Raw genomic sequence first — 248,081 nt, 5'->3', positions numbered from 1 at the left:
CTGCCAGTAAAGCAATGAATGCAAAAATGTGACTAGTTGCCATTAGTAACTCACAGGTGTAAATTGAGCCTCAATGTGATTTATTGATCTTTGCCACTCCCTTGTTTTGCTTTCCACTGGCTGAATGAATACCTTGCTTTACATGGCTTAGTTTATTGTCACCTGGTTACCTGTGAATGACAGATCACAGTAGGTAGGACGACTGCCAGTTAAATACAAATTTCTTCCCAATCGCTATAACAACCCCCTCCCCCCCAGTAAATGGATAGGATGGTTAATCCTCCCAGCTTCATCCCAGGTTCTTCTTTTTTTGTTACTGTTGCTTAAAGACAAACTGGTAGGGGCTAAAAATCAGAGTAACGGTTAGCACAGTGATCCCCAACCAGTGGCTCATGAGCAACATGTTGCTCCCCAACCCCTTGGATGTTGCTCCCCGTGGCCTCAAAGCAGGTTCTTATTTTTGAATTTCTGGTAAGAAGGCAAGTTTTGGTTGCATAAAAACCAAGTATAATGCCAAACAGAGCCTTCCGTAGGCTGCCAGTCCACACAGGGCCTATTAAGTGCCCAATTATAGCTCTTATTGGCACCCCAGGAACTTTTCATGCTTGTGTTGCTCCACAACACTTTTTCCATTTAATTGTGGCTCATGGGTATAAAAGGTTGGGGATCCCTGAGCAGGTCTGCATTAATAGCCATTAGGGCCAGGGCTAAAATGTATAAACTTAGCTCAGTCACTGAGAAAAATTTCAATATGTTGCTCCAGTCTTTCACTGCCCATGCCTGGGACCTCAACATCTTAAAGATCTGAAAATCTGGAGCTTTAGTTCAATCCACTGACACACCCACCATGCCTTCACTTATCCAATTTCTGTTTTAGAGACAGGAAGATAGGGGACAGTTAGTGGGGCGTAGCTATTGCTTAATATTTCAAACAGTTCATTGCATTTTTCTGATCTGTGGACTTTCAGACACAAGTAATTCAGTCAGTTGCCTGTGAGGTGAAAAACTACTGTCATATTTATGTGGAATCATTTATGTAGCATGTGAATGTCTTTCACTGATGCAAGACTATTAACCCATTTTTTACCAAATTTTGCACAGTATTTGACCATCCAAAGGGCCAGGTTGTGTGCTGTGCCTTGAAACTACTGCTTTCCCTGGGTGCTTATAGAATTGGCCTTGTGGGCAGACCAGGTGGACAGTCCACTCTGTACACCTGGCCTGGACTGGCAATCTGTGGGTTCTGGCAAATGCCAGAGGAGCTGCTGTAAGATGCCATAAACAGTCACTATTTAATGGACCGGTGGGGGGCTGTTTGGGCCTCTCTGCACTAGAAATGACAGGGCTTATTTTGAATCCCAGCCCTGACTTGCTGTACTCAGCTGGTTTCAGCCGTTCTAATGTGTTTACAACACACACAGCTGTGTGTTGGAGAAAATGCTGGGAAAAGTAAAGTATCATGTCAAACTGGCTGCCTCTGGCTGTTCATTTTCTATAGTACTTTCTGCATTTATTTATATTTATAGACTGTTGGGCAGAATTTAAGCAAGTATAAACAAAAACAAAGGAGGTGTACCTGCTTAATGTGTTTTCCTCCAGATCCTCCAACAAGCATCTTCCATACTAATTGTCATCTTACATGTGAGCGATAGTGTCTTGGTTTCAGCTGCTTAACTGTGTCATTTTCAGGCCCAGAGATCCACGTCATAAATTTCAACACCTACTGATATATTGTATTTTATTTATTGATTTATTTCCTCTTAATTGAATACCTCTGTGAAACTTTGTGGAAAAACACAGCGTTCTCAAACATCAAGCTTTGTTTATACTACACCCAAAGTGAGGAAAGCCTTTTCAGCATAAATCCAAAATAATAGCACTCAAAGATCAAATACAATGTTTTAGGAAGTACACTGCGTGCATTTCCACTGACAGGATGGCGGCACCCTGATCTGCCCTGATCTGATCTGGTTAGAACCTATTACGTGTGGAACAACTTACTGCTGCAAAATCTTGGCACCATCTTGTGGAGAACATATGCAAAGGTAATAAAATCTTTTCTATAGCTACTCTGTACAGGTATGGGACTTAATATCTTGAATGCTTGGGACCTGGGGTTTTCTAGTTAAAAGGTTTTTCTGCTATTTAAGTTGGAGCACCATTCCTTACGGCAACCAAAAAATATTAATAGGGTTTTTTTTTGCCACCAGGAAGTAAAAATTTGCTGTTTTATTACAGATAAAATTCAGTAAAAAACAGAAAAGTTTCTTAAATTACCATATTTGTGAGATTTTGGATAATGGGTTTCTGGATATAAGAGATTCCATACCTGAAAATGACATTAAACCATACAGTACAAAATTACATTTCCATTTCCTGTACTTTGGTCTTTCAATAATAAAAACAATATATAACATTCTACAAATGATTGCTAAGTGCAGAGATGATATGAAACAGACAGCTAACACATGCATAAGTACAGCACATGGGCTTTTCCTTGTGGATCCTATACTATTTAATTACAGAAAAGCAAGATATTCTGTAATTCTTAACGTGTGCCCTTCCCGTATGTCTGAAATTGGACAGAGATTGGCATGCAGCAACCAGAGATTTCAGAGCAACAGCAACATACTGAGTGGTGTATTAAACTCTATTGCACTTCCTAAAACATTGTATTTGATCTGTGAATGCTATAATATATATATTTTGTTTAGCACAGTATTTGATTAAAAAAGCAAATGTATAATTGTAAAACTGTGTTAGGCACTAGAATTGGAAATTGAAAATGCTGGGTTTGCTAAATCGATAGTAGAGACTAGAAAAAGTTGGTTTGATTCTTTGGCACATTATTTATTCCTTGCTTTGTATACGCACAATATGATTTTGCACTTTTTATCAGTATGTATGTATGTGAAATGTAATATGTTTCTATTTTTTTGGGTGGGCCTCTAATTTGCAGTTTTGTACCATGTGTATATTTTTGTATGCAGATGTGATGACAATAAAGCTGGACTTGGCTTTACTAAAAAAAAATGGAAAGTTGTCACCACTATTAGTGCTGCTCCATATAGAGATCCATTTTGTGGGTGCTCTGGGAAAAAGTGATTTATGGACCATTTTTAGTAAACTGAGATGGCATGGGCAGTGAAAGACTGGAGCAGCATATTGAAATTTTTCTCAGTGACTGAGCTAAGTTTATACATTTTAGCCCTGGCCCTCATGGCTATTAATGCAGACCTGATGGCTTACCTTTGAGTAAATTTAAATGGTATCAGTACTGAGATTAACTGGCCCCCTGCATGGTTCTCACCTCAGATTCAGGCTGTAACCCCCCTGTATTGTTTAAAAATGTAATCCCCTGTGTTGTTCACACCTTTTAATTCCTGCATTGTTCACACCTCAGGCTCAGGCTGTAATCACCAACATTGTTCACCTGTTCACATCTCAAACATTGTATGTACTGCCTGCCCTATGCTGCCTGTGTGTATGGCACACAGAGGCAGCATTGGACAGGCAGAGTATGGCACACAGGCAGCATAGGGCAGGAAGGGTATGGCACACACAGACAGGGTAGGGCAGCCAGAGCATGGCACACACAGACAGCTAAGGGCAGGCAGAGTATGGCACACACAGGCAGCATAGGGCAGGTAGAGTATGGCACACACAGGCAGCATAGGGCAGGCAGAGTATGGCACATACAGGCAGGGTATAGCAGGCAGAGTATGGCACACACAGGCAGGGTATAGCAGGCAGAGTATGGCACACAGGCAGCATGGGGCAGGTAGAGTATGGCACACACAGGCAGGGTAGGGCAGGCAGAGTATGGCACACACAGGCAGGGTAGGGCAGGCAGAGTATGGCACACACAGGCAGCATAGGGCAGGTAGAGTATGGAACACACAGGCAGCATAGGGCAAGCAGAGTGCTGCCTATGTGTGCCATACTCTGCCTGCCCTATGCTGCCTGTGGGAGATGAACCTGGCAGGGGTTTGTTCTGGGAGTTTGTTAGCAGTTGGAAATAGCCATTAAATGGTCCCTAAGGTGTGTAATTATGTGCTGGGGGTTGCTGTGCTATCCACAGGGGAGGTGGAGGAGGCATATGTCTTAATATGACATAATATAATTTTTTCACATATCAATGATGGTTGATATCCCCGCAGTGAGGACCAAGCATTTGGGTTTTTGCTGCACTACCACCATTATGATAAAATGGGTGTGGTTTGAAGTGGGTGTAGTTAAAAGGGGGAGTGGTCAAAAATGGCTTTCATTAGCGGCCCTCCACCATGTATGCTAGAGAACTTCTGGCCCTCGGCACCGCAGAAGTTGGACAGCACTGTGTTAGTAGAATAAGTTAATGTAAATTTATTGAAAGTGCTGTGCTAAGCACTTTTGCAATTTACATTCATTATTTTTTTCAATATTCAGAGATATTTAAGGAAAACTGCAATGGGAAAAATATGTTTTTTTTAATCAGTTAATAGAATCCTGCATTGAAATCCATTTTTCAAATTTTTTTTATATTTAATTTTGAAATTTCACAAGGTGCTAGCCATATTCTTCAATTCCCCAGGGTGCCACAGCCATGTGACTTTTGCTCTGAAAAACGTTAGTCACACTTTACTGCTGAGCTGCAAGTTGTAGTGATATCAACCCCTCCCTTCCTCACCCCCCACCTCCCCAGCAGCCAATCAGCAGAACAATGGGAAGGAAGCAAGATAGCAGCCCCCTGTAGATATCAGAATAGCACTCAAAAGTAAGAAATCCAAGTCCGGCTTGGGACTCCTCCAGTTACATCGGTCTGAGCTTTCTTTTCTTTCTTCTTTCTGAAAGCTCAGTATCAGGCACAATGCACTGAGATGGCACCTACACACCAATATTACAACTAAAAAAAATACATTTGTTGGTTCAAAAATAAAATTTTAATTACTTTTAATAACTCCACAGAGATGAGACTCACATATAGCAAGTGTGAGCAAGAACTCCAAATACAAATATCCCCCACAAATATGGCAAGAACCATATCATGTCTGCCTCCCTTCAACCTCCACCATTATCCTCAGTCTAGGAAACAAATGTAAATTAAGAGAAAAATTGAGCCTAATAAGGAATTATTGGTAAATTGTATATCAAAATTGTACTTGACCTTGCACTGCTGTTTAAATAAAATTTACATAAAAAAAATTAAATGGTAGAATTAATTATTTGCTATGTAAACAGTGTAATTTAGAAATAAAAAGTACACCATAAAAATCATGACAGAATCTCGTTAAGGGGAATGTGTACTGTTAAAATGAATACATTTTGTAACAAAAGCACTACCTGCTGGTCAATTTTTGAAGAGGAAATTGTCAGGTGAAAGAAAAAAGGCTGGTCTGATGTTCTTCTGCTTAGGACAGAGGTTCTCAACCTGTGGGTCAGGACCCCTTTGGGGGTCACCTAGGACCATTGGAAAACACATATTTCCGATGGTCTTATGAATAATTTTATGGTTGGGGGTCACCACAACATAAGAAACTGTATTAAAGGGTTACGGCATTAGGAAGAAACTTAAGAGATCTCAGATAACTTTTCTCATCTTTCCTAACAAGAAGAACATCAGACCAGCACTTTTTCTTTCACCTAATAATTTCCTCAACTACAGCTCAGGTGGTGCTGTTGTAACACAATTCTTTCTTTTTAACAGCACACATTAATAGGGTAGAAATTATTTTTGCAGAACCCTAACTGCATATTCTGATTTTTTTATTTTATATGCTAGACATAGCATATAAAAGTGGGCCTGTTATAAATCTGATGAGATGCCACTTGTACTTGCTCAGAATTTTAACCTGGTCAGGTACAAGTGGGCTAGTGCCCAACCTGCAAATGCACTCCACATGCCCAAAGATGGTTTTGTTTGAGGAGAAGTTTTCAGATTTGTTATTGTTAAAAAACTGACAATTTATCAGGCCAAACTGAGACTACATGTATGCATGTAATATACAATTATCAGGCAACTGCAGGGATGTTACATACAGAATTGAAGTTGGTTTCTTATTCAGTCGGTGAATTAGTAACTGGTGTGTAAATGACCTTGGGCCATGTATTTAAAAGTTCACATTGATTGCAGAGTTGCCCTACATAAACTACAATTTGTTTCAACTAGGCAAATATATTGGTTGAAAACAGTGGCCCAAGATCATCTAACCCCTTTAACGCCTGTTACTTATTCAAATAGGCAGAATTGCAAAGATTCCCATTTTGATGGCAATTTTTCCTGCCCAGCACTTTTTCAGGCCAGACAGCGCTGCCTTAGGGGTCCTAGCCACCTGAGGCAGCAGTGCTGCCCCCCTCGCATTTAACTTTTTTGCATCAGAGGAGGGAAAGGGGGCCGCATTGCTATTGCACTCTCTGAGCTAGAAGAGCCAAAATTCTGATTTAAAACTCAGAATTTTGGCAATTTAAGTGTTCAGGAGTGGCCCAGCTTGCTCTCCCTATATCTTAAGAACCTAATTTGGGAAAGCAGCGCTAGGGTAGCAGCGCACAAGTGAATCCTTCCAAAGTGAATCATTCACAAGTGAACTGGAAAAGGAGTTTAACAAGGAGTTAGGAATTGACACCCTCTCTCTTCTGCTTTTTCAACAGGTAATTTCCATCTTCACTGTGGCCCTGAAAACTGCATTTTGCTAGCTTATTGGGAAATTGCTGCACTATTTCCATCTTCACTGTGGTCCTGAATACTGCATTTTGCTAGCTTATTGGGTAATTTTGCTAGTTCTATTTCTATTCTCAATTCCCAATATTGCATGCCCCCTATTCCTGTGCTCCAGCAATTTGTTGACTTTATGACCCCCATCGTAAACTCCTCTAAACAAACTTTTTAGTTCAGGGTATCTTTGGGCTGATCTTCACTCGTGCACTTCTCTCATCCTGGGACTCAGCTGATTGATTTAATTTGTTATTTAACTAGCTGCAATCAGCTCTGATTCCCCAGTCCTGTGTTCAGGAGTGGCCCAGCTTGCTCTCCCTATATCTAAAGAACCTCATTTGGGAAAGCAGCGCTAGGGTAGCAGCACACAAGTGAATCCTTCCAAAGTGAATCTTTTACAAGTGAACTGGAAAAGGAGTTTGACAAGGAATTCAACAAGAGGAGCAACAGGAGAAGCAACTAGGGAAGCAACAGCAGAAGACCGGCCAGCCTCAGTCCATTTGAATCGGAACCCAGTTTACTGGATATACCTGCATAATGTCATTGCTCTTATTAGTTTTATCTTTCATGTTTGTGCTTCCAAAGGTAACTTCTTCCTTTAGCCCTCCAGCTGACTGTCCCTACTCCATTACAATATCTTCCTCTCTGCTCCATTCTACACACTGCTGCTCTTATAATCTTTATACATTTTTGAAAATTCTAGCACCTCCAACCAATACCTTGCAAAAGCATAACAATTTTAAATCATTCTCACACCTTCTCTCCCTCTCCTTACTGCTACTACTTGCCGCAGGCGATATCTCTCCTAATCCTGGTCCCTGCCGTATACCCATTTCCTATCGCCCACGCAATGGCTTCTCTTCTGGTAAAACCCTCACAAACCGCCAACCTGTCTAACATTATTCAAATTCCCACTCTCTCCTCTTCTTATCTCCCATTCTCTTGCGCTCTTCTTAACACCCGCTCTGTAACTAACAGCCACTTTTATTCATGATCTGTTTTGCTCCAAGTCTTTTCACCTTTTTGCCATAACAGAGACCTGGCTCTCTCAGAATGATAATGCTATTGAGGCAGCTCTCTCTTATGGCGACCTTTCCCTCTCTCATACTCCCCGCATTACTGGCCGTGGGGGAGGGGTAGGGGTTCTGCATTCCCCTCATTTCCGGTTTAAACTAATCCTTATACCCCCTACTTTCAGGTTTCCTTCTTTTGAGGTGCATGCGGTTCAGCTGTTCCACCCTCTTTCTGTGCGGGTGTCAGTTGTTTACAGACCTCCTTCTTCAAAATCCTTAGCTACGTTTCTCTCTGACTTTGAATCCTTGCTCTCTTTTTTTCTATGCTCTGACACCCCTGCAATCATTTTAGGCAATTTCAATTGCCACATAGATCATCCCTCTCAGCCCTGGCCCTCTCCATTTCTCCATCTAACCTCCTCCTTTGATCTCCGGCAGTGGACTAATACAGCTACCCATAAGGATGGTCATTTCCTAGATCTGGTCTTGTCCAAAAATCTAGATCTATCTACATTTAACAGTGAGCCTTTTCCTCTTTCAGATCATCATCTTATCTCTTTTTCTATCTCGCACGTGTCTCCTTCTCCTTCTACTAATGCTCAGACTAAAACCCTGATTCGCAACACTCAACTACTCAACTATAACTGCTCTCTCTAACTCTCTTAGTTCTAGCCTCTCCTCCTTCTGTGCTTCCTCTGATCCTGAATTACTGGTAAATAGCTACAACTCCATTTTATCATCTGCAATTAACACCCATGCCCCCCTGCAGCCCCAACGCAGTCGTAACTGCAATCCCCATCCCTGGCTTAACCCTCAGACACGATTTCTGCGCTCCTGTGCACGATCTGCTGAGCACATTTGGAGGAAATCACGCGTGAAAGCTGACTTCCTCCACTATAAATTTCTTATGGTATGCCTCAATACTGCCCTATCCCAGGCTATTTTGGACCCGTCCTGCCTTTCTAACTACCGTCCCGTCTCTCTCCTGCCCCTAGCCTCTAAACTCCTGGAACGTCTTGTCTTTTCTCATGTCACTAACTTCCTCTGCACCCATAATCTGCTGGACCCTATGCAGTCTGGTTTTCGGCCTGCGCACTCCACTGAGACGGCCTTATGTAGAGTGGCAAATGATCTCCAGACTGCCAAGGCCAAAGGACGCTACTCAGTTCTCATTCTCCTAGGCCTTTCCTCTGGTTTTGATACTGTCGACCATTCTGTCCTTATGCAAATTCTCTATTCTCTGGGTATCCGGGATCAGGCTGCATCCTGGTTCTCTTCCTATCTCTGTAACCGCTCCTTCTCTGTTGCTCTTGCTAACAAATCCTCTACCCCGGTTCCGCTTAGTGTGGGGGTGCCTCAGGGCTCTGTGCTTGGTTTGCTGTTCTCCCTGTACACTCTCTTTAGGAGACCTTATTTCTTCTTTTGGTCTTAAATATCACTTATATGCAGATGACATCCAGATATATTTAGACACCCCTCTTGGCTATCTCCTCCTGGATGAACCAACGCCACCACAAACTTAACCTAGCTAAAACAGAGCTTATGGTCTTCCCACCCAAACCTGGCCCTCCTCCTCCTTTCACCGTTACTATTGATGGCATGAACATCAACCCTGTAAATTCTGCACGCTGCCTTGGGGTTATCTTTGTCCAGTCCCTCTCCTTCTCTAACCATATTAATAACACTGCCAAAACATGCCGTTTTTTCCTCCGCAATATTGCCAAGATATGCCCCTTTCTTTAACAAGTAACAGCTAAAACACTAATCCATGCCCTTATCCTTTCCCGCTTAGATTACTGCAATCTCCTACTAACCGGCCTCCCAGACTCCCACCTCTCTCCCCTGCAATCAATTTTAAACTCTGCTGCCACGATCCTCCTGCTCTCTCCGAAGAGGGAACCCGTTCAGCATCACTTAAGCTCACTAGCATGGCTACCTGTAAAGCAAAGGATAGCTTACAAAATCCTTCTGCTAACATTCAAATACATTCATTCATACATACATACATACCTGGTTACTTGGTAGGCACTGATACCTGAGGCAAGTGTCTCAACTCGTCTCATGGCAGCAGCACCCCTGGGGCCAGGCCAGAACGGGGCTCATACAATGTGACACACTCATGCCTGCAAATGGCACAAGGTAATTTAAAAAGGGCCGGATTTGAGAATGGGGCAACCGAGGCTGCCCCCTGCTCACCTCCCCCCCCCCCCACATGCGCGCTGCTTCAGTTGCAAATGGAGTAGTGGAGAGAGGATGCGCTATCCCCATTGCTCTGTATGAGCAAAATTACAATGTGGTTGGGCAGCATGCCGCCCCTAAATTTCTGCCACCCTAGGCCCGGGCCTTTATGGCCTTGGCATAAAACGGGGCCTACATTTAACCCTTTAAATACTTATTTATTGGCCCCTTTGGGGCCAGTTTTAATGCCCAAAATCACTTCGGGCCAGTTAGGAACAAGCTTAATGTAGGGCAACACTGACAACCAATGCATGGCCAAGCTCATTTATTTCTTTAAAACACCAGTTACTTATTCATTGACTGAATAAGAAACCAGCACAACAAGAAACCAAATTCAACGCCGTACGTTACATGCTGGCATTTGCCTAATAATTGTATGCAATGTCACATCTTCCAAAATAATAACGTAGTTCTTGCCCATATTAATGCATGAATGGATTAAGCACAATTATAGAGAACACTGTTGATGTTTGGTTACTGCACTAGAGCAAACCTTCCCATTGTAAGCAAATACAGCTCTGCTGCGCACAAAAATCTTCAACCCCACTGTGTACAAAGACTTCCTTCCATATCTACGGTTACGATTACTATATAGAAGGCTAACAAGAACCCGCCCTCCTAATACTATTGGCTGTACGCAATCACAAGTGAGCGAATGCGCAGCTCAATACGCAGTTAGTTTACCATTTCTATATTGTTATTGGTTGAATTCTGGCAGGCGTTCTATTAAGAATCGTCTGTGATTGGCTTCCAGTGTGTACCACCTTCTTACTAGCGGCTTGAGTTGGAAGACAATGCTCTCATTTGCTGGCGGCTCCCTGCCCTCTTTTTGATTGGCCATTACGTTCTTCTCGTTTATACCGGGGTTTTGGGTTAGCTGCCGCCGCCGCCTGCAACATGAGCTCCTTAACGTTAAGCTCATCTCCGACCGTGACTGTGCGAATCAGCAGCAGCCTTAATTCTTTCACGGCCGAGAAGAGATTGGATCGGGGCCTCACCTTGGCAGAGCTTAAGGTTTGGAGTAAATAACATGGAGGTTATGGGCTCTAACGTTAACAAATATTTTTGAGAAAAGAGTAAAAGCTAATTTTGTAGAGGAGTCTTTACATAGCTAGAGAAGTGGCGTGTTAAGTCATGTGACTTAGGAGGAGATAGTCACTAGTCTACACGAGGCGCATGAGTAGCCAGTGGGTGTGGTGCACAAGAACTGTCAAAAGCCGATTGTGTGTAGAAGATCATATAAACGTGGTTAGTTGGTTACAAATGAAAGGCTGACTGCTACAGTTTTCCTGTGTAGGTGTCTGTGCTTTCAGATGACCCCCACCCCTGCCCTGAGTGTGAGGCAACCAGAGACCGTTCAAAACTATGATGATGATATAAGAAAAAGGTCCATAGCAACCATCAGCAGTTAGAAAGCAAACCTCTGGCTGCAATGGGTTAAAAGGCTTGGGATAACTTTCCCCATTTTATTGCATAACCCCCACTTGTCAGCTCCGTTTTTCCAGAAAATAATTGCTGAGAAACCTTAAAAAATCTTTCGCTTTGACTTGTAGATTGTAAGCTCTTTTGGGCAGGGCTCTCTTCACCTCTTGTATCGGTTATTGATTGCTTTATATGTTACTCTGTATGTCCAATGTATGAAACCCACTTATTGTACAGCGCTGCGGAATATGTTGGCGCTTTATAAATAAATGTTAATAATAATAATAACAATTTATGTTATAATTAGATGAACCATCATTTAATGGGGTAATATGTTCCTTTTGGATTCTTACATGATTGGAACTAAAGGAATAATGGGCTTGTGGGTAATAGTTATTTAATACTGTAATGTCTAAATTAGACTTTGGGAATACTGTAGGCACGTACGTGCTTTAAGTTAATGTTTAGTAGTGACGAGTTGGGGATAACTAGTAACCAATATGCAAAATAAAAGTGTATGCCTACCCTAAACAGTGATAAGAAACTTAGTTTCCGTATGAACATTCCCCCTAGTATTTTGTTTGTACACAGATTATCATTTTGCACAAAACCTGTGTGCTCAAAATATAAGTCCAAGCCAGTAATTTACAATGGGGCACAATGTATTGTGTGTGTTTTTAGTTAACATCTTAACAAAGATGTTGGAATGTGAAGTGTATTTTGGCCACATGTTACGCTACCATTGCTTTTGCATTGCAAGCATTACTCTTGTTGTCTTCGGCCAGCTTCAAAAAATGCACTGTCCTGCATTGATTGGCATATTTATCATACTAAAACCTGCTGTTGCAGAGTTGTACTGATTCTGCTCTAATAGCACAGTATGCAGGTAAATAAAAAAAAAAAATCTGATCATAAAAGCAGTAGTTTTATGACTGTGAAAGCTCAAGGAATGCTTAAGAATGGCTTGTGACCATGAAGTACTCAAGTTAGGTCATTCTAAAATGAAATGTGCGCTGGCAAACTAACAGGTTTTTACATGAATCAATATTTTATGGAAATTAGGAGTGCCTGCTTCATCTGTGAAGGCACCTATTAGTCAGATGTCGACAATGTAACTATGTCAATTTTATTGACTTGGACTAAAGTCACTGAAAGCCTCATGGGCCCCAAAAGCTTGTGAAGCTTGCAGAAAACATATATCCTCTTTTTTGCTGTGTATGAAGTAGACTAAGAGGGATTACTTCATAAAAATTGTGATTGCCATATACAAATTTTCTGTTAGCCTAAATACTTAATACTGTTCTCATTTTATAGTGTAAGTTGGAGCTAGTTGTTGGGTCCCCAGCATCATGCATGGACTTGCAGCTCTACAGTACAGAGAATGCCTTCCTTCTGAATCTCGATCAAGATGATGCACTTTTGGGATCCTATCCAGTAGATGATGGCTGCAGGATACATGTAAGAATCCAATATCCTACCAGCTCTTAAAGGGGACATATACCATAAATGTTTACAATGCATTTAACCATGTAAAATAATGTAAAATAGAAGTAAGTGCTTTTATTTTAATACCTTTGGGTTCAAATATGTCCATAACTGCTTAAAAACTGTGCTCTAACCCCCCCTTCCTTTTGCAAGCTTCCAGTTTAGACTCTTCAGTATGTGTCTGGGGCCCCGGCCCTGATTGACTTCAGTAACAAAGCAGCAGCTACTTAAAGTGCTGTGAATAGGCATAGGGTGGGTGGGGCTTTGCAGTGTCACTCCCATCTTTCATTTCGCTCTGGCTTCTGACTTGAGAGGTTGTCTATGCAGCTCTCATATAATGACAGTTTTAGGAGGTAAAATGCTTTCAAAACATCTTTTTTTCTGCATCATTTCACATTTTGAGGGAGGCTGAATATTATAATGGAATATGAACTTTATATGAAATGTCTCCTTTAAGCAATGCTACAGTCTTCCAAAATTCCTAAGTGCTTTAATCTCACCCAGACTTCACCTTTTTCAGTCCTATAAAAGGACCAGTGACACCAAAAAGGAAAATGTATCAAAATAATTAAAATATAATGTACTGTTGCCCTGCACTTATAAAAGTTGTGTGTTTGCTTCAGAAATACTGCTGTAATTTATATAAACAGCTACTGTGCAGCCAGGGGGGTAGAATCTGCACAACAAAGTGAGGCTGTGTGTTCCTCCCACCTCTATATCTGAACCAAACCAGATGGTGTGCAGAGGCCCAAAATGTAATAAACAAATGTTAGGGAAAACAGGAAAAGAAAAACCCTTATAAGCGGCATAAATAATTGCACCTTCTCATCTATGCAAAGTCAAAGGGAGCATTCTGTGCAAAAACCAAAATAATAAAACATAGCCTTTGACTAAGCTTGGGATACTGTCAGCTTCAATTTAGTTCTAGAGACTGGCAGGCTTCAGGAATTTGTTCAGAAAAATCAAGATTTTGGCACACATTCTTGAATGTGGAAACAGAATAGGTGACGAAATTCAGGCATGCGTTGAGGGGCTGTGAGCATCTGCATAACTTAAGATGGCCATACACATTCAGATTTTAGTCATCTTCCGACGAAAGTTTGTATCGGCCGTACTTTAGAATACAGTCATCTGAAACTAACATTCAGACTGAAATTGTAGGATAAAGTACAGGAATGGGACCTGTTATCCAGAATGCTCAGGATCTAGGGTCTTTCTGTAATTTGGATCTCCATACTTTAAGTCTACTTAAAAATTATTTAAATATAATTTAACCAAATAGAAATAATTCTTATTGAATGCAAAGCAGTCCTATCTTAGCTGGGATCAAGTACAAGGTGTGATATCTTATTACAGAGAAAAAGGAAATCAATTTTAAAAAAAATAATTATTTGATTAAAATGGAGTCTATGGGAGATGGCCATCGTATTATTCTGAACTTTCTGGATAATAGGTTTCCAGAAAACTGATCCCATACCTGTACTAAGAATAAATTGGAGAATGTTCTGAACATAAAATAATTGGCAGACAACATTCGTACAAAAGTGACATTGCAGAAATGCATTGTAGGTCACCCAAGGATATCGAAACATAATAAATGCAAAGATTTTATCATTATGAGAGAGAAATTTTCTAATCTGTCCTATCAACTAAACGACTGATCGCCGTGGTACAAAAATAATTGGGATGATGATAATGATAATTCAGAGCCCACACACCGTCAGAATATCTTACGAAATGTCATTTTGTACCATTATATTGTGGCATGTATGGCCAGCTTTATTATTGGAATGCAAAGAGCATTTTAGCCCTATTTAATTTGGATAGTTACCTACAAAGAAATGTTAGGGCACAGAGAAAAAGAAGAAACCTCATAAACAGCCTAAATAACTTCCATCTATATTATTTAGGCTGCTTATATTTCTGTCTACCCTAACATGTCTTTGTTTAGCCATGGGGGTAGCTATTCTAACTGAAATAGGGCTAAATGGTACAGGTTACATAGAAGATAAATAATATCTGTAAAACATCATTGTATTTTGTTACCTGTACCTTTTCTACTTTTTTTCCAGCTTGAATGGCTGCCCCCATGGCTACACAGTCTTTATAAAGCAAACACACAACTTTAAGCAGTGCAGGACAAAAGTACCTTATATTTTAATTATTTTAACACTCTCCATTTTTGATGTTACTGTTTCTTTAAGCCTGAAGTGTTAATTTTGAACTCTGCAAACACAATATGGGTTTTCCTGAAACATTTTCAGTTCCCCCCCCCCCCCTTTTTTTGCTGAGTTTTTTTTATTTTTATATACTTTTAACTATGAGTGAATTATGACAAGGTTAAGTATATATTTGTGACCTTTTTTTAAAAAAAATTCTGACCCTATATTACAGCACATTTAAATCAGCTTAATGAGATGTTCTCTCATTTTGGAGAAAAAAATAAATCAAATCTTGTTATTGGCTTAATTATCTGCAGGTAATAGATAAGAGCGGAGCAAGGATTGGAGAATATGAAGACCTCTCCATGGTGGAAAAATACGAAATCTCAGAGGATACTTATGAAAAAAGATCAGGTGCAATTCCTTAGTTTCTTTATAATCCTAGGGTAGTGCAGAAAAATTGGCACTGCACAAAAGATAATCTGCAATAGGTGCTTACTAGTGACGCCCTCCCCCCACTTCTTGTAATTTTTTCTTTTTAATCTAAATAAAATGGGCTTAACTCTATTTGTACAACAACACTGTAAGACTAAGGGCTGTGGCAGACGGGAAGATTAGTTGCCCGCGACAAATCTCCCTTGCCTTGGGAGGAAACTTCTGCGATTTCCGGAAATCGCGGCGCCGCATATGCCGTCCCACTGGCGATTTACATTCAAGCCGGTGGGATGACATATCGGAGAGATTAGTCATGGCCGACTTATCTCCCCATCTGCCACGACCCTAAGGCAGAGAAATGGCACCCTGTGGGCTCATATCTAATATAATTCCTGTTATCAGCAAGGTATTCCCAGTGAATAATGTTATGAGGTGTCAAGGTAGTTAAGCGCTTACAAAGCGCTCACAGAAAGTTTCATGCTATTAAATACTTTGCCATGTATCAAGGTGGAGTTGTTGCACACAATGTTGATACCTTTGTCTGGTAATAGACTTGCTATCAATATCAGCACTTCAGCTACTGATGAATAACTTACATGCAGTATTTCTCAGTGTTACTAGCCAAGGAAGCCCTTCAGGGCAGTGAGATGTATTCTGTTTGATTTGCTTGGTTTACTTGCCCACTTCTTAAATGATCAAATCTTTGTATTTGATATTTATACATAATTTATCAGTCCATGCTCCTGTGGTGCTTATGCTCTAAGGATCCCACTATGTCCGTATTATGGTAAATTTCATTTCATTTCATGCAAACTGTTCCCTGGTCTGTAGGACACTGGTGCTTCAGCTCTAACCACTCACCACTATTCTGCCTATGCTAGAAGAACCATTTTCTGGCCACACACTTATAATGCAGTCAGTGTTAACTACAGTTGCGTCAGCAGGCCTTGGTCTTTGGATTTATAAAAGTAACGTATTGTACCTCATTGCTCCTTTTATATTCATGCTTGAGAAATGAATTGAAATTGCCACTTAAATATATATAATTTCAGTTAATGACTCAATATTTGTATGCCTATCCAGTATCTGAAAATTAAACACATCCTTCTTTCCTCCTTGCAAAACTGGTTTCTGCAGACTCTGTACGCTCCTTCCTAAAGAAGAATAAGTTAGGAAAGTTCAATGAGGAAGATGCACAACAAAAGCAAGCAGAACAGAATCGTAAGCTGGAGGAAGAGAGGTTAGTTGCAGAATCCATAACACATGGGGCAAGATGTGAAGTTCGGGTGGCTGGCCAGCCAACAAAGCGTGGGACAGTCATGTATGTTGGTGAGTGCCAGTTGATTATTTTTATTAATTTCTGAACAACTTAATGTGAAAACATAATTCATGTATTTATTAATTGTCAAATCAAGGGCATTCAAGAGCTAAGGAAAGGCAGTGTCAACTCTAAGGGGAAGATTTAGCAAAATGTGAGATTAGAGTATACCCCAGAAAACCTCACGCAGGAATCTATTCATTCCTACGGGATTTTTAGAAGCATATTTATCTATTTGTGAACTCTAATTTTCAGCCACTGATAAATATATTTTTAAATATCCCATAGGAATGAATAAAAAGTGGGTGAGTTTTTCTGTGGTAAACTCTAATATCGCATTTTGATAAATCCGCCCCTTTAAAAGGGTGAAGACACAGGGAGTTTACTAGAAGCAGCTACTTTTCACGGCTACAAAAAAAGACAATGCTGATCCTTTAGGAGCAGATTCATCAAGTATGAGTTTGAATCCCGAGATGGGTAAAATTCGAATTAGATACGATAATTTCTGAAGATCTAAAATGTCACGAAAAAACTTAATAGTCACGATATTATCGTATTGGTGATGCGAAAGTCACAAAATTTTCGTAGCTGAACAGTCGTAAACGGCGATCACGATAACGAAGCTTTAATGAATCCGAAACTTTCGTACTTGGCGTGACAAGTAAAAAAAATATGCACAGTACGAAAATTTGGAAGAAATAGGATTTTTTTTTTTTTTTTGGTATTTGGATTCAATAGTATTTTAATGAATGTCTCTTTGTGTATTTTAGCAGAGGCAGTTCTCAGTTTTGTCTATGACAGCGTATTTTCTGGCGTTTTTTAGCCATGACAATAGCTGGACATGAGCCAGCACTCACGTAAAATGAAGGAATAATGCCTGGGCGCAGAATCAGAAAATAGTATATATACTGATAAAGTGAGACCACACTGTCAGGACATATAAAAAAAAATTATGTTTATTGAAAATAGACTGACGTTTCGGCTAGCAGTATAGCCTTTCTCAAAGTGTAATAGAATAATTAATATATAATATATACCACTTAGATTGTAAGCTCTACGGGGCAGGGACCTCATTCCTACTGTACTGTATACTGTCCTACATACCACATGGCATTTATTCCCTGTGCATTTATATATATTTATTGTATTTATTATAACACTTGTCCTCCCTGTGTGTAATTTTGTATTTTGTAAGATTGTACAGCACTGCATACCCTTCCCCAAAGATGACTAACCCCAAAAAGTTTTTTAAGTATATTAATAGTAAAAAGATGCAGGTTGAGGGTGTGGCCCCATTGAGTTATAATAACAATATGGTTACAACGGATACGGAAAAGGCAGATGTGCTTAACCAGTTCTTTTCTTCTGTGTATACAGTAGAGGAGCCAGTGGGCCAAGTCCCACCCAATAGCTTCACTGTTGCCTCAGCTCCAACTACACAGTGGTTGGCACAGGATATGGTGCTTAAAGGGTTACACACGATAAATGTAAACAAGGCACCGGGGCCAGATGGAATACACCCTCGGGTACTGAGAGAGCTAGGGTCAGAATTGCAGTGGCCCTTGTTTCTGATATTCTCAGACTCGCTCTCATCAGGTATGGTACCTAGGGATTGGAAGAAGGCAAATGTCACTCCCATATTTAAAAAGGGAGTAAGATCTCAGCCTGGCAATTATAGGCCTGTAAGTTTGACATCCGTGGTGGGCAAGTTATTTGAAGGCTTGTTAAGGGATCACATACAAAATTATGTAGTGGAGAATGCCATTATGAGCAGTAATCAGCATGGCTTTATGAAGGACAGGTCATGTCAGACCAATTTAATTGCTTTTTATGATGAGGTAAGTAAGAAGCTGGACAGTGGGGATGCAGTAGATATAATCTATTTGGATTTTGCCAAAGCATTTGATACCGTTCCCCACAAACGACTGCTTTCTAAGCTAAGGTCTATTGGTCTTAGTGAAGTCGTTTGCACATGGATAGAAAACTGGCTACAGGATCGGGTACAGAGGGTGGTTGTTAATGGCACATTCTCTACTTGGAATAAGGTTCTCAGTGGGGTCCCTCAGGGTTCTGTACTGGGTCCACTTTTGTTTAATTTGTTCATAAATGACTTAGGGGAGGGTATTTTGAGTAATGTATCAGTGTTTGCAGATGACACAAAACTCTGCAGACAATTCTATCCAGGATGTGACATCCCTGCAGCAGGATCTTGACCAACTGGCAATCTGGGCAGCTAAGTGGCAGATGAGATTTAATGTGGATAAATGTAAGGTCATGCACCTGGGATGTAAAAATATGCAAGCCCCGTATACCCTTAATGGGACTGCACTAGGCAAATCCATAATGGAGAAGGACCTTGGAGTCCTTGTAGATAATAAACTTGGCTGTAGCAAGCAATGCCAGGCAGCAGCTGCAAGGGCAAACAAGGTTTTGAGCTGTATTAAAAGGGGTATAGATTCACGGGAGGAGGGGGTTATTCTTCCCCTTTACAGAGCACTGGTAAGAATATGCTGTTCAGTTTTGGTCTCCAGTGCTCAAACGGGACATTATTGAGTTAGAAAGGGTCCAGAGAAGGGCAACTAAGCTGGTAAAGGGTATGGAAAGCCTCAGTTATGAAGAAAGACTGGCCAAGTTAGGTCTGTTTACACTGGAGAAGAGGCGCTTAAGAGGTGACATGATAACTATGTATAAATATATAAGGGGATCATATAATAACCTCTCTAATGTTTTATTTACCAGTAGGTCCTTCCAACGGACACGAGGGCACCCACTCCGTTTAGAAGAAGGGAGGTTCCATTTAAATATTCGGAAAGGATTTTTTACAGTGAGAGCTGTGAAGTTGTGGAATTCCCTCCCCGAATCAGTCGTACTGGCTGATACATTATATAGCTTTAAGAAGGGGCTGGATGGATTCTTAGCAAGTGAGGGAATACACGGTTATGGGAGATAGCTCTTAGTACAAGTGAGAGAATACAGGGTTATGGGAGATAGCTCTTAGTACAAGTTGATTCAGGGACTGGTCCGATTGCCATCTTGGAGTCAGGAAGGAATTTTTTCCCCTCTGAGGCAAATTAGAGAGGTTTCAGATGGGGTTTTTTGCCTTCCTCTGGATCAACTTGTAGTTAGGCAGGTTAGGTATAGGCATTATGGTTGAACTTGATGGACGTATGTCTTTTTTCAACCCAACTTACTATGTTACTATGACACTCCCATATATTTAAAAAACCTTTAATGAGACATGGCTAGATGTTTCAGGCACCTTTCTTTAAGAAGTTGACACATTTGTGTATATTTTGCATCTTGCAGATGTCTATCTGGCAAAGATAAGGGGCAAATGTATTATGCTGTGTAAAAAAACTGCACCAAAATTCGGCACACATCACCAGGCTATATTGTGTAAAAAACAGCGTAACACTGATGTAGTTTTTTGCACGTTATTTTTCTTCCGCCGGAACATACGTAAAATAACTATGTAAAATCTGGCATTCGGACAGCAAAATTCTTCATGTATTTTGCATGGCTTTTTACACCATTTTTTCTGCAAATTTCATTTTACACAACATAATAAATAGTCCCTTAAATGTGAATGTAAACAGGAAGCTGGTCACTTGCAAAACCTAATGATAATCCATCTGTGTCTATGTTCAATATAAAATGAAGGGTTAAGAATTTATTTAAATTGTATGTAATGCTTTATATTTTAGGTTTAGCGGACTTTAAACCTGGATATTGGGTTGGAGTGAAATACGACGAACCTCTCGGAAAAAATGATGGCAGGTGAGTGGTGACATGAACATGTAAGGTTTGGAGGTACTGTTGTTGAACTAACGGGAAATATTAAGAATAATTCAGAAAGTTTTAGGTTACAGATCAGGTTATGGATTCCTGCAATTACAATAAATAGCAAGAACAACCTTCCATAGGGCATAGATGAAGCACTGTCCTGTTAATTTATTTGGTTCAAACATGGTCATCTATTATGATATAGAGTTGTGACTGTCATTCGTGGGCTCATTTATAATCTCTGGGCAAATTTTCCCATGAATACTAACCCATAGCAACCAGTCAGTGATTGGCTTTTTTTCAGCCAACTGCAGGTTGAACAATGAAAGTAAACATTTGATTGGTTGCCATGTGTTATTGCCCAGATGCAAATTTGCCCAGTGTTTATAAATGAGCCTCTCTGTTTCTCAAACATCCCATATTGTGGCATACACATATGTAAACCAAAGCTTACATGTTTTGCATCACCTGTTTTAAGGGGGGATACAATTGTGTATCATGGGGTGCAAGACCAGAATATCTCTTGTGCAATAGGGGTACAAATACATATAGGCTGTAGGTTTAGTTATGCAGCAAGTTTTCTTTTATTATTGCAGAATATTTTAAAGCAGTGCTGCCCAACTTTTTAAATCCAAAAAATAGGAAAAAAGCTTCAGCAGGTTTTCTGCAAAACATTTATTGTGGGTAGTGGTAACAAAACATGTTTCAGGTCAGTACCCTTTATCAAGTGTCTACTTGGTTGTACAACTATTTTATACAAAGTTCACTGACAATTTTTATTTTTTCCAACTTTTTACATGTAGTGGGCCAGTTATACCTCAGAGCTGCAAATAAGGGAACAAGCCCTTTAAAAAGTTTATTGCGGTGATGCAAAGTTTCGGGCAAAGTGACCCCTTTATCAACGTTGCATCACCGCAATAAACTTTTTAAAGGGCTTGTTCCCTTATTTGCAGTTCTGAGTGCCATTTGCTTTTTGTTTCTACAATTGGTTTTGGGTGGGTGCCGATCCCCCCAGCAGTGAGCACCAGGCATTCAAGTTTTTTTGGAGCGCCAGGATGTGCGAAAGAGGTCTCTGTTGTGCCAGTTATACCTCATACAGGGTGCTGGAGGGCTGGATTCAGTTAAAATGATAATGTCATACACATGTGAGCCTCTGAGCAGTCTGGGGGTCATAAAAATACTTTAGAGGGCCACATCTGGCCCACGGGCCTCCAGTTGGACAGCCCTGTTTTAAAGCAACAGTATGAGCAAGTAGTTGTGCCTTTATCAAGTTAAAACACTACCCCAGTATAACTCTTAAACTAAGATCAAATATAAGCTTGTTACACTGCATCATTTACTGTAGGGCTAGTACATATTTCCACTCTCTGCAGACTTGGTACATTGACGCTTTAATTTTGACCATCTTATGCTTTAAGGTTAACATTGCCACTTCATTATGTTCCTAGTGTTGAAGGAAAACGATACTTCACGTGTACACCGAAGTATGGTGCCTTTGTAAAGCCACAGTATGTGATGGTGGGAGACTACCCAGAGGAAGACTATGGCTTGGATGATGAGATGTGACCTTGCCAACCAGTTTTTTTTCAACAGTTCATTTCTACTGTGCCTCCTTGAATTTCCTTTTCTCCTTTATCCTGTTTTACTCCTTAATGTATTGATGTTGTGAAGAAAAATGTATGGTTTGAATTTTAATTGCCTGATTATGAAACACTTTTGTCTCTTTGTTCTTCAGCTGACACACTGCGTTTTTGTTTTTTACATTTTTTCCGCAGTTTCTGCATATACACATTGTAGGAACCTTGAATTCCTGTTAGTGGTGTTTTCAATCTTAATCCAGTTTAGAAGCAGTGGTGCATGTGTCTTGTTTGTATTCACAAGCTATGCAAAATAATCAATTACCTTTCTGGTCAAGAGAATTAAAATACATATATTGGTTTAATAATGTAAAATGCAATTACTTTGCATAACCTGTGAATGTGAAATACATTTAGAATTTGAATTATTGCCAACAAAACACATGATTAACTTTGACTAAAATGGCACAGGCACTATTAAATATATGTATTGTTTTATTTCACCAATATAAGAGTAAATACAGAGCAGCAAAAAAAATCCAAATTTTTGAGCGAGAGACGGTAAAGTATTGGCTCAGCCAGATACCAACACTCCCTCTAAACTTTCAGCTTGAGTGTACATTATGACATTGACACACTAATGGGTGTATTCCTTCATGTAAATAAGTTTTTCACCTTCAAAGGTGAACAAGTATTGGATGGACTGTGTCTCCTCAATGTTCATTTTACTAGCTTTGTTTTGAAATGCCAAAATGATGTTATCATTGGATACTTAGCTAATCTTAATGAATCATTTCTGCATTTGTAATTGTAAAATACAAAGTTACTAAGATGAGTATGCTAATATTCCTGCATCTGTATTTTATGTGAACGTTTTTCTAGAATTTTTTATTTTTAACTTTAATGGAGAACTAAACCCTAAAAATGAATATGATTATAAATGCCACACTTTATATACTGAATTTATTGCATCAGCCTAAAGGTTTAGCATCTCTGTAGTAGTAATGATCCGATACTTCAGAGTTGTCACAGAGAGTCACCATACTGGAATCTGTTAGAAGTGTCAGTGACACTCGCATGATCAGCGGGCTCTGAGCAGTTGTTGAGAAGCTAAGTTTAGGGGTTGTAGCAAATTATAAAGCATAGAGGGTGATACAGCAGGGCTGATTATTAAGTTTTAATGCTAGTTGCACTGGTTTATGTACTAATAATCTGTATTTACTAAAAAGTCGCCTATTCTGACATTTATATTCTATATATACAGATTATTATGCATTGCTCCCTAAGCTCAGTAACTGACAGCAGCACAGAGCATGTGCAGAAAAAAAGATGGGGAGCTACTGGGGGCATCTTTGGAGGCACATATCTTCCCTGCTAAAGGGCTGTAGTTGCCTTGGTCTTGTACAGAAGCTCAAAACATAATGTAGAACATTTGTAGCCTACTTCCTTAGTTAAGTTTTAGTTCTCCTTTAAAGGCAAAAGACACCTCTTCTTATCGACATGAGCTCATTCAGTTGGGCTTATGTAGAAAAGGTGCATAAATACATCTGAACTGCCAAAAATAATATTTTTAATATACAGACACATCTGATCCATAGACTGAGAAGAAATCATGCTAGACTCCCTCTGACTTGTAGATGCCACATTATGTTCTGTTTGAAAGTAATGGATTCTGTGCAAAGCCAGAGAAACTTCAAGTCCCGGAATCCATCACTTCACAAAGGTGCAGGAGTTGTTAAATGACTTTACTAGGCTAAGGGGGATTGGCAAATGTTTGCTCTTACTTTAAGGAATCTTTTATGTCTGTGTTAAAAGAAAAATTATATATTTATAGCTGGAACTTCGGTGTTAATGCAACTTTTTTACATAAGCCCAACTGAATGAGCTCATGTAAAGCAGGGCAGTAGTAGCATTTATAACTTTTGGTGCATGTATTGCCGGTTCAGTAATGGATATCCATTTACCATGGATATTGGTAAATTTGTTAAGCGTGTTTAAAAATGTAATCTGCCAATGCACCAAATATGCCAGTGTCTGGTGGGGAGAACACTGTGGTGCAAACAATTGCCATTTGCTGGGATGCCATTGCAGCTTAACAAAAGTTTATGTTTGCTTGTGTTTTAAACATATATACATATGTACATGACTGTACAACTCAAGGTTAAAATTAAGGGGGATTTTTCTTACCTGCATTTTCAAATTAGGTTTTGGATTGGGTTTAGGATTCAGCCAAGCTCTAAAATAATGATATGATTCCTAAACAACTTTATCTGGAGGATGAGGTGTAACAGCAGATGGAATATCTGGATTTGACAGGATCACAGGATGCTGACCCTGACAGTGAGCGGTATGGTTGAAGTCAGCCAAAATACCAGACTAAAGCAGACATTTATGGCCAGCTTTATTCAGCATTACATTGTATACTATGTATTCTGAAAACTGTTTTGAATTTATAGTCATTTGTGATTTGGCAGGTCTAGGCTTTGCTCTGAAGACTATGTAGCTATGACACTTCTGTGCCAAATATATATTTTTGGAGTCCTAAAATGGTTAACACTAATACTAAAGACACATGCATCGCCTTTGTTATATATATGCCAGCAGAGAAAACTACCCATGTGCTACTAGCCTAACAAGTGTGAGGGAGAAGCAATTACCTTTTACTCTAATTTCTTGCAACTTATTCTGGCAGTTTATGAAAACGTAGTTCTCTTAAGCATGCCTAAAGCATTTTATACTTCACAGGTCATCTTATAACTTTCATTTTACTCATTAATGTACAATAGATGTTAATTTTTCACTTCACAGTCTAATATCTTAGACTCATAATATCCATTGCTTTTGTAACTAAGTCTTTGCTCAGAAAATGGTTGCAACATCTAAAAGGAAAATTGTAGATTATTCTCCTTAATGCAGTGGAAATGCAACAGGGCATGAATATCATCCAAAATTATAGGCAGGATACTTTTCAGGAACCCTCAGACCTGTGTGCCATTTTTACAGCAGTTACAAAATGGCATAGTGTTCAAAAGTCTCCCTATTTTGCTAATACATAATGCTCCATAAGCTTTTGGTGGGTTCATACAAATGACATTTGTCATAGAGTAAAGGGACAGCTCAGCAGAGAAGTCCACAGCTTCATTTAGATCTGTAGGATTGTATAGTATTGCTGTGCATAACTAGCTGTTTGCCATATGTTAAATACACCCCTTGGTGAGAAACACAGTTAATGAGAATGTTTTGCTGCTCTTCTCTGATACTTAGCTGAGCTTAGATACATTAGTATGGTCAGCTTGATTGTATAATAAGCTCAGTCCAGCTGTCCTATGTTTCACTGTGTGAAGAGCTGAATAAATATAATGTATATAAAGTTGTGTATAATTTGCATTTTGAGATATTCTTGGAGCAATGTTACAGCTACGGAATCCACTATTTTCAGATTTGGTCGAACCCTGAATCCTTCGTAAATAATCGGCCAAATACTGAACTGAATCCTAATTTGCATATGCTAATTATGGCAAGGAAGGTGTAAAGAGGTGACATTTTTTCAGCTTCCTATTTTATGTGAAAAAAAGTCATGTGGTTTTAAGGATTGGGTTTAGCCAGGAGCGTGGATTTGGCCAAAATCGGAATCCTGCTGAAAACGGGCGAATCAGTGCACTCCTAGTTGCAGCATGCTAGTAATTCACATAATCTCAATCTAGCTGCACACTATTGACCCTGTTCCTCTCTTATTACTTAAAAATATACATTGATTTCTATCTGGATCAGGGGCAGTCTACTTGTGGCACTCTAACTATTGCAGAACATCACCTCCTACTGGCTGTTGGCGGGTATACGCAAAAGTATCTGAACCTGATTGTGTGATTCTGTTCTCGGCTTAAGATTCAATATGTAAAAGACTAAGAAAACATATGTCATGTGACAAGGCCATTAATAATCATGGAAAACCACACTTTGAATATCTCTTTGTATGAATGATCAGTAAAAAGAAACACTTTAAAGTTATTTAGTTTGTACAGATTTGTAAATTTAATTAATTTACAAAGATAATGCAAAGTGCAACAACAATCCTGCAAGGTGCATGGAGCAGTAACTATCCTGGATACAAATGCTTAGTACTAATGCTCAAGGGCTACAGTTCCGCACCTTTGGCAGTAATAAATGTGCACCTTTTGTTCATAGCAATATTTGCTATTAACTTTTCATATAACAACATTCACAACAGGTTTTATTAAATGATTTTCTGTGTTTCTTATGGCTATCTTTTTCACATTGAGTCATAATGTCCCTGCATTAACCCTGCATCTTTATTTCATGTCTGATGAAGGGGCCCACCTCCAAAATGTCAATAATTTGAAATAAAGATGCAGGGTTATTCCTGCTACTTGAAGACCTGTTGTGCCGGCTGTTTTCTCAAATTTCCTAGATTACTAAGGGGTGCCGTACCCTCTGACTGTACACCGGGTTTCCCATCCTTGGAGAGGCCAGGAGTGCTAGTGATTTCTTCTACGATCGATGATTTCAACCCTAGCAACCAGATAGCTGCTCAGATTCTAACAATTTAAACCAGAGAGTTGCTGAACAAAAAAAAACAAACAAAATCATTCAAACTGTCAAACACTTTCATAGAATATCAATCTATGTATTATACTAAAAGTTAATTTCAAAGTTAACTCAAAGGTGAACTAACCCATGTTGCCATGGAATTTCATTCTTTGCATGGATAAAGCATAGCGGTAACCTAACCTGTGTACTTAAGCCTTCAACAGTTAAGCAATGTTTGGTATGCTAAATCAGGGAATTAACCCACCAATTTAAGGAATCTAAATTGCAGAAAAAAGGATTTACGGGCTAATAAAAAGGAATAGGGTATGTTAAACATTAACAAGTTCTGAGAACAGATAAGCATTAACAATAATTTTACCCTTCCTCATTGAGTTTACTCAGATTTTCTGAGCATGGGTCCTGGGCTAGGCTGACTCTCTTTTCTGTACTCCTTGTTTGGGCCAATGAACAGGTTAAGCAGGCTTCTTTAAAACCTATGAGTTTCCAGATTGCCTGGATGCTCCCACCCCCTTGAACAATAGAAAGTTGATGGTTTTAGAAAATGCTAGAACTCCAAATTTAGACCATTTTATTGGGGCCCCCTAGATTACGTGTTGCTGACTGACTCACTGGGCAAAGGGCCTTAAGGCCTGGGTAGGCAAATGAATATAGGTCAATATAGTACATAATTGAACCCAGGATGTATCAGCCACATGCAGAATACCTAGCACAGTGTAACAAACCATCAGGATATTTATTCATTATGTATGAACTCTAAGGAAGTATCTTGTTTTTAAAGCATTGGCAGCACATTGTATCCAGTCTTTTAATCCAGACCATTGCACATTGTTATAGCATTAGTAATTAAGTGCCAGCATTCTTAGTGTATTGACCAAATCAACCACAAATTTCAACTGCCACAACTAGTGTCTTGTCTAATAATACAGCACAAAATCAGTGAGTGTAGTGGGCTTTTTTCCTTGCTTCACTTTTTGTGGTGCTGTAAAATCGTCTTTGTTACAATTATGTATTTATATATACACCATAATTACAACATGCACAGGTGGCCCTGTAAGATTTTTGGTTGCAAAGGGGAGCTTGAACCCAAAGGTTCTAAAACCCACTGGTTGGTGAAGGGGGATCCTATTACTACAGTAACTGGAGGGAGAAGTTGAACAAACCATGTGTAAAAGACTTAGAGCAGCTGCAAATGAAAAGAAATAAAACTACCTTTGGACACATTAGTCAGGCACTTTTATTATGATATCAAGAAAATCTGTACATACAGGTCATATTTTTTTGTTAGAATGTTTAAATAGTGGACAAAAGAAACAAAACAAAGCAAGAGAGGCAAAGTAAATGTTGACAAAAGAAAATCATTAACCCTAAATAAATCTACAGTGTGACATGAAAGTGTATTACAGGTCATATAGTGTAATAGGAGATTTTTAGCATAATGAGAACAGTAGTGATACTGTCGAAATAAATGCTAACGTGTGGCTGTGTTTGTAAAAAAAACAAAATGTCTGAAAAACTAGAATCCTCAATAAAATAGGAGATTCAAAAGATGAGAACTTGGATTATATGAAAGCAGGAAAGAATATTGGAGGGAATCTGGTAATTGTAAGTTAGTATTTAGAAGGTCATATGGCAGGATGATCTTTGATCTGTGTCGCAAAGCAAAGGAAATTATTCTTGAAGTGATTTTTATTTGTGGGGCTCAAAGTACTTTGCAGCAATCAGAGGCAAATAAATGCGCACTAAGGGGCACAGTCATCAAAGTACAAATTGGTCTGAATGGGAAAAATTTGTATTGTTTCTAACTTTTAGAACTGTGCGTATTTTCTATGATTTCTTTGTTTATTTCCGCAACATTTTCGTGCTTTGCGTCAATTTGTGTGACAAAATCGTATTTGTTGCAACGAGTATGAAAGTTTCATTATTCATTTAAGCTTCGGTATCGTGACTTTCCTTTGGCCAGGTTGGAGCTGGCCAAAGGAAACAATACCACGATACGATTTTTTGCGCAATTAACGCTCATCAGAAATTTTCGTATTAAATGCAAATTTTTTGCAATTGTACTTTTAATGATCCGAAATTCAGACTTTGATAAATCTGGCCCTAAGTATGCCTGGGACACCAAGTTACTTGCCACTCGGTATAACTACAGGTATAAGACCAATTATCCAGAATGCTTGGGACCAAGGGTATTCTGGATAAGGGGTCTTTCCGTATTTTGGATCTCCATACCTTAGGGTGAAGACACACAGAGCTACTAGTAGCAGCTACTTAACGCCAGAAAATACCCTGCCATAGACAATACTGAGAATAGCCTCTGCTAAAACACATGTAGAGACAATTATCAGTAGATGATCAGCATTGTCTATTTTAGTAGCCACAAGAAGTATCTGCTGCTAGTAGCTCAGTATGTCTTCACCCTTAGTCTACTAAAAAATCAGTAAAATATTAATAAACCCAGTAGGATTGTTTTGCATCCAATAAGGATTAATTATATCTTAGTTGGGTTTAAATACAAGGTACTGTTTTATTATTACAGAGAAAAAGGAAATGGATTTAAAAAATCTTAATTATTTGATTAAAACGGAGTGTATGGGAGACAGGCTTTCTGTAATTTGGAGCTTTCTGGATAATGGGTTTCCGGATAACATATCCCATATCTGTACAAGGATTTAAACCAGGGTCTCTCTAGCATGGGACCCCAAAGGCTGATTACTTACCCTCTAGACAAGTGTTCCCCAACCAGTGTCTCGCAAGCAACATCTTGCTCACTAACCCCTTGGATGTTGCTCCCAGTGGGTGCTTATTTTTTAATTCCTGGCTTGGAGAAGTTTTGATTCTAAAAACAAAAACACCAGGCATGCTGCCAAATGGAGCCTCATGTAGGCTGCTATTGTATATAGGTGCTACCAAATAACCTATCACAGCCCTTATTTGGCACCCCATAAACTTTTTTTATGCTTATGTTGCTCCCCAACTCTTTTTACATTTGAATGTGGTTCATGGATGAAAAAGGTTGGAGACCTCTGATTTAGGCCAACTCTTCCTCCTGAGAATTCATATGTAACATATCAGCTGATCTTGCTCGCCCTTTTCAGATTTTGCCAACAGGAATAAAGTAATTTCTCAGACTGACAACTTAGTGGCCAAGTTCTATATTTTTTGCAAAACTTTAATAAAAAAGACTTAATTTAAGTCCTTTGAACTGGAGTCACTAATTCATGCTCTTTCCCAAATACATGTATTGCAAGAGGTCAAACTTCAAACCCACTGGGAAAATGTTCTGTATGTTCTTAAATGCATAAGGTGAATAGGCAGAGATGCTAGGACAATTAGAAATGTACACAGTGTATGTATGTATGTATGTATGTATAACTTTATTTATAAAGCGCCACAAGGGTACGCAGCGCTGTACAATCTTACAATATACAAAATGACACACAGGGAGGACAAGTGTTAAAATAAATACAATAAATAAGTATAAATACACAGGGAATACGTGCCATGTTGTATGAGACACAGTAGGAAGGAGGTCCCTGCCCCGTAGAGCTTACAATCTAAGTGGTTGGGTGACATACAGGCACAAACTGGAAGGTAAGAGTGCACCAGGTATGGGCATTTGCCATTAAGCACAGGACTGGGCAAAATAATGTTTTAGTGCTCCAGAAGGTAACAGCTGAGCTTTTTCTTAAAGAGAGTGGGTGAGTTTTCCCTACGGAGGGATTCAGGGATAGAGTTCCAGAGGTAAGGAGCAGCAAGATAGAAAGGTTTAAGCCAAGAGAGTGCAGTGGATGTGGATGGTGTAAAAAGACGGAGGCTCTGAGCGAAGCGGAGGAAACGACCAGGAACATGTAGGGAGACCAGTGAAGAAATGTAGTGAGGAGCAGAGGAGTAAAGTCTTTGAATGTCAGTAGAAGGATTTTGTAAGCTATCCTTTGCTTGACAGGCAGCCATGCCAGAGCTCAAGTGAAGCTGAGCAGGTTCCCTCTTAGGAGAGAGCAGGAGGATCCTGGCAGCAGAGTTTAAGACTGATTGCAGGGGAGAGAGGTGGGAGTCTGGGAGGCCGGTTAGTAGGAGATTACAGTAATCTAAGCGGGAAAGGATAAGGGCATGGATTAGTGTTTTAGCTGTTACTTGTGAAAGAAAGAGGCATATCTTGGCAGGTTTTGGCAGTGTAATTAATATGGTTAGAGAAGGAGAGGGACTGGTCAAAGATAACCCCAAGGCAGCGTGCAGAATTAACAGGGTTAATGGACATGCCATCAATAGTAACGGTGAAAGGAGGAGAAGGGCTAGGTTTGGGCGGGAAAACCATGAGCTCTGTTTTAGCTAGGTTAAATTTGAGGTGGCGTTGGTTCATCCAGGAGGAGATAGCCAGGAGGCAGTGGCAATCTGGGTTTGAACATCAGAGGTTGGTGCAGGCTATTAAAAACATATTGTTTTTTTAATGAAAATGCGGCCGATGCCTCACTTTGACAATTATTATTCAATGTATATATATATATATGTGTGTGTATATCTATAAGACTATAAGTTTACATCAAATATATATGTTCCTGAACAATGAGTGTGTGTGTTTCCATTCCTGCTCAGTCAAGAGGAGTATCTGTGGTGAGTTATTCAGTGAGTTTTTCAGCATCCTCACACTTCTGCCCCAAGCCCCCATCCTATTTTAGTCCCTGCTCATGCAGCATGGAGTTGCATGAAAATCACATTTACAATAAGTTTGCTTGTATGCAAACACTGTGTCATTTTATACATATATATGTACATATATTACATACATACAGTATTCTTGTCAAACAGGAGCATGTTGGTCCATTAGCCTCTTTAATAAACAACAATTAAAAACATGATTTATGGTATATATTTTGGGTTCATCAGAGCTCAATCATTTACATGAATAGAAATGTTTGGAGAAAGTTTGGGGAAAGCCACTGACTTTTTCCAGTATGGTGTATGCAAACAGTTTCCTTCAGTTTCATGCTGGAAAATATGGTCTTGCAATTGCGTGTTCCTTATATTGTACACACATATTTGCTCATGTGAAAGTTCTCTTTGTGTGATCTTGTGTACTTTTATTTAATCTAAATGCCATGTGTCATTATCATACACCTGCCCACATGCTTATACACAGTCTTGCCTCTTTATCTTCAATTCTATTCCCCTAATCCCACATGTTGTTCAAAAGACTAAAGTCCATCTTGAGTTCCGACTTCTTATCATTGTGCCATTAACTTACTAGCAGAGCAGTGAGGAGCAAGTTCCTGTTTCAGACACATCTAAAAAAGTGGGATTGACAGAAAACTGGGTGAGTATGCATAAAATTGTTCTTCATATGTTTATGTAAAGTATATGGGGAACTAAGTTTGGCTGGTTAAGTCAAGGAGATTTGTTCTTTGATATGTATTTCTATCCAGTGCTACTCTATGATGCAATTCAGCGTTTGAGATGCCAGTCTGTGGACCTTCAGCTGCTGTTATACTAAAGCTCCACACCAGCTAAAAGACCCTCCTTTATGTGATTGTATCCCTTTGGTTGGGGGCCAAGCCTTCCTACATTGCTACAGCTCCCTTCATCTTACTCCAGCCCTGACTTGCTGCAAATGCCACGTCACTGACTAAATGACCGTATGCTGCATCAAGCAGTTCATGGAAAGACATGGTGCCCAATTCATTAAAGTATGGTATCTGGTTTAAATTGTTATGGTCATTCCAAATGGGTAAACACTTCCACTATAAAACTCATGCTACTAAGATTTTTTTTATGAAGCAATTCAAACAGCACGCTGAACAGTTTGTGGGTAAAATAACTGTAGCATGTACATTGTATTGCCCATTAAAAGGCTGCATATTTTACCTATACCTTAAAAGGTAGGTAGCTTGTCCTATTCATAGCAACAGTTCAACTGATCATCATTTGTTATTTTTAGGGATTTTTTTATAGTTTTGGAATTATTTGCCTTTCGCTTCTGCTTACTGTCACCTTGCAATTTAAAATATTATTGGGTTGTCCCTAGAAACAAAGAACCTGCTGCTTTGTAAGGCTACAGTTTTATTGTTACTTTTTATTTTTTATGTTTCTATAGAAGCTTGCGCCTACCATTTGGTTGCTAAGGTAACTGGGGCACTAGAAGCAAGACTGATAAAGTTCATTAACTAACTAACTAAATAAATTTATGCTAATTAGGATTCGGTTTGGCCAGGGCCGTGGTTTCGGCAGAATACTGAACCGAATCCTGGATTCAGTGCATCCCTAAAATAAATAAATAATAAAGGCCAGCCTCAGAATACTATTGTTTACATTCTGCTAAAGATAATGTAAAGTGATCTCTCCATTTAGTCAAACAGACTAAGCCAGTGCTGTCCAACTTCTACGGTGCCGAGGGCCGGAATTTCTCTAGCATACATGGTGGAGGGCCGCTAATGGAAGCCAGTTTTGACAACTCCCCTTTTTGAAACCACACCCACTTCAAACCACACCTATTTTATCACAATGGTGGTAGCACAGCAAAATCCCAAATGCTTGGTCCTTACTGTGGGGATATCAACCATCATTCATATGTGAAAGAATTATGTCATATTAAGATATACCCTTAAATTCCATATGCCTCCTCCTCCCCTGTGGATAGCAGAGAAACCCCCAGTACATAATTACACACCTTTGGGACCATTTAATGGCTATTTTCAACTGCTAACAAACTCCCACAACAAACCCCTGCCAGGTTCACCTCCCACAAGCAGCATAGGGCAAGCAGAGTATGGCACACACAGGCAGCACTCTGCCTGTCCTATGCTTTCTGTGTGTGCCATACTCTGCCTGTCCTACCCTGCCTCTGTGTGCCATACTCTGCCTTCCCTATGCTGCCTCTGTGTGTCATACTCTGCCTGCCCTACCCTGCCTGTGTGTGCCATACTCTGCCTGCCCTACCCTGACTGTGTGTGCCATACTCTGCCTGCCCTACCCTTCCTGTGTGTGCCATACCCTCCCTGACCTATGCTGCCTGTGTGTGCCATACTCTACCTGCCCTATGCTGGCTGTATGTGCCATACTCTGCCTACAGTACCTATGTCTGAGGTGTGAAGAAGTGAACACAGTCTGAGGTGTGAACACTGCAGGGGGTGAACAATGCAGGTATTAAAAGGTGTGAAAAACACAGGGGATTACATTTTTAAACAATACAGAAGGATTACAGCCTGAATCTGAGGTGAGAACCATGCAGGGGGCCAGTTAATCTCAGTACTGATACCATTTAATGCTTACTCAAAGGTAAGCCATCAAAGCAGCCAGACAGGTGGGGGGCCACACAGAGGGGGGTCGCGGGCCGCCAGTTGGACAGCACTGGACTAAGCCATCACTGTTCATCATACATATTTATCAAAGCAGTTAGCATTCTAGTTAATAAATTGGTTCAGGTATGGAACCCGTTATCCAGAATGCTCGGGACCAAGGGTATTCCGGATAAGGGGTCTTTCCGCAATTTGGATCTCCATACCTTAAGTCTACTAAAGAATCAATAAAACATTAATTAAACCCAATAGGATTGTTTTGCATCCAATAAGGATTATTTATATCTTAGTTGGGATCAATTACAAGGTACTGTTTTATTATTACAGAGAAAAAGGAAATCACTTTTAAAATTCTGAATTATTTGATTAAAATGGAGTCTATGGGAGACAGGCATTCCGTAATAAGGGATCCCATACCTGTACAAGTATAGAATCCTATATCTGAAAACCTGTTATCCGGAAAGATCCAAATTATGGGAAGGCCATCTCCTATAGATACCATTTTAATCAAATAATTTAAATTTTTTTAATTAATTTCCGTTTTCTCTGTAATAATAAAAGAGTAATTTGTACTTGATCCCAAATAAGATATAATGAATCCTTATTGGAGGCAAAACAATCCACTTGGGTTTAATTAATGTTAAAATTCTTTTTAAGTAGACTTAAGGTTTGGTGATCTAAATTACAGAAAGATCCCTAATCTGGAAAACCCTAGGTCCCAAGCATTCTGGATAACAGATCCCTTACCTGTATTGTAAAATCATAAGGCAATATCTAGGTTTGAAAATACCATCGGATGAGGAGCATATGGGTGCGTTGATGTGGTCCTCAGTCAAAGGGGCCTCTGTAGGCCCCAGGGCCAACAATCAGATTACTTGATTTGGCCCTGCGTGTGGGTGACCAAATCGGCATTTGGCAACATCACTAATGGAGTGGGTCTGACAGTTTAATGCCACCTTAAGATCGTGGCAGCACACTCTCCAGATACAGTCAAGGATAAGAGCTTCCAATATACTGTATGCCCTTGCATCAACTGATTTTACTTTTATCTTGCAAGATGGACTTTGTTTCTCATTAAAATACACTGACTCTCTAATGTAGATGCATAAAAGCCGTCCAACTGTATCTGACCACATTTTAAATTACATCAGAAAAAAATCCAATTTTATAGCATCCCACAAACTGTTGTGCAGTTGCGTGAGACAGATAGGTCTATCTGGCTGATTCTTAGCAACTTTTCAACTAGTCAACAGTTTTTATTTTCTATAGTGTTTTAATAATCTGGGTTGCTCCTCTGCCTCTTTGCAGTTTTTGAAAGGGGTCACTAACTCAGGCATGAAGAACACTACTGCTTTGTGAAGCTAAAATTTTACTTATTGTTATATTTTATTTACTTTCTGTTCAGACCTCTCCTATTCTTCTTCTGGTCTCTCATTCAAACCACTGCCTGGTTGCTAGGGTGAACTGGATTCTAGCAACCAGATAGCTGCCAAAATTCTGGAATGGATGGACCAAGTTAGCAGCTTTTTTTGAGCGCCTGAATGGCCACCTTTACGGACAACTCACGAGGCAACTTCAGAAAACCAAAGCAATACAAATGCAAGGAATTTGGAGGAGATGAGTCAGCCACAATAGATGAGATTTGTCAAAGGCAACTAATACATTATAATAATACAGACCAAGGGGCTGATTTACTAAGCCACGAATCCGACCTGAATTGGAAAAGTTCCGACTTGAAAACGAATATTTTGCGACTTTTTCGTATGTTTTGCGATTTTTTCTGATTCTGTCCGAATTTTTCGGATCCAATACGATTTTTGCGTAAAAACGCGAGTTTTTCGTATCCATTACGAAAGTTGCGTAAAAAGTTGCGCATTTTGCGTAGCGTTAAAACTTACGCGAAAAGTTGCGCATTTTTCGTAGCGTTAAAACTTAACGCTACGAAAAATGCGCAACTTTTCGCGTAAGTTTTAACGCTACGCAAATTGCGCAACTTTTTACGCAACTTTCGTAATGGATAGGAAAACTCGCGTTTTTACGCAAAAATCGTATTGGATCCGAAAAATTCGTAAAGAATCCGAAAAAATCGCAAAACATACGATCATTACGAAAAAAACGCAATCGGACTCCATTCGACCCGTTCGTGGGTAAGTAAATCAGCCCCCAAGATTTGACATAATTCATAAAAGACCCATAAATACGCTTCTAAAAATCCAATACCGATGAATAGAATGTAGGGGAATCTTCCTGTGGTGAACTCTAACACTTTGATAAATCTGTAATTCTATTAGAATGTAACTGATTTTAGAATTATTTAGTCCATAATAGCATTTTGAGACCTTATCCAGTCATTTTCTGCACAACTGCAATGTTGTATTTTATTTTTTGAGATTACTTGCCTGTCCGACCATAATCTTGCATTGGGGCCTATGGGATCATAGTTATGCCAATTGAAATGTGTCACTATATACACATATAACCTTAATAAAGGGGGGTTGAAAGTTTTCTTCTCAAACGCTCTACTGTTTATAAAGTAGAGCATTGTTATACAGCAATACTCTTTTACCTTGCTGGAAGTATCTGAAGGTGTTGTTGCAGAGCTGCTACTTTACCTAATATGACAGTAGAAAAGATAGAAGAAAATAGCACCAGTGGATCTTAAACATGAACTGAAGATATACTGAACAGAGAAGTTACTTCATTGGTACACTTAGTAATGAGGAAATAGATCCAGCATGGCTACACTAGACAGGAAAAGGTAGAAGTACAATCTCACCAAAAGGATGGACAACACAGTGTTCAAGATCTCTTTCAGTGGATCATTGCAGTGATAACTATAGCTTGAGTCCCTTTGCAGTCATGGTTTTATACACTAAGGAGAAAGAGAAATAGTATTGAGGAATACTAGGGGACAGTAGGGTGTCACGGTCGGCACCCAATACCAGAACAAGTGCCAAGCACCCTGGTCTCGGCTCGTGCTTCACCAGTAGCGGGACCGCCTTTGGCTTTGGGAGGAGCCCTCAGCTACTCGGATGCCACCTGGACTTATACGAGAGGTGCAGAGCAGGAGTTCTGGCTAGCAATGGGGCACGACTGTAAAGAGTCTTAAGGCCAATGGTCACGGTACAGATAGGAGTGGGCAAATACGTGGTCAGACAGACTGGGTCGAGGCGGGCAGATAACTAGGATCGTCAGGCTGGCAAAGGGTCAAACCGGGTAATCAATCAGAAGGATGAGGCGGAAACAGTAGTCAAAGACAGGCACGGATCAGGATACAGATAATCAGAATCGTCAAAGCCAGGCAGGATCAAAAACAGGAACAAACAAAAGCTTTCAGCACAATACAGGCACCAGGAATAAACCTATCACGGGCAATGAGTAGCAAAAGAAAGGCCCTTTAAATAATTCAAATTTGGCGACATTGCGCGCTGACGTCATGCGCCATGTAATAAATAAATGTAATAAATTTACCGGTGCGGCGGGGACCCCCGCCGCGCTGCCATCGGCGGGGACGCCCGCCGCGCCGCTCGTCTTGCCGGCCTGCTGCTAGTGCGCGCGCCGTGCGTCTTCTTCCTATTTAAAGGCGCCTTTAAATAGGAAGAAGACGCACGGCGCGCGCACTAGCAGCAGGCCGGCAAGACGAGCGGCGTGGCGGGCGTCCCCGCCGATGGCAGCGCGGCGGGCGTCCCCGCCGCACCGGTAAATTTATTACATAGGGAAGGTTAATCCTTACAGCATTGTACAGAATTTCACTGCACATGGGATAGGAGGGAAATATATCAAAGAGAACTAGAGCCCTGAGAGACAGGTAGGATGTAACAGTGTAAGATACTGTAAATAGTTGATTAACCAAAATAGATTTCTCCCCTCAGGTAACACAGAGCTAGTGAACTGACTGCTCATCTACAGGCAACATGGTGCGCCCAGGTAATTCCTTGACTCTTCTGGAATCCCATTGTCCTATTCTTTTTTTCTTATTGCCTCTTTTTCCAAACAGAACAGTGGTATTACAACCATATTACTATCTCTAGTCAGTTCCTATACCTCCCCAACAGCTTTTTCCATTGAATCATTCCAAATGTGAATCATTTTTCTTTACCTGTCAGAACGTTTATTAGTTGGTCCTTTTGTGTGTGTGTGTTTGTCTATATCCACGACATACTTGGCTTCCACTAACATCATTTAATTCAAATATTAATGAAGGCCAATGTAACAGCAAACTAAACCTCCTGTTTTTCTGCCTAATGGAGCTTGAAGCAGATGCAATATACTCATAAAAAGGTAATTTGTAGTGTCATGGAGCTTAAGGAACTTCAATAAGCAAAGCTGTAGCACTAATGTCCCCTCTCAGTTTTAAATACATTAGTTGCTTAACATACACTGATAAGAGTAAGGGTTTGGTAAATACCCTGTTGTCACTGTTAGTATGCCAAGAACAGTGCTCTGCAAATGCTGCCTTCTAATTACAGACTTACCTTGCATAAACGGCTATCATTCCATTAACTAATGTGAACACTGATCCACCCAGTGTGGTATGATAGAGAATAATGTTTATTCACATGTTCTAACTACCTTATCACTTGCCAGGCAAATGCCTTGGTAATGCAGGAAAGATATAGCATTTAGTACCAGACAGTGCTGCCATCAGTGGGGACAGTTGTCCCGGGCACAGTGAGTTTTGGGTTTTAAGAAGGCCCCACCGTCCTGCTCTTACTTGATTTGCTGGGCCACCCTACTGTTAGTGAGCTGCAGGGAAGGGAGGGCAGGAGTTCTGGTGCTTGCATCTTCTTTTCTCTAACAGCTTTCAGTACTACTCATTTGTCAATGAAGGTTAAGTCATGGTAAAGCCACATGGGGATTGGATGGGCTGGAGGAGAAGTTAAAACTTCACCCATCCAATCCCTCTGCAGCTGTCCCGGGATTTAAACTTGAGGGACAAACCAGCAGTATGGAAAGCTGTGTAGGGGAAAAAACATGCAGGGGGGCCAGCAATCCAAGTAAGTGCAGCACTGCAAGGCTCACCTTAACTATACAAGGATCTCTATGAATCAGGGTGGAGTTGGGGGAAGACAAAAGAGGCACCTGCCTAGGGCTCAAGGATGGATGGGTGCTAGGCAGGTACCTCTTCTGTCTACCCCTCTCCTTGTTCTCTTGCCCCGTCGCTTGGCATTCCTCTGCACCTAAGATGCCCAGTTGGCTTGGCCTGCCCCTGCTATGAAAAATGTCAGTCAGAGAAAACAACTGACAACGAGAAGACTTCTATGTGAATAAATGCTTTATTTCTTCATAAGTCCTGAGAGAACAGCTTCTATCCGATACATTGTTTATTGGAATACGCTGAAGACTGCACCCAGGCCAATCTTTCATTAACGTGAGTGGATATATAAATATTCATTTTGTGATATCACCCACTGCATCAGACAGATACCAAGTGATCATACAGATTATATACTGATTGCTGATATTCACACCATTTAACACTAGAAGTATCAACTTTGCCTTATGGTGTATTTCTCCACTGGTAAAATTAAACTTATTATATAATGAAATTCCTTTCTCCAATATGTATGTTTAGAAGCACAAATGAGCCTTTTGTCTCAGGCTTAGTACTATATACTGCCTGTACCTGAATGGCATGCAAGGGATTGCATTTTACAAAAACAGACCACATTCAGTTCAGAAATCAGTTCAGAAATCAGTTTCTGGTATATCATAAAACAATTAATTGTCTCGAACCACTCCATGGTTAATTGGGTTTAAATCACTCCAAATGGTGTTCATTATTAGCCTATGGCATATATAAAAACACAGTCCAACTGATTCTTTTAAACATAGATTTGTTTACTGTATGATAATTCCTCTCTGCCTATAAATTTGTACCTCTAACAAATGTTATCCTTTTATTCTGTGACAGATCTCCTGACTAAGGATGACGTATATTGCTTTTCTCTAGCCAAAGCTCTCTATTATGTCACTACCCCTGTAACAGTTGGATTTTATGCTCCATGGGGAAGAAGGACAGATATCCTGCTGAGTAAGGTTGAATGTGAGTTATTTATGCTTATCTCCAATGGTGTTTCTCTAGGCAAAGAATATCAACTTACACTTGCTTATACCAACAGTACCAACTGACTCAAAGTCCATATATATTAGTAACTGTATCTATAGTACATGGTCAGAAGTATTAGGGTTCTTCTCCTAACATTACTATATCAACTTATATAACTACATGTTTTCACCACCCATTTACTTATTTACATTTACATGCATAATATGACAAAAATTCAAGAAACATACTATATGGCCAAAATTAGTTGGACACTTGCCTGTCCAGTGTCTCATTCAGAAAACAGGGGTATTATTGACAAGTTAATTCAAATTTTGATGCTGTTAACATTCTGTATCAGGCTCAGGAGGATAATGCAGCTGAATGAGAATAACACGTGCCTTACATTGACACATTGGGGGGAATACACAAAAGTGGAGGTAGCCCTTTTTTGGAGTAAAAGTGGTGGAAAAACTGGTGGAAAACACTTTCTCCAGATTCACAAACAGAAATCCGCCTAAATTCCGACTCAACCGCCACTTTTCTGTTTTTGGTGAAAGAAAGTTTACAGACACTTTTGTGAATTTGTCATTTAAACGACATTTATACGACGTTTTAACTACATTTTTTCCCGACATTTTCAAAATGGAGTAAAGCTCAGTGTAACTCTGTCAAATCAATTCTAAGATCTGCTGTTTTGTTTGGTTTCCCTCAGTCTCCATTTCACACCTAAGGTAGGGGGCCCATTGGGGGATCATTAACATATTAATGGGGATTAGCATCTTATTGTTAGGGAACAAGTTTCTGTCTAACCCTAGAACAATAGGTGCAAAAAGCCTCATTAACATTTTATAAACAAGTAAAACACGGATTAAAAAAAGTTTAATGTATATCTTATACTGTACATCTCTCAGCCTGGGCAGAGGCTGGAAGATACCATTGCAGCCTAGAGACAGTTACATGTCTCAGCCTGGGCAGAGGCTGGAAGATACCATTGCAGCCTAGAGACAGTTACATGTCTCAGCCTGGGCAGAGGCTGGAAGATACCATTGCAGCCTAGAGACAGTTACATGTCTCAGCCTGGGCAGAGGCTGGAAGATACCATTGCAGCCTAGAGACAGTTACATGTCTCAGCCTGGACAAAGGCTGGAAGATACCATTGCAGCCTAGAGACAGTTACATGTCTCAGCCTGGGCAAAGGCTGGAAGATACCATTGCAGCCTAGAGACAGTTACATGTCTCAGCCTGGGCAAAGGCTGGAAGATACCATTGCAGCCTAGAGACAGTTACATGTCTCAGCCTGGACAAAGGCTGGAAGATACCATTCCAGCCTAGAGACAGTTACATGTCTCAGCCTGGACAAAGGCTGGAAGATACCATTCCAGCCTAGAGACAGTTACATGTCTCAGCCTGGGCAGAGGCTGAAAGATACCATTGCAGCCTAGAGACAGTTACATGTCTCAGCCTGGACAGAGGCTGGAAGATACCATTGCAGCCTAGAGACAGTTACATGTCTCAGCCTGGACAGAGGCTGGAAGATACCATTCCAGCCTAGAGACAGTTACATGTCTCAGCCTGGACAGAGGCTGGAAGATACCATTCCAGCCTAGAGACAGTTACATGTCTCAGCCTGGGCAGAGGCTGGAAGATACCATTCCAGCCTAGAGACAGTTACATGTCTCAGCCTGGGCAAAGGCTGGAAGATACCATTGCAGCCTAGAGACAGTTACATGTCTCAGCCTGGGCAGAGGCTGGAAGATACCATTGCAGCCTAGAGACAGTTACATGTCTCAGCCTGGACAGAGGCTGGAAGATACCATTGCAGCCTAGAGACAGTTACATCTCTCAGCCTGGGCAAAGGCTGGAAGATACCATTGCAGCCTAGAGACAGTTACATCTCTCAGCCTGGACAGAGGCTGGAAGATCCCATCTCAGCCTAGAGACAGTTACATGTCTCAGCCTGGACAGAGGCTGGAAGATACCATTGCAGCCTAGAGACAGTTACATCTCTCAGCCTGGGCAAAGGCTGGAAGATACCATTGCAGCCTAGAGACAGTTACATGTCTCAGCCTGGGCAGAGGCTGGAAGATACCATTGCAGCCTAGAGACAGTTACATGTCTCATCCTGGGCAGAGCCTGGAAGATACCATTCCAGCCAAGAGACAGTTACATGTCTCAGCCTGGGCAGAGGCTGGAAGATACCATTGCAGCCTAGAGACAGTTACATGTCTCAGCCTGGGCAGAGGCTGGATGATACCATTGCAGCCTAGAGACAGTTACATGTCTCAGCCTGGACAGAGGCTGGAAGATCCCATCTCAGCCTAGAGACAGTTACATGTCTCATCCTGGACAAAGGCTGGAAGATACCATTCCAGCCTAGAGACAGTTACATGTCTCAGCCTGGGCAGAGGCTGGAAGATACCATTGCAGCCTAGAGACAGTTACATGTCTCAGCCTGGACAGAGGCTGGAAGATACCATTGCAGCCTAGAGACAGTTACATCTCTCAGCCTGGGCAAAGGCTGGAAGATACCATTGCAGCCTAGAGACAGTTACATGTCTCAGCCTGGGCAAAGGCTGGAAGATACCATTGCAGCCTAGAGACAGTTACATGTCTCAGCCTGGGAAAAGGCTGGAAGATACCATTGCAGCCTAGAGACAGTTACATGTCTCAGCCTGGACAAAGGCTGGAAGATACCATTGCAGCCTAGAGACAGTTACATGTCTCAGCCTGGACAAAGGCTGGAAGATACCATTGCAGCCTAGAGACAGTTACATGTCTCAGCCTGGACAAAGGCTGGAAGATACCATTGCAGCCTAGAGACAGTTACATGTCTCAGCCTGGGCAGAGGCTGGAAGATACCATTGCAGCCTAGAGACAGTTACATGTCTCAGCCTGGGCAGAGGCTGGAAGATACCATTGCAGCCTAGAGACAGTTACATGTCTCAGCCTGGGCAGAGGCTGGAAGATACCATTGCAGCCTAGAGACAGTTACATGTCTCAGCCTGGACAGAGGCTGGAAGATACCATTGCAGCCTAGAGACAGTTACATGTCTCAGCCTGGACAGAGGCTGGAAGATACCATTGCAGCCTAGAGACAGTTACATGTCTCAGCCTGGGCAAAGGCTGGAAGATACCATTGCAGCCTAGAGACAGTTACATGTCTCAGCCTGGGCAAAGGCTGGAAGATACCATTGCAGCCTAGAGACAGTTACATGTCTCAGCCTGGGCAAAGGCTGGAAGATACCATTGCAGCCTAGAGACAGTTACATGTCTCAGCCTGGGCAAAGGCTGGAAGATACCATTGCAGCCTAGAGACAGTTACATGTCTCAGCCTGGGCAAAGGCTGGAAGATACCATTGCAGCCTAGAGACAGTTACATGTCTCAGCCTGGGCAAAGGCTGGAAGATACCATTGCAGCCTAGAGACAGTTACATGTCTCAGCCTGGGCAAAGGCTGGAAGATACCATTGCAGCCTAGAGACAGTTACATGTCTCAGCCTGGGCAAAGGCTGGAAGATACCATTGCAGCCTAGAGACAGTTACATGTCTCAGCCTGGGAGATACCATTGCAGCCTAGAGACAGTTACATGTCTCAGCCTGGGCAAAGGCTGGAAGATACCATTGCAAATTTTTAGTTTTAGCAGCAGTGCCCCCTCTTTAATCACTTCACTGACATTTGCCCCAAATTATCTATGCCCCCATAGCATGTCCAGAACTACAGAGCTGCTTCACAGCATTGGCCCCCACCTGTTCCCAGTAGCCATCTTGGTGGCACATACACACTTGGCACCCAAACTGGGATATTGGGGTACAGGGTTGGACTGGCCCATCAGGGCACTGGATCAAAACCCAGTGGGCCCTAGTCCTGTTGAACCTCTATTCCCCGGGCATGTTGGTGTGGGGGCCAGATTGCTGCTGCCCAGTAATGAGTTGGGGCTAGAGAAGACTAAATACCTTTAGACCCTTAAATCTTGTTACAGAAGTGGAATTACACAGAAATATAGAAAACATTATAAAGCACAGATTGTCCTGAAAAAATTATGTATAGTTTCCCTGGGCAAACTAAAATTACCCCTCAGGAAATGCCCCAAACTGAAATGACAAATGGCATATGAAATGCAAAATCCTGCTGGTAAAATCCTTATCCCAAGGCTCCTGGAGCTGTGGGACTGAGTTTGATGGCACCGACAGATTTACTAACAGCTAAAGGCAGATTCATAAAAAAAATTTTGGGAAAATGACAAAATCTGAAAACTGTCTGTTTAAAAGACAAATTCACAAAAGTGGAGATAGATGTTTGTGAATTAGGAGGAAAATCCGACAAATCTATCTCCACTTTTATTTTGTCAGAATATCACCACTTTTGTGAATTCCCCCCATTGAGTCAGTGAAGAGGAGATCAACAGAATAAACAGGCCAAGGATCAGACCAGGAAGCAAGTTTTGGCACAGCAGGTGGTATGTCAGGTGGTATATCAGGTCAGGCAGCAAACAATTAGAAAACTGTGGAACAGGCCAGGTTATAATGCTAGGTACTGCAAAACTTCTTCAACAGCCAAGCAATGGCAAAATGACTGAACATCATTAAAGAATATGGGCGCCAAAACAGAAGCACTAGTGCATAAGAACAAATGCAGTTCATGTTAAGGCATTGGTGCATATCAACACCGGAGCAGCAATAAACTCTTATGAGAAAGGTTTTCAGTAGATATGGATTTGCTTCCATTCTAGCACAGATGTTACTTCCAGAGACTGTTTGTAACTAAGCAGCAAGTTTCCAATGAGAGCATGCAATTTTAGAAAGATTTTCTAGAACATTTGTCAAAAAATGTGTCCAAATACTTTTGCCCATACAGTGTGCTATAATGAACCAAATAACACATTATTTCCTGCCCTCTTCCCATTGAGGCAACAGCATAAAAATAAAAAGTGGTCTTTTTAATCACAGGAAATTCTTCAGCTCCTGCCTTGTTTTCCATAATGAAGTTTCTACTGTGAATTAGGGCACCTACCACTGCCTTCTAGACTTGCCTCTATCCCCCTACTCTGAATGCTGTGTGGTTTAATGTATTTTATCCACTTAATAAAGATGGAGGTGCAGAACAAAGCAGATAGATTACAGCCAAATATGAGCTAATCTAATGCATTTGCACTTCTACTGTGTCTATGGAAGACTTGCTGTAGAGAATATCCCATGTACACACAGTTCCCTGAATCCCAGGTAAAACATAAAATGTTGCCACAGCAAAATGTTGTATTTTCCCACAAAAATGTTTGTGTGCACCACATTTTGTTGTGTGCACGCATGAGGGAACATTACATAGTTACATAGGGTTGAAAAAAGACCAGAGTCCATCAAGTTCAACCCATCCAAGTAAACCCAGCACACACAACCCACACCCACCAATCCATACACCCACATACACAAACCACACATACAACCACCAACACTAACTGTAGATATTAGTATCACAATAGCCTTGGATATTCTGGTTGTTCAAGAACTCATCCAGGCCCCTCTTAAAGGCATTAACAGAATCTGCCATTACCACATCTCTAGGAAGGACATTCCACAACCTCACTGCCCTCACCGTGAAAAACCACCTACGCTGCTTCAAATGGAAGCTCCGTTCCTCTAATCTAAAGGGGTGACCTCTAGCCACAGAATGACACTGCCTGGAATTAGACAACTTGTTATCAACAAAAACCCCTAGATCCTTCTCCATTAAGGAAACCCCAACACACTACCATTCAGTAGATAGTTCGCGTTTATATTATTTCTACCAAAATGCATAACTTTGCACTTGTCAACATTGAACCTTTGTGCATGATATCCATTGTAGCTGTCTGTAGGACACCAAGGCTGTCATGCAGTCTCATGCTTATAAATGAACCTATGTTTTTAACCAAACGGAGTGATAATGAATGCTTGTGAGAGCATCCAGCCATTGAAAAACATGCTTTTCTGTTGCAATACATGCTGATTCATGAACAGCAGAGTTTGTGTGGTTCCTGCTTCCTGAATTTGTAACCTTTTATGTTTCCTGCAGCATACCTAAGGGCAGAAACATTTAGAAAAGAGCAAGAGGAATTGAAGAGAACGGGACAAAGGACCAGGAAATGTTCTGGAAAGGATCTTTTAACACTTCTCTTCCTCATGATATTTCACCACCCTGTCATTACAGAATGGCACAAAGAAAGGCAAAATATACAGTATGTTTTCATTAGATTTAGTGCTTGGGAATATGCAGGTAGTGATCAACTTTGGGCTGGTCTAGTCACTACCCTCTGTGATGGCATTGAACATTTCTTTGGGCTGGCTCCCATAAGTGTATACAGAGTGGTATGCAAGAAAACCAAGATTATAGATGCTCCTCTTAAACAGGAATGGGTCAATAAGAGATTTTTATGTATTCCCTTATGGCTTGCAACCATTATGGTAATTTTGTTGGGAATTGGCGTCGGTGCTTTGATACTGATCTTTGGTTTTCCAGTTGGGGACGTTTCTGGAGATGTGCTGACAGCTGTTGAAAGTGTTGGAGCAACAGTGGTCGGCATTTCTGCTGCTGGAGTTCTACGAGCAGCTGTTTTGGTGATCAAGAATACAATTATCACTCAAAAAGGCAAAGTAGAACAGAAAATGAATCGAACAGACATGAGCTCTCAACTGGGCTTCATGAGTGATGTTAAGAGAGAAGTTAAGATTATCACTCGTTACATTCAACTGATAGAGATCTTCCAACGACGGAAAATCCGAATTGTCCTAGAAATCACTAACTTAGACAAATGCCTGCCGGATAAGATTGTAGGAGTGTTGAATGCAATGAATATCCTTCTGTCTGACCCCAACGCACCATTTATTTCAGTTCTTTCTGTGGACCCAAGCATAATTATAGACTGTGTGGAAAACTCAGAACTTCTAAAAGGCATAGGTAATAATGGATATCGGTTCTTAAATCGCATAATTACATTACCTTTTTCTGTCCCCAGAATGGACTGTGACACCAAACTGTTACTTATGACACAAATTATTCAGGGCAAGGAAGCATTGACTGGAGACATGGAAGAAGAAGGAGACATCATACAAGCCACTTCACAAACACCTAGTGACATAGATCAGCTGCTTCGGCGCCGCTCTTTAAATGGTAGCAGTGACATTCCTTTGATGGTCACCAGCCATGAGGAGTCAGGGCAATCAACAACGCTATTGCCAGAGAAACTTCCAAAGACCAAAGATTTGATAGCAAAAGCATTTCAATACCTTTTTCATGACACTTTAAAGGACTACATTACAGATAATGTCATTCATATTAGGAGAATGGTGAACACTATTATCATCACCATTAGACTAATGATTAGGAGTGTGCCTAGAAGCAAAATAAATCCAAAAAAAGTAACAGAGTGGGTGCTTCTTGCCACCCAGTGGCCCTGCCGCCTTAGTTGGATCCTACAGTGCATTGAAGATGAACAACAGAAAATGAGCTTGGAACAAAATGGAGCACAAAACAAATCACAGAAATACTCTGGGTTTTTTTTATGGGATGTCTATGAGAAATCCTTGGAGGAGCTAGATGCAATTAAAATCAACATTACACATCTTCTAGACCTAGATGGTGATCCTGAACTCTTCCACAAACTGATAAAAGACAACTTTACAGTGAGTGAAGCAAACTTCTTTTTGCCTTTTACTATTAACTTAGATTACTCCATGAAGAGACAGATGGAGCTTCTGAGAGGCAGTAATAATCTTTGGGAGGCCAAAAAGTCCCGCAGACTGACTACATTGTCTTTGCTAAACATGAGTGTAGAAGATGTGTGCATAGAGGTAAGTATAACTCACCCATTTTGTAAGTGTGTTTAATTGTTTCTAACCTATTCTGAAACCTTTTTTAACAGGAAGTATTTAATAATGTACTTCTCTACGCAACATAATAGCCCGCTAACAGAGAGAAATTAAAGTATAAAAGCATTGATGAGCAAATTTGTCCTGTTTTGCTTCACCAAAAATTTGCAAAACTGCTAAACAAAATTTACCAAAAAGGAAAGTCAATGATCATCGATAAACTCCACCTTTTTTTTATGTGCGCAACTTTTTTCCTCACTCCAAATACGTTTCATTCAAAGGGCACTTTTTCTCAGTGAATTTTTGCCGCAATTTTGCAAAAAAAAAACCTGCAGATTAGTGCTGGGCGGTATGACCAAAAATTTATATCACGGTATTTTTTTTATTATATCGGTATCACGGTATTTGACAGTATTTTTTTTTCCCCATGCATGATTAGGTGACCACCCCAAACACCCCCCCCCAACCCCAAACACCCCCCCATCCCCTTCACATAAATATAACTTACTGGCCAGGCAGCCACAGGCACCCCCGACAGCTCACAGAGCCTCCTGGCAATTTTTCTTACTATTTCCGGGTTGCGCGCGTGACGTCAGCGCGCATGTAACGTCAGCGCGCACAACCCGGAAATAGTAAGAAAAATTGCCAGGAGGCGCCCACACCGGTATGCCGGTAAGTTAAAATTTTTTATCATTTTTTAAAAAAAAAACGGTGTTCGGTATATACCGGTATACCGCCCAGCACTACTGCAGATGTCAAAATTCAGAATTTTGCTGCAAATTTATGCCTGGAATAAAATGTACTTCTTTTATATAATTTTACAGCATATTACATTACATCCAGGTCCAATGTTGTTTAGAGTCCAACAGGAGACAGGGCCCACCATCAGCTAACGTGCAATAACTTTTAAGAGAATAAAGCTGGCCATACACACACCGATAATATCGTATGAAACCTCGGGCCCGATTCACTAAAGTCCGAAATAAGGAGTGCTATTTATAGCATGCGTTAAAAATCTTATCACTTCTTATTTTTCGCTCGATTCACTAAAAGGACACTTGTCATAATTAAGAAGTGATGTTCTTGCGACGACATATTTTCAAGCAACGTGCTGCGTAATATGTTGTGCGCTGCGTAATATATTGCTTGAAAATATGTCGTCGCAAGATAAATAACGCCAAGAACATCACTTCTTAATTATGACAAGTGTCCTTTTAGTGAATCGAGCGAAAAATAAGAAGTGATAAGATTTTTAACGCATGCTATAAATAGCACTCCTTATTTCAGATTTTAGTGAATCGGGCCCCTCGTTTTGTACGATATTTGGTGCGTGTATGGCAAGTCGGCGAGTCGACCAATATCGCAGGAAGCTGCTGATATCGGTCGACTCGCCGATCGGGCCAGTTAAAAGATTTTGATTGGGCTCCATAGAAGGCACCTGACCAAAATCTGCCGTCAGCGCTGAATCGGCAGAAGGAGGTAGAAATCCTATTGTTTCTACCTCCTTATCTGCCGTTTCAGCCCTGAACGGTTTGTGGCTGATTGTACGATCGCAAATTGCCACGTGTGTGGCCACCTTAAGAGAAGCATGCCATAGAAAACAAAAGACCCCTCATTTTATTAAGGTAGAAGATATAATTAAGGTATATGATCACGTTTATCACGATTATGATGCACTCAAACTTCTGAAAGTAAAATGTGTGCATATCATAATGCCAGGTTAAATTAGAATGTCACCTGTGCTGAAGCTGAAAATACAGTTAAAAGGGCATTGCTTATATCCGTATTTCCTCTTACACAGAGGAAGTCCCGCTGCTTTCTGCTGTCTTTCTATAAGACATGGCACATGGGACAGTTTCCTGACAAAGTGGAATCAGCTCACATGTGGATATCAGAATGCTTTAAAGGGGTTGTTCACCTTTAAGTAAACTTTTAGTATGTTGTAGAGAGTGCTATTCTGAAACAATTTGCAGTTAGTCTTTATTTTGTATTATTTTTTTGAATTATTTAGCTTTTTATTCAGCAGCTCTCCAGTTTGGAATTTTAGCAACAGTGGAACCAAGCAGCGGATCACATGAGAAACTGGAATATGAAAAGGACTCTGAATAGAAAGATAAGCTATAAAAAGTAGCAATAACAATTAAATTGTAGCCTCGAAGAACAATTGTTTTTTGGCTGTCAGGGTCAGCGACCCCCTTTTGACAGCTGGAAGGAGTCAGAAGAGGAAAGCAAATCATTTAAAAACCCATTAAAAATAAAGACCAATTGAAAAGTTGCCATGAACTGACCATTCTACAACATACTAAAAGTTAACATGAATGTGAACCACCCCTTTAAATACCTTTTTATGCAGACAATGTGAATAGCCCCATTCAAGGCAGTCTTGTAAAGGTGAAGACACATGGAGCTAATTAGTAGCAGCTACTTTGTCATGGCTACTAAACTCCAGAAAATACCCTGCCATAGACAATACTGAGAATTGGCTCTACTAAAACACACGTACAGACAATTATCAGTAAATAATCATCATTGTTTATTTTAGTAGCTGTGACAAGTAGCTGCTACTAGTATCTCCGTGTCTCTTTACCCTAATCACATGAAAATGGGTAAAGCTATTTTTATCGCCACACACCTGGCGTCAAAATGTCTTGTGTGCCACTGCCCTAATTAATTAGCCTCTTGCGCTGGTTTAAATTGCATAGTTGTAACATTTCTAAGACTAACACAACACAGGGCTGATATGAAGGTTGAGAACCAGCTTGATCTGTGGGCATCTGCTCAGTTGTGTGTCTGCACCCAGAGCCACTTCATTGGGCCAGGAAAGATTTTGGTTCTAAAATGCGAAAGTATGCATTACAGTTCCCAAATACACTCCCTGTGTCTGCACCTGGCCAGACATAATGCCTCTTAAACTGCAGTTTAAGTGCAGGGGTGGTTGTGTATACAGGGGCGCAGCTGCCATGAGGCGAGTTGAGAAAAATACCAGGGGTGGCAAAAAGCCTCTCCTGATAACTTTAAGAGCCAAATTTCCAGTTTTTAAACTGGAAATTCAGCTCTGCTAGTGCAGAGAGCACAATTGCACTCTCTACACTAACGGCACCTCGAGGGACAGAAACACCCTGTCTGGCACTAGCCCAGGCATCCTCAAACAGCCCCCCAAGGTAATTTACCTGGCCCCCACTTTGATCTTATGAGAGGACGCAGCGTGGAGCAGGAGGACGCAGCGGGAGCGGGAGGACACGGGGGGGGTGGACTTTAGTCTGGCCCTCCAACAGTCTGAAGGACCATGAACTGGCCCCCTGCTTAAAATGTTTGAGGACCCCTGCACTAGCCTAACACTTACCTACTGATGCCCCTTGTGTAACAATACATAAAACAAAACAACTTTTTATTTTCTAGATGAACAAGCTTGGTTTCAAAAATAAGATTCTTCAAAAGTATCAAGACAAAATACGAACACACAATCTGAATGGCAGAGCCCTTGTTTACAGTGATAACAATGAGATAAAAGAAGCTTTGTGTATGGGCTTAGGAGACTGGACCCTTTTCAGTGTTTACTTTTTAGGTGTAATGCCACCACCAGCTGGCCCTACTTTTTCTGCTGCAGCAAGTACTATCCAAAACCCTCTCAGTTGTTCAGGATCCAGGGAAAACATGCTAAAGGCAAGCAGACCGACCCTTTTCTATCCAACAGATGAGCTGGACAAGGTGGATTTGAGCTGATTAACTGCCTTCAGCTCTCCTCTGTTATTTCCACTGACAGGTATAGGATCTGCATGTTAACAGATTTTGTCATAAAAATGCACACTTTCTTTACCAACATCCACTCTGTGGACTCTTTATAATATAAAGCAACCACCAAAATTGTGCCACCAACACCACCATTCACCTGTACAATACAGACTTAGCAGGATATTCGTAAGGGTTTTTGTGGAAAAGGTGGCCCATTTTGGTCACCTTAGGTCTATACAGGAGATTAATATTGGGAAACATCATCTGGCTACGGTTAAGATTTAGAATTTTCTCTTGGCAAAAATATTTTGTATTGTGGTATATAAATAAAAATTGAAGCTGGAAAATACTTGGGTGGAGATTTAGTTTTCAAGTGCTTGTGGCACTATAAACTAGTCATGGACAAATGTAAACCCTCCAGATGTTGCTGAACTTCAGTAACCTATGTTCCACCAAAGGCTCTACAGTTGGAACAAAGGACAATGTATAATTAATTATAATGTCGTGTACAGTTTATTAAAGAATATTTTTGAATTGGTATGATGCGCATGTGCATCCTTTTAGCTCACATACGGAGCACTGGGGACAGGACGCTCTGAAGTTTTATGCACTTCCTGTCCCCAGTTCTTCATGTGTGAAAACCTGTGTGCAGCTGGGCAACACACAATGGGCCTGATTAAATCTGAATGGTTTGTGATTTTTTATAATCTTACCATATTTATGAAACTTTGTATCCTCATTAATAAAGTACATTTAAATGGAATTATATTCAGAAATACCCAAAAGTAAGGGCAAACAGTCAAATTGCTAAGCTACACAGACAATGCAGGACACAGCAAATTGGCTGCAAACGGAACAGATGCATCACCACCTTGTGGCAGCAATTACATTGGAAATGTGGTGGAAAAACACTGCATTGTGGCTAAAAAGTATGGTGGCTTACATCTGATATTGTATTTTGCACATTACCCTTGCAGTTGTAAAGACACCTAGACATTAGTCTGCTTTATAACATGGTGTTCAGAAAATAACCGAGATTACAGAGAATTATCAGCGTAATTTATTTATATAGCACCAATAAGGTAAGTATCAATTAGTAATAATACAACTAACAGGGAAATTGCAATAAATGAACAAACAAAGGTTACAGAATGTAACAGGAGGATTAGAGAAGTCAGCTTGTGGACCTCACGTGCTGATGTTTCCACAGGCTAAAAGATCTACTGTAGTGGCTCTTCACTTCACTGATGATAAAGCTATGGTATTTGGCATTGAGAAAGCTAGAATGTTGGCATGACATTAAATGAATTAAGCTGCCTTGGAGACAATCATTAAATATAGGGGTAGAAAGTATTGGTAGTATAGGTAGATATTAGGGGCATGAAATAGGCCATTGAGGTAGAAACAAAACTAAAAAATTGTTTAGAATTAAAAATTATTCAACTGCATGTCGACACTAAGACAGGCAAGGCAGCACAAGTATAAACTGCAGAAGAACAATGTAATATTGTGTAATCCAAATTAGTGCTGGGCGGTATGACCAAAAATTTATATCATGGTATGTCTATGAAGATTCTCATTCATCCAGGTCATGATATACAGTATCTAGTAGAATTAAGTCTAAAACAACTGGACTTTTCTGAGTTTTTCTTGAAAACGTTTCACCACTCATCCGAGTGGCTTCTTCAGTTCAAATGACTGGTAGGGAATTCCCCGGTATTTAAACTCTTGATGGTAGTAGAGTCACAGACAATCAATCACAATGGTTCCATTGAACTTGTTCAGTTAGGTGTTAGCTGAAACTGACAGGTGTAAGAAGGTATGATCCAATCACAATGGTACCAAGATTCTCATTGATGAAGGTGTTAATCCTTCAAAGTACATGACTGGAAGTGTGAACTGTTGTGAAACTGCCGGGGTAAGGATGTCAACGCGCCATTGTATGTTGGTGACAAGCGGTGTCTCAGGCCCCCTCCTCTGTTCAGGGATGGTTTTTCCAGGTTGGCATAAATGGCCTCTTTCACACCTCTGTAAGAGAATGGCCCAACATAGGCGGGCAAACTCCTCAGGACAAGACTCAGCGGTCTATCTACACCTCAAAGAAAAAGGTCACTCTTTTGAGGACAGTAACGTGCATATTTTGGACCGAGAGGACAGATGGTTTGAAAGAGGTGTGAAAGAGGCCATTTATGCCAACCTGGAAAAACCATCCCTGAACAGAGGAGGGGGCCTGAGACACCGCTTGTCACCAACATACAATGGCGCGTTGACATCCTTACCCCGGCAGTTTCACAACAGTTCACACTTCCAGTCATGTACTTTGAAGGATTAACACCTTCATCAATGAGAATCTTGGTACCATTGTGATTGGATCATACCTTCTTACACCTGTCAGTTTCAGCTAACACCTAACTGAACAAGTTCAATGGAACCATTGTGATTGGATGTCTGTGACTCTACTACCATCAAGAGTTTAAATACCGGGGAATTCCCTACCAGTCATTTGAACTGAAGAAGCCACTCGGATGAGTGGTGAAACGTTTTCAAGAAAAACTCAGAAAAGTCCAGTTGTTTTAGACTTAATTCTACTAGATACTGTATATCATGGTATTTTTCAAAATTATATCGGTATCACGGTATTTGACGGTATTTTTTTTTCCCCATGCATGATTAGGTGACCACCCCAAACACCCGCCACCCGCACCCCCCCCCGCCACCCCAAACACCCCCCATCCGCACGCAGCCCCCCCACCCGCACGCAACCCCCCACCCCCCCCACCCCAAACACCCCCCCATCCGCACGCACCCCCCCACCCCAAACACCCCCCCATCCGCACGCACCCCCCCACCCCAAACACCCCCCATCCGCACACCTCACCCCCACCCCAAACACCCCCCCATCCGCACACCTCACCCCCACCCCAAACACCCCCCATCCGCACACACCCCCCCACCCCCTTCACATAAATATAACCCCCCACCCCCCCCCAAACACAACCCCATCCCCTTCACATAAGTATAACCCACCCACCCCAAACACCCCCCCATCCCCTTCACATAAATATAACCCCCCACCCCACCCCCCCCAAACACAACCCCATCCCCTTCACATAAAATATAATTACTGGCCAGGCACCCCCCCGACAGCTCACATTGGTATCCGACTCTGAATGCGTCCTAGCGATGGCGCTTTTGTAGAGTGTGCGCGCTGATGTCACGTGCGCGCTGACGTCACGTGCGCGCTGACGTCACGTGCGCGCTGACGTCACGTGCGCACCCGGAAGTATTCAGCACACCGGTATGTAGAAAATTCATATCGGTTTCAAAAAAAAAAAACGGTGATCGGTTTTTACCGGTATACCGCCCAGCACTAATCCAAATGCAGGAATATGTGATATTAATGAATGGAAGGTACATTTAAAAAAGGATTTAGCTTAATGACATTTGAAAGGGCAGATGAAAAAGAGGTTAGGATTTTTCAATAACACAAAAGACCCAACCCAGTCTCTCATCAAAAATGAGACATATTAAATGCAAGGGAGTATTTTTAACTCAGGGTTTAAATAGAGGGAAGATGCAGAGCAAAGGACAGAGAGCTGCATTTGAAAACCACAGACACAAAAACCCAGAATCCTGCATATGCATTTCCAACTATAGGCAAAGCAAGAGAGCAACAGTCCTGAGACCCTCTTTATATCTTTTTTAAAAGGGCCCCTCATAAACCATATCTATTGTATAATTTTATTGTACAGAATGTTTTACCACCCCTTGCCCTGGTCCAATAAATGGATGTAAGCATAGGGAGAGAAGGGGAGCATTAGGTTTGCTGCCTTACGTTGCAGCAAGCCCCAAAGTGCCCCTGAAAACTAACAGAGTTCCAGTATTTGGAAATAAATGTATCAGTTGGTTAAGAGACTGAACACTTTTCCTAGTGAAACATCCAGTGTTTTCAAATTAAGGAAAGGGTGGCTAAAGGTTACTACCCGTATGTACAAAATTTTCTGTTGCTACATTCCAACTGGTCTCAGAATTGTAATGCTCATGTAATTACCAAGTGCCATTTTACAGACACCATAGTACTGTAAAGGTAAAAACTTGTGAATGTAGGATAAAAAAACAGCAGTTTTTTTAACTGCAACCCATTATTCAGTTTTGGGACTGAAATCCCTTTATCACATGTTGCGTGTTACCCAATAAAGGGTTGCAGTTAAAAACTGCTTTTTGACTCTGCTTTCACAACAGTTTACCTTTAAAAAGATTACTATGCAGCACAGTGTGCATCAACACCATACAGCATTATACACACCATATATATTTACTATTTTTTATTTTATACTATTTCAAGTTTGCAAATATTTTCTGATGTCACTATGGACTTACAATAACATTGTAATAGTGGAAATTGCTCAAATAACACAACATCCCACTGCATACACATACATTCACCATATCCTGTTTGGAGGCATTGAAGGCACAAAGTTTTAATACACTGCACAGAATTCCTTTAACCACATGGTATGACACTTTCAGCACCAGATGTCCTATGCATTAGGAACACTAATGTGAATATCAGGAAGAAGGTTGCAGCTTGTGATGATATCAATCTTTTCTGAAACCCCTTTCAAATCGTCAAGAGCAAGCCTTATATTATGGGAGGCATTAATGATGCCATTTTGAGAGTTGCTCAGCTGACTAGTTAATGTTCGTATTTCGCCCGTTGCAGTCTGATAGACATGCCTGATGGTGTTGTTGACATCATGGTACAAGCGTGCATTGCTTTCTAAAAGTTTCTGCTGCAGCAAAGTACTATAACGTCCTTGCTGCTGTATATTCACTATTGGTTTTTCTTCTGTGCCAAAAGGCACGTTTTCTCCCTCATTACGGATAACCACTAATGGAGGGAGAATATCCTCCAAATCCTTGGTACATTTGTCACTTTTCACATTTACATCGTCTTCTTCATCTGTTTCTGAAGCTTCACCTTGGATTTTTAAACCATGAGTGCTAAAAAAGGCTCCAGATGTAACGGAGGTCACATACATCTCCTCCTCATCATCTGTCTCCGAAGCTTCTCCTTTAACCACAGTGTGATATACTCGGGAAGCCATAGCTTTCGTACAGAGGAAAACAAAAGGATATATTACACATTAATCCAAGCATTACAAAAATGATGTATCATCATTTAAAGGGGTTGTTCACCTTTGAGTTAACTTTTAGTATGACGTAGAGAGTAATATTCTGAGACAATCTGCAATTGGTCTTAATTTTTTATTATTTGTAGTCTATTAGTTATCTTTGTGTTTAGCAGCCCTGCAGTTTGGCAGCAGCTAATGGGTTGCTAGGATCCAAATTACCTTAGCGATCAGGCTGCGGGTTAAGTGAGGATGGTAAATGAACATGAGAGGCCTGAATAGAAAAACAAATAAAAAGTAAAAATGAAAATAAAATTGTAGCCTCACAGAGCAAAAGGTTTTTGGCTGCCAGGTTCAGTGACCCCTATTTAAAAGCCGCAAAGAGTTAGAAGAAAATAAATGATGAAGACCAATTGAAAAGTTGCTTAGAATAGACAATTCTATATCATACTAAAAGTTAACTTAAAGGTGAACCACCCCTTAAAAGGGATACTGTCATGATTTTTACAGTATCATTTTTATTACTAAATTACACTGTTCATGCTGCAAATAATCCATTTTACCCTTTAAAAAAAATGTTTTTGCACCAATAAATATATACTTTTTTTTAGTTGTAATATTGGTGTGCAAGTAGCCATCTTAGTGCACTGTGCCTAATTTTGTGGTACAGGTATAGGATCCCTTATCCGGAAACCCGTTATCCAGAAAGCTCCGAATAGACTCCCATAGTCTCCCATAGACTCAATTTTAATCAAATAATTTAGAATTTTAAAACTGATTTTCTTTTTCCCTGTAATAATAAAACAGTACCTTGTAATTGATCCCAAATAAGATGTAAATAATCCTTATTGGATGCAAAACAATCCAATTTGGTTTAATTAATGTTTTATTGATAGTAGTTTAATAGTTTTTTTTAGGTATGGAGATCCAAATTATGGAAAGATCCCTTATCCAGAATTCCCTTGGTCCTGAGCATTCTGGATAATGGGTCCAATACCTGTACTGTGGAATAACAATATTAAAATTAACACCAATATCTGACTTGAGGAACCAATAACCACCCAGGTTAGAGGATAGATAAAGGTATCAAACATTGACATTTAAAAATAAAATGACATAGGTATTTAATAAATGAATAAATATTCTGATCATCGCCATTAACATAATTTCTTTTTGTATAGCATATTTATAAACATGGTTCTTACAAACAACATTATAAAGTAAAAATAGAATCAGAGAGTTATGGTACATTTGAACTATAACTCTCACAGCACACCCTGGTCCTTCCACTAATATGTCACCTGGTGCTCAGTATTTGGTTGAGGGATCTGTGCCCTCCAAAGTAACTCACAACTTGCAAAAATTCTAATGCAGAGCTTGTGTTTGGGCGACCGAGGGGGGAAAAGGGTCTGGGGAGAACACTGCATTAGCTTGTCAAAAATCACCCTTATGTCTCAAATGTGCCGTATGTCTCAAATATAACCATACTGGCACAACAGGGCTGTTTCAGCAGGATAATCCTGCGAGTTTATTTAGTGCAAACCAAGTGAATATTTTCAGGGCAAACCCCTTTATGATTTCTGATGAAGGGGTGTGTCCCGAAAATGTTCACATGGTTTACACTAAATAAACTTGCAGGCTTATCCTGCTGAAAGAGCCCTGTTGTGCCAGTATGGTTATATTTGAGACATACGGCACATTTGAGACATAAGGGTGATTTTTGACAAGCTAATGCAGTGTTCTCCCCAGACCCTTTTCCCCCCTCGGTCGCCCAAACACAAGCTCTGCATTAGAATTTTTCTTTCTGAAGATGGCTAGGATTTGCGCTTTGTTTACAGGGGCATCCAGTTTAGACTGAATGAGGGTAAAGGGAAATAAGAATTTCAAAATAGTTTGATCAATGTTGGAGAGCAGATGATACATGGATGGATAAGAATGGATGAGAGAGAAAAAGTAGGCAAACTAAAATGGTTAAATCAGCCTTATTTTGTTCCCAACAGTAGCAACCCACTTTAACGTTCCCTGGAACTTTCCCAATCAATGCTGCCCAACTTTGTTTAACTCTGTGGTGCACTTTCAATTCCTCTACTTTAAATTACTAGATTTTAAATGGCTAAATCTGCCAGCTTTCAGCACAGTAATATGTAGCAGTGTAAGACCCGGACATGACAGTACATTTATACAGCACTGTATTTTATACAGTTAATTGAACTTAGATCACAAAGTGTTAGCCCCTCTGCATATGGCACTGCAGTCACCCACATACCGCACTCTTTTCCCCCTGGGGCCCTTCCTTTGTGATCCTCCAAAAATAATTTCCCCAAAATAACAGTACGGATCCTTGTTTCCCCTGCAGCCCTCACCTCCACCATTCCCTACCCACAGGCGCCCTCACCTCCACCATTCCCTACCCACAGGAGCCCTCACCTCCACCATTCCCTACCCACAGGAGCCCTCACCTCCACCATCCCTACCCACAGGAGCCCTCACCTCCACCATTCCCTACCCACAGGAGCCCTCACCTCCACCATTCCCTACCCACAGGAGCCCTCACCTCCACCATTCCCTACCCACAGGAGCCCTCACCTCCACCATTCCCTACCCACAGGAGCCCTCACCTCCACCATTCCCTACCCACAGGAGCCCTCACCTCCACCATTCCCTACCCACAGGAGCCCTCACCTCCACCATTCCCTACCCACAGGAGCCCTCACCTCCACCATTCCCTACCCACAGGAGCCCTCACCTCCACCATTCCCTACCCACAGGAGCCCTCACCTCCACCATTCCCTACCCACAGGAGCCCTCACCTTCACCATTCCCTACCCACAGGAGCCCTCACCTCTACCAAATCCTTCCTTGTGTAGTGCTGCACCTGCCAGGCATTTATACTCTCCGCCACCTTAATTTCACGTTCAGGTATCAGGTTCCTTATGTGTAGGCCAAGGCAGCTACTTCCCTGGAGGCGTCATGTGGTTCCCTGGAACTGGCAAGCCCTTCGCAGGACAAGCGCCAGAAACTCCTCTACACGACGTCATTTGTTCACGCCCACATGTCGGCACACGGCGGTGACGTCACGAGCCCTTCTGAGTCAATGTGTGCAGCCGCCTCGGCCCATCCAGGGAAGGGAACAGGAGAGATGAATGTAGAATTGTGGTGGCGCAGGGTATAGATGCCAGGAAGGTGCAGCACTACACAAGGAAGGGATTGTTAGAGGTGAGGGCTCATGTGAGTGGGAAATGGTGGGGGTGACCCGTGCTCTATATATCTGCAGAGATTTGTACACCCCCCCTTGTGACGTAGTAATCCCCGCCCTCTTCACGGTCACGTGGTTGTGACGTCCGGACTTCCTCAAAGCCAACCTATGGCGCTACTGCGGCCTATGAAGAAAAGAGAGCAGGAGAGTTGAATGAAGGATTGAGGTGGAACAGGGTGTAAATATCAGAAAGCTGCAGCATTACACAAGCAAGGGTTTGCTAAAGGCGAGGGCTCATGTAAGTGGGAATGGCGGAGATGAGGGCTGCAGTGGGATTTGTAGTGTAAATTAATGGGACTATGTTTAGTATTTGGCACTAAACCTCCTATGAGTGAGATGGGAACTGCAAATAAGTGTGAGCTGTGATTGTGCAGTGTTCCTCTTACTGCCCAGCGTGGTCTGCTTGGGGCCGCACCATTACTGCTATGAACCCTGCAGGGAGAAAGCACGGTGCGGGTGGAGGGCTGAGTGATGGACTGCATTTCTGAGGGCGCACAGTAGTGTCACCAATTGGGGGGAAAGAACTGTCCTATGTACAGGATTACTGGGCAATGCAGGCTTCCATCTGCTCATTTAAACGTTCGTTTTAGCTAGAAACGTGCAACTCCGTTTTAGACTGCACTGAGTGCTGTTTATATATTTTAGGGGCAGGGGAGACCTAGTTTATATGGAATATATACATATACTGTTCCTTGTGGCTGTTAATGTGTGCCAAAGCTGGGATCTGGTTATGACTCATTTCAGTAGATGAGGTTGACAGCAAACTAAATTGATCTTTTATTATTAGTATATGTAGCAGTACTAACCCCTAAATATCTCTTCCCAAAATTCTTTAGTGTCCCCTTTTTATTTGTTCGTATGGTTTGCTTCTGTTCATAGACTTACACACTGTATTGTGCTTCTGGTGCCTTGGCATGCCTGCAGGCTAAATGATAAGCACCAATAGTTAGTTCTGAAGTTCAAAAGAAAAATATATCAGCCTGGTAGGGATGGGCTCTTTTAGTGACAAAAAACACTGTGCTGTATCAGTCGTCTTTATTTCATATTGATATTGTTTGTAAAAAGCAATTTGTTTCTACCTGGGCCAGTAAAATACTGGCCAGATGCAGAACCATGTGTCCTGGTACATGATACTTGTGTATTAATTTCCATTCTGTTTTGTGTCAAATAAGACTGGAGCCCAATGAGTGCTATTTGAGATCCAGGCCCTATATTGACCATCAGGTGATGGCTCTATTTGGCCAAAAGGAAATGCAAGTTGTCAACCATGGCTAAAGAGTGGGAAAAAAAGAAATTTAAAAACTGCAAAATATTGTTTACTGTATACAAATTGTCTAGCCATAAGCAAATGGCATGTATTTAGGCTACAGCCACACATGGCTGATTGCAGGATGAGTATTTGCAGATCCCCTGACCTATGCATGTTCCTGTGTCTGCATCAAAATCCAGGCCGACAAAGTGCCTTTAGGTGCAAACACAGGAGCCTGCATAGGTCAAGGGATCGCCTGATTCTTGGCCTGTGTTTATCTTCCGCCCGAGAATCAGCCCCGTTTGGCATTAACCTTAATTTCACACACAATGCAAATACATAAATGCTAAAAAATGGGAGTTTCACTTTGTTAGAAAAATAAAATATAGCCCCACTGATATTAGGATACATGACCTAGTAAAAAAACAAACCAAAAAAAAAAAACATTCCTATGGTATCTGTGGTAACTTCTGATATCTTGATATCCTTCTCAGAAGGGGATATAAATCCATAAATGTATTGAATACACAGTGGAGCCACTATGGAGATGTTTAATTGGAGAAAGTTGGTGCAGTTGACAAGAAATTGCACCCAATCTTGGTTACTGTAGTGCATTGCATATGCTACCTATCCAGTGTTTCCTTCCCTGTTCTGATCCTTGTCCTTTAGAAGTCTAAAATATTTTTAGACAATTTATGACTTTGTATGGTGTGTGTGAGCTTATGCAAATTCATTTGAGAGCAAGGTACTGGTAGTTTGGGGGCGAAACCGCTCAAGTGATGCACAGAATCTCCTGTGTGCCATTTCCCTATAGTGGCCTTTAAATACAGTTGTTTTTTTTTCCCACATTTGTAACAGTTATTGGAGAATTTTAAGTCAAGCCCTATATTAACCTCTTATTTGATATAGTTTTCAGCTACTATTAACTGGTTTCCAGTTATTCCAGTAGCAGGGGTTTTAGTAAGATGTGCATTTAAGAAAGAAGTGGATCCACTTCTGTACACTACTGTGTGTGCCTGCCTTAAAGACTATGGCAAATGCCCAAGTGTGGGCACCGAGAGTGGAGCGGAGCAGATCGGAGGTCGGCCTGGAAAACATGAAAATAGCAATCACATTTTAAATAGCAATCACTGGTGCAAAGGCCTACACTTCGCTTTTACGAAGTCATGAAGTTGCCTGCAGGAGGAAACTTTGAATGATTTTGAACCAAAGCAATGCCTAGGCCTCCACTGGTGATTTGCCTTTGTTGCCGGTGGAAAGGCATTTCAAAGCTATTAGTCACCAGCAGTAGCAGAGATCTATCTCAGGCAACTAAATCACTCTGTGGGACATTACCCTAAAAGTGACTATTTAGGGCCGTGACATACGGGGAGATTAGTCACCGGTGGGATGGCATATGTGCCGCCGAAATTGCGAAGTTTCCTCTCAAGGCAACTTTGGCGATTTCGCAAATCGCCGTGCCACATGCCATCCCACCGGCGATTTACATTCTAGCCAGTGGGATGGCATTTCGGGGAGATTAGTCGCCCACGCAAGGAAGATTTGTTGCTCGGCGACTAATGTCCCTGTCTGTCACGGCCCTTAAGGGCTGATAAACTCTGGTGTCTTGGCCCGTTCAGACTCCATTCAGCAATTTATTGACCCTTGCCTTCAGAACAGCTTGACCGATATTTAATGTGGTCTTATTCTTTTTTTTTAAATTCTTATTTTTCTTTTCAGGGGCTCTCCAACTGATCTTCCATTCTGACTTTTAAAGTGCTACCTTCTTGTGAAAGTTATTAATCCACAGCAGCCATATAGCAGTTGAAAAAATATTTTAAAACCTTTTAAAAACTAATGCAGACTAATTGGAAATATCTTTAGAAAACTTCTGTCAACTGCTGAAGCACTGTTATGCTGCTATTTTTTCAGTGCTTGGTCTAACCTACGCTCCTGAGTTGAGAGCTTCTTTTATTTGGTTTAGTGATCATACTGGCATGCTTTTATTGGCTGCCGTTTCTCTGTAACATTGCTTTATTCTGGTTGACTTGGTTTACATAGCTATTGATTTGGATGACTGCAATGGTTTACACTAGCTGTGATTTGTCAGTTAAGCTGTGTTTGTGTATAAAACTGTGGATACATTTTTTTTTTTTTTCTAAATGATTGCTGTCACAGAGAAGTATTGGAGTACCTATGTTTATCAAGCATTTGGTTAATAATCAGTGGTGTCTCTTCTTTGTAGTTAAATACTGTTGTCTATAAAGTAAATGTACTGTTGTAAGAGACAAGCTCTTCATAATGTAGATCAGTGTTCCCCAACCAGTAGCTCGCGAGCAACATGTTGCTCCCCAACCCCTTAGATGTTGCTCCCCAACCCCTTAGATGTTGCTCCCAGTGGCCTCAAACCAGGTGCTCATTTTTTAATTTCTGGTAAAGGAGGCAAGTTTTGGAGACATAAAAAACAAGTATAATGCCAAACAGAGCCTTCTATAGCCTGCCAGTCTACATAGGGGCTATCAAATAGCCAATGAAACTCTCATTGGCACCTCCAGGAACCTTTTTCTTGCTTGTGTTGCTCCCCAACACTTTTTTTCCACTTGAATGTGGCTCAGGGGTATAAAAGGTTGGGGATCCCTGATGTAGATGATCGAGGTGATTCACCTAAAGCAGTGTGACTATGCATTTGAGGTCACAGTACATAAGTTACAAACCACTGACATAGTTGTTGCATTTTTTTTTTTTTTTTTAAAGTGGACCTGTCACCCAGACATAAGCTGTATAATAAAAGCCCTTTTCAAATTAAACAAGAAACCCAAAATCATTTTTTTATTACCACATCCATACCCATTATAAAAGTATTTAAAATTCCCAGCTGTCAATCATATATTGCCTGCCCCGCCTCTATGCCTTAGGCATAGAGGTGGGGCAGAGAGTTACTTTCACTTTCAATTCAGAACTTCTTATATGTTGCTGCTCCTCACATTCCCCTCCCTCTGCACCATGTAATTGTGTAACCGGTGCATGGACATGGGTATCGGGTCCCCCCATACTGGCACAGAAACAACATTTTGGCAGGATGCAATGCCTGCTTTGATAACAGTGTCCACAAAATGGTACCGGCCTGCTTGCTGCAATTGTGAATTCCAAGGCTGAAGAATATAAGATTAAAATAATTTATATAGTGTAAAGTTTATTTTGCTTGACAAACACAATAGAAAACAATTTGGAATTATTTCTTAAGGTGACAGGTCCCCTTTAAATTCTTGTGCCAAATTGCAGCTTGTGTGTACTGTATCGGTCCTGCAGCACAACATAAAAACTAGGTTAATACATTTACCTCTTCTTGCCAGTCATTTGTCGGATGAAGACTGGTTCAAGGATGTGGCATGAAGCTCGTAAGCACGAGCGAAAGCTTCGGGGGATGATGGTGGATTACAAGAAACGGGCAGAACGCCGGCGGGAGTATTATGAGAAAATTGTAAGTACTTGTTTATGGCATGGAGACTAAACTCCTTTACTCCCAGTGTTATACTCTACTTTTCACATAAAACCCATGTTCTTTAGCAACAGTTTACATTTATAAATGGTTTGTTTTTTTTTACAGACTAAGTAAAGCTTTACAGCCCCAGAATGACATACCTTTCTCCCAGCATCCAGATATATTTCATGTCTCTGTTACAACCAGCTGAACAGCATCTCTTTTACTGACTTCCTTGTCATAGTGTGAAGCTCTGCCCCTTTTGCTTTCTGAATCCTCCTTCTCTCTCTGACTATGATGACCTCAGGGAGGTGCCTAATGCAAATGCCTGATTGATTTTAATTGGAGCAGAGGCAATGAGCATGACCAGTAGGGACCTATTTGAAGTCTTCATAGTCTGAAAGAGAAGTACTCAGAAAGCAAAAGGGACAGAGCTTCACACTAGACAAGGAAGTCAGTGAAAAGGCTGCAGTTTAGCTGCTTGTAACAGAGAAACAACAAATCTGCATGCTGGGAGAAAGGTATGTCATTCTGGGACCTGTTTAGAGTAATTTTAGGGTATTTTAAAATAAAATGCTTACTTATCCTTTTATGCTTATTTTTTCTTTTTTCTTTTTTTTTTTTTTTTGCACGTTTCATTTTCAACTTTAACCAGTTTTGGGGTACTAAAGAGGCGGGGAAGAGGGTGGGAGTGTATAGGTACATATTGGATATAGTATACAAATGTATACTTTCTGGATGAATTATGAAGGTGACAAGGAGCTTGTTGGCAGTCTACTGTGAAATAATGGCTGTTTAGACAAGGACCAAAACTGCAGGTTGTGGTAGTAACACCCCCACAGAAGCTTAGGGCTTTTAAGAAGATTGAAAATAAATATTATTTAAGCTCTTAATATTTCCATTACGCAAACCTATGGGATAAATAAAACACAGCTAAATTATTCTTTTGAAGTAGTTTAGCAAAGCATATCAGTTAGAATTCAATTATAAAGCAAATGTAAAGTGCACTAGTTAGATGCTCTGCAGTGTTTTTTTCCCTTAATTCCAGTGTACCTGCAACCACCTGCTATGTAAGTGGTTGACTGTATGGTTTCCTAGTGTCTGTGCAGTTTACTAGGATTGGGTATTGGCTCTCACTGCAAGTTGGGTAAGAAACTTTGTGACTAGCATCAAAGCATGCTCAGTTTTACAGCTGTTGCAGCAATTTGCTCTTATGACTTAGCCTTATTCTTAGCTGCTTGTTGCTTAATTCAACTCTTGTATCTCAGAAAAAGGACCCAGCCCAGTTCCTTCAGGTACATGGAAGATCTTGTAAAATCCATCTTGATTCTGCTGTTGCTCTTGCAGCTGAGAGTCCTGTTAATATGTAAGTATCAGATTCTGCCATGTTCAACTTGTATGTATAATGGTTGGTTTATTATAGTTTTCTAACCAGACCACGGTGGGCTTAAATTCAGGATTTGGGTAAATTGCAGCAGTTATTTCAGTATTCAGGTATAACCAAATCCTTAGTGTTTAGCAGTCAGAACCTTTAAGGTAGTATGTTTCAAGCACAGGATATATGAAAGCAGCAATGTTTTGTTCACTGGTGATGATCTGAGTTCTTTTTTTTACTCTAGGTTTTGAGATTGGTTTGTTATTCAGTCAGGTCTTCAGCAAAAAAATCTGTATTTTGCAGAATCAAAAAACTATGGACTCAATGTGTCTTTCCTAGTTTATATTACAATATTGAATGTTTGTGCCCAAGAACATAGGGAGAGATTTAGTTTAAGGAATTCTATTCTAATTGTCTGTAAATATGCTTTTTACTACATGACACAATTCAGTGGTAACTATTATAAAAATGGGGGAGGGTAAATTTACTCTTAATATAAAACATGAAAATCTAATTTGTTTTTATTGTAAGTAGTATGCTTCCCCCTTCCAGCTCTAAGGAATAACTTCCCTGTTTAAACATAGAATGCAGCACACTGATCACTCATTAAAAAAGGGCTCCCATTCCCGTGCCTTCCTAATTTGAAAGACTGTTTTTAACAAAGTGATGATGAACTGGATGGGGGATTCTGCTTTTCTGGTTTATTAAATGAGTGTAATGAATCAAATTTGAAATGTGCCTAACATTTTTATTTTGCTAGGATGCCATGGCAAGGGGATCCCAATAACATGATTGACCGCTTTGATGTGCGAGCTCACCTTGATTATATTCCGGAGTATAAACCCCCTCTGCTGACAACAATGTAAGGCAAAGCATGGCACATATATATAAAAAAAAGTGGGAAAAAATCGCATTATATCCAAAAATTTCGCATCACGATCATACAAAAATATTGTGGTACGATCTGAAAGTTCTGAAATTTTCGTATCCGAATGATTGTAAGCGGTGTGAAAAACTTTCTGACTTTGATCCTTCAGTGCATGAATTTGGAAGCCTCCCATAGGACTCAATGGAACTCTGCAGCTCCAACCTGGCCAAAGGAAAGTCACGATACCGAAGATGGAATAATTCCAAAACTTGTTTGTTTTGTCGCATAAATTCTCGCAAAGTATGAAAAAGTAGCACAAATTAAAAAATTTCGTATAAAATATGCACAGTTCTAAAACTTAGAAGAAATACGAATTGTTAGTATTCGGACTCAAACGTACATTGATGAATGGGCCCCTTAGTGTATCTTTCACCTTTATTGACCCACATTAATTAAAACACAAAAATATGTCAGATATATATTTTATAATATTTTTAGAATAGATTTTATAATATTGTTGAGGTTATTGATTTGGTTTATGCTTAAATAAATAAACCTTAAATACTTATCACTTTTAGCAAAGACAGGGATACTGGGGGATGCCAGTTTCTTCACAGCGATTACATTAAGTAACCTTGGACCCTGGCCAGTTCTCTTCTTCACTGTAAAAGCACACTGGCCCAGGGTATATTCACATAAGCACCATCTTTAGTGACTTCTGGCAGTGCTTCCTATGGGATTTTAATTAGTGTATTTATCAATTGGTGAACTTGAACTTTTACCTATTTATTTATATATAATTTTTAAAAATCCCATAGGAATCAATAGAACGTGGGTGAGTTTTTATTACGTTTATTATTTAGCTCTAAACTCACATTTTGATGACCCTACTATTTTAAAAATGTGCATGGTCCTGGAGAGCTGCTGGATTTCACTGAAGATGCAGCATGATGCTGGAAGAAATGCACTCCAGGTTGAAGTGTTTTTAAGTGAAAAGATGCACTGGCCCAACATCAGAGGGAGGATTGAAAATTTTCGTAGTTGTTTGCAGGACCAAACAGATGGCTTTCCTAGCTTCAACTAGACTTTACTTGAAATGGTCATTTTCGTTGATGGATAAGCTTGGTCCTACAGTAACAAAAAGATCTTTTAAAAATCTTAACGTGCATGGCCAGCTTAAGTCCAACTCTGTGTGGCAGATTTATTAAGACACGAATTCGAATCCCGAATGGGAAAAATTCAGATCGGATGCGATAATTTCTGAAGATCGCAAATATCACGAATATGCTTACGAAAAAATTGTATTAGTCACGATAATATCGCATTGGCGATCCGAAAGTCATAATTTTCATATCCAAACGATCGTAAAATGCAGGAAAACCTTTCTGACTTTGATCCTTCTGTGCATGATTTTGGAAGCCTCCCATAGGAATCAATGGCACTCTACAGCTCCAACCTGGCCCAAGGAAAGTCACGATACCGAAGCTTGAATGAATTTCGAAACTTTTGTAATTGTTGCGACAATATGATTTTGCCGCGTTTTTTTTTTTACGCACAGTATGAAAAGATCTCGTTAACATGCAAAAAAATCGGCAAAAATACACAAGGAACGAAAAAGTCGCAGAAAAAACGATTAATAAATCTCCCCCTGTGTGTCTCTGCTCCAATCTTCATTTAGCCGCGTCACAGTCTTATGTGCACATGATTTTGCATCGTGTGGACACACCACCAACATTAACTATGCATCCAGTCAGAAATGGCTGATGACTTCAGGGGCCAGTTCAGTAAGCAGAAAGTAAGGTACAAAAAATGAATGGTTAGATGATAGTAACATATCTGAAAATGGATTCTAGGGATTTACTGTTATATTTCTTTAGTCTGTACAGTTCTCTGATTTGTCGAAAATTCTGTAGAATTACTAAAAATCGTTCTTCTGTTTTACACCTAAACAGCTCATCTGAGCAAGAGTCTGATGACCGTAAATGTAATTATGAGCGGTATCGGGGACTTGTTCAAAACGACTTTGCTGGAAGTGAGTATCTCTACTATATTTACATTAATTAAATTAATGAGCAAGCCCCCAAGTGCTATTTTCCATTAATTTTGGGGAATGTAATGCTATTTTGACCATTTAATGCAAGTTTCTGATTTAAGTCTAGTTGGAGTGAGACACAAAGGAACAACTGAGTGCTGGAAGAGATTTCACCAGCCAGATTGGGACTCTCTCACCCAGTCAGCTGAACCATCTGATGAAACGAAAGTTTATCAGATGTTCCCACCATGTTATCTCTGAAAAATACAATTGGTTCATCACATATGAAAGTGGGGTCTTTAAGCTGACTTGATCAGTTTGTAAGCTTTGCTTTGCAATTGTTCAGCTTTTAAATTCTGGCATTGTTGCTACAACTGTTAAAGGAACAGTAACACTAAAAAATGAAAGAGCTTTAAAGTAATAAAAATATAATGCACTGTTGCCCTGCACTGGTAAAACTGGGGTGTTTGCTACAGTAACACTACTATAATTTATATAATAAGCTGCTGTGTAGCCATGGGGGAAGCCATTCAAGCTGGAAAAAAGGAGAAAAGGCACAGGTTACATGGCAGATAACAGATAAGTTCTGTAGAATACAATAGTGTTTTGTCTGTTATCTGCTATGAGCCTGTGCCTTTTCTCCTTTGAATGGCTGCCTCCATGGCTAAATAGCAGCTTATTTATATAAATTATAGTAGACTTTTTGAAGTAAACACACAACTTTAACTAGTGCAGGGCAGCAGCACATTATATTTTAGTTACTTTTATACACTTTCATTTTTTGGTGTTACTGTTCCTTTAAGACCTTTTTGGCTTTTTGAGGCCCATTTGAGCTTACTCGTGATTGCCGTTTTAATTAACTGTGAGCAATTACTTTGTTTGCCTGCCCCGCATTTTAATTTTTATACGTACGGGACAACAGTGGATTTATTATAAAAGCCCTTAGATGCTGCATTTTGTACGGTTTATATTTATATTTTAAAGGTTTTTTTTTTTTTTTCTTTCTGGCCTAAATATTTTTTTTGCAATTGTTCTTTTACTTAAAGCATATACGCCATATTTGTTTTTAAAGCTGGAGACTTGTAAAAATCCATTGTGCTAGGAAATGCCCAGCATAGGTCATATTTAAAAAGGTGGGTGTGTTGTCCCATCTGAATTGGAACTTTCACATTTTCTGTAGCTGGGACGTTTTCTCTAGTTGGCTGTTCTGTAGCTGTGGAGAATATTTTAGCTAAGGCAAACTGGATGCCCAATTACTCTAAATGTAGAGTATTTTATATCCTGTGTATACTTAGTCTGACTTTTCTGCATTATAGAAATCAAGGATTCACATCACTTGAATCATTAGTAAAATCTTATCATATCTTCTCTTTAGTTTCTGAAGAACAGTGTCTGTACCAGATATATATTGATGAGCTGTATGGGGGCTTACAACGGCCGGGAGAAGATGAGAAGAAGAAGTAAGTATTCCTCCTATACGAAGCATTGCAGCTGTCATATCGGTCATCATTGGTGGAAGTATGTTGTTGATGCCGATGTCCTGATTGTTCCAGTCTGGTTGTCTTGCCTCTTACTGCTGTTTAGTTGATTTCATGTTCTATTTGGGGTCACAGCTCAGCTTTTGAAGAAACTGGCTCTGATGCAGTGGAATCATGTTTAAAATAATTATCATTATTTTATTCAACCAACTTGCCACCAAGCCAGGAATTCAAAAATAACAACCTGCTTTGGGGGCACTGAGAGCAACATCCAAGGGGGTGATGAGCAACATGTTGCTCACGTGCCACTGGTTGGGGATCACTGTTGTAGTGCAATACTTTATCAATATACCTATAGCTTTCTTTGGCAGTGCTTTTGGGGCATTAAATGACACCTCCTGCTTCCTTGTTTTTTCTTTTTTTTTCATTCCTTTGTTTTTCAACTATAAGGGGCACATTAATCAAAGTCTGAATTTCGGACATTAAAAAGCATGATACAAAAAATTTCGATTAAATACAATATTTTCTGTTGTACGAACATATCTTGGTACGATCCAAAATTTTCATATCCGAATGATCGTAAAAGGTGTGAAAAACTTTCTGACTTTTCTTGAAACTTCTGTGCGTGTTTTTAGAAGCCTCCCATAGGACTCAATGGCACTCTGCAGCTCCAACCTGGCCCAAGGAAAGTCACGATACCAAAGCTTGAATTAATTTCGAAACTTTCGTACTCGTTGCGACAAATACGATTTTGTTGCACAAATTGTTGCAAAGTACAAAAAAAGTAGCGCAGATTAAAGAAAAAATCGCAGAAAATTTGCACAATATTCATTTTTAGTATTCAGACTCAATTGTACATTGATGAATGTCTAAGTGTCTTTATTATTTTGTTTTCTTTTGACTTGACCCTGTTTTTAATTATGTGTACTATTTCCTTAAAGGCTTTCTGAGAAGAAAGCTTCCATAGGGTATACCTATGAAGACAGCACTGTTGAAGACCTTGGGGACTCTCCAGAGAAAGGGGAAGGTGAAGACTCTGATGATGAGAGCAAATCTGATGAAGATGAGGTTATCCCAGACATTGGTAGGTTGCTACCTTCCATTCAGGCATACAGTACTTCTACTGTATAAAAGTTATATTTGATGTATGCATTACTCAAATGTTATGTTGCTGAACATCCTGTGTATTTGTGTGCTGAATGTGCCATGTTGGTTAACTTTTTTGTTTTGTTTTGTGGTTTTTTTTGCCATTGACAGATGTGGAGGTTGATGTGGATGAAATCACAGATGAACAAATTGCTGATCTAAATAAACAGGCTACCTCTTATGGGATGGCTGAAGGAGACTTTGTAAGGTTAGTTGCATAAAAATGGTCCTTGGGCTGATAATAATAATGACAGATATAGTATATTCTGTAATGTCTATAAACTCTGTATCTGTACATATTCTTGTATACCTGCATACAAGGCTTTCTTGGTTTAGGGATGTGTTGCATATCAGCAGAGTAAAATTACTCTAAACAGCCTCCAGAATTGCCTACCTCACTTCCTGTTCAGTTCTCATGTGCTCATGCACAGACTGGCTCCTGCTGCCTCCAGGCATGCGCAGAAGTCTCTCCACTTCGACTACAGTAGTGGAAGTGTTGAGAGAACTGAACAGGAAGTGGGGGCGGGGCTTCACTCTGCACAAGGAAGCAAAGAAAAGGATCAACTTCTAACTGAGGAACCAGGTAAGACAGAATGCTGGGACAAAGGTAAGTAATTCTGGAGGCTGTTTAGAGTAATTTTACTGATAGAAAAAAAAAAAGAAGGTTTACTTATTCTTTAAAGCACTGGACAATTGAAGATTACCATTTTTGTTTTCAAGTAATAATTAAAAGAAAACTAAAAAAAATGCTTCAAATTTTAACCTTAACTCTGCCCTTTAGTATATATGCTCCTGTGTGTTAGAAATCCTTGCATGTGTTAATATACGTGTTTTCCAGTAAAACTGTTTTTGAGCTCCAATCCAATCATTCTTTAATTATATTTCTATAAATAAAAAATAATGTATATTGCCCCCCCCCCCAACATTAGTTCAATAGGGCATGGGAACGATCAAAACAACTCTGCAGTCAGCTGAGGGACTGTATAATTTGCTGCTTCTTGTCTTATAGTCACAGGCTCTAGGTGGGGGAAGGGAGGTGTTTGTTTTACAGAGTGCCTCTCAGTGGACTGCTAATTTGTTTTGATTGCACTCATGAGAACAAAAAGTAAAATGTGGTTTTACTTTGTTTCAAATTTTGCCCTGTTTAGTATGTACTATAAAAATATATACATTTCCTGATTTAAACAGTAATCAAAAGTATGTTGAGCACAAGCCCTTGATGACTTGATTCATTGCAGTTGCATCCAGAGCATAAGTAAATGGCCTCTAATATCTGCTAGTTTACTGACTGCAGATATTCTACCTGAAAATTAAAAAAATGAAAAATTTAAGACCTGTGCCTAATGGCACAATGCATGGGGGTACAGGGTGCAAAGTATGAAAAATAAAGCAGTTTTCACCTGTAAATGTCCCGTATTGTTCATATTTTCATTGCAGGATTAAGGCTATGACACACACAGAGCTACTTTTTGTGGTCACAGAAAGGCCATAGACACTACTGAGAAATGTCTCTGCTAAAACACACACAGAGATGGTTATCAGTATTATCTATTTTGTAGCCGCAACAATTAGCTCTGTGTGTCATTGGCCTAAAAGAGCATTTCTTGGGCCATAGTAATCTAAACAGATAATTGTGCCTGCCTGCTGTGTGGGAGCTGGTGGATAGGCTTTTTTTGGTGTCTTATGCTGTTATTTCTATTTCTTGTAGAATGCTTCGAAAAGATAAAGAGGAATCCGAGGCAATCAAACATGCCAAGGCTTTGGAAGAGGAAAAAGCTATGTATTCTGTAAGCCAATGGTCATAGAGGACAATGAAAGGGGTTTCCAGGTGTTTTCTCAAACTTGCCTAGTCTGCCATTGGCCTAAGTATCATAATAATTTTGTTGCTTCTTTTTGGTTTTCTAGGGCAGACGGTCTCGCCGTCAGAGGAGGGAATTCAGAGAGAAACGCCTTAAAGGAAGGAAAATTAGTCCACCCAGGTAACTTCCTGTTGTGCCAGTGTGAAACTTATCAGGCTGCTTTTGGGCAATAGTATGAGATCTTTTCTAAATACATTGGTGTGTGTAAATCAAACTGAAAATGTCTTTTCAGGGTAATGCTTTAAACATTATTTATTTTAGACACTTTGTTTCCCTCCTTTTTCAAACATACAGCTATGCTCGAAGAGACAGTCCCACTTACGATCCTTATAGGCGGTAAGTAGACCACATATGTCAACATACTTGCGTATATAAAGTGTATAAAGTGTTTGTGTGTGCCACACAGATTCATTTCCTATTTGCCTGAAAGCTACTTTCAGTGATCAATTTAAAAATGATTTGTTAAATTAGTGGTGCCTGCAAAGGGAGCTGAAGTTGTCTGACTTTACTGTGTCACCAAAATGTGCTTTCAATTTTAAGCATTATTTTACTTCCTACTTTGCCTCATCACCTTACTGATACAACAAAGCCACTCTAGGGCTAATGGGGGAGATAACAAAATTTCAGAATCAGAACAAAACAAGTTACTTTTGGTTAAGCTTTGCAGTTCTGTGGAGAAAAGAAAGGGAAGCAAATGCCCATATATTTTAGCATGTTTTAAACAAATGTCTTCATTTACTTAGAGGCTTTAAATTATTTTATCGTTATCCTCCTACTTTAGGTCTCAGTCAGACTCTTCTTCTGTCTCTCGTTCGCGAACCCCAAGCCCTGGACGTGAAGAAGCTATTACGTTCATTACCAGCTTTGGAGGCAGTGAAGATGAGTCTGCATCTGGTCCTGCAGCTCAGTCTTCTTCAGCCACATCCAGCAAACGACCCTCGCACACACATGCCTCTGGGACTTCTTCAGGTCGTAAAGATGCCTCCCGGTCGGTAACTTTCGATTCTCCCCTGCCGTATGTGTCATGGGTCGACCTTAACTGGGGAGGGCGGGAGGCCCAGCATCTTCTGCATTAGAAGGGCCGGAGCACCCCAACCGGTAATTGGAAGGGGGCAATAGTTTATGTATATAATGGCTCAATTTTTGTTAATCTGATGTCTGTGTAGTCAGGTCTATGGCAGCAGACTTAATTGATGATACTTGTATATATCGTTTTGTGGATGGGAATGTTCCTTACGCCATTAATTATGTTTCTATTTTTAAAGCACTGGACGGGGATGGATGAATATTTTTCTTACATTAAAAAAATATTGTGTATATAGCTAATAGGGCTAATGTTAGGACGTGTTACCCCCATATGTAAGGCACAACATTTCCCCAGGTTCAGTAACAAATACGTTGGCTTTTAAGCCGGTGACCAGCAAATGCTACCTGCTGATCGCTTTATTGATGATTAGGCCAGTAGCAAGTTTTGCACCTTTTGTTGCATAACCCCAGTCTACTGTAGCAAATTACATTCATTATACTTCACTATAGGGGTGCAAATATAAAAAAAAAACACATTTTATAGTAAGCCTAAGTACAGTACACACAAACCATCTCTAATTCTGGTAAAAAAAGGCTAGCACTGACTGCAATGCTGCAAAATCTATTGATTCTTAAAAATTTAACAGGAAGCATGTCTATGCTTGTCCACTTCCTCAGGTGCTCAGACATACAAATCTTTGTCTATAAAAAAAAAAGGTAAATAGTATATGATGACACAAAACAGTTTAAAGTCAAAGTACAAGCTGCAAGAATAAAACACAATGCTGTGTGTATTAAACAGTGCAAATTATACGCATAAACTTCATAGCATAAGACCATAAGCTAAATTTCTGTAAAAAAAAAAAAAAAAAGATTATCCTGAATCTAAAATCTAGTATTTTATCAATCAATATTTCTATTTAATATCTGAAAATTAGCCCAATGTGTAGAATTGGGCCAAAAAGGAAAACCATTTTTAGGCAGACTGGCAGCCATAAAATTCAACAGAGGGCCTTATATGACTGACCGACCCCTGTCCCCAGAAATATTGATTGATTGATATTTGTAGTAGGAATGCACCGAACCCACCCTGATGGATTCTGCCGAATCCTAATTAGCATATGCCTGCAACGCTCGGCTAAAATTCCCCCCTCCCCTAAATTTTAACCTTTTTCGAATGCTAATTAGCATATGCTAATTTTTGCTAATTAGGATTCGGTTCGGCCTGGACCATGGATTTGACCGAAACCGAATCCATCAAAAAAAGGCTGGATTCGGCCCGGATCCTGAACCAAATCTGGGATTCGGTACATCCCTAATTTGTAGGCAATGGAGAATGGCAGTATTTCTGCTATTGTTGCCGTTCCTCATACCCATCCTGAGCTGAGCTTTGCTATGTTGTTTTTTTCTATATTTGTGTTTCTTTTACTCTTTGGTATATCATTTTATTCTCTTTAATTTTTTTTTTTCTTCTTTTTTTATACTTAGGAGAAGAACAACTTCCTCGTCATCGTCTTCATCATCTTCAGCTTCCTCATCAAGGTCAAGAACATACTCCAGGTCTCGATCCAGCTCCAGATCTAGGAGAGTAAGCACCCGACGTAGGTCTGGATCACACTCTCGTACCCGTAGGTACTCTCGCAGCCCTGTGCGGCGTCACGTAGGAGCAGGAGGTACAAGAGACAGCCGGAGATATTCTAGATCCTTATCTTCAGAACGAGATAGATATTATGGAGGAAGGCGCAGATCAAGGTGAATGAAAAAAGTTAGGATATTTAAATTGGTTCCACTGCCTGTACTGTAACCTCTGGTACTGGCTAATTGAAAGTGAAAGTATAACTGAAATTGGTTGCAGTTGTAGATCATAAATGTGTACCTGTATAATATACTCACCCTGTATTTGATCTGTTTTCCTTCTTTGTGGAAATATGTGCTAGGTTTTTGGATCCTACGGTTAAAATAACAAATAATTAAACACATAAACATGTAATCTATTGCGTGGTACTGTGAGGAGTAATCAGATATATATTCTTTTTTCAGAAGTCGATCTCGATCACCTGACCGTCATGCTCGTGGGGGGAAAAGTGGTGGCCGACTACGGACAAGCAGTCAAAGCAGTTTATCCAGGAGCCCATCCCCAGGGAGGGAAAGGGGTGCAAGACGTGCTGTATCCCCAGTTCTTGGAGAGCGGTTGAAAAGGTGAGTGGCTATCCCCAGAAGCACACCATGATACCAGTGGACAAAAAGTTATGTAGGGTATTCAAAGAGGGAAAGAGTACTAAAGCCCAATTGAAGAAGTACGCTAGAATTGTGCAACCACAGCCCTTTAACAGTAAACATCTGTGCCTCTAAGAGATGCCCCAGTAGCTCCCCATATTCTTTTCTGCTGATTCACTGCACATGCTCTGTGCTGCTTTCAGTTACTGAGCTTAGGGACTGATGCATTATACTGTATATAAAATATAGATATCACTATATAAGGCTGATTAGTATTTAATAAAGGTAATATTACTACATTGCATTTCAGTGCAATTAGCATGAAAATTTTATAATCAGCCCTTGTAGCATCAGCTTATATGACAGGCCAACCTCATTTTCTGCTCAACTGCAACCCCTAAGCTTAGCTTCTCTGGTGACCCCCCCTGTGACAAGTTTGAAGTCCTGGATCCTTGCTGCTTCTGAGTTGCTAAACCTTTAGGCTGTTGCAATAAATTTAGTATATAAAATATAGTATTTTAGCCATATTCATTTTTAGGTTTTAGTTCTCCTCGTGCTTTATCCAAAGAAGAAAGTTAATAAATTGGCAAGTAATTGTTAGACAAACTCTGTGCATTCTGTTAAGTAATGATTTACTCACAGTCACAAATGATCTGCACTAGTTGCCTGTTTAGTGAGGTCATCACTTTTTGCTTTACTTAATACGATCCTGTTGTGTTACAATGGGCTTCTCATTATGCCAATAATACCTTACATGGCACAGAATGTCACTCAAGCAGGTCCCCTTAGCTAGCAAAACACCTGCAAACCATACTCTCTTCCATGTTTAAAGTAGTATTTTGGTTATTTCGAAAAAAAAAAATTTGGGTGGGGGGTGGGGTTTCAGAAGTCAGAGCCAGGTGTGTATTAAAAAAAAAAAAGACAATACTGCTTTTTTTTATACAAATAACATTTATAAAAAACCACTGCACATTCATTGCCTGGTTGGAAATGTACAAAAAGTCATGATGACCAAAAATTTCAAATTAACCTATACAGTATGTACATTACCTAATACATATTCCTAACAAAGATATTAAAGACAAGGTTGTGTATGTGGGTGAAAAAAATGTCTCCAATGAAATGTCAACATGAGTTACTTTTTTTTTTTTTTTTTTCTCTCACAATAGCTTGGGGGACACAGGGACAATGGGGTATAGCTCCACCTGCAGGAGGCAGGACACTAGGAAGGTATAGGAAGCTATAGGAAGCTATACCCCACAGCGCAGCCAACAGTAGCTCAGTTTTTTCTCCTAGTGTTAGGGGGTAGGACCAGGCTTAGTTTGCCTGCATCTAGATTCAAAGGTCCAGGACTAGCCTGGACATTTGGGGGGCCGATCCTGATCCTCATTTAGGGGTCCTCTACTGATCCCCCCCTCCACCGCTGGATTTCCCTTGGGGCCACTAAGACGCTTCGGCGTGGGCCATCTAGCAGCATTCCTGCCCTCACTGAGGGACAGACGGCTAGCCAAAGGAAGCGCGCAGCCCTGTTCCTGGGCTGCATCGGAAGTAAGTGCCTTCCCTCCTCACTTGCTAAGAGGCAGCGGCGCGAGCGGGACTCTCCCCCTGAACTGGCCGACCGGGCTCCACTAGCCCGAAGCGCCGGGGCCCCCAATTCCGCACTTCAAAAAGGGCTCGCACTAGCCTTGCGCCCCTATTGGTTAATACCTCCGCCTCTCTGGTTTCGCGCCCTCCGTCATTGCCGCCCGCCCTCCTGCGCTGTTCCTCTTCGCGCCTTCCGGTTCTGAAGCGCTTCCTGCCTGAACTTCGGTGCATGTTAGGGGAGAGCACACGTGTAGCGGCTCCACACTTCGGGTATCGCTCTACCTGTAGGTAGGCTTGCTCCATCAACTCTCTCTCTCTATCCTCTTCTCCTGCTATATTCCTGCAGCGCAGTTTCTTCTGGGGCATTATTGGGGCAATATGGTGGAGGGCAGCAAACAGCAGTTATTCCCCCGGGGCCCAGCCTCCTTGCCTAATAAGTTCCTGGCCTTGTGCCAAGTGCAAAAAGCGCCTGCCCGCTGGGCACAAGGAACCCATTTGTGATGCATGCAGGCCCTCTGAGACTGCTTCAGCAGCTCCTCAGCCCAGGCCCTCAGTTTCTGCGGAGCCCTCAGGTTCTGGAGAGCCACTAGACCAGGGCCCACCGGCCCCCCCTGCCACTAGCCAGCCTGCCCCTGACTGGGCCCTCCAACTTTCTAGCAGCATTCCCAGACTCGCGGATTCACTTAACAGGCTTTTGGCTAAACTAGACGCTCCCAAGGCTACTTCACACAAGCGTCATGCACCTCCTTCATCCGATGAGGAGAGCGACACCCCCTTCTCAGTAGGTTCCCCTGTTCAGCCAGATGTATCCCTAAGTAAGGGTGAGCTCTCTGGAGACTCAGATATGGTAGGCGGAGACCTACCCAAATCCTCTTCTGAGGAAATTGAGGCCCTTATTACCTCAGTTATAGAAACTCTCAATCTAGGGGATTCCACCAATCCCGCTGATGCCTCCAAACTCCTCTTTAAGAGGCACAAGAAACAGTCCGTATGCTTCCCTTCACACGCACAATTAGATAATATTGTGCAATCTGAATGGGATAACCCAGAGAGACGATCCCAGTCCAACAAACGTTTCCAACGTCTTTATCCCTTTCCACAGGAAACCATGGACACCTGGTCTTCTCCTCCGGTCGTTGATGCCCTGGTGTCACGCCTCTCCAAAAACACGGCCCTTCCTGTCCCTGATGCGTCCTCCTTCAAAGACGCGATGGACAAAAAATTGGAGGGGTTCCTGCGCTCAGCCTTCTCGGCTTCTGGGACAGCTTTGCGTCCCACCTTCACCGCCGCCTGGGTCAGCAGGGCAATCCAGTCCTGGTCCCAAACTCTTCTAGACAGCATTCTCTCGGGCGTTCCCAGACAAGAACTGGCCCCCATGGTGTCCCAGATCAAAGAGGCTAATTCCTTCATCTGCGAAGCAACCCTTGACGCTGCCCAACTAACCTGTAGGGCCTCGGCCCTTACAGTGGCCGCCCGCAGATCCCTTTGGCTTAAACTTTGGTCTGCGGATCTCTCTTCCAAAAAATCTCTAACTTCCCTCCCCTTTAAGGGCAAGTTACTTTTCGGTTCAGAGTTGGACAAAATTATAAGTCAAGCCACAGTGGGGGAGAGCACCTTCCTCCCACAGAGCAAGTCCCGGCCTTCCTTTCGCAGGGGGAGATTTTTTCGTGGCTCCGGATACAGATCCTCCAAGCCATCCGATTCCACACAGCCTTCATCCTCACGCGGCAAGTTCACCAACAAGCCCCGCTCCGATTGGCAGCCCCGGAAACCTACTCACAAACAGACAGATAAGTCTACCACTGCATGACTACCCGTCCGTCACTCTGCTGCTAGCACCCGTAGGAGGAAGGTTGCAGCTCTTCCGTGCACAGTGGCAAGCTCACGCACAAGATTCCTGGGTCTGCGAAGTCATAACGAGAGGCTACCACCTCGAGTTCACAGCCCCCCCACCCCACCGCTTTTTCATGTCCAGAACTCCCACGGATCCACGCCTTCACCAGGCATTCCAGACGGCAATCCAAGACCTACGCGCGGCCGCAGTGATATCTCCTGTGCCTCAGACCGAGAGATTCCAGGGATATTATTCCAATCTGTTCCTTGTCCCCAAGAAGGACGGATCCTTCCGGCCGATCCTCGATCTCAAGGGGCTAAACAAGTTTATCCGCTACTCCAAATTCAAGATGGAATCTCTGCGGTCAGTCATTGCAGCCATGGGCCCACAGGAATTCCTCACCGCGCTGGACGTGAAAGATGCCTATCTTCACGTCCCTATCTCCCCTCACCATCAGAGGTTCTTGCACTTTGCCTATCGCAACCTCCACTTCCAGTTCACAGCTCTACCGTTCGGCCTCTCCTCAGCCCCACACGTCTTCACAAAGATCATGGCGGTCACTGCAGCAGTCATCAGGTACAAAGGGGTCTCAATCACCCCCTACTTGGACGACCTCCTGATAAAAGCTCCGTCCTTCCAGACAGCGGAGGAGCATCTCCGACTATCCATGAGCATCCTACAGGACTTCGGCTGGAAGATAAACCTTGCCAAATCCTCACTCCGCCCGAACCAGGTGATGACTTTTCTGGGACTGACATTCGACACCAGAGCTCAGAAACTCTTCCTCCCTCAGGAGAAGGTGCTGCGCATCCAGTCCCTGGTTCGACTGCTTCTTTCATTACCTCGACCATCCCTCCGGTTCTGCATGCAGGTACTCGGATCGATGGTGACCTCCATCGAGGCTGTGCCGTTCGCCCAGTTTCACCTCCGGCTCCTACAGTGGAACATTCTCTCTGCATGGCACAGGAACACGAGCCTCTCCCAACAGACCCTGCTCTCCACGAAGACCAGGGCGTCCTTGCGGTGGTGGCTCGACACCACAAAGGAGGAGAAGTAGCCATCAAGCCTTCACGGAGACCAGTCACATCTTCAGGTGGGCGGAACTCCATCACACTCTACTCTCGGCCATCTACATCCCCGGGGTGGACAACTGGGAGGCCGACTACCTCAGCCAGCAGACGATGGATCCGGGGGAGTGGTCCCTCAAGACCAGCATATTCCAGACACTAACGCAGAGGTGGGGCACACCAGAGGTGGACCTAATGGCCTCTCGAATGAACCACAAGGTACCTCGTTATGTGGCGCGATCAAGGGATCCTCGGGCCGAGGCAACAGATGCCATGACGACCCCATGGTCCTTCAATCTAGCATACATTTTTCCCCCATTACCCATGCTCCCTCGAGTCATCAAAAAGATCAAACGGGAGAAGGTGAAGACCATCCTCGTCGCCCCCTATTGGCCGCGCCGGACCTGGTTCTCAGAACTCCTGTCTCTGTCACAGGAAGAACCGTACCATCTGCCTCAAGATCCAGACATCCTCTCCCAGGGCCCCTTCCACCACCCAAACCCAAGGTCGCTACATTTGTCGGCATGGCTACTGAATCCCTGATCCTTCGGAGAAAAGGTTTCTCAGAACCCGTAATCAAAACACTCCTAGCGGCGCGGAAGCCTGTATCCGCTCAAGCCTACCACAGGGTTTGGAGAATCTACCGGGACTGGTGCTCCCAGGAACGCGTTGCCTTTCAGACCCTCTCGGTCCCCAACATTCTGAACTTCCTTCAAGCCGGCCTTGACAAGGGCCTATCCTTGGGTTCCCTCAAGGCCCAAATTTCGGCCCTTTCGGTCCTCTTCCAGGAGCGTCTCGCTCTCTTGCCGGACATCAGGACATTCATGCAGGGCGTCACGCACATCAGACCTCCCTTTCGGCATCCCTGTGCCCCCTGGGATCTCAACCTGGTCCTGAGGGCACTACAGGAGCCCCCCTTTGAACTCCTCGCCTCCATTCCCATGATCTGGCTCACTCGGAAGGTGGTCTTCCTCCTGGCCATCTCCTCAGCCCGGCGCGTGTCCGAACTCAGTGCGCTCTCTTGCAAGTCCCCCCTTCTCATCTTCCACCTGGACAAGGCGGTACTGCGTACCGTGCCGTCCTTTCTCCCCAAGGTGGTGTCCAAATTTCACATCAACCAAGAGCTGACTATTCCCTCCTTCTGCCCCAATCCCAAATCACCGAAGGAAGTCGCTCTCTACTCATTGGATGCAGTACGTGCTCTCAAATTCTACGTTCATCGTACAGAGGGAATCCGCAAGTCTGATACCCTCCTGGTCATCCCCACGGGCACCCGTCTCGGGCAACCTGCTTCTAAGACCACCATTTCCCGGTGGCTCAGGGAAACAATCCGGAGAGCATACATATCCAAAGGAAGACAAGTCCCTCAATTGTTAAAGGCTCATTCCACCAGATCTGTCAGTACCTCTTGGGCGTTCAGAAACCAGGCCTCGGCTGAGCAGCTGTGCAAAGCTGCCACTTGGACCTCTATTCACTCCTTTGTGAAGTTCTACAAATTTGACGCCTTTGCTGCATCTGGCGCACGCTTTGGACGCAAGGTGCTGCAAGCGGCGGTAGTCTAATCTCGACTCCGCTTCCTGCCCACCTCTTATTAAGTTCAGGGGACTGCTTTGGTATGTCCCCATTGTCCCTGTGTCCCCCAAGCTATTGTGAGAGAAAAGGAGATTTTGTGTTACTCACCGTTAAATCTCTTTCTCCTCAATGGCTTGGGGGACACAGGGCTTCCCTCCCCCGGAAGCGGAACACTCGTTGCGCCTTCTGCCATGTTATTATGTTACAGTGTTATAATGGTTACACTGGTTACCTCTTTGTTAGACAAAACTGAGCTACTGTTGGCTGCGCTGTGGGGTATAGCTGGAGAGGGAGGAGCATTTCTTTTTTTTACCTTCCTAGTGTCCTGCCTCCTGCAGGTGGAGCTATACCCCATTGTCCCTGTGTCCCCCAAGCCATTGAGGAGAAAGAGATTTAACGGTGAGTAACACAAAATCTCCTTTTTTTTTTTTTTTCTGAATGAAGGTTAAGAGGAATTAAAGAATGATTGGTGGAATAAAGTGGGATTTAGGGACAAAAATAAGCTATAAATGGCTCTGTCTGTAAGAGCTTGAACAAGGGGGACATAAATGGAGATATGACACTCTTATTTCTTCTCTAGGGCCGAGCTTCCTGTTAGCAGAGAGTGCGGAGCAGCCAAAGTCAGTAAGAATTTTACCGCCTATTTTATTCACGCAGGATATGATCTAACGATTTAGAGAGCAGGGCGTATGAACAACAGAAAACATGATATTTTAAACACTGGGGTGTAGAGGGACTGAAAACTTTATTGATGCTTAAATCTTCAAACCATTACATTTTGTGACGTAGTCGATGGTCTTTACTGAAAGGGTTTTAATTTCTTTTCTGTGCATCAGACTGTGTTTGAAATCCAGAATTACTTCAGCAGAGTTTTGAAATAAGAGAGTGCTTACTTAGGCTGCCTAGGGGCACTTGGGATGGATCTGCTTTTCTCTGTCTGTGTTTTGTATGCAGGTGGTGAAAAGCAGATCATCTGCCCCATGTGCTCCTAGCCTAAGGGTAACGGAACACTAAGGGGCTGATTTACTAAGACACGAATTCGAATCCGAATTGGAAAACGAACATTGCGACTTTTTCGTATTTTTTGCGATTTTTTTCGTCGCCTTTACGACTTTTCGAAAATCGACGCAACTTTTTCGTAACCATTACGACTTGCGCGAAAAGTCGCAAATTTTTCGTAGCCATTACGATTCGCTCGTATCTTGTTGCGACTTTTTCGTATTGAGCACTCGTAAGCGGCGGACGAAACTTTCAGCATGATTTTGGAAGCCTCCCATAGGACTCAATGGCATCCTGCAGCTCCAACCTGGCCCAAGAAAAGTCACCATACTGAAGCTTGAATGAATCCGAATCTTTCGTACTCGGTGCGAAAGCTGCGAAAAAGTCGCGACTTTTCGCGCAATTTGTAACGGCTACGAAAAAGTCGCGCCGTTTTGCGAAACATTCGTAATGGCTACGAAAAAGTCAGAACGTTCGTGGGTAAGTAAATGTGCCCCTAAGTGTATTGTCCTCTTTTACTCCACAGGCATTTTTATAGAGGCGGAGGTAATATAGGTATATTTCTCATTTACTGTTTCTGCAGTAGTAAATATATTTTCATTATAGATGGTAATGGCTTAACATTTTGTGTCAGGGTTTCTCTTGCAGTCTTGCTGAGAGGTACTTTCAGTTCTTGTTACCAGCATGTCATCTGTTAACAACTTGCAAATCATCTGACATGCTATATAGATCCCAGTATGTATGCTATGCAGTATGGTTATACAGGGCCTATAACATCAAGCTTACCTGATTAGTGCATGCAGCCTCCCAGGCTGTTACCTGCAACAAAAACTTTAGAAGAGTGACTTTTTCTATTCAAGCAGCTACAGGATGAAAAACACTAGCAAATAGAATCACTAACAGAAAATTTCAGCCAGACTTTGGTTGACCCTGATTATCAGCACAAAAGGTACCCAGATAAGTGTAAATGTGTAACATTCAGTCATTTGTAAAGAGTGGTTTTCAAACACATTTACCGTATTGCTGAGTTACCTGTTAGGCAGTCTTAGGTAGCCTTTTGTCGGCATTTATGAAACTTATGAAGTTCAAAACTTGTATACATATACACACACACTTATGTATACAAGATGGCCTTATATATATTTTTATTATACATTTGAGTTTCCTACAAATCAACAGGAAGTTTTATTATTTTATCTGGGTGCTCTTTTAGCATCGGTACTATAGTTGTAAATATAAGTTGTTTACCCTGATACATTTTAGTCTATGTAACCTTGATTTTTTTACTCTTATTAGGTTGTCCTAAGTCCTCCAATCTTTTTAAATCTTCTATTGAGGATGATTCAGCAATGTGATAGGTTAGCTAGTGTATTTGGTGCATTCATGCTTACCGAAGCCTTATTTGGTGCAGTGGGATGCATATTATGTTTATACAGTGCAGTGTGGAGTGCTCAATGTGACTCAATGTGTCTAAGCTCTATCATAGGTTGTTCTGCGGAATCTTTTATTTAGTTAATAAAGTTTCTTCCTCTAGTTTGTGCCTTCTGCTGGATGCCTTACCTATCCCGTAACAAGCATTAGCAGGTTCTCATTGTCTGCTATTTCTATTTCTCATTCATTCAGACCAAGCTCACTCCACAAGAGAAGCTGAAACTCCGTATGCAGAAAGCCTTGAACAAACAGTGTAAGGATATTGAATTCCTTTTTATTTCCTTTGTAGGGATCTGGCCTGCACTCCTTCATCACATCTTTTGCCAGGTGCAAATCAAGAATCTTTGCTCTCCTCCTCCAACAGCAGTAGTCCATACAACACACGTTTAGACACCACCGAAGGGTGGCCTTCTTTATCACCCACCCTCTGTGGTATCAAAATGTTGACACAATAAAGTAAAATACTTTGTTTGGGCAACTGGCAATTCATCCCAGTGGTGTAACTAGATGTCATTATGTTACTGGGTCCCACAGCAAATTTAGTTAGGTGCCACAAAGCATTTGTAAATTGACCTATTCTGCCACATTATATTGAAATTGCTCATTAAGGAGGGCCCGCTACCCCCCCCTACAGCTGCAGGGTCTGATATGCCTCTGTTCCATCGGATTTTTGGGATGGGACTGTAAGGGCTCTGGCACATGGGGAGATTAGTCGCCCGCGACAAATCTCCCCGAACTACCATCCCACCAGCGAAAATGTAAGTCGCCGGTGGGATGGCACACGCTGCGCAGGCAATTTCGGCAAATCGCCGAAGTTGCCTCACGAGGCATTTTTGGCGATTTGCCGAAATCGCCTGTGCAGCGTGTGCCATCCCACCGGCGACTTACATTTTCGCCGGTGGGATGGTAGTTCGGGGAGATTAGTCGCCGTGACAAGGGAGATTTGTCACGGGCGACTAATCTCCCCGTGTGCCAGAGCCCTAAAACATAGTGGAAGCTCCATTAGCTAGCCCTTTTGACCTTAGCAGATCATTATCATGCAAAATTGTTCTATTGTTTACTATTGTGCAGGCTATAAATAACCTTTGGCTTATGCCAGACAGGGTCTTGGCTTGCAGATAAAAACAGGTTTGAAGTTTTGTTTTCTCTGTAAGCTTTATTAAAGGGAATGTCCATGAAGTGTTTGGCAGCAGGGAAAGAATGTGTATTGCATGTTACTGTGCCTGCCCTGCTGTCATCATTCCTTTTTACAGTAATCCAGTTGGCGGACTTAGAGGCTGAGCATGCACAGAAGTGCTTAACCCTCCGCTAACTATCTGCATAACTGTAGTTGAGGTGGGAGTTCCATGTAAAAGAAGCATTTTATTGGGTAATGTTCTCGTACTTTGCAAAAGAGGGACATCCCCTTTAATTGTAACTGATACATTAGTTGCTGACATTCCAGCAATGCTGCTTGTAAAAGAAATGTAAACTAATGTAGCAAACAGAAAAGTGTAAGTTCTGAAGAAAAACATAGGGCTATCCTGTAGTCGCATAACCACACTAAACTAGTCAAGAAACCATCTGACAGGAAGGACATAAGATAAGATGTAGCAAGAACCAAGATAAGTAAAGTATGTAACGTGTGGTTATGGCCAGCTACAGAATGCTTATTGGATATTGTATACTAGCCCACCACCAGGTGTACAATAAACTTGGTCAAAGACAGCTATCACTTCAGAGGAACAGCTGCTATTAAGGAAATGCATCCATCCATGTATGCTGCTGCTTATTGTGAGAAAATATCATCATGGCTTATTTAAAGGAAATTACAGTGCCTGCTGTATTATAGAAGGATATAGAGAGCCATTCACAGACAAGTCTGTTGCGAAGCATAGATCAGTTAAATCTGAGAGCATGGCCTGTGCTTGGCACACTCACAGCTTTGCCCTGTTGCCCTGAGACAGGGCTGCCTACTACTCTAGTCTTTCAGTACCTAGATGGGAGTCATTTTCTTAAAGTGGAAAAATAATTAAAATTGACTTACAGAAACTGGGTCATTGTGTCGAATTCCGAGCTTGCGTTCTCCGTTATTTTAATGCATGGTACAATATCGCTTGTTCTCTTGCAGACAAGGCGGATAAGAAAGCAGCTCAAGAGAAGATTATTCAGCAGGAACATGAGCGACAGGTGAAGATTTCATATACTGGACATTGTCTTTGTGGAGCACAGGGTCATTGTGTTCTACATGACAGACGAGGAGACACATACACCTTCACACAATCTAAATGTATTTTCTTGCTTGGAACTGTGAGGGTCTCCTGTTGTGTATAATATATCTTATCAATTATCCCTTGTGGTTTAGGAACGTGAAGATGAACTAAGAGCAATGGCAAGAAAGATTCGAATGAAGTGAGTAGCAATTTGTTGTGTATTGCACAAGCTGTGTTTGGAATAGGATTTGCATGCCTTTCATGCATTTGGCAGAAGTAGCTCTGAAAACATCTTCAGATAATGCTAGGACTACAGAAAGATTTTCTTTGACTTGTATATTCCATTAGTGCAGCAAAGTGGTATACAAGCCGTGTCAACAGGCTCTTTTCAAATGAGCTTTTTTTTCAAATATATTGGCCAAAAAAAGCTGTAGTCTTTAGGCGTATTACAGTATGTAGCAGAGTAGGCCAAAAGCTGGCAAGCAGATCCCCCTAAATCAGTAGTCGTGCCTTGTGAGGAACCTCTCTAGTGGACATGGTCACAATTTAAGTGTGTATATTGCTGTTCTCTGTACCATGAAAACTGCAACCTAAACATTTTTCTTATCTGCTTGTAAATAGGATGATGTATGTGTGTGACATTATGCAAGCCATTTACTGAGTAACTAATTCATTTTTGGAGGCATCTAAATGTTTATAATAGTGACTCTGTGGCCTTTTTTTTTTCCTCTTTTAAAAATAAAATCTTGCTTCCTGTAATAATCAGATGATGTGCAGGTAATATATTGGATGATAACCATATGCATGCAGCATACCTTAGGTAAATGCTGCTGGACTGATTTTTGTCATCCAGACAAAAGGCGGTCACATTACAGATTTATAACAAATGTGGGAATTGTTACAGGTGCCTCAGCCGCGGTGCTAGTCCTGCCACCTAATGTGAGGTACACATTCATTTCTGGTTTTGTAAATCATTTTTTTTGCAAGGAAGTATGTTTTGGGAATTTCTCTTCTTTTCAGGCTTTCTTCTGTAGTGCATGACATCAGCTTTCATTCTTGCACATGAAAATACACAAAAAGGGAACTTTGACACTCTCTTTTATGTTTTTACAGGGAGCGAGAGCGTCGAGAACGAGAACGTGATGAATGGGAAAGACATTATACACGCAGCAGATCTCCTTCTCCCCGACATAGTGAGTTTTAAAACTGGTGAAGCTGAATGCCTTTTAAAGGGGTTTCTGCATGACCGTTTGGTGTATGCAAATTATTTTTTAAAATGTAGTTATATGTGCAACCATACACTGCATTTTCCTTCCTGGTCATGTACATTTAATTGATTTTCATTCTCACCTTTTTGTAGGCCGAGAATACAGTTCATCAAGGAGGTAAGGAAATATGAAGTTATTTTACAGAAAATGTTTCCTTTTCATTATAGCTATAAAGGTAATCTGCTTTGCATAGTAAAGCTTCCCGTAGTCAATACGGACTCACCTGCTACAGCAAATGATTCCCTTGCAAAGTATGAAAATGCACCGTGGGTCATACTTACAGCAACCCACTGAATAAATCGATACAACTGCATTACTATTGACCAATATTCAACAACCCTCCTCAAAAGATTCTGGCAAACAGTAATTTGCACATTCAGATTTGAGCACGTATGGACACATTTTAATTAAGATAGTACACTTGCTCAAATCTGAATGTCACTTGACTTAAAGGTTTCTGATTTGGCCATGTCCCAGTATGTTTTGCAGGATTCAGACTTATTCTCTCGTTTTTCTGAACAAATACTGTACAGGTATGGGATCCCTTATTTGGAAACCCATTATCCAGAAAGTTCAGAATTACGGAAAGGTCATCTGCCATAGACTCCATTATAAGCAAATAATTCTAATTTTTAAAAATAATTTCCTTTTGCTCTGTAATTAGAAACCAGTACCTCGTACTTGATCCCAACTAAGATATTATTAATCCTTATTGCAGGCAGAACCATGCTATTGGGTTTATTCAATATTTAAATGATTTTTAGCAGATTTAATTTATGGAGATCTGGATAAGAGGTCCCATACCTGTACTACAGAATTCTTTTTTTCTTTCAACTATTCTTAATTTGTTTTTGTGACAGAAGAAATAAATTATGTTGTTGTGAATGTATTCCCAATCTTAATATTTTGTTTAGCAACATTTTACATTAATAACTGTAAATATTTTAAGGTAAATACATACCTGCTTTGCCCACTGTTTCCAAGTGAATTTTGACCCATTCTTCTAAGCAGATTTAACATAATCTGAGATTTAACATAATGCTGCTGGATCGCTTGGCTTTTTGGCAAATTCCAGACATGCTTTTCATGTGGAATACTTTATGTAATGGCTTCCTTTGTGCCACCGTTCCATAATCAGTAGCTCTTTTCAAAGTGTTTCAAATTGTTCTCCACTCAGAAGTTTTGTTTTAAAAAAAATAAAAAAACGACTCCTGCAAAGATTGGATCCCTTGTATAGTCTATATTGTAGTATAATGTGTGAAAGCAAAGCATACAGATTACTATTTTTTTTTTTTTTTTTTATATAGAAGGTCCCGTTCACGTTCCAGGAGCCCCCACCATCGTCATTAACTCTACAGGTCTGTTTTGTACAACTGGGTACGAATAAAAGTTATTCCTGTCAGCCTCCATGGTACATTCCATGGAACATAGTGGGATGCAGCCAGAGGTTGAAATAAATGGCAGACCTAAAGAATGTCTGAATATGCCTCTAGATATAACATTTATGTAATCCGAATAACATTATGGATACTTAACATGGATTATGAAGCACTTCCTGATCCGCATCTGTTGTGTTCTTGTGGAGTTATGGGACTGGTCTTTTTGAATTGTGATAAAATGACTGCCTTTTGGGTTTTTTTTTTTTTTTTTCTTGGTCATTTCAAGCTCTGTGAATTTAAGAACTGAATCCTAAAAATGAATATGGTTAGAAATGCTGTATTTTATAAATTAAAATTATTGTACCAGCCCAGATGTTCAGAAGCCTGGCAACAGTAATAAACCTATTAAACCCTGTGCACTGCAGCTCCCCATCTTCCAATCTTGTTAGGGCATCCTAAAACAGAGAAGAAAAGGTAAAAACTAAGTAAGCTTTATCAGAAAGTTCTATGTAAAAACAGCCATAAGCACTCACAGAAACACTGCACTGAGTCCTCTATCTTGTCTCCTTTTTTTGTGAACATGTTCTTCAGTATCTGACTTCCTTTCTCTTAGGGCTCCTTAAATGAACAGTAACATCAAAAAATGAAAGTGTTTCAAAGTAATTAAAATATAATGTGCTGTTGCTCTGCAAAAAACTGGTGTTTTTGCTACAGAAAAGCTACTATATAAATAAGCTGTTGTGTAGCAATGGGGGCAGCCATTCAAGCTGGAAAAAAGGAGAAAAGGCACATACATAGCAGATAACTAGTAGATAAGCCCCGTATAATGGGTGTTTATCTGTTATCTGCTAAGTAACCTGTGCCTTTTCTCCTTTGAATGGCTGCCCCCATGGCTACACAGCAGCTAACTTATATAAACTATAGTAGTCTTTCTGAGGCAAACACACCAGTTGTAGCAATGCAGGGCAACAGTACATTATATTGTAATTACTTTTATACACTTTCATTTTTTGGTGTTACTGTTCCTTTAAGGTTTGGAGCACGAGTCTGCTTAGTTCTCTTCCTCTCCCCCCCTCCCATAAGAATGCATAAGAACTCACCCTCCCTTAGGAATGTGTGATCTGAGCTTCTAACGCAGAGGTGGGAAAAACGTCGACCAGTCGATCCCCGTGGATTTCTGGTGGACTGCGTCTAAGCCGGGAAGTGGGGTGTGCTTATTGGGTATGCTGTGGGGAGGAGTCAAAAGTAGATTGCCGGGGGGAAAAGTCTGGGCACCCCTGTTCTAACAGCTATAACTGCAGCAGAAAGTTACCAAGACCAAGCTAAAATGGCAGCTGCTATCAGAGGGAGCTTCTAGGGCTCTTAACTAGTAAAGCTTTCTGCTGAATAAATATAGTGTTCTAGGTGGCTGTTATGTGGCAAATCTATTGGCAGTAAAATGCCAAAATGACTTTCCTTCTCCTTTTAAGTATCCGTGACACTCACATGCTCAGTGTGCTCTGGCCTGCTGTTTAAAGGCTGAGCTTAGGGGTTGTCAGAAACCCTCCAAACAGCAAAAAAATGTGGCTACATGTGTTACAACTATATGTGACTTAAATACCATCAGACGTTTATAGTAAATATTATGTGCATATACTTTGTATAATGTTAGTCCATAAGCTTAGAAAACTGAGTAGCCCAGAGCATGTCCTATGAGACGGCAGAAAGAAGATGGGGAGCTACTGGGGTATCATTGGAGGTACAGATCTTCCCTGCTAAAGGGCTGTGATGGCATCTGGCTGGTACAGAAGCCAAAATATAAGGTGGAGGATTTCTAACCTTATTTCTTAATTAAGTATTATTTCTCATTCAACTGTGCTTACCATGCAAAAATTGGCTGTTTGATTGGATTGACTGTTTAAACACTTACTTGTGTAAGTAGCCCCTGTATTAACCTGTGCGTTCACCAAAGAACAATGTTCTAATTTTCCCATTTGATTCTGTTTGGCTGGCTAGAATAATCTAACATAATTGTTTAATACTTTATCACAGGAAGGATTTGTTTTATTTAGGTGATAACTTTTTAGAAGGCTGTGAGCAGCCCTCCTTATTATTCCTGTAAACAACACAGGATGATGGTGTAGAGGTGGCACTCAGTTTTAGTGTCACAACCGCACAAATGCCACCTTATCATTAATGTACATGTAAATAAAGCTTATTATGTTTCTTAAATCAATGTTTTTTTTCTGACTCCTAGCTCTAGTATGTGTTACTCTACATACAGCACAGTTACTGAAATTAGCTCTTTGCACAAGGTTAATACAGAGACTGTTTGCCTTCCTCTGTATCAACTAGCAGTTTAACTGGCCATACACTCAAAGATCCAATCTGATTAAGAGGGCCAAATAATCAGATTACATTGAATAGATGCAAGCCATCAGGAAGAGGACTGCATCAGTGAGCCAATGTGCTCTTTGCTCCAGCTGGATTATTAAACATGCCCGATTGACATCTAGCCATTTTTCAGCCAGATATCAGTCAGACAGGCAGGCCTGACTGGCAGCAGCTTTTATCGACCAGTGTATGGCCACCTTTATGAAGTTTTCTGACCGTACACAGGTTTTATTCAGTCAGAAAGGTTGAACCTGATGTTTGTGGTTTTTCAGCATAAATTACACAGTGGTAAAAATGATTGAAAACCGTTCTTGGATAATTTAGGGAATTGCCAGGGACTAGAGCTATACAGTCCAACTAATATATTTCTCTTCATTTAGCAATTCCCGAAGGATATAGTGTAAATTGATACCACCCACTGCTGGACGCACACACAACTTCTTCTGTGCCACTCAATGGTGTGTAATGCAGTGTACATCTGCTTCTCATTGAGAAATAGTGAGCTGACAGTCACTGGCCGACTGGTACTGTCTGGCTGGACAGTAAGGGTTCAGGCCCTTAAGCTGGCCATACACGCACCAATATAGTTTCATACGATATTCGGTGTGTATAGTGGACTGACGAGGTGACATATCGCAAAAGCCTTGGATATCAGTCGTCTTGCTGATTAGGTGGGACAAAAGAGTTTGAACGGGTGCCACTAAGGGTGCCTGAGCAAAAGCTGCATTTAAGGCTGAATCAGACAGAGGTAGAATTCCTATTGTTTTTACCTTCATATCTGACAATTCAGCTCTGAGCTCACTGCTTACTTAAAATTAGGTACCCTGCCTCCTCTCTTGCTAGCTCTTGCAAAAAGAAAATATATGGTAGGGCAGCAGTAAAATAATTAAAATGCCTTTATTTGCGGTATCTTTGCAGAAAGCAATGTTGAAAGGCTCTTTAAAGGAACAGTAACACCAAAAAATGAAAGTGTATAAAAATAATTAATATATTATATACTATTGCTCTGCACTGGTAAAAGTTGTGTGTTTTCTTCATAAACACTACTGCAGTTTATATAAATACCCTGCTGTGTAGCCATGGGGGCAGCCATTTAAATTGAAAAAAGGAGAAAAGGCACAGGTTACTAAGCAGATAACAGATAAGTAGCAGATTCCCATTGTATTCTACACAGTTTATCTGGTATCTTCTTATGTAACCTGTGCCTTTTCTCCTTTTTTCAATTTAAATGGCTGCCCCCATGGCTACACAGCAGCTATTTCTATTAACTATAGTAGTCTTTCTGAAGCAAACACACAACTTTTACCAGTGCAGGGCAACAGTACATTATATTTTAATTACTTTAAAACATTTTTATTTTTTAGTGTTACTGATCCTTTAACAAGTAGGGAGGAAAAACACACATGCAAGAAACACTGCAAAGAGCATCATGTGTTCATCCGTTCATGCAGTGTCCGAAACAGATTATAATGGGCAGGAGTAATTCAAGCAGAACTTTGGAAAGTGGAATAAGATTGGTTTATCTCAATTCACTACACATCTTGCCCAGGCATTAGTTTATCTTATGTTTTTTCAGCCATGTTAAAGGTTTAATGTATTGCAAGTCCTATATATCTGTAATAACATTATAATGAAAGAAATCAACATAAAGCCCAATGCCTCCCTGTATAAACTTTCTTTATTTTTATATTGAAGTATTTCGAAAGCTACAAAGATTAGACATAGAATAAAGTTATTTAAATGAGTCCTATTTAATTTGGTCTCCTGATTTCCTTCTTGAGAAAATTTAGGTTTAGAAGGAAAACATTATTGGAGGTGACCACATTCTAGGAAACATTATAAAATTGTGTATATCATATAATAAATCAAATATAGAATACAAAATTGGATCTTTACTTTGGTTAAGAGATAATGGATTTGATTTATTTTACTTTTAAAATGTAGGAGAGATGTAATGGCTTTTTGTTCTCTGAGCATTTTCAGCCAGGGCATGTCAGAACTGTATGTAGGTCAAGGTAACATCTCCAGCCACCTCCATCATGTCAATCTGGTTGCCAGGTAAACGATGAACATAGGTGAAAACCTTTGCGCTGTTAACAGAGACCCCAAAGCAACCTCCTTCATTTCTGATCTCCATCTATGTGGGACAAATATATATATAAGGTTGGGAGATAAAAAGCAGTGGCATAGAAACCAAGTGCTTGAGAGAGAGGTGACTTCCCAATGAGAAGACAGACTCCCAGTTGAGCGACCATATCCTGTTCTCTTACCTGAAACTGCTGTCCTGGAACAAAAGGCATGTAGGACATGTGTCTCTCTTCAGGCCCCCAAGTCCCCCTATCCTGAGTGTTTCGCACTAGTGCACCCTCTTTGAAGCGTGGGGCAACATGGAGGTAGATATTCCTTGAGCCACTGTTTAAGAGGTTAACATGGAACCTAAAAAGTAGAAATGATAGTAATGATGATACTCTTCACTTCATGGTCAGGCAACATGACCCAGAAAATAAAAACCTATGGGGCAAGTTTTTTTAATCAAGGCAAGATTTTTAATGTTTTTTGTTTGCATGATTGTTTTTACAAATGTAAATCTCTGCAAGTTTTAGGTTGTGCGTTTTTTTTTTTTTTTTTGCCTTTTTTTTTTTTTTTTAAACAAGTGGTGGAAAAAATCCACAGATAGACAAAAAAAAAATTGGTGCAAATCTCCAATACAGTTAATACATTTTCCCCATGGAGTCTTTTATCAACACTTATTAACATTGGGAAATCAGAAATTTGCCTTCTGTCAAAGTCAAGAAACCATCCCAAAAATTAGAGGAATCTCCACTTACAAAATGTTCAATACAAAATGTTTTCAGCATGTAACTAAAAGGAAAACTATTCCCCCAAACAATGTAGGCCTCTATAAAAATAAACAAGCTCATATGTAAAACGCTGCTTTGTCTTAATAAACCATTTTCATAAAAATATAGGTTTTTAGTAGTATGTACTATTAGGTAATCCTAAATTGCCATTTTATGTATTAAGGGCTGCCTCCTGGGATAGGATTGACAGCCATCTGATTGGTCAAGTGGCTAGTCATGACCCTACCAATACTGTATTCACTGCCCCCCCCCAGACGTGTATGTAACTGATTGCCCAAAAATGGGATGGCACCAACCAAGAGGGAATTTTCCCTTTTTTTACTGTTAATATTATATTGATATGCAGAGAAACTGAAATTGGGTGTGTTTTTAGCCAAAATTGAAAACCCTACCCAAAGAATATTTACAGACCTGTCTGCTCCATAAGGCACATTCCCCACTATGATGATTTTGCGGTTCTTTGTAAATGTCCCTTGTAGAGCAGCTTGAAAGGGCATTGTCTAGATTTTAAAAAGAGCATGTATTCTTATTAAAATATGTATTTTATAAATAATGCGTAACATTCCAGCATACCAGTTTTTAACATCTCTCAAAACTAGCTGCCAACAGCATGTAATCCACCAACCTCTTTATTCTCCTAGTCTCTTTTATTTACATGCTAGCATCTATTCTTTCATTTATCTCTTCTCTTTTTTCCCATTTAAAAATAGGGAAAGACAATGAAACAGGCCAAATGGTCAGGTGACACCTTGGCCCACCAGGAGTTTTCCTGGTATCCTGATGGGCCAGTCCGACACTGATAGCAGGTATAATGTATAATATATTGTTTATCTGCTATAGACCCCATAGTACATTACAGATAAACTCAATCTCAGCATTACTTGATTTTCCTAAAAGAGCAACAACCCTACCAGACTGGCTGAATATTCTGCCTGGTACACCTTCATAAATACCTATGTTCCTACCTGGTCAGTGGCACATTATCCTTGCATTTATTTGCAACTCATGTTGGTTTCTTGGGGACTATGACCAAACAAAAAGGTGCATATAAATGCAGGAGTCTTCAAAGGGATTCTACCTTAGCCTACCCATTTAGCCCTAAACGTAGATTTTGATCGGGCGTGGTTAAATCTTTTATCAGTTGTCAGGTGAATGTTTCCCCATAGCCGTTAGTTTCTGGGAGGTGACATAGAGCTGGTATAGTGAATTAACCTGTTACATACTGCAATGAGACAGGATTAGATAATGTTGGTAACCTGGGTAAGGGCAGGAATTACCCCTTGTCAATATGCTTATGGTGAATCAAAGCAGGAGCAATGAGTGATACTAGTAGGTTCCGATATAGCCTGGAAACCACTTTTTTATTCATTTTGTTTTTGTCTTTGTTTAATGGAATTATTAAGAAACAATCTATAATTATAGATTGTTATTAGAGGAATGAGAGTTTTAGGGTGAGGGGGGGCAAAAAGCTCTAAAGTCCTTAGGTCTGTAGTTACACCAGCTCATAGGAAATTTTCTGTGTGTGCCACAGTGCGTTAGTCTATTTAATAGTGCAAGAAAACTTTAAATATGTTTTTGTTTTAATTTGAGATAAAATCGCAATGCAACAAACTGGGCTAGGTGAGTATGGCATGTATAATTACTACAGAAAATGGATAATCAGCATATTAACCCCTGACATGCCAGTATAATTACTGGACAAATGGCCTAACAAGCACTCCATTAATTCCAGACATGCCAGAAAGATGAATGCAGGAAAAGAAAGATGAATGCAGGAATGAAGAGACTGAAAGCATTCCCTCACCTACACTTGCACAGGTAGAATCCCAACACCAATGTTCTTTCCTGCTGCTCCCATGCTGCTTGTCTCTCTCTCTCAGGTCCCTTCAAAACATCCTTACAGTCTGGTGGTTCTATATTGTGTAGGTTGAATTGGAATCTGCAGAACTTGATCACTTATGTATTTGGTGAATCTTGTGGCACTGATTAGAGGCTGTCTTGAGGGTAATGTTTCCTCTTGGAATTAATTTAACCCTTTGTCAAGCACCTAGTACCTATATACTGGTTTGTACTGCCAAGCATGCAGGCCTCTCGGTCATTATATAGAAAACCTGAACTCAACAGGATATTATTTTGTTGTTTCTCTATTTACAAATGGTTCCCATCCATTTTTAAATTGTGCTAGTGCTTAGAATTTTGTTTAGTATTGTGTTTGAACACACAACCCCAATTATAAATCTATGAAAACAGCTATACATTAAGGGGCATATTTATTATGCTGTGTAAAAAAACGACGAGAAAATTCGCCACACATCGCCAGGCTTCGCCGTGTAAAAATGACGTAAAATCTGCATAATTGTTTTACGCGTTTTTTCTTCCACCGGAACTTATGGAAAATAACGGCGTAATATCCAGCGTTCAGATGGCGATCTTTTCCATTTATTTTACACAGCTTTTTACTCTGTTTTTTCAGCGAATTAGTTTTACACAGCATAATAAATACCCCCCTAAGTGATCAGTACTGATCACCTGCACACAGCGGCCCACCTGCAAAAAATATTAGGAGATGCCCAGCCCGCAGCAATCTACCCGCCTCTTACTGCCTCTCCCTGCCCCCTCATGCCTGCGGTGAGCGGCGCTAGAGATCTATTGACATTGCTCAATAATCAGGGCCAAGATGGGTCCCCCTGCAGCGACAGGGTTTGCTACCTGTATAGGTATGCCACTGCCTACACACATAGCCACATGGAGAGAAATTCTTGGTAGTTAAGTAGTTAAGTACTACTTTTAGTAGTAGTTTGTGGAATATATTATGTAAATGTAACATGTATTTTGTTTGTGCAATCTAAGATAGGCTTATAGGCTTAATTCTGCTGCAGTGATATGGATATTCTCTACTCCTCTACATGGGGGATATAAAGCCTTAAGAACAAATATATTTTTATTTTTTTAATATATGGAATTCAGGCATACTAGGAACTTTATTTTAGCTTACTTTTTAGAGAGTATTATACAATAATAGGCAAACTAAAAGTCCTTCTCATGAAACACTCCTAAAGTGAAATAGTACAAAATGTTGAAAAACTGCTTGGTGTTTCAAATCAACTGCCACTTAACCAGTTAAAATAATGTTTGAGGGGTGACCTTTTAATGATGATAGGTCCTTTGCAAAATAGGAAGTATATCAATTATATATTTTAGACCTTATTTCCACTTCACTCAAATACAAACCTACAAATATATAAATACCTACCGGGTTATATATAGTCATAGGTCCCTTCTGAGTCTGTGAAAGAGAAAAATACACACTTGTATTTATCACATGTCAGTCCAATGGAAGATTAAAATAATTATAGAGAGGCTATAAAGTGAAAGGATTAGACAGTGACTAAAAAGCACTAGCATGACCCACTAAAACCAGTCAGACCAGTCAGCCTAGGCTCTTTGGCTCTTCACATCCTTATTTACCAGTGTACCACACACTGGCCAGCATGGTGAATCAGCAGATAACTTTAAACCTGCCCAATTAATGAACTGTCCAGTGTCCATGGTACTTAGCAATTAGTTGGTACTTTCCAGCCACTATACCAGGGATCCCCAACCTTTTATACCCATGGGCCACATTGAAATCGAAAAAATTTTGGAAAGCAACACAAGCATGGAAAAAGTTCCTGGATATTTGATATCCCCTATCTTGACTGGCAGCCTACAGAAGGCTCTGGGTTTTTATGCAACCAAAACTTGCTTCCTAACCAGAAATTCAAAAATAATCACCTGCTTTAAAGGAACAGTAACTCCAAAAAATGAAAGAGCTTTAAAGTAATAAAAATATAATGCACTGTTGCCCTGCACTGGTAAAACTGGGGTGTTTCCTACAGTAACACTACTATAATTTATATAATAAGCTGCTGTGTAGCCACGGGGGCAGCCATTCAAGCTGGAAAAAAGGAGAAAAGGCACAGGTTACATTGCAGATAACAGATAAGTTCTGTAGAATACAATAGTGTTTTATCTGTTATCTGCTATGTGCCTGTGCCTTTTCTCCTTTGAATGGCTGCCTCCATGGCTACACAGCAGCTTATTTATATAAATTATAGTAGACTTTCTGAAGTAAACACACAACTTTTACCAGTGCAGGGCGGCAGCACATTATATTTTAGTTACTTTTATACACTTTCATTTTTTTGTGTTACTGTTCCTTTAAGGCCACTGATAGCAACATCCAAAGGGTTGGTGAGCAACATGTTTTTTTATAACTTCTATTCAGGTCCTCTCCTATTCATTCAGTCATAATGGTAATGGTAATTTGGACCATAACAGCCAGATAAAACCAAATAAAAAATGAACAAATTGCACATTTTTGAGAATTTTACTCTCTGCATCATACCAAAAGCTAACTCAAAGGTGAACAACCCATTTAATGCCAAAAGGAGAGTATTCTGACTTACCTTAGGGGCCATAGACCCTGCAAAAACAGGTGGGCATGAAGCCTGAAAAAGAAAAGTGGAAGTTATATTGAATTACCTTACAGTGGTTAAAAATAATCTCTCTCTTCTCAGAGTGTTTTAGAGCACCTAGACCTGTGGTTAACCCTTTAAATAGGGCACTGCTTGACCTGTGTTGGGCATCACTCTGTTCAAGAGGGCTGGGCAGTAGGAGGCAAGCAGGAATCCCCTCTCCTGCCCCCTAACTTGCACCTCCTTCAGATGCACAAGTCAGAAGGCTCAGACCCCACCACTGCAATATTTGCTGCAATTATGAGCAATAATACCTAACCCACAACTGCACACACAGAGTCAGTACTATTGCAGTGTATGTCTATGGAGGGACAGTTGGAAGTGTTTTGCCACTTGCAGGCATAATGCCATAATGCCATATACCATACCCCTTACAGTACAGTATCCCATTCTTTTCAGTCTAAGTGCATTTGCAGAGCCCTGCGTGAGAAAAGCTCATTAGACAAACAATTTGAATTGGCTTCTGACAAACATATCAGGTTCCCAACCACCCTGTACGCACAAGTGCTTCCCAAGTCACTTAAAGTGGCAGATCACTTAAAATATTTTATGTAGACAGCAGTATTCAAACAAAATGCACAGTTTTAATTTTTTTTATTTTTGTCTGGGTCTTCAAATATAATTTGTTTGTTTTGCAGCTCTATGGCTTAGCATATCAGAGGCTTAATGATCCCACTAGCCAGGTGGCATTTTGGATGTCAAAATGGAAGATGAACAGGAGGGGGCCTGAAAAGAATAAACTGTAAAAATAAAAAACCCTCTCAGTGTTTTATGGTTCTTTTTGTTTTTTTATGTAACAAAAAGAATTACATTTGCCCACATCTAGTATCCCATAGCAATCAATCAAATGTTTGTTTCAACTGACCAGCAAATGCTACCTGCTCTTTGGTTGCTATGGGTTACTAGACATGTAGCACACTTACATTTACTGCATTGCCTTTTAAAAGTTAATGTATCAAGTTCTCCTGTCTCCTTCATATAAACATGCCCAAAATTTGTTGTAAATGGTTGCTTGATGTTTATTTTTAAATTAAAAAAAAACTAAGGATGCAACCAATCCCAGCATTCAGTTTGGTAATCAAATCTGGGCACAATTCATGATTTGTGGTCAAAGTTCATGATTTGTGAGATTTGGTTTAAGATTTCAAGGAATAGTTCACTACTCCAAACACTTTCCCCATTTCGCTTGTTTTTAAACAGTTCACCAGAAAAAATTAAATGATAAATCTGAAGCTGAGATCTTACCAAGGGGGCTGTGTATGCTGGAGTCATGAATGGATTTTGTGTCTAAAACGAGAGAATTTTGATTCAGGACAATATATAACAGCAGCTGAAATACCCTAAAATTTAAGGTTATACTCACATAGTTTGGGGTGGCGGAATATGGTGGTGGAAATGGTGACATATGGGTCTGAAACTGTAATAGAAAGAGCATTTATTTAAATTGCAGGCATTGCATATGGTCTTATAATCTCTACATAAAAATACACATAAGAAAGTTACTTATTATGCTGAATTAATGCCAGAAATCATAAAGCCACTGCTTTTACTATTATTTTCATTTATTACTTTATGCATAAAAACAACAGTAACAGGTTTTATTTGGGGATAAACTTCTGTGGATCTTTAGTAGCTATGGGGCAGATTTTTAATGATGCCCAACATCTTGTATCTGCACCCCAATGCCCCCCCCCCCCAAACTGCTCACACACACATGCACACTTGTTTGGAACACTGGAGACTTGGCAGATTTAAACGATTGTGAAATCACTTGCATGCCAGTCCTAAGTGCTCCTGCAACAAATGCACATGCACCCCTAAAATTGTAAGCCTGGGCCTTTGTGGCTTTGTCAGTGCCAGGCCAAATTCCAAGAGCACCCAAGGCACTCCCCTTTATCTCACAGGGGGCATCGAGGTGCAACTGATGAGCCCCCTCCCTCTGCTCATCATTGGCAAATGCCAACACTCACTCAGCCAGCTACTCATTGCAACCAAGTCTGCCTCAGCCAGGTCATGAACTAGGGGTAGGCAGACAGAAGAGGTGGATGGATAGTGCCCTGTCAAGCAATTATTTGTTCATTGGTCAACAATAATATAGAACAGCAAATTCTGCATAGCAGATTTCAGAGGGCTTTCAGTTGACCCATGAACACTATAAAAAAAGCAGCATTAACTCTGACTTATAACAATTCTAAATATGTGGCCAACATTTTAGCTCTATTAGTTGGAAACACAGTACACCATACTCAGAACTCCATGGACTTTGTAAAAAAAAAAGTGTTTGAGGCAATACTGAAGATCAATGAAACAATGGTTTCCTGTGACACGTGCATACCCACAAGCGAGGCAATTGAAACAGTGAAGAGACGGCTGAAACAAGACAAGTTTGTCCCTTACTGGACCTATATCTTAATACCACTTCAAGCACAAGGAAGTTTGTTATAGACAAAAACATGGCTGTTCCATGAGTTCACCTGTGTCTCCAATTGTAGGCAACCTTTACATGGAATCAAGTATGAAGATAGGCAGGCACTCCGAATTATTTGTTGCAAATGTAGAAAAATGCAGCCAGTAGAAAATAGTTAAGTTAAAAAAGTATAAATTTTATTTTATCCATATGTAAAAACAAATAGCCTTACGCGTTTCATACCAATAGGGTACTTAGTCATAGGCTTAATACATTAAACACAATACACCATATTTAAAGACAAATTGACCAATCAGGTAAACTTTGCAATCAACCAATCAGACCGATAGGTCATTTGGCTAGGGAAAGTAGATAAAAAGTCATAAATTCACATAAGGATATATTAGGCATTATATACAATCAATTTGTGTATAACCATAAAAAGCTAGATTTAGGTAATTATACATAGCAAGTAACATCATAGTCGTAGTTTGAACCTTTACATGGAAGTGGAAAACAAAGCCCTGGACACCTTCAAGGGAACAACACCAAGTCATTTGTTTAGATATGTAGATGACACCTGGGTCAAAATTAAAGCACATGAGGTTCCAGCCTTCACTCAACACAAACAAAAACATTAAAACATCAGGTTCACAAGGGAAGATGTAAAATACAGCAATCTGGCATTTTTGGACTGTGCAATAGTGATCAAAGAAAATCTGGATATTGAAGTATACAGGAAACCCATTTACACTGATCAGTATTTGCTGTTTGATTTGATTCCCACCACCCTCTGGAACAAACTGAGTGTTACAAGGACTCTACATCATTGGGCTGAAACTGTGGCAACCAATGCAGAGGCTAAAGAGAAGGAATACAAACATCTAAAAAGAGCTCTTTTAGCTTTAGTTTTAGCAAAACAAAAACAAAGTTGAGAAAAAAGCCCAGACCAACACACAGAGGGGAGGAACATAGCAGGAAAAGCAACATAGTCACCCAATATGTTGCTGGAACATCAGAAAAAACACTACATTTTTTTTCAAACCCAGCAACACTCTGAGACAGAAGCTGGTGCACCCTAAAGACCCTACACGAAAGCACATGAAAAGTAATGTGGTCTCATCTGTCCAGTGTAGTGAAGAGTGCTCTGATACATTGGGGAAACAAAACAACCTCTCTGTATGGCCCAACATAGGAGGGCTAACTCCTCAGGACAAGACTCAGCAGTCTATGTACATCTCAAAGAAAAGGGACACTCTTTTGAGGACAGTAAAGTGATTATTTCGGACCAAGAAGACAGATGGTTTGAAGCCATTTATGCCAGCCTGGAAAAACTATTCTCTGAACAGAGGAGGGAGCCTGCGACACCGCTTGTCAGCAACTTCCAATGCTGCTTTGACATCCTTACCCCGGCGGTTTCACAACAGTTCACACTTCCAGTCATGTACTCTGATTAACACCTGCATCAATGAGAATCTTGGTACCATTGTGACTGAATCATACCTTCTTACACCTGTGAGTTTCAGCCAACACCTAACTGAACAAGTTCGATGGAACCATTGCGATTGGATGTCTGTGATTGTACTAACATCAAGAGTTTAAATACCGGGGAATTCCCTACCAGTCATTTGAACCGAAGAAGCCATTTGGTGACAGGTGAAAAGTTTTTAAGAAAAGTCCAGTTATTTTAGACTTAAATCTACTAGATGCTATAAAAATTGGTTGCAAATTATGTTCCATGTTAGTGCAATACACTGTTTAATAAAGAAAGCCACTATTACTCCAGTGATAGCTATAGCCCTACTTTTATCCATTCTAGTACCCAGGAAACCCCTTTACTTCAACATTTATGCTGACATAGTATTTGAGATAAAATTTTTAAAAAACATGATCAACAATTTAAACCCTTCACTCAAATATTAGTGAATTTAAATTACATGAGCTAATTCAGTGCAAGGTTAAAACTCCCATATGAAGCTGTCTAGCATTCCCTATCAGAAATGGTAAAGGTCAGTTGGAAGTTGGCGTAACTAAGTGCTGGGCCAACCAAGCATAAAAATTATCAGGGGGTACCAGTATGCACCGTTCTCCTCACAGAGGCCCTGCCTGTGGCAGGCGGCAAAGATTAAACTGGAAATAAGAGCTGGGGAGAAGAAGATGGGTAGAATTGCACCTCAGTTATAGGTCCAGCAATTGGTTTTTATACAGGTCACAGTGCAAATTGCCACAGCAGCCCCAGCAGCCAAAAAACTATTGCTCTGTCAGGCTACTGTTTTATTGTTATTGTTTTTTTATTACTTATTTTTCTATTCCGGTCCCCTCCTTTTCATAAACCAGTCTCCCATTCAAACCATTCCCTGGTTGCTAAGGTACTTTGGACCCTATCAATCATATCTGCTGAAATTCTAGACTGGGGAGTTGCTGAACAAAAAGTGAAATCATTTAAAAAAAATCATACTAAGACTACCGTATATACTCGAGTATAAGCCGATCCGAGTATAAGCCGAGGTACCTAATTTTACCTAAGAAAACTGGAAAAACCTATTGACTCGAGTATAAGCCTAGGGTGTCACCAGTAGGACTGGTGCGAGTGAGCCAGCACACAAAGTGTGCTCACACTTTGGTTTAATTGAGTATCCCAAAAATTGCCCCCTGTCTAGCTTAAGAAATATATATGGTATAGTGTTTTAGACAGTGGTGGCCTAAGAAAGGTACTAGAAAGGGACTAGACATGGTGGAGTGGCCAAAGTTTAGGAGAGACTGGAAAAGGCAAAGAACGGGAACAACTGGCCTGACAAGTGCAGGACAGGTAGGAGCAAGTTGGAACAGGCATAAAACAGGACAGACAAAACCAGGACGGAACATTTAGATAATCCCCTACTCAGGCTGGCCTTCCACTAGTATCATGGGATTCCAAAGTCTATATTGATTACCAAGAAAAGCACATTTAAGATTAGCAGAAATAGTACAGGAGTTGGTGCAGCCATTGGTAATCTGTGATGTTCTACCAATGCCTAAGGTAATAAAAACAGCAATGACAATAGCCCTTTCCAGTTTGATACTATAAATCAGTGCTGTCCAACTGGCGGCCCGCGGGCCGCATGCGGCCCGCGACCCCCCTCTGTGTGGCCCCCCACCTGTCTGGCTGCTTTGATGGCTTACTCTTGTGTAAGCTTTAAATGGTATCAGTACTGTGATTAACTGGCCCCCTGCATGGTTCTCACCTCAGATTCAGGCTGTAATCAGGCTGTATTGTTTAAACATGTAATCCCTTGTGTTGTTCACACCTTTTAATCTCTGTATTGTTCACCCCCTGCAGTGTTCACACCTCAGGCTCAGGCTGTAATCACCCCCATTGTTCCCCTGTTCACACCTCAGGAGCAGTAGAAACCCACAAATAATCCCTGCACACTACAAAAAGAACATATACTGAGGTGGTACTGCAATTAAAAAGTTTTTTTAATATATAGTTATTGTGCAGACTGTAGGAGCAGTGCCAGCATTGTGTCACTGTAGGCTGCCTGTGTGTGCCATACACATAGGCAGCATAGGGCAAGCAGAGTATGGCACACACAGGCAGGGTAGGGAAGGCAGAGTACAGCACACACAGGCAGAGTAGGGCAGGCAGAGTATGGCACACACAGGCAGGGTAGGGAAGGCAGAGTACAGCACACACAGGCAGAGTATGGCACACACAGGCCAAGTTTGGCACAAACCAGCCAAGAATGGCACACACAGTGAAAGTATGGCACACGCAGGCAGGGTAGGGAAGGCAGAGTATGGCACACACAGGCAGGGTAGGGAAGGCAGAGTATGGCACACACAGGCAGGGTAGGGCAGGCAGAGTATGGCACACACAGGCCAAGTATGGCAAAAACCAGCCAAGAATGGCACACACAGTAAAAGTATGGCACGCAGGCAGGGTAGGGCAGGCAGAGTATGGCACACACAGGCAGGGTAGGGCAGGCAGAGTATGGCAGGTTTTTGCTGTACTACAACCATTAATATGGGTATGGTCATGTGATAACATGGGTGTGGTTTCAAGTGGGTGCAGTTTCAAAAAGGGGAGTGGTCAAAACTGGCTTCCATTATCGGCCCTCCACCACGTAGGTCGGAAAAATTCCGGCCCTCGGTACAACAGAAGTTGGACAGCACTGCTATAAATGCATGGATTACAAGTGTCGGTGAAACAAAATAATTTTTTATTAATCAGAAACCATCAATCTAAAATTCTAAGATAAAGTTTCCCCTGACTCCTACATAGCAAAATCGTTTAGGATTAATTGCATACTGCATATACTGCAGGCCATTACTGGAGGACTTGTGTCCCTGCGTACCTGTGCCCGTGCTCTCCCTATGCCAGCTTCCCAGAACGCCATCCTAACTGTGCGCTCTGCTCTTCACCTGTGCACGCTTCTGATCTGCTTGGCGCCGCAGTCGCGCCAGTGACGTCACGCGCCCCTTCAGTTACTCGTGGCCTGATCTTAGACCTTGTAAGATCAGGCCACGAGTAACTGAAGGGGCGCGTGACGTCACTGGCGCCACTGCGGCGCCAAGCAGATCAGAAGCGCGCACAGGTGAAGAGCAGAGCGCACAGTTAGGATGGCGTTCTGGGAAGCTGGCATAGGGAGAGCACGGGCGCAGGTACGCAGGGACACAAGTCCGTGGGGGGGCACATCCATACCATATACTCGAGTATAAGCCGAGGTTTACTTTTTGAGCACATTTTTAGTGCTCAAAAACTCGGCTTATATTCGAGTATATACGGTAATTGCAAATTGTTTAAAAATATTACTCTTTACATCATGCTAAAAGTTAACTTCAGGATGAACAGCTACATTAAGGATGCAGAATTTAGATTCTAGTGCTTTATTTCTTATATTTTACTTACCGAGGGCCCAGTGAAGGTAACTACACTAAGACTAACGTCTCCATTGACTTGGATTGACTGGATACTTTGGTAAGAAACACGATGGCGGTATTCCAAAATATACTGTCCATTAACGGAGACCTTTAAAATTAAGCAAAAATAAAAAAAATTACGAGAAGAACGAGAAAAGAAGAAAACCAGAATACAACAAAAGTTGTTGGTGGAAACAAGATAAAAAGAGAGAAAACCACACTGAGAAAAGTGACAGTTATTTATCTTTATTTATCTTCTGACCCAGTACTGATTGCTACTTATGAACAAATGACTAAATATGATCATTAGGGCATTAGAAAGGCTCAGCCTCCCTTGCAAAAATGTCTGCTCATTACAAAAAAAATGGTCCTTCTTTATGTCTGTGGTCATAACAGGCAATATAAGCTGTATGGAACATAGTGGGGACAAATAAAGCTGTTATAATTGCTGAGCTGTGTAAAGAAAGTTCCCATAATGCCTCGCTTCTGCACCAAGACCAAGACCCCTGTACATGCTCAGTTTGTAAGACTATGAGGAAGCTTCTTGCTGATTGGCTCAGATTACACATTCCCAAAGGGGGGAGGGAGTTCTTAGCATTCTTGAGGGAGGGGAAGCAGGAGAGGGGAGAGATAAGAGAGCGGCGAGACTCTGGCACAGGAATTACCAAACCAGGAAGGAGACAAGAAATCCTGTTTCTTTTGATGGAGGACTCAGTGCAGCGTTTCTGTGAGTGCTTATGGCTGTATTTACATAGACCTTTCTGATAAAGCTTACTTAGTTTTTACCTTTCCTTCTCCTTTAACACATTCAACAGTCACCAAAAAGTCTCACCTGGAAGGCATGTCCAAGTACAAGTATTGCTATCTCAAAGGAGCCATTCTTATTGAAGGGCATGTGCTTTGTCCTCTCTTCTGAGCCCCATTTGCTGCTCTGCATTGTGTTACATACAATCACATGGCCGTCATCAAACCGTGGATTAAAGTGAAATGCAATGTCATTGTTGAAGCAAATGAAGTTCACTGCAAACCTAAAAAAGGAGAATAGTTTTACTTTTCTTCCACTCCCGCAGGTTTCTATTATCATACAATATTTACAATGTTGCAAACATACACACCAACTAATTCCCATTTATTATTCCATTCAGTGGAATATGGATTACTGCACTGGTGCAAGTGTACTCCTATCTACAGAATGATCCCTACAGTAGTTTCTTTAGTGAGAGGGACAGACTAGAGCAGGGGTAGGGAACCTATGGCTCGGGAGCCAGATGTGGCTCTTTTGATGGCTGCATCTGGCTCTCTGCCAAATCATAAATAAAAAAAATAACGAGGGGCGTGGCCTGCACTCGGCGGATAGAAGACGTGTTCTAAGCCTTAGAACACGTCTTCTATCCGCCGAGTGCAGGCTATGCCCTCCTCCGCATCGCTTCCGGTATCCTTGGCACCCACCCTACCTTGCCCCTGTGCTCGGCAGATAGAAGACGTGTTCTAAGCCTTAGAACACGTCTTCCATCTGCCGAGCGCAGGCCACGCCCTCCTCTGCATCCGGCATCCTTGGGACCCACCCTACCTTGCCCCACAGCATCCGCGGCCAAACATATTGTATGGCTCTCACGGAATTACATTTTAAAATATGTGGTGTTTATGGCTCTCTCAGCCAAAAAGGTTCCCGACCCCTGGACTAGAGGGATGTGTGTTGATTCTCTATGAGGTTTAAAAAAAACACTTTAGGGTTGATTCACTAAAGTGCAAAACGTGTTATTGCATGCTTTTTTGCGCTAACATTGACGCGAAAAAATAACGATCGATTCGCTAAAGTATTATGGCGTGCGTTAAGACACATATCGCATTCGCTAAATAACGAATGATCGCAAGGCGTTAATTCTCGCATAGAAATAATGCTAACACATGATTCACAAACACATAAGAAGCGTTAGATGCGCTAAATATCGCATTAGTCTGTGCAAAAATTAACACCTACTTGGGGCAGGCGGTACTTAAGGAAAATTGTGGTTTGTGAGCTTTTGGCAACACAACATGGACTTTGCAGTGGGATTTTTTCAAGTCTGTGTTGGCCCTAGAGTGATGCAGCCTCCAGTTTTCAGGGAAATGGTCATTTGCAGAAAAGTAGTTTTACGAACGCAATGGTTACCTGTGTTAAATCACGGTGAAATATATTGCGTGCAGCAGGAATTAACACACGCGTGGAAAATAACGTTGCGTCTAAATGCAAGTATCCTATAGTGAATTGTACATTAAGTCACAAAAAATAAGAAGTGATAAAATGTTTAACGCATGCTATAAATAGCACTCGAAATATGGACCTTTAGTGAATCAACCCTTTTGTATGCAAGATCAGGTCAAGCATATAAAGGTAAATATCTCTTTGAATATATGAACAGGTGTGAAGCAGTAGAAGAGGAGAGAATACATACAGTATATTAGACCAAGCATGACACATTATATTCAAAAGTCATGCCAAAAGGTAATCTTGTACCTTGGTGAAAAATCCAAAGAGCCTTATTTTTAAGTAATTTATGTATTCCCACCTCTATTACCTGTACTGACTCTTTCTATACCTGTCACTGTGAAGAAATCTAAGGATCTATTTGTACAATCCGCAAAGTGTCTAACTACAGTACTTTCAGACCTACTATTCTTGTTCTTTCTTTGAAAGGACCACTAGTTTGACCAACATATTGTTTAAAACATTTTACATGTGATTAAATAAATCACATTTTCAAACTGCAATTAATATCTTGTTTAATAGTATATATTTTACCTGAAACTGAAGAAGTAAATGTTTTTGTAACCGAGACAAAATTACAAGTGATGCATCTAGTTGAACAACATTTAACCATTCAACCATGTCGAAGATAGAGATTTGCTGTATGTTACATAACTACTGTAGGTAAAAGAGTATCTCTAAGAGTCTTAGAACGTTTACTTACAAAGGTACATTTGTTACCCAAAATTTTATTTAGAATAGGGTCAGTACGAAGAATAGCTGTATTCTTTTTTACAATTTGCTTGATTTTATTAAATTGTGTACTAAAAGTCATAATACAGGATACAGTCTCAGATCTATCACTGTTTTTTTAAAGGCCAATAAATCCTTATCAGCGGACAAAGGTCTTTTAACAGAATAATTAAATTTATCACTGACACTATATTTCCTGAATAAACACTCTCTCTTCATTTTAGTAACTCTTTCAAAAGCAATCTTTAAATTTTCAAGATTATATCCCCTTTTTAATAGACAATCTCTTAACTGACAAGTTTTAAAAGATAATCTTCAAAACAACTTCTGAACAAATTCATCTCAACCTTAAGAATTGGGCATAAGGTATACTTTTAATTAGATGTGGTGGATGAGCTGACTGAGCATGCAGTATAGTATTCCCAGTGCATTCTTTTCTATACAAAGTGGAAGACATTAGAGTTATATCTAAAAAATTAAAAGAGTACTCCTGAAACACATGAGTGAATCTCAAATTCAAATCATTATCATAAGGATATTGTGTGAATTGTTCAAAATGAAAATTAGTGTCAGACCATACCAGAAGAATATCATCAATAAATCGACCATAATAAATAATACTTTCTTTAAAGGGGTTATCATTGTTGAAAATATATTTATCCTCCTACCAACCTAAACATAGGTTTGAAAAGGTTTGAGAAGGAGCAAATTTGGCACCCATGGCAATGCCACAAACTTGAAGATGAAACTTCTGGTCAATTAAAAATAATTGTGTGTCAATAAAAAAGATATTGATCATATCAGCCAAACTTGTGCCAGGGCATAGGTGGCCAAATGGGGCAAAGATACGCTCATTTAGTGTCCTCACCAAACAAGCCTGTGTATTTGGGAAGACAAACTTCAATTACCTTTTCATTTTTATTTTGCTTGGAGACTAGGCTCTAGTATAAAGCTGGCTGTATATGTGAAGATTTGGCAAGGTCGGGCTGAGTGGATCAACATGCCTTAGGCTAATGCCACACATAATGTATGGCGCATATTTTCGTTGAAAAACGCTTGCCAAGAATACGTTCCATACACTTAAAAATCCCCCTACCTGGTGGTAGGATGGTAGGATGTTAATTGGCAGCTTATATTGGCTTGTTTATGGCCAACTTTACAGGGTAACTTTTCTTTCAGCACTACTGTGCAGGTATCCTTGGACAGGCATTCTGTTTTCCTAATTACCCCAATATTGCACTTACCTTGTGCAGTGGCTGTGTACTAAGCCCTGGATAGTCACTTTCTTGCCATCACAAATTCCCCCAAGTACTGCACTCTGGAAGGGCATGCTCTTGAATAAAAATAAAGAACATTAGTAACTACAAGGACACCCTTATTATCATTATTATTATTATTGTTGTTGTTGTTATGAACAGGTTTTTATAAAGCTCCAGAATGTTCAGCAATGCAATTAATGGATGTAAACCAAGTACTTACAAAAATACAACTACTAACTAATAAAGAAGATCCTGCTCCTTAGAGCTTACAATCTAATCTACAGCATTACAAATAACTTTTTTAGGTGCAGCCTCATTATTACAGTGAAGGCTTTTTGTCACCCCTGGTAACATGCCAGGCACTGCCACCTGAGGTTTCTGAGTTTCTTAACTGACCTCATGGCAGCAGTGTCCCTGGGTTACACCACTGCAATAAACCGCAACTCATGAATGCTCATGAGTACAACCAGGAAGAATATAATGGAATCAATTTGCTAAAGCGTTTAGGTGCGCTCAAACCTGCGTCTCAAAGCATGTCAAACATATAAAAAACACCTGTGTAAGAGCCCTAAAAGAGCCAACTAATGTTTTTGTATTATAAAGTCATGGAAGATGTTAAGTTACATGGTGTTAATTGCTTTTATTCTGCTCTAGGGGACTATACATGTGGGTGTGGACACTAATTACAAATGTAAAACAATGATTCCTTCTTATTCCTGCTCACTTTCTTCCTCCTTGGCATTTCTGCTACTATAACATTCATAAACATTGTGGCAGTGCCACTGTTGCCAGTATTGTGCTGATAATGTTAAATGACAACTCATTTAGCCTTCTTACACCAGCAGTGCAATGTACAATACAAAGCTGGTCATGTATCTGTTATCAGCCCAAAGCACAAATGTACATTTACTTCCCTTTCTCTTCATGTAGGAAGTAGGGGATTGTAAGGAACAAAAAACCCAAACCCTCTGTATTCAGTATCTGTACCTTGGTCAAAGTACAAGTACAGGACTGGTCAAGGCGACCCTACACTGAGCCCGTCTGAGAGCCCCAAACATGGGCCAATAAGCTGCTGATTCTGTCTGTTGCCCGCTTTTATCAGCCTCTGTATGGTCAACTTTAGTCCCACTAAGGACTTCAGTGAGGAAAAGCGGAGGAGCAAAGGGTCTGTTAAAGGGCCCCATTGTCAAGAGCTTGTGCTTTTTCTAGTTCTAGGATTTTAAACCTATGGTTCCCCTTGTAGTTTTGGGTGGGTCTCTGTACTGACCTGTAAATATAGAAGATTCTTTCTACAAAACAAAAAGTGCATAGCTAGTTCTAAATCAACTTTTGGGTCACACAGCATATTGCCCAATCTAATTAGGGTCCCCTCTGAAAAAGATTAAGAAAGATTGTAGTTGGGGGATATCACACTTACTGGATTGTAGATAGGAGGAAAGCTGGCCATGTTATTCCTGCTGTGTGTGCTGCTGCTGCTGCTGCTGCTGCTGTTGTTAGTTTCGTTTCCTTGTGTGTAGAAAGGGCTATGTAAAAGCGAAGAGGAGGGGTTGGGGGGAATGGGATTTCAGTGTAGAAGCCTGAATTTTATCTGCTTCTGTAGCCTACCATTTTGTGAGATGAATTAGTGCTGTATTATATATTAATCTGATACTGATATATTGATACATCTTTTGTATTCCATGGATACACCCATATCTTTACCTTAGTAACCTACAGAAGATATTTTCAAGGTTAACTTAGTGAATTAGTACAGACTAGAGATGCACTGAATCTGTTTCTTTTTTATTCGGTTGAATGCAGTATTCTCACAAAAGATTTGGCCTAATCTTAACCAAATTGCAACCCTAATTGCATATGCATATTAGTTAAATCACAAAAAACAAAAATCAGTAAATGAAAAAATGTGTCTTCTTTCATGTGATTTTAAAGGACAAGGATACCCCAAACATAACAAATGGTCAATGTTATATGTTTGGGCACATTTGAAACTGTCTTTACACACTTACCAAAAATTCCTAGGATATACCATTTTCCCAGTGGCACTACAGCAGTTACACATTTGTCAAGCCCTGACTGACAGCACATCTGCCTATTGACGGTGCTCCCAGAATTACACTTAGACTTTATCACATGCGCACATCAGCTGTCTGAAAACCTGGGCAAACACACAAAACACTCAGAGCTCCTGAATCTATGCATGCATGCACAAATGTAATGCTGTGACCTGTAGGATGACATATCCAGAAGTAACATGGCAGCTGCAAGCTTTAAAAAATATAACATTTCTTCAGGATTGCTGCAAAAAAAGACTCCCACAGGTATGGGGGCAAAATTTACAACCGTTACCCTTACTTCCTTCCATCAGAACCAATCCCCATCCCCTACTGATCATCTACATCTTACCATAGCCACCACCACAGGGCCCAGACATAAATTATTATATGTGTGTTTGTTCAAATGACCCCCAGTGCACATATATACCCATTTACCTATACAGGCCTATCTATACACTCACATATAATTAACTATATACACTTACCTATGCTGACCTAACCTTACCATATGCACCAATCAGCTAGAGGCGTGGGGTAGGTATGGTATCTAGTGCAGCATCAGACCTAAAATACAATCCTGATGTAAATAGAAAGGTGCTTAGAATATGTATAGTTTTCTTAGAAGAGGTGATGACAGATGCTGTGCAAAAAAAAGGTTAATGTGGGTGGCCAGGTGGGAAGCCAGAGGAAAAGTTTTGCACAGTGGCCCTCTGCCTTCTGTGGAGCCTGCACTATTCTGGTCCGATTTGTGTTGATAAACAATGACAAGTGAACTCTTTTTAATGCATCAACCCAATTTTGTCAGACTCATTAGAACCTTGCACCTTGAGCAAAAACACTGCATTATAGATAAAAAGCATTTGCTTGTAAATGAGCCCTGTGGTCTTTCTCCCTCTAAGCATAATACACTTCTTTTACTTAGTTAGGAGTGGATTAAGAAAACTGCCTTGACAGGGTGCATCAGCAATAGGCAATGGTGCACTGGGCAATTTCTAAAGTTTTGTTGCCCCAGAGTTTATCTGTAGGAGGGGAGGAAATGCTGGAAATTGCTAAACATGGTTCCTCATTTTTGTGTGATGGGGTATTTCAGGGTCTGCTGCGACCTGCTGCCTTAGGCAGTAGACCCAATATTGCCCCTGAGCTCAACCCATACTGATTAAAAAAAAAAAGCCACTGTTTTTAGAAAGCCTTCCATTTTTTGCATCATGATGGTATTTATCAAACAAAGCCCCATGAGAGTTCTGTGTGTAAACAGCCTGATAAAATCAGTTTGGGGGCTTATGTCTTTTAACAAATGGCTTCTTAGAAGTGGGAAAAGCACAGAACTTTCTCCAAATTAATCTGTGTATTTCCTAAAACCCTTTGTGTCCTAATTTTCCTTTATTTTAGCAGGTAGATACAGGAGAATGTCAAACTGTAAAATCATAAAGGGGCAATGCAGGTCCTGTGTGGTGGTTTGGCAGGCCCTGGAACATCATGGGGAAACCACCGGGAATATACCTGCTTTTGAGCTTGGGAGATAAACCAAGCAAAGCACATCATAGAACATTAGTGTGGTTGCAACCACTGAAGGGCTACCTGTTGCTCCAGGCCAGGGAGCACTAATACTAGTCTCCTACTCCACTACAAATTGAGTTGTGTCTAATCCTAATGAACTATCCATAATACCTGGATTTATAAAAAATTAAACTAAAAAAGGCATTTCCATGAAGAGTTAAACAAATCCCAAACTATCTTATATAAATTGTAAGAACAAAAAACAAAATAGAGCAAGTATGTGTTAAATTCTTGATATAAGAGGGCTGTAAATTGTTTGCTGAAATACACAGCTAATAAACCATTTAATGAAGGTTTTACTTTCTGGTCTGGTTGACTCAGGAGGAAGTTTTAAATAAAGCTCCAGCTGATTATAGTCACCCCAGGGTACTAAAAGAGTTGAGGTCAGAGATTGCCAAACCACTTTACTTCATCTTTGATGATTTTTTGAGGTCTGGCATGGTGCCAGAGAATTGGTGAATTGTTAATGTGCTGCCAGTATCAACAAAGGAATCCCATTTGACATTAGGGGTAGGAATACGTTTAAAGAGGTTAATACGGGATAAGATACTTGAATACATTTTAAATTCACAAGTTTTTGCCAGATGGTTTTGTGCGTAATAGATCTTGCTAGATTCATTTAATTGCCTTCTATGAGGAGGTGAGCAAGAACCTAGACTCTGGGATGGCAGTGGATGTGATCTACTTGGATTTGATACATTTGTACCTCACAAAAGGCTACTGATTAAATTAAGGAGTATGAGCCTGGAACATGATATTTGTATTTGAATAGAGAACTGGTTAAAGGATCGATTACAAAAGTGGTGGTAAACGGAAGATTAGACAAGTGTTATTAGTGGAGTACTGCAGGATCTGTCCTTTGTCATGTTCTTTTTAATTGTTGTACTAATGACCTTGAGGTTTTCATTAAAAGTACTGTCCCTAACAAGCTTTGCAACACTTGGCAGTGTCACTTAGTGGCTACTAAAGCAAATAAAGTGCTGTCTTGTATAAAGGGCACTAACTCAAGGGATGAAAACATAAATTTGCCCCTTTATAGGTCCCTGGTAAGGCCTCACCTTGAGTATGCAGTGCAGTTTTAGGCTCCTGTCCTTAAGAAGGATATTAATGAGCTGGAGAGAGTGCAGAGATGTGCAACTAAACTGGTAAAATGGATGAAAGATTTAAACTATGAGGGTGTCAAAGTTGGGATTGTTTTCTCTGAAGAAAAGGTATAGAGATAATGTGGGATTTCCACATAGAAAAAAACAAACTACATGCCATTCTTTTTAACTTGAGAAGAGTGTGTTAATGTGGCACCTGTAACATTGTTTTAAGTGTTAGAGCCACCAGGACTCAGAATAGAAAGTGGCTAATAGAAAGAGATGAATTTCCAGTTATTAAACCGGACATTCAGCTATTCTAGAGCAGACAGTGCAAATGTAATCTCCCATGGACCTCCTCCAGCACAGGAAAGGTAAGTGGTTGGGAGGCATATGTTACCTCCCAACTGTCCCGATTTTCGCTGGACAGTCTGGATTTTAACAGCTCAGCCCAGAGTCCCAGATTCTTATCGAAAAGTCCCTCATTTCCCTTTGATCTCCTGCACTGAATGCCAAAAAAAAATAAATAAAATACAACGTTTCTCGTAATTAGATAAGAAGGATTTTGGCAGAGAGCCCAGAATTACTCAACGTCTGCACTGAGATACAGTTGTAACTAAAGATAAACAGGTCTCTTGAGGGAACTGAAACTTACATCTTAAAGGGCAATTTTGCCTTTATTAGCAAACCTGTAATAACATATAAAACAAGACCCCCAAACCCCCAGAAAACTTTGTGCAGCATTTCTATTTGTCCCTCTTTGCATTTTTCAAATGTTGGGAGGTATGGCCAAAAATGGCCAGAAATGGGCAAAAATAAAAACGTCTACCCTGCGGTCTGGTGGAGACTGCGGAGACTTATTCCCTTCCTTCCAACCTTACCCCCCCCCCCCCCCCCCCCCCGATGAGCCCAGCTGACTTAAGAAAAACACAATGACACAATTTTGGTGGGTGGAGTTCGGCCACAGCTTTATTAAAGAATCCAACATCAGAATAGTCCTTAACATGTATTTCAAACTTTACCAAACATCTTAAAGACTGTTTTATAACGAATGCCAGCCACTGCGAACACAGTGGGCATGTGGAAACCATCAAACAACCACAGATTAAATGGCCAAGGACTATCACCTGCCATATGCTGTGACAAACCAGACAAGCATGAACAGAGCCTGAAAAGAAAACATATAAATCTAAGTTGAGCGAAATTACCAGCTAAATGCGCTTAAACAGGGAGGGGGGTAGGGAGATGCCGCTCCGTGTGTAGCAGGAGGTGAGGATGCAACGCTGCGCTGGGAGCTGACAGGCAACAGGGGGAGGGGTGAGTGTGGGGTATATTCTTTTCCCGCCCAATGGCTTACCAAATTAACCCTTCATGTGCCGGAGGGAATTGAGCCCCAGCTAGCTCCACAGTCCCTCCGCGATTTCATGAAGTATTTCAGCGCTCTCTACTCTTATAGTTCTGCAATCTAGATCATCACAAACACAGATGTAAATATTATTGTCAAATAAAGTGACCATCTTTTTTCAATCCATACAAGACTATGTAATTGTTATTTTTTATGAGTGGAATGTCTGTGCATTGCTTTGAGTACTAGTTTTATAAGATTAGCAGCAGGCTCCTTCATCCCCCCCCCCCCCCCCCCCGTTTCCCACAGGCACACATATGCCCTCTGCCCATTTATAAATTAACTCTCTACAAACATTAACTCCTGTTCTGCTCTGGTAATGCTGCTGAATAAGACAGAGAGCACAGCAGAGGCACACATACAGAGTTCTCACAACCATGTACAAAAAAGGAATATATCAGTATGTCACTTCTGCAAATTACAGGAAAGATATATGAATTTTCAGCCATTATGTGGTTAATTCCCCATTGCATTTCGATGAACAGTGTGACTGATATAGTGATGAGGGAAATCAGCTGCTTGCATGTTGCATGGAAAAACAAACCCACACACCCTGAAAACACATCAAGAGAATGGACATTGTTTGTGTAAGGCTTCTCTCAGCTCAGCCCAGCAGTGAAAGCTGAAATGCATGCTGTTGCACATAACTCACCTTTCACTAGCAATATGGCCAGAATATACTGTAAGAGCAGGGGTGCACCTCACAAAACTGATCATGCCCACTTTTACAGATCTTGACAGCTTTAAGTCTACAGCTAGCAGCTGTATATTTTCATATGTTTTGCCTTTTAATAACATTGGCATTAAGCATTATTTTTACTGGTCAGGCTATTAAAATAACAGTCAGGCAACCCAGCAGCCCACATCATTTTTCAGAACTGGAGGTGGGGGGAATTCTTTGCAGGGAAAGACCAAATATTCAAGCACACAAAAGATTTATTCCAAATTGTACCAAAACTGTTCCAAATACCCTCTCCCATAAAGCTGTCAGGATAATATAGTTCATAACATACTTACTGGCAAAAGTTACAGCCAGTAGTTTCTATGAATCAATAAACTTAATGACCAGCACAACCCTAACCATATATTTCATCATTACCATATAACTTCTTTCTACATGGTTGACACTTGATAGCATATATACAGAAATGTCAAATTATTCATGGTATGAGTACTGTAACAACCAGGAGAGTCTGAAAGCCTTTTAAGATTCTGCAGAAAGCAAACATGTTTCCATATTCTTTCCAAACGTTTGTGGGCATTCACTGCATATTTCAACTTAATCACTAGGAACCTCCCTTTATTAAGATTAACGCATTGCTGCCACTGTAGCTGTAAAAGAGTAGAGTAATTAGCCACCAAGCCTATTAGGCACACCTTGGGGAATTGCACTCAAGGAAGTGATACATTGCCAACTACATATTCTAGGGTGTCTGGCTAATGGCCAATATATACACATCAGATTTTGGTGTAGAATCATGTATTTTCACTGATCAAGGACTGAGTTTTTTTTCACATAATGTCCCCCAACATTATGTGAAAAAAAAACCATGAACCATGGAATAAATGGCTGAAAGAAGACGATTGTGGTCCACATTTAAAAGCAAAGGAAATTTAAAAAAAGGGGGGGTGCCAATTTGGGAGACAACCCCCAATGATTAAACCTGCTTACTTATAACCCCAAGCTGTCGTACGTCTTCTTTAAAAAAAAAAACAGCAAAAACATGGTTGTACTGCACTCTGCAGCAAAGTACCCCAGGGTAGATCATTTTCTAAAAGAGGCATGCAAGCCGGGGGGAAACAGTGTTAAATATTAACAACTGGCATTGCAAATATTTTTCCATTTTTTCTTTCATTTAATCAGATATGAATTTCTGCTAATTGACTATAGAAATACAGCTCAGATAATTTGTTTAGAACATTTTTGTGGAATATTCGTTCATACTCAGTCAGCGGCTGGTGTGATTGCCTGGTAAAGCTGGAAAGGAAGTATTGTGGCATAATTAGATTCAGGCTGAGGTCAACAGATGAAAAAGTAAATGTAGTTAAGGCTGGCCAAAGGTTTAGGAAAGCACAGACTTCCTCCCACACTATGGGGCTGATTCACTAAAATGCGATAAAACGTGCGCTAATTATAGGGTGCGGTAAAAATTTTATTGCGTCTTAATTTCCGCAACTTTTCACACGATTCACTATAAGCATACTTGCGCTATTTTATGCGCGGTATTTCATGCAATATTTTTGTCGCGATAAATAGCGCGCGCGTTTTTTTTCGCATGCACACTATTTATCGCATGTGCTAATTGTCGCGACATTACGCACGCGACAATAGGCAGCATAAAACTGCCAACATTTTGCCCTGGGAGAGCACAGAGTGCTAGAGAGGTGCTGTATAAATGTTTATTTGCAAAAAAAACCCCAAAAACCAATAAAAATATAAGTAAGAAAAAAAAAGAAGTGCTAGAGTTATCACACTCAGCAGAAAATACGCTACGTACTAATTTTGAAAGATCCCCGAAACGGCAAAAATGTTGTGCGGGCAAAAAAATTGTTGCCCGTGACTATTATTTTTTGAAGCATGTGTCAATTTTTGGACATGCGGGCAATTTTCGCATGGCAAATTTTTTTTATGCGTTTTGCCATTGGCGGATTGTTTTGCGAAACGCATGAAAAAATTTGCTGTGGAAAAATTCGCCACACGTCCAAAAATTTGCTGCTAATCCATGCCTGGCGAAACATTTCATCACTTGTAGCTGCATATAAATAGTCGCGTAAATGAACGCACGCCATGTTAGCCATAAACGCCAATACTTTCGTAAAATGACTGTATTAAAAATGACCATTTCCCTGCAAACTGGCGGCTGCGTCACTCTAGGGGAAACACATACTTGAATAAATAGCACTGCAAAGTCCATATTTTATTGGCAAAAGCTCATTTACTGTACTTTTCTATAATTATTATACCTAGTAATGTATTTTGTGCGACTAAAGATTTACCGCTATTGTACTGTATCATATCGCAACTAAATATTTACCACTATTGTACTGTATAATATCGCGACTAAATATTTACCGCTATAGTACTGTATAATATCGCGACTAACTATTTACCACTATTGTACTGTATATTTTGGCGACTAAATATTTACCACTATTGTACTGTATATTAGTAGCGAAATTCCATACATGCCAAGACTTTAGTAAAATTGAGTAAAAAGACACATACTTGAATAAATAACAATGTAAGTCCATATTTTATTGGCAAAAACTCATTTACTGTACTTTTCTATAATTTTTCGCCTGCCTGTAGTAGGTGTTAATTTTCGCATAGCCGAATGCGATATTTAGCGTGCCCAAGTGATAGTGAATCATGCGATCGTATTCTTTTCAGCGCGGAAATTAACGCATGCGCTAAAACTAGCGCGAAAAATACCGCATGCAAAAATGGCGACTTAACGCACGTGATAATACTATGGTGAATCGCGCGCTAATTATCGCGACTTATTTAACGCAAAAAAGCATGCGAAAATTTTTATCGCACTTTAGTGAATCGGCCCCTATATTTCCATGAGGTTCTTGGTCACTCCCCATTATGCCCTGAGATCTGTACTAACATTTGTGAGCATTTTCAGGCATTTAAAATGCAGGTATTAATTTTAAGAGAAAACTATTAGAAGCAAAAATGTCATGCCAATGTAGAGGGGGTTTAAACCAGAAAACTGTTATGTCACTTGTCATCATGGAGTAACCCATGACAAACCAAATCAAAAACGTTTGCCTTCATTGTCCTGTTTGCAGCTGGTTGAGCAGTTATTCACTGACTGGTTGCTATGGGTTATTGCCCAGGTGCAGATTTACCGGTGTTCAGTGTTTAAAAACAATACACCAAGATGATGTTTTTTTTATAAAAACTCTCTGTTATATGATGTGATGCCTCCCCCAGCTGGTGACAGATAGTTCTGCAATAAGTCTGCAATAGAAGGATCAGACATTTTAAAGGAGAAGAAAAGGTAAAAGTCACTGGGGGTGCCAAATGTTAGGCACCCCCCAGTGATTGTAGCTGCAATCTTATGGTTTAATCACTGGAAATTCAGCTCTTGAACTTACCAGAAGCAATTTTTTGTCACCCCGGTTACTTGTGGGGTGCTGCCACCTGAGACAAGGCTTTTACCTAGCCTCATGGCAAGAACATCCCTGTGTCTAACTATAGATGCAGCAGACCCAGCAGACCCCAGGGGCCTAATTAAGGATCAGTTTAATTATACATTTGTAAAAGAACTTCTGAAAATGTGGGGGGGCTAAATTACATTTGCTCTTGGGCCAAGTAACATCTACCTTATCAATATTGCTTGAGACGCTACACTACAATTACTGAGTGCAAGTGTGATTTTATTTTAGGGGAGAAGAGAACATTGTCACTCCCAACAATTTTTATTTACAGACCCAAAGGTAGGGTTTACGATTATCATTAAGTTGGATGATTTCTGGGGTGTCTCAGAATCAAAATGAGTAGTACTTATTTAAACATACATTTGGTCCTTGCCTGCAGCACACTAGGGGCAAAGGAGGGAATTAAAATAGTGGGCATAGGCGCTATCGTTAAGAGGACCGCATCAACGAGCTGATGCGGTCCCGATTCAATGGATAATCAAACCTTCTCGATCGAGATCTGGCCAATTTTTGGCTCCTTCTGAAAGCTCAGAATCAGGCACATTGACACAACCGTAACTTTTGGCTATTAGAGACTAATGACAAGCTCTGCCAGTGTGTTTGGCTGCTCCTCTGCTGGCATTATATCCCATGTGCTATGAGTCTAAAATAAACAGTGACTCAGTAAGGCCACTAAAGGTATATTAATGAATGAATAAAAATAGTCAATGCTGGCCTTAGGGTAAATAGTGTCCTGTACCAAATACTAAGGTGGATGCCAATGAACAATCACAAAAGCAATTTACAAAGTAAAGTGGTTTATGTATCACTGCTTGAAAGCTGGTTTCAGAATCTTTTCAACTGAAATCATCATATTTTCAACTGAAATGTATCTAGGAAACATAATTGTAAACATATCAAGTTACAAAATTATCAGCATATTAGCCTGTGACATTCTTTAACATATTGCTAGTTTTAAAAAAGGACTGGATATCTACTGAACAAATCAAAATACAAAGCAACCCTGTTAATTTAATCTTAGCCTCTGACTCACAGGGACCATTTAAGTAACCCCACCTTAGTCATTCACCTTGTTCCATGTTAAAGTGATAGATTCTGGGACTTAAACTTCCCTCTGGTTTTCAGAGAATCTGTGAACCGAAAGCAGAACAATTTCAAGTCCCAGAGTCCATCATTTTGACATTTAACAAGGTGAGGGAGGGGATCAATGCCAGCGTAATGAGGATGAATACAATGTCTCAAGCTCTTAAAGGAACTCCAAAAATAACTTCTAGCGGGAATTTTATAGTAGTCATAATTATTGAGCAATCTCCCTTCTCCTTAATATCCCTGACTTCTTATTTCACTTCCTGCTACTACATCCTGGGGCTTGATGTAACCAACTAGTTTCACCAAATATGTGTACAAAAAGCAAAATACATAATTTCCTTATAGAATGGCTGGATACTATTCACACCTCCTAGGTCACCCACTGTCACCCCCAGTAATATTATTATCATTCCTTTCTTTAGTGAAACAAAGAGGCAGGGTCACCATGCCCTACAACAGGGCTATCCAACTGGAGGACAGCAACCTCGATGTGGCTCTCCCAGTGTCAGGCTAAGTCGGCCGGGCGCCCTAGGCAAATTGGTTGGCTTGGCCCCCCATGTCAACGCATGCTTGCGCAAGCAAGCGCGCAATGGGCGCACACAGGGTGGCGGGGTTGCCGGGGCCGCTGGCAGGGGTACTGCAGTGGGGAAAAAGGGCCGGAACTATTGGTAGGTGAAAAAAGAGGTAGTTGCCTGGCACCCCTCCACCGTTGCGCCATAGGCAGGTGCCTCATATGCCTATCCCTAATTATGGCCCTGGGCTCTCCAAAGGATTTTTATGGCCTCCAGTCTGCTCAAAGGCTCCATAGACTTGACTATATGACATTGTCATTTTAATTATATCCAACCTTCCAACATGCTATATGAGATATAATTGGCCCACTACATGCAATAAGTTGAACAGCACTGTCCTACATTATACGGTAACATGACATATCTGCAACATTATATAAAGTCAGTAGTCTTGAAAAAATATATTATATCACTAATGTACCGTAATCTACCGTAAGAAACCCTCAAGCACAGTGGGTGTCAGGGCAGGACAAACCTGCTTAACCGCTTCCAGATATTACTAAAGATTTGAGCAAGTCATAGGGTGGAGATATATTAAAAGATGGGCATGGCTCTGCTATGTGTTGTCATTTGTGGAAGACACACACAGTTTGGAAGGAAGACTGACAGGCTTTGGATGGCAGACTGGCATTCACCTTCTCTTCACATAGGTTGGCAGCGTCAGTAAGTAAGCTCCAGTGACACATACAGAACGAACATTGCTGAACATAATTTAGTTGGTAAGCAGTCCAGTTTATAGCTTATCTGTCTTGGGCCTTGTAAGTTCCTTTACATGCTTGATTCAATTTATGTAATATCATCTGATCTATATAAAATGGGTTGCCATAGAGTGTGTAAATGCTAGGGTGGGGGGCTTTTTCGGTCACTTAAAGAGGCTAATCTAATACTCCAAATCATCTTTAGTCAAGGTAAGTCTATTTTTGTTGACTATATTGTATATATTTAATAACCTATATGCTTGACCTTTGGTATGATTCAATAGCAATTTGTTAATTAGGATAGAACCTCCATCCCAAAAGTTAGATTTGTTGATTTGACCATGTGACTGTTCAAATAATATATATAAATAAATATTTATATACAACCCATTTGGTTCAAGCAAAATCGGTGTCAGCAATCATTACTTTATTAAATTATTTTCAAATGTATCCTTATGAAAATCAAAACGATTGGGGATTATGTATCCTAACCTTACCCTGTATATATGCTAATAGGTTTTCGCAAAACGAATTGTTGGGCATTGCCATATGGGATGTAAGTAGTTTGCTTCTGGGGCATTAAACTTAGGGCACAGGGAGGATTCACGCCATGAAAATTAGGTAAAGGCGATTCATATGCAGCCTATGGATGAACTTGAATTGGATTAGTCTCTGGCCAACACCAGATAGTAATGGCTTTATTAGTTGCTTCATCCCAGTCATCTCCAGGAAGTCCCTTTGCCAAGTTGTATAAGTGGCATTAGATGGGGATTTAGTAGTTGAAAGCCAGCATGAAAATAATAATAAGATTTTTGGAGGAGGCACCTTGCAGGGTGAGTTATATACTGGTGTATATAAGAGATATTGTGGTCCCTTGGAACTGTGCCTTAGGCAGGGGTAGAAATAAAAAGGAAGCAGACCCTGTGGTTGCAGTGGGAAAGAGTGTAAAGGGCCCAGTGAGGTTATAATTAATTAAAATTTTAATTTATCTTAGTATAGAAATTCAACTGTCCAGTATTTTTGGGTCCTAAATCAAATTTGCTGTTCCCCAAGTAACAATTAGTTGAGCCATGAGTTTGGCCCTGGCAAATCTTCAGGGTTAGTTTGCCCAGAGGAGGGTTGTTTGTACCATTCATGATTTAGAAAGAAAAATCATTTTTAGGAAATTAATTCTACTACAAACAGACAGAGGTAGTTTTGCCCATATCAATAGTTTCTCCTTCATGTTTTGAAGTATGAAGTATAGATTGCTAGGTAGGTTCCTATGGATAATAAATCCTAAATATTAAACTGATCCACCCAGGTGTCTACAGGGAATACACTACATTTTTCCCAATTGATAATCATATCAGAAAAAAAAACTTCTGAAGTGTTCTGCTATCTGAAACAGTTTAAAGGGATTTGCCTGAGGTATCTAGATAGAGAAGGACATGCTCTTTGTATAATGATATGCATTCTTCAATGCATATCATATTTGGATGTCGAGGAGCTCTATAGGTAGGACAAAATGGAGAGGTGAGATGGGCACCCTTGAGCGCCCCTAGAATTTCTGGTTCTGGTTTGAGGTATCCATTGGATCTAACTTTCACCGAGGATGATCTGTACAGTAAACTCACCCATTCTATGAATTGTGCACCCCAGCAAAATTTGTGCAAAATCTTCCAGGTAGGGCCATTCCACAGACACAGGCTGTCTACCGAGACTGGAGCACAAGAGCTTCTCTTTGTATGACCAGTGTGTAAATTCACATAACCTGATTTTAAACTTTCCCTCATTTTACACATTTTTGTGGCCCCACCATTATATAATGCAAAATGCATTTCCCTGATTTTACATTTTCAAGGATTTTTAACAATTTTTCTGGTCCCCTGAGAAATGTAAAATTGGGCTTCTACTGTTTTAGTATACAACCGGCAGATATTTATCTTGGTAGATCTGTTTTATTCTTAGCTTCTATAACATGCAATCTATAACTATTATAGATAATATAAATATTACTAATATTTTATTACAATATCTATCCAACAAGTCAGACAAGATCCAAACACATTAGAGAATGATGTAAGTATCAGTGTGGAAATGTCATAGGATTTGTCTGGAATTTACTGAAATAACAATAACATTACAAACCAGTTAAGTACTACTGTAGACATGTGCAAGGGCATAAAATGAGATACAAAACTTAATGAGAAAATAAGAGCAACTGTATTAACAATTAGAAGGTTTCAGGTGAAGGGTAAATTACTAAGCAAGTTAGAGGTGCAGTTGTACGGATTCCTGTTCCTGCTACCCTGAACAGTGTGCCTTTCTTGCTCCTACCACAGCTCCAGATACTGCTTCAACTAATTATATTCTAGTTCTAATAGTTTCTAGGACTATTTAGGTACTAAGAGCCACAGCCTAGCTAGCAGCTGTGTTTCTGGGAGTCTCACAGACCCCTTCAGGGCCAAAAGAGAAAATTCTTGTGTGTGGATGCTGAGAATAAAGTGTGGTCTGCCAAAATAAGCACTAAACACTGACTAATGGCTGACTGTATCATAGCGTGCTTTGGGCTTCCACCTGATATTTTTATAGTGATCTGTACATAACAATCAGGTTATCTTTTATTATTCTTTAGTTAACCATCTGTGGCTTTATTATTGATTTTATGTGGTTTCCCACAGTAAACCTGCAGCAGGAAATAGTAAAAATAACCACCTAAAGATATATTTTAGATGTTATTACTGGAAATGTAATGCTTCCTACTGTCAGGGGTTGGGTAGCTGAGACCAGCTTTCTGGGGGTAAAGCAGCCCATGGTACAATCAAAACTCATGAGAGTGTAGTATCTTTCAGGCAAATTACTTTTGCTTGGAAAAAAATATAACAAAATAAACAGTTCAAAATAAAATCCTTGCTAACTAACACAGGTCAGTTGCCTTAACTAACCAGGAGCAGGCCTACCACCTTTCTCCCACACAGAGAAAAGAAAAACAAAGTTCCAACCTTGTAGTGATTTCAAGCCTATAGTGAGCTCACACAGACAGCTTACCTGTGTCTTTCCCGCACACTGGAGCTTTCTATTTTGGCCTAAGTTGCCACTCTGTTAGGAACCTGGGACATATATAAGCCCCATCCTGGACTTTCCCATGTATCCTGATAGTGACCTTACCACACTACATTACCTAAAAATGTAGGCCACAGGCTGAGGAAGAAGCACATACAGGACAAAACACTGTGGGTTTTTGAGTCATTATCAAACCACAGATATTTTAGTGAAGAATCATAACAGATAATAAGGCTGGTATATACAATTAAAATACAATACTAAACAAATGAATATAGGCAGGTTAAATCTTTTTGTACATAAGGTTTATGAAACATAGAGGCAGATTTATTCAAATTCATATTTGTGAATTTTAGTAACAGGGAAAGGACTGCAAACAAAAAAAAATGCCCAGGATAGTTTCCATTGACTTCTACATAACTTTGCAAACTTTTTACATTTGTTTTTTTTTTTGCAGTTTTGATGCATAATGAATAGCAAAAAAATCATGTTTTTTAAGGTAAATCTTTTGTTGTTATTAGCACAAAAATATATGAATCACAGATAAAAAACTATAATTGATAAATCTGAACCATAGTGATTATAAATAATTCAACTGGAGTCATTCTTGTGGTGTTTATACAAATGACCTGTGTTCAAGACTTATGCTGAGAATATCACATAGTCTTTTTATACTGCTATTAGTGTTAGAGTATTAGTAAAGTTCCTGCTTGAGCATAATGGCTGACTAAAGCTGTTAATAAATCACTGTTACACCATACCACTCACCAAAGCATAACAATTCTGCTACCCTTCCTGTCCGTCACATACCCACCTACCAGCCTCTACCTCCTTCATCCTTAATACATACTAGAGTGAAGGGCACGCATCTGCCACATGAAAAACCTCTTGCCAGGACTGTTTTTTAGTGATGGTGTGACTACAGCAAAACAGCCTTTTGGACAAATTATTGATATAATTAGGGATGCACAGAATCCAGGATTTGGATCGGGGAAATCCAAGTGCCTAGCCAAACCAAATCCTTAAAATCATGTGACTTTTCATCACATAAACACAGACATTGAAAATTTTATTTACTGCAAGTATGGTTGTCTTTAACCCCTTTGGATTTGGTTCTGACGAATCCTCCATACACGATTCGTGGTTCAGTGAAATCCCAACTAATCACCCTTAAAGGAGAATGCAAGTCAAAATGTAAAAAGCATACTGCCCAATAGTCCTCCTATTGTTTAGTAAAAACGCCACACTTTTGGCTCACCTAATCAAATATTTACTCAGTCACACTTACTTCACATTTTCTAGAGCAGGCAGCCATCTCTAAAAAGGTATTCTCCCTTCCTTTCCCTCCTTGCTTCATACTGCACATGTGTTTCATTCCCTCTCCCCCTCCCCTCTGTCAGATCCGCTTCTGATTGGCTGGTGGGCATGTGTAGCTCAGAACAGGAGACAGGATCAAGTTACACACATGCTCAGAGAATAGGAAGGCTGCCGCTGGCACCTACAGGAAGGACAGAGAGATTTCAGTGATGTCACTGTAGGCTTCACACTGCTGTAGGCTGCCAGGACCATATCTCAGAGAAGCAAGCAGGGATCTGGGAATTTAGATATGCAGTAAGTACATAAAAAGAATGCCTTTAGACTTACTTTTAATTTATATTAACCTTTCCTTGTCCTTTAAGTAATTGTTCAACTACAGCTGCCAGTAACTCTGACCATAGTCTGGGCAACATTAGTATAAACTGTTTCTTCATCTTGCCCTACTGTACCACTGTCAGTCATTTGCTACAGAACTGCTGAGTTACACTAGTCATAGTTAAAAGGTAAATTTGTGCAGCTTTATTTAGCTTTGCTACACTACATTCCCGCAATTCCTGCTCCAGAGGGGACCTATATGTGCTTGGACCCCCATTAAGGAGACATGTAGCATAACTAAAAATCCTTCAAATCTTGAAGGCAATAATCAATATCATCTGGTGCTGGTTCAGTCTGGGCTAAAACAAAATGATATATTTTCTTTTTTAGAATGACCCTTTATTGGAGCACCCCATAGATCTTCTATGGTCCCTGTCCCTATTTCAAATGAGGGGTTGGGTGTCTCCTTACGGTCCCTGCCAAAAGCACAGTAGGGGATAGCCAATCACAGCCCTGCATTCACACCAGCTAACACAGGCTGTTGTTCTCTATCAGGTCAGAGTAGCTGCTGATTGGTTCCTATCAAACAGTGCACCCCCCCCCCCCCCCCATTTGGAGCTGGAGTGAGTGTGCTGATTGCCCATCTGCACACCCTGGGAATTGAGGCAGCAGAAAGTGAAACAGATGGGTGGGACTCGTAGGTTTTTGGTTTTTTTTTAAGATATTTTCAATTAATTCCTTCTTTTTTTAGAGGAGTATAATGCACTTGCACATTATTGTTTTGATTGCATGTGGCAAAGAGGACACAAATCTTTTGAGAGCACAGACAACTTCCATTTTAGGATGAAAGGAGTTACAGTATATAAGTGGTAAATCTGGAAAGCTTTTGTTCAAATCCTTCTCTGCAGCAGATTAAATTAGGAGAAACCTCCCTGCCCACAAAATTGCAGTGATTTAATAATCTTAAATGCCTTTTCCTGGTAGTCATCCAATGGATTTTTAACTTCACTAGTGAATCACTCAATGGGAATTTCATTACTTCACTGTACTTTTATCCAGAAAATTAGTGATAAAAATAACAAGAATTTGTCACATACCACTTCCTGTAGTTTGTACTGATAATAAATATTCACTTTGTAAATGGCACGGAGTGTGGCTGCCACCAGAGAATGTGGCCATTTTCATTAATATCGTTGTTCGCCGGTTCATTATTAATATAGGTATGGGACCTCAGATTTTCCAAACAAGGTATCTTTCTGTTATTTGAATCAATATAATGTATGGTGGTGGTTTACCTTACCTCATTTCAGCTCCAAATGAAGGGGGGGTCATAGACCACTGCCAAAAAAAAAATATATCCGAGGCTACAATTTTACTGTTTTTGTCAAAATAATTACATCGCAAATTTCAGATTTCTCAGAATATCAGTATCTACATCATACTAAAAATTAATTTTAAGGTGAACTACCCCATTAAAGGAGAAGGAAATATAAAAACTACGTAAGCTTTATCGGAAAGGTATATGTAAATACAACCATAAGCACTTGCAGAAATGCTGCATTGAGTCCTCTATCAAAAGAAACACAGGATTTCTTGTCTCCTTTTATGTAAACATGTTCTTCGGTATCAGACTTTCTCTTTAGATCTCCTTCAGGTTTGGGGTATGAGGGACTCTCTCCCCCTCCCATAAGAATTTATAAGTATTCACTCCCCCCAATAAGAATGAGTAATCTGAGCTATAATGGCTAGAGCTGCAGCAGGAAGCTTTGGAGACCACACTAAAATGGCAACTGCTATCTTAAAAGAAGGGAGCTTCTAGGACTGTTTACTCAGGTATGGTAAAGCTTTCTGCAGAATAAATATGGTGTTCCAGGTGGCACTAATGTGGGGAATCTATTGGCAATAAAATGCCAAAATGCCTTTCCTTTTCATTTCAGGTTACTTACATTATAAACACTAAATATAACACTCAGGGGCCCATTTACTAAAATTTGTATTTTGTTCATTTTTACAAATCGTAATTTTAGTGCTAAAAATTGTGGATTACACTAATTACTCTAAACAATGAAAAAAAAACATAATTTATTAAGTGTAAAAAAACACAAAAACATTAATACAAACTGCACCATTTAAAAGCCAATTGGAGCTGTACTTTTTTCAATTGAAAAGTCACTCTTTGCTTTGTGGTTTTAGAGATTTGGGGGTTTATCGATGCTTTCCTTTCTACAAAAATTCTTACAAAAACGAGAATTTGAGAGTTGTAGTATTCTTGTTAGGATTTTTTCTGCAGGTTTTTTGTTCATGCTTTTTATATTAGGCTATTATAATAAAATACTTGGCATTCATGGTTTTAGTGAGAATGAGTCATTTTGTGGTTTCAAAAACCACTAAAACCATTAAGATCAGTAAGTTGATAAAAAGGCCTCCCCGACTTATTTTGTTTTTCCATCAACATACATTTACACCTGCTAGGTTACTGTTTTACTGTTATTATTATTAAGAAATTAAGAATTGTTTGCTTAAAAAAAAATCTATCAAAAATGGCATTCATGTATTTTAAAGCTTTCAAAACCTTTTGCATTAGGCCTAACCTACACGGAAGATTTAGTAGGATGGTGTTGGAACAACAGGTTGCGTTCTACAAGTCAGATATAGAAGCTTGAGTTAAAAACAGTGGTATTATTAGTGAAGAAGCAGATCCTGCAGGTTTGGGGGGCAGGGGACAGGGGGCCTGGACCGCGGGGTCTGCTTTCTTTATAGCCTTAAAAAAAGTGCGCCGCAGCTGCACTGTGAGTGGGGGGGAGCTGTGGAGCCAGGAACTCAAGAGGAAGGCAGCGAGGGTGGAGGGGTTGCAGGTAGCAGTTAAAGTGCGGTGGAGGTACCCCTCCATCTAGGTATACAGCTGGTTAAGAAATAATGGGACTGATAGAAAAATCTGATGTGTAAACTTCATGGAAGCTTTGCTTTGACTGAACACTCCTGTGGGAAGGGAAGGCTGTATGCTGTGTCTGCATCTGACAAGATAAAATCTAATGGCATCTGAAAGACTTTTTTCTCATTGAAATATATTGACCATCAAATGTAAGCTAAATACACCATCTGACTTATCTGATCTGACTTGAATTCCAGCTGTGGGGGGTAATCTCATATTGTTGCGGGTCACCTCACATACCCTCAGCGTGCTCCCTGTGACATTGGACATCTGAATGGTCACAATAACTTCTAAAAGTCTTTCAAAGTTTTTTCACATTATGCCATATATGATATATTAACATCTATTTACTTTTTGCATTTCAGCAATGAAAATATATCATCAAAACTAACAGTATTAGTGCTGTCTGAAACAACTGTGGTTCACAATGCTTTCAAAAGGTATTTTTTTTTTATTATTGTCTTATGTTGTCATCTATCAGTTTAATTGGTAAAACCTATTTCACTCCTCCTTATCTATGCTTCTATAGTTTAAATAAATAACCTGTTGTGTAGCCATGGAGGCAGCCACTCAAAAGGATAAAAGGCAGATTAGTAAAATTCAATGGTATTTTATATTTGTCTGCTATGTAACCTGTGCCTTTTCTCCTTTTTTCCAGCTTAAAACCACTGCTCCTGTGGCTACACAGCAGCTTAATTATATACAATAGTAGTCTTTCTGAAGCAAACACACCAGTTATACCAGTACTGGACATTATATTTTAATTACTTTAAAGGAGACAGAAAGGTAAAAACTAAGTAAGCTTTATCAGAAAGGTAAATACAGCCATAAGCACTCACAGAAATGCTGCACTGACTTCTCTGTCAAAAGATTTCTTGTGTCTGTTTTCCTGAGCCAGAGACACGCAGCTCTCTCCTCTCTCCCCTCTCCTGCTCCCCCCTCCCTCAAGAATGCTAAGAACTCACTCCCCCCTTAGGAATGTGTGATCTGGGCCAATCAGCAGGAAGCTTCCTCATAGTCTAACTAACTGAGCATGTACACACTCTTGGTGCAGGAGTGAGGCATTATGGGAACTTTCTTTACACAATTTAGCGTTTTTTCTTCCTGTTTGGCTTCTGATCATCTGAACGGGAGAAATACGGGGAGACTTAAGGGCACTATTGAGAGAACTGAAGCTTGAGATTAACTCTTTATTAGCCTTTCCTTCTCCTTTAAAACACCTTCATTTTTTAGTGTTACGGTTCCTTTAAAGCTATTCTGACTAAAGGGTACAAATTGCAAGGCATTTTCATATAATGCAATACACAAACCTAATATAAAGGAATTCTTTCATACCATTCATTCAGCATCAATGGGTTTCAAGAAGGTCATTTGATGTGGTGGCCATGGCAATGCAGTGAACCACAAGCATGAATTTAAAGAACATATAGATCAATACACCTTATAATAACTCTCTTCCACAGTTATATGAAGTGCCTTACCCACTTAAAAATATGCTAAGTGATCATTGATCTTATTCACCTTGTTATCACCGCTTCCATATGCCCAATGATAAATTCAGCAAGTTTTCAGATTTTAGGACAGCTGACCTAAGGTTTGGCTTGCTTGCCACTATATTATCTACTACAGCAGTGCTGTCCAACTTCTGTGCTACCAAGGGCCAGAATTTTTCTGGGCCAATAATGGAAGCCTGTTTTGACCACTCCCCTTCTGTTAAACCACTCCCACTTCAAACCAAACCCATGTTATCACAAGGCCATACCCATACTAATGGTGGTAACGCAGCAAAAACTTTCCAAATGCTAACAAATTCCCAGAACAAACCCCTGCCAGTTTCACCTTCTAGAGGCAGCACAGAGCAGGCAGAGTATGGCACACACAGGCAGGGTAGGGAGAGTATGGCACACACAGGCAGCACAGGGCAGGCAGAGTATGGCACACAAAGGCAGCACAGGGCAGGCAGAGTATGGCACACACAGGCAGGGTAGGGTAGGGAGAGTATGAAACACATTGGCAGCATAGGGCAGGCAGAGTATGCCAGTATTCTACCTCCCCTCTGCTGCCTATGTGTGCCTTACAGAGGTGTGTCAGAGGTGTGAACAGGTGAACTCTGCCTGCCCTATGCTGTCAATGTGCCATACTCTTCCTGCCCTATGCTGCCTGTGTTTGCCATACTCTGCCTGTCCTGTTCTGCCTGTGGAGGGTGAAACTGGCAGGGGTTTGTTCTCGGAGTTTGTTAGGTGGTGTTTGATGTCAGAGGTGTGAACAGGTGAACAATGTGGGGGTTTACAGTCTGAGCTTGAGGTGTAAACAAAGCAGGGGGGTGAACAATGCAGGGATTAAAATGTGTGAACAATACATGGGATTACATGTTTGAACAATGCAGGGGGCCTGAATCTGAGGCGTGAGACAGTTAATCTCAGTACTGAATACCATTTAAAGTTTACACATAGGTTAACAGTAACAGCAGCCAGACAGGTGGGGGGTGGGCACACAGAGGGGGGCCGCGGGCTGCATGTGGCCTGTGGCCCACCACTTGGACAGCCCTGTACTAAGTATTATTTTTTCATTCAACCAGGGAAGCCGTAGTCTTCTGTGTAACCATGTTGTCCTGTTTTACTGCAGGTAAACTGGGAGAAGATGATATCTACTGTGCCTGCCTCTCCAAGTCATTATGCCAAATCTCCACACCTGTGACAGTTGGTTTATATGCCCCATTTGGAAGTCGAGTTTACATGCTTCTGGATCGAATAACTAGTAAGTTTGCTAACTTAAACATAATAGAATGTAAGAATGTAAGTCTTTTGCTTTGAGAAATTTAGGGGATGGGGAACAGAATTCTGAGGGGTTCCATTACCAAAAGAGTTAGCTGTGTGCTTTTATATAGCTCATAGAGCTCTAAAGTGGCTTCTGACATTTTGGGCTAGAATGCGTATTATCTCTTAGAACAGGGGTGGGCAAACTTTTTGGCTCACGGGCCACATTTACTCACCCCCGGGCCGGACTGGGCCAGGGCGGGCAGGGCCAGGCCAGCGTTACGCCCCCTTCGTCTCTTTAATTCCGGCCCGCCAATGACACCAAGTCTCGTGTGATGAAATTTGGCGTCGTCGGCGGGCTGGATGTGGCCCGCGGGCCGTAGTTTGCCCACCCCTGTCTTAGACCCATTGCTATATAAAGGCTAGATGTTACTTCCTGACATCACCGAGAGACAAATATATTGATAAATGAATTGAATATTTTACTCTTTTACTGTCAGCTAATTTTCCACAATGCAGTTACTAGGGATGCACCGAATCCAGGATTCAGTTCAGGATTGAGCCAAGATTCTGCCTTTTTAGCAGGATTTGGATTCGGCCGAATCCTGGCTGAACCAAAATCCGAATCCTTAGTATCACGTGTTAAATTTTTTTCACCACATGAAAAGCACGCGGTTCTCTTTAACCCTTCCATTACGTTATTTGCATATTAAAATTGGGATTTGGGTTTGGTTTTGGTTAGGTATTCAGCCAAATCTTTCATGTAGGATACGGGGTTCAGCTGAATCCCAAAATAGTGAGTTTGGTGCACCCCTAACAGTTACTAACTGTTAAGAAATACCTGAATATTTAGCACTTTTTCAATTTAGGGGCATTTTTGTGGGGGGCAATGGCTAGGTTACCTAGGAAAGCCTAACACCAATTCCAAATATTGAACTAAACTCAGTTTCCGCAAACACGGCACACCGTCTGCGTTTTATTTGTTGTAATCAGTAAGAAGAGCCCAGAATGTCATACATTTTTGGAAAGTACACATTCTGGCAAATCCAAAATGGGTAAATATGTCTTTCTACTTCATACTATTAGACTGCAAAGCTATGCTAAAACACAAGAAACAAACAACAATGCAGGGATTAAATGCAATAAAGTCTCTTAAAATAAAATACCTCTATGCAAATGAAATAAAAATAACAATCTAATCCAGAAGCATGATTATCTGGATTGCTGATCCACTAGATGAAATGGTAAAATGAATAAATAGTAATAAAAATGTAAAAAAAATGTGTATGTGTGTTTCTGTAAGTATATTGTAGGGAGGGGGTTGGTAGCAATTGATTTACACAGCTTAAAGTGCAGCAGCAGACTGGCAATATGTGAATTTTGGCAAATGCCAGAGCGGCTGCTGTAATATTCCAAAGACAGTCACTATTTATTGGGCTGGTGGGGGGCGGTGGGGGCCTCTGTGTACTTGAAATGCCAGGGCCTATTTTGAATCCCAATCTGGGCCTGAGTGTTGCATTCAAAGTTCCAAAGAACAGACACTAAACTGGACCATAGAAACCAGACAGATGCTAAAAATTTTAGTTGCGAAGCTGCTTGACAAAAAGCTAATTAATTAAAAAAAAAATCTCAAAAATAAAATATAAAACCAAAATGCAGTTTATTCCAGAATAGCACTGTCTACATCACATGAAAAGTTATTTTAAAGATACTAACCATTTAACAACAACCAAACAGAGATCTATGGTTGAATGGTAGTTGCTAAAAAAAAAAGCAAATTCTTTTATAAGGGTAAAAAAAGCTTAATACTTAAGACAAAATAAGGTCTAGGTTTACCCAGCATGGCTAAGTCACCTAGCTGAGATCTGAAAGAATAAAATACAGTATTACAACACAGATTTACAGTCAAGAGTTAAACAAAGACTAAAGTAACAATTCCAAACAATAAATATACTCCAATTCTTATTCTCCATTCTATTATGCTATTGTTATATTTATCCTTATCTATGTTTTGCAGAATGTATGAGGGAGGTGTCAATGTATGTAACAGAGAAGGAGGAGGCAACATCTGGACAGACTTCAAGAAAACCAGTGGGATGGGGCTTTATGTCCCTGCTCTGGCACCTCCTTTTCTACTGCCCTGTGATTACTGAACACCACCTGGAACGAAAAAGCATTGAATTTATTTTTGTCAACTTCAGCGCTTGGCAGTATGCCGGCAGTGACCGGCTTTGGGCTGGCTTGGTTACCACTCTCTGTGACCGTGTCCGGAAACATTTTGGTGCAATCCCACTCACTGTTTTTAAAGTCTTGGGCACTGCTCCAAGAAGGAGTCTAGAATCTGAAATTACAGAATGGAAGTTTAAGAAGTCCTTCTGCATTAAGCTTGTGATTGTTTTACTCCTACTCCTCATTGGGTTACTCCTTCTTATTGTGCCTGTGCATTCAGCATCCAATGGGGGAGATGACAAGGTCACCACTGTATTTGGGAGTCTTGCTACATTAGTATCTGGCTCAGGTATTATTATGACACTCTATAAATTGGTAAAGGGTGTCATAATAAGTCAAAAGCATAAAATTGAACGTCTGGTCAACAGTCAAAAGTTTAGTACCCAGATGGGCTTCATGAGTGAAGTAAAAAAAGAGGTAGAATTGATCACGCAAATGGTCCAGACCATGGAGATCTTTCAGAAACAAAAAATTCGTGTTGTTCTGCAGATCACTAGTCTGGAGCTCTGTGCTCCAGATAAAGTAGTAGGTGTGCTTGATGCTATGAACACGCTGTTGTCTGACCGAAGAGCACCATTTATTTCTATCTTAGTGGTTGATCCTAGCATCATTGTTACTTGCCTAGAAAATGCCAGCTCACTTAAAGGCATGGCAGACAATGGTTACATGTTCCTTAACCGTACAGTTACTTTGCCCTTTTCAGTGCCAGCTTTAGGTAAAAAGACTAAACTTCAGATCCTTAGAAAGGCTGTTCAGAGGACAGAAGACCTTATAGACTGGCCTTGCAGAAATGATGCGCTTCGAGTCACCAAAACAGGTATTGCTGAAACAGTTAAACTGCTTAAAGATGAACTAGCAGAGGAAGAAGAACCAGAGGTACAGACAAATTACTTTCAAACACTTCGCTGCATTCAGGAAACATTTTATGCACTATACAGTGAAAGGGAGGTTCTGCATGAATATATCCCTGATAGCATTTGCCAAATGAAACGGATTGTTAACACTATTCCAGTCATGGTTAACTTGATGATGCTATGCAAAGTCCCACTGGACAATCTATCACCCAAGTCTCTAGCTGCTTGGGTTGTACTTTGCAATCAGTGGCCTTGCCGCCTGAGTTGGATACTGCAGTGTTTAGAGGATGAGGAGCAGAGAAATTCCAAAGAATCATTCTGCAGCTGCTTATTATGGGATGTTTTTAAGAAGAACAGCAAGGAACTCTTTTCCTTAAAAACTGGTCTAAAAAACCTCTTAGACTTGGATGAAGACCCAGAAATTTTTCAAAAATTCTTGTCACAAGATTTTCCCTTTACTGCAGAGGAATCCAGAAGACTTATGAGGTTTACAGTTAATCTGGATTTTTCAATGAAGAATAAGATGGGACTTCTAAGAGGAATAAACAATCTTCAGAATGACTGGAAGGAGCTTGAGGTCAGAAAGGATGAGGCTGTACCAGAGGAAAATAGGGACAAAACACAAGCTGAGTGCAGTCAGTGCAGGGAAAGTGTCAACAAGGTTAGAGATGTAAATAAAAATGCTGAAGAATTTACATTGTGTAGGAGACAAGGTTGTAAAAAAATAAAGTGTACAAAAGATGGTAATGAAGAGCAAGAAGACTGCAGAACAGAAGTTCAGATAGACATGGTGGATGCATCACCTGAAAGAATACAGAAAAAAGAGGATGATTTAACTACACTGGAGTCACAGACAAGAGATGCCATTTTATGCATAGTAGAAGAGGAAGCTGGTTATGCATTGCAGGTTCAAAAGAGATGGAGTGTATTTCAAAGTACAGAAGAGTTCCAGAATGTCCAAAACATCTGAAAACCATTGCTTAAAGGAATCCAATGAACTGTAATACAATTTTTATTTGTATTGTCACAGGCATATCATAAGAATTGCAGGAAACACTGTGTGGCATTTAAAAAGGCACATTGAAATATAGATGGCGTTATGGGTATACAAGTTTATTAAAACAGCAGTAAGTAAAAGGAAAGCTCACACAAAGCAAAGAAAAGCCTTTCACTATGGAAAAGCAACATTTGTTTTTAAATAAGTATAGTGTAGATACATTTCAGTTTATGGGCTCTAGCCAAAATGGAGGCTATAGATCTGAGCACTAGAGCAGAACAGCCCCTCTAGCATTTGACTGACTAATGCCAGGCTGAGCCTGTCTGCCTTTCATATCCTCTACTTAGCCTTCATAATACTGGGTTATAAACCATATAGGGATGGTTTAACGAAGGGGCTGTGGCACCAGCCTGCTTAAAAAAATAGCCCTTAATTAAGACCTAACGGTGGAGCAAAGTACTAGAGCAAGAGTCCTCAAACTTTTTTGACATGGGGCCAGTTCATGGTCCCTCAGACTGTGGGGGGCCGGACTGTAGTATTGAAGATCCCTGTACTAGAGCAAATATAGATAACAAATATATTTATGCAAATTCGTTTTTGTTCTGGAAATAAAGATTTTTTTTTGTTCAGGATCTGTGTGTATGGAGAGTTTACTTTTAATGACATCTGGTTGGCAGATATCAATGACCCCATAAGTCAGATAGCATTTAAAGGGGAAGTAAACCTAAATTCCTACAATGCCTTGCATGTTTTGTGATTAACATATCTGTTAAAAATACAAAAATACAGAATGCAGATACATGCAAGGAATTGTGGGTCTATGCACCATGCTACATTTTTGAGCAATACACACCTGGCACTTGAGAGGACCAGTCACTTGGTAACTTTAAAAATGTGATCCCCTTCAACAAATAAGTGTTTGGAATCGCCTGACCAGTCCAGCCATTGACCTAAATCCATTCTCACACACATATTTACAAATTCAGGACAGCATCAGTTCCCAACTCCCAAACCTATGTTTCCTGCAGAAAGAAGGAGTTTATATGAAGATGAAACAGGACAAAGAAGATCAGGTACCACTGTATTGAAGTATTAGCTTTCTTCGCATGTAGTGTGGTTATGACATTACCCGCTAGATGGCGCTGATATAAAATATTACAGCCAGGAACTAATCTTCCTTAGCTTGTGTATTCGGGAGGAAGTGAGAATAGAGGGACCGATTGTCAGTTGATTTACACGCAGACCCGCTACGCGGAAATCCTTGCAGTGGCTGAATGAAGGGTGCTGTAAGGGAAGAGCCAGATGGTTGCAGCATGAAGGAGAAAAGAGTGAGCTAAGCACCTACTTACACCATCGCTGCAACTGCTTACATTGTTTTTGTAATTAACGTGTAACCCTTGTGCTATGATAACTTTATATCTACTTCATATCTCTCTTTTCATATACGCCCCCCTACCTTCTACCCCGGTATTTCATCTCCCTCTGCGGTATCTGTGTCTTCTGTACTTCTGCCAGTTTCTCTCATGGCCTGGATCTCCTTCAATTCCACGTATAGTGGAACTTGCTCTCTGTATATCATGTTTTAATTAGACCCCCATCTCTACTACCTCCCCTGCTGCTATATCTGCTTTGTCTCTGTATCTGTGCATCTACAATCCCTTTTATACCCTAGATCTCCAGTTGTGCATCCAATAAACGATATCACGTTACCATAAAGAAAATGTATTATTAGTGGTGCTTGCAAAGCAAAGCATCACTACTATTATCCCCCAGGTTTATTTTTCTTCTTCGTCTTCCGTACAAAAGTTCGGCGCGTAACTAGTCCCGCACCGTTTGTCCCAGACCCATGAGTGAGGTGTCAAATCGTGCCTCCTATTTGGGAATGGGGTGCTATAACTTTTTTCCATAGACTTAACATTGAGGCCAACTTTGACGGATTGTAGCGCAGAGAGGGAATATTTTTGAAACATGAAATTTACCACCCCTAGCAGGGGGCAATCATCCGCCCATAGACTTAACATTGAGACCAACTTTGACTGAGTCCCGCACCGTTTGTCGTCGACCCATGAATGAGGTGTCAAACTGTGCGGCTGCTTCGGGAATGGGGTGCTATGAGTTTTCTGAGGGGTGGGCGGTTAATTGCCCCAGCAGGGGGCAATTATCCGCCCATAGACTTAACATTGAGACCAACTTTGACTGAGTCCCGCACCGTTTGTCGTAGACCCATGAATGAGGTGTCAAACTGTGCGGCTTATTCGGAAATGGGGTGCTATGACTTTTCTAGGGGGTGGGCAGTTAATTGCCCCAGCAGGGGGCAATTACCCACCGTTTGTCGTAGACCCATGAATGAGGTGTCAAACCGTGCGGCTTATTCGGGAATGGGGTGCTATGACATTTCTCAGGGGTGGGCGGTTAATTGCCCCAGCAGGGGCAATTGTCACAGAGAACTGAAGGAAACATTGTAATATTGGGGCATGAGTTTTGCCACGGCAAGCACCACTCACATTTTCTTCAGGAAATGTACCTCTCTAGTTTTTCCTGCTTCTTGCAGCTCCTCTCTTTCTTCTTGCTACATCTCCCTCTCTCCTGCATACTACACTGCCTGTGCATGATACCTTCCAGCTTATCCTAAACTTCCCCTCTTGCTCACTATCTATTTTCCCATTCCCAGTATATCTTTATAGGCTAATGAAGGATAAACATAACAACTCTAGTGTGTGGGTAGAGCCGTAAGTATAGAGGAAGCAAAAGCCAGAACTGCTAGGGCCTTATTAGGGCACTGTCTAATAAGCAGTTTCATATATGTTTATGAGAAATGTCTTATTGGCAGTGTGTACAATCCTGCTCCTAGTTAAAAGGGACATTTGCCAATCCTGGCACCAAAAATTCAGTTAGATTGTGAAACTAGGTTTATAATTTTTAATTGCTTTATCGTTTTATTGCTTATTACCTGAAAAATATGCACCAGGCTAAGGGAAACAACTATCGCAGGTCCATGTTTTTCAGACCTATGCCAGACACCTTTCCTCTGAATTCAAATTTGCTCAGGTAAAAATATTACTGTGGAGGCCCAGATTGCATTGGATGTTAATTTGGCAGGGGGGGGGGGGGTTGGGTTGTATTGGCAGTAGAGCAACAAGAATGGTAAAAAAAAAAGGCAGCACTGCATACGTTTTTTCCAGGGCTAGAATTAGTGGGTTAGGTACCCCCTTAGTTAATCCAGTTTTCCTTGTGCCTGAATTTGTCTTTCATTCTGAAAATTAAGCTTTCATTCTAATACTGACCAGATGGCTGTTTTTTAGTTTTTTTTTGCCACACTGCAAAGAATAACTAAAAAACTATAAAAATATCACAGTTTTCAACAGCATTATACTTAAAGGGGAACAGCCAAACTGTAAAAACAAAAAAAACAGACAGTAACAGCAATTAATAAATTTGTTTCATGTTTAGGGTTTTCTTCTTTTAGCTTGCAGTTTCAAAAATATTAAATTATTTACTATGGTGCTTTATTACAGAAAAGTTATCTGTAACATCAGAACAATTCTTTTTCTTTCTTCTAAAACATCACTTCAACTCAGTCATAGTTGCAAAACAGGCCAGCAGGTGGTACAAAACAGTTGGTACAACATTTAAGCAGCCCTGCATTTTGGATCATTGTCTAAGCATGTGCCTGCAGCAATTTTGCAGATAATTGCTTGTTCCCAGGCTTGGGCTGCCACTTTTTTAGTGTCATTAGCAGAAGTCAGTTCCTCTCCCTCCTAAATGCTGACCTTGGTGTACATTCCTCCAGACTCTAGTGCAGGGTCACACGCCTTGATTTTTTCCCCTTCCCTTTGATTTGTATTGGAGGGCATTACCCTTTTAACTTATCTCTGTGAGACATGTCCTACTTTTTTCAGCCCAGTGAAGGACTTAAGAAATTTCTCGGAATGTTTTTTAATCAGCATCCTATTGAAAAGAAAAATAAACTTTATTAGAAAGCATACTGTTTATACTAGCAGAGTTATACTGGTATGGGACCTGTTATCCAGAGTGCTTGGGACCTGGGCTTTTCTGGATAATGGATCTTTCCATAATTGGGATCTCTATACTGTAAGTCTTCTAAAAATTACTTATCTATTAATAAATAGGTTTGTTTTGCCACCAACATTAATTCATACAGCTTAGTTGGGATCAAGTATAAGGTACTGGTGTGGTCGTGGTGTAAGCACATGGTCAGAGTGGATCGGAAGTGTGGCCTCAACTGTGCAACTTTTCAATATTCAAATGTTATGAGCAGGGGCCAATTCCCATACTTCCCTTCATGCTACTGGTTAGGCGATATGCAGTGAGAGAAGGATGCTTATGACATTTGCCTAATTCAGGGCATGTAGCAGTGTATGTATGTGTGTGTGTATATATATACAACGGCACACCCTTTTTAAAAGTATCACAAGTTTATTGTGAACATAAAAAATCCGATGTTTCGGTCCTCAAAAGGACCTTTCTCAAGGATCCTGTTGAGGACCGAAACGTCAGATTTTTTATGTTCGCAGTAAACGTGATTAAACATGATGACACTTTTAAAAGGGGTGTGCCGGTGATGAAACCTTTTTTGCAAAATAATTAAATTTGGCTGTGCAAGATATAAAGTTTTTGGCATTGGAGTGCAGACACTACAGAGACTGAAATATATATATATATATATATATATATATATATATATATATATATATATATATATAGTATAAAAAAGACCAGCAACTCCGGGACCGAAACGTTACGTCGGCTATTTATGCTACTTTGAATATATGTTTTGATTTTTCACAAGAAATCCCGGAGTTGCTGGTCTTTTTTATACTATTGGAACCCTTTACCGAGCACCCGAGGTATGTTATGTAGCGGTGTGCCATCCTTTGTTTATATATATATATATATATATATATATATATATATATATAATAGTCAAGCTGTGTGTCCACACTCTAAACCAGTTTAACAGATGGGTGCTGAAGTCAAAATATGTAAATACCTATAAACAGGACCAGCACACCATTTCACAGCAATTCTTCTATTTATTCACTCACCACGCGTTCCAACGTTTCGGTCCCTCCTGGAACCTTTATCATGGTTGATAAAGGTCCCAGGGGGGACCAAAATGTTGGAACGCACGGTGAATGAATAAATAGAAGAATTATTATATAATACCATGATGCTGCATAATGCAATATTCATGCAGGGGGATGCTAGCATGTATGAATCTTTTTAAAGGACAGTACACTGCTGGAGGGTGCCAATATGTTAAGCATCCCCCAGTGTATTAAAGTGTATCAGTAAAAAGTGCTGTGCTGCCATCTTTGTAGTATTTTGGAAGGTTTCCTTGTGGCAGTATAGACTTGTAAGTGTAAACTATAGGCAATTATCAAATTGTATAGCTTTTTAACATTCAGATGTTAGGAGCATCCACCCCTGATCCTCCCCACCTTAGCCCCTACTACACACTGCTGGCCCCCTTGAAACCATGGTAATCCACTACCAGTGAGAGAAGCAAGTTGATGACATTTGCACAATTCAGGGCATATATAGGTATCACGCTGCTGCACAGTGCTTTATAAAATGTAAGGGAACACTAGCATTTATGCATAATGTAGGGTTGTCTACAAAGGTGAAAAAGAAATGCTACAAATATGTTGGTGGTCCCTGTACCTGAGCAGTTTTTATTGAACAGAAGTAGCGGTACAGAAAAAAAAGTTAGTGGTTAAATTGTGTATGGGGGGGGAGGGGGTTCCTAACATATTGGCACCCCCAGTGTATTAATATAGTAGAACCCTCATTTTATGTTTTTCAGGGGGCCAGGAAAAAACAGTTTAAAATCAGGGAAATGTTTAAAGCAGTATATCAAAGCAACTGTATTGTGATAAGTGCAGGCCACGAATCAGCCGTATGCTGGCACCGGCCTACTATCTTGCCTGTACCCGAAAGCATTGTGTGGAACTAGCCTTAGACCTTTTTTCAGCTTTGAAACATCTCTACATACTTGTACTCTTACACTTTTTCTTCTACCATCCAGGACCCACCTCTTCTCCCACAGGTACCCATACTGCGCCTCCCTCGTCCTCCTTCACCATCTGGCCGTGGATTTGACCTTTCTTCACCCCGAGCACTTGCTCACTGCCCGCCCAAAGATCACCAGAAGTGTCGCTCTTTTCTTCGCCAGCTATTCCTCCGCAGCCTTCTTGCATCAGCTGGCCTTCCAGTCACCTTCTCATTGTATCAGCGTGTAACCGTGAGTGCTGATCGCTTCAATGCCTGTGATATGGAAGGACAAAATTTTCAGGTCTCTGACCTACAGACTCCTATTGGTGTGCAAAAGGAAGCACTTATCCGGGGCCCCGACATTATTTCATACTCTTTTCATGTCTGAGGGATTATTAATTATGTTGAAGTGAACTGAACTAAAAATAAAACAAGTCTGTGTATTCTTATTGCATAGTTTTGTGTATTGCACCTTGTGCCCATGAGTTAAAAGGCTGTACTTTTGTAGCTTTTTGTACATTTCAGCTTCCAATAAGATCATACATATGGGTCTCACACATCAACGTCACTTAAAAAAAAATCTTAAAATATTTTTCTCTATTATTGTTGGCATGCATATTAAAATATTTGTCTCTATTATTATTATTGCCATATATCACAGCTATCATTTTAGATGTTAAGATATTTTCCATTTTCTTCTTAATATTACTCTTTAAAGATAGCTGGATGCAGGATGATCCAACTGTTTGTACTAATAACCCTGTAACTATATCTTTACTCAATCTGGCCACACATATAGAGAAGTTAATTGGCCAAGAAGGCACAGATACTGTCTTTTGGTATCTGTAGCCTTTTTGAGTCACATCCCCACTCTATGAAATTGAGGCACAATTCAAATACATTAAATGTGGTTCCACTTGGAATAGAAATGACAAAATAACCTGAGCATTTTTAGAATTACATTTTTTAAGCTATTTAATGCCAGTACCAATTTTGTACTTTAATGTTAGGCTCTTGGCTCAGCAGCTATATGCTGTTTCCCTGGGGCTTGAGCATTATTTGAATGTGAAGGGGGTTCTTTGGATGGCAGTGTGCATATTACACTGCTTTCCCTACAGATTTAAGAAGGCTCATTTTCGAGTGCAGGTGCAGTGAGCAAAGATCACTTTCAAGCGCAATCGTCATGTTTTCCCCCCACACTGCAGATTTTTTTCAACAGGTGTCATGGCAGTCACAAGGGTGTACCTGCTGCAATTGTAGCCGAACACAAAATATTTTCAAGGTCTGTCTGGTATATTTTCTGGTGTTCACTGGCGTAATTTACGGTGATAAGCGGGCATGTAGCCTGGGCACCCTATTCAGGGTGCTAAAAAAAACTATGGAGCTTGAAAGAAGGCCTACCTTTATTGAAAGGGGTTTAACATGCAACTAACTGCAGAGAACAGTGCAGGAAGGCAACTGGACTTGCACATGTAAATGAGCTCTTAAATCTGTGCTGACAGCTGGAGAAAATAATATGCTTTTCTCAAACTCACCAAAGCTAAGAAAATCTTCTGCGACTGTGTACAGGTTAGGACCTCCTTTAGAAATTACATGGTCACACATGCTGGTTTAACTGAGTCAGGTCTGAATTATCAGCACAGGTATGGGACCCGTTATCCAGAATGCTCAGGACCTGGGGTTTTCCAGGTAAGGGATCTTTCTGTAATTTGGATCTCCATAACTTAAGTCTGCTGAAAATCATTAAAATATTGAATAAACCCAATAGGCTAGGTTTGCCCCCAAAAAGGATTAACTATATCTTAGGTAGGATCAAGTACAAGGTACTGTTTTATTATTACAGAGAAAAAGGAAATCATTTTATAAAATTTAAATTATTTGGTTATAATGGAGTCTATGGGAGATGAACTTTCTGGATAATGGGGTTCCGGATAAGGGATCCCATACCTGTACATTGTGCATAAACCTTATACACACGTTCCATTCCAATCTGCTCCATTTCTGTAATTTAAATCAGTTGACAGATTTCAGGAATGCTTAAAGAGATACTGACACCAGAAACAAAACCTTTTTTACATCTATCATATCATTGTCTTTGCATGAGCTTTATAATTTTGCCATAAAATTATTTCCTGATGCTTTTACATTCCCTATCTGATCTCCCATGTTTCTGTATGAGGGGGCGGCCATATTTGTGCAGCAGTAGGCTGTTAGCATTAGAAGCTATAACTGACAGGCTGATAAGGGACAGTCAGGTTGGCAAAACAGTCAGGTTTAGGAACTTCAAGTAGCAATTGCTTATAAAAGCAGCCCTATCAGTGAAAAAAGATCAACATTACCTATAGGTAACTTTTTATGTAGATTCATAATTTAAAAAGTACTTTTTTCGTGTCAGTATCACTTTAATGCTCATCTGAACCCTAAAACCATAATGTTAGGGTAAGAGTTTTCTCGCGCAACTGAATCTAGCCCTGTGTTGCTTTAAAGGAGAAGGAAAGGCAAAATCTATTAAGCACACTATTACAAAGTACTACTATTGCTGTGTAAAATCACTATATTCCTGGTTTGCCTAATGAAAGAATTACAGAGATACACATACTAGAACTTACATGCTTGTTTCAGTGAACGGCGCCGCCATCTTATCCAGCGTGTCTGAATGGGCTGAAAAGCACAAGCCGGCTCCCTGCTCCTGTTAGAAAGTTTCTGCAGCTCCACAAACCCCCCCGCTCCTCCCCGCTCCTGCCACAAACCCCCCCAATCTCCACAAACCCACACTCCTGCCACAAACAATCTCCCTCGCAGCACCAGCCCGCCCCCCCCCCTTCCCCCTCCTGCTTGTGAGAGAACTCGGCAACGCTGCGTCGCCATGGCAACCGGACGCTTCTGCTCTCTGCCCATGCGCCTCCTGTAGAAACGAGTCCTCAAGTCTTGGAAAAAGCGAGGCATTATGGGAATCTTCTCTACCCAGCTCAGCGTTTTTTTTCTCTGTTTGTCTTCTGAACGGGTGAAGTATGGGGAGACTAACTATTGAGACAACTGAAGGTATGCCTGCAGCTTGGGATTAACTATTTACTAGCCTTTCCTTCTCCTTTAAAAAAAAAAAAAAAAAAAATCACATGTAATTTGTGTCGCAGGACTGAAATAAGAATTTTAAAAGTCGCCTTGGAATTCCATCACCTGCATAAAGGGTTTAAATGGTCATGGCACTCCTTGGTGACTTACAACATCTTTATATTTTACAGTAGGGGTACATTATTTCCAATATATACACATGTGCACATTTAAATATATATATATATATATATATATATATATATAGTGCTGCTCTCTGAATGTGATTGTGCCTTATGCTCAGGATCCACCTCTTACATCAGATTACAAATATAAAGCAGAGTAATCCTGTGTTTATATTATATTTAATTATTATTATATAATCATCCCATGTCCCTTCAGTACCCTTAAAATAAAGTAACTGATTTCCTAACGGGTGGATTTCATAATTGTTATAGCCAATAGTAACCAATGTCTATTCTAGGCAGATGGTGGAATATTTTCTTTAGGGGTGGTGGATGCCAGACACAGGCATGCCTTGTTTCTAGAATGCCCTGTCTCTGGCATCCACCACCCCTAAAGAAATGCCCAAGGAGAACTGTTTGGTGTGGTCACAGTTCACAAATAGAGGAAAATGTGTCCCTAGTAAGATTTGCAATTCAATGTCTGCCCATGCCATCACATTCTACCCAGGATTTTCATTTTTATTGACAAAGCGTATTTATAAAGCACCAACATAGTCCACAGTGCTGTACAACTAATGAATGCATAAATTGAACATACAGATTACATAAAAAAACAGCAACCAGTACAAGGGGTAGAGACCTGCCAAAAGAGCTTACAATCAAAGGAGATCATACAGTGTGCAGATATGGAGGAACCAGGGAAATATGAGCATTGCTGCCAAGAAATATTTGATTTGCAGCTGCTAAACAGACAGATATAAATGTTAGAGGGCAATATACACCTACAGTTGAAAGCAAATATTTAGGCACCCTTTAGCAAATTGCAGTACATATTCAGCATTTTAAAAAAAAAACAACATATTTCCTAGTGTTAAAGCATGGTTACATTTTGTTTCACAAACGTTAACACATAGAAACAATGAAGATAGTAACTGAGGCATGTGCAATGTTTGGACACCCTAGTAAGCCAGTTTTTAATCAATCTCTCGAATTATAGAGTAATCAATTCTTGTTGTACAAATTTTTGCCTGCTGTTCTCTGCAGATTACTAGATCCCAGATCTTCATGGGATCTGTTGCATGTACCCAGAGATTTTGATGTTTGGACTCTGAGGGCAATTTCAAAACCTTCAAATTGCTTTTCTTAAAAGGGGTTGATCACCTTTAAAATAACTTTAGGTTTTAGTATGATGTAGAGTGCAATTTTGAGACAATGTGGTCTTAATTTTTTATTATTTTCGTTTTTTTTTTTTTATTTATTTCGCTTTTTGTTCAGGAATATGAATAGAGGAGGGCCATAATAGAAAGACAAGTAATAAAAAGTAACAAAATTGTAGCCTCACAAAGCAATAGCTTTTTTCTGCCGGGGTTAATGACCCCCATTTGAAAGCTGGAAAGACCCAAAAGAGAAAGGGAAATAATTACAAAATTATGAAAAATGAAGATCAATTGAAAAGCTTCTAGGAATAAGCCATTCTATGACATACTAAAAGTTAACCTAAAGTGAACCACCCATTTTAGTATCTCATGGTGGCTTTAGAGGCTTATAATCATTATCTTAAAAGAGCAGTGCCCTTTTAGTTTCACCTTCTTGGTTAACTGTTTCACATTGGTATCAAGAATTTGCTTTAATACTAACCACTGGGTTATTTGACGCTCAAACATTATTATGGCTTTGTACTTTGCCCTTTCCTGCGACTAAGATTCCATTTTTTTTTACTCTTTTTGCTTTTGGATTTTTTTTGTTGATACCTCACTCGTCATTGGTCTCCTGGCTTGACCCTTGCCTGCATCTTGACTACACTCCTTGCTACCAGCCTTTTACCTCGCTGACCAAGGACTACTGTTTCCACTTCTGGAAAGCCAGTTCATACTTCTGCTATGGCCAGTCTTGGATTGGCCCACCAGGATAACATGAAAACTCCTGGTGGGCCCAGGTGTCAGTGGGCCCTCCTGCTCCGAACCATTTGGACTACTTTATGGTCATTCCCTATTTCTGAATAGGAACAAAGGGGGAAAATAAATGGAAGGATAGATGATAGCATGTAATTAAAAATAATAGGAGAATAAAGATGTTCAGTTAGGAAAGGAGGAAAAATAGTTTGGAGAGTGGGCCCATGGTTTAAGGTTTTCTGATAGGCCCCTGGGGTTCCAGTCCGAAATTGACTATGCCTCTTCATCGTTGTTAAGTCACAGCCCAAGGTTTGGGGTGTCAGAGATTTTATTACGCTCTACAATTGCAAGTATGTCATATAACAACTCCTAATGGCAGTACCTGGTGGTCTAGTGGGGCAGAGGGGACTCCTGCCTCTTCGTTGGGATTCCATGTGTGACACTATTAAAGGAGAAGAAAAGTCATTTTGGCATTTTACTGCCAATAGATTTGCCACGTTAGTGCCACTTAGGATGCTATATTTATTCTGCAGAAAGCATTTCCATACCTGAGTAAAGAGCTGCCATTTTAGCTTGGTCTTCATAGCTTCCTGCTGTATAGCTCTAGCTGTTCCAGCTGCTCAGATCACACATTCCTAAGGGAGGGGAGAGGGAGGAGAAGGAGAGGGGAAAGAGGAGAAAACTGCACAGGCTCTGGCCCTGAGAATGAAGGATTTTTCTGAGAGAGGAAGTCAGATACCCGAAGAACATGTTCACAAAAAAGGAGATAAGGAATCCTGTGTTTCTTTTTATAGAGGGCACAATGCAGCATTTCTGTGAGTGCTTATGGCTGTATTTACATAGACCTTTCTGATAAAGCTTACTTAGTTTTTACCTTTCCTTCTTCATTAAAGGGGTTGTTTACATTTAAATGAACGTTTAGTAGGATACAAAGATTGATATTCTGAAGCAATTTGCAATAAGTCTTTATTTTTTTCATTTTTTTTTATTATTTAGCCTAGTTTGGAACTAGGTTGAATTTCTAGTTTGGAATTTAAGAAGCTATCTGGTTGCTAAGGCTGAATTTAACCTAGCAACCAGGCACTGTTTAAAGGAGACATATTGGATAAATGGGAAAACCCTAATTTTGTAGGCAATTATGAATAATATCCGGTGCTGGTTTCCCTTTGGGCTAAACATTAATCCTATCTGTAACAATGGCCCCTTTATTGGAGCTCCCTATAGATCCTATCACTTCTCTGAGTTTGAAATGAAGAGTGGGCGTGTCCATGCCAGAAGCACAGTAGGAGGGGGAGAGCCAATCACAGCCCTGCACTCACACAAGCAAAGACAGGCTTCAGTTCCCTATCAGGTCAGCATAGCTGCTGATTGGTTCCTATCCTACAGTGCAGTGTACTGAGGGCCGCCGGCTCCCCAGCTCATCCAGAGAATTCAGCCAGCAGGAAGTGGAACAGATGGGCGGGGCTAGTGGGGTTTTGGGGGAATTTCTCAATAAATCAGTCAGAAACACAACTTTTTAAGCACATTCCTTCTATATCTAGAGGAGTATAATTCACTGGCACATTCATAATTTTTATAGGATATGTCTCCTTTAAGTGAGACACCAGAAAATGAAAAGGATATGGGCTGAATATAAAGACAAGTAATAAAAACTTTCAATAACAATAAAAATTTAGTTTAACGGAGCAATAGGGTTTTGTCTAAAAAGGCCAGTGACCCCAATTGAAAGTTTGAAAGAGTGAGAAGAGATACTAGACCAGTGATCCCCAACCAGTGGCTCAGGGGCAACATGTTGCTCCCCCACCCCTTGGATGTTGCTCTCAGTGCCCCCAAACCAGGTAGTTATTTTTGAATTCCTGACTTGGGGGCAATTTTCGGTTGAATAAAAACAAGATTTCCTACCAAATAAAGCCCCCTGTAAGCTGATAGGGTGCATAGAGGCTGCCTAATAGCCAATCACAGCCATTATTTGGCTCCTCCATGAACTTTTATGGTGCTTGTGTTGCTCTCCAAGTCTTTTTACATTTGACTGTGGCTCCCAAGTAAGAAAGGTTGGGAACCCCTGTACTAGACCAATGGAAACACTGGTAAGAATGGAACATTCTATAACATATTAAAAGTTAACTACTACCCCTTTAAAGCTTAATGTGGTAATTGGGGTCAGGGACCTTGCAAAAACAATGTTTACCACTGGACAAATGGAAGGAAGTCCCAATTTTTTTCTTTTTTCTTTCTCATATGTAAATGCCATAAAATTTAGCTGTGTATTAATTTTTGCAAGTATGTTTTTTTTACTTGTTTACTTCTTTTCACTTCCATAATTAACTAAAATGCAGTTTGGCAAGGGGAACGCAACATTTTGCATTCAACTCATGTTTAATTTTTCTTCTATTATTTCAATTAAAAATGTACTGTTTTAAAGCACTTAGCACTAAACCATAGCCTAGGCTGAGAGTCAGCACAAGGTTTAGAGGAGACCTTTGATAAAAGGTTAGAAAGTGACAGTGGTTTGAATTTTGTGTAATGCAAGAAACAACAAAAACTATTGGTTTTATCTTAAAAATAAAGGTCATTAGGCACTTTAATTCATTGAATTCAGTGAATTAAATATGTCAGTGTTGCTGGTCCTTCATTTTACTGCAATAAACCCGCCACTATTAAATTGCGTATTATAAATTAGATTTTAGCATGTAAACAAGGAAAAGTGTTTAGCAACATTGTATGCATCTTCAAATACATACACAATATGTACAAAAAGTTAAAAGGATAACTGTATAGTGACAACTCGTCTACAATAACCCTTGTACGTTTCCTATTTCTTTTCTGGCATCAACTACCCTCTATTCCTCCACAGTCGCTATAGTGATTATTTATGGTTCGCAGCTACACTCAGTCCTTCCACAACTCTATGGTTTCATTAAAAACAAACAGAGCTAGAGAATTCTTCCTACTCTATAGTACGATCTTTCTTCTGCTCCTTGGTCATATTGCTATCTATGGTTCGTGCTGACGCGGCGATTGCTGATTGGCCATGCTGTTTTCCGCCGTCAAAGGCTGAGTGAGAGACAGACAGAGACATGTGACCCGGAAACTGAGTTAGACCGCAAGAGCTAGTTGCACCGATAGTGATAGGTCGTTGTTTTGCATACAAAATGTCTTTTGGCCACTAAGCTTTGAAGTGTGGGTTCTTTTTAAAGACCGCGGAAGAGGCTGAGGGCAGGAGAGGCAAAAGCTTGAAAGAAATCCAATGATATCTACAGAGAGAATTTGTTGCATTGAGCAACTACAAAGAAAGTGATTAAGAGATGCAAGTCCAGTACAGGAGGGTAAAATGGATGGAAGTATTGTGGTGCATCCGTCACTTGAAGAAAGGAACCAAAGGGACGCTGTAGAGGCCATGCCTCAAAACAGTGTGGAAGATGAGCTGAAAGAGGTGTTACCTGTAGAAGTTGAAACTACTATAGTGAAGAACCAGGAAAACACTGAGGGTGTGTCTTCTACAGCATTGTCTCCTTGTAGCCCAGAACCCAAACCTCTGCCCCTAAGGACCCTTTCTTCTACAGAAATGGATTGTGTGGAGGGTACAGAGGTCAGAGTATCAACAGAAACATTGGACCAGAGCAAAATAAATGAGACTAAAGAAGGTAGCGCACAAGAGGAAAATGGGCGGATTAAGCAGGGACCTAAAAGGGTGACATTCCCTTGTGATGATGATATTGTGTCTGGTGCCCTTGAACCCAAAGATCCATGGAGGCATGGTGAGTAATTCATTTGATTTTAACTGTTGAACCCAAATCATTTTATTTAATGGTTCTTACTAGTTAGTGTGGCATTGCACTGGTTAGCTGGTTAGTGTCTTAAAGGGGATGTCAAACCAAAGACTAAAAAACAAAACATGAAATAAATGTGATTTTAATTACTTTCCAGTATAAATTTGTTAAGAATGTTTAACAACTTTAAAGTTATTTGTATATGTAGCTGCTATTGAAAGAAGTTTGTGTTCATATGTCAGGAGAGCATCTTTATGAGAGATTTTTTTCTGTGATCTGGCATTATGCAAAGACATTTTTGTTTTCATTCCCCTTCAGCAGAGCACCTTCTGCACAGAGTTTGTATGTTCTTCTCATGGCTTCTTCTGGTAACACTTGGTTTTCTGCCATGCTTTTCATATTAAAGGGGTTGTTCACCTTTGGGTTAACTTTTTGTATACTGTAGAGAATAATATTCTAAGAAAATTTGCAATTGGTCTTCATTTTTTATTATGGTTTTTTAATTATTTTGTTGTTGTTCAGTAACTCTCCAGTTTGACATTTCATCAGTTATCTGGTTGCTAGGGTTTAAATTACCTTAGCAACCAGGGAGTGGTTTAAATGAGAGACTGGTATATGATTAGTAGAGGACCTGAATGGAAAAATTAGTCATAAAATTTAATAACAATAAAACTGGAGCCTTACAGAATAAGTTTTTTTGTCTGCTGCAGTCAGTCACCCCTATTTGAGATTTGGAAAAAGTCAGAAGTAGGAGGCAAATAATTTAAAAAATAAATAATAAAGACCAAATGAAAAGTTACTTATAACTGGCCATTCTATAACATATTGAAAGTTAACGTAAAGGTGAACAACCCCTTTAATGACCCAAGTTAGTGTTTGCCCAACGCAGGGAGTTTGGATTGCAAACTCTCCTAGGACATGGTCAGAGGTTAATGATAAGAGATTTCTGTAAAGTTGCAGATAATAATAATAGTTGGACCTAAAATATTTCTTAAAATATAAGCATGTTCACTGTCATAGGATGTCAATGAATGTTTTGATCTTTCACTGTAAAGCAGCACTGACACAAGCTTAGAAAGGTTCTCATTTTTATGTACAATATAGAAGCATATGTGGGTAGATTTTAAAATCTGAGTTTGTGTTGCATTTATATCTGTTTGCAAAATTATCTTAAATAAAAATCAAATCTAAAGTTTTTGCAAGAGAAAAAAGTATGCCAATGTTGACGCATGCATACTGTCATAATGTCATTGGCTGCCTAGCTTGGTTTTTGGTTTCTCCCTGTGAGCTGCAGCTGTTACTCTGTTTCCTTACAAAAAACAAAGTGTTGCAAAAAATGCATTTGTAAAAGAAATTAAACAATATATAAAAAAAAAACACAAAAACAATAAAAAATAAAAAAATATATAAAGTATAAAAAATGAACTTAATTTAGTGATTTGTTTATAAAAAGCAATTGCTGAATGTAATGAGTAAATCTCCAATATGTTGGGCTTGTGGAGCATAGTCAAGTAAAATCTCTGGCTCTCCTGATGCACAAATCAGAAAAAAGCAGGTACTCAAGGACTGATAATTCAGTTTCTGCTCAAGCAGCAATTCAGTCCTGTAGAGCAGACTTCCAAACATGTTTTTATCATAGTGGGCACTAAAGTGTAAGCAAAACATGGCATATATGCTTTGCTGCCATGCTCTCATAGTACTAGGTGTTAGACCATGGGATTGTGTTTCACTTCCTGCCCCCAATACAACAATGACAAATGATTGCATTTTATCTTTATTTATTGAACGTTCTCTGTTGCATTGTACAGTTACCTTTTAACCATAGGTGTGGTCTCTCTGACCTTTAGTACTCAATTAATATGGCTCATGTTTCACCTCATAGTAAGAATAGCCTTATGCAGCTATTTTTATTTAAAAAAGAGAAACCTTTGGTGTCTTATAAAATTCTGTAATTTTCCCACTTTTATCTTAAAATAATCTAGCATTGCTATGGCTACCTTTTCAGAAAGTTGATCCTCTTTGTTTGTAGGTTGATTAATTATAAATCAAGCTACTTGAGCACAGAAGATGAATTAATTAAGGAACCTGGCTAGCTATACTCTAAGCAAAAGAGCATAGAATCCGTTATTACTGTTTACTATGGGAGTGTTACTGTGCTAAAAAATATTTGTATGCCTTTTAGAAGGTCCTCTTTACACAAAAAACAGCAGAGGTTTGTCATTTTGTTAGACTAGTACAAAATAAAAAGCAGAACTTGGTGGTCAGGTGTTGATGAGGAAGTGTGAATTGGTAGCGTATTAGGTGGGGAATGTTGCATCCTAAGGATAGTTAATCATAGATTTGCAGGTCTGGCTGATTGTAGGATGCCTGGGAAGCAGAGGTAGATGAAGTGTAACTGGGAAAAGGCATTTAGTATTATGGTATTTGCTGCTAACATGTTTCCTTAGAAAGCACAATAGTGTGTTTAATAACTGCGAGTTTGACAGTATGGAAAATCCCAGTGGTGAATAGTGAAAAGCCCATCCTCTGCTTCCATACAAGTTTCACTGCCTGTTTTGCTGCTCCTTTGACCAACATCATCTGACCAGCTTTCCATCCAGCTCCTTTACTTGAACAACATTCTGTGCCATAACGTCACTAATTCTCAGTTTCAAGAACCATGCTTTCCACCTTCCCCACGTTTTACTGCTCACAGTTTTCCCCCTTCAATCTGACCAGGCTCTCGACACTTTCATTGTAAGTTATGAAAATTGCCAATTTTTTTCTAAAAACAATTAATATGCTGCTCCCTTTCAAAAATATATTGGAAAAATTCCAATCCTCTGCTCTAGATCATTTGCGCTGCTTGATCCTCTACTGCGAATGGGGCACGTTGGATTTTTCACTTGTGGTAACTTTTGGAGATGGTTGCCCTCCTTGCTGTAATGATATTGGCAGAATCCGACTTCAGTAGCTGTGCTGACAAGCACTAGTATTGGCACAGTGTCAAATCAGTACCAAGAGCAGTGGTGACATAAGGTTTATGTTGTTTTTCTCCTGATGCTGCTCTGTTAATGCTGATAGCAGCCCTAATAGAAAGGTTGCCACCTTTTCTGGAAAAATACTGGCCTTCCTAAATTTTTTACTTTCTTTTCTGTTAATAACATTGGAATCAAGTATAATTTTTACCAGGCAGGTGGCAATGCTACCTGACAGGCACTAGTTCCAAAGAAGCCAATAGGGCCACTGTGTTGGTGTCCTTCATGTCCAAATATACTATTTTTAAAGTTAGAATTTACAGTTTGTTAAATTGTAAAATGCCCTACTGTAGATTGTAGAGTGCCAGTATCTGCTTCATAAATAGTCACTGTAAAATTATGCCAACTTTTTTTTTAACTTTTTTTATGGCTTTTCTGTAAAGACATTGTAAAATGTACCAGTACTTTTTGTAGATATCTGTAACCTTAAATGTAATTTTGGTAGTAATATTTATGATGGGTGAGGCTTGAGTGTTGACATGTGTGTATGTATATATATATATATATATATATATATATATGTGTGTGTATATATATATATATATATATATATATATATATATATATATATATACCATAAACACAACATAAACCTTGAAAACAAATGAATGTAAAGTTACTCAGCAAGCATGTTTGCAATTTTTTTTTTTTTTTTAATTATATAGCATACGCTAATATAATTAATATTTTAAAAACATTGTCACTTGCTCACCAGTTTTCTGACCAGTGATCTGGAGCGAAGAACAGCTCCCGTAAGCTGGTTAGCAGGTGTTACTGTGGGTACAATATTCTTTAGAGTTAAAAAATATATAAAATGAATGCACATTGCAAACAGTATCTTGAGCAACTTTCCATTAATTTATTTTAAAGGAGAAGGAAAGGCTAGTAAAGAGTTAATCTCAAGCTGCAGGCATACCTTCAGTTGTCTCAATAGTGCCCTTAAGTCTCCCCATATTTCACCTGTTCAGATGATCAGAAGCCAAACAGGAAGAAAAAAACCTGAGCTGTGTAAAGAAAGTTCCCATAATGCCTCACTCCTGCTCAGATATGTAGACCAAACTAAACATGCTCAGTTAGTAAGACTATGGGGTACATTTACTTATCCACGAACACTCCGAGCATTCGTTTGATCAGTCCAATCGTATTTTCCACAACTTTTTCGTACCTTGCACGACTTTTACGATGCTTGTGCAACTTTTTCGGCACTTTTGCGACTTTTTCTACGCTTGCGCTTGCCACTGCTTACAATCGTTTGGTATGAAAATTTTGTGACTTTCAGATCGTCAATACGATATTATCGTGATTAATACGATTTTTTCATAAGCATTTTCATAATATTTGCGATCTTCAGAATTTTTTGTTTCCAATCTGAATTTTTCCCATTTGGGATTCAAACTCGTGTTTTGATAAATCTGCCCCTATGAGTCAGCTTCCTGCTGATTGGCTCAGATCTACATTCCTAAGAAGGGGGAGTGAGTTCTTAGCATTCTTGAGGGAGGGGGGAGCAGGAGAGAGCAGAGAAAAGAAAGCTGCGTGTCTGTGGCACAGGAATTACAGACACAACTACCGTATACTTAAGTATAAGCCGAGTTTTTCAACACAAAAAATGTGCTGAAAAATTCACCCTCGGCTTATACTTGAGTACTCAAATATAAGTCGACCCCCTGCTAGTGATTCCTGCACCCGCAACCATCGCTAAAGCCCCACACGCGCAGCATCGACAGTGAAAAACTCCTGCAGTCTTACATACCAGCACTCGCAATAAGTTCCTTCAGTCCCGCTCTCTGCTTCCAACAGCAGCTTGGTGCTGTGATAGGAAGCGCTGAGGCTGAGCATTATCCTTCTACCTGTGTGCTCTTCTGTGCGCTCCCTGGGGCAGAAGTGACATCACGTGCCCCTTCAGTTAATCATGGACTCGTCTTCCAGGTACTTGCCATATAGATATATATCTTTATACAGTATATAATATAACGGTTCCCATTATAGTAGATGCCTATAGATCCTAATTATAGTTAATCATACTTGATTGAAGTTAAACACATTTCATGTGTATTTAACTTTATTCAATCAAAAATTACCTTTAATTAGTACCTTAGTACAGTATATTCCATTATTAGCAATGCTGATCAGGTATATCCATATCATGTGATCAGCATTGCTAATACAGATGAATACTGTTAATTATTATTACTTACGGTAATTTAAAATTGAACACATTGTTGATACCAATCAAACTGATTATTGAAACTTATCAGTAGCTGCTGCATTTCCCACCCTAGGCTTATACTCAAGTCAATAAGTTTATCCGGTTTTCTTAGGTAAAATTAGGTACGTCAGCTTATATTCGGATCAGCTTATACTCGAGTATATACGGTAATCTTTTTTCAGAGAAGTCAGTGCAGCGTTTCTGTGAGTGCTTATGGCTGTATTTACATAGACCTTTATGATAAAGCTTACTTAGATAAAGCTTACTTACCTTTCCTTCTCCTTTAAATGTTTACATTTCTTTAATGTCAGGTGTTATCAGACAATAAATGGTATAAGCATCCTTTCACTTTGTAGTGTGTACAGGTTCTGTTTTCTTTTTTTGTTACATGGCTGATGCTCTGTAAGGCCATTCAGGGAACTGCTTTACTACTGGTACAGTATTGCCCATATATGTGCTTTAGGGTAGCCTAGATCCCTTCCCATTGTACAGAACCTGACAGATTCTCTTTCCAACCCCAGCTCAGAATGTTACAGTGAATGATGTGATCACATCCTATACCCAGGCCTGCCAGAAGCTCAACTGCAAGCAAATTCCAAAACTTATCCGACAGCTAGAGGTAAGTCTGCCCATTATATCTAAAACTTATTGGGCTTATTAGCACAGCTAAATCACATATATAAACAGGGAAAGTGGGGAGTTTGCCTCTTTTCTCATGGTGGCAAAAATAAATGTACGGCTCAGGTATGTGCAGTGAAAACTTAATTTTATATCTTTCTTGTGGTCCCAGCAATATATAATGCATTTTCCATTTTCCCTGATTTTACACCATTTTCTCCGGTCCCCTGAAAAAGTATGCTGTTCTATAGGGTACATCTAGGGACAGAAACTTCAAACATACTTGTTTCTCTCAGCAATAACTCTTGAGCCGTGCTGGCTCGTGCCATAATAACTTGATCTAGTGCACGAGTCCAGTAACACACAAAAGCCAAAATACCTGAGAAGCAGGTTTTTAACATTTTGCACAATTTCGCTTTAGAGGCATATCCTGCGGGCAACTTTTAGTTTACTCAGAAATGCCATAGATTTCAGCAACTGTCTATTATATGACTATATATGGGGCTTATGTATTTTCATAGCTGACACTTGGGCCCTGCTAACACAATACACAGCCTGTGATTTTATGTGTTGTAAAATCTTCTTTCACTTAGATGTTATAACATTTGTAGAAATATGTATGGTTTTGGAAACTACACATTTTAAAAAGTGGACACATTTGTCCATTTGTTATTACAAAAATGCAAACTTTTGCTAAACATCTTTGTCGCTTTGAAATGTAAATAAAGTTTAGTGGTGAGAATAACTTTCTCTTTTGTTATTTCTTTTTATCATTTTACTGTGATCTGCATCAAAAATGATGCATATAGGATCACTATGCTATTGGTTGAAAATGATAAACAGCTGTTATTGAATCTGATGCATATAGGATGCATCAGATTCATATGGATCACTATATATATATATATATATATATATATATATATATATATATATATATATACATATACATCCTTGATAAAGGTCCTAATGAGGACCGAAACGTTGGTTTTTAAACAATGAGTTTTCAATAAAAAAAAATTTTTGAATTGTAAGGGTGTGCCGGCCATGGATTATTTCATACTAAATACTCAGATTTTGGCTGTGCACCCCACAGAATACTAAAGCCTTGGAGTGCAGACACCATCAGGACTAATATATATATATATATATATATATATTTATTTTTATATATATATATATATATATATATATATATATATATATATATAATAGGATCACTATGCTATTGGTTGAAAATGATAGGCACTGTTATTGAATCTATGAAGACAGCTGTAACTTTAAGGACCAAACTCTACCACAGTCTTTAGTTAAAATATTTGTTGTCAAGCATTTTTTACTGCCTCATGGACAACACCCTTACCTCGCCCATTTGAAACTTCACTTTGGAATTACTGTAATAGTTGCAGGTCTCCGCAATCATTGCTGTTACTGTATGAATTTGGCATATTTTCTTGATAGGTTTTTTGCTTTCACTTAATAATAAAAAATTATGACTAAAATTTCTGTAATGAATAGTACAGTGGATATATAAAGTCTACACACCCCTGATAAAATGTCAGGTTCCTGTGCTGTACAAAAATGAGACAAAGATATATAATTTCAGAACTTTTTCCACCTTTAATGTGACCTATAAACTGTACCACTCAATTGAAAAACAAACTGAAATCTTTTAGAGGGAGGGAAGAAAACCAAAAAAACTAAAATAATGTGGTTGCATAAGTGTGCACACCCTTAAACTAATACTTTGTTGAAGCACCTTTTGATTTTAATACAGCACTCAGCCTTTTTGGGTATGAGTCTATCAGCATGGCACATTTTGACTTTGCAAGATTTGCCCACTCTTCTTTGCAGAAACACTCCAAATCTGTCAGATGGCGAGGGCTTCTCCTGGGCACAGCCCTCTTCAGATCACCCCACAGATTTTCAATTGAATTCAGGTCTGGGCTCTGGCTGGGCCATTCTGAAACTTTAATCTTCTTCCGGTGAAGCCATTCCTTTGTTGATTTGGATGTATGCTTTGGGTCGTTGTCATGCTGAAAGATGAAGTTCCTCCTCATGTTCAGCTTTCTAGCAGAAGCCTGAAGGTTTTGTGCCAATATTGACTGGTATTTGGAACTGGTCATAATTCCCTCTATCTTAACTAAGGCCCCAGTTCCAGCTGAAGAAAAACAGCCACTGCTTCACTGTGTTCCATGGTATATCTAATGCCTTGGAAATTCTTTTGTACCCTTCTCCTGACTGGTATCGTTTAACAATGAGATCCCTGTGATGCTTTGGAAGCTCTCTGTGGACCAGGAAAGACCAACTAGAGCAGCTGAACTTTATTTGGGGTTAATCAGAGGCACTTTAAATGATGGCAGGTGTATGCTGACTCCTATTTAACATGATTTTGAATGTGATTGCTTAATTCTGAACACAGCTACATCCCCAGTTAGAAGAGGGTGTGCACACTTATGCGACCACATTATTTTAGTTTTTTTGGTTTTCTTTTGTACTAAGAGCTATCTCCCATAACCCTGTATTCCCTCACTTGCTAAGAATCCATCCAGCCCCTTCTTAAAGCTATATAATGTATCAGCCAGTACGACTGATTCGGGGAGGGAATTCTACAACTTCAAAGCTCTCACAGTAAAAAAAAACCTTTCGGAATATTTAAATGGAACCTCCCTTCTTCTAAACGGAGTGGGTGCCCTTGTGTCTGTTGGAAGGACCTACTGGTAAATAAAACATTAGAGAGGTTATTATATGATCCCCTTATATATTCATACATAGTTATCATGTTACCTCTTAAGCGCCTCTCCCCTTGTGTAAACAGACCCAACTTGGCCAGTCTTTCTTCATAACTGAGATTTTCCATACCCTTTACCAGCTTAGTTGCCCTTCTCTGGACCCTCTCGAATTCAATAATATCCCGTTTGAGCACTGGAGACCAAAACTGAACAGCATATTCTAAATAGGGACCTTACCAGTGCTCTGTAAAGGGGAAGAATAACACCATCCTCCCGTGAATCTATACCCCTTTTAATACAGCTCAATACCTTGTTTGCCCTTGCAGCTGCTTCCTGGCATTGCTTGCTACAGCCAAGTTTATTATCTACAAGGACTCCAAGGTCCTTCTCCATTATGGATTTGCCTAGTGCAGTCCCATTAAGGGTATAAGTGGCTTGCATATTTTTACATCCCCGGTGCATAACCTTACATTTATCCACATTAACTCTCATCTGGCACTTAGCCGCCCAGATTGCCAGTTGGTCAAGATCCTGCTGCAAGGATGCCACATCCTGGATAGAATTGACTGGTCTGCAGAGTTTTGTATCATCTGCAAACACTGATACATTGCTTATAATACCCTCCCCCAAGTCATTAATGAACAAGTTAAACAAAAGTGGACCCAGTACAAAACCCTGAGGGACCTCACTGAGAACCTTACTCCAAGTAGAGAATGTACCATTAACAACCACCTTCTGTACCTGATCCTGTAGCCAGTTTTCTATCCATGTACAAATGACTTCACTAAGACCAATAGACCTTAGTTTAGAAAGCAGTCGTTTGTGGGGAATGGTATCAAATGCTTTGGCAGAATCCAAATAGATTATAACTACTGCATCCCCACTGTCCAGCTTCTTACTTACCTCATCATAAAAAGCAATTAAATTGGTCTGACATGACCTGTCCTTCATAAAGCAATGCTGATTACTGCTCATAATGCCATTCTCCAGTACATAATTTTGTATGTGATCCCTTAACAAGCCTTCAAATAAATTGTCCACCACAGATGTCAAACAGGCCTATAATTGCCAGGCTGAGATCTTACTCCCTTTTTAAATATAGGAATGACATTCGCCTTCTTCCAATCCCTAGGTACCATACCTGATGAAAGAGAGTCTGAGAATATCAGAAACAAAGGCCACTGTAAATCTGGCCCTAGCTCTTTTAGTACCCAAGGGTGTATTCCATCTGGCCCAGGTGCCTTGTTTACATTTATCTTGTGTAACCATTTAAGCACGATATCCTGTGTCAACCACTGTGTTGGAGCTGAGGCATTCATGTTACTATTTTCTTTTACCTTTTTTGTGGCAAATAACAGAAATCCAGTTTATTTTTATTTATTGCAGACATTTCTAGATATACCCTCATAGCATAAAACTTGCATAACAGAGCAGTTAAATGCAGGGTGCTTCCCCTGCTTTTATAGGATCATAATAGTATAATAAATAGTAGGACACAATACAAACAGGGGAAACTCTCTGCATATAGATGCAATTTTTTGCCAGTTTTATGCTTTATGAGTTTTGATAGAGGGGTGCCAATCACCCTAGCTGGGCACAAGGATACAATGAACAGGGTGTGCCTTGCTGAATAACACCTAGGGATTGTATATATCCACTGAGAGCCATTGTGTAGCAGGATCAAGTACCCTGTTTTCCCAATGGAGGCTTAGCTGTAGCAAAAAAAATAACTAGTATGTATTGAATTTATTAACTAATTGTGTGAAATCTAAACCTCTTTATTTTGCATAACATAACAAAACACTATTAAAGGTTATACATAAAATGAAATGTTTCATGTATAATTATGTGATGACATTGCCTTTTTAATATTAGTATAAACCATATCCTTTTAAATCCTTTAAAGTCTCTGTAGGTGGTGGGGAATATAATAGACAGATTTGCTTTTGTTTGCCTTTAAAAAAAAAAGCAAATCACCCAATACAGCAACAGTTTATTTGTTGTTCTATATCCTACTGTAGGACAAATTTTATTGTTCTGCTCTTTCAGGTTCAGCTTTAATTTTAATATGGGCTGGGGTATCTCAATTTGTTGAGGTTTGTTTAATTTATTTTTTAATTATTTTCCTTACAGGACTTGACTGATCTCTCAGGGAGAGTTGAAACTCTGGATCTCAAAGGTAAGAACTCTTGCTGCTCTGTCCTAGAGGTGCTTGTCGTGCTCTTGTGCTGGTCATGTAAAGGCCACTCATGGATTTAGGATAAAGGTTAGCATTTGTATGACTTTTCATTCACTGTAATGCAAGGTTACAGACCTAATAAATGTTAAGTTGTTTCATGATAAGCTGGCCTTGGTAAGTGTTGATACTGTCAGAGGTTACTGCAGGCCCAGACTGGGATTCACCCTAGCAACCAGGTAGTGATTTTAATGATAGACTGAAATATGAATTAAAGAGAGAGATTATAAAAAGTAACAAAAACTGTAAAATGGTAACCTCAGAGAGCAATCGTTTTTTGAATATTTGGGTTGGTGAACCCATGGTGAAAGCTGAGGAGGAAGGCTAATCATTTGATAGCTTAAAAAAAAAAAAATTTTTAGACCAATTCAAAAGTTGCTAACACACTTAAAATGAATGTAAATGTGGACTACCCCTTTAATTTACTTGGTTCTTTTCATTCTGTCCTGAAATAGACTATTGATAAGCTGATCAGCTCTGAATATTGTAGGTTCTGTTTCCTGTTTATCCATCATAGTGTTCCAAGGTTTATGCATAACGGTACTAGTTTGAGGATTCTTCCACAGGAGAACGTCTGGACCACAAAGCATGTGAAGCTCTGGAAGAAATTTTTAAAAGAGTGCAGTTTAAGATGGTGGATCTTGAGCAGACCAACTTGGATGAGGATGTAAGGATTTAATAAATGCATATGATCATATATTCTTTCTGTATGTTGACGTGAATGTTTATTAGAGGCAAATGTAGAAATAATTATTCATGCTTTCAAAATGTTATATCTGTAGGGTGCTTCTGCTCTGTTTGACATGATCGAGTATTATGAGTCAGCAACTCACCTCAACATTTCCTTCAACAAGCACATTGGTACTAGAGGCTGGCAGGCTGCAGCACATATGATGCGTAAGGTAAGCATGACTTGGTTAAAAACTTAGGGGAAAAAACTTTTTGAATCTAACTACAATTAAAATAATATACGTTTTCCTTTAAAATGTTAGAAGTATTTAAAGGGAACCATGCCTACTGTAAAAGTCCACTGAAATACAGTGGATGTTTAGTGAATCTTGCTTCACACGTATTGTTGTTTATACACAAAATACAGAAAGAAATCGCCAACACTCAGTCTATCCCATGCTGTGGCATTGACCAGCTACTAGAATCACCCTTGTATCAGTGCTCAGTCTAACCCACATTCTGGAGTTGAGCAGGTGCTAAAAATGATAAATGATAAAATAAATAAAGCCAATATTTGTACACAAAAATAAGAAGAAATATTGCCAGTACTCAAAAATAATTTCAGCAAAATATGTAAGCTCACATGCCACATCAAGGCCCTTCATTGTATTTGAACTCTTGAGTTGAGCAAATGGAACATGGTCAGTCACACTGTTTGCTGGGGGACTTGATTTAATTGCACTACAGACTAAGAATGCCATTAGGCAGTGTAGGACTCATTTTAAAGGCAAACTGACCACTGGCAATATTTTTTGTTTAATGATATAAGTCGCACACATTTCACCTAACTGACTGATTCAAGCGTAAGGCAGCTATATATATATGATGCTACTGAAAAACAGCAAAGTTGAGTTTGGGGGAAAAGAATTATTAAAATTCCTCTATAGAGGAATTTATATAGTAGATTTATATCAGTGACATTTCCCCTTTGATTGTTGTGTATATATAACAATAACATTGTGTCATACCTCAGACCAACTGTCTGCAGTATCTGGATGCACGCAATACACCATTATTGGACCACTCTGCACCATTTGTGGCCCGTGCACTCCGCATTAGCAGCAGCTTAACGGTACTACATCTTGAAAACACCAGCCTGTCTGGGAGACCCTTAATGTTACTGGGTGAGTGAGATGGACCCTTCTATTAAGCAACTTTCCTTATTCTGTGACTGAACACATTTACAATCCATCCTATGTTTTTAAATAGTCTATATTAGAGACAACTTAAATCCCAACCTTACCTTACCAGGACTTTCTATAGACTTGTAGTCCATATGTACAAAAGGGTCTCTCACTTTCTCTAATCACATATGGATAGTTTCACTAATTTTCAGCTGTTCAGCTCTGACTTTAAATCCCCCTTACCTTAGCTACAGCTCTGAAGATGAACATAGTGTTGCGGGAATTATACCTTGCTGATAACCGTCTCAACAGCCTGCAAGATTCTGCTCAGTTGGGGAATTTACTAAAATTCAACAGTTGTATCCAGATTTTGGACCTGCGGAACAATCATATTATGGATTCAGGTAAGAAAAATGTTCACTATTATGACATATTCCAAAAAGTAATTTTTTTGGATGCATTTTGTGTACTTTTTTTTAGCTACCTCATAACAGTAGAATTCTGGCTTTTTTGGAATTACATCTCTCAAAATTTTTTTTTTTTTTTTTTTACATTTAGTCAGACTATCTCTATTTTATAATGGGAATTAAAACATGATTGTGAACAGGCATTAAGCTTTCCTTATAAATCTCACACTGAATGGTCATTAAGCTGGGCTCAGCCACCCAGTTTGGAAATCTATCCTTGAAAAGACATTGTCACGCTAAGAAGTTGACCTGCTGTGTCTTAATATTTATGGTGATTTGTGCAACTACTTGTTATTTTACCTAGGTTTGTCATACATCTGTGAGGGAATAAAGGAACAGCGACAGGGACTGGTCACCCTGGTCCTTTGGAATAACCAGTTGACTCATGCTGGCATGGTTTACATGAGTCTATGTCTGGTAAGTCTCTAAACCATTGTGTTGTAGAAGTGAAAGGGAGTGGGGAAAAAACTGGTAACTTGAGTTCAGAATTTCTTCCAGTGCTCTTTCTTGTTTCAGCTTCATCACACACAACCTTTGATCAATTTATTTTTGCTGTTGCCTAGTTCCTTTTTCACAGAAGACATTTTTTTTTTTTTACAGCCTCATACTCAGACTCTAGAAACTTTGAACCTGGGCCATAATGCAATTGGTAATGAAGGTGTCCGGCATCTTAAAAATGGTCTGATTGGTAATCGCAGCGTTCTTCGACTTGGCTTGGCATCCGCTAAACTTACCTGTGAAGGTATTCAAACAATTTAAACTAACTGATAGATATCTGTAGGAACACACACATATACACTCACCTAAAGGTTTATTAGGAACACCTGTTCAATTTCTCATTAATGCAATTATCTAATCAACCAATCACATGGCAGTTGCTTCAATGCATTTAGGGGTGTGGTCCTGGTCAAGACAATCTCCTGAACTCCAAACTGAATGTCAGAATGGGAAAGAAAGGTGATTTAAGCAATTTTGAGCGTGGCATGGTTGTTGGTGCCAGACGGTCCGGTCTGAATATTTCACAATCTGCTCAGTTACTGGGATTTTCACGCACAACCATTTCTAGGGTTTACAAAGAATGGTGTGAAAAGGGAAAAACATCCAGTATGCGGCAGTCCTGTGGGCGAAAATGCCTTGTTGATGCTAGAGGTCAGAGAAGGGTATTAGTATGGTGTTCCTAATAATCCTTTAGGTGAGTGTATATCAGTGTATAACTGGTATTTACACCATTTCTCTATCCTGTGATAGGTGCAGTAGCTGTTGCAGAATTTGTTGCTGAGTCTCCCCGTCTCCTTCGCCTTGACCTACGGGAAAATGAAATCAAGACAGGGGGTTTAATGGCACTTTCACTTGCTCTTCGTGTTAATCAGTCGTTGCTGAGGTTGGACCTTGACAGAGAGCCAAAAAAAGAGGCGGTAAGTTCTAGTTACTCATCTTCTAATAGGCATAACTCTTAATGATACATTTCCCAGATATTTTCAAGCATACTGCCCCTCTTAAGGACCCCATAAACGGGCAGATCAGCTCGCTTCTAACCTGCCCGATCGAGATCAAGCCGATTTCAGGCAAGATATCGGTCGGGCAGGCCTGTCGGTAGTGCCCATACATGGGCCGATTATCTGCCGAATCAGTCTAAGGGGCCGATATCGGCAGCTGGAATCGGCCCGCGTATGGGGGACCTTTAGGCACAACATCTACAGATAAAGTGTTGTTGAAGTATAAATGTAAACAGTTATCCACTGGTTGGTAGATAAATTAGATAAGTGTGTAAAAATAAGTGTGTAATATCTTTCCTAGCTTTTAGAAATATGTCAGTAACACTTATAAGGACAATATACCACCGCATTGGTTTAATGAATATGGCTGTTACTGAGCATATTTTATACATATTCTTTTTTGAGGTTTCTTAGTGGACTGCTGGTTCATATCACTTTGCTCTTTGGGATCAGGATATAGAATGTGGCTTTATTTCATTTTCAAAATTTGCCCTTTTTAGAGCAAGAAATACCATAAACAATATATGTCTCCTTTTAAAAAGATGGTATACTGTCCCTTTAATTTTAAATAAACCAAACTCCTTAGGGTTGTACATGAAGTAAAATCAGGATAGGAAACTACACTAACTAAAATTCTAAAAACAATTTTTTTTTTACCAAAGTAACATCTTTACATGTATCATACACCATTGACTTAAGCATAGACTCAATTTTTGGGAACTTGCAAAAAAACATTAGTTTAACTATATAGTAAGCTCCAAACACTTTTTAGAGCTTTCTGCATCCGCCAAATCTTGGGAAAATTGATCTATCTCCCAAATAATTCAATTTATTTTCACATTTGTTAAAACAATTATAAAACACACTGTATTTCTGGGCACCACAGCAGCATCATTTTGGGCATGACTTTATACAAATTCTGCTTGACATGCTACTGAACTAAAATTTTGGACATTTAAACCATTAGTTGGAAGCCTAAAATACTCTATTGCCCCAACATAGCAAACTTTTCAAGTTCTAGGCATGTCCTCTTGTTTGTTCAGCAGACCATATTTTCATTTTTTTATATACTGGATACTGTATCAGTTATCCAGCCTTCAATTCTTTCTAAACTTTAATGTTCAACACTCCCAAGTTTTTGTTTTTTTAAGTTTAATAGCATGAGGCCATATCCTCTGTGTAACCCCAATTGTCATATTTGATTAGTCCCTGAGTCCCATTATACATTAAGAATATCCAACCTGACACTCTTCTTTTGTTGTTCAAATACAACTGGCACGACCCTGACAAGCATGGGCTGTGAGAGGGCATGGTGGCTATAGTTCTGCAGTTAGAAGACCTGAAGCTGGACATGCAAGCTTCACATTTGACCTTTTGTTTTTTAAATATATTCATATTCTGTCCTTTACTTGCAGACTATGTTTGTAGTGTATATATAAAATGTGTGTAATGTGATTTTGTTTCGGTGTGGTCATATTGAATCACTGTTACCAGGTTAAAAGCTTCATAGAAACTCAACGGGCCCTCTTAGCTGAGATCCAGAATGGGTGTCGGCGAAACTTTGTTTTGGCAAAAGAAAAGGAAGAACAGCTCCAACAATCTGCCTCCATGACAGAAATTGCTAGTCCAGCACTTGAAGACTCTAGCACAGGCCCTGAGGAGTCTAATAATTCTGTTGAGGATTCCAATCAAGCCCCTGAAGATGCAAATGCTACTCCAGTGGATTCAGAAGATGGTGAGATCACTACTACTAAAGAGTCTATGGGAGATGGAGATGAATCAGACTCTGATACAGAGGAAGAAGAGAAGGAGGCAGCAGTAGAGCCCAAACCAAAGGAGAGCCCTGGGCAGGTGACTGTATCTAGCCCTGGAAGAGGCCACAAAGTTTTTTTGGTAACAAGAGTAGAAAACCCAAACTCTACAGAGGAGGATAAGAAATTACCAGAGCTGACAAAGCCTCTTAATGAAGAGGTGGTGTCCCCAGGAAGCAATGCTCTTGCTAATGGACTAGAGCAGGAAGCAGGCAAAGTAACACCATGTTGTGATGACAAGGGTGAGTATATGTTTCAGATTTGTAGGATGCCATTTTTTATCCCTTGGTTTCCTGTCATGCACCAGACATTTTTCTTAAAACTGATGCCTACATAAGTGTCTTTTTCTTGAACTGCCATGCTTTGTATATATATATATGTGTGTGTGTGTGTGTGTATGTATGTATATATATATATATATATATATATAAGTCTCGCAGAAAGCACTCCAAGGGAATATAAAAATCAAAGAAGTTTATTTAGACACAAATGTCTACGTGTTTCGATCCATACCAGATCGTCATCAGGACAATTTATTATTTTAAATGTTTAGCTTTGAAGCTACAGACTATAGAAGTGGTGGATTAGCACTGCTAAAACTCTCTCTGCTCTCTTTGCAAGGGATCACCAACTTGCAAGCTTCCTAGGCAGGAAGGTCACACTGAATTGGTTACTGTGCATGCCTTCCCTTTCCTGCTTCATTTGCATTTCAGTGTGACCTTTCTTTATTCATTTAGCAGCCTGCAAAGTCCTGGTCTAGGAAACCCCCTACAAAGAGAACAGAGAGCAAATGTTAGCACGCTGATCCACAGCTTCAAAACTAAACATTTAAAATATTAAAGATGGCACAAACTACATTCCATGTAATATTGACAGGAAACCTTTTGTTTCTATGCTATGTATTTGGAGGTCCCTAGGCAGAATATGGCTCTGCTGTACCGTTTAATCTGGCCCAAAAATGTGTATAATGGCTATCAGCTCTTTATGCTAAAAAATAATTGGTAATTTAGGGCGTATTGTGCATACAGCTGCCCTACCATAGCTATAGTGAATTGGTCTCTTTCTGAATGCTGAAATAGCAGAACTGACTGTGGATTTATAAATTTCCTTACCTAAATAAAAAAAAAATGAAGATTACATGTGCTATGCATTAAAAAGAATTCTGTCCACAATAGCTGCTGTTGCAGTTTGTAGATATTGATTTTCTATAGCTAACCTTCCTTTTCTAATTTTTGGGTATTTGAATTATTTGCTTGTCTTTTATGTCTTCTTTTAGTTATTAGGGTCAAAGACACTCGGCATCTAGAGAGCACATTCATTTATACGTAACTTTCTTTTTGGAGCCTATGCTATTGATATTTCAGTGTGTCATTCAAACCACTAAGAGGTGGCAAGGGTAGGTGGCACCCTGACAACTAGATAGCAGTTTAAATTCTAAACTTAAGAGCTGCAGAGCAAAATTTTAAATCAAGCTGTTGTGTGCCCAGAGAATTCCTTTACTGGTACAGCGTGATGACATTGCTACTTTTTTCTTTGTCAAAAGCAGAGTTGGTATTTCTGGTGCCAGGCACAAAGTACCACATCAGTGCCTTGCCTAGTAGAAAGTCAGTTGTTGATGTCGTTTATAGGCACTTATTGAGAGTGATGCATTTTTGTGCCATGAAATTTTCAGCCTGTTTAAAGGTAAGAAATGGTTTTTGGCAGTGCTGCATATTGTGGTGGCCTCTGCAGTCTGATAGAGGCATGTGGCACCCTAAAACCTACTGAGTCTGGTTTGGCTATGCCTTTTCCACACTATTATATTCATTTCTATATCTGTTATATTATATTATATTCATTTGTATATCTACCAAGTTATTTATGCAAATTTAGGGAATGTAAAACAGTACAAAAGGAGTAGTGAAAGAAAAGTTGAGAGTATTAAGAAAGGGGAAGGAGGAAACTAGAGTGGAGACTAAGGGGAGATCCAGAGAAAAAAAGTGAGCATTGAAGGGGATGTAAATAAATGTAATCAGTAAATAACCTCTTTGAAATCTTTAAAAACCTGTCACTCCAGTTGTTCAAAGGTTTATAGTAAGGCTGCAGCATCCCCTTAATCATTTAGGATTCCATCTCTTCTTGTTTGGCTGTTGATTACTGGGCATGCTCAGTTCTACTCAACTCAGATTACTAAACCCGCCCCCTCCAGTTTAGCAGAAATGTTATTACTGGCTTCCATAGAAACTCAGTTCTAGCTGTCTGCTCCTATTTTGTCTCCTAACATTCTCGCTTGAGCTCAGCTTAACCATTGCAGTGTTCAATCCAAAGCAGGACCAAAGTAAGTTTTGCATGTGGAAGCCTGAATTCTTGATAAACGTTACCATGAATAATGGTTTCTGTGCACATACTTTTTGCAAATGTAAATTTCACTGATGAGGTGTCAGAGGGAAAATTGTTGCTGCTGTTTGTTTTAGGAAAATGTGATGGTGCTGGCGAATGGAGGAAATTTATATGCAGCACAAATGATCCAAAAAAAAAAAAAAATTAGGATTTGTCCTTAAAAAGGCAGTGGACAGGGATGGCAAATGGGTCTGATGATGGACAAAAAGAAGAGCAGAGGAAGAAGGCATACAAGGAATAGTGAATTCGGTGGGGACCAGGAGGGAGATACATTTTTGGTGGGGGAATCCAGCTGAAAAGTGTAGAAAGGGCAGTGCCAAACATGGATAGAAACATAATGGAGAAAAAGAAGGCTAGTTAAACACTAGATGAGAAGAAGGAAAGACAGAGGGTCTCTGTCTGTTTCATGTTGAAAACTTTTGTGGGGGTAAGACCACTTCAGAAACAGAGGAGGAATAAGCCAAGAGTACTGCAGTTGGAGACACCTCCTGCACTTTCGAAAAATTTGGAATTTCTTTGCAACTTGCATCAGCTCCTCTGAGCTTTCAAAGCATAAGGCCAAATGCAAATGTTCATTTGGCCTCATGGTTTCAAACTTGTCATAAACAAGTTCTCTGAGGAGCTGATGCAAGTTGCAAAGAATTCTGGCAAAGGCAATCTTGTTCTTATTTGGTTTCATTTTCATTCTGGTGTCTGTCTGGAAGCACAGAGCCATTGTGTCCAGAGTTTTTACACCTGTTAGCCCATCTTTAAGGTGGATAAATCCCCTTACTGGAAAGCTGTGGAGCCCTGATTAATAGGAAGCAACTAAGTGAAAACCTTCTGTTGTGTCAAAGACCCTTCTGAAGGCAGCAACAGAATCAGCAAAATTAATTAAAATGGGACATTCTTTCCTGGACCACATACCTAGTGAGGACTTCACCAAGACATGAAGCTGACACAGGCTAATGATGTTATTAGTGCCCTACGGTAAATCACAGCCCAGAATAGTGCTATAACTGTTTGTAGTAAATACTACAGGTTATAGGCAGTTAAGTATCTAAGTTGATACCTGAGCCAGAGTCTGCACAGGCAGAACAGTTTCAAGGTTGAGTAAATCGGCCAAAGGTTCAGTACACAGATATTTGTCATTGCTACAGATATTTGGCTTTGCAGGGTCCATTACAAAAGCTATCGGATCTTTATCTTCTAGTCCCTATGCTAGGTTTATTCTTAGGGGCTCACTTTCTTAAAGGTTCCTTTTTAAAAATGGACCAACAAAGGGAGCCCTATCACTAGTGAGTCTTTGGTGCAGTTTTAATATTTGGATGCATCAGATGCAGAAATTGAAGGTTACATTGCAGCTTCTCCTTTGTGCTGCTTCATATGTCGTTGAGACACAGATGTTCTGTGACCATAGTGCTACAAGTCAGAACTGTATATCCTTCATAGAAAATCTACTTAATCCTACCTCTAAAAACTCTTTGAAAGGCACTTAACCAATTATACAGGTATTTACCAAAGAGGTTTTGGCATTAAATCATGTAATCATGATTGCTGTTCTGAGAAACTGATTGATCTTTGTTTCTGTAACACAGAAAATTTGCTTGTATAAACTGATTGATCTTTGGTTCTGTAACACAGAACATTTGCTTGTATAAACTGATTGATCTTTGGTTCTGTTACACATAACATTTGCTTGTATAAATGAAAGGTAAGTGTATATTCAGAATTTCCAGCAGAAGGCACAGAAAGTAAATCTGTGACACAACTGAAACATATTTGGGAAGAACATGAAATGATAAGAGAAACCATGAACTAGTTTTGTATAAGGGCTAGGTATTTTTTCTGTTATATTGTTTGTGTTTGAACCTCAGAGATGCAAGGCTTAATTTCCAACCTGGTTAAATGTTAGGTGCTCACTTTGTCCCCATACCAGCTGACCTGCTCTGCTGATTCCCAGTTATGTTACCTTGTCTTCTTTGATGCCAGGCTGTGACCTTAGCTAATAGTGCCGTGTTCTGGACATGTATGCACTCCTAAGTGTTTGAGTGGTCTCTGTCCATGGAAATGGTAGTCTGTCTTAATATTGCCATACATGGGTTAATCATCAGCCCATGAGCTAAAGAACGGATCCCCTACTAGTGGCTGTATGCATTAGGTGGTTCTTTCTATTGTTCCATTTGTTTTGCTCTACAGCCTGAGAAGCTGAGGCAAGTCTGAAAATTTTAACTGATTCTGTCCACTGTATGGTATTCTCTACGGTTGTGAAGGTTTGTCTTGCCTTTCCGTCCATTCTGTTCTGTCAATTAATTGTAAAATGTTGAATTTAATTTGCAATATGCATGCATTGTATGTTTTGAGTTGACATTTTAGTGTGTAGATAAATGAAATGGTAACAGGCAAATGGCAAGTAATAGTAAGTTAATGCATTGCATGAGTAAAACAAATGCAATTTCATTTATGGCACAAGTTAAGTTGATACGTCATAGGACAAATAAAATCCTTATTGGGCAAGTTTGTTCCCCTTAGTGCTGTTGCACATGGCTCAGGGGCCTTAGCAAATTGCCCATGCAATGCTTTAAGCATAAACATTTGCAACAACTACTTTATCATTTTTATATGTTTTATATGTGCCCTTGACATTCAAGAGATTTGGGATCCATTTTGTAAATGCTAAATATCCATTTGAATTTTCTGCTCAGATTCTCTTGGGATTTATAGTGATAGTGAGCTGGAGGATTTGTTACGCGATGCTTCTACAGAGCCTGACCCTGCACTGAACGCTATAACACTATAAGGTATGTCTGCCATTAGTGTGACTGTCACTTAACTCTTGCCTTGGCTCATTTCTTGGTTGCAGTTAAAGGGATGATATCATCTCTGTGGTTCCTTATTTTTATCGTACTATAGTAATTGTGATTATTTCTGGGCATTTTGCATTTAAAATCTGCTGTAGAGTTGTTTGCTTTTAATTCATATACTTTTTATCTCAAGCAGTCCTCTACTTAATCCTAATAAGGGCTTAGTTTCCTACGCTAAAGCTGGCTACTATTTGTTTGGTGAGGTCGCCAGACGAGTGGATCTTTCTCCTGATATGCCCACCTAAAGTGGGTAATATTAGGCTAATTCAATCATTTGACCCTAGGGCCAAACAATCAAATTACAGTGACGGGTATAGGAGGTATTTGAGCAAGGACCACATCAGTAAGCCAATGTGGTCCCTCATCCAACAGAAAAACAGACCTGCCTGACCAACACCTGGTCAATTTTTGGCCAAATATCGGTCAGGGAGGCTGTCAGGGGCCCCCATACATACAGATAAGCTGCCGAATCTGTCTGAAGGACTTGAATTGGCATCTTAAATCTGCCCATGTACGGCCACCTTAAGAACAATGGCAAACTGGGAGATTAGTCGCCCACAATAATTCTCCTCTGCGGGTAACTAATCTCCTGCCACTGCTTTTCCCAACATTGAAATCATGAGTGGCGAAATTTTGTTTCACCCAGATTTCAGCCAGTGGGGAAGAAAAAACAAGGAACGCTTTGTTGCCCACAGTAGCAAAGATTTATTGTGGGCACAAAGTGTCCCATGTGCCATCACCCTAAGGTAAACGCTGGATTTCAAATAGAGAATTTAGACAACAGGGGTCTAAGAACCTAAGGGTGATGACAAACTAAGAGATTAGTTGCTCGTAGTAAATCTGTGCTACCACGGATAACTAATATTAGAATTCAGCACTGCCTGGTGGGGTATTATACACGGCACTTCAGGTTTGCCATGTAGTCCTAGGTGCTATTGTCCTTGTAACGATAGCTATAATGTCAAAATGTAAGCAATTCATTTTCCCTAAGCCTGCAGTCAGACAGGGCTGTTTCTTAGCCTGCAGGCTGGGCACGTGAATGATCATACAGTTGATTTTAGCTCGAGGTTTATAAAATACCAGGGTGTGTGTACAGGGTTAATAGGTGTGTGTAATTTAAATGGTTTCAATCTATTCCATACACTAATTATACTTTTATTGTCCTTTACAGTTAGTACAATGATACTTTTTCGTTATTACTTGTAGATTGCATAAATACATATATTAGTATATTCTGTTGCTATATGTGCATTTTTTATTTTTCTTTCTTTTTTAGGATCAGCTGTTTGGGCTGTATGGTGTACCTTTTTTCACCTTCCCAAATCCTTTTACAATCCCATTTCTCTCGCCTTAAGGAATGGGGGCCTGTAGGATCGGCGCACACGGGTTTCCTTATGAAGACTTTCAGTTCATCCGGTTTCCACTTCCTTATACAATGGCAATAAGGGCACATTGGAGTTTGTATTGGGTAAGGGATTTGCAAAGTGGAAAAAACGCTATGAGGTTCCACCCAGCTGGAGATTTCCAGTGCAAAGATGAGACCCTACTTGGTACAAGAGGAAGAATCCATGTAGCTGCCCATGTTATTTGGACTGTTACTTGCTGTGGGATTTCTCTGTGGGTTCAGTAATTTCAAAACATTCTTTGAAGCTCAGTAGTTATTCATGATGCTTCCTCATGGTCTATTGAAAGTCCTGTTATTGGCAGGAGAGAGGTAATGGTTTTCTGGGAACTAGGACTGTTTGATAGAAATACCACTTGTAGGTCAAGCTGATTTGTGGCCTCCTGTTTATGTCAGAAAACAATAGTTTTAGATTTCACTACACTCATTGCACTGTCTGACCATTAGTATCCCATTCCTGGGAAAAAATGTTTTGTCTGTCTGTTCCAAACATCACTACATTGCCCTAGACTGGCAACACTCGAGGACAAGCCCTGCACAAGCCCCACAATAAAGTGGGAAAAGGCCAAAGATGAGCTAACAGCATATCCCTGCCACGTGAAGAGCAGTTTATTCTCTAATTATTTCACACATCCCATCACCTGTAGCTTATCCGTTGTTTTAAGAGGGACCGTTCGTGGCACTCCAAAACCTGAAGGTGGGTGGAAAGTTGGAAAGTGGTCACAACATTTAAGAAAACTACTGGAAGCAGCTTGTTATAGGGGCATTAGATTAGGGTGTGTCCTTCTTAATGTAAGGATATTGTCTTAACCCTGTGTGGGGGCAGTAACTAAGAACCATGTAAAACCCTGTGCTTTTCCTCCAACCCATAATATGTCTGCAATAGGGTAAATGCTGTGTAGCTTGTATGACCTTGGAGTGTTGTCTTCTTGTAAATATAATGGTGTAGACTCTAATTCTGTAGAGCCTACATATGACTTGGATGGTGGTTATCTTGTCCATCTTGCTCCTCAGCATGCCAAGTCTACAACATATTTGTATAGTTACACACACACACTTACTTTTAAGTTGTATCTTTTTTCATATTTTCCCCTTTTCTGCCAGTCATTTGAGTACTTGTTAACACACTGTCCAGAAAGAGCATGTTTCCCAGTACCATGCCTTGAGTTCCCTTCACTCTTGGCATGAGATTTCTTCAAATAAATCATAAATCAATAAATCGTGATTTTTTTTTAACCCCATGAGAACATCTATTTTGTATTGGTTTGGGGAAAGAGATATTTAAAGGAATGGCAGGGGAACATAGTTATCTAAAGGTCTGTTACAACTGGTTTGCTCCTAGTTTTAGCTAAACGAGCCACTGGCAAAGCTTAAAAGGTTTTGCCTCCCTACACTGAGAGATACTTTGTATGTCAGTGATCATGTGACTCCGTTTTAAACTAAAACACTTTTCTGTTTTACTTTGGCATGGGTGGGATAAGAGTTTGCTGCTTCAGGGCTAAAATAGGTGATCTCATACATTTAGTGTAGGGTTGTTGAATGTAAATGATTTATGCTGATTATTATTCTTGCTCCTTATTTCAACAGTTGGCTGCTTTATGTATTTTCTCTTCTTACAGAATGACCAGTTTATCACTTGCTGCACATTGAAATCGTCTGCGTGAATGTGTGTAGAACATTTTATATGTAATTTATTGTTCTAGCCAATATTTATAAAAAGCCGCGTGTGTGTGTGTGTATGTACATACAGTATGTGCATATACATTCCACTCAATATTATACACTAACAAACCTTACAGGTTTCCCTAAATATTTTACCTGTCCCCTCACCTGTGGGGTCTCATTGGGGCCACCTGACCAAACAGATTTTTTTTTTTAACCCCAAATGCAATTCTAAAGGTGTTAAATGGGAAATGCAAGCTTCCCTATGTGCAATATAATCCCTATGTATACACCTACACTACACACTACCCTGCTGATGTAGGGTTACCCAGTATATACAACCTTTAAACTGTGCTGTGTTTTAAAAGGGTTTTCTTCCTATTAGCAAATAAAATGATTTCCTATATACTTTGAATTCTGTCTCTTTCTTTCTATACACACGAGTCTCCATACAATAACAAAATATGCTTATTTATATGTGTGTATTACAGTTCTCTTAATGGCCAGGTTCCAATGGCAATGCAGTTTAGATGTGCCTTCTACATAGTGATTAACCCATTCAGTGCCATTTTTCACATTTAATTTTCAGTGACAGGCATTTCTTTTAGTAAACCTTGAAAACTATTATTTGTATTATTTCATTCCACTTCTGTAAAAACATATATAGGGCTCTCATTTCCTAAGATATTAAAGAATAACTAGTTTATATTACATATAGGAATGCATTGAATCCACTATTTTAAGATCCAGCAGAACCCTGAATCCTTTGCTAAAGATGAAACTGAATCATAATTTGCATATGTGCAGTGACAAATTTCTAACTTCTGTGTTTATGTGACAAAAAGTCATGTGATTGTAAGGATTTGTTGTTGTTCATATGCTATTTAAATGTATTTTTATTGGCCTTAAAGGAGAAGGAAAGGTAAAAACTAAGTAATCTTTATCAGAAAGGCCTATGTAAATACAGCCATAAGCACTCATAGAAACGCTGAGTCCTCTATCAAAAGAAACACTGGATTTCTTGTCTTTTTTTGTGAACATGTTCTTCAGTATGTGACTTCCTCTCTTTCAGGGCTCCTTCAGGTTTGCAGCACGAATCCGCTCAGTTCTCTCCTCTCTCTGTCTCTCTCTCCCCCTCCCTTCTCCTGCTCCCCCCTCACATAAGAACTCACTGGTCCCTCCCTTAGGAATGTGTGATCTGAGCTTCCAGCGGCTATATCTGCAGCAGTAAGCTACTAAGACCAAGCTAAAATGGCAGCTGGTATTGGAGGGAGCTTCTAGGGATTTTTACTCAGGTAAAGCTTTCTGCAGAATAAATATAGCACCAAGATGACTTTCCTTCACCTTTAAAAAGCAAGTAAACCCCTTACCCACTGATTTAATTGGTGCCTGCCTTGAAAGGCAAATAAAAGCTACTAACATTGTTTACTCCTAATAATTTAGCCTCACTAGTGAAGCTAGAACACTATATGTATTCTGTAGAATGCCTTACCATACCTCACTAAACAGCCCTAGCTTGGTGTGATGTCACTTCCTTCTTCTGCCTGTATCTCTCCCTGCTTAGTGGTAGCTCTGGGCTCAGATTACAGAAGGGAGGGGAAGACAAAAGCAAGCTGTGCAGGCTCATGCCCAGAGCAAGAGGTTTGAGCTGAGAGTAGAACTATGACACAGAAGCCCATGTTTGAACAACAGAAGCAAAGGAATGTTGTTTCTTTTGACAGGACTCCTTGACAGAGTGTAAATGGCTGTATTTACATAGACCTTTCTGATAAAGCTTAAATGGCTTTAACCTTTCCTTCTCTTTTGAAAGTATCTGGGCTGCAGTGGGTACCCACTTTTTTTAAAAAAAGTTGTACAACCTGGTTGACAGTTGCCATCTTTGGCTACATCATTATTGCCCATCAGCAATAATGTTGTTTCCTTGCGAGGCAATTTGGGGAAACCAAAACAATGCATATGTTTTCCCACTGGAGATTTACATTATTGCTGGCGGGAAAGCATTTGCAGGAGATTAGTTGCCCTTCGTAGAGGAGATTTATCTCAGATGACTAATCTGCTAGTGTGCCATCAGCCTGCTGTGCCACGAGTCTCAGAGGTGGCACGGGGGTGCTAGGGACTACTGTACAAAGTGCATTTATGCTTTTCTTGCTAAAAGTGCAGCATTTCTAATGAACAAACTAAAATACTGCTATTAAAGTTACTCACCTTGCCTAATGGTTGAAGAGCCCCTGATCGAGGAGAATTTTGAGGGGACACTGACCACAAACTGCTCTTTGCTACAATCAACAAAGGTTTGTCATAAAATGTGTAAACATGGGTTATATAGCATTCATATAAACAAAGAATTCCAGGGGAAAATGGGATTTTGGTCAGATTAATCAGAAATAGAGTTGGTCAGAAAGTGAATTTTAAATAGCCAAGCTGCAAATAATTGAAGCTATTTCTGTAAAAATTCAAGTAAGAATTATTCTTGTGGAATTTTAGACAGCTTCGACCAAGATACTTATGTACATGTAGACTTGGATTTCATCATCAGTCAAGATCCATGGTAGCAGTATTTTAAAGCAAGCCGCACAGACAAGATCCCATCTTCAGTTCATAGTCTGTGTCCTTGCAGGAAAAGACTAGACAGGATTTGCAGCAGTCTAATAAAGGAATGTGCAGCTTTAGGATAACACTCAGCATGTTGCACAAATGATGCAAAACCACTTAAACAAATTAAAAAGATACATGTCCCATTATTCAAAGATACACTAGCTTGGAAGGGTGGGAGCTATAACTTGGAGCTGGCCACTGCTCATGTATAAACTATAGCAAAAAGGGAAAGTTGTGCTCACCCACTAGATTTCAAACCATTAGGTGGGGGTGCAATGAGGCTGTGACCACAGAATTCATATGAACAACAACAAGAGGTTCTCTGCACTCACTCGATTTACAGTGGCTTGCAAAAGTATTCGGCCCCCTTGAACTTTTCCACATTTTGTCACATTACAGCCACAAACATGAATCAATTTTATTGGAATTCCACGTGAAAGACCAATACAAAGTGAGGTACACGTGAGAAGTGGAACGAAAATCATACATGATTCCAAACATTTTTTACAAATAAATAACTGCAAAGTGGGGTGTGCGTAATTATTCAGCCCCCTGAGTCAATACTTTGTAGAACCACCTTTTGCTGCAATTACAGCTGCCAGGCTTTTAGGGTATGTCTCTACCAGCTTTGCACATCTAGAGACTGAAATCCTTGCCCATTCTTCTTTGCAAAACAGCTCCAGCTCAGTCAGATTAGTTGGACAGCGTTTGTGAACAGCAGTTTTCAGATCTTGCCACAGATTCTCGATTGGATTTAGATCTGGACTTTGACTGGGCCATTCTAACACATGGATATGTTTTGTTTTAAACCATTCCATTGTTGCCCTGACTTTATGTTTAGCGTCATTGTCCTGCTGGAAGGTGAACCTCCGCCCCAGTCTCAAGTCTTTTGCAGACTCCAAGAGGTTTTCTTCCAAGATTGCCCTGTATTTGGCTCCATCCATCTTCCCATTAACTCTGACCAGCTTCCCTGTTCCTGCTGAAGAGAAGCACCCCCAGAGCATGATGCTGCCACCACCATATGTGACAGTGGGGATGGTGTGTTCAGAGTGATGTGCAGTGTTAGTTTTCGGCCACACTAAGCGTTTTGCATTTTGGCCAAAAAGTTCCATTTTGGTCTCATCTGACCAGAGCACCTTCTTCCACAATGTTTGCTGTGTCCCCCACATGGCTTGTGGCAAACTGCAAACGGGACTTCTTATGGTTTTCTGTTAACAATGGCTTTCTTCTTGCCACTCTTCCATAAAGGCCAACTTTGTGCAGTGCACGACTAATAGTTGTCCTATGGACAGATTCCCCCACCTGAGCTGAAGATCTCTGCAGCTCGTCCAGAGTCACCATGGGCCTCTTGGCTGCATTACTGATCAGCGCTCTCCTTGTTCGGCCTGTGAGTTTAGGTGGACGGGCCTTGTCCTGGTAGGTTTACAGTTGTGCCATACTCCTTCCATTTCTGAATGATTGCTTGAACAGTGCTCCGTGGGAAATCTTTTTGTAGCCTAAGCTGCTTTAAATTTCTCAATAACTTTATCCCTGAACTGTCTGGTGTGTTCTTTGGACTTCATGGTGTTGTTGCTCCCAATATTCTCTTAGACAACCTCTGAGGCCGTCACAGAGCAGCTGTATTTGTACTGACATTAGATTACACACAGATGCACTCTATTTAGTCATTAGCACTCATCAGGCAATGTCTATGGGCAACTGACTGCACTCAGACCAAAGGGGGCTGAATAATTACGCACACCCCACTTTGCAGTTATTTATTTGTAAAAAATGTTTGGAATCATGTATGATTTTCGTTCCACTTCTCAAGTGTACACAACTTTGTATTGGTCTTTCACGTGGAATAAAATTGATTCATGTTTGTGGCTGTAATGTGACAAAATGTGGAAAATTCAAGGGGGCCGAATACTTTTGCAAGCCACTGTATATAGTAGGTGTTAACCAACTAAGAAATGCTCTCCCCTTTAACAGTAGCTAAATGCACAGAATGGCTTAAGGTGGCCATACACGAGCAGATCCGCTCGCTTGGCGATGTCGCCAAGCGAGCGGATCTTCCCCCGATATCCCCACCTACGGGTGGGCGATATCGGGGAGCATTTAGGCAAAAAAAAAAATAATCTGATCGTTTGGCCCTGGGGCCAAACGATCGGATTATGTGGGCGGCAATGGGGCAGTCGGATCGGGGACCGCATCAACGAGACCGGATTTTCTAACCTGGCCGATCGAGATCTGGCCAATTTCAGGCCAGATATCGGTCGGCCAGGCCGCTCTGCTCTCCCCATACACGGGCCGATTAGCTGCCGAATCTGTCCAAGGGACCGATATCGGCAGCTATAGTCGGCCTGTGTATGGGGACCTTTAGTGTCTTAAATATATTGATAATGTTGAAGTGCAGAGGATCCCTTGCCTCTGTCTATATGAACTATGTGGTCGCAGCCTTAATTGCACCCCATCCTAATGGTTTAAAATTTAGTGGTGAGCACAACTTTCCCTTGTTTGCTATAGTTTATAAAGGAGCAGTGGCCAGCTCCATGTTGTAGCTCCCACCCTTCCCAGCTACAGTCATGTGATGCTAAAGGGCCAATAAACGGGCAACCATTTGGCAGTTTCAACCTTGAAAGCAAGTAAGTTGCAGGTAAAACTCAGTCCCTGTGTTAAATGTATAATGAAGCAGTAGAATTCTTAAAAAATTAGATGAAAGTGAGTGTGGGACTGGCCAGACCAGGGATGACTTTGACATAGTTGGCCAGCTTAAAGTATATTGCAATATATGGACAAACAATCCCTGTTTTATTTAAAGGGGAGATTATGTCCTAGTAGCTAGGAGATTATGTCCTAAATATATATACTAATATTGGGTGAGTGCAGAGGACCCATATTCTCTGTCTATTTGAAGTTGTGAAATATTCTTCTGGTGACCTGCCAACAACATAGTTTTCACCCTTTCATAAATATACCCCATTAAGTAATTAGTAGGGGACCAGGGCGCACATGCTAGAGCACAAGGGGGCACAAGAGAGAGTGCTTCATTTAATAAACTCTGCACCAATTGCATAGAGCAGCGTCAGAAATATACACTTTTATAAGACATACTCTATTAATTTTTGTGACTGTCCAAATGGATGAAAAGACTGTTTATAACATATTTACAATCATTGCTTAACTGTGTTTTTGATCTTACTAGGACTTTGGCTATTTGGCTACTAAGAGCAGATAGGGCTGAGCCAAGCCTTGATAATGATCAATTATTGGCAGTGGCACAACAAGGAAACCTGCTCCAGACAAGGACTGTTGTAAACAACCTGGATTTATAAGGATTTGTTAAAACGACATAATATGGACTTTTCCCCACACCAAATCCAAGACTGAATGCACTCTTTGATCTTTGTGTTGAATTTTGTTGGCACTTACAGATGTTTGTTAATAATACCAATGATACTAACAATTTGGGAAAAGTTCCCTTATGTGTAACCACTTGATTGTATGTGCCACTTAATCTTTGTTACTGTGTGTATTTATATTAATTTATTGCAATCTGCGTTCCCCTCTACTGTATAAATGTACAGCACTGTGTGTACAGTATATATAAAGTTTTATACATGCACGCAAGAACAATTATGGGCAGCGTGGGACTGGCCCACCAGGATACCATAAAAACTCCCAGTGGCCCCAGGGGTCAGTGGGCCCTCCTGCTTACCTAACCATAGTGGCCTTGTATGGCTATCCCAAGGCCATTCTCCATTTCTATATAAGAGAAAAAGAGGAGAAATGGAGGGAAGGACAGATGATAATATGTAAAGAGAAGAGATTTTGAGAATAAATAAGGTAAGTGAAATATGGTCTTGATAGTGGGTAGGTGGTCTAAATTTCTCAGCTTGGTCCATAGCACCTCAGCCCTGCACAGGTTCAGGTACATTGCTGGTGTTTGGGTCTAGCGGCCACTAGATGTTGCTATTGTCTTGTTTTTTAGATTTGAAACTGCACTATACAGTATAAACTCTACTCTAAACATGCAGCAGTGATGTGAGATCCAACAGACATAATGACATAGGGGCTGATTTATATAAGGGTTAAATGATGTCAGTGCAGTTACAATTTCAACCAATAAGCTTGCATTTGTGAACAGTCTGGTACAAGTTGGAAAATGAAAGCAAATATCTGACTGCTATGGGTAACTGCCCTAGTGCACCAATCATTGCAAATCTGCAACATCATCTCTTGCTTAATGGCTATTCTCTGTGTGGATTATCAGGAACTAACCAGACTTCTCTCAAGGGATATATAGCAGTCACTGCCCTCTCTGCACAACTTTTTATAGGACCACTAAAACTGCACATCAGTCAAGACCTCAACAGGGCTCCCAACACGGTAATGGAATTTATTTTAAAAAATCCAGCCTATTATTTATTGTAATGACTTAACCTGTGCCATGTATACTATCATAACATCTTCAAGAAAAAGTAGATACCAGCCAAGGCGCAAACACCCAGCTTGTGCATTGCAAAATCCATGTGATCTCAGAAGCTATTTGCAAAGTATTAGATCAGCTCCCTGCAAAGCTTGGGACATGGAGTCAGAAGTGACTATTGTGAAATTCCTGAATGACTGTATTCTGGATAATAGATCCCATCATCAGTACACCACTTAAAATTCCCATTAAAATGGCAATGCCTCACCCATAGAGCAATGTGTTTTTTATTCCAGTTATCCACATTGCAGGGATCCCCAACCTTTTATACCAGTGAGCCACATTCAAATAGAAAAAGTGTTGGGGAGCAAGACAAGCATGGAAAAAGGTTACCGGGGTGCTAATAAGAGCTATAATTGGCTATTTGATTGCCTCCAAGCCAGGAATTCAAAACTAATCACCTACTTTGAGGCCACTGGGAGCAACATCCACTGGTTGGGGATCACTCGCCCATAGTATAGGCACAGAGATAATCTAAAAGTGTGACTCAGTGATAATAACCCAGGCTATTTTTATACACAAACCCTTACACTTTATTACCAGTCTGTCTAATAGTAATGTACATTTGTATCTATGGGTATGCACACAAACCATTGCTTGCTGCATTTTAGGGTTATCTGAGTTAAAATGATACCAGTGCATTTAAGTGTATTGTTGGATAATGACCCAGCCTATCTCTTGCACATTATTTCTGGTCCACCTGGCCATAGCACTGCACTGCTGGTTTGTGAACTGAAAGATGTTTTAAATTGTGCTTTTTGGATGGGAAGCTATTTGTTTTTGATTGTCGCCAATACTTTTTAAAAGTATTTTTTTTAAAAGTATCAGTTTATTGATTTTCCATATGAACTATAACTATTTTCAGTTTGTTATTGTCCACGGTGAATCCATGAGTTTTCGTTTAAGGGCTATTGCACATGGGAAGTTTTGTCTGTGACTGACATTGAGAATTAAAAATTATGAGAAAACCTGCTATTGAATTTGAATTTTAAGCATGTATTGTGGTTATAAATAACAAGTAACCATCTGATTGGTGGAAGGTTACACATAAACATTTGGAAAAAAATTAGGGGCACCTAATAGATGCAATATGCTGAGCTGCGCAGATTGCTTTTGAATTCTCTACTAGCTAAATTGTCTATGTGTCCACAATTTTCACATGATCTGGTATCCTTAGAGCAGCTGCTATTGGTTACTAGACTTAGGCAAACATAGTCCTTTTAGGGCTGTGGCACACGGGGAGATTAGTCGCCCTCATCAAGGGAGATTTGTCACGGGCGGCTAATCTCCCCATGTGCCACAGCCCTAGAAGTTCTATGTTTGCCTAAGTCTAGTAACCAATAGCTGCTGCTCTAAGGATACCAGATCACGTGAAAATTGTGGACACATAGAAATCTCCCCAATATGACATCCCAGTGGCTAGAATGTAAATCACCGATGCGATGGCATACTCTTGAGGCAACTTCAGCGATTTCGGCAAGTCGCCAGTGCAGCGTATGCCATCCCACCGGTGATTTACATTCTCGCCGCTGGGATGTCATATTGGGGAGATTAGTTGCCCGCGACAAGGGAGATTTGTCACGGGCAACTAATCTCCCTGTGTGCCACAGCCCTTAAGGATGTCTATAAGGATGTAGTTCTGTAGGTATATTTGGAGGAATGAGAACAGCTACAAATATGCAAGAAGGGATGGTCTTCACACATAAGTAATATTATCTTGAACATCTGTCTATATATGGGTAAAATTACAAGGGTACCCACATTTTTGCACAGCCAGTTTTTCACATTTAATTTAACTCCATACAACTACATACTGCTTTGCTAAAAATCTTTGTTCAGAAAACACCCCAGTACTCAGATGTTCCTGGGAAATGAAAGACATACCACTGTTATCTTCTTGAAAGTGGAGTAAATTATTTTGTAGGCTGAGGGGGGTTCCCAAACTTTTTCATTTGTTTCTTCTACCAACAATCTGGTGATGACAGGTCATCAAGTATTCTTCTATACTTTAGCCAGCATTCTCCTTTTGCCTGTCACCAGGATCCTAGGAGTTTTAGCTAAATAACATCTGTAGGACTCTGGTCTACTACTCCTACTATAAACATATGGGCATACCTTTTGAAAAGGGTGTGCTCATTTTCTGGTATTAAATATTTCAAAACAAATAAGGATTTTAAAACTACCACACAATTAATAAGGCACACAGGAAGGTTTTGTGCCTACAGATCGTCCCGTATGAGGTGTAGTTCAGAAGTCTTGTTTCTTATTTTCCCAGCACTGGAATGAATCATCTGCCTCCCTCCTGCAAGGGGTTAAGCAGTTACACATAAATGGGACTTTGTTGTACTTCAGTCAGCTGAAGTAAAAGTTCCAGGGGAAATATAAGGAAAGGCAGTTCAGAAACACATAAAAAAGCAGGGAGAAATATAGAAACAGAGGTAGGAGGAGAAAGGAGTAACATAGAAGTTAATATGGGGGGGGGGGGGCTGAATAGCTGTCACTGACCCCGGGACTTAAGATGAAGGGGGGCAGTGTGTGATTAGCACATGATGAAGGGAGGGGAGTGAGCAGAGCAGCTGAGAGAAACACTAAGGGGAGAAGGCAAGGGACTGGGAGAAGGGAGGATGAAAGCTCAGCAGAAGAAGGAAAGACAAAGGTGAGTGTGAAAATGAAGGCAAAGAGAACTAGCTGGGAGGAGGGAGCGTGGAACAAGTGTGTGACTGGAGTGGGGACGTGAGCAGTGTGTGAAAGAGAGGAATGATAAGCTGTGTATGCAGATCAGCAATGTCCAGCCTGGAGCCTTCACGCTATTAACTACAGTTACTATGGATATAAATGTGCAACAACAGTTGGGGGGTACAGGCCAGGCACAATTGCTATGGATTGAAATCAACATATATATATTTGCTGTAACTTATTGTCTTTACCTTTTTCCTTTTCTCCTCTACCAAAAAACTTTCTTCCTTTACTCCTCAGCATGCTTTCTGCAATGCTCCTCCTGCCTTTTGCCCTCTCTGTACTCCTTGCCCAGCTCATCCTGAGTCGTTTCTCTGATTCCCTGCTCAGCCTCTCTGATAGTGCCCATACCCTGTCTCTCCTACTTGTCCTCTGCCCCCCCTTTATTCTCTCGCATTCCCAATGCCTTCCCACCTATGTTCGCCTTCGCCTTCCAACTCTTTTTTCTTTTCTTTCCCCTCTCTTACTCTCTTCCCTTAGTTTCTCACTTACCTTAGGATCCCTGGGACGCTTCGTCCATCCCCATCACCCACATCGTCCAGTTCTCATGTTTGCAGCAGGGGTGTTGGGACTGGGTTTTAATGCTGTCTTTATAGCAGCCACTGGGGCATGGCAAGGTAAGATATTACCTATATACTCCCAAGTGTCCAAATAACTTCCTGTTACTCCATGTCCTTTTTTTCCTTTTACTCATTCATGTCTGTTGATTTTAACAGTCAGCAATTTCTGTTATATTCTCTCTAACACTCACTCTCTGATACAGTTCTATACTTAACTCTCTGGTCTTCTAGTTGTAATACCTCTCTAAAAAGGGACACTCACCATTCTAAAAAGGACAGCTACTATGCTGCTGCTGCATACATTGACTAAGTAGACTGAATTTCTCCAAATACAAAATAAATTGAGCATTTTTGGGAAGAAAATGAATTGATTTGTTTTTCATTTACTAGTTTAAGGTTTTCAGAAATGTAGAACATACAATGATTATTAAAACATGTTTTGATTATTTTTAGATTTATTATGGTTTACATGAGTCATGGACATAAAAATGAGAAATGGTGAAGTGTTCCTTTAACTGCATGCTCTAAATCAAGGGTGACTTTTCAGAGGGGAATGGGATGCTGGAAGATGTAACAGCAGATGGTGGGTCAAGTGTTGAACATCCCAGATCTACAAAGCACTACTAACATTCTTCATGAAAAAGTGCACAATCTGCCTACTGCCATTATAAATGACCTACCTGTATGATAGTACATAGGACTGATACCATACCAAGCACCTTTATACAATTTCAGTTGTTTACAGCCCAGTTTTGCTATACCATTTAATCCATAAAACTGACTACAAACCCAAGAGTCTCCAACTAACATTTGGTTAAGGGAAGATAATTGCACCATTCCATCTGTTTATATACATATATGTACATACCAATGGTGAATGCAGTTCTTATGCAAATAAACACACACAAACCTATAATCATTACTAGCCATTGTCACAGTTCATAGTGAACCTATAAAAAAGGGGCTTAATGTGTTCCATAGCTTGACATGGTTATTTAAGACAATACAAGGCTTGTTGTAGGCTCATCAATGAAGACCATTGTGAAAAATGGAAGAATTCACATGGTCACTGTGTATATGCATGTAAATATTGACTTGTCATTAACCAGTACAAATACTGTACATACTGCTCTACTCTCTTACACAGAGACTTGTTTAAACCTAACTGGAGAGACAAAAAGAAGATGGCTGTTGATCTTACGCCTTCTGGCTTTCTTGACACCTTCATGTCTCCTGCTAGCAAGCAGCCTCACTCTCCACCTCACAGACACAGACAGTCCTGTTCTGCACTATATAGACCCTGCTCTTTGCTTGGTCTCTATTGCTATCCTCGTTACTTCAGTATACTCCAGCATGTATGAGAACATGTGCATTTTACTTCAGGCTGTGCCATCTTGCTCTGATCTATGTGGACTCAAGAAAGACCTAGAGATACTTTGCGGGCCTGAAGGTCACCATGATCTTCATGTTTGGGCCCTAGCCCCAGGGCATGGTGTTGCCTCACTACACATTCATTGCTCAGGGCCAGAAGCATACCAAGTCTTCCTGGAACAGGCCCAAATACTCTTTAAGCGCCATGGACTAAGCCTGGTTACAGTTCAACCTGAGTTTGGGGCACCTGGCCATTGCAATTTAGCTTGTGGTCCCTCCTGCACCCAACACCTCTGCTGCGATTCTCAGGTGCTGGAAGAAAAGGTTATTGTGCCAACAAACCCCTTACCTTGATATGATTCTCTACACTAAAAAGAGAACCCTTTGTGCTGCTCATTGCTCAGTGCTATTAGGTACTGACAACAGGCATCAATGTAACTATTCCACTTACTCTAAGAGAATAGGGATAGAAGGTGCTTGCCGTTAGCTACCTTCTTAATTAAAACAATAGTGATAATGTTACTGAGTTAAAAATAAAGGTTTCAATGTATATTATGTAATCTTGTTAACAATGAATCTTCAATTCTGTCATCAAAAGCTAGTGTAATCACTATGTTCCTTCTGTTCTACAGCATGTCTACCTATGCATACTAAATCTCTGTACATACAGATCTAGTGCCTTGGGATGATTTAACTTTAGGTTTCTGTAAAGGACAGGTTGAATGCAACCATCTATAGCCACTACAATAAAAGTAATTTATGTACAAAACAATAATGCTATATCCCAAGTCAACCATTTTCTTCTGTCTTTATTGGTGTATGCTTCGCAGTGCTGTGATCCTAGTGCCTGACAAGCTAATGCTTCTGCTTCCTAAATGGCCCTTCCTTATGAAAAGAGCCTTTAAAATAATCTCTACAGCCCAGAAGAATCTTTTGGTCCATTATTGAGCATACAGGTTCATACTAAAAGTGGTAATTGTTTTTAAAAAGTATATAGTGGTTTTTCAGTGTCTGCTCGTTTCTAACAATATCCATATTGACGAGGCATGGACCTCTTCAGGCATGATCATATTGCTAGGTGATCAGCAATGACATTTTAAGACTTAATGCTAGATCTTTGTGCTTAATAATATATATATATGTATATATATATGTATATATATATATATATATATATATATATATACAAACTGTAAATGAAGTTCAAGGGCTAAAAAACAGATCAAAATATTGGAGTCCAAGACATCTCTCTTGTTACTGTTATCTTCTGCAATCACTGTCATTAAAAGCACAGTCTGGTAAATTTTGTTCTTCATCAGTTAATGCAAGGCTGGAACCCACAAGATGTGCTGTGAGTCCATTCACCTGCTCTGTCAGAAATGGATTAGAATACATATCCAGAAAGTTGTTGGGGTAAGACTCGTGTGCCAGGAGTCCTAAGAAATCTGCAGGGTCCTCACTGAGAAAGTTAACTGCACCTTCATCATTGTCCATCAAAGGAAGAGTGTGGTAACCATCATTACAGTTCAAGGAATCGAGGAGGGGTACATCTGAAAAGAGTAACCAAAAGGCTATTAAGATACTTTAAACAGCTTTATTATACAGTAATGTTGTGTATTTTCATTAATTTCAGGTATGTCAAACATGTGAACATTCAGCTGTTGCCCACAACTCTCAGAACCCTACCAACTGCCGATCCTTGTCAATAGGTGCAGAGATATTGGCAAGAAATGCAAGATAATCGCTGATATTAACCACATGTCCTTGCACCCAAGTCGACATAATGCTTGGCAGGCAAGGTAGGACGCTGATGCCAGAAAAGGGGCTGATCCTTGGTCTGCGTTTTTTCCACAGACGAGGATGGAATCAGCCTAAATCCAAACAACCTGAGACAGGCCTCTTCTTGCCTTTCTGTAGGACCAAAACCAAACAGTCATGTATAGAGGGGTGTGTAAAGTGCTGCTTCCACCTCCCCTTTATACATCCAAGTGCTAAACTCTTTGGTGTCTGTATGGGTCTAGGGGGGCCACACTGCAACTGTGCTCTCTGCACTAGAAAAGCTGAATTTTAATTTGGAAGGTTTAAAAAATCAATTCAAAGAATAGAATGGTAACACATATAGCTAACTGTTTAATAGTAGCCAGTGGTTATAATAATGTTCTGGTTGAATATATAGGATGGTCCCAAAATGAACACAGCACTAGTATATCTGTGGTATAAAAATATATTCGTATTAAGAAAAAAGTGTATGGCAACCCCCTGCCTGAATAAAATGCATGATATATATAGATGCTTGATTCATATGTGGTATATATAGGTATATGATATGTAAGCAACACTCACCTGGGTATGAAGAGTTTAAATGATCTGCATAACAGGGCTTTACTTTCCTTTTCTTCATTTTAATCCCATGTGGATCTAAGTGTAAACCATAATGGAAATTAGTCATAACAATTGCTGGGCTCCTGAGTGATACCTAAAATTCTGATTTACAGCTTGCTGATATTAAAGTGAGAACTCCAAGTAGCAACCAATTTTCTCTCCAGCTATTTAGCCAACCAGTAATACTACTGTCTCCTCCTTCTCCCCTTCTTATTTTTCTCCTTTCATTGTGTTTTATTGCAAATTAAAATGTATTGCACAAAAACTTACCAGGATCTCCTATATCGCTGAGTTGCAAAGAGTCCCGATATGTCCTCTTTGAGTGCACACAGTTGGGATCTGACCGGTAAAATAAAAAAGACACACACACATATATATTTTATATATATTTTTTATATATATATATATATATATGTACTATTACCATTTCACAATCAATTCCATATGTCTTACATACTGATGATGAGCCCTGGTGGATTAAACATGTATTTTTAATTGTGAGTGCATTAAATCTAAAATATAGTCCACCTAAATGTGAGAATATTAGGGAAAGACTAATGAAGTGTGGGAATCTACCCTCACGTTTGGAGCTAGGCTTCCTTACATGGATGTGTGCATGGATTTATAACCCAGCCCAGGTTACACTGCAAACTTTAGGGTCTTTTGCCTGTTTAGTTCACCAACCCCAGTGTTCCTCTCAAGGCTTATCCAGGAGCCCTGGAACTATAAGCCCTTCTTGGATAACTGTAGTGGTACAGAGGCCAGCATGTGGACCACCAAACTATTAGCTAAATGTTAGGGCACGCCTGAACTGGCAATCTGCAGATCCTGGCAAATGCAAGAGGGGCTGCTGTAAGATGCCATATACAGTGGAGGGCTGTTTGGGCCTCTGTGTACTTAAAATGTCCTAAGGCCTAAGGACTGGCTGGGGATCAGCAGAACTGTATAATTTTAAATAGTGCAAAAGAATAATAAAATTTAAGTAGCACTACTTAAGAACTACTCCAAGACCCATAAGTGCAGCCCTGATCTCCAAGTACAGAGGATGAACAAAATATAAGCTGTATAGGAAATGTATTTCATCCACTATAGTTCCTTGGTCAACAGTAAAGAAGGAGAATTAGTCAATAAATAACAAACTAACACTAAAAAAGCAACTGAAAACTGACTGTTTAAACTCTGGAGACATGTCAGATGTGTATGTAACACAGATCAACATACATCACTGCATAATTATTTCCCTCTTACCTTTAACTCTTGGCATGTAAACAAACGGAATCCCTTCACTGCGTATCCCATCTGTAATTCTCTGTAGAAACACACTCACATAAGCTGGTTCTGTGATATGCAGATCATGATATGGTGGTGTCTTCAGCACAATTGCTATTTGCCTGTGAACATCTGCCTGTGAAAAATCAGCACGAGCCTCCCAATCATCTTCAGCGAATATAACCAGGATATCTTCTAGAAAATACATGAGAAATATGTGTCAAGCGGGAGGCTGAAAAAAGTATATGCCATTCAGTTTTGCTATAATATATAGGTATGATTTAAAATAAACAGAAAGCACTAGCCATGCCACAGAGGAGTTTGTCTAAGCGTGTTACCTGCTCATGTAAAATATATAGAAATATTTTAAGGGAAATCTTGTTTCACTAGTACTAATATTTAAAATAGCTGTCTCGCTGCTTCCTTTGGGTTCTGCATGAAATCTGTACCAGAATGGGCTGCTGAAAGATCTGATCTTATAGATATTCATAAAGAGCATCTAATGAGCAAGTAATATTTGAGCTGTCTCATGAGACAATTTGATCCTGTTCTTCCTGTTTTCTTAAAATGTCCTAGTTTGCCAGGCTCCTAGTTTTACTTTTCTGCAATCCTTATGCTGAACAGTACACTTGGCAACTGTCTTCTTACCTTTCTGAACCTTATCACAGAGGATATACACCTCTTCACCCCCTTCGCATCGTCCAGATTCTCTGTTCATGCGAGAAATCTTCAGCTCTGATGTATTTGTAGATTCTAGGAAATAACACAAAAAACAAATGACAGTAAGACCCACATGAATAAGGGAAAGCCACAGTAAAGTGGAGGAAATAAAGTGCTTTGCAATGCTGGGCAAAGGATGGCCAATGTAGAATATTAAAAAAAAAAAAAAGTGTATTTAGAAATTTGGAATTTATAAATTGAACTATAGGTGTGGATGAATGGAAAGGTCCTGCATAACAGACTAACTAGAAATTTGGTGTAATATTAGCTGAGGTAAGGAATAGCAATATCGCTAGAATAGAAAGAAAGTACAAGCAGCAGCGTAACTACCATACAGTGGATGCTACAGTCATAGTGGGGACTGCAAAGGCTGCAGTATGGCAGTTATCCATCCACATCAAAATTCCAACTTGTTAGTTTGCGGCAGGAGGCATGCAATGCATAGTGCAGGGTAGGGTTGTAGGTTTTTGCTGGTGTCGAGGAACTAAGGGTGCGTGCCAGGCCCCTATGAAGATTTTTGTGGGGGGGCCCAGGGTTTTAAAGGTTCGCCACTGAGTAAAAGACAATACGGGATTAACGCTGAGGCCAGTATAATAACAACCACAAAAGTTTATCCTGTTTTAGTAACTCATAGCAACCAACCAGCTGGTAACAAAGTTACTGGTTGCATGCAATTATCTCTCTGGATGCTATGCAGTGCTATGCAAGTGGAAAAACACTGTGGACCGCACACATTTTTGCATTTTGCAGCCTTTCTTGTATGTCGTAGACTACCCCTGTGGTCTTTGATAAAGAATGTAGGAAAGTCTTGATGAATGAAGGATATAGTGGATGCAGTGCTTTATGCAGAAACACTATCAGTAACTGAATGTACTTGGACTGTAGGTAATGCAGAAAGGCCATAGATCTATTAGCTTTGAACAGGCTGCTGCATTTTAGAAAGTGAAACATGCATCAGGCTTAAATGGATTACAGCTTAGGTACAAAATTTCTCATGGTCACAGCAGAAGCAGAATAAAAGCAATATATAAATATACATACTCTTGTCATATATTGGCTCAGAAAGTACAGGGGCAATTTCATACTGAAACCCTGGCCCAGTGCAGGAAGCCTGGAAGCAGAGTCTGACCACATTCAAATCTACTTCTTCATGAAGGCGCCATTTCCCAGCTGTTAATGATGGAGAAGGTGTTAGGATCTCAACACTAAAGTTCTAAATGAAAAAGCAACAATAGGAAAACAGTCACTTAGTTTTTTAGATTTCCTTTTAGATTTTAGGTGCAGTTGCAACTGACTGCTAGTTGCTGATAATGAGGATTATTCTGTAAACGTAATCATGATTTTCACCTGTACAGTGCCAAGAGAGCTGGACGCTGCACATATACCTTTACATAGGTCTCATAATGCTCAGTCTGAGCTAGCTAAAATCATAAGGAGATGGAACCGGGAAATATTGCCGATAATTCCAGGATAAAAGTCAATCTGGGATCCGATCACTTAACCCATGTGGCAAAAATATGATTGCGTGTAATTTAGTAACATAATTTACCGATTGGTCAATGGACTGAGTGATCACAAGATCCTTGACAGTTGTGACCCCGCACTGCTTACTACTCAGTCTTTTCTGACAGGAACTGATGGGCACTGTTTATTACTCAGTCTTTTCTGACAGGAACTGATGGGCACTGTTTACTACTCAGTCTTTTCTGACAGGAACTGATGGGAATGACACAACAATCTGTCAAAACTGCCCCAGCTCATTCCACACAGTTAGTAATGGCAAAATAATTTAACTGAAGGAGCCAGAACTCAGTGTATGAGCAATGTAAGGATTTTGGCTCAGGTAATAATTTATCACTGTTTTTTATTTATTATTGTTTACTTGAGCCACAACATACAATGCCCCAAATTTTGCCTATCATATGAATCCAGCTTTTAAACTTTGCTGAACTATAACTCCCATCTCTCTTACTATAGAAATGAAATGTAGTATTGGCTGTGTGAAAGACCTGCTCATGATCAGCATTTTGTTTCCATGAAGTTGCCACATTATGGCAACATTGTATTTGATTTTAATCTAAAAGTGCTCACCTTTATATGGATCTATATTTAATTTCAGACGATGATTTACTGACGAGTCAATTTCCTTTTTTCGCACACACTGAATTCCAAGATTGCTGAAACTAATTCAAAAGCATAACTAAATATCATCCTTTTTGAATATTTTTTTTCATAAATGAAACCATGTTCATCAACATTTTACCAAAGAGATCCTAAAATTAATGTGGCTTGTCAACACATGTAATATTTAGACCTACTGGTGTACCTTGAGTGGGGCTTGGCATGCACCCTCAGGCCCCCATGCCTGCCTGGTTCCCAACAGCTGCCAACTGCCTGCCATCCAAAGCAAAGGGGTGAGTAGGCACCGAAGCATAAAGAACATGTTAAGTCTATTTTACTGGGGTGTCCAAAATGTTAGGCACCCCCACAGAATAGATTGCTAAGTTTTTTCCCCAGACAAGTGCTCCTGTAAGGAGAAAACTGCACCGGCCTGTGGAAAAAAAACTGAGCGTCACACCTTCATCTGCTTACATCAGTTTTTAGGTCCCTTGGTGCTTGGCATTCTGCACATCTCGGGTAAACTCTACTGCACATGCGTGAAGAGGAATTCACACAGGGTATGCCTGGGACACGAGTAGAAAGATAAGTAGAATGTTGCCAAATTGGCACCCCCCCCCAAGTGAAACAGGATTAACATATCTTTTAAAATGCAGGAGTGGGGGGAATGCAGTATGTGTTTGTTCCCTGTCTGATTTCTCCTGTAGGGCAGATAGTAAGTACAAGGCTGTGTTGTGGCCTGCACACGTTGGTGCTCCCTAACTTGCACTTCTCAATGACAAGAACATAAGGGGACAGAAAGGAGTACGCTGATATGCCTCCGCATGTTTGCCTCTTATGAATACAGCAATGCCAAACACAGGCAGTGTTTTTTTTCATGGAAAAAATGCAGTTCTCAGTAATCCAAAATGGAGCACAGAGACCTGCAGCAATTCAGAAAATGATATAGTGCAAGTAAGGAAAAAACGTTGTTTGCTTGCAGCTGTTTTTTGTACCCTGCTCTGCACTTGATCCCTTTGCTTTGGTGTGGCAGTAGCAGTAACCATGTATAATGTAGGAATTTGGGTTGTCACAATTTACTAAGTTTGTCTTGTTTTGCTGTACTATTGTGCAATCGTATATATCATATAACTACAACAAACCTGTGCTTTGCTACGTCATTCTGAGGATGCAGGGTGACTTGACAGATGCCGTCATGGCAGTCTTTACCCACAAGGCCGTGGGGGTGTACACGATGAGGAGGATCTTTCCAGACAAGACACACAGTGACACAAATTTTTTCAAGCCCATCACAGTTGATGACCTAACCAAGACAACAGCACAAGGCACGACACTGAGAAGGAGTGCTTATTAACAGGTAATAGAAGGGTGTGAGGTCTGGGAATATCTGGTACTTTCCAAAGGGTTTTACCCCATGGGAGAGGGAAAGTTAAAGAAGCAGTTACAAACAGGATGACAACACCCATAAGAAACAGCACCGTTTACTTACTGATTTTGTGATATTATAATTTAAAAAGAGGTAATTTTATTACCTTCGTTGAAAATTAGCACTTTATCACACTGAATTGCTAGGAGTGGTGTGCCACATTATCACTCATTCACATCTCAGCTTCCTACCTCATATCCTGCCTCCTAAGTCTCAGAATCTCTGACTATACCTGAGGCATCAGCCCATCCATTGCATATGTATGAATATAGCAGTGTTTTTAACATTGGATAAGCAAGAGGAGCAAGGTCCTCTCCCCAAACACCTGTGGTCCACAAACAAGTTATGTTACCATGTAACCTTCTATGTACAAAGGTCCTTTCATATTCCCACAAGTTTATCGGTAACACACAATCCAGAAAGACATGTAACCACTGAATCCACATGATTGCACTTTTATGCTACTTTTATGCTAGCACTTAAAGGATTCATTGTATCAACAACTAAATAAAAGATCCATTTTGATAACTCAAGCAGTAGCATTATCGTACAAATCATCTCAATTATCACAACTGCTTATAATAATAAGTGCAAGATAAAACAAAAGGTATAGAAAAGTCTGATTCAGCTCAAACATCAAATTAGTTCAGATAGGTAAGGACCCACAGCAGCGCATTTAGGTCAAGTGCTGCTTTTAGGCACAGCCATCCCTTAGTCCATGATTGGCAGATCCAGATAACCACCACCACCAGATTTAGCTGCATGTATCCAGCGGTGGGCTAGAAACACTTTTTTATCACCCAATTTTTTTTATTTACCATATTACCATATAGGCATAAAGGACCTTCCCCCTAAAGATACTGCTTTAGGCATGGGAGTGCCTATATGGCAAATATCACCCTGAGAACACAATAACTATAGTACACATCCGCCTCCTTACTTTAAACATTATATGTGCAAAGAACTTATTTAATGTTACAATCATAAAATTAAATGCACTCCATCACCATCTGCACAAAACAGGGGGCAAAAAAGGATGTAAAAATCTACACACACCAAATACATTTAATTGTGGTTATGTGTTTAATAATAAAACTAATATGTTTTTTTGATAATCCAGCCCATGTCTGAGAACTTCATTAGAACCAATGGGAGATTTATGGGAGTGGCAATTCTGTGGCCTGTTTGCTATGGCAGCTATATTCCTAATAATTTATTGGAAACTCTTTTGACTGGATCTAATAAATGGACTAGATAACATCTTTCTTTCATCCCGCATCTGGGGGAAAATTATGATAAACCCTCAGATAACTGGGCAGTAGCAAGCAAAGTTAGGCCGGGACGACTGGGCACCCTAGGCAATACGGCTGGCCAACTTCCCTCCGCACTCTCCCCCACTTGCACAGCGGCATTGTGAGTGGGGGGAGCAATGCCAAGCAAAAGAGCACAGGCTATGGATAGGCAGAAGAGGTACCTGCTTGGCACCCACCCATCATTGCACCCTAGGCAGAAGCCTCTGCTGCCTACCCCTAGTTCTGGCCCTGTAGCAAGGTGACTGCATGTGCTGCACAGTTTGGCATGAAGACTACATAATGTAATGGAGCCAAGAGTAAATGCAGAAGAATTATTCACTGTTGGAGTTCCAGCAGATATCCACAATATTTGCCTACATTCAGTTATGTCTTTGTTAGCAAATATGATGTAGACTGCATAATGAGAAAATGAATGTGACAGCTGCTTGCTTTGGTACTCAGTATGTATATATGGGTACCCATTTTGAATTCAGGGGAATGTGTACTTTCCAAAAATATATGACTTTCTGGGGTGAACGTACTTTTTACTAGCGTTATCCCACATATAATGATGTAAATGTGTTGATTTTGCAGGAGCTGAAATGACAGAAATGATAGATCATATGGGGGTATGTTCACATTGGGGCCCCTACATGCCACATACTTAGGTAAACCTATACATATTGGGCATCAAACTGTTCAGTGGACGACTGGCATTCATATTTAGGGTGTTTTATTTGGTTACTTTATGACCTGTAGGAGATAAGATACTATAGACTGGAAGCTTTGAAGCGATTTTTTTTAAAAACTTCACAAATTTTGATAAAAACCTATAATTTTAGGAAAAGCATTGTGACTTGATAGTTTGGAGTAGACAGACAATTGTGCCTATTCTGGATTCCCCAGAATCTGTTCTTTCCAGAAATGTGTAATTTTCTGGGATAAACCTTCTGTTAGTGGAAGTTTTGGCCTGGAAATCTAAAGTATGCAGCTTTGTGAAGCAGTGCTTTGGAAATTTGGTAGTGTAGTGCTGGGAGTTTTTAACCTATACAAGTGAGAAATCTCCATAAAACTATATATATTTGGTATTGGCACGTTCAGGGGACATGGGACTTTCCAATCAGTTGTGTTTTTGAGCATAAAATAATTTTTGTTTCTGGTATGTGTGTTTATATTATGAAAAATATGATTTTTTAAAATTTTTTAGACATTTAGAGGCCTATATCTTGTTACAGAATTGGAATTACACCAAAATTCTACCATATTTTGAAAGCTTAGTTTGTCCTAAAAAATATATATATATTGTTTTCCTGGGTAAACTAAAAGTCCCCCCGAGGAAAGGCCCCTAAAGTGAAACAGTGCAAAATGTTCAAAAACTGTCTGGCAGTAGAAGTTCCACTTTGGTCCAAAACAGCTGGCAGTGAAAGGGTTAAGCAACGTTTCGGGCAAGCCCTGTGCCCTTTATCAAGCTCAAACAAACAATAGTAGTGCAGGTGCAATTCTCCAATTAAGTAGTCAAATACAGGAAGTGACACAATAGGTGATGCCTTGGCAACGGTTATAAACAATCCATTATATCTACCTACACTTCCTGTATGTGTAACCCGTTGTGCAAACAATTGGAACATAATATATACATTCATAAAAAAAGATATAGATAATAGTCTTTGTTTAACCCTTTTGGCACCAAAGACTGTAATTTATGTATCCACCAAATGTATCCACCAATTTGAGTTCCTGATTCCCTCTATATTTTAGGGGCGGAATCCCATCCAGGACCATAATTTTCAATTGGTTTGCTTTATGGCCCATATCCATTTGAGTGGTCTCGCAAATATAGATGAGTCCACAGGAACAAGTCAACACATAGATTACATATTTAGAGATACAAGTATGGTGCACCCATAATAGGACTTTATGACCTGTGCCTGGGTGTATAAATTCCTTGCCTTTGATCACACTATGGCTTTGCGTGCAGCCTGAACATCGATACATCCCTGGGGTTCTCAGACCCAGGTGTGTATCAGTGCGTCTCTCCAATCTTTGGGCTTTTACCCTCGAGGATGTGACCATATTACCTATCGTTTTACTTTTACGATAAGATAAGAGTGGTGGTGATTTAAAATCCATAATTTGGGGATAACCCCTTTGCAAAATGTGCCAATGGTGTGGCAAAATGGTCCCCAAATTTTTGCTGCAGGAACTAAACTGCGTGACACATGAAATATGACATCTTTTTGTCATTTCTTATTAGTTCTACCCACCTTCTTTATAGCCTGTTGCAAAACATGTTGTGGATAACCCCTTTCTCGGAATTTATTACACATCACTCCTTGTTGTTTTGCTTTCTCATGTTCATCACTTACAATCCTGTCTACTTTAGACAATTGACTAATGGGTATTGATCTTTTAGTATGTATTGGTTGATTACTCCGATAATGTAAAATTTGATTGCGATCTGTGGGTTTGGTGTATATTGATGTATCAATACCACCTCCCTGATTCCTATAAATCAGGACATCCAGAAACTGAATCTGCTGGCGATCAAAAGTTAATGTAAAATATATCGTCGGATATATCTTTTGCAAGTTACCGTGGAACCGTGATAAGGAATCCATGTCACCCCGCCATACCACAAAGAAATCGTCAATATATCTCCACCAGGCCACACAGTGGCCTGTGAAGTCCACATCGCGATAAATGTGTAGTTCTTCCATCATTGCCATAAAGGCATTGGCATATGACGGGGCGACATTTGAACCCATCGCAGTTCCATGTAACTGTAAATAGAATTGGTCTCTAAAGGTAAAGTAATTACATTGTAAAATTATCTCCAACATCTGTACAAAAAAAGAAAGATGCTGTTCAGTGTAATTAGCCCTATTGTTCAATAACCAGGTGCAGGCCTGGATGCCCTCCTTGTGCGGTACTGAGGTGTACAAACTGGTCACATCAAAAGTAACCAGGGGGGATGTACTACTGGCTACTTTTGATGTGACCAGTTTGTGCATAAATTCTCCATTAATCTGGGAAACACCAAATTACCTGTTTCCCAACATTTGTTGGATACTGGCCATAAAGCAGACCAATTGATATGTATGGTCCTGGAAGGGATTCTGCCTCTAAAATATGGAGGGAATCGGGAACTCAAATTGAAACAGAGAGAAGTTTGGTGCATACAAAAATTACAGTCTTTGGCACCAAAAGGGTTAAACAAAGACTATGATCTATATCTCTTTTTATGAATGTATATATTATGTTCAAATTGTTTGCACAAAGGGTTACACATACTGGGAGTGTAGGTAGATATAATGGATTGTTTATAACCGTTGCCAAGGTATCACCTATTGTGTCACTTGCTGTATTTGACTACTGGAGAATTGCACCTGCACTACTGTTTGTTTGTTTGAGCTTGATAAAGGGCACAGGGCTTGCTTGAAACATCGCTTAATTACTACAGACATGCCGGCTACATGTAAGATGTTTTTATTACTATGAACTGAATATACCTTTTTGCACTTTCTGAAAAAAACTTGAGTGCCGCCTTTTCTTGTTGTTTTTTATATATATATTGGATATGGGATACCTTATCCGCAAACCCCATATCCAGAAAGCTCCGAATTACGAAAAGCCTGTCTCCCATAGATGCCATTTTAATCAAATTATTCAGATTTTTAAAATTAATTTCCTTTTTCTCTGTAAAAATAAAACAGTACTTTGTACTTGATCCCAACTAAGATAAAATTAATCCTTATTGGATGTAAAATAATCCTATTGAGTTTAATTAATGTTTTATTGATTTCTTAGTAGACTAAAGGTATGGAGATCCAAATTATGGAAAGACCCCTTATACGGAATACCTTTGGTCCAGAGCATTCTGGATAACAGGTCCTATACCTGTATATATGTATATATGTAGGTCTTTGGCAAATACTGTAAATCAAAAATATATTTTTGTAATTACATGCAAAATCCAATGTTTTGGTCACTACAGAGTGACTTTTCTCAAATACCTGTATATGCACAAACCACAGATACACAGATCCTTGAAAAATATCACACTTTGTGCCCCCTGCTGCCTGATATCCCTGTTCCCTAGCTCTTTCGGCAGTCTGAAATTTTTGTACCGTCAAGGGTACTTTAAAATAATTCATCACTCCATACAACAAGATAATGAACATAGATAAACAGTGTGGCAGGTCTGTAATATGTCCTAACCTCAATCTCAGGAAGGGTCTTATTGTGCTCTGTGCTTTGTGTCCCAAGTATACTTCCAGCTGATCTCCCCTCACACTGATAACGGAAGCGCATCCCCCTCTGTTTTGGTTGCTCTGTGATTTTTAATTCTGGATATGGACTTTCTCGCTGAGAGGCCCAGGATGTGGATGGGCATTGCTCACGGGGCACACAATGTGAGACAGTTACAGTACTGAGCATATCAGAAGGAGTTTCTTCACAAGCAAACAAAGTCGAAGAAGTCGAGGGCATTACAGGCATGTCAGAATTAATAAGATCCATGACATCTTCTAATAAAAAAGAAGAAAAACAGGAAATTAGGTTAGAAAGAAACAATGCTGGTGATAAATATATCAATTTAATATTATTAAACTTTATTCTATAATATGCACAAAATAATGATTTATCTGTATCATCTAAACCAGTGCTGTCCAACTGGTAGCCCATGCCCCCCCCTTGTGTGACTCCCCATCTGTCTGGCTGCTGAGACTACTTACCTTTGTCTAAGATTGAAATGGTATCAATACTGAGATTAACTAGCCCCTGCATTGTTCACACCTGAAAGACCTCAGACTGTAGGCGCACACATTGTTTAGCTGTTCACACCTCAGGCAGACTTTAGAAGTGACGGCATTGAATATATTACAGTAACTGTTGGAGCGGTCATGATCAGTTACTTGTGATACTAATATCTACAGTTAGTACTAGTGGTTGTATTTATAGTTTATGTATGTGAGTGTATAGATTGGTAGGTGTGGGTTAGGTGTGCTGGGTTTACTTGGATGGGTTGAACTTGATGGACACTGGTCTTTTTTCAACCCTATCTAACTATGTATGTAACTATGTACTATGTGTAGTCATCATAGGTTTCCCTGTCCCCTTTCCTACTCTGCCTCCCCTGCTCTTCCTGGCCAATGCTGCCTGTGTGTGCCCTCTGCTGCCTTTGTGTTATACAAATATATATATATATATGCTGCCCTACTCTAAACTGCCTGAGTGTGTCATTCTCTGTCTGCTCTATGCTGCCTGTGTGTGCCTTACTCTGCCTGCCCTGCTCTACCCTGCCTGTGTGCCATACTCTGCCTGCCCTACCCTGCCTGTGTGTGCCATACTCTGCCTGCCCTATGCTGCCTGCATTTGCCATACTCTGCCTGTGTGTGGCATACTCTACCTGCCCTATGCTGCCTGTGTGTGCCATACTCTGCCTGCCCTATGCTGCCTGTGTGTGCCATACTCTACCTGCTCTATGCTGCCTGCGTGTGCTATACTCTTCCTGCCCTATACCTCCTGTGTGTGCCATACTCTGCCTGTCCTATGCTGCTTGTGTGTGCCATACTCTGCCTGCCCTTAATATTATTATTTGCTGTGCTATCCACAGATGAGGGGGAGCCATATGGATTTAAGGGTATGGCTAAATATGACATAACAAACCTCCTTCACATGAGTGAAGGGTGATACTGCAGTGAGCACCAATTATGTGTTGTTTTTTTTCTTTGTGTGTGCTACCACCATTAATGAGGGAATGGTCTAAAAAACTCTTATAATAACATGGGTGTGGTTTGAAGTGGGTGTGGTTTAAACCAAGGGAGTGGTCAAAACTGGCTGCCATTTTTGTACTGTAATTAAGCAATAACAATTTTGGAACACATTGTTTTGGTGCAATTTTACCCAGGTAGCTTGTTGAATCCAGCTATTCAGTAAGAGTTCAAAGTGAGTGCTTGTACGGTTACATATTACTACTACACAAAGCCCTTCACTCCTCTGCTCCTCACTACATTACTTCACTGGTCTCCCTACATGTTCCTGGTCGTCTCCTCCGCTCCTCTCAGAGTCTCCGTCTTTTTACACCATCCACACCCACTGTGCTCTCCCGTCTTAAACATCTCTATCTCGCTGCTCCTTACCTCTGGAACTCTATCCCTGAATCCCTACGTAGGGAACACTCACCCACTCTCTTTAAGAAAAAGCTCAGCTGTTACCTTCTGGAGCACTAAGACATTATCTTGCCTAGTCCTGCGCTTAAGGGCAAATGCCCCTACCTGATGCACTCTTACCTTCCGGTTTATGCCTGTATGTTACCCAACCACTTAGATTGTAAGCTCTATGGGGCAGGGACCTCCTTCCTACTGTGTCTCATACCACATGGCACTTATATATATATATATATAGATATATATATTTATTGTATTTATTTATTATATCACTTGTCCTCCCTGTGTGTAATTTTGTTTTCTGTAAGATTGTACAGCGCTGCGTACCCTTGTGGCGCTTTATAAATAAAGTTATACATACATACATACATACTCCTAAAATGAATACACAGGAGATAAAACTTTACACAGTAATGTTTAAAAAAAAACAGTCCATTAGGTTCCACTATTTATTCATAGAGATCTTCTCTTCTTCTGTATCTAGATTATTCAAAGGAAAGCAACACACCCCAACATAATTCATAAATTTTTTTTGAATGCTTGAATTTCTATGGACAGGGCCCTAATAGGCTTTTCTGGATAACATCACTATATTATTATTAACATTTATTTATAAAGCGCCAACATATTCCGCAGCGCTGTACAATAAGTGGGTTTCATACATTGGACATACAGAGTAACATATAAAGCAATCAGTTACCGATACAAGAGGTGAAGAGAGCCCTGCCCAAAAGAGCTTACAATCTACAAACATTATTCAACAAACCTATAGTAACAGTCAAACTCAGTGTCCTTTTCTTTATCAATTAGAAACAGCACAAAGCAGGACTGCTCACTGTCCCATTCCCTCTTTGCATTAAACCCTTAAAGGAGAACTATACCCCAGGGCACAAAAAGTACCCTTAACTATCATTGGCTAGACCCCCCTCACCTCTCTCTTACTGCATAGTTTTAAAGTTTACAATCTGTCCCTATCGATAACCCCTACTTAAAATTCCAGAGAAGAGCAGCCGTGTACCTTGCTGACATCTTACCAACTGAAGACTATTCGGGTCTCACCGCCAACACTTAACCTGCTTGCACATGCGCAGTTGAAGCTGATTTCCTGCTGCCTCCAACTGCCCATGCACAAGCAGGTTCATATTAGTGGAGATACCCGAATAGTCTTCAGTTGGTAAGAAGATGTAGGCGAGGTGCGCAGCTGCGCTTCTCTACAATTTAAGCTAGCGGTTAGCGATAGGGACAGATTGTAAACTTTAAAACTATGCAGTAAGAGAGAGGTGAGGGGGGGGTCTAACCAATTAAGGGTAATTAATTAACCAGTTAAGGGTGCTTTTTGCGCCCTACAGTCACGCAAAGACAGACTTCAGTTCCCATTCAGGTCAGCCTAGCTGATTCCTGTCTTACAGTGGAGTGTGCTGAGTCCCGCCGACTGCCCTGCTAAGCCTGGGAAAAGAGGCAGCAGGACGTGAAACAGATGGGTGGAGCAAATTTTAATAAATCAAACAAAAAAACTACTTTTCTGAGCACATTCAAATGTCTTAAAGAATGTACTCAGAAAAGTAGTTTTTTTGTATATTTAGAGGAGTATAATGCACTGGCACATTCTTGATGTTTTCTTTGAAGGGGAAGGAAAGACAGTTTGGTATTTTACTGGCAGAGACGGACTGGGCTGGCGGGACACCGGGCAAAAATCTGGTGGGCTTTAACCTCCCTTGGGCCCTGCTGGCCAAAACCCGATCCCAGCTGGCCTCCCTCCCCCAATAGCATCTACTTATGCATGCTCGGAGGGAGGGATGGGGCGTGCGCATGCGGTGGAGGCCCCTGGGGTGTGTGTGGGGCACCTTTGGGTGGCAGCCCAGCCCCCAGTCCGACCCTTTGGCAGAAAGCTTCACCATACCTGCGTAAACAGCCCTAGGAGTTCCCTCTGTTTAAAATAGTAGCTGACATTTTAGCTTCCATGCTGCAGATCTAGCTGCTGGTAGCTCAGATTACACAGAGTGGGGAAGGGGGAGCAAATGCTGATGAGAGGGGGAGAGGGAGAGGAGCAAACTGAGCATACTCATGCGTGTGCCCTGTAGAATTTTTCTGTGAGCTGGAAATCTGACACAGAAGAACGGCTAATCAAGTAACCATGGACAGACCCCCTAACACCCAAAAGCTCACCAATGGCAGCCATGGGAGTGGCACTGGGTCGATGGGGGCCATTGGGTTTTTTCCCGGTATCCTGTCCACAGTCCAACAATGACTAAGCTGATATATTGTGATACTTACTGCTGTATTACAATTGTTTACACTCAATAAAGACAATAATTAAAACAAAACATATTAGAATTAAATCAAAGTTATATGTCAATTCAACAAATACATGGGGGGCAAGTTGGAAAGAGCAAGGTGTGCCCATATGGAGGTTTGTTTATTTTCCATTTTTATTTTCATAAGATAAAACATATAAAGCATGTACAGTTATCTAAATCTAAATACATACACTTACCAGTGTTTATATTATTGACCCTAAAGGATTGAACTAAAATGTTACCAATGTTAACCACCATAGTGGGCTAAAGGTGCAACTAAGCTAACTAAATGAATCCAGATGATGTTCCAGATGCACATTTTACCTGATTTTGAAAACACATTGTCATCAGTACAAGAAAAATATTGGGGTGGTATAAGATGCTGTTCTATGACATTTTGCCTATATTTCAGCTAACACCTGCCTGAGAAAAAGGTCCATAAAACCATTGTAATCAGCTTATGCAGAATGTATTAGACTTAGGGTTTTAAAAATGCCAGAGAATTCTGTAAAACCTGCTTATCTGTTTTTTGTAGAATATAGGATTGTGCAACCATTATCTGCCAAAACCCACATTCCAAGGGACAAATATTGAATTATGAATTATTATTTTTAATGTGGATGTATTTTATGCAGATTCTTAAAGAAAAACTAAACTATACAAACATATATGGCTAAAAATATTTCATAAACTGAGATAAAAAGATATACAAAGCTTTGAACATGTCAAAGCTCAGGAATTAGAAGATTAAGGCTTCTGTCAGGTAGACCAGGAAAAATGTCAGACACATCTTCCATGAAGATTTTTTGAATGCAAAGAAAACCCCACAAGCAACTGAAATACAGGTTTCTCTGTAACTAAGTGGTGTGGGTGTTTCCTTATGCACAATAAAGAGATACTTGAAAAACAAATAAAAGAAATGTGTTTGTTTTATGATCACTCATATTTTCTTGGTCCACATCTTACAAACAGTGCAAGGAGTATATAAGGAGTATACTATTTGTACCCCTTATACTGTATGTATACTACTGAATAAAGACGTGTTCTGCAAGGAAGAGTGGGGAATATTGCCTAAACCATGAACAAAAAAAATGTTTAGATATGTTTAGATATTTTATTTTTTTATTTGAGCATTACAATTTGTAGCATTATGATTTAAATTTAGTATTATATTTGTGCATTAAAACTTGTCTTGTTTTAGTTTGTTCTCTGAAGAGGTTGTGTTAAACTGTTTATTAGGGTGACTGATAAAATAATGTTTTATACAAATTTAAGTAAAGTTGCTATAATGTAAAGTCCACAAAGTGAAGCTTGAACCTAATGGAGCATAATAGTATTAAATATTATGGTTGTATGCTTCTGTCCTCCAATCAGCCCTGCCTCAAACAGCATTTGTGACAGTCTCTTAAGTTCTTGACTCCACAATGCAGTTGAACCCGCATTATTATTTCCCACAGAACACTTGTTTTCTACAAAATAATTGCCAACAGTTACTTGTCTGACTGTCCAAATTTGTTCAATTTAATGCCACTTTATTAGCAGCAAGCATAATAGTACTAAAACTTATAAACAATCACCCACAAATAGTTATTATTATTATTATTATATTATGTATTTACAAAGTTGCAGCACTGTACAATAAATTGGTTTACACATGGGCCATACAGAATTACATACAAAGCAACCGATAACCAATACAATTGGTGAAGAGGAACCTGCCCAAAAGAGCTTGCAATCTATAAGGAGAAGGGGATGAGACACAAGGTGTGGGAACGGGCAAGATCAGACTTGGGAATGTTGGCACTAGTGCCATGACCCAACACTAGTTATATAGAAACTGGCACACACACAATCTCTGCCACATACACAAAGACACTGGTTACTCACCAATTGTTGTCCCAAGTTGCTGAGACAAAAAAGAAGTCTCTAAAAAAAAGAGGTATGTATAATCAAAAAATGTACAAGTGTATCTGTACAATAGGGCTCTAAAGATAGCGGGACGTGCAACACTTTCATGGTCAACCCTAATGTGTCAATATAATAAAAAAATAAAAAATAAAAAAAAAATAAAAAATATATATATATATATATACACATGTTATATTAGACATGTTATATAGACACTGCTACACAAGCTACTCTTTCTAGTGACTATCAGAAGTAAAACATGGAAATCCTGCTATATGGATATTCCCCTAACTGCACCATGGAGGTAGGGTGGGAAACTTAAAACAAGCTAATACTGAACATATAGATTTTAGGGCTGCTGTGGAACTACACTCTCTACACTGGCAGTTTACAGAAGTTGCCTGCACTTAGGAGGAAGCTGCTGTTTATTATGTGTAGAGCTTCCATTCTGTGTCCCTACTGCTAGTGCTGAACTACAACTCCGCGGATATGCAGACAGCCGAAACAACCGTGCTGTAATTGTGACCTATCATATAGTCAGGAAGATTAATAACAATTACTTTGGTAACTGTGCATGGGGTAGAGCACGGACAGGCAACTATTTGGCATCTGGCACATGGGCAGGCAACTATTTGGCATCTGGCACATGGGCATGCAACTTTAGCCTGGCAGTTGTTGTTTGCTATCATCTGGAGCACAAAAAGCTGCTTATTCCTAGGATGGAGCAAGTGGAAGTTTGGGAGCACATTCGCGCACTTACCTGCCCGCCCCTCTTCTCTCATTGTGTCTGCTGTATTCAAAGCCGTAATTAAAACCTGAGAAATCCTACATTTGTATGTGAACCCTAACCATCCGACTGGCTTGGCACCGAGTATACACACCCCCTAACCACGAACGAACCCCAACTACTCAGGCTGCAATTCTCCCGGAGCTCACTTTCCAGTCTGGAATTCCCCCGTTCCGCTCTTCCGATTGGTCGCAAGTCTACTATAACGTCACGTCGACTGGGCCCAAGGAAATCCCCTTGTCTCTGCCTGTAATCACACGTGACTTCCCATTAGCGTGACGACACTGCCAGGAGCCTGGTAGCCAAGGAGTTCGGTGAATGGGATTCATAGCCGGAGCTTCAGCGTGGATGTTGTGGATGCAGCAGGGCGGGGACTCGAAGGTTTTCTTAAGAAATGTATTCTTAGGACCGCCATGGCGTGGGCAAGAGACCTAAGTATACTAAGGGAAAGGCCACTAGCCCGCACTAAAGCGTTAGTCCTCACTGTTACTGTGTGAGTTTTGTGAGAGAGGCAGTGGAATTTGTGAATAAACACAAGGAGTTCGGGGAACTAATCCTAAAGATTAGAAAACCACAATTATTTGGGTGTAGTTTATAGACTAAGCTAATCTATTGTTTTTTTTTTTATTTTTGGCCTGGATTGTACGTCTTTCCAGCTTGTAATTTTAAAAACTTATATATATATATATTTCAAGGGGTCACAGACCCAGCAGTTAAAAAAACTTTTATTTTATGCAACCAATTTAAAAAAAAAAATTATTTGTGTTTTTATTACTTATCTTTCAATTCATTTCCTCTTTAGTTAATTTTGCAGTCTGTCATTTAAACCAACCCTAAGTTACTTGGTAAATGGGGCCCTAGCCACCAGATAACAGCTGTAATTACAAAATGGAGAGCTGCTGATAAAAAAAAAAAGACCAACTGCAATTTGTGTCAAAATATCAATGTCCACAGTATACAAAGAGTTATTTTTGAGGTTAACTATTCTTAACCTAAGTATGGTGCTGAGGAAAGAGAGACTCTACCATCAGCCCTGGCATGCAAGCGAGCAAGCTATATATCTGAATGCCCAGTGGCAGGTCAAAGAAAGGTTATAGAACCCACAGTTGGCATGTAAAGAGTGCATGCGCTAAAAGAGGATAAAATCCTTGGCTGTATCTCATGGTCTTCAGCACACAGCTATTCTTTACAAGTCAAGATCCTTGCCTGGCAATCTGCACTAGACCAGCTAAGGGCTTGTACTCACCAGTGTTAGTTCCTGCGCTTTCCTGTGGGGATGTTCTGTGTTCTACTACACTGGTGGGACAAAACATACTGCATTCTGCCTGCCTAGGAACTAGGCTAGGCTTTAAGTTTAAACTTGGTTTCTGACTTGTGGCGCTAGTCAAGGAACCTTTCATTGGAGATGATTTACCCTAATGAATTACTAATGGAGAATAGACTAAAAGGGTTGAGGAGACCGCCTCATACGTGTGCAAATAAGTCATAACAGGATTCTGGGAACAAATTCCTTTGGCTCTACCTAAGCTCATCAGAGAACCCTGCACTACACTGATGAGCCCCAAGAAGGGCGAAACTGGTCTGTAGTTGGGAATCTGATCAGCTATTATCCTGGCTTTTGCATTGGAAACCCAGTGGGTCAGTATTAGTCTATAGGATAAACCCATGTAAATGGGACTTTTCTAAGAGCCTAAAGGAATTTGTTCCCAGAATCCTGTTATGAATTATTTGCATACGTATGAGGCGGTCTCCTCAACCCTTTTAGTTTGTTTGTGAATCCCCACTCCTGGCTTACCTAAGCTGATCAGAGAACCCTGCACTACACTAATGAGCCCCAAGAAGGGTGAAACTGGTCTGTAGTTGGGAATCTGATCAGCTATTATCCTGGCATTGAAAACCCAGTGGGTCAACATTAGTCTATAGGATAAACCCATGTAAATGGGACAAGCCCATGTAAATGGGACTTTTCTAAGAGCCTAAAGGAATTTGTTCCCAGAATCCTGTTATGACTTAATGGAGAATAGCAAATCTAACAGGACCGGAAAAGGTAAATTACTGTTATCACAGTTGCATGAAATCCTATTCTCCATATCCTAAAACAGGGCTGTCCAACTGAAGGCCCACGGGCCAGATTTGGCCCTCCATAGATTTTTATGACCCCCCAGACTGCTCAAAGGCTCCATAAATTTCACTATATGACATCAATATTTTATATCTGGCCCTCCAACATACTGTATGACATATAATTGACCAACTACATATGATAAGTTAAACAGCACTGTGCTAAAAGATCAAAAGTCTCATTTTGGGCAAAAGTTCATTGTTTTTGACCAACAATGCAGCATTGAAGCTATATGGCTTGCTGATTTTTACTGTTATCAAATTGTGCTTTCTAATCACCCACTAATGACTACAAAAACAGCTACCCCTTTTCTGTTGTGTTAGGCACATGGTAAATATCAGTACTGTGCATCAACCCTTAAAAAAAGCTCACCCACCACTCATCCACTTCCTACTTGTACTGGACTAAGTTTAACCATTGATGGACAAATAGGTAAGATTCTTTCTCACAAAAGCATGACTGAAACCCTAAATTAAAGGTGTTGTATTATTGAGGAACATTATTTGCAGCTGTGGCTGCCCATACTCATTATTAACTCATTTCAAAATCTCAGCTGCCAAAAACATATAGCCTTCCCCACCTCTATGCCTAAGGGACAGATTTTACTTTCATTTCTGTACTTTCTTGATGTTGCTGATCTCATACCCACACCCTCCTCACTCTCTATGATAATGCATAGACTATGCATATGTGCAATAGGCCCTCCTTTCTAGCACATACAGTATATTTCAGCATGATGCAAAGCTTGCCTTAATAACAGTTCCGACAAAATTGTGCCTGTCTGTATGCTCATTGATTTAAAAAGAATGAAGGAAACAAATTTTTAAAAGTTTATATAGTGTAAGTAAATTTTGCTTGTCTAACATGATAGCATAGGATTTGGATTTTTTTTTATAGGGTGACAGGTCCCATTTAAAGAAAGTTTGGCTACATCAGTTTCATTATATTTCATTTAGAGTTTCATTTGCCTTGGCGCACTCCCACATCCCCCATTCTGTTATTTGAATACCCACGTTTAATTAAAAATTTGGAAAGAAAATCCCAAGCATTGTCATGGTTCTTTCATGACCCACAAAAGGCTCTTGACACATGAGTGTTTTTACCTGTGTTTCCATATGCTTTAGTGGCTGACAGTGTTTCAAAATCTTTATTAGAACAGATGCTATGAGTGCACAGAGCACATTTTTGTTAAATAAAGAGAAGCTAGGCTTTTGCATTTTGTCACCCAGACATGAAAAAATTAAAATCAAATTAAATATGAAACCCAGATTCTTTTTTTTTTAATTAAAATATCCATACCTTTTATAAAGGTTTTTTAAATCTTTGCTGTCAATCATATATCACCTGACCCACCTCTATGCCATAGAGCAGTGCTGTCCAACTTCTGCGGTGCCGAGGGCCGGAATTTCTCTAGCATACATGGTGGAGGGCCGCTAATGGAAGCCAGTTTTGACCACTCCCCTTTTTGAAACCACACCCACTTCAAACCACACCTATTTTATCACAATGGTGGTAGCACAGCAAAATCCCAAATGCTTGGTCCTTACTGTGGGGATATCAACCATCATTCATATGTGAAAGAATTATGTCATATTAAGATATACCCTTAAATTCCATATGCCTTCTCCTCCCCTGTGGATAGCAGAGCAACCCCCAGTACATAATTACACACCTTTGGGACCATTTAATGGCTATTTCCAACTGCTAACAAACTCCCACAACAAACCCCTGCCAGGTTCACCTCCCACAAGCAGCATAGGGCAAGCAGAGTATGGCACACACAGACAGCACTCTGCTTGTCCTATGCTGTCTGTGTGTGCCATACTCTGCCTGTCCTAACCTGCCTGTGTGTGCCATACTCTGCCTTCCCTATGCTGCCTCTGTGTGCCATACTCTGCCTGCCCTACCCTTCCTGTGTGTGCCATACTCTGCCTGCCCTACCCTGACTGTGTGTGCCATACTCTGCCTGCCCTACCCTTCCTGTGTGTGCCATACCCTCCCTGACCTATGCTGCCTGTGTGTGCCATACTCTGCCTGCCCTACCCTTCCTGTGTGTGCCATACCCTGCCTGTGTGCCATACTCTGTCTGCCCTACCCTGCCTGTGTGTGCCATACCCTCCCTGACCTATGCTGCCTGTGTGTGCCATACTCTACCTGCCCTATGCTGGCTGTATGTGCCATACTCTGCCTACAGTACCTGAGGTGTGAAGAAGTGAACAATGTGGGTGATTACAGTCTGAGCCTGAGGTGTGAACACTGCAGGGGGTGAACAATGCAGAAACTAAAAGGTGTGAAAAACACAAGGGATTACATTTTTAAACAATACAGAGGGATTACAGCCTGAATCTGAGGTGAGAACCATGCAGGGGGCCAGTTAATCTCAGTACTGATACCATTTAATGCTTACTCAAAGGTAAGCCATCAAAGCAGCCAGACAGGTGGGGGGCCACACAGAGGGGGGCCACGCATGCGGCCCGCGGGCCCCCAGTTGGACAGAGGAAGAGCAGGAAATTACTTTCACTTTCCATTCAGCACTTGCTAGATGTCACTGCACACCTCACGTTCCCCCTCCCTACCCACAGTCTATAATTGTGTAGCCTGTGTCCAGGCATGGGCAACAGGTCCCCCAAATGGCGCCTGCCTGCTTGCTGTAATTGGGAATTGCAAGACAATCCAACAATTTATATAGTTTCAGTACAAAACTTGGAACTACAGTATTCATTAGGGTGAGAGGTCAACTTTAAACATACCAAAAAAATGTAATTATAAATGCACAGTGCCCGCCTCATTTTTAGTATGCTTGTATCAAAATAAGAAATTCTGAATGTAGTAAAAGGGATACTTTACTGATGGCTACGTCATGTAGATTCTGAAATTAAAAGCAATCTCAAAAAAATGAGTTATGAATTACACAGAAGTTGTTTGTCACCATCCCATTTAAGTTAAAATAATGTTGTGTATGCAAAGTATGTTGACAAAAGACAATGCTGTGAAGAGTATTAAAAAGGATTTGGAGTGGGGTTTTCCACTTACCATCATTTTTTAATCTATCTGCATACTTTTTCTAAGGTTTAGTGTTTCACTGGGGATTTCCACTCCATTACTTAATGGGGTCCTCCACCCAAAAACAATTATATGCCTAACAAAAGGAAATGTTACTTTCCAATATACATTTATTAAATGTTTTCATTGGTTTTAAAGTTATTTAGAAATGTAGCTGAAAGCACTGCAGCAATACAATGTAACAGCAGGCTTGCAACATTGTGTCAAGCGTCAGAGCCAGGAGTGGAGACATTTTCTTTTACTATGCAACAAATGAAAAAAATCCATTTAGGTGAAGGACCCCTTTTATTTTGTATTTTCTCATAGCTAACTAAGAGATTTTGTTTTCCATATGAGCAGACAATAATTCTTTGTTGTTGTTTTTAGTATCTGTTGTAAATAATGTTGTTAGTGTCCACTTCCTTGCTTGTAGATGGTGTCTGGTCATTAAATCTGCTTCCTGTTAAAATGTTTTAGTATGTATGTATTGTAACAACAGAAGAGTTGTATCTCTGATCCCCCACTTTTAGGTTGTTCAGCACTGTGCTTTTCATGTGGGTGATAATGTATTGTTAGGAGAAATTAGAAGTATTCTAGATTAACTGTAAAAACTGAATTTACTTGTGGATGCCTTTAAAATGTTTATTGTTTTTGTAGAGCTCTCTGATGCAGATCTCCTCCATAAACTTTGTGGACTCTCCATTGTTTCTTAAAGGAGAAGGAACGCTAAAATCACCGGGGCGGTCCCAAATGTTACGCACCCCCAGTGATTAAGGTCACTTACCTGTTACCCCGGGTTGGTGCTCCTATTAGCAGAAAATCACACCAAACTGGGGTACATGCAAATGAGTGATCCTCCTCCGGCTTCTCTCTTCGCAGCAGCTGTACGTGTGCAGTAGAGTGAAAAGCTTAACTTCTGACTGTACTGTGCATGCATGGGCCCCGGGATCCCAGTAAAAGGAGAAGGAAGGAAGAGGATCACTCGCCTGCTTGTACCCCAGGTTGGTGTGATTTTCTGCTAATAGGAGCACCAACCTGGGGTATCAATAAATGAATGCAATCTCTGGGAGGTGCCTAATATTTTGGCAACTTCCCCCCAGTGATTTGACTTTTCCTTTAGGGCAGTGACAGACAGGGAGATTAGTGGCCCCACGACAAATCTTCATTGCCGCAGGCAACTTATCTCCCCGCAATGCCATCCCACCAGCAAGACTGTAAATATGTGTTGCTATGATTTCCGGAAGTCACCCGAAGTTGCCTTGAGAGGAAACTTCTAGTGACTTCCGGAAATTGTAGCGATGCGTATGCCATCCCACCGGCGATTTACATTCTTGCCTGTGCGATGGCAAAGATTTCTTGCAGGGCGACTATTCTCCCCATCTGTCACTGCTTTTAATTTACCATAATGGCTCTGGCAGAGCTTGCATTTCTTGGCTTATTTGTAATCCCTAGGTGCTCTCCTTGAAGAGTCTCTATTGCTGTGGTCAAGTTAATTCACAGACATCATAAATAGTAAGTTTTGCTCATTTGGCAAGGTAACATTTGATACAGCAAGGAATATCCTGCAGGTAGTGGACCTGAACTTCCCAGTAAACTCTAGTGTATTAAAGCTTACAGCATCGGATTGGGCTACTGGGAAAAAACCCTGCGGGCCCCTGCGCCCCAGATCCAATGCGCTGCAGGGAAGTTTCTTTTAGGAGCACTCAGGGGAAGGGGTCGGAGTGTGTTGGGGGCCTCTGGGGGGGGGGGGTGAAGGCAGCTGGGGCCATTAGGAGGGGGTGTAGGGGCCCCTGAGGCAGACCCCGAAAGCTTATACATAAAGATGTGGCAGTGGCATTGTATTTGGTGCTCTCCTCCTTGGTATATAAGTCCCCGCTGTGTTGTTTAGAAATCTAAGAACATTTTTTGGGATACTGCCATTCCTTTAAAAAATATAAAGCTGGGCCAGAGAATAGCATGGGGCTGCATGTGTTGCCCCATCTTGCACCCCAAACAGCTTCTAATGAAGACACAAATTATTTCCTGCAGGTGTTCACACTGGTGTCTGAGTGAGCAACAAGCTGGCATCTCAATTTGCTTCCATGCAAACTGGACACAAGTGCTCTGATAATCTTGGTACTTGGAGGTCATCATTTCCAGTACCCTGCATCAAAATGATGTCTGTGCCAAATTCTTTAGGAGTAGGTTTGCTGCATCCATTTATGCAAGCTACTGTGAACCCATACTTCTGTCCTTGAGGTGGTGATAGCTAGTTTTCCTGCATTAACAGGTGCACTGTGCATGATGGGGCAGGAAGGACCGAGTAGCATATAAAACAATTATGTTGAGAAGTAAGGAAGCCTTTAGATCAGGGGGCTCAAACTCAATTTACCTGGGGGCCGCAGGAGGCAAAGTCAGGATGAGGCTGGGCCGCATAAGGGATTTCACAAAAAAAAGTCGGGAGCTGCTGATTGCGGAAATGACGTTACGCCATCATAACAGTTATTATGGGAAGACGTAAGGAGCTAATTGTGCACACAGAACGTCTTCCCATAATAACTGTTATGATGGCGTAACGTCATTTCCGCAATCAGCAGCTCCCGCCCGCCGTGCCTTGCATTATCCCTTGAATCGCAATAAAAATCGCAATCCATTCATTCGGCGTTGGTGCGGGCCACAAAATATTGTACCGAGGGCCGCAAATGGCCCACGGGCCGCGAGTTTGAGACCCCTGCTTTAGATGCAAGTACCTTGGAATGGAGTATATTTAGGCAAGGACTCTGGCAAGCTGTGCGTGACCTCAACTGCACTTAGTGGTTGTAAATTAGCCCAATTGTGTCCTTTATAGCTACCGTACAAACTGCAACTCAAGGAGTGATATACTTTGGAGGGCACCAATAACAAAAATTCAACTTCAGAGATGACTTTAATACAATACCTGGGTGAGACTATACATATCGTTAAGGACCATACATAGTTCAGAAATATTTGCTAGTATGCAGAAATATAGGAGGTCAACTGCATATGGCACTAGGTAAAACAATAAATAAAACTTTACTTTTTTTTATATTGATTAAAAAGTAACCTTTTAAAATGGTCATACTGATATATGATCTGTTCCAGTCTGTCTGTGGTAACCTATTGCATGTATGGGTGCATACCGATTTATTATATGCCTTTACATTACATATTATATTACCTTAAACGGCAACTGAACTGGGCTGCTCGCTCCGACTAGCCTTCCATGCTTCACACATACTATCTTCTATAATAAAGTGGGAAATTTGAACTATCACACAATCTCTAAATTGTCATTTACTGTGTCTGCGCCTGTATTATAGCGGGATAGTATCATAAATGGCAGTGGCAGGTCTGTATCTACAAACATACATCATTACTTGTACCAACAGACTGACAGCTCCTTAAGGGATCAAATATCTGTACCAGAGTTTAGGTCTCCATTACTCTCTGCATCCACTCTCCCGCATGATTAGTACAATCTTTCAGTAAGATTGGTAAAGGTCAGTCGCCTCTGTAATAGGCACATTCTGGACTCTGTTCAAATCTAATCAGAGGTTCCCTATAATTATGTTATAACAAACTACATTTTCCAATATGAACGCTTCCAGCTTTCCAATATTTAAAAAAAAAAAATTGGGATTCACAATTGAAATTTTCAATAAGGTCTGACTACTAATATTTTTTTTATTGTTCTTGTGTTTGTCTTTCCTTTTTTAGGGACTATGTTTTCACTCCATAGCATTTAATGCTACAAGCACCTACTAAACAATAAATATCATAAATATTACAGTTGATATTATCCATATGCAATGTATTGTCCCAGTATGAACCTTAGCTTTCAGGTTTCTACATTTAATATATGGTCTGTGTTAGCAACTTCCTTTTTATTTTTGAATTTCAATTGCTGTTAAGAAAATAACTGTTAATGTTTTTGGTAATATCTGTTGTAACTCCTGTAAAATTATTGGTTAATATTGGCTAGCTACATCTTGTATTTCCTAATAGCTAGTTTAATCTGCATTGTCAATCCTCATTATAGAATAACCACGTGGTTGTTTCATTTAAATTGCTTCCTTTGATAAAAATTAAAATATACTAATTGCTCAGCCAAGCCACTGTGTTGCGCACACGTTATATGATGACAGGATGAATTTTGGGTTTCTTTTATTTATCCCCAACAAGAAGTCAGAACCTTGCCTGTTGGCTCCCCTGCAATCTATTTTATGGGGTGTGCATAGCTTTCTGAGTATGGAATAACTTAAATAAGTAATTTAAGTTCATTTAAACAAGACAGGCCAAAGCCGTAAGGGAAATAGTAGACACAGATCTTTGTCTCATTTTGTACAACAGTGCAAGGCAGACTTTATAGGTTTGGATTTGGTTTTACATTGTTTACATCATTAAACAGAAGGCATGTTCCCTTTGTTGAAATTCCATAAAAATTATGTTAGAATAAGAGAGAATCTGATTTTCATAGCAAAGTTATTATTTTTACTCTGAAAAATCATCCAGGTCTCAATCAGAAATGTTTAACTACAGGAGCGCATTAGCTCATTGATGCAGTCTTGACAGCCTGTATCCCATTAATGTGAATTAATCAGATCAATCCAATAACACAAAAGATCCACTCATTTGGTGACCTCGAAAAAAAAGAGTGAATATTTCAAGCTGTGGCCAGACAATGGGAGGGCAACATCCAACTTGACAAAATGGGGCTTTTTCTGTTTGCTTAAGACAGCAACTACCATTTTAAATAGCTTCCTGCTGCAGTCTCTAGCCATTATAGCTCAGATCACACATTCCTTAAGGAAATCCTGTATTTTTGATAGAGTGCAGCATTTCTGTGAGTGCTTATGGCTGTATTTACATAGACCTTTCTGACAAAGCTTACTTAGTTTTTACCTTTCCTTCTCCTTTAAAGCCATTCCATCATCTTATGGATGCCTTTGGTCAACAGGCAGAACAGATGAAACGAGACCTCTGGGGAACAAATGCCCAAGGGGTCTAGGACAGCACACTAGGGAATATTGTATCTGCTTTTGTCCTTACTTTGTAAACTGTCCATCAATGCTCACCCATATGGATCCAGATGGTGGCCCTTCTACTAAGCGCAGTCATTAATTCATAGTAGTTTTATTGTATTTGTACCAGCTTTAAAATAGTTATAGCTATTGTTTTGTATTTCCCCATTGATGCCAGTTGCTTGTGTCCATAAATCATACATTGCTTATTCTACAACCCTTTTTTTTTTTTTTTTTTTTTCTTCTTATAAATGATTTTAAACTACTGTGTAACTTGCTGGCACTATATTAATAAATGATGATGTTAAATTGCACAGAAAGACTAGTGGAACTGAGATTTTCATTGTCTCTTTGTGCAATTTTAAAATTATTTTAAATTGCTTTTTTTTTTTGTGATTTCATTGTAAAAAAAAAAAAAATGAAAATGAAAAAAGTGCTGATGCAGTTCTTCGAAAATTCAGGGTTCTGTTATTTCTATAAAATTATATATTTGACATTGGTGCACACCGGAGAAATAGGGTTTCCAACTCTGTATTTGGCTTATATAACATAGACTGCTGATATAATTCTCAATTTTTTTTTTTTTTTCACCCTTCATACTTCAGAAATGGAATTACTCAAAGAGGGAGGGGGGGGGGAGATTCCAAATTGAAAGAGCAAGCACAAAAGGGCCAGAAATCAGATGCCATTTACTGCAAATGGAGTGTGAAAATCTGGACCTGGAAGGGTTAAACATACTGAAAGGCATTTTATTCCCTAATGGCTCCCACTTAATAGGAGGAAGGAGAAATCATCTAAGATTAAGTGTGATAAGCTCTTAACATAGAAAAGCAAGGACAAATGTTACCTGTTTAGCCCTTTATAAACACAGAGAACCTTAAAGGGAAAGAAACAGCTTTATTTGCAATTTCTTATTCCCCGATTCCTTTGTACCAAAGAAAGCAAATTGCCAGAGCAGGAGGGGGGGGGGTTATATGTGGTCCCACAAGAGATCCAGAAATGTCTGCATTTCTTCCCTGCTAGTTTAAAACCCACAAACAAAATACAGAAATAGTTTGTTAATGCTATGGCTGGTCATTTAAATTGGATATTGATATGGTTAAGCGGCGCTTGAATGGCCCCCTACCCATATCAATACAAACTGAAACATATCCCCCTTGAATTATCTCTGGCTTCTAGCAAACTGTTTTAAAACACTTATTCCTATCAGAATATTCTGCAGTTACATTATAAATTATTGTACACATAGATGAGAAAAACCTGAGACACATGAGACAGACAGAAGGCAGTGCTGTTTACAGAGATGAAACTGCTGATACAGAGGACACAGTCCACTTTTGAAGTTGACAACATTTTAAGTAAAACCCTATGAGGGCTAGACACACAACCAGGCACACTGATCAAGTGGGAGGTGGTGAGACAGCACCTGGGGCATTTGGTTCAGGAAGTTTGAAATCTCAAGATCAAGGCTGCTGCACAAACAGCAGCAGAAGGTTAAAGAGAGGCCATATTTATTAAACCTGTGCATTTTGATCCTGCACTAAAGCAGTATGGGGGAAAAAGCATGAAGACACGGCACAGCTGAATCATGAAGTGGAAAAGAAGAGGCCATAGAGACAGACTGAGTAGACAGAAGGCAAAGGGAAAGAGGGGGCAGAGAGACAAAACTTCACCAGTTCCATATACATATTAACGAAAAAAGGGGCAACGCCATCTCAACAAAGGAGTAGGGTGGTCAGGAGGGGTTTTATATATAAAACAGCAGCCAATATACCCCCCAAAAGAGGGCAGAACAGTTCATGTGGTTATTTGGGAAACAAATCAGTCCTTCTTTTTATCTTCTTCTGGTTTGGGTGGGGCAGTGACTTCTTGGCCATGAGTAAGAGATGCTGGCCCATCCTGGGCAGGAAGAGAAGTTGGTGCTTCTCCACTGGTTCCAAACTCATTTAATCTTGTGGGATCCACCCTGTAGATCCAACGCTGGTACAAATATATAAAGAACACCACATCTGTACAGAAAAAGAAATAGTTCGATAAACAAACCAAACAAGTCCAAACAATAATATCAGTATTCCAGAAGCAGTCAGGCAGGCAGTACGGTCTGTCCCACATATATATTTTTGCCTATTGTTTTAATTAAGACATATCTAAGGCTTTTATTGCTTGCATAAAACAAGTGATTGAAACTACTTTCACTTTCTAACTTCCTGGGTCTGTTAAATCACGTTATTATCGAAATAAGTAGTAACACAAAAACACAAATAAGCACTCTATGTAAGAAGCAGCTCTGTGCCTTAAAGACCAACAAAGGCTGCTGCTTTGAGTATAGAGGGGTTTCAGGATAAAAAAAACAATGCTATGTTCTATTAGTACCTTATTATAGAATAAATAGAAAAATATGGATTTTTTTTTTAAATTAAGAGAATAGGCAGAACACATTTCCAACATGTTGATAAAAGGTGGTAAATAGTATGATAAACTCTTTATCTGTAGGGCTGAGACAGGATGAAGCAGGGAAAATGTTTGGTATATAGTGAAATTATTATTATTTTTGCTTAAGCAACTTAAAATTTAGTATGTAGCAGAATTTTAATGCAATTTGAAATTGGTCTTCATGGTTTCTTGTTTAAATTTGCATTTTTCATTCTGCAGCCCTCAGGTTTGGGATTTCAACGGTTATCTGGGTAATATGGATTAATTACCCTAGCAACCAGGCAAAATAGAATAATTGTAGAGGGCCTCAAAGAAAGTTATGAAAACTAGAGCTTAACAGGGGTCAGTTACCCTGACAACCACACAGCAATTTTAGCTACAGGCTGGAACGTGTGAGAATAGGAAGGTTACTATAGATTGATACAAAATAAACAATGAAGGTCACCTGAAAAAGGTATATATACATACATATATATCTATCTCTATCTATCTATCTCTATCTATACATATACACACACACACACACACACACACAAACACACATATACATACACACAGTATATACAGTCATGGCCAAAATTGTTGGCACCCCAGTAATTTTTCCAGAAAATCAAGCATTTCTCACAGAAAAGTATTGCAGTAACACATGTTTTGCTATGCACATGTTTATTCCCTTTGTGTGTATTGGAACAGAACAAAAAAGGGAGGAAAAAAAGCAAATTGGACATAATGTCACACAAAACTCCAAAAATGGGCTGGACAAAATTATTGGCACCCTTTCAAAATTGTGGATAAATAAGATTGTTTCAAACGTGATGCTCCTTTAAATTCACCTGGGGCAAGTAACAGGTGTGGGCAAAATAAAAATCCCACCTGAAAGCAGATAAAAAGGAGAGAAGTTCACTTAGTCTTTGCATTGTGTGTCTGTGTGTGCCACACTAAGCATGGACAAAAGAAAGAGGAGAAGAGAACTGTCTGAGGACTTGAGAACCAAAATTGTGGAAAAATATCAACAATTTCAAGGTCCATCTCCAGAGATCTAGATTTGCCTTTGTCCGCAACATTATCAAGAAATTTGCAACCCATGGCACTGTAGCTAATCTTCCTGGGCATGGACGGAAGAGAAAAATTGATGAAAGGTTGCGCAGGATAGTCCGGATGGTGGATAAGCAGCCCCAAACAAGTTCCAAAGAAATGCAATCTGTCCTGCAGGCTCAGGGAGTATCAGTGTCAGCGCAACTATCCATCGACATTTAAATGAAATGAAACGCTATGGCAGGAGACCCAGGAGGACCCCACTGCTGACACAGACATAAAAAAAGCAAGACTACAGTTTGCCAAAATGTACTTGAGTAAGCCACAATCCTTCTGGGAAAACGACTTGTGGACAGATGAGACCAAGACAGAGCTTTTTGGTAAAGCACATCATTCTACTGTTTACTGAAAACGGAATGAGGCCTACAAAGAAAAGAACACAGTACCTACAGTGAAATGGAAGTTCAATGATGTTTTGGGGTTGTTTTGCTGCCTCTGGCACTGGGTGCCTTGAATGTGTGCAAGGCATCATGAAATCTGAGTATTACCAAAGGATTTTGGATCGCACTGTAGAGCCCAGTGTCAGAAAGCTGGGTTTGCGTCTGAGAACTTGGGTCTTCCGGCAGGACAATGACCCCAAACATACGTCAAAAAGCACCCAGAAATGGATGGCAACAAAGCGCCGGAGAGTTCTGAAGTGGCTAGCAATGAGTCCAGATCTAAATCCCATTGAACATCTGTGGAGAGATCTTAAAATTGCTGTTGGGAAAAGGCGCCCTTCCAATAAGAGACCTGGAGCAGTTTGTAAAGGAAGAGTGGTCCAAAATTCCCACTGAGAGGTGTAAGAAGCTTATTGATGGTTATAGGAAGCAACTGATTTCAGTTATTTTTTCCAAAGGGTGTGCAACCAAATATAAAGTTAAGGGTGCCAATAATTTTGTCCAGCCCATTTTTGGAGTTTTGTGCAACATTATGTCCAATTTGCTTTTTTTCCTCCCTTTTTTGTTCTGTTCCAATACACACAAAGGGAATAAACATGTGCATAGCAAAACATGTGTTACTGCAATACTTTTCTGTGAGAAATACTTATATATACATATACACACACACACACATATCTATATATACACATATATATCTTTATATATCTATCTATATATACACACACACACATATATATATATATATACACACAGTATATATATATATATATATATATATATATATATATATCTCTTTAATGGGATTCAGATAGAGAAAGGTTTGACTAATCTCCCTAGCACATTCTCTCTGAAGACAATCTTCCCACATTTCCTTGTGAACTTTTGCAAGCTTTGCAATACTTTTTTCTTAAATGTATCAAATGAGCCTTACCATCTCGTAGGCACCCAATCCTATACATCATGGGCATTTTGATTACAAAAGCAAACAGGTCATCAATGAAGGTATTCAGGGCTTTGTAGGTCAACATCCTCCATGGGAGGTGCGCCACAGACTTCAGCTTGTAGTTAATGAACAGCTGTGGGGTCATGGTGATAAACCCTACAAAAAGTAAAAAGGCATCAGTCAGCAGTTACACAAATATACAATTCAAGCATGGTTTTCTAATATAAAAGTTACTGAGAATTTCAGTATCTCTAACATATGAACTACTAGCATTATTACACTCATTTGACTAAAAAGTGAGGCTACAACCAAATACAAATCCTGCAAAAAATGCTGGAACTGGCTGAATACAGAAGCAAATCCTGAACTATATGCACATTTAACAAATCCTACAGAAATAGTTCTTACTGATATTTCAAAGCACTGGAACTCTGGAACTGGAATTTGTTTTAACTTTTTAGAGTATAAAAAAAAACGATTGAGGGGAAAACAAACATAATTATGTTATTTGTACAATACAGGTATGGGATCTGTAATCTACAATGCCTCGGGGGACCTGGGGGTTTTAGGATAAGGGTTTGGATCTCCTTACCTTAAGTCTACTAAAAATCATTTTAACATTAATTAAACCCAATAGGATTGTTTTACCTCCAATAAGGATTAATTGTATCTTAGTTAGGATCAAGTACAAGGTACTTTAAATTATTAATGAAAAAATTACATTTTTACAGATTTTTATTAAAATGGAATCTATGGGAGATGGTCTTCCCATAATTCGGAACTTTCTAGATAAGAGATCCCCTTCCTGTACATAGGTTCTGGAACTTTAGGTGGAAAATACTAACCTAATGAGGCCAAAGTTACATTACAAATGGCTTTTGACAGTGAATTATTAACTTGTTGACTGCCACTAACAAATAACACACATTTCTGGCAGAGAGTACATTGCAGTGTTATGCTACAGTAAAGGGATTCTCAGTCATGTTGTAAATCAACTAAAGGGGTAAAGGGCACCCCATAGAACTTAAAGTATAACTAATGCATACATTAAGAAAAAAGGCATTGTGTCTGATTGTACCAATGGCAAGCACTGGTTCAGTTCTCATAAAGAAGAAGCTATATGAAACTATCCATTTGGAAAGTTATGTACCAAAAACTCTGTGCAAACTAGAAGGACTTTTGTGAGAAGTCAAAGAAAGGCCAAAAAGATGAATATGTGCCATGTGCAATACACAGCCCTATAAAAGTCAAATTAAGCTGCATACTGAACACAAATGGGTGAAAAGAATATCAGGGTACAATAAAAATGCATCAACACATTGTGTGTGTGTATATTATTTTTTTTTTTTTTTAACAACCTGTAATGTAAATAGAAGAACTCATTCACAATAGTCTCCTTGTTAATTACTTGTCGATTCAATTTTTTAAGTTTTTTTAAGTGATCTCATAAACCTAAGCCCGAGAATATCCAATTTAATTTTTAATCAAAGTGATAATTCCTTAGATTTTTTTGGTTATATTGCAATTCCTTCAAATCTATTTTAAGAAACAAAATTTGGTTGTATACTAAGTGCTCAAGCAGCTGAGAGATAAAGGGAAGCAACAACATGGGGCAGACGTTACAAAGCCTTAAAGTATTAAGAAGACTTCAAGAATAGGAGTGGTCAGTGAAGTTTAATTAGAAGAAAATACATGTTTTACTTAGTTTTTACCATTACAACTTTCCCACTCTGGTCTCAGACAAAGATTATATCTAGATGGCTTGCTCTCACTTTTCCCAACAAATACAGTCACACATTGGGCACTGCAGTCAGGTGACCTAGTGTGCTAATCTTGTCCAGGAGCATCATGCATATTTTAATTAAATTCATTGTTCCTTTGAGACTGAAAGGGGGAGCTGTAGCCAAGAATATTACCAATTACTCTCTAGTTCTCATTCTGCTTTTACATCCTTGGTCTCCGTGCCAAGTACTGACAAAAGTAGAAGTTAAAATGAATAAAACCCCCAAGGCTGGAAAATATTCAGTTCCTTCCTTAATCACACTCAGAACTGTGTTTCCAAGTGCCAAGTGATTAAATGTCCTAAGGACTCTAAACAAGCTAGAAATAGTAATCAGTTTAAGATGCTTCAGTCGCTACTTGACAGTAGTGAAAACAATGCATAGGAGTCGAGTGCATGAACCCTCACTGACACCTAATAACATCATTTTTGGACTTAAATACTTGAAAGAATGCAGAAATCACAAATACACAGTATGTGTGCAATGTACTGGGAGAAATGAGCAGAAGAAACAAAAACAGATCAATTCTACAAATATCAAGGATGGGTTCATTTCCAGTTCTAATGCAGCTGACATTAATGTTATTATATATAATAGATATATACAGAAACAAAAGGAGCACACCCTTCAGGCAATCAAATGCCCTAGGTGCTGGTCAAAAAATTCAATAAACAAACAGGGTACTGCACACACAGGGACTTTATGAAAAAACAAAAAAGGTTTATTGAAAAAGATCCAACGTTTCGAGCACCAACTGTGCTCTTCCTCAGGGACAAACCTGAGGAAGAGCACAGTTGGTGCTCGAAACGTTGGATCTTTTTCAATAAACCTTTTTTGTTTTTTCATAAAGTCCCTGTGTGTGCGGTACCCTGTTTGTTTAATAGATATATATATATATATATATATATATATATATATATATTTGAAAAAGAAGCGACATACAGATTCTACGTGTGTGCTACCTCAGGGCGCCAAAAAATCAAACTGTACTAAATTACTGGTGTTACTGAAGTAATAAGTAGCAATAAGCCCCACAAGGAGTTTCAAACTTACCAAATGTGAGCAGAAATCCATACAACATACTGAGTACCCAGGAATACCAGCCCTTATGTTCCATATACAATAGGCTGTACACCGCATAGCACGCCAGTAATGGGTACAGGATCCATGACAAGTACCTAAAGGCCATCTGCAAAAGGGGAGAAAAAAAGCCATTTAACGGACTTTCAAACAAAGCAAAACAGATACAAATTTGCACATTACAATGAAATTAAATAAAAGCAGTGAAAAACATCTAATGGTTGCCTGCAACTCTCCTCACTTACACATTCCTCAGTGCCCTATGCTGAGTAAAGGCATTATCAGGTTACATTTTCAGATTTAAGAGATTTTCTGCCATTCAATAGAATTGCAGGAGACCTGCTCAATGCTACTGCTAATCCTTACGCAGACATTCAGTTGGGCCGTATAGTTTTTTTATCTTTACATAGTTGAAATGAGCTATGTATATCACCCGAAGAGAGCTTGCTCCAAGCCACATGTATGAGGACATAAAGGATAAGTGTTTAAAGATTAGTTAGTACTTTCATTTGTTCCTGTCCTTGCAGTACAAGTAGCTCAAGAATGCTTAGCAAAAGATACATTTCAATTAAACATCCTACTAATACAGATTTGATGGTTTCTACACAATAGGTCTTGCCAGCATATCAACAATTCAAATATTTTTAGGTATACTTAAAGATGCTAGCAGAAAAGGTTCCTATTTCAACTTCAGATTCCTCAGTCTTAGGAAAGATAACATGTATTTTGAAAAGCAGTATGGTATATAGTCATGTCTTAAATGCCCCAGCATTCAGGACAAACAGGTAGCAGTTTACATGCAGTTACCCTCTCTTACCAGAACCAGCGCCAAGTTTACATTATGATTTAATGCAAAGAAGCATTAAGAGGCATTTAGAGATACTTAAATCATGTGAAAAATAAAATTAACCGTTTACTGTTCTTTAAAGGAATTGATCCAATGTCATTATTAAAGATGACTATGCTGACCTGCTTAATTGCTTAATTAACTTGTTAATGCAGAGCACTGGTATGTGAAATTCTTTAATATAAACATGTAATACTTACATCATCATAGACCTTTGTAGATGACTCAACATAAGTAGATTTATCTTTCACTGTCACTCTAGGGAAGATGCCAGCCACTTTGTTCTCTCTGTCCAACTATATACATATAAAAAATATTAGTTTAAAAAGCATTTTTTTTGTTGCATTTAAAGGGGACCTGTCATCCATAAAGACAATTACTTTTACTTTTCATTTAGCACTAACTTTCCTCCACCCTCCTCACCACCTCATTGTGTAGCCCGTGCATGGGCATTAGGTGCTCTCATTTTGGCACATACACAAGATTTTGGGGTGATACAAAGCTTCCCTTAAGAGTGTTTACAAAATGGCACCTGCCTGCTGGTTGTGATTGTGTATTTCAAAGACTGAAGGAAACAAGACTTACATTATTATAGTGTAAGTGAAGTTTATTTTGCTTGACAAACACAATAGAAAAGAATCTGAAATTAATTCTTAGGGTGACAGGTCCCCTTTAAAAAGTAATAAATGTAGTAAAAACTACTCCATTGATTACAATGGAGTCTGAAAACTGCACCAGTCTAGAGTACTTAGCAGCGAGAACCACAGGGCGATCCTCTTCTTTGCTGGCACTAGGGTGCTGCATGCGCAGTAGAGTGAGAAAGACAGCTTTTTGCTTAAAGAGGCAAAGAAGCAGGAAGAAGCTCGAAGAAGCTCTCTCCATGGTGCTTTATCAGAAGTAAGCCAGATTTGTGCAGTTTTCTGCTAACAGGTGTTCTGGCCCAGGATATCAGGTAAGTGATGATTACTGGGGATGCCTAACTTTTGCCATGCCACAGTGATTTAACCTTATCTAATCCTTTAAATCCCCACCCAGTAAAATTATATTTAAATTATAAAAGTTAAAGTCTCTGCTCACTTTTACAGAAGAAAGTCTATACCTTCGTACTTTACAGATACATCATGGCAATAAATACAGTTTAACAGCATAGTAAGCAAATAATGCATGTAAGCATCACTAATATGAGTTTGGCTCAAATGCAGTGAACTGAGTAGAAGGAAAAAAAAAAAACACACACAAGTGAACAAAGTGTTCAGCATATACTTCCTTGGAGCAGAAAAAATAATGCCTTAATAGTGGCTTCTTACCCTGACATCCATAACTTTTGTGATCTTCCAGAAATCAATGAGCAGACCAATGCCAACGCTGACCTGTACCACAAAGTTTGTTTCATTGTCCAGGATATAGAGCAGGACAACTAATGACTGGAAGACCCCAAAGATAACAGAGCGTACTGAGAGACCTTCCAAAGACTGGCGGCTATTCCAAAACTGAATATCTAGAAAAAAAGCATAATGACAGAAGGTAGTTAGAGCATCTCCGAATTTTAGGTAACAAAACATTGGTAACCTTTGTATTAATTCTTTCACTCTACTACATCATAGTGTGCAGAAGAAAATAAATAGGGTACCGTTCTTGAAGGCGAGAAACTCAAAAATGCTATGTATGATGGAGACTGTGATGGTTAAAGCCAGGAGATATGGATTGGTTTCCAAAAGGGCCACCTGAAAGAAAAATAAAGAAACATTGCAAAATGATGGCTTATTTAGAACCAACCATCTGTCTAGTACAGACCTGCTTCTAACTCTCATAATCTACTGAGAATATAGGATTCCAGCAGAACAAAAGTACATTTGTACATTTTCCATAAAGCTACACAAAACAATATATCCCCCATATTAACCATTAGATTCTTACCTTAACAGAGTCCTGCTCCTCATCAGATTGTTCATACAACTCTTCTCCTAGGAAATTCCAGGGGCTACGGGAGCTCTGAGCTGCATACAGCTGCCATCGCCACAAGGACAGGGGACAGAAAGTTACCCGCAGAGGCAATGTAGTCACACTTGTGTTAACTGGAATGTAATCTTTCTGCAGGTTCCAATAATCATTAAAATATAGGATGGGGTAGTAATCACCACTGACAGCATCAAATTTCACATCTAGGAAAATATTTGTAGAAAGGTGACATGTTAAAAAATAAAAAAAAAAAACACAAATTCATAAAATATTCTAAAAATACATGGGAGCACTGATTACAAACAGTCTTTGCTTCCATCGTTTAACCTTTAGCAGACACAAACAAAATGCTTATTGGTTGTCACTGGTAACTGCCCTTTGTGCAGTTTTAGCACATATGTTGGTGGAAACACTTGCTTTTAATACAGCAAATCCCCAGTTTCATGTACCAGGATTTAATATTTTCATGGAATTCACACCGGTTTTTTTATGGCCCCATATAGGCAAGTGGGATCTTTTCTTTCCCAGATTTGATGCCGTTTTGAAGTAGCCCCCTGGAAAATGTGAAATTGGGGTTCTACTGTTTGCAGAAAACCTTTCACAGCTATGCAGGAAACCAAACATTTATCCTGAATTAATACTGTAGTATAAAACAAATATCACATATATGAACCATGATTCTTCCTTTCATGCAACTGGAGACAATAATGCTACTGTACTACATAAGTGGAAAAAAGTGACTTAAAGGGGGTGGTTCACATTTAAGTTAACTTTTAGTATATTATAGAATGGCCAATTCTAAGCAACTTTTTAATTGATTTAATTTAACCATTTATTTTAATTAATTTTTGAATTGCCCTCTAAGTCTATCATTCAAACCACTTGCTAAGGTAATTTGGACCCTAGCAACCAGATAACTGCTGAAACACCAAACTCAAGAGTTTCTGAACAAAAATGTAAATAATTAAAAAACAACAAGTAAAAAACGAAGACCAACTGCAAATTGTCTCAGATTATTACTCTCTACATCATACTGAAAGGTGAACAACACCTTTAATGAAAACAATTTAAAAGAAAGCAAAAACAAATTAAATAATTATATAAGAACAAGGCAACATATCAGCATATAACTTACATTGGTCCAGGGGTGGTGGAACACTGCCTTGCACCCAAGGAGTGTGGTCATCAACTATGTTTATTGTTAGATTTGTGTGCCAATGAGAAATAATCTCAATGGGACCAAAGTCCTCAGCTCTCTAAGAAAGAAAAGAAATCAGCTATTACATCCTGTCCCTACATCTACCACACAGTGTATACTACCCAACCACAAAAAAAAATAACAAAAAAAAAAAAACAAGAAAGCCTTTCTCTGAAATTCCCACCTTGATCATCTCTGGATCTGCCTCTGTCTCCCCAGTCAAAAGATTTTTGGTCTTCAAAAACCGTCGACGTTTGTATTTATTTAGCACTGGAAACAAAAGATAGTAAAAGCAAATGAGTAATAGTGAAAAGCTAATGGACAGTGCAAAAAACAAAACACAGGAAGCTAAGCTGGGAAAAAAAATTGAAGATGAGAGATAGGTAGAAACCACCTCCTTACTTCGAGATGTGTGCACAGTCGCTAGCCTCCTATATAGAGCTTTCTGACTTGGATCTGGATCGAAGCCACTCTTGGTGAGATAAACATGAATATAGTAGGATCCATTATTCTGGACACCCTGCAACAGGAAAATGGCTTTCTACATGAGACTGTGAGCAAAAGGAAATACACTCTTAAAAACATAGCTCAATTCAACAACAACAAATGCCCTACTAGCTCCCAGACAGTAAACAAGAGCCATTGCATATAATGTAATTAAGCTATAATTCCCTTCATTACACTTGCCAAGCACTACCATTTCATATATTTAAAATATAAAACAGTATTGATATTAGCCAAAAACTGTGCTGCTTTTGACACACATGTATATGAAAGCATATTTTTATTTATATAGCACAGCTTATGTATGCAGCACTGTACAGCAAAACAACAAACAGTGGGTCATTACATAAACAGGTCAATAAATACAAACTACAATAAATGAATACAAATATATAATAAGTACAGTTGCATTAAAGATTCCACATAGCTAAGTGACAAAGACAAGAGGATTGAGGTCCCTGCTCCATAGAGCTTACAATCTAAATGGTGACACATGGTGAAACTGGTGGTATACTTAGGTCCCTTAGTGCAGAGTTTGTAGAATGGAAGAAAAAATGTATTTGTTACAGTCCAGTAAATTGGATTTATTATTTATAGAAGTGCAGAATCCCTACACCTAGTGGAATGTGCTCTGTGTGGTTACTTAACCCTTTAAGTGCCAGCCGAATTCGTCATTTCAGTTCCCCCCAGTGCCAGACGTTTTGTGAACATTCTGTGCTCTCTCAATGTAGGGTCTTTTACTGGGGGCAGGGTTAAGTTTAGGTAGGCAAACTATATATTGTTTTTTTCAGGAGAACCTGAGCTTTCCAAATCTACCTGAGTTTTTGTGTATTTCCACTTCTGGAACAAGATTTAGAGCTTGAAATACAAAAAAAAAAAGAAAAAATGCTATTTTTCATGATATAAGGATTTCTACCAGAAACACATTTTATTTTATGGACAAAAATTCAACTGATTTGGAAAGCCTCATGTCTCCCGAACGTGCCAATACCTGATATGTATAGTTTTATTGAGATTTCTGACTTCTATAGATCAAAAACTCCCAGCAGTAAATTACTAAATTTTCAAAGCATTACAGCAGAATACGGCATACTTTACATTCCAAAGCCAAAAATCCTGGAACATTAGGTTTACCCCAGGAAACCATACATTTTTGAAAACTACACATTCTGACAAATCCGAAATGGGTAACTATGTCTTCCAACTCCTAAGTACCAAACGGCAATGCTTTACTGAATTTAGCATTTTCTATAAAAAATTATGAAAATTCTAAAAAATCACCTCAAATCTTCCATTTTCAAGCACCTTATCTCCCACATAACATTAGGTACGAAGAAAACACACCCTAAATATGAAAGCCAGGGGTCCACTGAACAGTTTGATGCCCATTGTGCATAGGATCCCCGATGTATCTGGAATTTAGAGACCCCAAAAGGAAGTTAGTACATACAAATTGCCCAGGAGATCTCTTTAGCTACTGAAAATTCAACACATTTACTGCATTTTCTGTGGGGTAAAAACACCAAAAAATACATTGACCCCCCAAAACCATATATTTTTGGAAAGTACACATTCGGGCGAATTCAAAATTGGTACCCATGTCTTTCTACTTCAAACTACAGAGTCGCAGTGCTTTCCCAAAATTGCTAGTTTTGGTGAAATACCTGAAAATCACATCAAATCTTCCACTTTCAAGCACCATATCTCCCACATAACATTAGGTACCAAGAAAACACACCCTAAATATGAAAGCCAAGGATCCGCTGAACAGTTTGATGCCCATTGTGCATAGGATCAGCACTGTATCTGGCATTTAGAGACCCCATAAGGACGTCAGTGCATAGAGATTGCCCCAGAGGTCTCTTTAGCTACTGAAAATTCAACACGTTTACTGCATTTTCTGTGGGGTAAAAACATAAAAAAATACATTGACCCCCAAAACCATATATTTTTGGAAAGTACACATTCGGGCGAATTCAAAATTGGTACCCATGTCTTTCTACTCCAAACTACAGAGTCGCAGTGCTTTCCCAAAATTGCTAGTTTTGGTGAAATACCTGAAAATCACATCAAATCTTCCACTTTCAAGCACCATATCTCCCACATAACATTAGGTACCAAGAAAACACACCCTAAATATGAAAGCCAAGGATCCGCTGAACAGTTTGATGCCCATTGTGCATAGGATCAGTACTGTATCTGGCATTTAGAGACCCCATAAGGACGTCAGTGCATAGAGATTGCCCCAGAGGTCTCTTTAGCTACTGAAAATTCAACACGTTTACTGCATTTTCTGTGGGGTAAAAACACAAAAAAATACATTGACCCCCCAAAACCATATATTTTTGGAAAGTACACATTCGGCCGAATTCAAAATTGGTACCCATGTCTTTCTACTCCAAACTACAGAGTCGCAGTGCTTTCCCAAAATTGCTAGTTTTGGTGAAATACCTGAAAAACACATCAAATCTTCCACTTTCAAGCACCTTATCTCCCACATAACATTAGGTACCAAGAAAACACACCCGAAATATGAAAGCCTAGGGTCCGCTGAACAGTTTGATGCCCATTGTGCATAGGATCAGCACTGTATCTGGCATTTAGAGACCCCATAAGGACGTCAGTGCATAGAGATTGCCCCAGAGGTCTCTTTAGCTACTGAAAATTCAACACGTTTACTGCATTTTCTGTGGGGTAAAAACACAAAAAAATACATTGACCCCCCAAAACCATATATTTTTGGAAAGTACACATTCGGGCGAATTCAAAATTGGTACCCATGTCTTTCTACTCCAAACTACTGAGTCGCAATTCTTTCCCAAAATTGCCAGTTTTGATGAAATACCTAAAAATCACATCAAATCTTCCACTTTCAAGCACCTTATCTCCCACATAACATTAGGTACCAAAAGAACACACCCTAAATATGAAAGCCAAGGGTCCGCTGAACAGTTTGATGCCCATTGTGCATAGGAACACCAATGTATCTGGCATTTAGAGACCCCATAAGGAAGTTAGTGCATACAAATTGCCCAGGAGATCTCTTTAGCTACTGAAAATTCAATCCGTTTACTGCATTTTCTGTGGGGTAAAAACCCAAAAAAATACATTGACCCCCCAAAACCATATATTTTTGGAAAGTACACATTCGGGCGAATTCAAAATTGGTACCCATGTCTTTCTACTCCAAACTACAGAGTCGCAGTGCTTTCCCAAAATTGCTAGTTTTGGTGAAATACCTGAAAATCACATCAAATCTTCCACTTTCAAGCACCATATCTCCCACATAACATTAGGTACCAAGAAAACACACCCTAAATATGAAAGCCAAGGATCCGCTGAACAGTTTGATGCCCATTGTGCATAGGATCAGCACTGTATCTGGCATTTAGAGACCCCATAAGGACGTCAGTGCATAGAGATTGCCCCAGAGGTCTCTTTAGCTACTGAAAATTCAACACGTTTACTGCATTTTCTGTGGGGTAAAAACATAAAAAAATACATTGACCCCCAAAACCATATATTTTTGGAAAGTACACATTCGGGCGAATTCAAAATTGGTACCCATGTCTTTCTACTCCAAACTACAGAGTCGCAGTGCTTTCCCAAAATTGCTAGTTTTGGTGAAATACCTGAAAATCACATCAAATCTTCCACTTTCAAGCACCATATCTCCCACATAACATTAGGTACCAAGAAAACACACCCTAAATATGAAAGCCAAGGATCCGCTGAACAGTTTGATGCCCATTGTGCATAGGATCAGTACTGTATCTGGCATTTAGAGACCCCATAAGGACATCAGTGCATAGAGATTGCCCCAGAGGTCTCTTTAGCTACTGAAAATTCAACACGTTTACTGCATTTTCTGTGGGGTAAAAACACAAAAAAATACATTGACCCCCCAAAACCATATATTTTTGGAAAGTACACATTCGGCCGAATTCAAAATTGGTACCCATGTCTTTCTACTCCAAACTACAGAGTCGCAGTGCTTTCCCAAAATTGCTAGTTTTGGTGAAATACCTGAAAAACACATCAAATCTTCCACTTTCAAGCACCTTATCTCCCACATAACATTAGGTACCAAGAAAACACACCCGAAATATGAAAGCCAAGGGTCCGCTGAACAGTTTGATGCCCATTGTGCATAGGATCAGCACTGTATCTGGCATTTAGAGACCCCATAAGGACGTCAGTGCATACAAAGTGTATACACTGCAATATAAGCTACCGGCATGTGCATTATGCGGCATAAGGCCCCCTAACAGTAAGGAGACCCTAGAAAACTATACATTTTCCAAAAGTACACAATCTGACAAAACAAAAATGGGTAAATACATCTTTCTACTGCAAACTACCAAACTACAAAGCTATGCTAAACAGAACGATTTTTTTGACATTTCTGAAAATTGTCACAAAGCTTGCATTTTACCCCATTATGTACCCCCACATTTTGTACCGTATCAACATGAAACATTCTAAATATGAACACCAGGGGTCTACTGAACAGTTTGATGCCCTATATGCATAGATTTACCAAACTATGTGGGGTACAGGGGCACCCAAGTAAAAATAGTGCATATGAATTTTCACATAAGATGCTTCGGCTCATGCAGTTTTTGCACCCGGTATGTGTATTATGTGCCATACGACCACCTAACAGTAAGGAGACCCTAGAAAACCATATATTTTCCGAAAGTACACATTCTGACAAAACAAAAATGGGTAAATACATCTTTCTACTACAAACTACCAAACTACAAAGCTATGCTAAACAGAACGGTTTTTATGACATTTCTGAAAATTGTCACAAAGCTTGCATTTTACCCCATTATTTACCCCCACATTTTGTACCGTATCAACATAAAACATTCTAAATATGAACGCCAGGGGTCTACTGAACAGTTTGATGCCCTATATGCATAGATTTACCAAACTATGTGGGGTACAGGGGCACCCAAGTAAAAATAGTGCATATGAATTTTCACATAAGATGCTTCGGCTCATGCAGTTTTTGCACCCGGTATGTGTATTATGTGCCATACGACCACCTAACAGTAAGGAGACCCTAGAAAACCATATATTTTCCGAAAGTATACATTCTGACAAAACAAAAATGGGTAAATACATCTTTCTACTACAAACTACCAAACTACAAAGCTATGCTAAACAGAACGGTTTTTATGACATTTCTGAAAATTGTCACAAAGCTTGCATTTTACCCCATTATTTACCCCCACATTTTGTACCGTATCAACATAAAACATTCTAAATATGAACGCCAGGGGTCTACTGAACAGTTTGATGCCCTATATGCATAGATTTACCAAACTATGTGGGGTACAGGGGCACCCAAGTAAAAATAGTGCATATGAATTTTCACATAAGATGCTTCGGCTCATGCAGTTTTTGCACCCGGTATGTGTATTATGTGCCATACGACCACCTAACAGTAAGGAGACCCTAGAAAACCATATATTTTCCGAAAGTACACATTCTGACAAAACAAAAATGGGTAAATACATCTTTCTACTACAAACTACCAAACTACAAAGCTATGCTAAACAGAACGGTTTTTATGACATTTCTGAAAATTGTCACAAAGCTTGCATTTTACCCCATTATTTACCCCCACATTTTGTACCGTATCAACATAAAACATTCTAAATATGAACGCCAGGGGTCTACTGAACAGTTTGATGCCCTATATGCATAGATTTACCAAACTATGTGGGGTACAGGGGCACCCAAGTAAAAATAGTGCATATGAATTTTCACATAAGATGCTTCGGCTCATGCAGTTTTTGCACCCGGTATGTGTATTATGTGCCATACGACCACCTGACAGTAAGGAGACCCTAGAAAACCATATATTTTCCGAAAGTACACATTCTGACAAAACAAAAATGGGTAAATACATCTTTCTACTACAAACTACCAAACTACAAAGCTATGCTAAACAGAACGGTTTTTATGACATTTCTGAAAATTGTCACAAAGCTTGCATTTTACCCCATTATTTACCCCCACATTTTGTACCGTATCAACATAAAACATTCTAAATATGAACGCCAGGGGTCTACTGAACAGTTTGATGCCCTATATGCATAGATTTACCAAACTATGTGGGGTACAGGGGCACCCAAGTAAAAATAGTGCATATGAATTTTCACATAAGATGCTTCGGCTCATGCAGTTTTTGCACCCGGTATGTGTATTATGTGCCATACGACCACCTGACAGTAAGGAGACCCTAGAAAACCATATATTTTCCGAAAGTACACATTCTGACAAAACAAAAATGGGTAAATAAAACTTTCTACTGCAAACTACCAAATTACAAAGCTATGCTAAACAGAACGGTTTTTGTGACATTTCTGAAAATCGTCACAAAGCTTGCATGTTGCCCCATTATGTACCCCACATTTAGTAACGTACCAACATAAAACACTCTAAGTATGAACGCCACTAGTCTACTGAACAGTTTGATGCCCAATATGAATAGATTTACCAAACTATGTGGGGTACAGAGGATGCCAAATTGAAATACAGCAGACAAAATGTCCATGTGCAAAGACAAGTAACAAAGAACAATGTAAAAAGCACTAAAATGGATAAAGATAAAAAAAAATCACTAAAATCATTTTTTTTTTTTTGCCTAATAATATCTGCGGGCAGAATAACAGTTTGAGTATTTTGGCTAGAGCAAATAAGTTTTACAGACAAAGTCAAGCGAACAACAACTATGCATAACTGAAAATGCTATAAAATGGCTAAACATGCAGTAAAATACCCAAAAATCCACCAAAATCACAGAAAATGTAGTAGAAACACCAAAATAATACACAAAAGGTATTGCGCAGTGCGGTTAGCGAATACACTATCCGCAATGGCAATAAAACATTTTTTTCAGGCAAGAATAAAAACGATGCGATTAGAAAAAAAAAAATAATTACAAAATTACATAAGTGTGTAAGTGTGTGTGTACATGTGTGTAAAATGTGTTTTGTGTGCATGTGTGCGAGTGTGCAACCAAGTGTGAGTTTTCTCTAAGTGCTGTAAGTGATAAATGTTTGAAAACCTCCCAAAAATGCATGTGTGTGTGTATAAGTGTGAGTATAAGTGTGTATTAGTGTAATAAATGTGTGATTGTGTGTTTGTGTGTGTATTTGCCACTTACTTGGGGTCTAGGTGAGGATCTGCAGGAGAAACACGATCTGGCCCAGCAACAGCATCAGCTCATGTGAGGGGGCGTGTCAGGAAGCAGGGGGGCCAGAGGGGGAAGCTGCAGAAGGGAGAGGAGCTGCCGGCAAAGCCACATGGATGGCAGGTGAGTCCCATGGGGCCCCTGGGCAATCGCTACCCAGGGGCCACTCGTTCCCCACCTCTGACTATTGTCTGGAGGCTGGGGAACGAGTGGGGAGCGAAGGAATGGCTTGAAAAGCCATTCCTCCGCTCCCAAAACCGGAAGTGCAGCAGGACGTAGAATCTACGTTCTGTGGCACTTTGGTCCTTTGATACACAGGACGTAGATTCTACGTCCTGTGGCACTAAAAAGGTTAAACATTCTATGTCTATGAAACTGGTTTAAAAAAAAAAAAAAAGACAGCACGTTTTACATGCTTGCTATCATAGAAAGCCTGATTACAGCACTTAGATATATATAGAAACATATGCAAGATAAAATATGTCCAACAACTCACCACAGTGAGGAGGCGGCTTAAGTGAACCACCCTGAGCCTTCAGCCTGGGGAAAGGATATCACCGCAGGCACTCACTGAGCAAATCTTCAGGCAGAATTCTTGGTTAAAAAGTACCTTTAATAGAGTACCATCTTACGCGTTGTGTTTACAAACACTTACTCATAGGCCAATTATTAAGTGTTTGTGAACAAGAAACGTGTAAGGCGGCACTCTAATAAAGCTACTTTTTTTTCCCCAAAGGTGTTTATTTATTCATTTGTAACATGACAAATGTGACAAGTGTGTTCTTTTCATGCCAGGATATATACGGTGCATTGGTTTAGATAATCAATAATATCCTACTCAAGATAATGTTTAGATTCCTGTTAAAGAAGGGGAGGATTACCAGTGTAGGTTCAAATTCCCAGGGAGGATCGTGTGGCGTTATTCCATGGTTTCAACCCATGTTCCCCATCCCTTGTCATAATTTTGAGGGCATCCCCTTGCTATGTAGGTGAGTTGTATCAGTGGCAGAAGGGCTTTAATTAAATTGAGCCAGCTGGCAATTGTCGGGGGAGAGTGTGCCATCCATGGAAAGAAGATACTTTTTCTGGCATAAAAAAGTAATGTTCTATAGAGGATGTGCAATGCTGATTTGGGATTAATGTCATCCACAATGCGAAATAGGCAAACCTTGGGATTGAGTATTTTAGGTAGGGATGTTGTGTTTTGGATGTGGCCTAGGAACTGGAAAATAAAGCTACTTTTTAACCAAGAATTGTGCCTGAAGATTTGCTCAGTGAGTGCCTGCGCTTCCAAAAATACAGTGACATATAGAAACATACACCTGCTTATGTTTCATAAGCCTCATGTACATGTTTCCGTAATCATATAGGTAAGAGTACAGATGAGGAGCTATTACAAGAGTTTGCACAAAATGAACCTATCAATCTGTAATTTAGGGGACTTTTATGAGATTTCAGAGACTTCAGAGCATACACCGATAACAATATAAATCAGTTAAAAATTCATGTTCAGTTCAAATGCCTTAACTTGATGCTAATCACTTTAGTTTTATTTGGTATGACCATATACATGTATCTTTCCCCGGTATGCAGTGTTGGTGATATCAAATGATCTGACAGTTTGGCCCAAGGATAAAAGATAAAACATTCATAGTTTGCCCTATAAGTCTGTTCTCACCTCTGGTACTTGAATATCAGAGTATTGCTCATAGCAACCGTCTCCATTAGCCCCACTGCTCCAGTCTCCATAAACCAAGTCTCGCTGTTCCCAGAAAACTAAACTGGATGAGTTAAACTCGGTGAAGGATTCTTTTTCGGACAGATAAACACGAAGATCCTGCAGGAGAAAAAGACAAAAGCATTTCCGGTAACAAAGGCCCACAACTTGCCCCTTATCTTCCCAAGCAAACTAGAAATGAGTGAACAGCTGTTATATTCCAAACAGTAAACTGAAGCTATGTTATACCATTAAGGTGTCCTTTGGAAAAAGATTACGGCTGGGTGGACGCGGTGCTCCAGTGGGTGTTGCTTGGTCCTGTGGGGCTGAGCCTCTGCGAAACCAACTGCTGATGGCCCATATTATAAAAATCCTGAAAGAGTGCCATTAACAAACATTAATAAACAAGCAATAGTTTATGAGTAAAGCTTTAAGAGTTTAAATACTATCAGACCACACCTTCTTGATTGCTAGGCCATGCTGCCCAAAGAGGTTCGTTCTAAGTTGGCTGATGGCCTACACATTCAACAGACCCTTTAACAGAAACTGACCAAACGTGCCGCTTCCTGTAATGCTGACAAACTACAAATAGAGTCCGCAACAACATCACAATAGTTACCTTTTGATATATTATTTTAATGGTATAACTTTAGATATTGTCTTTAAAGTAGTTGTCTCAAAGATGATGTCTTTTTTAATTTCCTTTAAAAAACAAAACAAAAGAAAGACTACCTCAAATAAGGGGTCTGACACTGCTGGATGGTGCAAAAATATGTTTGCTTGTTATTTTGACACACCCAATAGTTCTGTACTATACACAAAGACATGGAAGACAACCAGTGAATCATCGGTCAACCAAGTTTCTCACTATGAGTGGAGCAGTTTAAGGAATAAAGGCGAAACCTTGATATTTACCATTGGTAGAAAATGACACTCACCTAAACAGGACTCCTTTAATAACTTGCCATGCGTTTGGTGGAGGTGGCTGCTGCTGCTGTTGATTCTGTTGCTCAGGGGGAACAGCTGCTTCATTTCCAACTGTGCCATTAACACTGGTCTGAAAAAAGGTACCAGCACTTAGAAATAATGGAATACAGAAAAGCAAACATTTTGAAAACGGAATAAAAGGGAGAACTAAAAAACAAAAATGTATATGGCATAAAAGAATATGAGTTTCCTTTCTGCTTGTAATAAAAATGACCCCCAGTTACCCACCATAATGAAATGTAATAATGGCATGCACTTCAAATGAATCCCAGGTGATATAAAAAAAACTTGCCCATCAAATTCAACCCAACAAAGCACAGGCCACCCAATTTTAAAAAAAAAAAAAACACCACCAGCCTCTTTGGTGAAACAGTGCCGATTTGCAAGAGTGCACAGTAACCTATCCACCCTCATCTTAAGTTTGTGAATGTTTTTTTGATGAAGACCCAACTTAAACTCCAATTCCATGCTAACTACACTTCAGTGAATTTTCCCCAGGACACTTTATACATGATCTTCTACACAACACACAGCTGCAGTCAGAAATCTGTTGAATCAGCCCTGGGTATTGAAACCATTGTTATTCCTCTATACATTTTTATATTGCCTCTACAGAAACAAGCCAGAACCTGAATAACTGGAATACAATATTTTGGTATCAAAATGTGTGCTTATGTTAAGGAACATTTAAGTTTGGCTTAGTTCCAATTTCATATACTTTTTGTTAGAACATTAAATATGTTCTCCCCCTTTTAACGCTCTAGTATAGAGATGCCCATAAAGAGGCCTTTTTGTACTCTGTATTGGATGCATAATAGTTGCACTAAAGAAATGTCAAGCATATTTATTTTATTTATATTAAAAGGTATTTTATCAACATAAAATCTAATGTGTGACCCTACTGATTAAAAGGGTATACATCCATTCAAACCACATAAACCAATTGCTGGCTACTAGGGTCTGTGAATGGGACAGCATGATAATAATCTGCTAATCTTGTGGATTAGCAAGGCATTATAGAGAATCAATGTCCCCTTCACGAATACATTGAAGCAAGATGTTTCTGGGCTAGACATTAGTGGCTGAATAGGAGACAGGAAGTGGCACCCAGTTGTGCAACAGCTACACATGAACAGACAGCCTTATAGGTAGATCGTGTAGTTCTTAGTTACAAATTGCTTATGCGCAATTAAGTGTATCTCAGCAGTACCCTAGCAAACTACTGCATTTGCCACCCTAACTATTAACTGAGAAAAAAAAAGGTCACATGTTCAATCCCCTCCCCTCCCAGCAAGGGAACCACGGGACCCACACAAAAGCCACTCCGGGCAGAATGGGGGCAAGAGAAACTCACAGGGGCAAATGAAAAACTGTGCCGGTTAAAAGATGATGACGCAGAGGCAGCCACAGTCATACAAACGTCTAGATTCAAATCCAGCGTATACAATAAAGAAATGTAGTTTTTACCAATTGATACTAGCAAACTCCTCACTTTATCTCCTGCCCAGCTTCATCCCATTCCTCTTAGGTGAATGCAACGACCCCAGTGCAAAATCCCCAACACTCAGCCTCTTGTATATCAACTTGCTGCACTAAATCCCTTCTATTCCATTATCTCTTCCTGCACAGTCTGCACGCAATGTATCGGCTCGTCCTTCAATAAACCAATGCTGCAATAGCAGCTTTCGGAAATACGCCGTCCCACTGTTAAAGAACAATCTCCCGAATTTCACTCACCTGAGTCTCTGCCCCCGGCACCGCCATCTTACTCTGTGCTCTGTCACTGTGCACGCACGGTATCGCGAGAAACTGTACCGCCCACATCTCGGGTTTCCTGCCGCACTCTCAGCCAATGGGCGTTTGCTACGTCCGAAACACAAGCGGGCAGATTGGCATAGGCACTTATGGTTGTTTCGCCATATTTATTAAGGGCATGGGACGCTAATTATGATTGGATGTTTTGCTTTTAGCAAAGCTGCGCATAGAGTATTCCATCGGTAAAGCTAGATGGTTAAACTATTTAATCTTTTTTGTAAGCAGCGGTTATAGTCACTGTATGTTACAATACATTTTAAATAAAGCCTCCATTAGTTGCCGCGACCATTTTTTTTTTATTTTTTTTTTAAAAGTCGTGACGATTAATCGCCGCGTAGGTCGCCTTTAGTCCACAACTTATTCCTTGCATAGTGGAGTCCTGCTAACAGAACAATCTGAATAAAGTGGGATGTGATTGCCCTGCTAATCGGTTACACTGTAGCAAGAGTCATTAGCACAAAAAGCCAGCAGATTCTGTGTAGCAGTCGCATGTTATTTATTCCGAGCATTAAGTAACAGGTGTAACCAGGCTTTTGCATACCAGAGGCCTGTGTATAAATAAGAGCTCACAAGCTAGCACTGTTTTGCAAACAAATTCTTTTGCTACTGTGTTTACTGACAATACCATAACATTCCAAACTGCCAGATATTCTTACCAACCAATAGGAATGTGACCTATCATCACCCAATATGATAAATGGAGGGTTACATTGTCAAGTACGTTGGCAGAAACAGCATAAATGCTAGTTATAAACTAAACTACTTAATTGAGAAGGATTTGGAGATTTCTTGTGAATACTATAACTGTAACTATAGACTAATGGAACTTCTACCATAAAACCAAAATTTTATTCAGTCCTTAAAAAACCTTTTATTAAAAGGTAAAGAAAAAGTAGGAAGTAAAGAAAGTAAAGAAAAAGTAGGAAGTAAAGAAAGTAAAGAAAAAGTAGGAAAAATAAAGTCAAACCCAGTACCTACAGTATCTTATAACCTAATGTATATCTATTTCAGGGTCAATCTGTTGCTTATAGCAAACATAACAATTTTATATACAACTATCTTGCTACTTATGTTGCAATGCTTCTTCATTTAATTGTAACAAATTTGTCTTGGTGCTGGAAATAGCAGTTCAAATTGCTTTGATACATTATTCAACTGGTATCATTCTTGTAACAACTAGTAAAGAATTTGGATATTGTCCAACTAACTAAGGTGTTATTCCTGTTTTTTAAGGTAAATTACATAACATCTAAGCCAAATTGAATTTATATACCCATTGCCGCAATGACATGCCAATCTTGGCAGTCAAAATGTACGTATAGCTCAGCACAGCTCTTAACTCAATGCATCATATTAAACACACCACTGCAACACCAAATTTATAGTAGTCACCACTAGCTCTCACCAACTCACAAATCACCTATATAGTAACTGTCCATCATCATTGCATCAGTCAATAGAGCATTCTAGCCCTCAGCAAATGTGCCTACAACCAATGTACAGTCATATGAAAACGTTTGGGAACTCCTCTCAGCCTGCATAATAATTTACTCTACTTTCAACAAAAAAAGATAACAGTGTTATGTCTGAGTACTGCAGTGTTTTCTGAACAAAGATTTTTAGTGAAGCAGTATTTAGTTGTATTAAATTAAATCAAATGTGAGAAAGTGGCTTTGCAAAAATTTGGGTAGCCTTGTAATTTTGGTAATTTGAATGCATGTAACTGCTCAATACTGATTACTGGCAACACCAAATTCATAGGCAGGTGTGTCCAATCATAAGGAAAGGTATTTAAGGTGGCTAATCGCAAGTTATGCTTCTGTTTGACTCTCCTCTGAAGAGTGACAGCATGGGATCCTCAAAGCAACTCTCAAAAGATCTGAAAACAAAGATTGTTTAGTATCATGGTTTAGGGGAAGGCTACAAAAAGCTATCTCAGAGGTTTAAACTGTCAGTTTTAACTGTAAGGAATGTAACCAGGAAATGGAAGGCCACAGGCACAGTTGCCCTGGGTGGCCAAGAAAAATACAGAAGCGGCATATGCAGAGGATTGTGAGAATGGTTACAGACAACCCAAAGATCACCACCAAAGACCTGCAAGAACATTTTGCTGTAGATGGTGTATCTGTACATCGTTCTGCAATTCAGTGCAATTTACACAAAGAACATCTGTATGGCAGGGTGATGAGAAAGAAGCCCTTTCTGTACTCACACCACAAAATGAGTCCTTGTTGAAAGCAAAAGCTCATTTAGAAAACGAAGTGGAACAAAGTGCTTTGGTGTAAGGCTACCTACCCGCAGCGAGTCCCGGGACCTGAGGCGCGGCGGGGATCCGTGGAACGCACGCGCCATCGTGCGTTCCAACATGCGATGGCGCCGCGTCTGACACGTTTGCGTAGGCGACATACGCGACGCGCGCGTTTTGACGCACGCATGCGTAATGACGTCATGACGTCGCGCTATCTCGCGGGACACTTTAAATAGGCCTAGAAACAAGCAATCAGTGCTTGGTTATCATTTTCAGTGTGCCTAGCGTATTCCTACTTCTGAATTTCTGTGATTTGACCCTACGCCTGTTATCTCGTCTGTGAACCCTGCTGCCTGCCCTTGACCCGAATCTGTTTGACTACTCTTCTGCCTAATCCTTGGTACTTCATTGTTCGCCTTCCAGCCTCTCTCCACTACTGCGCTTCCTGTCTCATCTTCAGGTTAAGCCTCCAGCCTAGTGTGAGGTGCTTGTGGGTGACATTGCTCATCGTACCAGATTGGCTTGACAGTATAACCAAGCCATGGATCAAGAGGAAGATGTATCTCCTCTTACCGCCGTCACGCAACAGATTGCAGCCCTTGCTCATGCTGTGAGAGAACTCCGAGCGGACTACAATGAAGTACAAGAACAGCTACAGGCTATTCAGTATCCTGCTCCGCCTCCTGCTCCCGTGGCCGCACCTCCACCTCTGATGGGTGCCACAGCCAGTCCACTTGCTCCCGAGCCCAAGATCCCGCTCCCAGACAAGTTTTCTGGAGATCGCAGCACTTTTAGAACTTTTGTAAATGCCTGCAAACTATTGTTTGTGCTCCAACCGCAGACCTACTCTACTGAACAAGTTAAAGTGGGTGTGGTCATGTCTCTGTTGCGGGGACAACCTCAATCGTGGGCTTTTCGGTTGATGGAGCAACAAAGTCCATGCCTCATAACAGTGGACGCTTTCTTTCAAGCCATGGCCGTGCTGTATGACGACCCCCATCATGTAACTACAGCTGAAGCTGCCTTAAGGAACCTCCGACAAGGTGCCCGTCCTGTGGAAGATTTTACAATGAACTTTCGAAAATTTGCTGCGGATACTGACTGGAACCAAGCGGCTCTCAAACATCAATTCCGCCTTGGTCTCTCCGCTACTCTAAAGGACGAACTGGCAAGGGTAGGAGTGCCTGACTCCTTGGAAGAACTCATCCAGTTATCCATCCAGATCGACCAACGCCTTAGAGAAAGAAGGCTGGAAAAAGCTAGCCCATTCCCATCATCCTGGGTATTGCCTAAGGCTTCTCCTCCGATTCGGGTTGATTCCGAGGTCGCCTCATCTCCAGAACCAGAACCCATGCAGTTAGGTTCACTACGACCTTCTCTGTCCCCCGAGGAGCGTATCCGGCGTAGGAGGCTAAACCTTTGCCTTTACTGTGGGCTATCTGGTCATCTACTCAGCACTTGTCCAACTCGTCCATCTCCTCCTCGTAAGGTCCCTAACCTGAGTACCACTGCACCTCAGCTTAATTTTTCTCCGTTGCTCACTTTCTCTCTCTCTCTACAGTGGGAAGACAA

At 40.0% G+C, this 248,081-nt stretch overlaps 11 protein-coding genes across 19 annotated transcripts; 7 read left to right on the top strand and 4 right to left on the bottom strand.

Moving 5' to 3' along the window:
- The first annotated feature begins 10,699 nt into the window (after positions 1 to 10,699).
- Positions 10,700 to 25,491, top strand: tbcb (tubulin folding cofactor B). The gene is made up of 6 exons (XM_002932614.4): positions 10,700 to 10,953; positions 12,676 to 12,819; positions 15,326 to 15,422; positions 16,581 to 16,772; positions 20,466 to 20,538; positions 21,993 to 25,491. The coding sequence occupies exons 1-6, from the start codon at positions 10,837 to 10,839 to the stop codon at positions 22,108 to 22,110; spliced, it is 741 nt and encodes a 246-aa protein (XP_002932660.1). The 5' UTR covers positions 10,700 to 10,836; the 3' UTR covers positions 22,111 to 25,491.
- A 6,398-nt stretch (positions 25,492 to 31,889) lies between these two features.
- LOC100144969 (uncharacterized) lies at positions 31,890 to 51,947 on the top strand. 2 transcript variants are annotated; one of them, XM_031890201.1, is made up of 5 exons: positions 31,890 to 31,998; positions 37,849 to 37,903; positions 39,891 to 40,022; positions 46,074 to 47,848; positions 51,266 to 51,947. In XM_031890201.1, the coding sequence occupies exons 2-5, from the start codon at positions 37,891 to 37,893 to the stop codon at positions 51,587 to 51,589; spliced, it is 2,244 nt and encodes a 747-aa protein (XP_031746061.1). In that variant the 5' UTR covers positions 31,890 to 31,998; positions 37,849 to 37,890; the 3' UTR covers positions 51,590 to 51,947.
- Positions 51,948 to 55,086: 3,139 nt separating this feature from the next.
- Positions 55,087 to 59,807, bottom strand: bloc1s3 (biogenesis of lysosomal organelles complex-1, subunit 3). 2 transcript variants are annotated; one of them, XM_018096674.2, is made up of 3 exons: positions 59,573 to 59,807; positions 56,953 to 57,004; positions 55,087 to 56,708 (listed from the first exon to the last, which is right to left on the bottom strand). In XM_018096674.2, exon 3 carries the CDS (start codon positions 56,704 to 56,706, stop codon positions 56,140 to 56,142), a length of 567 nt encoding a protein of 188 aa, XP_017952163.1. In that variant the 5' UTR covers positions 56,707 to 56,708; positions 56,953 to 57,004; positions 59,573 to 59,807; the 3' UTR covers positions 55,087 to 56,139. The 2 variants fall into 2 exon arrangements, with proteins under 2 accessions (XP_017952163.1, XP_002932657.1); XM_002932611.5 differs by lacking the exon at positions 56,953 to 57,004 and having other exon boundaries at positions 59,573 to 59,787.
- A 30-nt stretch (positions 59,808 to 59,837) lies between these two features.
- On the top strand, positions 59,838 to 90,477 carry clasrp (CLK4-associating serine/arginine rich protein). Of its 3 annotated transcripts, none has more exons than XM_031890202.1 (21): positions 59,838 to 59,946; positions 64,568 to 64,695; positions 65,964 to 66,061; positions 66,831 to 66,932; positions 68,891 to 68,970; positions 70,346 to 70,430; positions 71,390 to 71,532; positions 71,706 to 71,802; positions 73,303 to 73,381; positions 73,500 to 73,573; positions 73,748 to 73,789; positions 74,235 to 74,441; positions 75,968 to 76,231; positions 76,520 to 76,678; positions 83,334 to 83,373; positions 85,376 to 85,436; positions 87,294 to 87,352; positions 87,528 to 87,574; positions 88,489 to 88,568; positions 88,736 to 88,760; positions 89,951 to 90,439. In XM_031890202.1, the coding sequence occupies exons 2-21, from the start codon at positions 64,579 to 64,581 to the stop codon at positions 89,991 to 89,993; spliced, it is 1,902 nt and encodes a 633-aa protein (XP_031746062.1). In that variant the 5' UTR covers positions 59,838 to 59,946; positions 64,568 to 64,578; the 3' UTR covers positions 89,994 to 90,439.
- Positions 90,478 to 94,054: 3,577 nt separating this feature from the next.
- On the bottom strand, positions 94,055 to 112,819 carry lgals9b (galectin 9B). Its single transcript, XM_002932610.4, has 11 exons — positions 112,739 to 112,819; positions 111,307 to 111,395; positions 107,915 to 108,110; positions 107,072 to 107,191; positions 101,137 to 101,190; positions 101,019 to 101,060; positions 99,705 to 99,746; positions 98,510 to 98,542; positions 95,668 to 95,756; positions 94,666 to 94,831; positions 94,055 to 94,532 (listed from the first exon to the last, which is right to left on the bottom strand). Exons 1-11 carry the CDS (start codon positions 112,766 to 112,768, stop codon positions 94,389 to 94,391), a joined length of 1,005 nt encoding a protein of 334 aa, XP_002932656.1. The 5' UTR covers positions 112,769 to 112,819; the 3' UTR covers positions 94,055 to 94,388.
- A 10,996-nt stretch (positions 112,820 to 123,815) lies between these two features.
- nkpd1 (NTPase KAP family P-loop domain containing 1) lies at positions 123,816 to 139,025 on the top strand. Its single transcript, XM_004916970.4, has 4 exons — positions 123,816 to 123,969; positions 131,923 to 131,997; positions 134,183 to 134,314; positions 136,331 to 139,025. The coding sequence occupies exons 2-4, from the start codon at positions 131,985 to 131,987 to the stop codon at positions 138,364 to 138,366; spliced, it is 2,181 nt and encodes a 726-aa protein (XP_004917027.1). The 5' UTR covers positions 123,816 to 123,969; positions 131,923 to 131,984; the 3' UTR covers positions 138,367 to 139,025.
- A 556-nt stretch (positions 139,026 to 139,581) lies between these two features.
- On the top strand, positions 139,582 to 144,857 carry gemin7 (gem nuclear organelle associated protein 7). The gene is made up of 2 exons (XM_002944138.4): positions 139,582 to 139,721; positions 144,443 to 144,857. The coding sequence occupies exons 1-2, from the start codon at positions 139,668 to 139,670 to the stop codon at positions 144,794 to 144,796; spliced, it is 408 nt and encodes a 135-aa protein (XP_002944184.1). The 5' UTR covers positions 139,582 to 139,667; the 3' UTR covers positions 144,797 to 144,857.
- A 7,631-nt stretch (positions 144,858 to 152,488) lies between these two features.
- ppp1r37 (protein phosphatase 1 regulatory subunit 37) lies at positions 152,489 to 178,443 on the top strand. Of its 2 annotated transcripts, none has more exons than XM_018096796.2 (13): positions 152,489 to 153,294; positions 159,051 to 159,148; positions 164,013 to 164,058; positions 164,682 to 164,782; positions 164,898 to 165,017; positions 165,818 to 165,968; positions 166,223 to 166,372; positions 166,740 to 166,852; positions 167,036 to 167,177; positions 167,684 to 167,850; positions 169,426 to 169,984; positions 174,806 to 174,901; positions 176,241 to 178,443. In XM_018096796.2, exons 1-12 carry the CDS (start codon positions 152,868 to 152,870, stop codon positions 174,898 to 174,900), a joined length of 2,169 nt encoding a protein of 722 aa, XP_017952285.2. In that variant the 5' UTR covers positions 152,489 to 152,867; the 3' UTR covers position 174,901; positions 176,241 to 178,443. The 2 variants fall into 2 exon arrangements, with proteins under 2 accessions (XP_017952285.2, XP_002932655.2); XM_002932609.5 differs by having other exon boundaries at positions 152,490 to 153,294; positions 166,217 to 166,372.
- Positions 178,444 to 187,639: 9,196 nt separating this feature from the next.
- On the top strand, positions 187,640 to 190,128 carry LOC101730999 (probable zinc transporter protein DDB_G0282067). Its single transcript, XM_004916967.4, has 3 exons — positions 187,640 to 187,747; positions 188,068 to 188,444; positions 189,535 to 190,128. Exons 1-3 carry the CDS (start codon positions 187,716 to 187,718, stop codon positions 190,110 to 190,112), a joined length of 987 nt encoding a protein of 328 aa, XP_004917024.1. The 5' UTR covers positions 187,640 to 187,715; the 3' UTR covers positions 190,113 to 190,128.
- On the bottom strand, positions 188,825 to 210,400 carry relb (v-rel avian reticuloendotheliosis viral oncogene homolog B). 3 transcript variants are annotated; one of them, XM_002932608.5, is made up of 11 exons: positions 210,098 to 210,400; positions 209,317 to 209,355; positions 203,184 to 203,491; positions 197,390 to 197,550; positions 196,221 to 196,312; positions 195,171 to 195,299; positions 194,058 to 194,162; positions 193,389 to 193,604; positions 192,411 to 192,479; positions 192,102 to 192,176; positions 188,825 to 191,308 (listed from the first exon to the last, which is right to left on the bottom strand). In XM_002932608.5, the coding sequence occupies exons 1-11, from the start codon at positions 210,117 to 210,119 to the stop codon at positions 191,019 to 191,021; spliced, it is 1,506 nt and encodes a 501-aa protein (XP_002932654.2). In that variant the 5' UTR covers positions 210,120 to 210,400; the 3' UTR covers positions 188,825 to 191,018. The 3 variants fall into 3 exon arrangements, with proteins under 3 accessions (XP_002932654.2, XP_012824874.2, XP_012824878.2); XM_012969420.3 differs by lacking the exon at positions 209,317 to 209,355; XM_012969424.3 differs by lacking the exon at positions 209,317 to 209,355 and having other exon boundaries at positions 210,274 to 210,399.
- A 10,207-nt stretch (positions 210,401 to 220,607) lies between these two features.
- clptm1 (cleft lip and palate associated transmembrane protein 1) lies at positions 220,608 to 244,305 on the bottom strand. Of its 2 annotated transcripts, none has more exons than XM_002932640.5 (14): positions 244,184 to 244,305; positions 242,398 to 242,516; positions 241,709 to 241,832; positions 241,421 to 241,579; positions 232,431 to 232,548; positions 232,213 to 232,298; positions 231,966 to 232,086; positions 230,789 to 231,033; positions 230,502 to 230,595; positions 230,179 to 230,369; positions 229,072 to 229,167; positions 227,998 to 228,133; positions 225,152 to 225,319; positions 220,608 to 222,318 (listed from the first exon to the last, which is right to left on the bottom strand). In XM_002932640.5, the coding sequence occupies exons 1-14, from the start codon at positions 244,268 to 244,270 to the stop codon at positions 222,131 to 222,133; spliced, it is 1,932 nt and encodes a 643-aa protein (XP_002932686.3). In that variant the 5' UTR covers positions 244,271 to 244,305; the 3' UTR covers positions 220,608 to 222,130. The 2 variants fall into 2 exon arrangements, with proteins under 2 accessions (XP_002932686.3, XP_004917023.1); XM_004916966.4 differs by lacking the exon at positions 244,184 to 244,305 and adding an exon at positions 243,939 to 244,130 and having other exon boundaries at positions 221,804 to 222,318.
- Between the last annotated feature and the right edge of the window lie 3,776 nt (positions 244,306 to 248,081).

This window comes from Xenopus tropicalis, chromosome 8 (assembly GCF_000004195.4).
Source record: "Xenopus tropicalis strain Nigerian chromosome 8, UCB_Xtro_10.0, whole genome shotgun sequence".
NCBI lineage: Eukaryota > Metazoa > Chordata > Amphibia > Anura > Pipidae > Xenopus > Xenopus tropicalis.
The sequence above is the reverse complement of the archived record's forward strand: the minus strand, read 5'-3'. Positions and strand labels throughout refer to the sequence as shown.

Bases quoted from the DNA above. Each gene is read 5' to 3' on its own strand.
- tbcb (XM_002932614.4), top strand. From the start codon at position 10,837: ATGAGCTCCTTAACGTTAAGCTCATCTCCGACCGTGACTGTGCGAATC. The intron at 10,954-12,675 runs GTTTGGAGTAAA...CTCATTTTATAG, and splicing joins TCACCTTGGCAGAGCTTAAG to TGTAAGTTGGAGCTAGTTGT. The intron at 15,423-16,580 runs GTGCAATTCCTT...TGGTTTCTGCAG, and splicing joins TACTTATGAAAAAAGATCAG to ACTCTGTACGCTCCTTCCTA.
- LOC100144969 (XM_031890201.1), top strand. The intron at 40,023-46,073 runs GTGAGTTATTTA...TGTTTCCTGCAG, and splicing joins CCTGCTGAGTAAGGTTGAAT to CATACCTAAGGGCAGAAACA. The intron at 47,849-51,265 runs GTAAGTATAACT...TTTATTTTCTAG, and splicing joins TAGAAGATGTGTGCATAGAG to ATGAACAAGCTTGGTTTCAA.
- bloc1s3 (XM_018096674.2), bottom strand. From the start codon at position 56,706: ATGGCTTCCCGAGTATATCACACTGTGGTTAAAGGAGAAGCTTCGGAG.
- clasrp (XM_031890202.1), top strand. From the start codon at position 64,579: ATGAAGACTGGTTCAAGGATGTGGCATGAAGCTCGTAAGCACGAGCGA. The intron at 66,062-66,830 runs GTAAGTATCAGA...TTATTTTGCTAG, and splicing joins GCTGAGAGTCCTGTTAATAT to GATGCCATGGCAAGGGGATC. The intron at 73,574-73,747 runs GTAACTTCCTGT...TCAAACATACAG, and splicing joins AGGAAAATTAGTCCACCCAG to CTATGCTCGAAGAGACAGTC.
- lgals9b (XM_002932610.4), bottom strand. From the start codon at position 112,768: ATGGCCAGCTTTCCTCCTATCTACAATCCA. The intron at 108,111-111,306 runs GTAAGTGCAATA...CTCCTTTTTTAG, and splicing joins GTACACAGCCACTGCACAAG to GTTTGCAGTGAACTTCATTT. The intron at 95,757-98,509 runs GTAGGTATTTAT...TTTAAAATCTAG, and splicing joins CTATGACTATATATAACCCG to ACAATGCCCTTTCAAGCTGC.
- nkpd1 (XM_004916970.4), top strand. The intron at 134,315-136,330 runs GTAAGTTTGCTA...TATGTTTTGCAG, and splicing joins GCTTCTGGATCGAATAACTA to AATGTATGAGGGAGGTGTCA.
- gemin7 (XM_002944138.4), top strand. From the start codon at position 139,668: ATGAAGGGTGCTGTAAGGGAAGAGCCAGATGGTTGCAGCATGAAGGAG. The intron at 139,722-144,442 runs GTGAGCTAAGCA...TCTACCATCCAG, and splicing joins GCAGCATGAAGGAGAAAAGA to GACCCACCTCTTCTCCCACA.
- ppp1r37 (XM_002932609.5), top strand. From the start codon at position 152,868: ATGGATGGAAGTATTGTGGTGCATCCGTCACTTGAAGAAAGGAACCAA. The intron at 153,295-159,050 runs GTGAGTAATTCA...TTCCAACCCCAG, and splicing joins CAAAGATCCATGGAGGCATG to CTCAGAATGTTACAGTGAAT. The intron at 164,783-164,897 runs GTAAGGATTTAA...TTATATCTGTAG, and splicing joins AGACCAACTTGGATGAGGAT to GGTGCTTCTGCTCTGTTTGA.
- LOC101730999 (XM_004916967.4), top strand. From the start codon at position 187,716: ATGAAAGCTCAGCAGAAGAAGGAAAGACAAAG. The intron at 187,748-188,067 runs GTGAGTGTGAAA...TTTACTCCTCAG, and splicing joins CAGAAGAAGGAAAGACAAAG to CATGCTTTCTGCAATGCTCC. The intron at 188,445-189,534 runs GTAAGATATTAC...TCTCTTACACAG, and splicing joins AGCCACTGGGGCATGGCAAG to AGACTTGTTTAAACCTAACT.
- relb (XM_002932608.5), bottom strand. From the start codon at position 210,119: ATGAGAGAAGAGGGGCGGGCAG. The intron at 203,492-209,316 runs GTGAGTAACCAG...CTTTTTTATTAG, and splicing joins GCAACTTGGGACAACAATTG to AAGATGTCATGGATCTTATT. The intron at 195,300-196,220 runs GTGAGCACTTTT...CATCATTAACAG, and splicing joins AAATATAGATCCATATAAAG to CTGGGAAATGGCGCCTTCAT.
- clptm1 (XM_002932640.5), bottom strand. From the start codon at position 244,270: ATGTGGGCGGTACAGTTTCTCGCGATACCGTGCGTGCACAGTGACAGA. The intron at 230,370-230,501 runs GTACCCTATTTA...CTTTTTTTCTAG, and splicing joins GTTTCTCGCCTTCAAGAACG to ATATTCAGTTTTGGAATAGC. The intron at 229,168-230,178 runs GTAAGAAGCCAC...ATATGTATATAG, and splicing joins CAAAAGTTATGGATGTCAGG to TTGGACAGAGAGAACAAAGT.